The sequence below is a fragment of the Lynx canadensis genome, chromosome C1 (genome assembly GCF_007474595.2).
Source record: "Lynx canadensis isolate LIC74 chromosome C1, mLynCan4.pri.v2, whole genome shotgun sequence".
Taxonomy (NCBI): domain Eukaryota; kingdom Metazoa; phylum Chordata; class Mammalia; order Carnivora; family Felidae; genus Lynx; species Lynx canadensis.
In genome coordinates, this window is record NC_044310.1 from 74,615,776 (window position 1) to 74,864,344 (window position 248,569).

A 248,569-nucleotide genomic window follows, 5' to 3' on the forward strand; every position below is an offset into this window, starting at 1 on the left:
GTGGCAAAGAAAATGACAACAGTTTAAGGTCAACATTTTCTGCACACTTGGGGGAGTTTTTCTAGATGATGTTCATTATTCTCTTTCAGTGAAAGCCAGAGCAATCATCCATTCATTTAATAAATATTTAGTAAGAGACTCCAAAAGGGTACCTGGCTGGCTCAGTTGGTAGAGCTGAGGTGACTCTTGATCTGGGGGTTGTGAGTTCAAGCCCCACATTGGGTGTAGAGATTACTTAAAAATAAAATCTTTTGCGGGGGCAGGGGGAGCAGTGAGAGAGAGACTACTGTCTGCTGAGCATCATGGTCTGTGCTCACTTTCATCTCCGGGACAAAGCCTTGTCTCAGAATCAGGCCGAAGCTGACTGTGCACTGGAAATGTCAACGTTACATGGGCCTGTCCCGGAAAAGGCAAAAAAGAAGGAAAGCTAGAATGAGTGAAACAGTTTCTGAAACTCATGATAACCAGGGTGATGAAAGAAGGGGATCGAAACTGAATGGCGACAGACGCTTTTCCTTTATCCACTGCTGACTATAGGTGCCGACAATCCCAGAGATAGAATACTAGAGATCCACGTCAGAACGCGGAACATTAAAGTTTGTTCTGAGCATCATTATGTTTAATATAGCAACTTGTAAGTTATATGCTTATGTTTCAGGCCGAACCATTTTCACGTAATTTTTTTTTTTTTTGTCATTCTAAAAGATTTGGAATAAAGAATGCTTTTACCACTGTGGAAAACAAGTATGGAGGTTCCTGAAAAGTTAAAACTAGAACTACCCGATGATCCAGCAATTGCACTACTAGGTATTTACCCAAAGGAGACAAAAATATGAATTCAAAGGAACACATGCACCCCAATGTTTATAGCAGCAATATCTGAAGTAGCCAAATTATGGAAACAGACCATGTGTCCATCAACTGATGAATGGATAAAGAAGATGTGGTGTATACATACAATGGAATGTTACTCAAACACAAAAAGGGAATGATACCTTGCTATTTGCAATGACATGGATGGAAGTAGAGAGTATAATGCTAAGTGAAATAAGTCAGTCAGAGAAAGACAAATACCCTACGACTTCACTCATATGTGGAATTTAAGAAACAAATGAGCAAAGGATAAAAAGACAGACAAACCAAGAAGCAGACTCTTAACTATAGAGAACAAACTGATGGTTACCAGAGGAGAGATGAGTAAGGGTATGGGTTAAATAGGTGATGGGGATTAAGGAGTGCCCTTGTCGTCATGAGCACCGGATGATTTATGGAAGTGTTGAATCACTATATTGCACACCTGAAATTAATGTAACACTGTATATTAACTAACTGGAATTAAAATAAAAGCTCATTTAATTAAAAAAAATTTTTAAGTGAAGAATACTTTTGCATAACATTAAAATACTCTGTCTAAACCAATAATAGGAGTCACGATTCTGTTGATCAGAAGAAACAAGTCAGGTAAGCAGCCGTCTTGACAGCATGATACCTCATTAAAGCTTTTTCTGCCTGAATGGGACAGCTGCACTAATGTTCACTTTCCTCATGGGCTAGTTGGGTAGGCATTCATTCAAAGACTATTTAATTTTATCTTGTTTAGAGTTTTAATAACCCTGATTATCTTGTGTGTTAGTCCTTAGCAGATTTGAGATAACAAATGAGAAAGAGAATTACAATAACAAATATTTATTGAGCACCCATTATTTTCCAGGCATTATTCTGAGTAGTTTTATTTCACTTAAACCTCATGACAACCCCATGAGCTAGGTGCTGTTATTATCCACCATTTCACACATGAAAAACTGGAGAGCAGAAAGGCTAAGTAACATGCCCAGGGTTACATGTGACAGATCTGAGGTGTCCACCCAAGCAGCTGGGCTCCAGACTTACTTTTAAGACCACTAGCTACTGTGAAGAAGTGCTGATAACTTGCCGGCCTATAGACAGCAGCAAGAAATAACCATAAGTAATCTGACAGCAAGAGAAGAAAGAATGTGTGAAGGGCAGCTGAGCAAATTTAAAATGCACAATAATCTGGGGTCATTTAAAACACTGGCAAACTTCTCTTTAATTATATACTTCTGGACACTCCAGATTTTAAGCATTTATTTTCATAACCTCATAGAGTTGCTCAATATTTTCACAATGTTTTCCCTAATTTTCAACCCAGAAAATAGTTACCCAGATACACCTAAAACTTACTCAGCATCGACTACAGTCTAGCAATGATTATGATGTAGCTCAGAGGTCACGAGAGTCAATGGCTGAGTGTGCCTGTGTCCTGGGAGGAAATGCCAAGTTCTGTGAGAGTCATGTGTGCTCTAGAGACCAGGGGCCATGATGTAGGGGCCAGGATTTCTTCTGGAGTCTGAAGAGCATATGCAGATGGCCTCTGCTAAGGGGAAAGCTAAGAGAGAAGCCACTAGAAATCTCATTAGGATGGCAGGGCATGTGCCCCACCCCCAGGAGAGCTAGAGTCACTGGTTGTATGGGGTTGCTTACTAAGGAACCAGCTCTCACAGTAAGTCTTGTGGCTCAGCCCAGATCAAACATATATTGCAGATGAGGAAAGAGGAAAGCTGCAATAATATACACCCTCACCCCCGCTTGTAATCCAAATGAACACAGGAGAACACGGGCGTACCGCTGTCAGGCTCCACCGGGATCAACATCCTGAGCCAACTTTTCAGGTTAAGTCTCCCTTTCTACCAAGAAAGGAAGAACTAGAAAGTTTGTGGGGAGCTCTGTCAACTTCCTACAGGAAGACAAAATCAGTATTTAAAAAATTTCAGTGTACAAATGATTCTGAGAGAATGGGATGGGTACCAGAGTAGGTCCAGGTTTTTTTTTTTAATTTTTATTTATTTCTGAGACAGAGACAGAGCATGAGTTGGGGAGGGGCAGAGAGAGAGGGAAACACAGAATTCCAAGCAGGCTCCAGGCTCTAAGCTGTCAGCACAGAACCCGACATGGGGCTTGAACTCACAAACCGTGAGATCATGACCTGAGCCGAAGTCATAATATGTCATAATATGTCGCTCAACTGACTGAGTCACCCAGGCACTCAGGTCCAGGTTTTATGTTACCCAATGCTAATATGATTTGGGAGTGCCTTTTAAGAAAAAGAATCCAAAATTATGAATATAAAACACTTAAGTTCAAAAATGAGTATTCATGTAGGATAAGAAAAAGAACAATAAGAGATTACAAATTTTGCAAAGCTGACAAACACCACAAACACTGCCAAATCCAGAAAAATAACATATTTCACTAGTTACTTTTACGACATAATCTATCATCTTCTTCCTGTATTTTTTGGCTGCATATTCTCTGATAACATCTTTAAACCATAGTGATTTTATAATATTATCTATAGAGGAAATTGAAAGATAATTCATCTTTCCTCCAGAACAGCTGATCAAGGTTTTTCTCATTACTGATAGATTAGAAAAGTTTCTTCCAAGTTCACTGCTCGCCATTCCCAATATCATTGTTAGGACTGTGGCCCAAACTTGGAAAATATCAAGTTTTTATCATAAACCAACTGTAAGATTGCGGGGCAATTCAAGTTTTCTTGGCAGGGACACACTAAGGTGCTCTTTGGATTCATGACACTCATCTACTGCTGGGGCCTTGGAAGCAGCCCAGATAGTAACTCCACTTCTGTGTGAGCAGATAATTTCCAATTCGGATTTGAGAAGCCGTAGAATGCCCAGTAGAAAGTATGTGTGTGGCGGCAACAGCAGCTAGCCACCCATAGAGAGAACCCTCCCACAAGTAGCATGTGAAGAATTTGGGAAGCACTTGCAGCCTCTGTAACTAAACCACACAGCATCAACAATAACTCGGAAGCTTCATCTGGGGAATAAATCTCTGCACACGAAGAGTGCATCCTAATATGTGGTTTTCAAAAATCACTGCTTCACTTCATTTAGAGGAGACCCAAGAAATATGGTGTTGTAATAGAGGGTGTTTGGAAGTCCCGCCTGATAAAACAGTGGATGCACTTTGGAACCAAGGGGACTTAGAATCCGATCTCATCACCCAGTTTCATAATTTATTAACTCATGCTGGCCTTGTTTCGTGTATACCCCCAACCCACACTCAATCCCCTTCACCTCCAAGAAATTTTTAAAATGAATTCCAGAAATCATAACTGTTCATTGGTCAATTTTCTAGAAGGAACCTCTGAAAGAAAGAACTTGCCTTAATCAGCTTGGCTGTTGTAACAAAATACCATAAGCTGAGTAGCTTACAAGCAACAGAAATTTATTTCTCACAGTTCTGGATGCCAGAAGTCTGCAGTTAGGGTGCTGGTGCAGTGAGGAGCCCTCCTCCAGGTTGTACTGCTGACTGCCAGTGAAGTCCTCACATGGCAGAAAGCAGAGAAAGGCAGGGCGCTCTCTCCTGCTGTTATGAGGGCATCAGCCCCATCCAGGAGGGCTCTACCCTCGTGTCCTCATCTGACCTTGATTATCTCCTAAAATCCCCATATTCTTAATACCATCCCCTGGGTAGGGGAGGTTTCAACGTATGAATCTTGGGGGATACAAACATTCAGCGCATAACATGACTTGTTAAAAAAATAACAACCATAATATCACTATAATACTTTTGAAATTAACAGTAATTCTGTAACATCAAGAAACACGTAGGGGTGCCTGACTGGCTCGGTAGGTAGAGCACACAACTCTTGATCTCCAGGTTGTGAGTTTGAGCCCTACACTGGATGTAGAGATTACTTTAAAATATTTTTTTAAAAAAAGAAAGAAAGAAATATCTAGTCAGCCATTGCCTCTATAGATTCCAAAAAAAAAAAAAAATGGAAAAGTAAAGAAATCAAAAACAAAAAAGCAAAACAAAAACCCCAATGAACGAACAGTAAAAAGATTATGTTTAAATCTTAGTTTTGCCCAGGTGATGACCATGATAAATTCTGGCCTTTTATTTACCTCTCCTGAAATGAAGAAAATGTCCTGCCAACTTAATTCTCATTCTCTCATCTTTGTTACAAAGAGCAAGTTACTTAACTTTTCTGAGCTTTAACATCTCATGTATAAAATGGGAATAATAATAACCACATTGTAATACTGTTATGAATATCGGGGGCGCCTGGGTGGCTCAGTTGGTTGAGCATCTGACTCTTGCTTTTGGCTCAGGTCATGATCTCATGATTCGTGGGTTCAAGCCCCACATCAGGCTCTGCACTGACAGCATGGGGCCTGTTTGGGATTCTCTCTCTCCCGCCCTCTCTGCCCCTCCCCAACTTGTGCACTCTCTCTCTCTCTCAAAATAAATGAACTTAAAAAAATTATTGTTATGAATATCGAAGAAGACAAAACAGGTGAAGTACTTGACACATGACCATCACTCCAAAAAAATTATATTACTTCTCATTACTTCTCTTTCTCTTTTGAATCCCAAATTCAACTTAAAACAACACTGCTACGTTTAATAGCATACAATGCAAACTTTGGTTTCCTCTCTCATGTATTCACAACAACCTGGAAAAGTAAATAGCTGAGGTTATGTCTGATCTAAGGCATGGAGAGATAGATGGACTTACCCAAGTGCACAGGTGTTACATGGCAGAACCAGGATTTGATTAGAAAAAGGTCCTTCCTCCCCTTTGTTCTTTTTAACCTGTGACATCAAGTAAAAGTTAAGTTTTATTCTGAATTTTCTGCTCACAAACGTAGGAGAACATACAACAGTCCAAGGAAAATGTCCATCTAAAAACGTTACATATTTCAAGTTGTTAGAACTATTAGGGAAAATTAAGCTATCTCAAAAACTCATTGCTTTAGGTGTTCCAGACACCAAACCAAAGGTTTCAATGAAAAAGAGTGACATGAACACTTTAAAAAATTAACTACATTAAGGCTCAAATGTCCAATTTATTACATATTTAAAGTAATTTTCTAAGCCTGTTTACTGCCCTTAAATAATTAATCACATTTAAAATCTATCAATGAAAGTTCATAATGTTTCTTTTTAATTTCTAGAGAAAAATGCCTAATTTTCTCTTAAAGTAAAACAGAAATCATTGCCTACAAGAAATATTGCAACCTGACCAAATGCTCATTGTAATTAGTGTTCCTATCGTAATTTGGGTTGCAGGTGACACAGTACCCTCCAAGTGTCCTTGACTTTGTCTATTCATAAGTAAAAAGTCACAGTGTTAGGGCTTCACCACCTGTCCCCTAGGAATGCAAGCATTCAGTCACTTCACTAGCTCACCATAATGCCTTTGGGAGAATGCTAAGTCCTTCTCAGCTACAACACACCTGTGCAAAAAATGATTTTATAGCTCAATAGTTTTGCATGTTTGTTTATATGAGTCTTCCGTGTTTCTTCTTAAATTGGCTTCTAGGTATTTCATGTAGTTAGTTGCTGTTTTGGGTGAAACTCCCCCCTTTAGGTTGTCTCACTGATACCTGCTGATATATTAAGTAAATTGTTGTGAGCCTAGGGTAGACTTGGATGAGAGGATAAAAGCTATGCTCTCAGCTATCTCAGGCAATGGATAACCATTACCCACAAGGCTGCACCAGAATTCAAAATGACCTTGGATAATTGGAGAAGAGTTAGAAACAAGGAATGAAGTACTGAGTAGGGGCAGGTACAACAAACAACAAGGACAAACTAAACTATCAAAAAGGAAAGTCAGAAAGGGACTGTGGTTGTACAGATGCATGTTAGTGAAACATGTAGGGTCAAAGTGAATAACTAGCTGACCATGAAAGAGCAATGAAGCACTGCATTTTTTTCTGATCTGTACACTGGAATCTGGTATGCAAGGACCATCAGGTCGGCTTCCTTGTGTGTTCAGTGCTAGTGAATCCTCTACCATGACATCTGCTAATTCTGACAGCCACCACTTTTTTTCTCAGAGAGCTTTAAGTCCATTGTATTTCCAAATAAACAGTGATTGATGCCACAGCATAGTAATTTAGCAACCTTCCTAATATTTTAACTATGAAGGACAAGGCACATTGTATCCAAGTCCCACTTCCTACTCAGTACATTGAGGAGCTACACCTAAATCTCTAAGTTTGTTTACTATACTAGATACTCAGGGGAAATAACAAACAAACTAACAAACAAACAAACAACAGCAACAACAAATATCCCGGGAAAGAACATTTGTGCCTTCTTTTTGCGCCTGGACCTTGTTGGTGAATGACCTTCCTCTCTAACCATGACCTCCGTTGTTGAAAAACCTCCCCGTCCACACTTAGTATCCTGTATTAGCTGCTGCAGTTCCGTTCCTGGCTCCAATTAACCGGTTAATTCCCTTGAAGGTATTCTCCTTACCATGAAAAGCTTCTTATACAAATATTTTCTGAAGTTTATGAGGCATTTGTCTGCACACTGGCAGGCACCATATTTATTGGTTGACACATTAGCTATGTATCACTTTTTTCACCCAGCACAAGATATATAATATATAATATATATATACACACACACACACATATATTCTAATTCCATATAATTAACAGAGTGTTATATTAATTTCGGTGTACAATATGGTGATTCAACAATTCTACACATTACTCGATACTCACCACGATAAGTGTACTCTTAATCCTCTTCACCTATTTCACACATCCCTCCACCCAACCTTCCCTCTGCAACCACCAGTTTGTTCTCTATAGTCAAGTCTTTGTGGTGTGTGTGCGTGTGTGTGGTGGTTTTTTGGACAGCCACCACTTTAAAATTTTTTTTTTCTTTCAACTTTTTTTTTTTATTTATTTTTGGGACAGAGAGAGACAGAGCATGAACGGGGGAGGGGCAGAGAGAGAGGGAGACACAGAATCGGAAACAGGCTCCAGGCTCTGAGCCATCAGCCCAGAGCCTGATGCGGGGCTCGAACTCACGGACCGCGAGATCGTGACCTGGCTGAAGTCGGACGCTTAACCGACTGCGCCACCCAGGCGTCCCTGGACAGCCACCACTTTAAGAACAAGGTAAAGATCTTAGAACCTAAGGTGACATGAGAACTATAAAGAAACATATACAGTTAAAAAAAAGATTAGAAAATGGAATTACAGACAAGATAAAGGAAAGGCTCTATAATAACAGGACAGTGGCCAAGAGTGGCCATGTACACTGATGACAAAACAAGATAAAACAGGCTTAACCTGTAACTTGAAGTCATGCCATAAATGGCAATGTTTTAGACAGCAGATTTATTAATCATTAAAATGGATTAACACAGGAGGTTGTCAAATTTCCTGTTCTGAAAATATAATTTATTAAATTTTTCTACTGTGCTGCTTGATTCTAAGAATACTGCTGACTTCAGTGATCTTGGACTGTTTTTGAAGATACTAGTGGCTAAGCTTTCCACAGTTGAGAAGCAAATAATTCACCTTACTCCTGAATACAAACAAAAGAACATTATAGTCCAGATAGTGAGCGGCTGGAAACCGTGTTTATCTTACAGTGTTTAGTGAAAGAGGGGCACAGGGTGTTTATTATACCCAGTAACCATCCAGGTCCAGTCAGTGGTGTCTGCTGTGTTTCATAAGGGAAGACAAAGAGAAGCAACTTGGAAATAAGGTAGGATCTTGTTGGGTCAAATTCAAACCTACCTCTTAACCGGCTCTGAAAACAGTTACCGAAGAGATTCCCAGCATCTAAAACACAAGTCTTTATGATTTTCAAACCGATGCCAATAGAGAGGGACAAACTCACTTGAGATTTGAGATTAGGTACATGAGTTTAAGATTAGTATAGCCTCTTAGAGAAAACATTAAGAAAGGGTGGGGAAAGACAATAGTAGTGCTAAAGATGACAGTAGAGCCTGAAGAGTTATTCCATGCTCCATTTAAAGATAAAAAAGAGTATAGCTATTCTTTAATGGTGTATTCAGGATTAGTTGAGCTGTGGCCTCATGAACTGTCCTTGGTCAGTATGACATTTTTATTCTCCCCCTTCTAGACTCCATTGATGACAATTACCCCGTTTTTTTGTACTTACCAGTATATTTTTCCTTTCCTATAATCCTATTTGTTCTTTCATTTGTAATATGCTTTTTCTTACTTAAGACTTTTTTCAATTTATTACACTTATGTTAATGACTGCTTCCTATTGTCTTAAAGTGAACTAATCTTATGAAAGTGTGCATACAGATTTGTAATGCAAACTGTGTTTTCCTAATTGGCTGTCTTATTCTTTTCCCACTTTACTTATATCATTTCTTGACCTGTAAGATCACTACACTAGCAGTACAGAGCACTGACACTAAGAAAGGCTGCATGCAAAATTGGAAACAGATATGAAAGGGTTAGTTGAATAATTACAGTAGAAATACCTGGAATGCCTACAATACAGGGGCTCGAGTTGGTATGGGTTTGAACAAAACTCGTGCTCCCCTTGAACACAGGGGAGTAATATTCTCTTCCTTCAGTTTTCTTTTTTTAACTTTTCAGGAGCTGTGCTTAGAGTATCAGGTTCATCCTGACCTGACCCAGTAGAGAAAGTCTTCCAGTTTTCACATAATGATGAGAACGTATCTTTACATATAGATAAATTATAGGATAAAGCAACATATCTTATCTGCATAGAAACAGGGGCACAATTTTGCTCATGTTCACGGGGAGTCCTTGGTTTGGTTATGCATTAATAGTTTTCAAAATGTTTTATGAAAGCCCCAAATTTTACAGTTAATAAACACTAACAGGATATTATTTTTAGGGCCATCTTCAAATGATGAAAATAACGCAATATTTGATAGTTCAATGAAATCTAACACTATTAGATTTGAATCAGAAGCTCTGGCAGGAAGAGCAAAGGACTATTACTCTGGAAAGTTAAACATGATCGCAAAGGGCCTTATATGTCATACAAATGGATTGGACTTTATCTGGGAAGTAATAGGGAGCGGATTTAGGAATGCCAAAATCTGATTTGCATTTTGGAAATGTATCTCCAATGGCAGTGTGAAAGATGGATTATGGGGAAAAATGAGAGTAGAGACCTTTTAGGAAGTCTTTTCTAAAGCCCAGAAGAGAGGACAAGCATCTAAGGGAGGACCTTAAAGCAATGGCAATGAGAATTATGAAAAGAAAACTGATCTGAGAGATGTTCGAAAAGTAGGTTCAACACAGACTAGGTGACGAGTTAGATGACAGTTAAAACACAGACGTGAGGACAAATCTAAGTGTTCTGGCTTCATCAGTTACGTGGATTGTGGTGTCACTAACTGAAGTGGATAATATAAAAAGAAAGCCAGATTTGGGAAAAATGATAAAAATGAGCTTTAAGATATGTAGGGTTTGAGGTAGAAATGCTTGGTTGGTTGTTAGAAATCTTGTGTTGATTGGGACAAAGATTTGAGCAGGACATATGCATAGGTAATAACCTGAAAAATGAGCATTGATGAATTGCACCACATGTGGAACACTGGTTCCTGACCATTTCCAGCCCAACACACCTGCACAATACATCGCAGCCCCAATGGTAACTGTGACAATATGTTGATTTTTTTAGGGATGTGCTCTCAGCACTCTCCCCTTTGAGTGTTGAGAAACAGACTCAGGGACAGAATCCCTGAGGATGGCAATATTTAAGTCACTACTGCCTAAACTTCAGTGTGTATAAGAACACCCAGCAAGGTTGCTAGAATGAAGATGCCTGGGACCCACCCCCAGCAGGTGGGTGGATCCAGTGTGTGGTGTGGGGATTCAGCAATCTGCATGTTGAAAAACTAACCCCTGATGTTTCTTGTACACACTGAAGTTTGAGAAGTTCTTTTGGAAGATCCAATAAAAAGGAAGAAGAGAAAAGCAGTCAGAACTTTACATGTGTGAAGTTTGCCTTAAAAACAACCATGTGTTTCTACCAAAACTGAAACAGGAAGAAATAGAAAATTTGAACAGACCCATAACCAGTAAGGAAAAATAGAATTAGTAATCAAAAATCTCCCAAAACACAAGATTCCAGGGCCAGATGGATTTCCAGGGGAATTCTACCAAATATTTATTTATTTATTTTTCCTACCAAATATTTAAAAAAGAGTTAACACCTATTCTCTTGAAACTGTTCCAAAAAATAGAAATGGAAGGAAAACTTCCAAACTCTTTCTATGAAGCCAGCACTACCTTGATTCCAAAACCAGACAGAGACCACACTAAAAAGGAGAACTATAGACCAACCCCCTGATGAACATGGATGCAAAAATCCTCAACAAGATATTAGCCAACCAGACCCAACAATACATTAAAAAAAACTATTCACAACAACCAAGTGGGGTTTATACCTGGGATGCAAGGCTGGTTCAATATCACAAAACAATTAACATGACTCATCACATCAATAAAAGAAAGGACAAGAACCATATAATTCTCTCAATAGATGCAGAGAAAGCATTTGACAAAATACAGCATCCTTTCTTGATAAAAACCCTCAAGAAAGTAGGGATAGAAGGAGTATACCTCGAGATCATAAAAGCCATATATAAACGACCCAACACTAATATCATCCTCAATGGGGAAAAACTGAGAGCTTTCCCCCTAAGGTCAGGAACAAGACAGGGATGTCCACTCTTGCCACTGTTATTCAACATAGTATTGGAAGTCTTAGCCTCTGCAATCAGACAACACAAAGAAATAAAAGGCATCCAAATCAGCCAGGAGGAGGTCAAACTTTCACTCTTCGCAGATGACATGATAATCTATATGGAAAACCCTAAAGATTCCACCAAAAAAACTGCTAGAATTGATTCATGAATTCAGCAAATTTGCAGGATATAAAATCAACACACAGAAATCAGTTGCATTCCTATACACCAACAATGAAGCAACAGAAAGAGAAATCAAGGAATCAATCCCATTTACAGTTGCACAAAAAACCCTAAAATACCTAGGAATAAATCTAACCAAAGAGGTGAAAAATCTATACACTGAAACCTATAGAAAGCTTTTGAAAGAAATTGAAGAAGACACAAAAAAAAAATGAAAAAAGATTCCATGCTCTTGGATAGGAAGAACAAATATTGTTAAAATGTCGATACTACCCAAGGCAATCTACGTATTCAATGCAATCCTTATCAAAGTAACACCAGCATTCCTCACAGAGCTAGAACAAATAATTCTAAAGTTTGTATAGAACCAGAAAAGACCCCAAATAGCCAAAGCAATCTTGAAAAAGAAAACCAAAGCAGGAGGCATCACAATCCTGGACTTCAAGATGTATTACAAAGCTGTAATCATCAAGACAGTATGGTACTGGCACAAGAACAGACACTCAGATCAATGGAACAGAATAGAGAACCCAGAAATGGACCCACAAACGTATGGCCAACTAATCTTTGACAAAGCAGGAAAGAATATCCAATGGAATAAAGGCAGTCTTTTCATCAAGTGGTGCTGGGAAAACTGGACAGCAACATGCAGAAGAATGAACCTGGACCACTTTCTTACACCATACATAAAAATAAACTCAAAGTGGATGAAAGACCTCAATGTAAGACAGGAAGCCATCAAAATCCTCAAGGAGAAAGCAGGCAAAAACCTCTTTGATCTTGGCCACAGCAACTTCTTACTCCACACGTCTCTGGAGACCAGGGAAACAAAAGCAAAAATGAACTACTGGGACCTCATCAAAATAAAAAGCTTCTGCGCAGCGAAGGAAACAATCAGCAAAACTAAAAGGCAACTGACAGAATGGGAGAAGATATTTGCAAATGAAATATCAGATAAAGGGTTAGTATCCAAAATCTATAAAGAACTTACCAAACTCAACACCCAAAAAAACAAATAATCCAGTGAAGAAATGGGAAAAACACATGAATAGACACTTCTCCAAGGAAGACATCCAGATGGCCAACCAACACATGAAAAAATGCTCAACATCACTCATCATCAGGGAAATACAAATCAAAACCACAATGAGATACCATCTTACACCTGTCAAAATGGCTAACATTAACAACTCAGGCAACAACAGATGTTGGCGAGGATGCAGAGAAAGAGGATCTCTTTTGCATTGTTGGTGGCAATGCAAGCTGGTGCAGCCACTCTGGAAAACAGTATGGAGGTTCCTCAAAAAACTAAAAATAGACCTACCCTACAACCCAGGAATTGTACTACTAGGCATTTATCCAAGGGATACAGGTGTGCTGTTTCGAAGGGACACATGCATCCCATGTTTATAGCAGCACTATCAACAATAGCCAAAGTATGGAAAGAGCCCAAATGTCCATCGATGGATGAATGGATAAAGAATATGTGACACACACACACACACACACACACACACACACAATGGAGTATTACTCGGCAATCAAAAAGAATGAAGTCTTGCCATTTGCAACTATGTGGATGGAACTGGAGGGTATTATGCTAACTGAAATTAGTCAGTCAGAGAAAGACAAAAATCATATGACTTCACTCATATGAGGACTTTAAGAGACAAAACAGATGAATATAAGGGAAGGGAAACAAAAATAATATAAAAACAGGGAGGGGGACAAACCACAAGAGACTCATAAATATGAAGAACAAACAGAGAGTTGCTGGAGGGGCTATGGGGGGGGGGATGGGCTAAATGGGTAAGGGGCATTAAGGAATCTACTCCTGAAATCATTGTTCCACTATATGCTAACTAATTTGGATGTAAATTTTTAAAAAAATTAAATTAAATTCAAATAAATAAATAAATAAATAAATAAATAAAAATAATAAAAAAAAACAACCATGTGTTTAACTTGAATCAAATTATTTCTTCTGGTTTTAAAGTTCATGATTTTAGTCAAAGCCTAGAGATGAGTTTTCCTGGAAAAGTTTATAGCACATAAATTTGCCTGCTTTGAGTCACAACAGCATATTTCCCTAGGCTTAAGAGGGGAGAAATACAAAATTAAAAACAAACCAAAAAAAAGTGAGAAACAACTGGTTTACACAATTGGGAAATGACTAATTTAAAATTGTGAATCATTATGCTTAATGGAGTGGGCCCTGGACTGAAATGCAGAATATTTGCATTACTTGGCATTACTACTAACCTTAAGAACAAGTCCTTTGAAACTTCTAGGCCCTCATGCTCCCATTTATCACAAGAAAAGAGTTGAGCTGGAAACGTAAGATTCCGGATAAGATTGATGTGTGGTCTTTTAACTTGCAAATTAGGTTGAGCCAAACGACAATGATATTAAACCAAAGATGGCAATTTCATATGCTTTAGCATATCTAGGGTGGAGCTGACCCATTAGGCATGACCAGTCCAGGGGCTTTATCCCACTCCATCTCACAGTCAGCTTGCTTCATTTTTTCCAACTACAACTAGCCTTTCTTTCTCCAGGGCCAAAGCAGACCCACCTTCACATTGTTCAGGCTCTGTGATTTCAAATGGCAATAATTCATTTCACCTCTAAATTTAAAAAAAGCCTGGAGAAGAACTCAGGTTGACATAGCTTGGATAATACCCTCACTTCAGCCAAACAATTCCATCAGAGTACTATTACTGGCTGGAAATGGATCATTTTGCTACCCCACTGACCAGAGGGATACAATAATGTAAATGACAACCGTTAGTTCCCTAAAGTGTGGTACTGAACACACAAAAACTAGATACACATACATGTCTGTTTATCTCTGCGTGTGTTGTGATTTAAAATATATTTCATTTATAGGGCGCCTGGGTGGCTCAGTCAGTTAAGCGTTTGACTTTGGCTCAGATCATCTGGCGGCTCATGAATTCAAGCCCCGCATCAGGCTCTCACTCTCAGTGCAGAGCCAGCTTCAGATCATTTGTCTCCCTCTCTTTCTGTTCCTCCCCTGCACGTGCACTCTCTCTCTCTCTCAAAAATAAATAAACATAAAAAAAATAATAATAAAAAAAATATATAATTCGTTGATGGGGTGCCTGGGTGGCTCAGCTGGTTATGTGTCTGACTCTTGGTTTCAGCTCAGGTCATGATTTCATGATTCATGGGTTTGAGCCCTGCTCCCCGCGTTGACAGCATGGAGCCTGCTTGGGATTCTGTCTCTCCCTCTCTTTCTGCCTCTCTGTCTCAAAACTATATATATATATATATATATATATATATATATATATTTCATTCATTGAAAGAAGACATCATGATTAACTAAACCAGAAGAGGGGCGCCTGGGTGGCTTGGTCAGTTAATCGTCCGACTTTGGCTCAGGTCATGATCTCATGGTCCGTGAGTTCGAGCCTGTGTCAGGCTCTGTGCTGACAGCTCAGAGCCTGGAGCCTGTTTCAGATTCTGTGTCTCCCTCTCTCTCTGCTCCTCCCCTGTTCATGCTCTATCTCTGTCTGTCTCAAAAATAAATAAACGTTAAAAAAAATTTTTTTTAATAAATATAAACTAAACCAGAAGAAAGATAGATTTGGATTCAAAACCTTTGTGACTCAGGAAGTTATTTTCTTAATTTGAATCTATTTTCTCACCCAAAAAAATCTATAAATACCTCAAATGGTTATTATGGGATTTTATGAAATCATGCGTGTGAAACTTCTTTGAAAATGTAAAGCAGTGCAGAAGTTAAGAAATCTTTCATTCAATAAAAATGTATTAAAGGTCTACTGTGGGTTGTGAACTTTATCAGGTGCTAAGAATACTAAGACAAATACAATTTGATACTGTTACCCTTAATAACATCACATAAGATCAGGATAACATCTGGTGTGTAAATAAGCTCAGCACATCTTTACTTTTTAAATATGTAACGTAAACCAAACATCTGACAACTGAGTCAGAGTGTAGTAGTTTAACAAATGCAGGGATCGTTTATACACTATAGAAGAGAAATATTACTCAAAATTTGAGTGTAAAATAAATTTCTTTAAACTTTATTTTTTTAGTAATTGCTACCCCCCAATGTGGGGCTTGAACTCATGACTCTGAGATCAAGAGTCACATGCTCTTCTGACTGAGCCAGCCAGGCACTCCTAAAGTGAATTTCTTTAAAGCATACCTGTCACTTGTTTTACTTCTACCCTTTCCACAGCACTATGTCAGGTTCTGCTCACCTTTCCTTTCCTTTTTTTTTTTTAAGTTTATTTATTTTGAGAGAGACAGAGACTTTGCTAGTGGGGGAGGGACAGAGAGAGTAGGAAGGAGAGAGAATCCCAAGCAGGCTCCATTTTGCCAGCACAGAGCCTGACACGGGGCTTGATCCCACGAACCTTAAGATCATGACCTGAGCTGAAACTAAGAGTCGGATGCTTAACCGACTGAGTCACCGACATGCCCCGGGTCCTGCTTACCTTTTCAACAAATGATTTATTCCCCAAGTTTAACACTGATTGCCTCAAAACTAGCCTTTTTCAAAACTGATCCTGTGGCTAGTACTCTAATGCATGTGTCTTGTCTCTATATACACTTAAACCTGAATACAGCATTTCTTACCCCACAGCCTCCCTCACACACTATCCTCAAACTCTTTCCAAACAAGTCAATTTTGAACTTGATTCATGTTATTTTATTTTTATCTTTTCTTGGCACAATTCTCCTGTTAAATTATGCTGTCCCACCCAGGCTCGTGCTTGGAAAAGGGTTGATAAAACTGAGACTTGTCTGTGAAATGATCTCACAGTTCTCCAGCCATTCTGAATTTAAATTACCTGTTATCATTTGGGGCAGTCTAACTGATTTCTCATAGTGATTTACCTTCCCTTCATCCTGAAATACGTTCTGAAGTAGGGCTTTTTGGAAATTTTAACAAGATTAGTTGTTGTTACAAATTATGAGATACTTTTCAGGAACTTCCTGCTAAAAAATATTTGCTTGGTGTGTACACAAGTTTGCATGCTAATCACATGTTTATTCAACATGAACTGGCCACATTGCAGTAAGTTCCCGCCTCCACCACAACTGTATAAAATTCCCAAACCTAACCCTGGCTTAGTGTTGTAATGCCACTGCTCATGCTGGTAGGTTATACCTATTGCTCAGAGTTTTGTCGTACGTTCTCAAAATTCTTTGACTGGCTTTGGTTATTCATTTCTTTTGTCAGCAAATATTTACTGAAGGTTTACTATATGCCATGTGCTGTTTTTGGCTAGGTGGATACAAAATTAATAAGGTACAGTTGTTGCCTTCGAGGCCCTTACAAAGTAAAGGAGACAGAACTAAAAAGACAGTGACAATAGAGGAGATGCAATGGACGATGGGAACTACCATCTGTCCAGCCTCCTCCTAGTTCCTTCAGGCAATTCCTCCCCCACCTCCTTGTTCTGAAAGGACCAATCACAGTGGTTCAGGGATGGACGTGTAACTGTCCTAGACCAATCAAAGGCCTCCTCAGAACTTTTCTGCTGGAGTTAGGAGGGGAGGAATGTCCCAATGTTACTTCTGGATCATAAAATCCAAGCATGGAGACTGAAGCCTGCTAATGATTTTGCTTCCCATGTAAGTGCCAAACAAGAAGCTGCTGATGCCATTTCCCCACCATGTGGAAAGAACCAATCTAGAAGATGCCAAACCTGACACAGAGAAAGAGAGGAAAGCAAGACTTGAGAGATGAGGAAAGTCTTGCTGATCCCTGGGTCTGGTATTCCCAAGGCTGTCACTTCCCTGGACTTAGCAGCTAGGTGTGGCGGTAGGAAGTCCTGGATTGGTATGGTGGCTCCATGATCATCAGGGATCCAGGTTCCTTCCATCTTTTTTGCTCTGCAGTCCTTAACAATGACTTCCATCCTTGTGTAGCAACTACATTTTTTTTTAATTTTTATTTTTATTTTTTACATTTTTTATTTTTGAGAAACAGAGTAAGACAAAGCATGAGCGGGGGAGGGGCAGAGAGAGAAGAAGACACAGAATCTGAAGCAGGCTCCAGGCTCTGAGCAAGCAGTCAGCACAGAGCCGGATGCGGGGCTCAAACCCACAAACTGTGAGATCATGACCTGAGCCGAAGTCAGATGCTCAACCAACTGAGCCACCCAGGCGCCCCAACAACATTTTTTAGATGGGCAGAAGACTCTACCATTTTTTATAGTCCCCATCACTCCTTAATATCTCCCAGGCTGTGTGTGTGTGTCATTTATCCTCAAGCTCACAGCATTGTTTTCCTACTTCACTCATATACATAACCCCCCTATCCCCCATAGGTTTTGAGACTATGGTCCCTGATCAAAAGATAAAGGGATCTCTTCACTTAAATACATGCCTACTGAGCTTAAGCACGAGGTCTAACCAATTCTTTCTTGTAAAGCTTGTGGGAAAAAGAAAAATAGCTGACCCACTAATGGCAATGTTGTCTACATCAAGGTCATGGGACAATGGTGTATCTATCTATTGTAAAGGATATGTGGTATATCCCAAGTAATTTCTATTTTTTTAATATATTTTGCTGTTTATTTGTTTTTGAGAGAGAGAGAACATGAATGGTAAGGGGCAGAGAGAGACACATACACACACAGAATCTGAAGTAGGCTCCAGGCTCCATGCTGTCAAAATAGAGCTGGATGTGGGGCTCAAACTCATGAACTACAAGATCATGACGTGAGCCAAAGTCAGATGCTTAACCAATTGAGTCACCAGGTGCCCCCCCCCAAGTAATTTCTTCCTAGATATAGATGTGCTTCTAAAGTGTGTTATGTGCTCTTTTTTTTTTAGAGAAGATTTAGGATCATTCCTATGATAACATTCTCTTGAATACTTGCATGCTTTATAAAATTAGAAGAAAAAGGGCCAGAATTACTGGTTAATTCACATAATTTGAAGCCTATTTCTGAATATATATTCTTACATTTATGAATGTGCCACATATTTGAACTTCATCTTTTATGTGTAGCAGCAGCAGAATGTTGATAGTGTAACCCCAAAGCAGATAGACATTATAGTAAAGCTCTGAATGGGATAGGGAATAGAAACCAATTGTCATCACTAAACATGCAAGCGATCTCACTATTTATGTTAAGTGCCAACTGAGGTTAGTGTGATGGCCAACTGGGCCCCCGTGAACTTTAGTATATGTCAGTAGTCTTTTGGGAAAGTAAGTCCCACTTTTTGATTAGGAAGAGAAGATTGAACTTGGGTTTGGAGACAAGGGGCTTACAGATGAAGAGAGAGAGAGTAATCTACCTTTGACACCATGGCTCACTCCTCCAGTAATTTGAAAGGAGAAAACTGTAAACACAAGGGATCTAAGGCTAGATGAGAATCCCAAATGAGAGATGGTATTGCCAGAGATGTGGGCTCTGTTACAAGATTTAATGAATAGAAAAACAGAAAGAATCTGGGCATTCAGGTATAGCAGCTAGCCCTAACAATGGAAAAAAAGAAAACCAACCAAGAAAAAAAGTGCTGGGGAAATGACAGAGAATTTAATGCTCATGTTGTCAATAGTAAGCAGACCCCAGAAGAAGAAAATTGCAGCCGATTTTGTAGAAATAGCTGATCTAAATATCCTGTGATTTAGAAGGATAGTTAATATGAGATATTATGAGTCTATGAGATATATTGGGGATCTTGAAAAGAAAGCAGCAATAGAAAAATAAGCGATGGATGTAAGAAACACTAATGAAGTAAGTAACAGACAAAACTTGGTAATGGACAATGAGTGAAGTGGGAAGGGAGTGGAGAGATAGGAGTCAAACGTCACTTAAGTATTTTAGGCTTGGATAACCAGAAGAATGAAGACAATCTTCATAGAAGAAAAGAAAACCTGAAAGGGAGACTAATTTAAGGGGAAAGGTGATGTTCTCAGCTCTAGATAATTTGAGTTTGAGGTGAACGTGAAATATTCAAGAGATATACTCAGAATATTCCTAAGATATAGGAAGTTTGAAGCTGAAGTTAATGAGAGAGGTCAGTCTAGAATTCTATATTGGGAGTTATCTCTCCATGATGTTACTAGAAGCTGGAAAAGTAGATAAAATCACTGAGGTAGCTGCTAAGGGTCAAAGATACTGTGCTAACCATAAATAGGTAGAATGAAGATAAATTATTGCCTTGAACTGGTGATCATTTATTGCCTATAGTATGAGACACAAAACACCAGGGAGCCTTGGTTTGAATTTGAATTTCAAAATTAGATTAATTCAGTAAAGAAATTTAAATATACAGAGTAAGAATATTTGAATACTAGAAAGATGATCCTAACTAGTCTTATAAACTAAATCTAATGTCAGCTACATTAAAATTCAAGATCTCCAGCCAATACTGAATGAATAGGTGGTCTTCACATAACATTTTTCCCTAAATCTATTTTCAATATATTTTAAAGAAGACCTTTCAAGATTATTGCTGAATTTTCTTAATTTTATAGTTTTAAGTGAGACAAGTAAAATATGCCCTTTCAAGTATAAAGTTTAAAGAGTTTCCTGCAGTGTATAATCCAAAATACCTGTGCTAATGTTTAATTGTATAAAAAACATTATGCAAATGCTTAACTGAATAAGGAAGTAAGATGTCATTATTAATAATGACTTGTGAATATAATTAGAAATGAGTAATTAGGAAAAATATCACAGTAATAGAGAGTATATTTCAAAAGTAGTACATTGGGGATATGAAAATAAGCCCTTCATATGTCCTTCACGTGCTAGTAGAATGTACAGATGGTGTTCCTGCCTCTGAAAGTGGTTTGAAATGCAAAGGTAGGGATAAAAGGGTCACAATGATCCCCTAACTCCTTTGAGTAATTTTACTGTAAAATACTACATTCTATCTAGTACACAGATTTGAATAGACTAGGAGTAGAATAAAATATATCTCCAGAGGAAGCTTTATCCCATGTAAAACAGGTTGTAATCTTATCCCCCAAAATCGTCTATAAAAAGGAGTTTTGCTGCATGTTATCAAAGAGGAAGATTTTATTACTATAAAGGAATATGTAGTCAATAAATATTAGGTGAGTCTTCAAAGTATGGCCTCGTTTGCCTGAAACCTAGCTCTGAGACCGGACCACTGGGTCCGAGGTCAAAAAGTAAGGTTTTTGACTTACTCCTTATTTGTTGTCTTCTAGCTCTGAAAGGTGCCAGGCCTTCCTAGACGATGAATCAGCATAAATATTTGAATGACTACTATGAGTGGGTGTAACAGAGAAAAAGAATAACCTGAGGAAGTATTCAATGTGGTGTCCACTTCAGTTGAGGACATGACAGAAAACCTAGAATTAATATAATGATGTCCCAAATCCTAGTTTCCTAGGAATTGCCTCACTCTTCTTGTTTGGTTTCTGTACATGTCTTCTGCCTCAACCCATTAGTAAATGGATTTTTGTGTTCATAGCTGCATCAGTCCATGCTAGGGTTGAGAGAGCATAGACTCTGGAGCCAGGCAGCTGTGAATCCTAGTTCTGTGTCTTACAACATTGAAGCCTTGGGTATTTCATTTAATTCCTCTGAGTTTGTTTCCTCGCCTATAAATGTAAGCACTAGTAGTACTTTATAGGGTTGTTGGGGGGATAAAATATAAAGCATTTAGAATAGTACTTGGCATAAATGTTTACTGTTGTAACAATAGTATTATCATTACTATTGACATAAAAATGTATTTGACCCATGCAAATACACACACATACAAATTATGTTTTTGTCAAATGAGATGGTTGGGTCCAGTAAGTATTCTGGTCAAGGCAAACAGGTAGGCAGAAAGAGAATCTTCAATTCAGTCTTAGGGAGTAAAAGTTAGAGCTACTATAGGTTCCCTAGAGGGAGGTAAAACTGAGTATATGTTCTATTTAACTCCTATGTTCTACTGTTGTTTCATCCTTTTTGCTTCTTTGGTCTTTACTATTTTACTATTTGTGGCTCAGTTAAACAGATGCCAATATGGTCAGACTGAGAAGTACAAAATAGTGCAACACAGTCAGGTAAATGCAACAACAGTAAAATTGTAGGGCAATTTGAACTAAAACTAGAGCTCAAGTCTTCAACTCTGCCTGTTGGAAGTGGAAATGAACTTTTTTTCTGTACCTTGGCTCATCATATTGATCAGATCCATAAGATAACTCAGATGAAGAGGCAAATGGGGTCCTAAAGCATTCCCTTGATATTTAAGAAAATTAAATTTGGATCACAATGTAAACATTGACAATTGCCAGACAGAGCTGAATAAATCATCCAATTAATCTAATTCTAATATATATATATGAAAATTATTTCTCTTAATTTCAATTGTTAAATGTAAAAATCAGATGGCTATTCTATTTTTGTTTATTTTTTAAAGTTTATTTATTTGTTTTGAGAGAGAGAGAAGGGGAGGATCAGAGAGAGAGGAGAGAAAGAGAATTCCAAGCAGGCTCTGCACTGTCAGTGCAGAGCCCAATGTGAGCTGAAGCTTATGAACTGTGAGATCATGACCTGAGCTGAAACCAAGAGCCGGATGCCCAACCAACTGAGCCACCCAGGCGCCCGTATTCTATTTTTAAAGTTGAGTTGGAAAACTGACAAATTTGACTGAAAAAAATGTATAGATTTGAGACAAGGAAGATTTTTAAGAGGGAAAATCTAAAAATCTAAAAAGATTTTGGAGGGAAAATATGGATATTTTTTCTTTTGAAAATTTTAAGGTGAGGATTGTTTTCTTGGGATGGGTTAGGTACAAATCACCTCAGTTATAGGCTTTTTTTTAAACAAGTATATATATATGTAATTATCATTATATATGTAATATGTATGTATATGTATGTATATATGTATATAATGTATCATTAATATACATATATAAATATATGTGTATATACACACTCGAGAAAATAAATCCAAACCCTCAAATGAATAGAAGCTGTAGCTGTGGGATATTACCCATATTCTACATGTCTTACTTAACCAATCCATTTCAAGTTATTTCTAACCATATGGGGTAAATAAAGAAGGAGGTGAGTAGGGGAGGGCAGGGGGCCTAAGTCAGGGGAAAAAATGATGGTATATTGAAAAACATGTTCTGCCACTTCAAGATTTAACTTCTATTTGTCTACACGCTATGTTCATCAAAGAGACCACATCAATATCACAGCAAGTGTAGAGGGAATGAATATGTAGACAATCCTGACTATCACATATCATATCTTTCCCAGGAATGTCCTACCTTCAATCCATTAACACTGCCTTAGGCAAAGGCTGTCCTGCATACAGATTACAAACCAAAACTTTAACACCCTGAGTCAGCTTTGCTTTTCATATAAGTCATTATAGCTTCTGGACTCATTTACTTTTCAAGGAAAAACAAGTTAGTTGAGTGTATTATTATAGCTAAGGAATTTAAATTCTCAGAACATTTAAGTGATAGAAGGTCCAAACTGAAATCACCTTTCACTTGGTATCTGGGGCAAGTAAACAGGTGCTAATGAAAAATGACTCATTCAGAGTTGCCATTAACTAGAATAACTAGTCTATATTAGGAACTGTTGAGAGGAGAAAACTATGTTAGGGTAATGGTTTTAGAAAGACAGTTCAAAAGTAAAAATTTGAGATAATGTGAAAGCTGTTAAGTGATCAACAGACTGTAAGAAATTATTTGCTTTATTATTCTGTTAACTCTATTCACATAATGCAAACCAAGAAGTTGAAAATGAGAAAATTTAGCTTATCTACTTGTTATTGTAAGCACATATAACTGAATTTTAACATTATATACTTATACCTGAATAACATCTACACAGTGAGCTTTGACATAATCACAGTATAAATGATCTTTAAAAATCTTTTAAAATAACTGACCTAAAGGGGCACCTGGGAGGCTCAGTTGGTTAAGCATCCAACTTCGGCTCAGGTCATGACCTCCCAGTTTGTGAGTTTGAACCCTGCATCGGGCTCTGTGCCGACACCTTAAAGCCTGGAGCCTGCTTCAGATTCTGTGTATCCCTCTCTCTGCCCATCCCCCACTCATGCTCTGTCTCTCTTTCTCTCTCAAAAATAAATATTTTTAAAAAATTTTTTAAAACTGACCAAAAACATCTTAAATGAGCATTTAATTTTCCTTTATTTGATAACTGTCTGTGTCTGTACTGCTTTGTCTTTATTTACATATTGATGAATATATTATACACAGTGAATTTCAAATTTTAATATGGTTTGCTCAATATCAAAGTTTATAGTATAGTTCATTAATGTAACATATTTTATTAACTATCTCAGTCAAAGAATTACTTTTAAGATGTTTTTCAAATCAGGAAGGCATGCATTTCTTAGGTGAATAATTATTTACTCCAAATACAGACTTTATCAACAAAACGAAACAGTGAAAAAAAAAAAGGATGCTGATAATATAGGAAGCCACTGACCAAATCCATGAAGAATTTATACTAAGATAAATATAACCCAGAACAAATTTAAAGCACATCATATTCTTTTGAGCAAAAGCCCTTAAAATCTCTTGATACTTACAATAGGTGGAATAATATCATTATACCTACAATCTTATATGGCCTTTAATAAAAAGTTAATTTGTAAGGTCAATCATTTTCATTCTTTGTTTTATTATAGTTTTGAGCTTTCCATTCTTAGCATGTAAAAAATAGGAAGCATTTTTCCATGCAGAAAATGAACTCATGAGAAACTCTTGAATATCTTCTCGCGAGCCCCGATTTCAAGTCAATAGATTAAGTGTCCACATTGTTTGCAACTAAGTCACAGCTGTCTAAATTGCTTCAGAAATGTTTAGCAGATTGCTTTTATAGCAGGATAACACAGTGTGAACCATAGTTCTTGAATACATCTTGCTGAGAGTTTATCTCATTCAAATGATGAAGGCAGCTGAAGCATGGTATTTGAATCATCACATTTTGCTCTAATAAAGAAGAACTTTTGGAAGCTCTCGTCGTGATAGGCAGCACACTAAAGCAATTGAAATGTGGATCTTATATTTTACACCATTCAAACTGCTTGCGTATATGTGTGTGGTGATAAGATACTTTAAAAATAAATTTCATTTGGTGAGAGGCCTTACAGTTAAACTGTAAAAGTAATACACAGATCATGTGAACTACCAGCATATAAAAATAAATATGCAAATGACTGTAATACTCTTTTCCAAAATAGCATCTTTAATAGGCAACCCTTCATAAGAATCATTATAAAGTGACATATTTTAAAGCCATCTTTATATTTTATAAGTACTTATAACTAGCAGTTCTTATTTTTAATTAGAAAATACACGTGTTTTCAGGCAAGCCTAAATAAACTGATACCTGAATAAAATGTGACCACGAAGCAATGGGAACATATTTATACACTTACTATAAATTAAAAAAAATTACAATTCAAACAAATTCTCACCAAGTACTTTCTACCTATAATGAGTTTTACATTTACTAAATGCTGTGGAAATTATAGAAGTCTGACATATTATTTTTATCACTCAAGAAGCTTAAATCTACTTGGGAAACATAAGATGTGATTATAACTGGGTCCTAAGGCTTATAGATATAACCCCCAGTAAACTACAGGTACTCCATAAATATTGTCAAATGAGTGAATAAATTAGAAAAGCTAAACTTTCTTTTAATTGATTTGTTTGGAGAATTCAATTAATATTTTCAAAAAAATCTATTAGTGACAAGTTTTGGAAAGGGGCTTATCTAAATATCTAGCTTGGAATGTGTGTTCCAATTTATGTTGCCGTGTATATCTATTGTTCCCCCTGCCTCTAAAACAAACAAACCATTTTATTGTGCCCACAATTTGGTTTGAGAATTTAGACAGGGCTAGCAGGAATTGTTTGTTTCCCTCCATGATGTCTGTGGCCTCAAATAGGATGATTCAAACATCTGGTGACGTTGAACAAATGGGGGCTAGAATGTCTGAGAAGGGAAGGTCTGTTACCAAGATAACTTCTTCCACTCACCTGTCTGGTCCCTGGGCTGGGATGATTGAAACCTAGGCTCAGCTGGGACTCTTGAGCAGAACACCGACATATGCCCTCACTATGATGCTTTGGCTTCTCAGAGAGTGGCGGTTGTGTTCTAAGAAACTTTACAGGGAATAGTCTAAGACAGCAATCAATTAAACATAGGAACGCTTGCTATGAGTGTTAAAAAAAAAACACAACAACAACCCATGGTCCTTTTTTTTTTTTTTTTAACAGATACAATGAATATTATTTACTCTAAGACCCAGAGAATCTGATATAGATTTGGAGCTTTCATTCAAATTTGAGGAAGTAGAACACTTTGCTGATTGCAAAACTCATTGGCTAAAAAGTCTATGTGATGGATACTGTGAATTGTCCATCAATGTCCACCTTGCCTCTCTTGTTCAGTAAATGAGTTGTTTTGGGGTCCATGACTAGTTAGAAAGCACATTTCTCAACCTCGCTTAAAGCTAGATGTGGTCAAATGAGGACATTTTACAACAGAATGTGAGCAGAAATGATGTGTACTAATTTTTGAGCCTGGGCTTGAAGACATAGGACATTAGATTCCCTGTGCTCTCTTTCTTTCATACAGGTAGACCATGGAGTTCCTTTACCCATCTTCAACCAGGCAGTTGAGAATAATGCCAAAGCAGATAGTACAACAGTAAGATAGAAGGAACCTGGATCCTTGGATGGCCTCACGGAGCAGAGCCAGTCTGATGACTTGGATTGCTTACCTTGTGTAATCCTCATGTGTGATAGAATAATAATCTCAGTGTTCTCCGTACCATGTGTTTGGAGGCTCTTCGCTACAAAAGTTGAGCTTTACCCTAATTCAGATATTAGATACACATTATTAACAGCTGGGTGCTAAGAAATGACTGTAGGAAAAGATACCTCCCTGTCATCCACCAGGGACAAACCCTTTAAGATGTATGGTATGACTGGTGTACAACTTCTTTGCACCTATTAATTTTTATCACTATTCACAGTTGTAAAAGAGTTTTCCTTTAAAGGAAGCACTACTAGTAAACAGTCAGGTTTTACATAATTTTTTCACGCCTATGTTTTTTTTTTTCCATTTTCATAAGGACACTGAAATGTCTCGTGCCACACCAATGTTTCAAATGAAAGTCCAAAAGCTTGTGATTATTTTGGCATGATAGCAGATCTTAAACTCTGGAAGCACAGGCATCACATTCCTATATTCACATGTAGCGAAGCTTTACTAATCCAGAATCATCACAGGCAGCCTTCGAAATTAGAACAGCAGATCTCCAAGCGTGGTTCAGGGGATCTGCAAAGTCAAATTTATTTTCACCATACTAAGATGTTACTTGCCTTTTCACTCTTATTATCCCAAGGTACAAGGAAGAGTTTTCAGAAGTTGTATGATGTGAGGATGAGGTCCTCACAATGAAATATGAGCTTGCATATTCTGTGTTTTAAAATTTTTTCACTTTTGGGGTGCCTGGGTGGCTCAGTCAGTTAAGCTCTGACTTCAGCTCAGGTCATGATCTCACATTTTGTGAGCTTGAGCCCTGTGCTGGGCTCTCTGCTAACAGGTTGGAGCTTGGAACCTGCTTCAGCTCTCTCTCTCTCTCTCTCCCTCTCTCTCTTTCTCTCTCCCTCCCCTTCTTGCACTCTCTCAAATATAAACATTAAAAAGAAATGCTTCATTCTTCTAGTACAGTAAACATCAGAAGACATAACCCATAAAACAAAACCTCTTTGGAGTCTGATAATTTTTTACCATTATTTTTGAGAGAGAGCACGAGCAGGGTAGGGGCAGAGAGAGAAGGAGACACAGAATCAAGCAGGCTCCAGGCTCTGAGCTGTCAGCACAGAACCTGACATGGGACTCAAACCCACAAACTGTGAGATCATGACCCTGAGCTAAGTCAGACACTTAACTGATTGAGCCACCCAGGTGCCCCTGGAGTCTCTGATTTTTAAGAGTATAAATGGATCCTGATGGTTAACATAAAAAGTTTAACTTCTCAATGACTGTAAAAGCTTACTTTCTTTTTTCGTTCTTCAAGTACCGTAAAACCCTAAAATGTTACCATTCATTTGGTGATTAGGTACCACGCTAAGAAATGGTATTTTCTGATATCTCTTTGAGGAGAACATGCATATTTTGGGGAGAACTTTCCAATATTTTTTCCTAATGTTGTATTTATTTACTTATTTATTGAGAGGAGAAAGCACACACATGTGCACACATAAGCAGGGGAAGGGCAAAGAGAGAAGGAGACAGAGGATCCAAAGCAGGCTGTGTGCTGACAAAAGAGAGCCCAACACGGGGCTCGAAACCACCAACCTTGAGGTCTTGACCTGAGCCGACATCAGACACTTAACCAACTGAGCCATCCAGGTACCCCAAACAATCTTATTTGTAATAACAGTTAAGAATCAGAAGAACCTGAGTACAGTCAAACCATAACAGCCTAGAAAAGGAACAGAATTTTCTTGTTAAACCTGTTGAGGGTGGAAAAAGAGAGGTAGGCTCAGATTCAAAGTGAATCATCACATCCCACAGTGTGACTGCTCTTAAATTTTTGGTGCAAGTTAATGAATTCACAGATGCTTGATGACAGTTGGTATTAGGTAACTGGTAATGGGTTGAGCATCAGGTCCATGTCAATATAGGCATAACCAAGGGACATAAGCAGTGGGGGAGTGCTGTGGGAGTATGTTATAGGGAGAGAGAAGCAGGCAAGCATGTGTAAATAACCAGTCACAGTTCCAAAAATTGAATTGGGGAAACGAGGCTCAACTTTAGAGGCTATAAAACAAGGTTACCTAATTTTCTGAGGGACAGGGGAGTCCCTAGCTGATGGTTATACTAAATATTTCTGGAAAACATACAGAAACACACACACTATCCACTCACAAGAGATACTATTATAGGCCATATAAGAAATATGGATGTTTTCTAGTAGCTTTAAGTCTAGCAGGAGAACCAAGGTTGTATACAAGACTTCACAACGAAATATAGGTGCCCAAATAGATGTATCAGGAAAGTGTTGTGGGAAGATTCGTATCAGGTTTAATATATACTTGATGTTTATAATTTGTACATTTGCTGGTGTCAGGGTCTTTGGGGGAATGATAAGTACACCGGGTAGAGAAGGAATTGTTGGAAGAGGAGACAACACAAGTTAAACTGTTCCTACTTCCTTCTACAGTATAGCCAGGGTATATCACTTTACCACTTTTCACTGATGGTTCCTCACCTTGGCTCAATGGCCTATTTAGGGCTCTGTTGGCTTGAACACATTCACACACACACACACACCACACACACACACACACACACACTAGTTTAAACAAAGAGGGAGACTCATTAGGAGAGTCCAGAAAACACGAGAACAAACAGAGATGAGTAGCTGGACTTCCCAGAAGACAGGAGCCAGAAAATGGTAAGACCTCAGAAACCAATTCAGCTACATTTCTTCCACCATCCTAGGATTACATAGTCTCTCACTGCTGCTTCTCTTTGCACACCATTAGATCCTCCTATCTTATACATTTATTGGGTTCTCCCCATTTTCAGTGCCATGATCCTATTATAAAGTCCTATCCTTTTTTTGCCTGGAAAACTGAAATGACCTCCCAATTTTCTCTCCAAAACCACTCTCGCCCCATTTCTAACCTGTTGTTCTTATTACAGCCAGAGAGATTTTTTTTAATGGAAATGTATTCATGGTTTTCTATTGCTCCTAGGACAAACATCAAAATCTTCAGCATGGTATGGAATTGGATTACTCTTCGCCCACATTCGGTGCCTCTGGTTATTATGTCCCTCACTGTCAGAGGATTATATAACCCTGCCCCTTTTACTCTCAGGAATGGCACAGGTTTTGCTGATGAACAGGGAAAGTGAAATGTGAGCACACACTTTAAGAACTCGTGGGGGATTTATCACTTTTCTTTTCCTTCTGCCAAGGCCATGACAATGTTCCACATAGAGACCACTCTCAGCCTGAGTTCAGAGAGAAGATGACATGGAGGACAGCCATGGTGGCATGTAGCATGAGAGATAAATAACCATATTGTGATTTTGAGACTGAGATTTTCGGAATCATTCATTACTCAGCATAACCTACATGGTAGGTTAGCCTTTCAGTGCGTACACAAGTTGCTCTCTCCTGCCTTAGAACTTTATCTATGTTCTTCTGTCTCCTTGGAAAGTTCTTTATACCCTTTTTTGCCCAGTTAACATTTACTCACCAGTGAGATCTCAGCTTAAACGTGAAATACTCAGGAAAGGACTGCCTGATCTATGTTCAAAGTACCCTGAATTCACCTTCTTTCTCATTATGTTTCTTTTTTTTTTTTTCAATGTTTATTTATTTTTGGGACAGAGAGAGACAGAGCATGAACGGGGGAGGGGCAGAGAGAGAGGGAGACACAGAATTGGAAACAGGCTCCAGGCTCTGAGCCATCAGCCCAGAGCCTGACGCGGGGCTTGAACTCACGGACCGCGAGATCGTGACCTGGCTGAAGTCGGACGCTTAACCGACTGCGCCACCCAGGCGCCCCTCATTATGCTTCTTTAAATTATAAGTTTAACTTATATAATAATATATATTACGTTTATATATCATGTATATTATATATAAATAATATAACTTGTATAATAAGTTTAACTTATAATAAGTTAATTATAAGTTTAGCTAAATTTTCTATAACTAAATTGTAAGACAAAGACCAGATATGCCTTAGTAACCATTATATTTCCAGTGACAGGAAGAAAGAACTTCTTTTCTCTTTCCAAAGAGCAGATTTTTCTGCATCTTTGAACTATGACAGAAAATGGCCCTTCTAGGGTGCCTGGATGGCTTAGTCTGTTGAGGGCCTGACTCTTGATTGGGCTCAGGTCATGATCCAAGGGTTGTGGGATCAAGCTCTGTGTCAGGCTTTGCACTGAGCATGGAGCCTGCTTAAGATTCTGTTCCTCTGCCCTCTCCCCTGCTCATGCACTCTCTCACTAAGAAAAGAAAAAAAAAAAAAAAAAAAAAGGTCACTCTAGTCCTTGAACCACCACACCTCCCACTCCAGGGCCACCAGTTGATCAGTATTCCAATATTTTTTATTTCCAAATTCGTGGAGAATCTTGCTGGCTAAAGTTAGACACGTTCTATTGAGGTCCATCCATAGTTTACCAAAAGATCCAGGTCAAGCCCAATACATGGCTACAGAGACTTCTTCTCAGGGGATAGGGAAATTTCCAGGAAAGAAGCTAAACAGATACTCCAAAAGTATCTGCTACAGTCACTACAGCTGACTCTGTTGTGGCCTTGACTTTAACCATCTTGTTCTCAAAATTATCCTCAGCCATACAAGGAACATCCCTATAGAGGGCTCCTTAAGAAAAGCTTGGTGACCAAGTAGTTCTGACTCTGTCTCCCTGACTTTTGTCTCTCCTTTGGGAGTCTGGTACTTTGATTACCGCTGCTACTTCACTTTGATCCCTTGGAGGTAGGGGGTTACTCTCTTTTCTATCAACACTAACATTGAAAAACGATAACAAAACAAAAACAAAAACAAAAAACCCTTTCCTTGATTCTCCATAATGTTCTCAGGATAAGCTAGAATTTTCAAAAACATTTTAATAAAAGTTAAGGAAGAGCCAAAGGGAAATGAAAAACACAAGACAATAAAACACTGTGGCTCACAAAGTAAAGGTTTCTAACTCTTTCCCTGGATATACAGTTCTTATCTCATTTCATTTGGGATCTAAGGGAAAAGAGGAGCCTTATCATCTGAATATCTGAATGTCTGTTTTTCACCAAGAGAACAAAAATAACAACAAAATAAAGTTCAGCTCTACTAGGATGTTTTCTGAACATTTTTTCTCACTTAAAAAGTAAAATATAAAATAACATTTTCTAATTATTATTAATTGAAACTTTCTATATGTTCAGTCATTTCCACTTTTTTTTTTAAATAAGATTTTTTAAGTAATTTCTACCCCCAACATGGGGCTTGGATCCACAACCCTGAGATCAAGAGGCATGTGGTCTACCAGCCGAGCCACCCAGGCACCTTGGACACTTTAACCTCTTAAAGACCTTTCGATATCTATGAAAAACTTTTAAAAGCACCCACATAGCCAGTGATACAATCCAGATATTTTTTGGTCTTTAACTTCTCACATGGACATTTGTTAAAAACGACAACAAAGCTTTCCTCTTTATTGTTAATATAAGTTAGAACATAACTGGAGCTAACATATGTAGGATTCCTGAAAACCATTTGCAAATAGAGACTAAATACAACATATCTAAATCAACATGATATGAGTTTCCATTAAAACTTTTTCAAGTGTGCTTCATTCTGATAAGTATGTCCCATGCCCTATTACATTTTTTTTTTCCTAAACAGAGACCGTGAGCTGGGTAGTAGTTTTTAGCTTAAACTAATTTATTGTTTAAACCATCAGATTTTCCAGATTTTCAAGCAGTTTTGATATTGTATTGGCCTCCCTTTTGTATGCACTATTTTCCTCAGCATACCTAATCAGAATTCCTATAAGTTTAAAAGCTTTTTGTATTTGTTACTTATATTTACATGTGATATATAAAATTAAAATTATTATCAATACTCTACCCCTAGAAATATGTACAGTTTGAAGTCTTTTTCTGTGGCAAAAAAAATGAGGGACTATAATGCTTTGTGTTCAGTATAACTGAGGATTCTATTTTAAAGTACTTATAGTAGTATGGTGTAGGTTAAAAGAAGTCTAGGACTGGCAATTATATTTAGGTTCTGGTCTTCATCTCTGCCACTAAGTAAAATAATGTTGCCATGCTCCCTATTAGTTAAGTCAATTATGGCTTATTTTCATTCACATATATTAAGAGTCAGGCTAGACATTTTAATTTTTTTTATTTAAAATTTTTTTTATGTTTATTTATTTTTGAGAGACAGAGAGACAGACTGCGAGCGGAAGAGGGGCAGAGAGAAAGGGAGACACAGAATCCAAAGCAGCCTCTAGGCTCTGAGCTGTCAGCACAGAGCCTGATGTGGGGCTTGAACTAACAACTGTGAGATCATGACCTGAGCCAAAGTCGGGTGCTTAACCGAATGATCACCCAGGCGCCCCAAGAGTTAGGCTAGACATTTTAAGTCTCTTCTAATTCTAAAATTCCAGAGTGCTAAAATTGAACATTCTCTCTCATATTTAAATTTATTTTAAAAGAATGTTCATTGACTGTGTTTCTAAGTCCTTACACAGGTTTATTTATTTATTTATTTATTCATTCATTCATTCATTCATTTAGTAGGTTTCATGCCCAGGGCAGAGCCCAATGCCAGACTTGAACTCACAACCCTGAGATCACCTGCTTAACCAAATGAGCAACCCAGGTGCCCAATAGGTAACTTTTTTTTTTAAGATTTTATTTTTAAGTAATCTCTACACCCAACCTGGGGTTCAAACTTACAATCCTGAGAGTTGCATGCTCTACCACTAAGCCAGCCAGGCACTCTCTTGCATAGGTAATGTTTAATTCCACCATTAAGCACCAACTATGTGCATGTCGGCCATGTCAAATCCATTCAAGAGTAAGACAACGCAAAAATAAGCAAAATATATCTACATGCATTTAATGCCACTGAGTCGTACATTTAACACTGTTCAAATGGTAAATTTTATGTTATGTATATTTTAACACGCTAACATTAGATATGTGTATACATATCTGAATACAGTGCTCCCCTAACATGTTGTGCCTACCATTTAAAACTGCCTCATATTATTTGGATACAAGTCTTTCTCCAAAGAATTTAATCACTCCAGGAACAAGGACTGTCTTAATCTTAGCTGTAACTCCAGGGCCTGTAACACTGGCTCTTAGTTACAAGGAAGGGCAATTATCTCTTGGCTTTTCCAAGTGTTGCTATTGCATATATTTTAATTATCATTTCAATCAAAGAAATGCATTAAACACATAAGATGTTGTAAAATTTTAAAATACACACTAGAAAAAAATTTCTTATCACATACTATGAGTTGGAGTTCAGAAACTCATAGTGGTCATTAAACTCTATCTTCAACAAATGTTTGTCAATTAATGCAGGAGACTTGAGAAGACAAAAAGATAACACAAGTCCTAGCATTAGCCCAGCAGATCTCACATGGAGTGTAAGATAAATACATAATTTCTACTTCCTAAGAAGTATGCCTATTATGCGTTTCAAGTAGCTATCTCACTAACCCCTAACATTCTCCAAGTAGCTTTTAACAAAGCCACTGTATTCCAGTCTCAATCTAAAGTTAGGCAGCTGCCTAGAATATCCAGGCTGAATATTTGCTGAGACAAAACAAAAGCTACCTGTTGGAGACTTTATTGACATTCCCAAATACTACACTGTCATTTTCTTAAACGAAAACGTATACTACTTAGCTATGTTACTCATAGGTTAGCTTGGATGTTTACTGCATCCAAAGTTGGCCTTTTTTCCAATTCGCGGGGATGATCTGCCCCACTTTCTTCAGTTATATTCAAGAATTAATCAGATTCTGCACTTAGTGGAGTTCCACGGCCCAAACCATAGTTCAGCCCTTGGGAAAAGGGCACCTTAAAGGCTGTAGGTTAAGGACTGCCAGAGATACTGAGCGCTTACATTTCTTGAAAAGTACAAACCACACCCCAGTTTAGCTAGCTGTGCACCTTACTGGTCAGATTGGCGCGCTGGGGGTGGGAGAGAGAAAAAGGCAAGATTAGCAGCTTGGGTCGATAAGGGGCAGGAGAATAATAGATAAAATTTGAGCCCGAAACTCTTTAAGTATAGAGGGTTAGAAAGGGCGCTCGTTTAACGTTAGGCCTAAACTTCAAGAAAAAAGAAGTGGCGCTGGGGGGGGGGGAAAGCTCCCGAGTTATACTGTTCACCGTGGGGCCGTTAAACGCAGCAGAAAAGCGGGCGTGTTTTTTCTTCCTCTTCCCGCCTCCCAAGAGACGCGAGCCCAGTCCTTTCCCCTCGTTTTCACCCCGGCGGGGTCCAATGGCTGCCGCCCGCCGCGGAGCCGGGTCGGAAAGCGCCCCGCCCCCCGCGATGCTCCCGCCCTCGGGGTCCTCTCCGCCCACCTCCCCCTCGCCACTGGAGGTAGCGGCCGCGGCCGTCACGTGTTCTGGCAGCCGCCAAGTGAGGCCGCTTTGCGACGCAGTGACAGCCAAATGTGCGACAGGAGGAGCTGCAGCTGCGGCCGCAGCGCCCCGCAAGGAGAAGCTTGAGGCGGCTCCTGGCGTCACCCAGAGGGAGCGACTGAACGAACAGAATCCGGCGCGGGCGGGCGGCGGCGGCGGCGGCGGCGGGCGGGCGGCGAGGGGGAGCCCGCTCCGAGTGCCTTCGCTCCCCGCCGCGCTCCATGAACCGGGCGAAATAAGCCGCGCCTCCAGAAGGGCTGCGCCTCCATGAATCCCTAGCTTTTTTTCTTTCGCTCCCCGCTCCTCACCCCCCACCCCGCGTCCCGTCCGCCTTCTCCCTTCGCCAGCGGCGGCCGCGGCCAGGTGCGGAGTCCAGAGCGGAGCGCAATGGCGTCCACCCCGAACGGGGGGAGATTCTGCTCACAGAGTTGCAGGTAAGGGCCGCGGCCCGGGCGGGAGGCGCTGGCGGAGAGAGGGAGAAAGTCTGGCGAGGGGTCGGGGGCCCAGGGACGCCGTGCGGCCGCCGCGCCCCTAGCCCGCTAAGTGCGGAAACTCGGGGATGTCACTCGGGAACCGCTTCCTTCGGGAGCCGGACTCTCTTCCCCCGCCAGAGCTCTGGCCTGCCACCCCTTTAATTTGACTCTGCCTGCCAGTGAGACCCCATCTGTGTCGGCTGTCTGCAGCCGGAGTCTGCTCCCACCCGGTCCCCGGAGCGGCCAGCTCACCGCCCCCTCCCTGGTGTCAGAGCCGCCCGCGACGCCCCTGCAGCCCCCTCCCTCCGCCCGGCCAGGCCCCGCCCCGCCTTTCCCTCGTACACCGCTCCTTAAACTCCTTGAATGACTCCAAGCTGTTTTCCTCGTCCCTCCCTTCCCCTCAGACTCCGCACAAAGAGCGCCCCCATAACTTCCAGCCCCCGGACAAGTTTTAAAAAAACAAAACAAACAAAAAACCGTGTCTCACTAAATGCTTGCCTAACTTCGCTAGCCCTCTTCAGGTGACCGCCGAATTCTTTAATATGAAGGCTGCCCTTCCCTCCCCCCCCGTTTTCTTTCTTTTCCCTTTTCTTTCTTTCTTTTTTTATTAACCAGATGATAGCTGTATGGTCCTCTTGTCTACTGCTCCCTACTCAGATCTGGAAACTTAGATGCTGATGCTTTTCAGACTTTCATTTTCCCTCCCGTTTGAACACCAGAGAAAGAGCTACAGAAGTTGTTTACAAATGAGCAAGCAGTGGGCTAAGGGAAAGTGTTGGGCACCACATGTCCTGCAGGAGACGAGGACAAAATAGATCCCTTCGTTACTTAAGTCTATGTCGAGTAGCAGTATCATTGTTTTGCATTTACGGCTAGATATTTAATGATGTAGGCACGATTTTTGTCCTTAAGTCTGTGATGTACAGGGGTACCTACACTACTGTGTTTAGTTTATTTTTATTACTTTGGAGTTTTCCAGAGACGTTCACATTTGGCTTAAAATTTTGTGCTTGTTTTGACCTAAGATTTATTTTGATATGTTTTGCTATAGACCTCTTCTAGCTATTAGCTGTTCGATTATTGGAGATAGGACTTAGAAGAAAATATACTTACATTTCTTTTTGTGCGTTGAGCATTTAATTCTTTTAAAAAGATTGAATCTAGATCCTGAAGGGTTGATTCTTGATGATGCCAAAATTGAGTATTGCAACTGCTTCTAAATTTTTTGCTGTTTAAATATATTTTTCAATAGATTCCCTTTATAAGCTTGGTTGTGTTAAGCTAAATGTAAGTTTGAAGGCATTGTTGTAATATTCGATATTTCCTGAACGAAAGTAGAGATTTCAACAAGGTGTACCAGTGCAGGGTTGCAAATTTGGAATCCTTTGAATCAGCTTTGAATTTCCTGTCTTTGGACATGTTGCTATGTAGTATTCCAGTTACTCTTAGCCTTTTATAAGGTGTTACAGCATACCATATTTGCTAAATGAATGGAATTTATTGTTTTATTACTTCACATAAGGTTTCTAAATGAAGTTTGTTTGAGGCATGTTGGAAATGCTTTCCACTGTCTAGTCTTGAAATATGAAAAGCATACTTTGGTCCTGACTGGGAAAAATCCATGAAAATGGACAGGAGCATTTTTCTTTGAATGGAGTTTCTTCAGAATTATAAAGTATTTGGCATCCTTATTTGTATTTTATAGAAAGTTGTCATAGAATACACTCATTTTGGCACTTGACCTGAAAATATATTTTCATGTGTATTAAAATATAACAGGGATTTTTAATAAGATTTTGACAAGGAAGCAAGTCAAAAAGATGAGAAATTTTAAATACGACTATTTAAAAAATGGGATCAAAGTAGGGGAACAGCTAAAGTTAGACTTTAAAAAAAAAAAGTCTCTTCCAGAAAAAGAATGGGTTTTATATTGTTACCTTATGAGTTGACAAGTATATCTAAAGCATTTTTATTGATGTATTTGACTCCCAGTTTGTTTTTGTTTTTAATTTTTTAAACTTTTTTATTTTGAGAGAGAGAGAGAGAGAGCGCAAGCATGAGCACAAGCAGGGGAGGAACAGAGATAGACAGGGAGAGAGAGAGTCCCAAGCAGGCCCCGCACAGTCAGTGCAGAGCCCCATGTGGGGCTCAAACCCATGAACTGTGAAATCATGACCTGAGCTGAAATCAAGACTCAGATACTTCAGCAACAGGTGCTCCTTGACTCCCAGTTTTAATAAAAGTTACTGCATATGAACTTTATTATGTGTGTTAAATTGAGAACATTATTTATATCAGCATGTAAGATAAATGCTGGCAAAATTTGCTTCACCAAGTACTGTATATCCATCTGTTCAGATGTTTTACTATTTCATTGGGTCATGGAATTAGTAGATAGTAGCCAAATATTTATCAAGTGTGTTTGGAGAACTAGTTTTTAAAAAGCATCTAAGTTGTTTGAATTTATTTAAATTGAGAAATTAATATGGAGTTCTTAATGCTTCTCTGACATACTGATTTTAAGTATTTAAATAATTATGTAGCAAATTTTAAACTGCTGTTTAGTAGTTAAAAACTGTTACTTTGCTATATCTTGTCTAGGGGAATACTTGTCTCTGAAAGTTACATGTTACAGTCTACTTTTAATGAAATTGATACTTATTTTTAGAAACATTGTATATCCAACATTTTAAAGTTATTTTTCAAATTATATTGCAGAATTTGAAATACTTTACTACTTGAGTTGGAATTGGCTTATTAATAACCCTTAGTTGTGGAAAAACAAAACCTGAAACCATAGTGTTTTTCCTTATTAATTATTGTAATATTTCTATGGAGTAATGTTTCTAACTCTTGCTAGTAATTAGGAGGCTTATTTAACAAGGAATCATTAATGAAGTACACATAAACTTTGATGGCTAGAGGCTTCACTGTATAAAGAAGAATATTTACTATCATAAAAATAAAAAGGCTATTAAAAATATAAACTTAATTGGCAGTTTCTAATTTTTATCTTGTATAACTAACTTGTTTTATCCTGTTCTCTTTATTTTTTATTGAGGTAGTAACTTAGATATTTTTGGTGGGGCCAAAGAAATTAAAGTTTATTTTAAGGAAACTGGATTAATGAAAACTATATAAAGAACTCAAAATGAAAATATTGGCTACAAGGAAAAATGATTTCTGTGTTCTATTGGTAGTCTGTAATTCAGCAGTGCTTTGTTGTTGGGAATAAGGTGTAATAGTCTACAAAAACTAACAGTACAAAATAACCTTTTTGCAGGTTTTCATCATTTAATGATTACTGTTTCTGGTGCAAGTTGTTGAATGTTTGCAGAAATCCTTCCCAAAGATTTTGCATTTCTCTGTAGTGTATCCATAAAATGAACTTTGCTTTAAAATTTTAAGCTCATGTGTAACCAAGCTATGTATTTGGCACTTAGTAGGCACACAATACATTAATAAGAAGACACCCTTCATTTGTCACCTACAATCAAATGTCTTTTGACTTTTCTAAGAGAAATTGACTATTGCCCTAAGAAATTACTTAATTTTTTTAAATTTTCATTTCTAATCCCTTATCCCAACAATATTCCCTTGAAAAGTTCAGAAGAGATTTTTGCACTAGTTATACCTTTGTACAAATTTTACCCATTTGGTGGGAAATTGGGTGACATCTAAGTTTGCAGTTATGTTGGAAAGTAGAAAGCCTCTCTGTTGGGAGAATAAAGATTTTAGGGTGGGTTGGAGGAATGCAGTATGAGAAAGTAAGCAGGATAGGTAAGATGAGTTTTATAATTCTTTTAAGTTATAAACATAATACATGTTCATTGTAGAAAATCTGGAAGTACAGAAAAGCACAAAGACAATAAAAGGTGCTCATGGTTCTGTTACTCAGAGATGACTGACAAATTGTTCCAGTTTATAAATCCCATGGCATTTTGATCAATTTCATGTTTCCACCCCTCCTTTTAAACTCCTTTAAATTTGATATACAATATTTTGTAACTTTAAGGCATACAGTGTATTGATTTAATATTTTTCCTCCCTTTATCCCACTTATTAGAATCTTATTTTTTTAAGTTTATTTATTTATTTTGGGAGAGAGTAAGTGAGCACATACATGCATGTGTGCACAAGCAGGGAAGGTGCAAAGAAGGAGAGAGAGAATCCTAAGCAGGCTCTGCACTGTCCATGCAGGTCATGATGTTGTGGTTCCTGAGTTTGAGCCCCGCATTGGGCTCCATGCTGACAGCACAGAGCTTGCTTGGAATTCTCTCTCTCTTCGTCTCTCGTTGCCCTTCCCTGTTCTCTCTCTCTCTCTCTCTCTCTCTCTCTCTCTCTCTCTCTCTCAAAATAAATAAACATTAAATAAAGAGAAGAGGTTCAAAGGATTTTAAGATAGAAGTAGCCATATGTTAAAATTTCCTGCCACTAGTTCTAGATACGTGGATCTTACTAGCTTTATTGACTATTTTACGTCAAAGTATTTTGATTTTGAGTCAGTACTGTGAGATACAGTTGAGGTAAAAGGTAAGTGAAGAAATACAGTATGGACATAGTAATAGGCAATAGTGATACATAGCATCAAGTCTTTGAATAATAAATTGATACAATGTGGTTTTCCAGCTTAGATTTTATTATTGCCTCTTTGAATAAAATGCAGCATACCTTATTGAATAAGGCATGTCTTTAAATAACTTACCAAATATTTACTACTTAGGTAAAAGTCTGTGTGCTGAAACTAGTGTTACAAAATGATGGGTTCCAAATGGATTATGTTTTTCTGTCATCTCTAGTATAATGCAGACTATTTCTAGTCTTGTACAACTTATCTTCACATATGATCCCTGTTAAAATGGAGAGGTAGAGGGGCACCTTCTGGACGTTGTCTGTTTACCTCAGGGCTTTGCATCTTATACCTTGGGCTCTTCTCTTTTTGCTTTTCACATTTGGCAACAGTAGATTTTTATGCCTTTTATCAGGTTATTCCTGTGTGCTCCCTTTTAAACAAAAAAAAGAGTGGAGTAGTAGTTTGTAAAGATAAGTATCACTTAAAACAATGTTACTTCCAGATGTATGCCTGATGTTTAAATAGAATGGTTAATTCTGCATCATTTCCTTATAAGATGTACTGTGTCGAACAATTATCAAATGTCTGCTATATTTCAAAAACCTATTTTACTCTATAAAAAAGTCATATAACACTTAATGATTAACTTTGATATACATCAGATATAATATGATTAACTTTGATATACATCAGAGTTCAAAGTTGGCAGCAAAGTTGGAAAGTAGTTAAGAGCGTTAAAAAGATATTTAAAATTTCGAATGGGAAAAACATACTAATGAAAAAGTAGCTTCTAATATCTTAGAGAAGCAGAAATAGAAAACATTTATCTTGATATATGTCTAGTTTCTCTTAATTTTATCTAATAAAACCTTATTTGAAATTAGCTGTATGTCATATATGGTTTTTGCAATCTCACAAAGTAAACTGTGTAATATTACATATATATTATATGTTTAAAATGAAGAACAGAGGGGCACCTGGGTGGCTCAGTAGGTTAAGCCGCCTACTTCAGCTCAGGTCATGATCTCACAGTCTGTGGGTTCGAGCCCTGCATCGGGTTCTGTGCTGACAGCTCAGAGCCTGGAGCCTGCTTCAGATTCTGTGTCTCCCTCTCTTTCTGCTCCTCCCCCACTTATGCTCGCTCGCTCTCTCGCTCTCTCTCTCTCTCTCAAAAATGAATAAACATTTAAAAAAATTGAAATGAAGAATAGAAAAGCATGGGAGGAGTATATTTGATGATAAATACCTTAGATTTGAAGGTAAGTGTTAGTGTCACATTATAAAGGTGAACTGATACATAAGAATTACATAACATGGGGTGCCTAGGTGGCTCAGTTAATTGAGGGCCTGACTCAATTTCTGCTCAGGTCATAGTCCCAGGGTCATGGGACCAAGCCCTGCATCAGGCTCCATGCTGAGCATGGAACTTCCTTGAGATTCTCTCTCCCCCTCTGCCCCTCTTCCCCACTTGTGCATTCTCTCTCTCTCTAAACTTAAAAAAAAAATTACATAACGTATGTTATTAGGATCTATTTTAGAAACTTGGAGGTGGTTTGCTTTTTCTAATTAAAGCTTTGCTTCCCTGATTCACAAACACCTAAACTTGTTGGAAAATTGTGATAGAATTTGGAATTTATTTTAGATTATCCAAGACATACTTACATGTCTAAATATCATACATATATTTGTTAAATATTATGTTTTACACACTAATCATACTATTTTCCCTTTCTTGTAGTTGCTACCTTAGTGACTCTCTAAGGAGGTGCTTGTTTTGCCTGTTTAAGAATTTTCATTGAACAAATTTCATTAAATTTGGGGTTTTTTTTCCTTTTATTAAACCTTAGGTACACTGCATTGGATTAATTATCCATCTGTTTATCATTATTAATATGCACCCAGGGACCACCACTCACTCCCCACCTCCCCTAGAAGCTAGGAACTTAACCTACATGTGGTTTTTCTCCATTCCACCCCCTATCTTCACCTTCTTGTTAACTGAGGTAAAGATCATCTTGAGTCCTATGTTCATTCTCTTCCTTTATATTTAGTTTTGCTAGATATAATTTGAAAAGATGTCTTTAGTTTTAATTGTGTTTGTATAATTGTGTTGAATGTAATCTTTCTTAACTTGATTTTTCACCTGTGACTGCTGATTTATTCATATTGCATGTTGCTGTAGTCAGTCGTTTTAATTGCTGTGTAATATTTCACTGAGTAAAATACTCATCAACTTTTCCCTTGTTGAATATTTGAATACTTACTCTCCCTTGTTGAGCAGTTAGTTACTTTCAGTTTTTGTAGCGGTGACCAGTGTTACTTTGGATATTCTGTGCATTTTTCCTATTGTATACATATAAGAGTTTCTATTCATTATATACATGAAGGTAGAATTGCCATCTCACAGGGTAAGTGAATGCCCAACTTCCAGTATGATTGTACCAATTTATGTTCATATCAGCAATATATTGAGATGAAAGGACCTTTGATTATCCATCTTCTCTGACATTTGATATTGTCTTTTAATTTTTACAAGTCAGAAGAGTGTAAAATGCTGTTTCATTGTCATCTTGATTGTATTTTCCAGATCATCACTAATGTAGAACATTTCTTTTTATGTTTACTGGCCCTTTATGTTTCCTTTTCAGTGAAATTCCTATTCATGTCTCTTGCCTATTTTTCTGTTTTTCTTGCTGATTTATAGAAACTCTTTATTTTCTTCACATTAATCCTTTGTTTATATTGTGAATGTCTTCTCTCAGTTTGTAACTTGTCTTTTCACTCTCTTTCAGGGAGTTTGTGGGAGGGACAATTTTAAATGTTTTACCTTTTTGGAAAATATTTAGAATAATTTATATCATTGTGATCAGCAAGGCTGTACTTAATATCTTATTCTGGATTTGGTATAGAAAGGGTAAAGTTATACAGTTTTGACCTGTGGTTCACAAACTGTCCAAATGAACAACCATAGAAAGTTGTATAAAATGTTGTATCACATACTAAGGACTCAAAAGTTGGTTGAGTCAATTAAAGAATAAATTCATGACCAAAAAAAGTAGGGAAAATTATATATGTAAATAGTTTATCAGCTGCTGGTTTTTCCCATTCCATACATATCTCTTCCGTACAAACTATTATTAATATTTTTTCTTTAAAGAATAAGCTGGACAGTTATGTGCATAGCTTGTTAATAAACTGCTGGAGTTGATCTAATGCCGGAGTTGATTTAATGCTGGATATAAAAAAAATTATTGCAGAATTTACTGGTATTTACAAACCTGGAATCTTTTTTTTTTTTTTTTTTTTTTTTTTTGAGAGAGAGAGAGAGAGCATGCAGGAGCAAGTAGGGGAGGGGCAGAGGGAGAAGGAGAGAGAGAATCTCAAGCAGGCTCCACGCTCAGTGCAGAGCTAGACACTGGGCTTGATCTCCTGACTGTGAGATCATGACCTGAACCAAAATCAAGAGTCAGACACTCAATTGACTGAGCCACTCAGGGACCTCTACAAACCTGGATTTTTTTTTTTTTTTAAGTTTATTTATTTATTTTGAGGCAGGGAGGGGCAGAGGGAGAGAGAGCGAGTCCCAAGCAGGTACTCCACACTGTCAGGGAGGAGCCCAGTATGAGGCTCAAACTCATGAACCATGAGATCATGACCTGAGCCAGAGTCTGAACCTCAACTGACTGAGCCACCCAGGAGCCCCCAGACCTAGAATCTTAAATGCACTTCTTGTCACTGCTGTGGTATCTTTTGATGGAAAACAAAAAAAAAGGCTTAGTTTTAATTTTAGTCAAATTTGTCAATCTTTTATTATAATTGCTTTTTGTGTAAGAAACTATTCCTTACTTTGGATGTAACAGTCACCTATTTTTCTACTAAGAGTTGTGAAGTTTTGTTTTTTATATTCAAGTCCATACATCTGGAGTTGATTTTTGAATACAGAGTAAAATAAAGGTCTGAGTTATTTTTTAATTTTTAAAATATGAAATATATATTAATATTTCTTGTAATGTAAATTTACAATAGAACATTTTTCAGTTTTTACAGCAGAAACCTTTCTGAATAGCCTTATTTAATTTTTGCAAGCTGTAAGTTAAGGGTACATCCATACTAGGTCATGTGATGAATTATACTTGAAGTTATCCTTATCTAAATCATTAGATAAGTACCAGTTTATGGTTTTTCTGTTTCTTGTTATATCCTCTGAAGCCTTTGGTCAGTAAGATCCTTGATTTACCTCTTAATTCTGCATCACATTCCCCAGTTGTGGCTTAAACCTTCTATATTTTCTTAAGTCTGATCTATTCCTGCTGCTTTGTTCTCAGCAAATGACTCACCTAGTCACTGCCTGTACTAAGTGATACATAATATTTAATAATCTGAGTTTCCCCAACTTTTCTTCTCGTCTAAGATTTCTTACTCAGTTCTAAGGAAAAATTGACCTCTCTAAGGCTATAATTTCCTAGACTTCTGCTTCTTTTGGAATATCATTCCATTCTTTGCAGGATGGGGCTTTCATTCTCCCCTCTTTTCCTAGAAATAAGTTCACATCTCTCCTTTGTTTAAGAAAATGCTTTTTTAAAATACTGTTGTCCCCTCAAGCTTCTTTTAATTTTCACATTCCTTAAAGGAAATTTCTTAGCTGTGTTTATTTTATGCCACTTATTTCTTAACTTTTAAAAATATTACATCTGTCCCAATTTTTCTGTTGAAATTCTTCTCTTAAAAGCATCAGTGACCTTCTACTTCCTCTAGTCTTTTGGGGCAATTGATACTGCTTTAGCATCCTGAAACTCTCTTGTTTAAACTAAACTTTGTGGACCCTGTACAATATTGGCTACTTTCTTTCATCATAATCTGCCTATATTTGTTACTATTGCTTTTCTTTTAATAACTCCCTCCCTAGTTTAAATGTTCTGCTTGTTTCTAGCCTGTTTTTCCTCTAATGTACTCTTTAGATTAACCACCAGAATTAATCACCTTGTTTTCTCAAGGTTGCAGGGAATAGAAAGCCATTTAAATTAGCTTAAACAATAATTGGATTCATTGGAAGGCTACAGGGACATCGCACTTAACCCAAAGGTGGGATATATAGCCATGTCCCATGAGTACTGAACAGGAAACTAAAGGCTTTCTTTTCTAGGGCTGCATGTTCTCATATCTCTTTTTAAGTATGTGCATTGCTTTATATTTCCTGTATACTGGTTTTCTTTCATGTGGTCCCCAAAAGGCACTCCCAACTTCTGAATTTCCATGAACTCTGTAAGTCTAATATCTACAGTTACTTGACTCATTTATTCTGTGCCATAATTCTAAATTCTTAATGAGGAAATTTGATTGACCCCATATAGAACATGTACACCTGATCTGGTCAACTATGGCAATGGAGGGATGGAGTTCTCAGCACTGATAAGTGCAATATGACTGCAGGGACTCTTCTGTGAGTTAGAAATAGGGGCTGTTCTCTAAGAAGGGACTGTAGGTTAGAAAGCACTTCTCTGTTTAAGCCCTTTTAGTTACTTCCCATTAATTATATAATAAAATATAACAGACCTTCCATCATCCAGCTATTCTCAGTCTTTTCAGAGTTTTCTCCCCATATGTTATTCTGTCATATTAAACTATTTGCAGTTCTTGGAATGACACTGCTTTATACCTCTGACTCTTTGTATTTACTGTTTCTGACTTTAAGAATAGTAGTATTGAGGCACCTGGATGGCTCAGTCAGTTGAGCATCCAACTCTTGAGTTTGGCTCAGGTCATGATCCCTGGATAATGGTATCAAGCCCTGCATCGTGCTCTGCCCTGTGCATGGAGCCTGAGATTCTCTCTTTCCCACTGCCCTCTCCCCAGCTCTATCTCTAAAAAAAAAAAAAAAAAAAAAAAAAAAGGCAGTATTGATCATCTGCCTGAAAACTTTTGACAAATTGGACACTGCTTAAAATTCTACCAAGAAAATTCTACATTCACTGAATGTATGAATATATTCATATCATATAATTAAGAGAAATTTTTTTTAAGATACATTTTTGATAAGTAAATTTAGTGATTGGTCATGTAGCATTTTGATCCATTGGTAAATTTGCCTCCTTCCCATTTTGCAGCTCCTGTTACTGAGTATATCACCCAATATAGGAGTTAATTCTTAAATTCTATATGTGTCCCTCACTTTTTTTAAAATTTTATTTTGAGGGGGGGAAGAGTAGAGAGAGAGAGGGGAAAAGAGAAAAATCTCAAACAGGCTCCATACCATAAACACAGAGCCCAAGGTAGGGCTTGATTTCATGAACTGTGAGATCATGACCTGAGCCAAAATCAAGAGTCGGACACTTAACCTACTGAGCCACCCAGCACCCTTGTCTCTCCCTTTCAGTGTAAGAATTAGGTCTTACTCATCTTTATGTACTTAGCACCTGGCCTATAGCTTATGCTTGAATAAAATAAGTGACTGATTTCTGTGACTGATTCATAACTGATTCATTACATCTGACTTCTCTATATTTTTACATATTTTTTTTTCTTTTAAGTAGGTTCCATGCCCAGCACAGAGCCCAATGTGGGGCTTGAACTCATGACCCTGAAATCATGACCTGAGCTCAAGAGTCGGACCCTCAACCGACTGAGCCACCCAGGTGCCCCTCTATATTTTTTAAAGTTTATCATTATTCTGGTTGCCTATGCTAGAAATCTGCTGGTCGCTTTTATTTGACTACTGTCTCAGCCTCTTCAGTTGATTTTTCTAATTATGCAACTTGAATTCATTTATTACTTTGCTACTGTCCAAGTTTGGGCCCACGTTATCATTTGGACAATACAGTATCTTCATATTCCACCTCTACCTCTTCAGTCTCATTCTGTTTTATTTAGATTATGTACCACTGCCAGATTCAATAGTTGTCTCCAGCACTCAGTGACTCCTTACTGCCTGAGAGATATAGCCCTAATTCCTTAGCTTAGCACTGAAGGCTGTCATTATTGTAGTTACAAATTACCTTTTAATCCTTGACTCTTTTCATTCAAGTAGCTTATTTTTCAGGCACTCCATGAGTAGTAATGTTTTTTACCTATATATATTCTTGCTATATTCTATCTACTGGAAGGCTTTTTTTTAAAGACCCAATTCAGATTCTCCTTTTTTCCCCTTACCCCTTGTCACGTGTAACCTGTCCTCAAAACTTAAGCAGGAAATTTTCTATCTCATATTTATTATATATTGCATTGCACTATAGTTGTTTGTATCCTACCTGATTTCTCTCTCCTTAGCTGAGTGCTTAAAATTATTGAGGATATCTTATAAAATATTATTTATAAACTTATTATTATAAATTATTGAGGATATCTTATCTCTTTAGTCCTACGCAGGGCAACTTGTTCATAGCAGCTACTTATTGTTGTTGAATAAATAAGTCACATGTCTGAAAATCCTCAGGTTTTACATTTATTACTTTAAACTTTTCTCTGCTTTTGTTTTAGTCTTTATGAAGAAGCATAACTGCATTGCATCATTTTTCTTTAGATAAAGCTACTTGACAGGTACATAAGTTTATTTTCTTCAGTCATAATAATTGAGTTCTCCATCTCAGACTGAGAATTTTCTATTGGCAGAGTGACAGTGTCTTGATATAACTGAAGCAAAAGTATTAAAACTAATAAGCTTCATTATTAAAAACAAATTACAACTTCATATTGGTGTTTTATCACTTAAGACAATTCTACTGAAGTAGAGCTATTATCTCCACTTTATAGGTAAGAGAGCTAAAGTTTAGAGAAGTTAAATAACTTCTCCATAGTCACATAATTAGCCTAAACCAAGATGAAATCCAGGTCTCACTGCCTTGAGAGCACAAATTCCTCTCAACCCACATACTGTAGTTCCTCTTTCTTTTGGCATTTTTCTGTGCTTCTTTTTATCCCAAATGCATCTCTACTCCAGTAATCACAGCATGTTAATAACCACTGGGTCAGGGACCAGTGCTGTTCATGATATTTTCACACTAAGGACAATGTATGAGTATGTATTCTGCTGTATATGTTGATATAAAATTGTGAATTTTTAACTAAAGGGGTGGACTGTCCTCCATTCTGAGATTTTACCATTCTACTTCTCTTTACTTCCTTTCTTGATGTCAAAAAGTACTATTTCTTAAGAGGTGATGAAGATGGGATGCCTGGGTGGCTCAGTTGGTTAAGCCTCCCAACTCTTGATTTTGGTTCAGGTCATGATCTCACTGTTGGTAGATCTAGCCCCATGCTGGGCTCTGGGCTCATAGCGCAAAGCCTACTTGCGATTCTCTCTCTCCCTCTCTTTCTGCCTTTCCCTTTCTCCTTCCCCACCCTCTCAAAATAAATAAATAAACTTTAAAATATGATGATAATTGTAATGTCTTAACTGGCAATATAATAAATCAGTAACTATATATATATATAGATATAGATATAGATATATATATCTGCCAAATTTCTTCTTGGAATTTACTAATCAGTAATTTCAAAGCCTAGTTAAAATCACTGGTCTAATAGGTAATTCAAGTTTTAGAATCCTATAAACCTAGGTTTAATTTTTCTTTTCTAATGTTTATTTTTGAGAGAGACAGAGTGTGAGTGTTGGAGGGGCAGAGAGAGAGGGAGACATAGAATCTGAAGTAGGCACCAGGCTCCGAGCCGTCAGCCCAGAACCCAAAGCAAGGCTTGAAGCCACAAACCATGAGATCGTGACCTGAGCTGAAGTCAGATGCTTAACCGACTGAGCCACCCAGGTGCCCCATAAACCTAGGTTTAAATCTCATATTTAACACATGTTAGCTGTCTGGCTTGGTAAGTGTTATTTAGCAACATGAGACAAGTTTTCTTATAAAAATGGGGATAATTTCTGGCTCAGAAGGTTATTGTATTTGTTTTTAATTTTTGTTAATGTTTATTTTTGAGAGAGAGAGAGCATACACGTGAGTGAGGGAGGGGCAGATAGGAAGGGAGACAGAATCTGAAGCAGGCTCCAGGCTCCAAGCTGTCAGCACAGAGCCTGATGCAGGGCTCGAACCCACAAACCATGAAATCATGACCTGAGCTGAAGTTGGACACTTAACTGACTGAGCCACCCAGGCACCCCAGTATTTTTTTTTTTTAATAATGATGTACATTATACATAGAGTGCCTGGGATATAGTAAATAGTAACTCTAGTTTAATACTAGCCTAGTATTTAATACTAGGCTACTACTAATATTACTATTTAATACTAGGCTAGTATTTAATACTAGGCTAATACTAGTTTAAAACTGGTAACCCTAGTTTAATACTAGGCTGACAGCCTAGTTGAAGTTGGGTGTTAGGGACCTAGAGAGCTGGTCATGCTTCATAGGCTAATTGTTTTCCCTTCTTTCTTCTTTTGCATCATAGAGGGTATAATGAGGATAGCTATCTGAAAGTGTGTGTATTTCCGTGGTTGTCTTCGTTTAAAATAACAGTATGCTGAAATTAGGTGGGTAAGAATAATTAAAGAAATCATAGGTTGATATATGATGAACTTCTACGATTGCGTTTTCATTTAAGAATCTGTGGTTTGGGGCTGCCTGGCTGGCTCAGTCAGTAATGTAAATCTTAATCTCAGGATCATAAGTTCAAGCCCCACATTGGGCATGGAGCCTACTTAAAAGTAAAAAGAAAATCTGTGGTGTGTTATTTGTCTTGCAAAAAATATGTGTTGCAAATATGGAGCTATAGACCAGTTATTTCATGAAACTGTTTAAGTTCAGATCCTTATTTTGTTCTTTCTCAGAAGCTTTTGGACTTTTTATAAATTTGATCTAAGGTTATGCATCTGCAAAGTCCAGAATGGTCCTGCACATTTCAGCACTAGAGAAACAGATTTATGGTAATATACTTCTGAATATTAATAAATAATACCAACTCTGTAGTTGAAAATGCTTGAAGTTTGTGTATATTATAGTAAATGTCCAGTTGTTTATTGCTTATTGGTTAGCATAACTGACTTTCTATTTTGTTGCTATAGAAATCTTATCTTTGAACTCCGGTATCAGGAGGGTGTTCATTTTACTATAAATTGTTGTTCTGGTACATGTTTTCATTGTATTAAAACCTCCTGGGGCGCCTGGGTGGCTCAGTGGGTTAAGTGGCCGACTTCGGCTCAGGTCATGATCTCGCGGTCCGTGAGTTCGAGCCCCGCGTCGGGCTCTGTGCTGACAGCTCAGAGCCTGGAGCCTGTTTCAGATTCTGTGTCTCCCTCTCTCTGACCCTCCCCTGTTCATGCTCTGTCTCTCCCTGTCTCAAAAATAAATAAAACGTTAAAAAAAAAACAAAAACAAAACACCTCGTAAAACTCTATACAAAATCCTACAGTTTTGGTGTGTCTTTTCAAGGATGGTTGAGTAGCCAACAGGAACTTTAAATATCAGATCTAAAGCAAAATTCTTGCTTTATCAAATCCCTAAAAACACTGTACTGAGTCTATAAAAAGGGAGTGGGGGAAGAGGGAGTGGGGTAACTTTCCTTTTGCTCTCTTTGAGCAACCTCTTTGAGGTTGATAAAATGGTGGATAATTCTTTTAGTATAATATAATGGTAATTATAGAGAAGGAACCAGTTATAAAGGTACCTCATATAAAATAGTCATGTTGGGGCGCCTGGGTGGCTCAGTCGGTTGAGCGTCCGACTTCAGCTCAGGTCACGATCTCACGGTTCGTGAGTTTGAGCCCACGTCAGGCTCTGGGCTGATGGCTCAGAGCCTGGAGCCTGCTTCCGATTCTGTGTCTCCCTCTCTCTCTGCCCCTCCCCCATTCATGCTCTGTCTCTCTCTGTCTCAAAAACAAATAAACATTAAAAAAAAAAATTAAAAAAAAAAAGAATAGAGTCATGTTGAAAAACTATGAGTAGTGTTAGTAATATCACTCTATATGAAGCATTTTTGAATTATAAACCACCTTGACATGTATTATTTCTTTGATTCTTAAAATGACCCTTTGAGTTAGGAATGGGGAGGGATTGTTATACCCAGTTTTCAGGTGTTCATATTTACTCAGCCAATGTCTGCTTTAACTGGAGCCCTTCTGACTCCTATTCCTTATTTTAGTACTCCACACAATTCTAGTTTTATTAACTTCAAGGTGGTGGTTTTTTCTTTCTTTAGTATACCTAAAAAATAGTTAAACATTTTCAAAACTGTTAAAACTGAATGTGACAAATATCTTTTTTTCAAGGGAACTGAGAATGAGTATAAAAGGGAATATATAATTTGCCATCTAGTTGTAAGTATTCATGGTACAAATTTCTTTGTAGTATTTTTTTTTTTACTTATTTTTTTTTTTTAAGAGAGTGAGTGGGAGCAGGGGAGTGGGGGAGAGGGAGAGAAAGAGAGAGATTTTCAACACAGAGCCTGAGGCTTGAGCCCATGACCCTGGAATCATGACCTGAGCCAAAATCGAGAGTCATGTGCTCAACTGACTGAGCCAACCAGGCACCTCTGTAGTATTTTTATAATATAAAAATGCTGTATAGGTGTGGTGATTCCAGCAGAAGTAGTGTGTAACTTCTGGAGAGTTTATCGTGGTTTAAAGTGTATGTAAAATTTAAAAATCGCTTAAAGAAGCAATTCTATAAAAGAGGTCAGTCATGTTACTCACAATATACACTTGCAAAGTGAGTATTTTATATGCATGAGATATTTCAGTGAACTGGAAAAATACTCATGTTTTATATTTTTTAAAGGAATAATATATTTCTCTCTGATGTTAAAGTTTAGTCTGCATTTATTTCTCATTTATGTCTGTTTATGGGGGTAAGGTGTTACAAATTAAAAAGGTGTTTAAAAAGCCTAAAAATAAACTTTGTTTTATAAGCCTTTTCCACTTGAGCATCTAGCAGCTTTCCTAAAATACTTTGCTGTAATATGTTAACACTCTTACTGATCATGGCATTTGGGCCTAAATACATTCAGATAGATTTTTGAGGAAAAGGATGATCGCTTTTGTTTTTGTGTTCCACATTAATTTTATCCTTCTTTCTTGTGTGTGTTATTTTTTTATTTATGGTGGTATTCTTATCCCTACCCTAGTTTTTCCTTGCTACGTTCTTGACAACCTGAGAGTTGTACTTTTATTATGCCCTTTCACTAAAATAGTCTTCTAAGGAAGTTAAAAATAACTGGACACAGTTAACAAATAACTGAATATATTTCTAGGTTTTGTTTTTCTTCTTGCTCAGTGTGTGACTTGTTCGAGGCCAGCTCTGTTGACAGTGCCTAAAACCAAATCAAACCAGACAACAAAACACCAAACACTCTGCAATTCAGCTTTTTGACTTTACTTTGTCTAGCCTTGTGACTTTTTAAAAGAGCTCCAATATACTCTGTCCAGCTTGATCCTGTAGAAGTAAAATCCTCAGATCTTGGTTATGGTGTGGTAATGAAGTACAGCTTGATTCATGGCAGGGTTCCTGTAACTTTTTCTCAGCAAATATAATGTTTCCTTCTCTGAGAAGCACTTTATTTCCTTTATTGTTGACTTTGTATTTCCAGTTAGCTGTTCAACAGAGGTATTTATTTGGTCACATTGTGATGCTTAAGAATTGTTTTTGAATTATGGTAAAAATATGCACATTTGTCATCTTAACCATTTTTAAGTGTGCAGTTCTGTAGCATTATGTACATTCATCATGTTGTGCAACTATCATCACTATCTCCAGAATTCTTTTTATCTCAGCTGAAAATCTGGTCCCACTAAACACTAATGTTCCATTACCCCACTCCCCAGGTCCTGGCACACAGTATTCTGCTTTTTGTTTCCATGAATTTGACATGTAAGTGGAATTAAACAGTGTATGTCCTTTTGTGACTGGCCCATTTCACTTAACATAATGTCTTCAAGATTGTTAGCTATGATTCCTTCCTTTTAAAGCCTGAATAATATTCCATATATGTATATACCACATTTTGTTTATCCACCAGTCCATCAGTGGATACTTGAGTTGCTTCCTTGTGGTGCTTTTCTTTTAATAAGTATAGCACTGTTGGAGGTTATTGTACCTAGTCATGATCATTTGATAGTCTGTGTTGTTCGGTTCTGTAGCCACTAGCCACAGTAGCTATTAAAATTTAAATTAATTAAATATAAATAGAATTTAAAATTTAATTGTTCAGTCACACTAACCATATTTTAAGTGCTCAGCCACACGTGGCTAGTGGCTGCCATATTGGGCAGCATTGATACATAGATCGTTTTGATCATCACGACAGTTTATTAAACAGCACTGGATAATGAATGCACAGGTCTATTTTAATACCTTGATTTTAGAGAAGATGGAAAGTCTCTTGTGGATTATAGAAATATATTTATATTTGAATAAGGAAATTTATTCTGTTTAGAAAATTATTAATGTCTGTTTAAAGACATTTTTATGGTGATTTCACAGGATTTTGTTCACACTAACTGGAACATGTTAAAAATATTTTGCCCTGGATGAATTTTAAATAAGCCAGTTTTTCAAGTGAAGTTAAGTGATGTCTTAGAAGTTTAATATATTAAAAATATATAAACTGTCATGTGTCTGTATATATCAAAGATTTACAGAAAAGTAGTTTAAGTTTTAAGTCATATTTCGTGTCCATTATTCTCTTAGGAACATTTGTGCTATAGAACTTGAAGTTTAATTGATCTCAGGTGTAGAAGATAACAAATGATTTGTAATAATTTGTCTGGTTTCTTCCTGTTGAGATCTTAAAACAACTTACCCTATTCTTTTGAACCCAAAAGAATATAAGATCTTTTATTTCTAAGAATAATGGTTTATGCACTTCTTATCAAAAGTAAATAGGAAATTGATCTAATCTCATTTTTGAAAATCTAATGAATTTTTCTATACTAAAACTTTTGACACTTGCATTAATTTAAAAACAATTTTCAGCTAGAACTGATATTAAAGAATAAAAAATTAGACTGTTGTTTGTTCTGATTTTATGGAAAAAGAAAGGAGTGATATTGTTAAGAACTCTGAAAGAGATATCTTTTGGGGCTTAATTACTGGAGTTGAGTTAAGAAAGAATACCAGTTCATATTCCAGCTCTTTGGAAAATAGAAACTTTCGTTTTTCTGTTAGTAACTTGGCTTACTACAATTACAATTAATGAGCTGGTATAATAGTAAGTGACTGAAGCTGAGGAAAGTGAATAAGTTTTTAAAAATAGTTTAGTAGATACCATAGAAAACCTTCAATAACCAAGAGAGTAATGCAGATTTAAATGAAAGGAAAATTGTCCTCTCACTGTAGATTTTCTTCTATACAAATATCAGAAACAAATAGCAAAGAGTTCAGGAAAAGTTACCAAACCAGAATTTCACAGTTCACTATTTGAATACTAACATTTTGTTTTTACCTGATGATACTTGCAGCAAGTTTTTTAAATATCTAGGCAAGGATATAATTTATTAATTCAGTCAATTGGAATGCCTGTTGTGTTCCTGCTATTGTAATCAAATAAGAGTAAATGAATTGTGATAGTATTGTGAAGTTAAAACACATTTTTTTTTCATTTCAGTAGTTCCCAGAGAAACTTTTTTATTCTGTTTCAAAAATTGCACTATTAAGACTTGTCTTTGAGAAAGTCATTCTAAATGGTGATTAGTTCTTGTAATCTGGGCAATCTTAGGATTGCCAACTAGACACTACATGAAAATTTATTTACAACCTTTCATTTGCATAAAAAGAGTAGTTAAGGGCTTGCATTGTTGAAAGGATTATATATCAAAAGGGAGCCATATAATTTTAAGTAACACTACCTACAGCTTTAGAAAACTGATCAAAATTAATTTTTATGTTACTTAGAAAAAATAATTTTTAAATGTCCATAAACTGTAGAGCAGAGGTCACAACTAACATGACTTCAGGGTCTAGACAAGTAACATAAATTAGTGGAACAGGTGAGTGTAAGGGACATACACATAGTGGGATTGGCAGTGACTCTGCATACAGGTAAGCAGGTATGTGTGTATAGTATATACACAGCAACATTGGACCTGGCCTCTACCCTTTAGAACACACTGTTCAATAATACTTCCTAGGATGATAGAAATTATATATGTGTATGTGTGTATGTATATACATATGTCCTTCTAGACTTACGGTGATGATCATTTCTTAATGTCTATAGATTTTGAAACACTGTGTTATACACCTACTAATATAATATTGTATATCAACCACACTTCAGTTTTTAAAAAAGAAAGGTTATATATCCTTTTGGTAACTGTTTAATATGGTAGGTACTAGCCATATGTACATTGTGGCTAGTACAGCTGAGGAATTGACATTTGAATTTAATTTAATTTAAATTTAAATATACATAGCCACATGTGGTTAGTGATTATTGAACTGACAGTGGAGCTCTAGAAACTAAATTCAGTTGCTAAGATAATCCTTATTGTCCATTCTGAATTTTTTTGTATTAATAACCTGGGCCTGTTCTTTTAACCAAAATATTGAGGGAAAGCAACTCTAATATTTCACATTTCTTTATCCCAGAATGCTCAAGACAATGGCAGAAGTAATCCATGTATAATTCATATTTGAAATAATAGGGTACATGGGTCTATAATTTTTCCTGTATTTTACTTTTGATGCATTTTTACTTATTTTGTGTATTTGAAGGAAGGCCAGTTTATTAGACAGTATTAAGTAGTATCTAGGAACAAAACTGATTGCCATTTGGTTTCATGCAGTCCGTGACTAGCACTAACGCTGATTACCATCCTGGGGGGCGGGAGGACCCCAATTATTCATTATTAAGTGTTTCTTTGATACATAATGCCTTAGTGACATCCTATCGATCTGCAATGGCAGCCTGCTTGTTATCCTCTAACTATGGTTTTTGTGGTTCAACCTGTCTAACCTGTAGTAGTTCTTTTGTTAATGTGAATAGAAATAAAGAAACTAGTTATGGGTATTAACTGATTTTTGTTACCTAACCTCACCCCTAATGGAATAAGTCATTTTATAAACTTTGTTCCACTTGGTAATAAAGAGTAAGATGGCTCAAATTCTTATGTGGCTATTTATCTTCCTTTGCTGCTTATACCAGTGGAAAAGTTGGTACTTCATTTTGGATTATGTGACTTGATGTATTGTGATACAGTAATAAGTCATACTTCAAAATTACCAGTTCTGAATTGTGATTAACATGTAGTTTTATTAAATATTGAATCATATTATAATGCTTCATCAATGGGGGATGAAATATATTTTCCAAATTAATTAATCTTAATCCTTTAAATCTAGGACATTGATTTTTTTTAACATTGTTTTTGGAAATTACATTTATGTGGTATATTGTCACATTTTGCTCCCTGATTTACATAGAAAATTGGACTTTTTTTTGAGGTATATAGTACTTATTCCTGTACCAAATGGCCTTAGTGGTTAGAATGTTTATTTTTCTTCTTTTTTGATCCAGTATTCTTGTTTAGTATGTCAACTTGGAGCAGCCATTTTTCCATTCATTCAACAAGTATTTACTATCTTATATATTCAAAGCATTATTCTGAGGCTTGGTAATATAATAATGATCAAAATATTTAATAGTGATCAAATGTACTTCCCTCTCTTATGGAACTTAAAATATGGAGAGGAAGATAGACATTAATTATACAAAGATATTGGGGCGCCTGGGTGGCTCAGTCAGTTAAACGTCCGACTTCTGCTCATGATCTCGCAGTTTGTGAGTTCGAGCCCACATCGGGCTCTCTGCTGACAGCTCAGAGCCTGGAGCCTGCTTCGGATTCTGTGTCTCCTCTCTCTCTGCCCCTCCCCTGCTCATACTCTGTGTGTGTGTCTCTCTCTCAAAAATAAATAAACATTAAAAAAAAAAATTATACCAAGATATTGGGACACCTCAAGGTTCCTGGATACTGAGAACTGCTGAACCAGGATAATAAAGGAAAAAAAGGAAGCCTACAATCCCAAATCATGATTAAAGCAAAAGTTGTTTATAGGATTCAAAAATGAATATAATGTAAACTTTGAGTTAAAATTAGAACCAATTACTATTTTGGAAACGAAACAGTGGAAGCACAGCTTAAGAATTTGCTATGGGTCTTAGCAAAACAGTGACAGACCATGAATTTAAGATTTCCTATTCATAATCTTTTTTTAAAATTTTTTTAATGTTTGTTTATTTTTGAGAGAGAGAGAGAGAGAGAGCGAGCGAGCACAAGCAGGGTAGGGGCAGAGAAAGATCGAGATACAGAAACCGAAGTAGGCTCCAGACTCTGAGCTGTCAGAGGGGCTCGAACTCATGAACCATGAGATCATAACCTGAGCCAAAGTCAGACGCTTAACCAACTGAGCCACCCAGGCACCCCATCCTATCCATAATCTTTATTTCTCTCTTTTCTCTGTTGCCTTTAACATCCCACCTTTGCTTGATCATTCTAGGTATTTTTGGTTATGAAACACGTTTCTGTGTTGGAGGCATGTGAGAGCCTGAGATTTGCACACGCTATTAAAATAGAGATGATTTTCAATTCTAGTTTTGTTTTTTTTTTTTTTAATGTTTGTTTTTAGAGACAGCACAGCAAGCACAGCAGGGGAGGGGCAGAGAGAGGGAGAGAGAGAATCCCAAGCAGGCTTCTCACTATCACCGTAGAACCTGACATGGGGCTTGATCTCACAAACCATGAGATCATGAGTTGAGCTGACATCAATAGTCGGATGCTTAACTGACTGAGCCACCAGGGTGCCCCTCAATTTTGATTGAGATATCATTTTTACCAATAGTAATACTAAATATGAGCTATGATTAGGGTGAAAAAATGATACCCATATTAATGAAGTAATTAAACCATAGGTATTTAAGTTATTGCTCTGGATATACAATGCATTTTAATAAAAAATATATGTATTTGGAATGCTTTTATATATTTTTTTTAAAGTTTATTTTCAGAGAGAGGGAGGGAGAATGAATGAGCCGGGGAGGGGCAGAGAGAGAGAGAGAGGAACAAAGGATCCAAAAGCAGGCTCTGTACTGACAGCAGAGAACCCGATGCGGGGCTCAAACTCATGAGCTGTGAGATGACGACCTGAGCTGAAGCTGGATGTTTAACTGACTGAGCCACCTAGGCACCCTTGGAATACTTTTCAAATACTTTCAGAACAGTTTATAACTGCAGATAGAAATGTGATAATTTATAATTGTTCAGTAAGTAGATGAAATTTCCACAAGTTTCAAATCTATAGGAGTAAAATAAGATTTGAGGTTTGAATTTTGTTAATCAAAATTAGAGGAGGAAGAACTGTGTTTTATGTAATTTTCTGTCATTGCCCTCTACAGTTCTAATACAAACATGTATGAGTTCATTGACTTATGAAATTATTGTACTTGGTATACTTATATATGTGTAGGCTTGGTAAGAGAAATGGAAATAATGTGGTGAAATCATTTTTAACCTATTTTGTAAGGCCTTCTTAGTTTTATTGAGACAAGTAGCTTTTGGGGCACCTGGGTGGCTCAGTTGGTCAAATGTCTGACTCTTGATCCTCAGGGTTATGAGTTCAAGCCCTGTGTTGGGCTCCACGCTGGGCATGAAGCCTATTTAAAACAAACAAAAAAAAAAAATGAGTAAATTTTTGTGACACATTACTGGTTTAAAAATTATTTCTGTTTTAGGGGCACCTGGGTGGCTCAGTTGGTTAAGCATCCAACTGCAGGTGTGATCTGGCATACAGAGCCTGTTTGGGACTCTTCTCTCTGTCTCTCCCTCATGTGCATGTGTGCTCTCTCTCAAAAATAAATAAACTTTGGGGTGCCTGGGTGGCTCAAGTCGATTAAGCATCTGTCAGGTCATGATCTCATGGCTGGTGAGTTCAAGCTTTGGTGAGCTGACAGCTCTTAGCCTGGAGCCTACTTTTGATTCTGTGTCTCCCTCTCTCTCTGCCCCTCCCCTGCTCACGTTCTGTCTTTCTCCTTCAAAAATAAACACTAAAATAAATTTTTAAAAATAATAAATTAATAAACTTAGAGGCGCATGGGTGGCTCAGTTGGTTAAGCATCTGACTTCAGGTTGTGATCTCACGGTTCATGAGTTTGAGCTCAGAGAGAGTTCCACTTCTCTCTCTTTTTTTCTTTTTCTGGCCCTCATGGGATTCTCTCTTCTTCTTTCTCTGTACTTCGCTCACTTGTGGCCCCCCCCCCAATAAATGAATAAACTTAAAAAATAAAAACTATTTCTGTTTTACACATATATTTTAGTGATATTTTGTGAGCTTAAAAATCACATTTTTCGGGGCGCCTGGGTGGCGCAGTCGGTTAAGCGTCCGACTTCAGCCAGGTCACAATCTCGCGGTCTGTGAGTTCGAGCCCCGCGTCAGGCTCTGGGCTGATGGCTCAGAGCCTGGAGCCTGTTTCCGATTCTGTGTCTCCCTCTCTCTCTGCCCCTCCCCCGTTCATGCTCTGTCTCTCTCTGTCCCAAAAATAAATAAACGTTGAAAAAAAAAAATTAAAAAAAAAATCACATTTTTCAAGGTAATAGGACTATAGTTTTTAAATAAGTTACTAAAGTAGATACACTGTGAACTTCGATCTCAGCCACCAATTTATCAGAAGTGTGGCTTAATCTTTGTATCATCAATGTCTAGAATAGGACTTCACACATAGTAATATTTAATAAATTGTTGCTGAATGAAATAATTTTTAAAAGCAAACCCGTATGCTAAGGTATAGGACAGAAGATAGATCAGAGTATCTATATGTCAAAAGCTGGATTATCATTGGTATCTGATCAGGCTACTGTAGGTTACTCCCACCCATTCCCATATATGGTTTTGTAGTACCTCATAGAATATGACCTTTGTAGGAGGAATGTGCTTGCAATTATGATTATTATATTGGTGATATAATTATTTTATGGTTATATAATTATACTACTATAAAATTTGTGAAGAGAATTAAATACACCATATTCTGAATTGTTAAGAATGTAATGTGTAGGATTCCTTCAGATGGGTAATAATCAGAGTTTGTTATAAATTTTTAAAAACACCATATTAATATAATATAGCATGAAATGTATTTTATTTTTTTAATTAAAAATTTTTTTTTTATTTTGAGAGAGAGAGAGAGAGAAACAGAATGCAAGCAGGGAAGGGGCAGAGAGAGAGGGAGACATAGAATCCAAAGCAGGCTCCAAGCTCTGAGCTGTCAGCACAGAGCCCAATGCGGGGCTCGAACCCATGAACCGTGAGACCATGACCTGAGCTGAAGTCAGAGACTTAACCGACTGAGCCACCCAGGTGCCCCCTAATGTAAAGTATTTTAAATTAAGGCTAAGTCAGGATCCACTTAAGACACCAACATGGGCAGATTTCACTTGACCCTTAATATATTTGTGCCATCTTAATTGTTTTATTGTGATATATTAATATTTGTGGACACCAACTTTCCAATAAGAGGAAAAAATTAATGTGATGTTACTAAGAATTTAAATAATAGGAGACTTTATTTTTAGGAATTCTAGAAGAAGCTTGTATATAATTTGGGGCATAAATTTAAATATACTTAATACTTCTTACAAGTTGAAATATACCCAGTAACATGGCATTTCAACTTGAAAATTCTTTTTTAAAAAAATTATTATTGAAATATAACTGACATGCAGTGTTATGTTTCAGGTGTATGACATTGGTTCAGTTCTGTACATTACTCAGTGTTCACCGCAATTAAGTGTAGTTACCATCTGTCACAATTTCATTACAGTAGTACTATTTCCTATGCTGTAGTTTTCATCTCTATGATTTATTTATTTTGTAAGTGGAATTTTTTATCTCTTAACTCCCTTTATCTATTTCACCCATCCCCCCCCCACTTCCTCTGTGGCAACCAGAGAGCAACCATTTTGCTCTCTGTTTTTAAGAGTCTGTTTGTTTTTTATTTGTTCAGTTGCTTTTTAGATTTCACATATCAGTGAAATCATATGGCATTTGCCTTTCTCTGCGTGACATTTCATTTAGCATAATACTATCTAGGTCCATCTATGTTGTCACAGATGGCAAGATCTCATTCTTTTTTTATGGATGAGTAGTATTCGTGTGTGTGTGTGTGTGTGTATGTGTGTGTGTAAAACACATCTTTATCCATTTATCTATTGATGAACACTTGGTTTGTTTCCATATCTTGGCTATTTGTAAATAACGCTGTAATAAACATAGGGATGTATGTATGTTTTTGATGAGTGTTTTGTTTCTTGAGGTAAACGCCCAGTAGTGGAATTACTGGGTCTTATGGTATTTGTATTTTAATTTTTTGAGGAGCCTCCATATTATTTTCCACAGTGGTTGCACCAATTTACTGAACATTCTTAACATGTTTTCAAGAAAATGCGCTCTCAGAGTAGAACAGTTTTAAGAGGTTCAGAGGCCATTTATTTGTACCTGTAGTGTTGAAATTCCAGACAGAGGACTACTCTATGTTAGATGGCTTTCTGGGACTTCTACAGATTTCTGTAACTACTTCCGCAATAATGAATCCAGTGTCTTTACTATTAGTTTTCTTTCTTTCTTTCTTTCTTTCTTTCTTTCTTTCTTTCTTTCTTTCTTTCTTTCTTCTTCATTTGTGTGTGTGTGTTATTCCTTTCTTGTTTTGTTAAAAAATAATAATATAAGCATAACAAAAGATGTATAGAGGTTAATAAAACACTGTTATATTCACTCAGCTAAAGAAATAAAGATTACCAATGCAGTTGAAAGAGGATACGTCATTAGCATTTCTTCCCCTCCCCACCCCTCCACCCCCAACTACTATATCTAGTATTTATCACTTCTACACCAGAAATTATTTCTTGATGAAATCTCTAGCTCTGAGATTCACTCTCATGGTAATTATAAATATTTTTCCTTGTGTCATCAGTGGACATGAAGGACAGTGGCAAGGTTGCACTCAGTTTCACATACCATATTTCTATCAAATTGCCCATGTAACACTTTATCACGCACTAAGTTTTAACTTGTTTCAGCCAAGTCACTTGGCTCTTTTGTTTCTATTTGTAAATAGCTGTTAACTTTTCTTGCACTTAATTGGTTTTACTTCCACTGGGATGTTCTGTTGTATGGCCTATAGTTGATTGTTGCCTTCCCTACCTCCCAACTCTGAGTAACTGACAACTTGCTTCCTATTTCTTCAACCTAATCAGTAAATAAAACATTAAATGAGAGTCCCAAGTTTGATTTCCTCCTTCCTTCCTCTTCTCTCCTTCCTTTCTCCCTGTCTGTCCCTCTATTCATTTGTCTGTTTGTAATCTTAGTTTGGTTGCCTTCTTTGTATATTTTCAAACAACAAAAGCATCTCTGGACTTTTCCTTAGTAATTGTTTCTCTTAGTATCTCTTTATTTAAACCCCCAATTCTTACTATGCTTGGAATAGATATGCTACTATGTTATCTATTTTGTTTATGTTTTATTATTTTAAAAATATTTAACACTCTAGTACATTGTAGGTTTGTGATATATCAGATGTTCTCAATAAAGCATGACACATAAAAAATTAACTTTGGTTCTGTCTTTTCTCCATTTTGATATTGTACTATCCCTTCCCAATTTTTTGGCTCTATTTAGTGATAATGGTAATAATGTTGGCCCTCCTGGTAATTGAATAGGTAATTGAATGCCAGAAACGGTGAAGATTTTGATGTTTTACTGATTTAATCACTTAAGTCCTTTGAGACAAAAACCTTTGTTCTTAGTTGTTCTGATATTCTTATCGTTTTCTTTCTTTGCTTTCTGTCATTAGAGTCTTTGCTTTCTGTCACAGTTCTCTGCCTCTGCCTGAGTCACTTCCCCACCTGTCTGCCTCGGTCTTATTGTCATCTTCACAACCAGAATTTCCACATTTTTCAGAAATGCCCTGTGTGGTGATAAAGCCCCTATTGAGAAGTACTGGCTAGGGGAAATGACTTAGTTCATGTTTAGAGATGAAAGAAAAATATAATGTATAAGTAACCCTTATTTTTTTTTTTTACTCTGTTTTTAAGAGTGTCAGTTAAAGTATAATGGTCACTAATAGGTATATGAGATTATTCTTCTTATTTCTTATATTGTTAGGGCCATGAACACAAAACAGAACTTGTATGTATTATCTCCTGGGAAGTTTAGGAATGGAAGAGAATCAGAATGAAGAAGATCCCCTGCTTTATCTTCAGAGGTGTGCAAACAAACAGAATCTAGGCAGTGAGGAAGATCTGTTTCTCTGGTCTTCCAGAGCCCTGCCTGTTATAATTTCTGAAGTTACTTATATTTTTAACATGGTTAATTTTTATTCCAGGAAGTTAATCAGGGTCTTATTGTGTGCCTTTTTGTGAATATGGTATATTTCCTAAAAAGTCTATGTTAGGCTCTTTAGAAATAGCTAACAGCTATTGGTTGATAAAAGGCATGACATTTGTGGGTTCTGAACTTTGGGATGAACTTGGATGAACTTAGGGATCAGTGAACCCCCTGAAACTTCCTCCCACTCTGTTTGTGTATGTGTTGTGTTGCACATATGAAGTATTCTGAGAGTCTGTTGCTTTCATCAGGATCCCAGAGATTTGTAATCTGTGCCCCCCACCCCTTACCCCAACTCCACATACACAAAAAGTTTAAGAATCACTACTAGGGGAAAATTGATAACATTGAACACTAAAATAGTGATTATATGTTGCTAGAAATACCGGTAGCTCTAGTATCTGTCACTTGATACAAGCCCTCTGCTCTGGTTTAGAATGCAGACAAGATAAAGTTATTTCTATTTTAAGCATATAAGGGTCTAAGAATTTGGAATGTGAAGATAAAATAACAGGAAAATCAAGTAGTCATTAAGACAGTTACTAATAAAATTCATATTTTGCTCACTGTATAATTTTCTTCTATGTTTGAATATGCTTGTGACTTAATAGAAAAGAACAATTGTGACTGAAAGCTCTTTCCATATTATAAAATGTGAGGATTACTTTGATTTCTGACTGGAACTGTTTGTATTTCCAGTACTTTTTTTTCTTTTTGCCTGAAACTTTTTATATAACTAGCATTTTTTTTATTAGGAAAGGGGTCGAATTTTGGGTTTGGATATGGGGGATTGTTAATCTAGCTATGGAAATTGAAGCACATTTTTTTTTTTAATCCTTAAAAATATTTATTGATTAGCTAGGATGTGGCAGACATGGTGCTAGGGACACAGCTGTGAACAGATACTTCATCTGCTTTTAGAGAGTTTAACTTATTGTGAAGCAGGGAAGACAAAGTAAGGTACGATAAGTAAGGATGTGATAGAAACAGGTATGGGTACTGTGGATCACCTCACAGGAGCACTCGGGCAATGATTGTAAATGGTGTTGTGTTTTTAACTTTGGTGTCTACCTGGTCATTGTGAATCCACAGAACTATGATTGATTTTTTTTGAAATATGACTGATTTTTTTAAATATGAAGTTTATTGTCAAATTGGTTTCCATACAACACCCAGTGCTCATCCCAATAGGTGCCCTCCTCAATGCCCATCACCCACTTTCCCCTCCCTCCCACTCCTCCATCAACCCTCAGTTTATTCTCAGTTTTTAAGAGTCTCTCATGGTTTGGCTCCCTCCCTCTCGCTCTCTTTTTTTTTTTTCTTTCCCCTCCCCCATGGTCTTCTGTTAAGTTTCTCAGGATCCACATAAGAGTGAAAACATATGGTGTCTGTCTTTCTCTGTATGACTTATTTCACTTAGCATAACACTCTCCAGTTCCATCCATGTTGCTACAAAAGGCCATGAAATATGACTGATTTTTGAGTGTTCTTGTAACCTGTAATATTGCTGAACTATTTTATTGTGGAAGTTTCTGGTAAATTTCATGGGATTTTTTTTTTTTTTAATGTAGATGACCATTTTATCTGTTAATAGGAACATTTTGGTTCATCCTTTCCAATCTGCATGCCCTTTTATTGTCTTATTGAAGTGGTTAGAATGCCCAATACTGTGTTAAATAACATTGCTGAAAGCATATGTCCTTATCCTGATCCTGATCTTAGGTGAAAGCATTTAGTCATTCAGTTACATATGCTAGTTGTAAGTATTTGTAGAATCTCTCTATCAAGTTCAGGAAGTTCTCTATTCCATATTTTTAATTATAAATGCCTGTTGAATTTTGTCAAATGCCTTTTCTGCATCAGCTGGTAGGATTATGTGATTTTTCATCTTTATTCTTTTGACATGGGGATTATATTGATGGATTTTTGAATATTGAACCAGTCTTCCATACAAGAATAAACCCTACTGGGTTATAATGTATAATTTTCTTCATTGCTGGATTCAGTTTGGCTTTTTTTTTTATGATTCTTTACATCTAAATTTATGGGAGAATTTTCTGTAAAGGATTGTCTAATAGTTACATTAGTTATATTACGTGAGTTTGGGTGGTTTATCCTTTTCAAGGAGTTGGTTGATTTCATCTAAGTTGTTGATTCAGATTGTAGATTTGATTTTAGTGTTTTCTTATTGTTTTTTTAATGGCTTAATATTTATAGTCACACTTGCTATTTTATTCCAGATATCGTACATTGTGTCTTTTTGACCTTTGTTAGTCTTGCTGGAGGTTTATCGATTTCATTGATCTTTTCAATTAACTTTTGTTTCATTGATTTTTTTTTCCCTCTGTCATTTTTAATATCATTGGTTTCTGCTCTTATTTTTTACTGTTTCCTTCTTTAACCTGCTTTTGGTATATTTTGTTCTTTTTTATTCTTTGAGGTGCAAGTTTGGCTACATCCCACACATTTTGTTACTTTATATTTTCATTTTTATTCAGCTTTGTGTATTTTAAAAATTTCTTTGAAGACTTCTCTTTTGAACTATAGATTACTTAGAAGTGTGTTTTTAGTTTCTGAGTGCTTAAAATTTTTCTTTCTGTTGACTAGCTTGATTCTTTTATGTGAACGTGCTTTTTATGTTTAAATTCTTTTAAATTTATTTAAGGTTTTTTTTTTAACTTTTTTTAAATGTTTATTTATTTTAGAGAGAGAGAGAGTGAACAGGGGAGGGGAAGAGAGAGAGAAAAGAGAGAATCCCAAGCAGACTCTGTGCTGTCAGTACAGAGCCCGATGGAACACTCAAACTCATGAACCATGAGATTATGACCTGATCCAAAATCAAGAGCTGGATGCTCAACTGACTGAGCCACACAGGCACCCCTGTTTAGGTTTGTGTTATGACCCAGGTTCTGTTCTATTCTGGTGACTATTCTATGAGCACTTGAAAAGAATGTATTTTGTTCTTGTTAGATGGAGTAGTCTGTAAATGTTAATTAAATCTTGTTGATGGTGGTGTTTGGTTCTTCTGTCTTCTTGCTGGTTTTCAATCTTGTAGTTCTGTTTTGCTGAGAGGGGAGAGTTGAAATCCTCAGTTATAATTGTATATTTTTTCTGTTTTTCCTCTGGATTCTATCAGCTTTTGTTTCTTTTATTTTAAAGCTCTGTTGTTTCCACATTTAACATTACTATGCCTTATTGGTGGATAGATCGTTTTATTGTTTTGTAAGGACTCTCTTCTAAAATTCCCTGATAATTTTCTTCACTTTGAAGTCTGCTTCTCCTGGTATTAATATAGCCACTGTTGCTCTTATTTTTGATAAGAGCATGGCATCCTTTTCATTCAGTCTACTTATGCCTTGATATTCAAAGTTAGGGTCTTATAAATAGCCTCTAGCCAGGTCATACTTGTTAATCCATTATGCCAATCTCTCTTTTTGGAATTTTGTATGTAGGCCCTTTACACTTAAAATTAATTACTGACATATGTAAGAGCATAAGTCTGCTACATCACTATTAGTTTTCTGTTTGTTCCTTCTGTTTCTTCCTCCTCTGTTTCCCTTTTGTTGCCTACATGTGGGCTACCTGAACATTTTTTAGAATCCATTTTTATTTATAAGGTTTTGGAGCATATCACCAGTTATTCGTTAAAGTAGTTCCTTTGGGTATTACGACGTGCATGTGTAACTTTTTTTGGATACTGTTGGTATTGGCATTTTACAACTTTGAGTGAAATGTGGAAATTATACTTCTACTTAGGTCCCTTTCCCCATTTTAAAGTTAAAATTATCTTGTTTACTATACATTGAGCACATCAGATGATCATAAAAATTCATAAGGAAAATGATATTCTATTACATTTAGCCCTATTTTTATTCATTTTGTCTTTCTTTTTAAAGTTATAAACCTCTTGCAGTTACCATTTTCTTCTAGTTTGAGAACTTCTTTTAGCCATTCTTTATGATTAAGACTGCTGCTGACAATTTTTCTTAGTTGTCTTTGTCTGAGAATGTCTTTGTTTCCCTTTAATTCCTGATGGATATTTTCACTGGGTATAGAATTTGAGGTTGACAGTTCTTTCAGCATTTGAAATATTATACTGCTTTCTTCTGGCATCTATGGTTTCTGTTAAGAAATGCATCATTTCTCTCTAGCTGCTTTCAGAACTCAAGCTGCTTGGTTTTTTGTAGTTTTCATAAGTCTGATTTGATATATCTTGGCTTTTTTTAGATGACCATAGGGTTATCCTTTCTGGGACTTGCTCAGTTTCTTGAATCTGTGGATTTATGCCTTTTGGCAAATTTTGGAAGTTAGCCATTTTGCCTCCAATTTAAATTTAAAAACTTTTTAAATGTTTTATTCTTGAGAGAGAGAGAGACAGAGCATGAGCGAGGGGAGGGGCAGAGAGAGAGAGGGACACAGAATCCGAAGTAGACTCCAGGCTCTGAGCTGTCAACAGAGAGCCCGACGTGGGGCTCAAACTCACGAGCCATGAGCTCATGACCTGAGCCAAAGTCAGACGCTCAACCCACTGAACCACCCAGGCGCCCCTCCTCCAATTTTTTTCGGACACATACTCTTTCTCTTCTCCTTTTGGGACTCCTGTAACACAAACGTTAGATTTTTGTGGTTTATTTATTTTTTCAATCTATTTCCTTTCTGTTGTTCTGTTGTTCATATTGGTTAAGTTCTACTCATCTGTCTTCAAGTTTAATGAGTCTTTACTCTGTTATCTTCAATCCAGAATTGAGCCCATCCAGTGAGCTTTTTATTTTATTTTATTTTGATTTTTTTTAACATTCATTTTTGAGAGAGCAACAGAGTGTGAGTGGGGGAGAGGCAGAGAGACAGAGAGACAGAGAGAGAGAGACACCTCATCTGAAGCAGGCTCCAGGCCCTGAGCTGTCAGCACAGAGCCCAGCACCAGGCTCAAACTCAGGAACTGTGATATCGTGACCTGAGCTGAAGTTGGACGCTTAACTGACTGAGCCACCCAGATGCCCCAAGTGAGCTCTTTATTTTAATTGTTTTTTAATTTTATAATTTTCTGTATTCTTTTTCCTATCTTTTATTATTTGCTGAGGTTTTCTATTCATTGTTTTCAGTTTTTCAAAAAAAATTTTTGGTTAAAGCATTCTTAATGATGATTTCTTTAAAATCCTGTAATTTCATTTCAACATGTGATTTATCTTAGTTTGGGGTGTATATTGACTATCTTTTGCCATTCAGTTTATCACTTTCCTGGTTCTTTGGTGAGTGATTTTTTTTTTTTTTTTATTGTTATCCTGGACATTTTGACTATTATATTGAGTCCCTGTATCTAAATCTTCTATTTTAGCAAGCACTTACTGTTTAGGTTTAGCACACAGATTCTGGCCTACTTTTGTGGGCTTTGGTTCCAATGATAATTTACTTTCCAAAGCCCTCACAGTATTATTCTTGTGTGCTTTGTGTACCACTTGAAAGCTATTCCAAAAAGTTGGGTTTTATGGTATACTTTGGTTCTCAAACCTTTTTGCATATGAATTCTGGTCAGCTTGATGTGTGAATTGGTTCTGCCAAGTTCTGGTTCTGTGCAGGACTTCTTAGGCAGGTTTAGTGAGTTCTTTTATCCAGCTCTCTCCTCCAGGGTCATCTGTCTTTTACTCCATTCTCTTCTTGGGGTAGTGAGGAGGACTGTCTGTTCCTGCTAGATACGAGTGGAATTGGCATGGTCCCCACTTGGTCTTCATTGACGGCACACCATTGGAGGAGACAGTTGCTGTCTCAGACTACCTGCTACTGCTCAATGAGGGGTAAAGCCCAGAATCTCTTTCCTTGTATGATGACACCATACAAGTGGGAGATGGGAGTTTCACCTTGTTTTATCTTCTACCACTGGACGTGGGAGCAGGTCTCTGCTGAGGGAAGGGAGCATCATCCTGATTTGCCTACTCTTGTTGAGTTAAAGTATGTATTCTGTGCTTAGTCTCTACTTGGGCTGCCTTGTCAGGGAAGGAAAGCTACATACCAGGCTACCTCAGGCTCTGGAGAAGGAGACGACACTCCCTACTTGGTCTCTGTTGATGCCTCCCCCTTGATGGGTAAGAGGAGCCCCATTCTGGGCCCTGGTGCTGTCAAAGAGCAGAAGTTCAGTATACTCACTTCAGCTTTACTGGCTGAGAAGGAGAGCACTGCCTCAGAGAGCTTGGTGTCTGCCATTCTACTCTGGACTGTCTGCTGCTACCAGTTAAGTCCAGGCTCCTCCAGACGGTGCTTGGTCGAATAGGGTGGGTGTTGTCAAAAAGGTTTCTGTCCTGGGTTGCCTGGGTGGCTCAGTCGGTTGAGGGTCTAACTTCATCTTAGGTCATGATCTCATGGTTTGTGAGTTCGACCCCACATCAGGCTCTGTGCTGAAAGCTCAGAGCCTGGAGTTTCCTTTGGATTCTCTGTGTCCCTCTCTCTCTGCTCCTCCCCCCCACTCGCACACTGTCTGTCTGTCTGTCTCTCTCAAAAATAAATGTTTTAAATTTTTTTTTAAAAAAAGATTTCTGTCCTGCTGAGCTGTTCCCTTTCACCATTCTTCTAGAGAGAGAGCAGACTCTTCTTGAGAGTCTTCTTTTCTTTTTTTTTTTTTTTTAAATTTTTTTTTTCAACGTTTATTTATTTTTGGGACAGAGAGAGACAGAGCATGAACGGGGGAGGAGCAGAGAGAGAGGGAGACACAGAATCGGAAACAGGCTCCAGGCTCCGAGCCATCAGCCCAGAGCCTGACGCGGGGCTCGAACTCCCGGACTGCGAGATCGTGACCTGGCTGAAGTCGGACGCTTAACCGACTGCGCCACCCAGGCGCCCCTCTTTTTTTTTTTAATTAATTAATTTATTTTGAGAGAGACAGCATGAGCAGGGGAGGGGCAGAGAGGGAGAGGGAGAGAGAATCCCAAGCAGGCTTTGCACTGGTCAGCATAGTGCCCAATGCGGGGCTTGATCCCATGAACCATGAGGTCATGACCCGAGCTGAAATCAAGAGTTGAATGGTTAACCAACTGAGCCATTCAGATGTCCCCACCACCCCCCACCTTTTTTTTTTTTAACTTTGGCTTTGGAGGTTCTTGTCTGATACCCAGGTGGATAATTCTGTAATAAAAATAAAACCCAGAGAATTTACCACCTTGTGTTCCTCAAGACCTGAAGTTTCTAACTGGTTTTCCTTTTTTTCACCTCTCAGAGTCTTAGAATTGTCTGCTGTTTTATTACCAGAGTGTTTAGTTGTAGTTAGTTATCAGGCAGGAGTAGAAAGAAATGAGCCTGTTCAATCTTGTCCAGAACCAGAAATTTGACAAGTCTGATTTTTGTTTTAGTTTCTCAAGCAGGGGTGCTTCTTTCTTTCACCTTATTTGGGTAACTCTTAATCATCTCTTGGGTCTCAGAATAAAATATACTTCCTCAGAGAGTCTTAGAGAGGCTTTCCTCAATGTTTTAATCAAATTATAGGTGGGTTTTTCATTGTTCTATCTTGTTTTTTCATTGCAGTTATCACAGTTTTTAATTGTGGTTTACTTGTTGAATGTGTGTCTTTTCTCTAGATGTAAGCTTTTTGATTGTAAGGATCCTGTCTTTTCTTTGAGAAAAAATGCTTATTGGGGCACCTGGGTGGCTCAGTCGGTTAAGCGTCTGACTTCAGCTCAGGTCATGATCTTGCAGTCCATAGGTTTGAGCCCTACGTCAGGCTCTGTGCTGACAGCTCAGAGCCTGGAGCCTGTTTGGATTCTGCGTGTGTGTGTCTCTCTCTCCCCCTCCCCTGCTCACGTTCTGTCTCCCTCTCTCTCTCAAAATGTTAAATAACGTTAAAATAAAATAAACGTTAAAAAATGAAAAGGAAAAATACTTACCATTTTTTAGAACAGTTTTAAATTTATAGAAAAACTGAGAAGACAATAGGAAGTTCTACATACCCCAGACTCACTTCCCCGTTTTTAACATTGTATGTAAATATGGTACATTTGTTACAGTTAATGAATCTTGTTAGGAATTAAAGTCCATACTTTACTCAGATTTCTTTAGTTCTCATTTTTTTCTGTTCCAGCATCCCATCTGGATGCCACATTACATTTGGTTGCCACTTCTCCTTAGGCTCTCCTTGGCTGTTTTAGTTTCTTAGACTTTGCTTTTTTTTCTTTTTCTTCCTTTTAAAATGATCTCAACAGTTTTGAGGAGTGCCAGTCAGGTATTTTATAGATGCTCCTCTATTAGAATTTGGTGTTTTTCATTATTAGACTAGAGTTGTGGGTTTTTGAAAGGTAAATTACAGTGTTAAAGTACCATTTTACATAATACCAGCATGACTTATCACTGTTGATGTTGACCTTGATCACCCAGCTGAGGTAGTGTTTGTCAGGTTTCTCCTGACTATAAAGTTATTTTTTTTCCCTCCTCCTTTTCATACTGTACTCTTTGGAAGGAAGTCACTATGCACAGCTGACATAAGGAGTAAGGGGGTTAGGCTCCTCTTCTTTGATGGCAGTGTGTGTGTGTGTGTGTGTGTGTGTTGTGTGTGTGTGTAAATTATGTTGAATTCTTATATACAGGAGGTTTCTCTCCTTTACCATTAATTTATTTGGTTATTTATTTATACCAGTATGGACTCATAGATATTTATTTTATACTTTGGATTATAATCCAGTACTACCTTATTTTGTTGCTAAAATTGTTCTAGTTTTGCCAGTGGGGGTTCTTCAAGCTGGCTTTTGTGTCCCTTTGACATAGCTTCATCAATGGCTATGATTTTTGTTTTGAGTATTTCTGTACTTTCTTGCACTACAAGATGCTCCAGGCTCATTTTGAATCTTTTCTACTCCTAGAATCAGCCGTTTCTCCAAGAAGTCCTGTTTCTTTTTTTGGAAACTAGTATTAGAAACCAGGATCTGGGCACTAGGTGTATCATTAAGGAGTAAGGTCATGATTATAAAGTATCATTTAGGAGATCGGAGATCTGAGAAAGGAACACAGGCTGTTACAAGAGAATCAAAGTATATTACACATACATATGAAACAACCTCACTGAAAGGAGTGGTGGGGAAAGGTGTTAACCTAGGTAACCTTGAAAATGGAAAGAATCTGCAATACTAAAAGCCAAAGGAAGTACATGTAAGCACTGTACTGTAGTTGATAAAGTTGTTTCCATAGGGATATGGGTGGACAGTTCTGATCCTGCTGTAAATGTATGCTGGAATTGAATAATTAAAGTGGATGGCCAGTAGTAGGAGCCAGATTTCTTAGTGGAAGAGAATTTACAGATGAACAAGGGAGGGAGACTAGAATGAGGCATATAGCTTATGGATTAGAGTTGGAGGGGTCATTATATAGTTCTAATACAATACAGATACCCTTTTTTTGTCCCACCACTGTGTATTCAGTATGTAGCACAGCATCTAGCATACATAATAGGTATTCAGTAAATATTTGTGAGATGAATGAATTAGTCATGTTTGGCCAGGATATGGAACACTATGGTTTAGCTTAGTCAGATGTCCATCCTTAGATCATTCAGCCATGGCCAGGGATTATGGAATCACATTAAAAACATTGACACCTTCTCTAGAGTCACATGGTTTGAGTGAGATAAGAAACATTTCCCAAAAGCTCAAGGAAGAAGAGTATGCAAAATGAGACCAAAAATAAAAATGACTAACAGCATCCTTTGGAACAGAGGCAGAAATCTGACCCATTAGGTTCAGTTTCATGGTATAAAATGAGGTTAAAGTAGTAGTGTACACAAATATTTAATAAGGAATATTGATCTTGATATTGAAAACATATATACATCTGGATTTGCAGTTGTCATTACTAAATTAGATTAAACTTCATGTTTCAAAGCAGGAAGCCAGATGTATTATTTATGACTCTGATTTGTGATAAGAGAAATCGTAAGTCAAACCAAATTCAAGCAAAAGAGGAATTGGTTAGCACTATGACTAAAAAGTTTAGGGGTATGGGAGTATGTTTAAACATGATTGGATTTAGATGCTCAGCCTGTGTTCTCCATGGTTTTTTTCTCTTTAATTTTCATCTTTACTTTTTTCTGGGTTAGCTTTGTTTTCTGCTGGCTATGATAAGAAAAACTTTTTTGGGGGATGGCTGATGAGATCTCCAAGGCTCAGGCCGTCTGGCCTGGTAGCAAGATGCTCTTTGAGATCATTCACAAGGAAATCCCAGCCAATATGACACTGGTCATATTTGAGGATGACCAGTGTCTTGCTTTCCGTGACATTTCCCGTGAAGCATCAACGCATTTTCTGGTGATACCCAAGAAACTTATATCCCAGATTTCTGTAGCAGATGATGATGAAAGTCTTCTCAGACATTTAATGATTGTTGGGAAGAAATGTGCTGCTGATCTGGGCCTGAAGAAAGATTACTGAATGGTGGCAAATGAAGGTTTAGATGGGGGACAGACAGCCTGTCTATCATGATGAATTGGCCTCCTGGTTAAGCATGTTTTAGGGATAATTTTCCCTTCTCTAGGCAATGATCAATGTTTGCAAGTTCCGATATGTTAAATGGTATACTTATTTTTGCCTGTGTATGGAGAGATTGAGGAAATAATTTTTAAAACCCATGCATTATAATAAAAAACAATGTTGCATGATTTACAGTAAAAAAAAAAAAAAAAAAGAATGCACTTCTCTTTGTCAATAGCTTTAATAGCTTTTTTTTATTGTCTTTGCAACTGGTGTTCTCTGGAGAAGGACTTTCTTATCAATCCCTGAAAAGGACCTCTGAATAGGACTACTTCAATCCATGACTAATCCTAAATCAATCACTGAATCGAAGGATTGGGTACTCTGACCTACATGCAGTTTATGGTTAGTTTTATGACAGGAATGGTGAGGAAGTAAGGTGGATTTTTTTAAGCAAATCTGTTTTGAAAGGTGATGATTTTGTTTTTTTTGAAAGAAGAGGATTGTTGTCTCTATCTACATCCTTCTCAAAGTGTGGAGGTGGGGAGCAGGGGGCATAAGGTGGGAAAGAAAAGGAAAAACAATTTTTAACATATTGACAATGTTATTGACATCCCCATCACCCACATTAGATTGTTATACTTTTTATCTCTTGGAAGTCACAAGTAATTAATAATTATTGTTATTGAAGAGACTTCTTAAAGCGATCATTATTTCTTGCCTTCATTACTACAGTAGCTTCAATTACATATTTATTATAGTGTCACAAACTTTCAAGATTCTCTGCGTATACTAGGTGTTTTTTTTCTGGTCTTGCATGTGCTCAGTTATGCAGCTGTATTCAGCTGGTGGCTAACCTGGACTGGAATGCCTCAGTCACATGTCTGGTGTCTCAGCTGGAATGGTTGGAACAGCTGGAGTGCTTTGGTTCTCTTCCACATGGCGTCTGTCCACATGGTCACTTTCATCTTCCAGGGCCTCTCTCTCTCTCTCTAGCAGAGTAGTCTGGACTTCTGTAAATAGTATTTGAGGTTTCTTTTTTTTTTAATTTTTTTTTTCAACGTTTTTTATTTATTTTTGGGACAGAGAGAGACAGAGCATGAACGGGGGAGGGGCAGAGAGAGAGGGAGACACAGAATCGGAAACAGGCTCCAGGCTCCGAGCCATCAGCCCAGAGCCCGACGCGGGGCTCGAACTCACGGACCGCGAGATCGTGACCTGGCTGAAGTCGGACGCTTAACCGACTGCGCCACCCAGGCGCCCCAGTATTTGAGGTTTCAAGAGTGAAAACACAAGTTATGAGACCTCTTGTGTCCCCTTCCTCATCATCACAATGTCACTTCCATCACATTGTCAGAATAAGTCAAAAGACTGGTGTTGAATCACTGTGAAAGGGGGACTGACTACAAGACAGTGTAAATGCAGGAAGGCAGGATTCATTTGAGACCATTTTGCAGTGGTCTACCAGAGCTTCATAGAGCGTATAGCTTCCCTGCTTTTCCCTGCTTCCCCCAATCCTCAAATCTACTCTTAACGCAGGAGGTCATAGCATATCACTTATTTGCCTAAGCCAAAAGCCAAAGTCTTTGTATTGCTTACAGGACCCTAATGATCCTTGGTCAGATAGGGATTTATATTATATCTAAAACAAATCCAAAGTAGGCAGGGTAGGACTTGTGTAGCAGTTTTAGTAAAGCCGGCAGGATCCCAGGACCTCTCTCTGCTTTGCCATCTTTAGTTTGTTGGGTTTTGTCCTATTTGTCCCGTATTGTCACATGAAGATGGCTCCTGCACCTTCAGGCTTTGGGTCTGCAGTCTAAGCAAAATGAGAGAGAGGTTCACCCAAATCCTGGGCTGGCTTCTCATTGACAAAAATTGTCATATGGCTACTTCTAGCAGCTAGAAAGTCTAATGAAGTGACAATTTTATCTGTGTACTTTGTTGCATTTAGCAGAGTGGGAATTTTCTCAGTAAGGATAAAGGGAGGATGGATATTATGTAGGCATCCAGTACTATCTGCTTCAGTGCTGTGTGCCAGGAACTGCATTGTTACTATGAAAGCATACTTCTTAGTCTTAGGCATATCTATTATGAGACTTAGAAATGATACAGTCAAGGTAGTTGCAATAATTGCATTTTCATGTGAGGAAATTGAAGCTTTAACATGGTTGCAGTATCAGAATTTGTACATCACCAGATTGACTCCAAATACTTAGTTCTTGCCATCATACTATATTCCAGCTGAGCTTTCTGTTAAACACATGCACGCGCGCGCGCGCACACACACACACACACACACACACACACACACACACACAACCCCTATGGCCTATTACATTTGTGTAAAGCTATGTTGCTTCTTCAGAGTATGTTTTTCATGTCTGTTTACCTTAATAAATTGAATATCTGAAAGAAAAGTAGACTGTGCTATTTTCCATTGCCTAGCATTCAGTGAACATTTTGAATAAATGTAGTTTTTTTAAAAACTGGAAGATAGGAAAGTCAAACATCATTTTGCAGATGAGCAAACAGGAACAGCGAGATGGGATAACCTGCTTGGGGTTGCATATAGCTAGTGACAGAGAGCTGGTGTTAGAACTGGTTTCTTGCTTCTGGTTGAGAGTATTCTCCCCTGAGACACAGATTGGATTAGGATGAAATTAGAGATGAGAAGTATGGCCTGCCACTATTCCTGATTTAAGGCACCTAATATCCATTAATTAATGCAAATTAGATCAAGGTGTAGTTCAAATATAAGGAAATAGATACTCCTAAGATCTCTAAGAAGGCAGTATGGAGTAAAAGAGCACCAAATTAGGAATCACAAGACTGGCATTGTGAACCCAGCCAGGTCACTGACTTTTCTTTGTGACCTTAGGCAAATTACTTAGCTGCTTTGAACCTGCTTTCCTCAAAACTAAAAGGAAATTAGGCTACTTGATCTTTGAAGTTCCTTCTAGCTAAAACATTGTATGAGCCGTTGTACCCAGTGACTTTTTATGGGTGCTCTAGCATTTCTTGGCATCTATCAGGTCAGACTGTTTTATATTTCTATAGTGTAGGGAAAGTAACAGCTTTTTCACTTCTTCTCTGGGAACTTGGCCAGTGAGGAGTAAACATCCTTTCCTGTCTCTCCCTAAATGAAGTATTTGATCATAAGTGACAGACTTTTTCATTTTGTTCTTTGAATCTGATCTGGTTCTATTTTAAGTTTTCTTAACTTTACTGGAAGTTTGTTAAAACGTAGTAAATTGAAAATATCAGGGTGCCCGGGCAGCTCAGTAGGTTGAGTGCAGGTCATGATCTCTGTTTTGAGTTCGAGCCCCACATTGGTCTGTGCACTGTCAGCGCAGAAACTGTCTCTTTGTACCTCTCCCGCATGCACATGCACACTCTCTTTCTCAAAAATAAATAAACATTAGAAAAGAAAGGAAAATACCAATTTATGTTTTAGTCTACAGATCAAAATTTTATTTTATGAAGTAAAAATAGTTGTATTTATTAAATACATATTAACACATCTGTGTATTTGAAATACTTTATTTACACATGGTATGGTCTAGAGTGGAATGTGTAGTCTTACCCTTTACAGTAGAATTTTACTGACTCAAAATAACCTAGTTAAATAGCAAATATACTGTAGACTATACAATACTGGTGGTATTTGTCTCTCTCTGTCTCTCAATAATAAATAAACGTTAAAAAAAGATAAAAGCTCAAAATCTTATAGAAGTTTGATGGGTTGGGGGGGACCTTTGTTGTCACTAAGGAAAAGACGTCTGTTGCTCTAATTGTCATTCATTTGTTGATAAAACGCCTTTTCTCTGTTTACTTTTCATTCAGTTATCTTCATGCAGTACTTCTTCCTCATTTTCCATATTCTCATTTTGGAGCTCTTACTAGATGGATCTTGGATCTTCTCATTTTTATCTTCCATGCTTTTTTAATTTCTCATATCTGTGTGTGATGAATCAGAAATTTCCTAAGTTTTCTGTCTGCCAGTATACTAACTCATTATCTTGGTTCAATCCGCTATTTATGTATCTACTGAGATTTTAATTTATTTTGATTCCTTTGAAATCCATGTAATTTTTACTTTTCATTTCCTACTCAATGAGGTCTCTATTATTTCCTTTATGTAGCCACTTGAAACCTGCTTACCTAAAAATAATTTCGATTGTTCTATAAATCCTGAGGGTATTAATTTCACTGATAGTTTCCTTGTGTTTGGATTTGATTCATCTGTTTGAATGACTGCATTAAGGATATGGATGATATAAAATATAAAGTAGGTAGAATTAACCATGAAACACATGAAATATTTTTTTAACAAGTATTTTGTGATGGTGAATTTAGATTGATAGTAACATAAATAGGGCATGAAAAAGAAAGACAATGGCAAAATAATATAAACAGCAAAGTGTTAGATTAATTTGACTAGCATGGAGTGGCTAGCTTATGATTTCAGTGATAAAAGATATGAGAATTATGAGGTTTCTTTCATGTATAGATTGGTGGAGCATCAAGAGTACTTTTACGAGTTTAATTTTATGCTTAAGATTAGTTCATTTTTTTCCTTTTAAAAATCTTTTATCTGCATACTTTCTGAGTATATTAATGAATTTTTAAGAGAGTTTGTGATTAGAGGTTGCATCTAACTGTGTTTTGAAAAGATGAAAAAAAGATATCTTGTTTAATTTTGGGGTAAGCATGAAATTTTACAGAGTAGAAAACAGTTATGAATGGAGGATGAAAGTGGTAAGCTTGTAAACGTAAATTAATATAATGTAGATAGTGGAGACAGTTATCACTGCCTATAGAAGAACCTACTGAGACAAAGATTATCACTGAAGATTTTCACTGGTTAAATATTTATTTTCTGAGGCTAATTTATTTTACTTGTGTCAGGAATATTATTTCATCGCCTAGTACTGATTCTGACATTTATGATATAATTATTTTATTATTTTTTTTAGGATAGGGACATAATTTAATAGATAAAATATCTCACATGTTCCAAATGCAAGAAAATTCTATTTTTCAGGAAATTTCACAGTGTATTGCAACTAAAATTTTTAGGAAAGTAGTAATAGAAAGTACTATAACCTTTCTTATCTACTGTCAGAAGACTTTTGGTTATCTTAAATTATTGATTATATTGTAGACATCTCTTACACTCCTTTTCAAAAAATATTTAAGCCATGTCACAACAAAAGATGGGAGTGAAATATGGTTACTAAAAATTTAGTCCTATGCAAAAAGGAAGAGGAAACAAACATGCTAACCACATATGGTCTGTATCGAATTTTAGCTAATGTAGTTGCTGTGGTTGAATATCAATTTTGCCTTTGAGTTTCCTGGAGTATAAGTAGTTCTCCTTATCAGAAGGAGGAAAGCCTGAGTTCCTCAGCAGTGACAGATTTTCCTGACTTCTATAAGAAAAATATTAAATAATGGACAAATCATTAAGAAAACAAAACAGAACTACTCTGCCAGGTTTAAGCCTGCCTTCAAATTGATCATAGCCTTTGGAGTGGTGAGGAGAGGCATTTAATCTAAATTCTAAGAGGGTATAGGCAGGAAATTCTTTTCCATGAAGAATTGTGATCTACTTTGATAGAAAGTAAAAGTTAGCAGAGAAAGGACTAGGAAGAAATGGTTGATTTCTGCAGGAAAGGTGATACTTTCCAAAGGTGCAGCATGCATTAGTAGCTGAGCCAAGATAGTTTGTGTCCAGCAGTAAATTCTGTAGTTTGATAGAATTGGAATTTAGGGAGAAAATTGAAAAGAAATGAGTTGAAGTAGGCAAAAGGCCTTCAAGGATTCACATCAAATATTAATGCCATTTTCGTGTAACAGTATTTTTTAACAGCCTTTATATTTTACTACCACAGTTCCCAAACTGTGCAACAAGGCTCTCTGGGGTGCCTCAGCAGACTCTCAGTGTATTTTAAAATTTCCGGGAAAACACAGTGACACCATTTGTTGAGTATCATGTGAACTAACTGGACTCAGGTTTCAATATTAGATTTATCTACATTCCCTTTATGGAAGAACAGGAAATGAGGCTGGGAGTGTCCAATCTGAATTCAAGGGTTAAGAAATTGTGAAGGTACCCAATCGTCAGACACAGTCCATTAATAAGTGTGGTTATTAAAGAAAGAAAAAAAAAGAGTAACGTTTTCTTTCAACCTGTGTTATTTCAATCAGCTACTAAGTTATCATAATTTAACTATTAAGTAATTAGGATCTTAGTATTTAGTAAACAGAATTGTTACATATTTCTCTTGGCCTGTGGGGCATATGGTAAAAATTACTGATGCACTAAGGTCACCATGAGCCAAGAAACTTAGGGAGTCTCTAGCTTAGTACATAATATTAAAGCACAAATTTGTGAAAGCAGTTCATATTTTCTAAGTCTGTGAGGATAGAAATAAAAATATCTACAGAAATGAAGTTAGCTTAAACTTTTTCATCTGAGCATTGTTTGCCTCAATCCACTTTACCTGAATCTAGACAGCAGAAATTTGGCATTTTATTTTTTAACAGTAGTAATATGCTATTGTTTTTGATAACCAGCCAAAGGTAGATTCACAGCTTTGGAAACTGAATAAATGGATAATAGGACTTACATTCCATTATAAGTAGTGAAAAATGTAGACATTTTTTTTGACCCAGATACAAGATCATTCTGTATCCACCTAGTTGAGGATCAGAAATTTAAGGCCAATCAGGTATAGATCACTTATCCTAGGAATTCTTTTTTTTTTTTTAAGTTCATTTATTTATTTTGAGAGAAAGATAAAGAGCTAGCAGGGGAGGGGCAGAGAGAGAGGGAGACAGAATCCCAAGCAGGCTCCACGCCATCAATGCAGAGACAGATGCAGGGCTCAAACTCAACAACTGTGAGTAAGATCATGACCTGAGCCAAAACCAAGAAAGAGTCGGACATTTAACCAACTGATCCACCCAGGTGCCCCTTATCCTAGGAATTCTTAATCTCAGATCCATGGAACCTGGAAATTATATATACAAACATGAAATTTTCTTTGTCCTACTGTTTTTTGTCAGAGTTCCAAAGCGGTTCTTGGACCTAAAAAGCTTAAAAACAGATTTATCAACTACATTCTTTGCATAGTATGCCCTTTGGCACAGGGTAATTTGGTCCAAAGCCAAGATCCCGTATCTTCTCATATATTAACTCATTATTCTGCAAGATAACCTGGTTTTTAGAGGTTAAGAATTAGATGTAAAAAGTATTTGTACCTAGTAACTTAAATAGAACTTATTTATATGGTTATGATGAGTTCTCAAAGAAATTAAGGAAAATTTTTTAAAATTGCATCTGTTCAAAAGCTACGTAAGGGTGCATAGTGAAATGTTTCTCATTTTTATAACCTTTTATAACCACAAACTCAATACCTCTTCCCCAAAGTAAACATTATCCCTAAGTTTTATGTTTCAGAAGTTAAAAATTTAAAAACCAGTTGTATTAGAGTAATGGAATTTAAAATAGCAAATGATATACAAATAGCTAGGGCATAACTTTGGTTTGTAGATTAGATGTACTTACCCAATCTGATTTTTACGTTAAGATGAATAACTGGTACTGTGTATTGTCTTAGCTTCTATCAGTAAGACATAATTGAGACATATTTTCTGGTAATGAGGTTTTTGTAGTCAATCACATTATCAATTGGGATAATTAGCCATGAAATATATAGAGTTCTGTATATAGTCTATCTGAATCCTGATGCATTTAATTCATTATCCAAAAAGTGATCATAAGGATATGACTTTATTTTTGCCAATATTTGTTTGGTGTGTGTGTGTGTGTGTGTTAGAGCACATGTGCGTGCACGTACCAGCAGGGGAGAAGCAGAGAGAAAAGGAGAGAGAGAATCTCAAGCAGACTCCCCCCTCCCACCCCCCCACCACCAACCCCTCTGTGAGAGCCCTATGTGGGGCTTAACCTCACAACTGAAATCATCACGTGAGCTGAAATCAAGAGTTGGAGGCTTAACCGACTAAGCTACTCTGGTGCCCCCACTATTAGTTTTTTTAAGTTTTTTTTTTTTAAATAGAAGATCAAATAAAATTATATCTTACCTTTGGAATTTAATAATAATTTTTACTTATTGAGTGACTGTACAATAGGCCAAGAATTGTGCTTGAAGCTACACATAAAATATTTTGTATTATCACAATAACTCTGAAAGGTGGCAATATTATGTAGATTTTACAGATTATTAAACTGAATATTTATATGAAAGGTTAAATAACCTGCTCAAGGGGTGCCTGGGTGGCTCAGTCGATTAACGGTCCAACTCTTGATTTCTGCTCAGGTCATGATCTTGCAGTTCATGAGATCAGGCTTCGCCCTGACAGCGTGCAACCTGCTTGGGATTCTCTGTCTCCCTCTCTCTCTCTCTGCCTCTTCCCTGCTTGCTCAGTCATTCTCTCTCTCTCTCTCTCTCTCTCTCTCTCTCTCTCTCTCTCTCTCAAACTGAACATTAGAAAAAATAAAAAATAAATAAATAAAGGTTTAAAAAACGTAGCTTGCTCAAGGTTCATAGTGTAGGTGTTAGGGTCTAATTTGGGTTCATAGGATATCAGAAATCCACTGTCTTTATACAACCCTAAGATGCCTTTGTGTGTAGATGTGTTTATTTTAATATAAATTTGTCAGGTAATGCTATTTAGTGAGTGGGCAGAGTTTTTTAACTTAGGCTCTTATATGGCAATAATAAAGGTAACTAGTCTCTTGCTTACTAAGAAAAGAATTAAATGTAATTAGGTATAATGTATTTAATAAAGAATCACTGAATACACAGTTTTGTTCTTATGCTGCACATTTTACTGAGCAGCTAACTTTCCTAAACTATCACATTTGTATGTTTTTTGTTGTTTTTTTTTTTTTTTTTTTTTTCCTGTAGGGAGATTCCCGGAGTCTTCCATTTTCTGAGAATGTGAGTGCTGTTCAAAAATTAGACTTTTCAGATACAATGGTGCAACAGAAATTGGATGACATCAAGGATCGAATCAAGAGAGAAATAAGGAAAGAACTGAAAATCAAAGAAGGAGCTGAAAATCTGAGGAAAGTCACAACAGATAAAAAAAGTTTGGCTTATGTGGACAACATTTTGAAAAAATCAAATAAAAAATTAGAAGAACTGCATCACAAGCTACAGGAACTAAATGCACATATTGTTGTATCAGATCCAGAAGATGTTACAGGTATATATGTATTTTATTTGATGTTTTTATAGTACATTAATAAGTATATCATCTTTGAAATTAGTAAGCTTTGTGAAAATAGTTTTTAGTTTTTCTGGAAGTACAGGGACTGTATTTTCTCTGATAGTTAAAGTCTTGTTTATATTCTGTTCAGAAGTACAGTGGCTTGATGGATATGAAAATTGAAACGTTTACTTAGAGATGAGTAACTTTGCTGTCTACTCTCTTACCCTCTGTCAGTAAGACATCACTTAGAGTTATTTTTCCAAGATTAATGTTTTGTACTGAGTCAACCACATGCTCTTACCTGATTCATCCTTGTGATCAGCAACACGAGTTTGCCAGATGACTTTTAAAGTTAAAAATGTATTCTGTGACCGAGGGATATTTTTATTCTTTGCAAACGTAATTAATCAAACCTATGACCTTTGTTCTTTGTGCTCGAAGCAACTGAATTAACAACTAAGCCAACAGGCATATCATTTGAAAAGGAAGAGGAAAATTTTAAAAACCAAACATTACTTTTTTTTCCTTAAATATAGAAAATAAAAGGAAAATCTAACCCATAAGTTCAACCTAAGATTTTTAAACAGTGGAGTTAACAAATGTTCATGTTGGAAATTTTTCAATGGTACAGAAAGTAAAAACAGAAAACTAGCTCTCTCTACCCTAAACTCTTTCCCTAAAAGTAGCATTACTTTTTGTTGTATATCCTTCCTGAAAAAAATTTCTATATTTGTATCAATATTTATCAATATATACATTCTTCCTAAAGCTTTATACATTAAAAAAATCATATAAGACACATTTGTCTAATAGTTTGTCTTTGCAGAGATGGTATTTTGAGCAAGGTTTGTAATCTCTGTAACCTTCAATGTATTCATTGGCAGAGAAAAGGAGTGGTATATCTACAGTAATGTATACAACTGCATAGAAATTTTAGAATTTATAATTCTCTGAGAATTTAGAATTTATTATCTAAATTCATAGAATTTAGAATCTCTGAGATTAGTTAATAAGAAATAACAGATATAAACAAAATTGAATTTGAATAGTACATGAATTTGACTAAGAACCTCAAATTACCAATCTAAAAAGTTGCATAAAATACTTCAGATATTCAGCGTACTTGATAAAACTTATTTTAATGTATGAGTTTCAATATCTAGGACTTTAGGAATTTCATTGGAGACTCTCTATGTAGAGATTTCAACCTTGTAAGAATAGTTGAATCTTAAAAATAACAGAAATCATAGAGAAACCAGTCTTCTTATTTTAGAATTGAAGTCATACCAATGATGTGAATTAATTTCCCCAGAATAACAAAGTTAGCTAAGAACTCTTCAACTCCTCATCTAGTATTATTCTCTTACCCACACATTCAATAATTGTATATAAATGGAAATTTATATTATGAAAATACTTTTCTTAGCAATATCATATGAACTTAGAAATAGCTTGTTCTGTTGGAACTCTGCCGAGCTCTGTATTTTTTGCCCATTAGACTGCTTTAGGAGAGGTCTAAAATAAGAAACAGCCCTGGCGCTTTAAACTCTGTTTATTTAGAGAAAACATTTTTTTCCTCACAGAGTACTGATAACTACCTTGTAATTGGAATATTGAAGAGTTTTTGCCACATGAAGAATAGCCTATTTCGTTTTCCCAGTCCCTCTTAAAAAACTAACTCTACTGAAATATAAACTACATATGATAAAATGCATAGTTTAAGTATATGATTTGATGAGTTTTAACAGATGTATGTACCTAGGTAACTGTCACTGCAACCAGTGGATCCTGAAGATTTCCATCACTTCATTGGTTGTCTTGTATACATTAATTCTCAATCTCTAGTCTGCATCCCTGGCTTTAAGCAGCCACTATTCTATCGTCTGTAACTTTAGGTTTGTCTTTCTTAGAGTTTCATATAAAGAAATGAGCTTTAGGTCCTACTGTCAAATTCTTTTCCTTTCTCAGAAGCCAATTTGGTTATCGCTGTGAAACCTTCCCTGACTTTGAGTTTATTAAAAAAATTGTTCTTTGCAAATGGCATATTCATACAATTTGGTAATAAGTTGTTTTTTTTTTTCTTTTTCCATCATCACTGATACAATAGCAGTAAAAAACAATAAAAAAGACAGGATTAAAAGTAGTTCAAAATTAAATTTAGGTCGGATTGCCATAAAATTTTCTGTGTTTTAAATTGCATATTGGGGCACCTGGGTGGCTCAGTTGGTTAAGCGTCTGACTTCGGCTCAGGTCACAATCTCGCAATCTCAGGGTCCGTGAGTTCGAGCCCTGCATCGGGCTCCGGGCTGATGGCTCAGAGCCTGGAGTCTGCTTCCGATTCTGTGTCTCCCTCTCTCTCTGCTCCTCCCCCGTTCATGCTCTGTCTCTCTCTCTCTGTCTCAAAAATAAATAAACATCAAAAAAAAAAAAATTAAAAAAAAAAAGGCATATTAAGGTAAACAAAATCATTTACTTTAATTAGGTCTGACAGGAAGATTCAAGAATGTAGTTATTTGCTTTCAGTCCTGTAAAGTATGTGGATTAATAACAAGTGTTTATTAATATTAATAACTCTCATCTTAGAGGTATGTAAGCCTAATGCTCAAAGAAAAGGGACATAATTTAAGTCTGCATTATATCAATTATTACTATGTACCTAATTAGGCCCGCTCTCACTTTACTTCTGAAATAATTAACTCTTAATCTTTAGCTTTTTATTTGTAAAATAAGGAGTTTTATCAGATGAACTTCAAGACTTAACTATAAAACTCTCTGAAATATTGCATATTATAATATCAAGATCTGATCATTTGGGACTGTTATTGGTAAAATATATTGAGTGTTCATTTATTCTTAGGAATAGCAAGAAATTAATTTTTTTGATGTTTTCTTCAAGCCCATAACTGTTTACCTTTTGTATACTTTAAGATAGTCTCATTGGAACTAGCCCACATAGAAGTTATAAAGATACTATTAGATGAGGTTGAATGTACCTTAAGAAAAAGATTATTGGATCTCTGTCAAGTGGAGTGGTAATCTAAGTCTTAGTTGGCACCTGAGACTCCAAAAGGAAATATTTGGGAAAGAACCAGTATCTTGAATATTTCACTTTTGTGTATTATCCCTAAAGAAGATGATAAGAATGTATTTCATATTTTGTGAAGTATAGCTGGTAATTTGTATAGTATAAGCCCGTTTTCATCTTATTTCCTTTTCTTATAGCTCTTCCCATTTCCATCTTCTCATACTTCACCAAACTTAGACTGATTTTTACCTATTAAAGTAATGGATATTATGGGGCGCCTGGGTGGCACAGTCGGTTAGGCGTCCGACTTCAGCCAGGTCACGATCTCGCGGTCGAGCCCTGCGGCAGGCTCTGGGCTGATGGCTCGGAGCCTGGAGCCTGTTTCCGATTCTGTGTCTCCCTCTCTCTCTGCCCCTCCCCCGTTCATGCTCTGTCTCTCTCTGTCCCAAAAATAAAATAAAAACGCTGAAAAAAAAAATTAAAAAAAAAAAAAGTAATGGATATTTTCTTTAATATCTAGAAGATCCAGAAGGGAAATACTGATTTGTATAGAAACAATAATGTTGGAGTTTTTTTAGAGTTAACTTCAGAAATTCCTCTAAATTCTGGAGATAATAACTATATTAAAGGAGTTTTCTTTCCAAATGAAGTTTATGAAGTGTTTCTTGAATAGAAGTAAAAATTTAATTTTTTTTTAATTCTTGACCTGTCTACCTAAGTATGGCATAGAAATTGTAATTGACTTTTATATGTATTAAATATAAGTGTGAAATATGTAGCCTGATTTGTTATGTGATTCTACATATTTTTTATTTCTCACTGAATTTCTCATTTTGAGATAAACATACTTTGTATTAAATTTTGGATTCTTAAGGAAAGGGTTGCCATTGAGTAGTTAGCAAGTCAGTTATAACACCCCTGGATTTCTTTCCTCATCTTTAAAATCATGAGATTACATGACTCATAGATTCCTAACCTTTGAATTCTTTAATGATACACTTAAAAAAAAAAAAAAAAACTAATACACAGTAACATTGATTCTTTTTTGGTATACCATTTCATAAATTTTAATATACGCTAGGTTTATCTAACCACCATAATCAGAAAAAGGAACAGTGTTGTTTCTTTGGAGTCACACCCTCTCCTCATTCCATATTCCTTGGCAACCACTGGTCTGTTCTCTATCACTATAGTTTTCTTATTTATTTATTTATTTATTGATTGATTGAAATTTATTGTCAAATTGGTTTCCATACAACACCCAGTGCTCATCCCAAAAGGTGCCCTCCTCAATACCCATCACCCACCCTCTCCTCCCTCCCACCCCCCATCAGCCCTCAGTTTGTTCTCAGTTTTTAAGGGTCTCTTATGCTTTGGCTCTCTCCCACTGTGACCTCTTTTTTTTTTGTTTTTTTCCTTCCCCTCCTCCATATAGTTTGCTTTTCAAGAATGTCCTACCAATGGAGTCGTAAAGTGTATAATCTTTTGCGACTGACTTCTTTCACTCAGCATATTGCATTTTGAGATTCATCCAGGTTCTTGCATTTATCAAGAATTCATTCTTTTTTATTGCTGAGTAGTAAGTCCATTGTATAGATATACCACAATTTGTTTATCCATTAACCAAGAACATCGGGGTAGTTTTCCAGTTTTTGTTAATTATCAGTAAGGCTGCTGTATCTACCTGTTAATAGATTTTTGTGTGAACGTGTTATTCACTTTAGTAAATACTGAAGAGTGTGATTGCTACATCATGTGTTAGAGTATGTTTAACATTATAAGAAACTGCCAAAATCTTTTCCAGAGTGGCTATACCATTTTTCATTCTCATCAGGAATATATGAGAGCTCTGGTTGTTCCACATCCTCTCTGGCTCTTGGTATTGTTAATATATTTTTTAACCAGTCCAACAGATGTATAGTGGTTGATGGCACACATTATTGTTGTCAGAGGTAGGAAAGAAGAAAAATAAGGTAGCACTATCTTAAGGAGAATTTATGAAAGAACTGTGCATGCCCTAGGTACAGAGTTATGTACAGAATGAAGAAGTCTTCTCTACCAGGCAATACAAGGACAGTTTTCAGACATTAAGATGTAATATAACAGGTACAAGCAGTTCTGAAATTTTTCATGCCTACGTTGTTTATTTCAGCTTAAACAAAAAAAATGTTACAGCCCACAATCTTATCCATGCTATTTTTATAAAATATTAAGAAAGCTAAACCAGAGATTGTACTAGTTACAGAATTTCTCAGCAGGGTGCCTGAGTGGCTCAGTTGGTTAAAAGCATCTGACTCTTGATGTCGGCTTAGGTCGTGATCTCACATTTGTGAGTTCAAGCCCCATGTCAGGCTCTGGGCTGACAGCATGGAACCTGCTTGGGATTCTCACTCCTTCTCTCTCTGCCCCTCCACTCCCTCTCTCAAAATAAAATAAACTTAAAAAAAAAAAAAAAGAAAGGAAACTTCAAAAAAGAAAAAAGTTCTTAGCGACATTACTTTAGTTGATGACATATGACAGAGGCCATCCTGAGTACACAAAATAACTGATTAAGCATCCATTAATAATACATGAGCATTCCTATAGTCTGAGCATGTTGAGATGGCTATATAAGGTGAGCCATTTTGTTTAAATAAAAAAGCTGGCTTTGGGGGGAAATACAAACAGTTAATATAACTGTAACACATGGCAAGATTCTGGAGCAGTTTATTCTTAAAATATCAGTTTATAAATACCAGGTAAATACCAGAATGATGGTGAGTGAACAGTAGCTAAGACTTGAGATGGAAGTTTGTGAGGGAGATAGAGTGCTTCAGCATACTACTACTTTTATTAATTTAGATTTGGCTAGGTTTGTTTCAACAGTATTCCCTCGTGCTATCTTTTTTAATGCAATAAGTAAATAGACTTATTCCATAATCAGCCATCCTGGCCATCTAAGTACCAGTTAGTGAATATTGATCACTGGGCATCAGCTGTGTATAAAATAAAGATCAAAGGTTATATGATCTGAGATCTCATCCAAGTTGGACCATTATATAGTTGTATGGTTGTACACCACTTGCATCCCCTCTAAGTCTTGTTTTTCTCATTTGTAAAACCTGGAGGATAGACTATATATGCCCTTTCTAGGGTGTTTTGTGAATAAGGCATTTTAATAGCTTGACGAAAGGTCAGTTATGAGCACCTAAGCTCTTCTAATTCTGAACATGAAACCTCTTGTTGGATGTAGATAAAGTCTGAGGAAGCTTTCTTGGGGTTGGGAAGACTCAGGGTCAGCTGTGTTACTATATACCTCCAAATGAAGGAGCCAGTTTAAGGCTGGACCTTAAGTAATCAGGAGCCTTCTAAGGATATGGATTGTTCCTATGTTCTAGAACTCTAATTCATCTTGGAAGCCAACTGCTCAGTTGTGGTTTTGGAGAAAATACTAAAAGCTCCAAAAACAGCGTATCTTTTGCTCTAAACGTTGTTGGTGAAATTACTAACAAATTGTTTTTACTCCTCATTCTGGCTCTGGAAAATCTCCTCCCTAGGGACATTTTAACTACATCATATTTTCTGGTGACTTCCAAAGCAGTACACCTGACTAAACTCTTTAATTTTATCACTGTTTTGTCCCTCCTCCTTTGCATAATATCTAGATATTTATGATGTAACCAGTTCCCTGTATTAAATTCCCTTTGTTCAAAATATCTAGTGTGGTTTCTGTTTGTCAGCTAGACTGTGAATGGGATACCCTCTTTTCACACCACACAACAAACTTAGAATACTTTAAATCCAGTCTGCTTAACTACACTTAACTTATATGCCATTGTTGTCCATATTCTAGTTCTATTATTTTATCTTCAGTTCCACAAATTAGATGAAATTATTGTTTCATATAGACATTGTTGGTTTATAATTACCCATATGTTTATCATTTTCTTTGTCCACCATTTCCTCATGCTTTTTAGACCTTCCTTCTAGAATTATTTTGTTTCTTTTTCGTCCTGAAGGTACACACTTTAAAAAGATACTTCCCTAGCTTTTCTTAAGATAATATTTGTCTGCAGTGTTCTGCTTTTTTAATAAAATGGTGTAGATTTCCTTTTATTTGATTTGCTTAGGATTTGTTAGGTTTCCTGAATCTAAGATTATATATTTCATCAATTATGGGAAATTCTTAGCCCTTGTTTTTTATTTGAATATTGCATCTCCTATATACTCTCAACTCTTTCATTTTAGAACTCCAATTAGATGCATTGACAATTTCTTCAAATCCTCTCCATTTCTCCAGTATTCTTTTTACCTGTGACCAGCTTGCTCTTTTTCACATATATTGTATTTCTAATTTCTGTTATATAATTTTTAATACTAGAAGTTCTGTTTTGTTAATATTTTACAGTCTCTTGTCCTGGTCATTCTTTTGATATCCTTTGTATTTAGTTTTACCTATTAGATACACTTTTTCACATGTGGTAGAAAATAATGATAATAAGTGAAATTTTTGCCACATTACAGTGTAGTGTTCTCACTAGTGGTGAATTTTTTTCTACCTGAGCTTTGTGATTTCTTTTTTTTAAAAAAATTTTTTTTTTTCAACGTTTATTTATTTTTGGGACAGAGAGAGACAGAGCATGAACGGGGGAGGGGCAGAGAGAGAGGGAGACACAGAATCGGAAACAGGCTCCAGGCTCCGAGCCATCAGCCCAGAGCCTGACGCGGGGCTCGAACTCACAGACCGCGAGATCGTGACCTGGCTGAAGTCGGACGCTTAACCGACTGCGCCACCCAGGCGCCCCTGAGCTTTGTGATTTCTAATTGTGTGCACATTTTCACTGGAACTTTATCTGTGGGAATTCTTTTAAGTCTGGATTTAAAATGCATTTTTTTAAAAGAAGATTTGCATATTTTTGGTAAGATGCCTAGAAGCATTATCAACCTGAGGCCAATTAAAATAAATTTAAACTAACTTTTTGGTGGCCACATACATGATATGATTTCCTGCATCAGGCCTATGTGAGAGCAGTAGGAATATTTTTAATTTTTTTTTTAGTGTTTATTCTTGAGCGAGACAGAGCATGAGCAGGGAAAGGGCAGAGCGAGAGAGGGACACAGTCTAAAGCAGGCTCCAGGCTCCAAGCTGTCAGCACAGACACAAGGCTCGAACTCATGAGCTGTGAGATCATGACCTGAGCCGAAGTCAGATGCTTAACTGGCTGAGCCACACAAGCGCCCCGAGAGCAGTAGGAATTTTTAAAGAATATCCATTCTCCTTCCCCACAGTCATCCCAAGCCAAAGACAAGTCAACAAATAATTCAGCCATTATGGATGGCACTTTTTGAGCTTTCTGTTTTTAGGTTTCTTCTGATCTGATTGCCCGCTTTGTAGGATTACCTCACAGCCTTTTCTTGAGCTCTTATTAAAATCCAAGTTTTATTCCACCAGGATGATGAAAGCTTAGCAAGTCTCTTTTTATCAGAAAAGCAAAACCATTCTCAGAAAAATAAACCTACAGATGTCATACTTGTATCTGCAGTAGGATTGGGTCACATGCAACATGCACTGCCTTCTTCCTAACCCCCAACTGCAAGTGAGACTGAGAAATTTTGTTTTATTTTCCCCCTTGCCTCTTATTTTAAGCAAGAGAGAAGGAGATTGAAGATGGAGTATGAAGTTAGTCTATAGTGTCAGGTACTTACAGATTGCAAATATTTTCTAACGTTTTAGTTTAAGGTGTTTCATAGCACTTTGAATTTTATAGGTAATTGTTATCCTTTTTTAACTTAATTTTGGTGATATTAGTTTCTTAAGATGTCCATTTAATTTTCAAATTTATTGACAAAATTTATAAAATCTGTTACTCATTTAAAGTCCACATTTATCTATAGTAACATTCCCTCATTCATTGATAATATTGGTATGTTCTCCATTTTTCTTCTTTGATCACTTTTCTGAGATTTCCCATATTATCATTATGCCCCCTTCACACCTCCCCCCCCCTCTCACGCACGCGCATTAACGCACACACACACACACACACACACACTTTACTGATCCTTTCTTTTGTGTATTTTATTTTGTTAATCTCTGCTCTGACCTTAATACTTCCTTTCTCCTGTTCTCTTTGGAATTACATGGATTTTTTTTTTTTTTTTTTTTTTAACTAACTTGAGGAGTGCCTGGGTGGCTCAGTTGGTTAAGCCTCCGACTCTTGATTTTGGCTCAGGTCATGATCTCATGGTTCGTGATGAGTTCGAGCCCCACATCGGGCTCTCTGACGATACACAGGGATCTCTCTCCCCCTCTCTCTCTGCCCCTACCCTGTTTGCTCTCTCTCTCTCAAAATAAATAAATAAACTGAAAAAAAAAACTAACTTGACAGATGCTTAGCATCTTAAATTTATTCTCTTTTTTTTTTTTTTTCAACGTTTATTTATTTTTGGGACTGAGAGAGACAGAGCATGAACGGGGGAGGGGCAGAGAGAGAGGGAGACACAGAATTGGAAACAGGCTCCAGGCTCTGAGCCATCAGCCCAGAGCCCGACGCGGGGCTCGAACTCACGGACCGTGAGATCGTGACCTGGCTGAAGTCGGAAGCTTAACCAACTGTGCCACCCAGGCGCCCCAATTCTCTTTTCTAATATATGTGTTCAGGGCTTATGAATAATCCTCTCAGTATTGCTTAGTTGCATCATAGAAGTTTCCATATGTAAATTTTTAAATTTATTTTCATTGATATATAATTTACATGTAACATTTTGTAAGTTTAAGGGATACAGCATGTTGGTTTGATACATTATATATTGTAATATTATTATCACCCTAGCATTAGCTGACACCTTTATCAAGTCACATCATTATCATCTTTTATGTGGTGGGAACAATTAAAATCTAGTCTCTGCTGTGCATTGGATCTCCAGGACCTATTTACCAGTTCCACGTTTGTACCCTTAAAGACATGTCCTCAATTTTCACACCCTCCAGCATCTTGTAACCACCATTCTACTTTCTGTTTTGTCACATCTTGGCTTCTTTAGATTCCATATAGAAGGGATAATATACATATTATCTGTCTTACCCCATTCAGCATTATGTCCTCAAGGTCCATCCATGTTGTCATAAATAGCTGAATAATACATATTCCATTGTGTGTGTGTATAAATACAAACATACACACCCTGGGTCTTCTTTATCCATACTACTATTGATGGATCCTTAGGGGATTTTTTTCCCATATCTTGGCTATTATGAGTATAATTTCCTTTAAATATATACCCAGGAGTGGGATTACTGAATCATATGGTAGTTCTATTTTTAATTTTTTGTGGAACCTTCATACTTTTTCATAATGGCTGTACCAATTTACATTCTCACCACCAGTGTACAAGGGTTCCTGTATCTCCATAGCCTTGAGGACACTCATTACCTCTTGTCTTCTTGATGATTGAATGCTTTCTTCCGGGGGAAAAAAAAAAAAATTTAGTTCCTCTACCCACTTTTTAATCAGACTTTTCTCCTTTTTACTATTGCATTGTGTGGGTTCTTTATGTATTTTGGATATTAACCCTTTATTAGATAATTTGCAAACATTTTCTCCCATTCTGTATGTTGCTTTTCATTTTGTTAATTGTTTTTTGCTGTGCAGAAACTTTTTAGTTTGATGTGGATTGAAGTTATTTTTGCTTTTGTTGCTTGTGCTTTTGGTGTTATATCCAAAAAACTATTGTCATGGCTATTGTTGAGGGCTCTTTCCTACATTTTCTTCTAAGAGTTTTATGGTATCAGGTCTTATGTTTAAGTCTTTGATTCTCTTTGGGTTACCAAGATTTGTCTGCCTATTACTGGATGCTAATGTGGATAAGATGGCCCCCAGGTCCTTTGGCCTATGATGCTAGATACCACAAATTCCACATAGATGGATGTGTAATTTATTGTTACAAAAGAAAGACAAAAAGGAGGAACATCTGTGACACCATGATGCCGATATCACCTAAAGTTTTTAATGAGTTTGAAATATTTTTTTTTCTTTTTCTTTCTTTTTTTTTCTTGAGAAAGAGACTGCACCTACAAGTAGGGGAGGGGCAGAGGCAGAGGGAAAGGGAGAGAGAGAATCTCCAGCAGGCTTCATGCTCAGTGTGGAGCCCCACATGGGACTTGATCCCACGACCATGAGGTAATGAACTGAGCCGAAATCAAGAGTTGGATACTTAACCAACTGCACCATCCAGACACCCCTGAAATATTTTCTCATTTTCATTATGTCTTTGTGGTCTCATGAACTGGTTAAAAGTGCATTTCTTGGGGTACCTGGCTGCACACACACTCTCTTAAAAAAAGTGTGAGGGGTGCCTGGGTGGCTCGGGTGGTTAAGCATCCGACTCTTGACTTTAGCTCAGGTCATGATTTCCGGGTTTGGGAGATCTAGCACCACGCCAGGCTCTACGTGGAGCCTCCTTGGGATTCTCTTTCCCCTTTTCTCTCTGCCCCTCTCCTGCTTGCATGTGCTCTCAAAAGTAAATAAATAATTTTTTAAAGTGTTGTTTCTTATTAAACATGAGGACTTCCCAGTTATCCTTTATTTATTGATTTTTTTTTAAATTTTACTGTAGTGCCTTGTGCTGATACTTGTTTTATGTTCTGTGTGTGCCAAAAAAATAATGCACATTCTCCAGTTGTTGCGTGTTATCCTTAGTATGTTTATAGGTTAAGCATTTAGTTGTAGTGTTAAAATCTGCATCCTTACTGGATTTGTGTCTGCTTATTCTATTAATTACTAAAAACACTGTTAATATTTAATGGAATGTGAAATTGCTGTTTTCTTTTGAATTCTGTCAGTTTTACTTTCTTTTGTGTCCATGTTATTGAGCACCCACTAATTAGGATTGATTGGTCTTTATGATGAATTGAACCTTTTATCATTGTGAAATGACTTTCTTATCTTCAATTATTTTTGTGCCTGAAAAGTATCTTTTGTCTGTTGTAAATATAGTTTGGGGGTTGGGATTATTGATTGAATATTTTTTTCTAGTCTTTTACTTTCAACTTTTCTGTATTACTATGTTTTAATTTTTTTTTCTCCGTTTTTATTTATTTTTGGGACAGAGAGAGACAGAGCATGAACGGGGGAGGGGCAGAGAGAGAGAGAGACACAGAATCCGAAGCAGGCTCCAGGCTCTGAGCCATCAGCCCAGAGCCTGATGCGGGGCTCGAACTCCCAGACCGCGAGATTGTGACCTGGCTGAAGTCGGACGCTTAACCGACTGCGCCACCCAGGCGCCCCAAGTTTTAGATATGTCTCTTGTAAATAATACATATAGTTGAGTTTAATTTTACTCATTTTTACCTAGACAAATCTTTTAATCAGTCTAAAGTCTTTGTCTTTTACCTAGATCATTTGGTCCATTATATTTAAATAAGTACTGATATATTTGGGTTTAGATTTTGTGCTTTCAGTGTTTCTTCTTTCTTGCCATTTTTATAGTATTTTGAAACATGAGTCAATTATTTTGGAAATTTTAGTTAATTTAGACAGTACAAAATGCATTCTTATCAGAGACTGTAGTGTTAATCACTGTTCTTTCCCATCTCCATACAATTCAAAGGCCTTAAATGCCTAGTTTTTTATTCTAGCTTCTTGAAACCTTTACATGACTTTATTATTGATTGATATATAGTGGTCATTTAAGGTTTCTCGCAGTAAACCATTTTCTGTGCTCTTCATTCCTTATTTTTCTTTTGATATACCTATTTCTAATCACTTTTAGAGTTTTCTTTTTAAGAGTTTATAGTTGTGACATTTTTCCATCTTGGTAGTCTTTAATTTTTTCTTTATTCTTGAAAAGTATTTTCACTGAGTTTGCAATATAAGCTTGATAATTGTATCTTGTAAGGAAACTGTCATTCTGTCTTCTTCTAGCTTTCATTACTATTTTTGAAAAGTCTGTTGTTAATCTACAGTATCTCCTTAAAAGTACCCTTTCCTTGGCTGCTCTTAAGATTTTCTCTTTGTCTTTGATTTTTTGAAGTTTTACCATGATGTGTCCATGTGTGGACTCTTTTCCTCTGTATATTTCTGTCTGAAGTTGATTGAATAGCTTGAATTTATGGATTGATATTTTTAAAAGTTCTGAAAATTTTGTCATTATCTGTTCACATAATGTCTTTGAATCATTTTTCTTTTTTGCTCCTGAAACACAGATTTAGATTTTTTTTTGCTCTCTGTGTCTTTTAATCTTTCATTTTGTATTCCCCCCACCTCATTTTTAAACTTCCTTATTTTTCATGAGTAATCTGCTATTTTTCTATATCTAATTTGGTGTTAAACTCATCCATTAAAATAGCTAAGTATAAGTCCCAGCACTGAAGATGCTTGTAGTCTCAGAGGGAAAACAGACATGAAAATAGATTATTGTAACACTGTATTATATACACACACACACACATATGGGAAGAAGGTATGCTTTGAAAACATATTAAAAAGGGGATCAGATTGGGGTATGGTTAGCAAAGAAAAAAGTAATGCCTAAGCTGAGTTAACAGTAGTATGGAGGAAGTCAAGTGCATTGCATTCTGGGATGATAGAGATTTTTTTTTTTTAAGTGAACATAGAGTTTGATGAAAAACAGTAATGGAAAGTTAACTTAGGCCTAGTCAGCATACAGCCTTTAATGCCTAGCTCTGAAGGTGGGACTTTATTTGGGACCTCTCTGATTCTACTATGTAAACATTATATTAAAGCCTTCTTAGTGAGTTTGTATAACATATAGTTGGTTTTTTTTTTTTTTAATTTTTTAATGCTTTTATTTATTTTTGAGAGAGAGCCCAACAGAGCGCAAGCAGGGGAGGGGCAGAGGGAGAGGGAGACACAGAATCCAAAGCAGGCTCCAGGCTCTGAGCTATCTACTTAAGAATAGATTCAAGGGTGCCTGGGTGGCTCAGTTGGTGAAGCATCAGACTTCGGCTTAGGTCATCATGATCTCACAGCTTGTGAGTTTGAGCCCCGCATCGGGCTCTGTGCTGACAGCTCAGAGCCTGGAACCTGCTTTGGATTCTATGTATCTGTCTCTCTCTGCCCCTCCCCAGCCCTCTCTCTCAAAAATAAACATTTTATTTAAAAAAAAAAATTCAACATTTGCTGTTCTTAGAGTGGAAAAATAATTTCATCTTACAAAATTTTTAAAAATTGCCTTTTTTGAAAGAAGAGAACATTAATGGGGAATTCTAGTAAGCGCTGTTTTGAAATGTGTTTTTTTTTAATTTTTTTTTTTTTACATTTATTTATTTTTGATAGGCAGAGACAGAGCACAAGTGGGGGAAGGGCAGAGAGAGAAGGAGACACAGAATCCGAAGCAGGCTCCCAGCTCTGAGCTGTCAGCCACAGAGCCTTACGCGGGGCCTGAACTCACAACTCATAAACCACAAGATCGTGACCTGAGCCGAAGTCGGACGCTCAACCAACTGAACCACCCAGGCGCCCCTGTTTTGAAATGTGTTTTATGTGAAGAAAAGTGTTTAGCAAATATACTCACAACCATATGTTTTATAATGCTATAATTTACCATAACCTGTAAAAAAGGAAACTGGAGAGAAGAAAAGTAGCTCATTAAAAGGAAAAATAGATTGGGGCGCCTGGGTGGTTCAGTTGGTTGAGCATCCAGCTCTTGGATTCTTGGTTTCAGCACAGGTCTTGATCTCGGGGTTTGTGCTGACAGTCTGGAGCCTACTTAGAATTCTCTCTGTCCCCTTCACTCTCCCCCACTCATGCTCACTCACTCTCCCTCAAAATAAATAAAAACTTAAAAAAAAAAACAACAACAAACAAACAAAAGGAAAAACCAGGCTCTGTGCTGACAGCTCAGAGCGTGGAGCTTGCTTTGGATTCTGTTTCCCTCTCTCTCCTCCCCTCCCCTGCTCATGTTGTGTCTCTCTCTGTCTCTCAAAAATAAATAAATGTTAAAAAAATTTTTTTTTAAAAAGGGGCGCCCGGGTGGCTCATTCAGTTAAGCATCCAACTTCGGCTCAGGTCATGAACTCGCAGTTTGTGAGTTCTAGCCCCACATCAGGCTCTGTGCTAACAGCTCAGAGCCTGGAGCCTGCTTCAGATTCTGTGTCTCCCTCTCTCTCTGCTCCTCCCCTGCTCATACTATATCACTCTGTCTCTCAAAAATAAATAAATGTTAAAAAAAATTTTTTTTTAAGAAAAAAGGAAAAATAGGTGAAATCTGAGGAGGACAGAAAAGTGTTTCTCTAACTTCTAAAGTAGTAAAAAATGGGCTTTATAAAACAAGACCTATCTAAGGTTAAATTTCTGCCTTGGCATACACATTTTGACTTTTGCAAATTACTTGAATTAAGTTTTGGTTGTTTTTATTTGTAAAGTGAGGTTATATTACAAAACTTTGTGAATTCCTTCAAAGATTAAATAAGCAGAAATACCAGCTACTTAACTGTGCCCTGACATGTAATTTTATTGAGCCTTAAACATTGGCCTAAGCACTGTACAGGCTTTATCTTCACAATAACCCCCAATTTGTGGCTGAGGAAACTGCAACACAGAGATGTAAATGTATGACCCAGACCACACCAGTAAGCAGTAGCCACAGGATTTTAACCCAGGCCTTCGGACCTCCAGAGCCCAGACTCCTAATCATTATATTATTTCTTATGTTCTTCTAATCCTTATTAAAACTGACAATACTTTTCTATCAAAATAGTGTTAGATATTATAATACTGTTACAAATTCATAGACTGTTAGAATCAATGGATCATTCACTGCCTTAGTACAACCTATTTTAATGTGCAATAATTTCTCATACAGCATCCTTTACAGATTATAATCTAGCTTCTGTATAAATGCCTCCAGAGACAAGGATTTTATTGCATTTTAATGGAACTATTTCATTGTTAAATAATTCAAAATGTAAAGAATTTCTTTATATTCTGTGATAAAATTTTTGCCCTCACTACCTTTACCCATTTGTTCTAATTCTCTTGCCCTAATTCTCTATAAGTGGACAGTTTCTTTCATAGACAGATATTTAACAAGAATCCTTTCTCTTTCTCATCCTAAACTAAATACCATCAACTATTTTACAGATAACACATTTCCACACTTTTCTCAACTGAGAGCCTTCTGTGAATGCATCCCAGTTCTTTTTTAAAATGTGCTTACTATAAATCAACTTTGTATGCCATATTTTATGTGGTTATGATTTCTTTCAAGAGTCGTTTATCATTTATGTTAAGAAAAGTTTAAAAAAACAAAGAAAACTTAATTATTCACAATCTGAATACACTTAACTGTTCAGTCATTACTAATGTGAATTTCATTTGTGGCCTCAACAGGAGATATGCTTATACTTCATACAATGAGTATGACTAGCTAATGTTTATTGAATATCATGCACCATGCCCTTTTCTAAGCTCTGTACATGTAACTTATTCAATCATAATAATCCTGTGAGCTTGATGCTATTTTTACTTTTTTAACAGTAAGGATAGTGAGGCACAGAGCTGTTAAGTAACTTACCTTCTATGACCTGGTTTGTACTGAATCTCAGTTCCAAAACTAAGATTCAAACCTGGGTACTCTTAACTACTATTATATATATGTGTGTGTATGTCTTAGTTTAGGCTGCTTCAACAAAATGCCATAGATGGGGTGACTTAAATAACAAACATTTGTTTTTCACGGTTCTCGAGGCTGGGAACACTGAGATCAAAGTGCCAGCAGGGGCAAAGTTCTAGTAATGGCCCTCTGCCTGGTTTGTAGGCAACATGTTTTCTCTGCATCCTTACATGACAGAGAAAGAGCATCCTAATGATCTAATTACCTCCCAGAGGGCTCACCCCCAATACCATCACACTAGGGCTTCAACACTTGCGTTTTTGGGGACACATAAATATTCTGTCCATAGCAATATGTTAAGTAGTTCTTTTGTGAGCCTAATCTGAAAAGTTGTCTACACTTAATATTAGTTTTTTATAAGAATATGTCCTCTACAAAATCACCTTTTGGAGCAGCTCATTTATAATGCAAGAAATTCAGTTACAGTAGAAACCTTTCTTGAATTTAGGGGCGCCTGGGTGGCGCAGTCGGTTAAGCGTCCGACTTCAGCCAGGTCACGATCTCGCGGTCCGTGAGTTCGAGCCCCGCGTCAGGCTCTGGGCTGATGGCTCAGAGCCTGGAGACTGTTTCCGATTCTGTGTCTCCCTCTCTCTCTGCCCCTCCCCCGTTCATGCTCTGTCTCTCTCTGTCCCAAAAATAAATAAAAAAACCTTGAAAAAAAAAATTTAAAAAAAAAGAAACCTTTCTTGAATTTGAATCTCAGTTCAGTAATTGTGCAACTTTGCCTATTTCCTGATGTGTAAAATGTGGATAATATCTGTCTCAAGTTATTTTAAATTTAAGATTAATATGCATACATATATGTATTTGTGTGTCTGATTATACTGTCATATATGTAAGTATGCACACACGCAGAACCTAGCATAGTTGTTTACAATGTTTTTAAATGGCAAAAAAAGCAGCTTAGCACAGGAATTATTAAGGTAGACTTTGGTATGGAAGTAACTTACTAGATGTATGACCTTGGGCCAGTTTCTTAACTACTCTGTACCCTAGTTTTTTTTGTTGTTTTTTTTGTTTGTTTCTGAAATATGGGTGCAATGCTCATTACAGGGCTATTTATGAGGATGGATGAGTTTATAGAGCACTTACATCAGGACGTACACTTTGTAACATAGTATATAAATGATAAAATTGTATTTTATGTCGTTATTTAGCATAGCACCTGTATTTTTGCAAGTCAGTTAACAAATTATGTTGAAATGTTCTTAAACTAATGAATTTTTTGAAGGAATGGAAAGCCAAATATAAAACATACTCATTAAAATCAGTTGGTCACATCATCTTTTATTGCAGAGGAGAGAAGGGAACCCTGAAGCACAAAGGTTAAGTAATTTGCAGTTTAGACAGTTTTCCAGTGGTTGCCAATACTTATAACTAAATCAGGTCTAGTACTCTCGTCTTCTAGCTTATTTTTTTTATGACAAGAGACCTAGGGCAGATAAAACACAAAATAATGAACTTCAACATGATGAATTTTAGTATTCATGATGTATTATTAGTATTTCAATGATAATGGATTATTCAAAATAATGAGAAGGTTCTAGCTGAAGTTTTTGTTTTTGTTTTAAAATAGAAGCACCACGTATGCTTTATGAGAAGCCACGGACTTGAATTTTTGTATATCCCCCTACCAGCAGTGTGGTATCAGTCAGTATCTTTGAAACATTTTCCATTGTGACTGAACATCCTCCTAATAGAAAACAAAATGTGAAGTCCTTTATATATGTGCTTAGATTATTACTATAAAGAATGCTGGCATTATATTTGAAGTATCCTTAGTTCTACTTAAAAAGAATTACTTTAGAGGAATTTGTATAATGTTTAAATGTGCTTTGCTCTCTAGTCAGGTAATGAGTAGAGATTTAGTTTAATTGTTGGATATTTTGAATAGATTAGTCAAATTAATTTAATTTAAACATAATAGTGTTGAGAAAACTTGGGGCGATGTTCTAATTCAGTTTCAGACTCAGTATATCCCTGGCAGATGATCCTGCAACTCTACTTGAACATTTTCTTGGCTTGTAGTCTTACATTATCTGTAAGTATAAAGAGATTCCATTTAGGTGACATTAAGCTCATCTCAAACCCTGTAATTCTTTATTCTTTGAGGATATTAACATTCATTTTTAAACAGCAATTTGTCCTAGTGATTTTGACATAACTATTTAATTTACAGATTGCCCAAGGACTCCAGATACCCCTAGCAGTGACCCTCGTTGTTCCACTAGCAATAATAGATTGATGGCTTTACAAAAACAATTGGATATAGAACTTAAAGTAAAACAAGGTGCAGAGAACATGATACAGATGTATTCAAATGGCTCTTCAAAGGTAAGTACTATAAATTATAAATGTAAACCTATACAGTCAATCCTCATGATTTGTAGGTTCCATATGTGTGAATTCACCCACCTGATAAAATTTATTTGTGACCCCAGCATCAGTACTTGCGGCACCCTCACAGTCATTCGTGAACATGCACAGAGGGATGAAAAATGTGATCGTCTGATGTGCATGCTCACAGCTGAGGTCAAACAAGGTGCTCGGCCTTCTTCTGTAAGCTCTTACACTGTAAACAAGTATCCTTTTCACGGTCTGTGTAGTGCCACAGTTTTTGCATTTTTGTGCTTACTGTGCTTTTGCTGTTTAAACACTGTTTTTTGATTTCTAAGACCAATTTAGCCTCCAAATTTGAAAGTATTGACAATAAAATAAGTTGGAAACAAATAGTTTTTAAAGTAATATTTTTAAAATTGCTTACTCTTACAAAAATCAATCAAGAAAAAATTTACTTATGTGAGTAAAGGACCATCCCTATTTGCAACTTTTCTGTGAATCTGAAATTGTTCTAAGACAAAAAGTTTACTTTTAAAAATTTAGGCTCTAATGAGTTTTCTATCACTCTATCATGGGTTTTTAGGAAAGGACAAATGAAAAGACAGGACATTCTAGCAGTACTGATTGGACTAGACCTGTGAGTTCTTGGGGAATCTGGTATGGGCATGTAACTCCTCACTGAGAATCATTTTTATGGGGAACAGTTGTTACTAATGAGAATGTGTCCTTGTTCTGAGGTATAAGGTAGAAGAGAAAATGTTGGGAACCACTGAACCAGATTATTGTAAAGGTTCTTTCCAATCTAAGGTTCTATAATTTTATAATTTCCAAAAAGTCTTAGAAAGGTGGACTTATTATAAAATCTACATTGGTATTCTTAACTAAATTATTTTAAAGATCTTGCCTCTGAAAATTAATGTTTCTTTAATATTTATAGGTATTTCTTAAGTAATTTCAGAATTAAAGTTATTTGTGTTTGGGGAGGTTTTTGTGTGTGTGTTTTCGTTTAAGAATTTAAAATTGGGGAGGAGCAGGGGTGGAATTTTTTACTTGGAGTTATGCACCCTACCTACCCACCCAAAGAAATCTGGGAAGATGCTGAAAAGAGAGAAATGTGCATATGTTAATAAGTAAGATTTTTTAAGCCTAGTAATTAAAATTAGATTATATGCCATATTTCAAATAAATTTTTATCTTTAGAGAAATACAATTTTTTTCTATTTGATATATAATACATGATAGCATGTTGTTTTTTCTGTGTTTTTTTTGGGACAGAGAGAGACAGAGCATGAATGGGGGAGGGGCAGAGAGAGAGGGAGACACAGAATCGGAAACAGGCTCCAGGCTCTGAGCCATCAGCCCAGAGCCTGACGCGGGGCTCGAACTCACGGACCGCGAGATCGTGACCTGGCTGAAGTCGGACGCTTAACCGACTGCGCCACCCAGGCACCCCTGGACTTTTTTGTTTTAAGGCAGTAGTGTTCTTGGAGTTGTGAGTGCATGGGTATATTTAAATTTATCCAGCTACCACCCTCTAGAATAAGATTTTTAAATATACAGTTGATGGATTAGATTGAGATGTTTATGAACCCTTTGAAGTTAAAGGAAAATGGAGTGTGTTTGAATGAATGGCTGAATGAGAAGGCCACAGGTTTCACTATTCTTAAAGTGGTCTGTAATTGCCCATTCCACCCCCAAATTGAACAGGTTTATGGACATATTAAAAGTAAAACAAATAGATAACTTATGATAAATACAGGTCCAAAACGAACAGAACTATGAGCATCCTGCTAAAACAAAAGATTATTTTCCAATAGCCTTTTATTTTTAATTAGGAGATTTGTTAATTAGGGAAGGGGTCAGGTGGAGGTCCAGAGCATATAACAGCTTCTGTAGTCTCTGACGTAGACCTCCCAGTTATTTCTGTCTAGATTTGGTCTTAGCTGTTTTCCTTTCTCATCTTTAAACCTCTCAAAAGGTCAAAGTATATCTCTACGAGATTAGGGAAAATTGTAAATTGAAGTTATGTGGAATATTTAATTAATTTATTAAGGTCTTAACAGCTGGGCTCTGGAGTATGAATGTAATAAAATTATGCCTTATAATAGGTACTTAACAGGTAATATTCCACTTTCAAAAGTCCTACTGTCCAAAAAGGAGATATCACCTGTAAATAATTATATAATAGTGATTTGTCCAAGTTACTTTAGAAACAGTGGGTAAGGATCACTTAACTACCAGAAGAAATCATTAAAGTCTTAGCATGAGATTTTAAGGATGATTTGGAGTTTAAAAGGGAATTACTTTCTAGGGAAGATGATGGGTAAACCCAGCAGATAGAGTAAGGAACTGTTGAATAGAATGGCTTATTCTAAGAAATAGAAGTGCTTTTGTATGGCTGTAGCAGAAACTCTTAACCTATTTCTTTCCCAACATATCTGAGGTAGGTAGAATATTAGCTCTAGCAGTCATTTTCAGTGGAAGGCCATGCCCTCTTGGAAAAACAAATCTCAATCTCCAGAAAAGCACATTTATTTTGGGGAAAAGTCTTTCAAGTGATTCCAACAAGACTTTTTTTCCTTTCACTGGTAGAGCTTTAAGTGAGTGAGGCGTAGTGAGAGGTGTAGCATAATTGAAAGACAAACTAGATTATAAAGTACTTTGGACAAAATTAAGCAGTTGAGATTCTATCTTATAAGATATATGGAGCTGCTGAAAGACTTCTAGACAGTAAATACATGATCAGATTTAAAGTTAAGAAAGTTCACATTCATCTTTCTCAGACTTGAAGAATTAATTAGAGAAGGGTCCAGTATATAGACAGCAAGTTTAAGTAGGCTTCTGTAGGGGTCCAGGTTAAACATGCTCCATTCCTCTTGTAACAGCAGTAAAAGCAAAGAAGACAGAATGAAGCTGTTTGGGTAGAATAAATATGTGGTGTCTGGCTATAAGGAAGAAAGCAGAGTCAAAGATGATTTTTAGATTGGTTATGTGGGCACATTGGTGGATGGTGGTGCCCTTCATAAGTATAGGTAATTCACAATGGGGAGCAAATTTAGGGACAGGGATAATGAATTTATTTTGGTGGTAAAAATCATCTTGAAGACTCTGGTTATTGAATTCTGTATGACAAAATTGCCACCCTAGTACACATTATAGCCAGAGTTGTCCTTTAAAAGCCAAGCCATGTATTTTCACACTCTTGGTTCAAAACCTTTCATTGGCTTTCTAGCATGCTTAGAACAAAATCCAGAGTCCTTATTGTGGCTCTGCGAGTTCATACATGATTTACCCTAGATACCTTCTGATCTTCTCTAAAACACTTTCATTCTCTCTCATTACAAGCTATATTGGCTTCTTTGTTATCTCTTGAACATACCAAGCACACTCTTACCTCAGAGGCCTTGCATTTACTGTGTCTCTACCTAGATTTCTCTTCTCCCAAATGCTTTCATCTCTCACTCCATTACAGTTTCTGGTAGATGCTAACACTTCAGTGAGCTCTTTACTACTATCCTATGTAAAATAGCAGTCCTTTGGGGGCACCTGGGTGGCTCAGTTGGTTAAGGTCAGACTTGATTTCGGCTCAGGTCATGATCTCACAGTTGTGAGATCAAGCCAAACATCAGACTCTGCACTGTGCGTGGAGCCTAAGATTCTCTTCCTTCTGCCTCTCTCTCTCTCTGTCTCTGTCTCTAAAAAAAAAAAAAGATTACGTATACATATATATACATATATATGTGTATATGGCAGCCTCCATCTCTCCTATCTCTTTCCCTGCTTTACTACTACCATAGTTTACATCTTTATAATCTTTATCAACATTAAAATGTAAATTTCATGATTCTAAGTAACTCCATTGGTTTTCAGAATAATATGAGGGCTTTGATAAGACATGTTGAAGAGATGTTTTCCACTGATGTTTTCAGATGGCAAATGAACTATTTATTAAAATATGGGGTTCTTTTTAACCTTTTAAAATGTATCCAGGTATTTTCAGACCTTTTTCTCATTTGAAAATACCTGACCATATATCCAGGCCTCACTCCCCTAAGTGTCCAGTCTTGATATAGTCCAGACTCATCTGTATTAACAGCCCATAAAACCTTTCTGGATTCCCTCAGTGAAAATTGATCCCATCTTCCTTTGAATTTACTTTGACTACTTTAAACATTCTGATACATACAATAATTATCTGTATCTGTTCAATTAAACTATAGGTTTTATAGGGCACCATCCTGATTAATCTTTGTATTTTCACTGGATGTAACATTTAGTACATGCAAAATAAGCCATCAATATGTGATGGAAAAATAAGGATAATTATTGGTTTACTTATTTCTGAAATCTGTGTGATGGAGTGTATTTGTTATAATGTCCCACTGTGACATGCAAAACAATATTTGTTTTATAAAATAAATTATATAATTTGAAAATATTACAAATTTTTTAACTTATGATTAAAATATATTATACATTTGAAATATAACTATCAGACATTATAGAGTGCTAATTACTAATATAAACCATGTAACATTGTTCTTTGTAGTTCAAAATTAGTCAGATATTGGCATTTTCATATGATTCAACCTAACAAACATAAAAATCTTTCCAAAGCCTTAATTAACATAAAAGCCAGTATTTCTCTAATGCCTAAACCAATTCTTATACTTTGGACCTACCTTGTCTCTTGCCTTGAATATATATTAGGTGCTCAGTAAAAATCCATTGAATGCCTAGAAGCATAAAACTGACATTAAAAATTTATTGAATGCTGGAAAGCATAAGACTGACGTGTAGTAACTATAAATCGCCTGTGACAGGTAATATCCAGTGTCAGTTTTAAAAGCCTTCATCATACTTTGACATCTGTGCAGATCTTCCAAAAGTCTGGGAAAATTCAATTACTTTTAAAATGAACTAAAAATGCTCTTCTTTACATGTTGAATTGAAATAGTTAAAGTATTTCCAAAGAAGTAAATGACTTCTGTCTTCTCATATACTGATTAAATAATAAAAGGAGTAGCTCGATTGAAAAGCATAGCATTAAATAGTTTGTTAATAGTTATTCATTTATATTAGGATTTCATTGAAATAAGATAATCATTTTTATTGCTCTAAAAGGGGACATTTTTAATGCCAATCATGTGCTAGGCAATATGATTTTAGTTTTATCTAGTGCTTACAAAAGCTTCATATTTTAAAGAATGGTATCCCCATTTGTGTAATTTATGCAAGAAACCTAAATCTTGCAGAAGATAGGTTAACAAGCCCAGGTTTAAAAGTACAGTAAGATTTGGGGCCCAGTCTATCTGATTGCAAAACATATTTACCCCACTAAATTAGGAGCTTTGGAATACTAAGTTTTTTTCTTACTCCAATAAGTTCTCAAAGGAATAGAAAAGCTGTTTCAAATCTTCAGTTTTTCTGATGTACTTAATAGTGGAAAGGAGGAGGAATTAAAATAAAAGTATTTTCATTTTAAATTTGAAGGGTGAATAGGTATATTCATAAAAGCATGTAATTAGTCATAGCCAAGCAGCAAACTCAAGCAATTATCTTTAATGGTAAAGCATAATTAACAAATGCAGTGTGTGTGTGTGTGTGCGTGTGTGTATGTGTGTACACTTCATGGTGTAAAATGATATTTAAGAGACTTAGTAGATTATTTGGTTCAACTCCTTGGTGTGAAATCTAAATATTTAATAAAGAATGAAATCTGACTAGAGGTCTTTCTTGAATTGACTGGCCTTAGGAGCAGGAAAGAAATGGAAGAAGAATTCATAAATTTGCAAATTCTTTTTCTCCCACTGTATATTAACCTTGTTTGGTGCTTAACATAAAATATGTTCACTTTCTTTTTTTTCCCTTATATAATAGCAATATTATCTTTCCCACCCCACATCTCCTTCCTCCTCTTTTATTCAGTGTCATAATAGATTCTGTGTGTGTGTTTCTATTGAAATGATGCTGCACATCTGATGCTTGTCTCTTAGCTTCTAGTCTTGAACTCTTCTAGAGAATATAGGTTGATTGTATCCTATTTTATTTGCAAATCAGTACTGACTGCCATAGTGATAAAACTAGAGATGCTTAAATAGTAAGCAACAATCGGCTTTTCTTTTGAATAAGTACTTTCTAACTTGATGCATAGTTTTATCATTTTTTTGTGAATTGAAGCCTCCTAGACTTTGACAATTAATATAACAATCTAAGCAGCAGATGGTTTTAATTTCTGTTACTTGTTGCATATGAAACTTTTGGGAAAAAATGCTGTATTAGTTTTCTATGGTTGCTGCAACAAATTATCATAAATTTAGTAGCTTAATACAAATTTATTATTTTACAATTTTGTAATTGAAAAGTCTCAAACGGATGTCACTGAGCTAAAATCAAGGCATGGGCAGAGCTGCATTCCCTTCTGAAGGATGGAGAAGAGAATTTGTTTCTTTGTTCTTTCTAGCATCTAGAGGCTGCCCACATTCCTTGGCTTATGGCCTTCTTCTCTGTCTTTGAAGCCAAAAACAGTGGGTCCATTTCTTCTCATATTACTCTGCCCTCCTTTTCTGCCTTTCTCTTCCACATTTAAGGAGACTTATAATTACTTTGGGCCCAACTAGAAATAATCTCTACATTTTAAGGTTGAATGATTAACAACCTTAATTCCATCTGCTATTTTAGTTTCCCTTTGCTATGTAACATTCGTAAGGTTCTGGGATTAGGACATGGACATCTTTGGGTGGATCATTATTTAGCAGACCACAATTCCTAAAATGGTAAGTTTTTTGTTACTCTCTGTCAGTAACAGTCATTGTTGTTAGAATTAAACTGGTATGACAGTAACATTATTTCACTTAATTCTGGACCTTTCTTGAAGTTTTAAGAGATAACAGAAGTTTATTCACTATAATTTCCTCCTTTGCTTTATTGAGAATGTCTTGGTTTTTTTTTTGACATTCAAGAGTGTCAAGGGACCTTTCTTATTATCTCACCAGTGTTGACAAATGCTATTTCCTGTTTCCTTTATCAGATTTAAGGGAACACAAATACCATCTATGATTAGTTACTTTAAAAATTTCCCTACATATATGAAGCTTCATAAGAATTTAACTGTAATGTTATGAGAGAGGAAGAGATTTTCTAAAATATTTAGGTTTAGTCACTGAGGTGTCTGTCACATGCAATGCTTCTGAGAATTATTGAACATAGTGTGAAAAAATCCTTTATATTTTGTGTAAAGCAGAGAAAATTACAAATGTGAATTTGGAATTCTTTAAAACAGTAATAAGATTTACTTGCTTTCTCACAAATTGTCTTAACTAAATGAAGTTGTTTTTCTCATTTATAGCTGTTTCGTTCGATGGCTTTTAAAATAAATGTACCTACAAGTGTATCTATTATAGCGCTTACAGTGTGCTCTTTTAACTCTGTTTTTTCACTTGCTGATAATCGTTTTATCTTACTTAGAAGCTGTGAAAATGTTCTGTTTGTCTTTTCATATGCTTACCTTTTCAAACTTATTTTAATAGGATCGGAAACTCCATGGCACAGCTCAGCAGCTGCTCCAGGACAGCAAGACAAAAATAGAAGTGATACGAATGCAGATTCTTCAGGCAGTCCAGACCAATGAATTGGCTTTTGATAATGGTGATGGAATAGAGATAATTGTCATGCTTATTATTATGGGCTTATAGTGCTTAATAAATATCATGTAGTAAAGAGGCAGTGGTTCAGAAGTAAGGAGGAGGGGGCCTTGTGTCCTTGAGTTTTGATGGCTAAAATGGAAGGCTCTTTATTTCAACATTGTATCTATTAAGTATTACTTCAGTGTTTACTTACTTAACTAATTTTTCTCTTACATTGTAAGAATTCATTTCTTTTTCATGAGTTTTAATCACTGTATATGAAAATACCAAATAAATGGTTCAATTGCATTTTTTTTCTCCCCCCTCTAGCAAAACCTGTCATAAGTCCTCTTGAACTTCGGATGGAAGAATTAAGGCATCATTTTAGGATAGAATTTGCAGTAGCAGAAGGTGCAAAGAATGTAATGAAATTACTTGGCTCAGGAAAAGTAACAGACAGAAAAGCACTTTCAGAAGTAATTTTAAATAAATATTTTAACTTAATAAATACATTTTTCAAAGAATGTAATTATTTAAATGACAACAATTGTCTTTTCCCTGTTCAAGGCCCAAGCAAGATTTAATGAATCAAGTCAGAAGTTGGACCTTTTAAAGTATTCATTAGAGCAAAGATTAAATGAACTCCCCAAGAATCACCCCAAAAGCAGTATTATCATTGAGGAGCTTTCACTTGTTGCATCACCAACACTAAGTCCACGTCAAAGTATGATATCTACACAGAACCAATATAGTACACTGTCCAAACCAGCAGCACTAACAGGTAGGTTGCATACATCTCCTAATTGTTTTGGGTGCACTTTTTTTGTGTGTACGTCGGGTCCTGGTTTAATAAATGAATAAAAAGTATGAATACTTTTAAGAAGTATGCACAGATGTTTAAAATACTGTGATAAAATACACATAACGTAAACTTTATTATTTTAGCCATTTAAAAATATACAATTTAGAAGTATTTACTATATTTATGGTGTTGCAAAACTATCACCATCATGTAGTTCCAGAACATTTTCATCATCCCAAAAGGAAACCCCATACCCATTAAGTAGTTACTCCCCATTCCCACAGCTTCTGACAGCCACTGTTGGTTTTCTGTCTCCGTAGATTTGTCTATTCTAGATATTTCCTATAAATGGAAGTATATAATTTTTGGCCTCTGTGTCTGGTTTCTTTCACTTAGTGTACTGTTCTCAAGGTTTGTCCTTGTAGAATGTATCAGTACTTCATTCCTTTTTATGGTAAATAGTTCTCAATTATATGTGGGTATATACTAAGTTTTGTTTATCCATTTATTAATTGATGGACATTTGGGTTGTTTCCACCTTATGACTATTGTGAATAGTGTTGTTATGAACATTTTTGTTCAGGTTTTTGTCTGAACACCTGTTTTCGTTTATTTTGGGTGGATACCTAGGAATGTAAGTACCAGGTCATGTGTAATTTTATGTTTATATTTTTGAGGCATGGTCACCTATTTGCCACAGTGGCTGCAGCATCATTTTATGTTCTTAAGAGCACACATCCTTACCCAACACTTGATATTTTCCTTTTCTTTTTTTTTTTTTTTATTATTGCTATTCTAGTAGGTCCATTACTGAAAGTCAGTTAGTGAAGTCTCAGTTATTTTTTGTGCCTATTTCTCCTTTTAATTATGTAAATGTTTGCTTCATGTATTTTTGGGCTCTGCTGTGAAGTGCACTTATGTTTATAATTTTTATATCTTCTTGATGGATTGACTCTTCTATCAAAATATGATGTCCTGTTTTATCTCCTGTAAGAATCTTGAATTGAAGGTCTATTTTGTCTGATATTAGCGTAGCTCCCTCAACTGTCTTTTCCTTATTACTATTTGCACTGAATATCTTTTTCTGCCCTTTCACTTTTTTTCCCTTTTCAGCTCTTTAAAAATGTGATTTCATCTTCTTGTTTCTATTTTCCTATTATAAAAGCTGTAATTTTTTTATCAGTATATCTCTTCATGCAATGTTCTTTATTACCCATTGGCTTCAAATAACATGGAATTATATTCACTTTTCTTTTTTTTTTTTCTCTCTGCTCCTATGACTGGGTGCTTTTAATTTACCTGTCTTTAAGTTTGCCAGTTCTTCTGCCTGCTCAAATCTATTGCAATTTTCTAGTAAATTTTAAAAATTTTAGTATTGTGCTTTCATTTGGCTCTTATTGATAAATTCTATGTCTTCATTAATATTCTCTATTTGTTAAAACACCATTCTCCTTTCTTTTGTTTGGTTTTGGTTTTGGTTTTGGTTTTGTTCTTGTTTTGTTTTGTAGGTCCTTGACAATATGTAAAACAGTTGATATGAAGTCCTTGTCTAATAGATCCAGTGTCTTGGCTTCATCAGTTTCTATTAATTTCTGCCTTTCTTGTCAATTAGCTGTACTCTTTTTTTTTTTTTTTAATTTATTTTTGAGAGAGACAGAGACAGAATGCAAGCAGGGGAGGGTAGAGAGAGTGAAGGGGAGACACAGAATCCAAAACAGGCTCCAGGCTCTGAGCTGTCAGCACAGAGCCCGACGCGGGGCTCGAACTCACGGACCGCGAGATCATGACCTGAGCCAAAGTCGGACGCTTAACCGACTGAGCTACCCAGGCACCCCAGCCATACTCCTTATTTTCCAGGTTGCATCTTAATTTTTGATTGAAAACTGGATGTTGTGAATATTATAATGTGTAACTCTGGAAGACACTCCCTTTCTCTAGAATTTCTTGTTGTTTGTGTGGGATATAGTTTTTTAGGGGCTTTTATAAATGATTTTGTAAACACTGTAGTTGTTGTCATCTATGGTCACTGAAGTCTTTATTAAGACTAGTGGTCAGCTAGTGTTTTAACAGACATTTCTTTTCATGCATGCAGGCAGAAAGAAAAAAAATTGCCTGTCTTTGTAGCTGGGCTCTGTGTTTGTGTGTTGGGGGCATACCCCCAACAGTCACCCAGGCATCTTACAACTCTGCCTTTGCTGGCACAAAACTTGAAGATCAGCCAGATGTGAGAACTTAGGACTTTCTCAGGCCTTTTCTGAGGATGCCTCCTTTTCTCTCTAGCCTTCTAGTTTCTCAGTGGAAATACTGCAAAGCCCTTACTTCCCAAAACATCCCACTCCCTATGTTCTCCTCCAAGACTCTTTGGGATATCTTGTTTGTCCCAATTGATATCTTTTGCCTCAGGTTGCAATGACTGGTTTATTTGCCTTTAAATGCCTTCCACTTAGCTATTTCTCTGCCCTGAGAGATTTCCTAGTAAGGCAAAAAACAATTTTTTTTTAAGGCACACTTTTGTGTTAGTTCATCAGAGAGCCCTCAGTTCATTCAAAGCAGGCAACCACACTTCCTTGAGAATGAGGTCTTCTTTTCCAACTGCTGTCTTGAAAATTATCAACAAACCATGTGGGTAGAAGGAAGATGAGGCAAGGGTAAGTTAAAGTGCTACAGAGTCTCCTATTGAGTACTTACTGTGTTTTTCTTAAGTAAGCATTTGCTTGGTTGCAGTAAACCTTTGACTATCTTCCACATTTCTCATACACTTGATTCTAACAGTTTTTGCTAATTTTTGGTTGTTTTGTTTGTTTCCTGTGTTTCTGTGGAGAAATTGCTTTAGGACCTTGTTGCCCCACCGTTTTCTCTATCAGCTACAAAGGTTTTTATGGTCCATGTGATTATGACATTTTTGTTACATTGACTTCTCACCCCTGGAAATTCTTAAATTACCATATGAATGTGAATGTCAACAAGGGCTTTACTTTAATAATGTAATTGAGTATTTTGAAGATGTGAAAGCGTTCTTCAGAATTGCATAGCATGCTGTCACATTCTGGTAGCTTTGGGTATCATTAATCAGTTTTATGTCAGACTTCTATATTAAAACTTGAAGGACAAATTTATAGTTAAACTGTGCTGTTGCCACTAATAGGATCAGTCTAAACCTGCAGTTACCAAATTGAGTTTCTAAATCTGAGGTATCCTGGGATGCCAGAATGAATAAACAGAGTACAACAGGATATTTTAACTTTTTTGAGGGAAGCCCTCAAAGTAAAGTGTTACTTCACGTCCTACAGTCACCATTTAAATTACTAGCTCAAAGTAGTTCTAGTTTTAGCAGGAGATGGTGCTTCGAGTGAAGTCATAAATGTTGATGAAACAGGGTTTTCCTGCATTGCTGTGATACAATAAATACCATGTGAAAATCAACATGGAGTAGAAAAGAAGGTGGCGGTTTCCAGTGTAATTCCAGAGTTTGAGAAGTTGTACAGTGCTCAGTGTAAACATCCCATTAGGAAATAACTATGGTTATTTACGAATGAAATAAGATTACCTTTTCTTTCAAGTTATGTGTATTGTTTTTATAGTTATTAATTGATTACAATATTCTATGAAACAGAACTGTTAGGTATATCTTTCAGACTAGGAGCACAGTGAAAAAATTGGTACACTAGGGTACCATGAAACAAGAAAGCTTGGGAATCTTTGGTCAGAATGCTCCATTTTATTTTAAAAGTTTTAAATATTTATTAAAGTGTTTATCATTCTAGTCACATCTTCTGTAACTCCTATTATGAATCTTCTATCACAGTTAAACTGGTTTGTGCACAGTCCCTGTTTAATATCTGCCTTGTTATCCATCTTCTTACTGTATTTTTTAAAATCAAAACTGGAATATAGACCTGTGAAGAACAAAGACTTTGTTGTCTGCCTACATGTAATTCTAGCCCCTAGCACAGGATATTTATAGTTTCAGGAGAAACTTGGTAAAGATTATTTGACAATAAGGAAGGAACTGCACTTAAGTTTTGCCATTGTATGACTCAGTGCTGAATGCATTAATAATATTTTAGAATTTTTGAATGATTCATTGATTAAAATATGGTTGTCAAATATTTGGAAATCAACAATATTTCTAGAAAAGTAATAAAGCCATGTTTTAAAAAACATCTGATACAGCTGGAATTTTTTTTCCCTTTCTATTCTTGTTGACTTCTCTCCCCAACTCTAACCTCTTCCATTCTCTTTTCCTGTTCTTCATTGCCTTACTGAACTTTATTCAAAGGAATGTAAATTGTCAGCATAAAGGGAAGTATCTTATAGTTCTTAAGACATTTTGGGGTTTTTTTTAATTTTTTTTATGTTTATTTTTGAGAGAGAGAGAGTGCAAGCAGGCGAGGGGCAGAGAGAGAGGGAGACACAGAATCCGAATCAGGCTCCCCAGGCTCTGAGATGTCAGCACAGAGCCTGACGCGGGACTCAAACTCACGAACCGCGAGATCTTGACCTGAGCCGAAGTCAGACACTTAACCGACTGAGCCACCCAGACACCCCAAGACATTTTGGTTTTTAAAAATACTGTTTTAAATTCCTACTGAACCTTTTAATGAATTCATGTTGAACCTTAAGCTAAAGACAGAATAACTAGAAAGAGAAATACTGTTGGTCTTAATAAAGGATTATACACAATGAAGAATTATATTGGATAAGTAGTAGGAACATTTACCCTCCTGAGTTTTTCACTACATGCTATTTGTGGTTTGTCTCATTTATATTCTGATTTCTTTTGTGGTTGTATGAATAAAAATTGAAATTTGCAAATTTGGTGCTACTTTGAAATAAGGTATAATCGAATTTTTGGTCCACATTTTGAGACTTTTACTTGTTTTTATGAAAGAAGATACCTTCATTACTCAGTTGTACCAAGATGAAATGCTGAATTAGTAAAATGGATATAAAATAGTTTTTTCAGAACATTAAAAAAAAAAACATTTACTTGTTCTAATGGAATTCATAGCTACTGCTTATGAATACAGACATTTACTTCTTGGATTGCTTGTTTTAAAAATTTCATATTGTGGGTTATAAAAGTAAAATATTTTAAAGTATTTCTAATATGGTTACACACAATTGCAACTGTGTCACCTCATAAAGGAAAGAAACTTCTAGATGCTTACTAAAGTTCTTAAATCCCTCCAGGTTTCTTTTTCCTAAATGAAAGCAGGTGCTGAGCATTGTCATCTCCTAATATATTGAAATTACTAAAATATTTAATAAGCTACCAGGGTTTGAAGTAGTGACCAGATGTTTCCAGTTTCCCCAGGATGACTTTTACAGCTAAACATTTACAATGGAAATGAGCTAAGTTTGCCAGTTTAACAACAAAAAAGGAAATAAAACACACAAACACAACAAGTTGTTTCTTTTGAATTAAAATTAAAATAATATCTATTTAATCTGTTTTAACACTTTATAGTTACAGAATATTTCCATAGCCTAACAAACATAAAAACTGAAGTTTCCCCTCCAACTTTAGTAACTTTATTGAGACATAATTTGTATACCATAGAATTCACACACTTGAAGAATACAGTTTTAGGGCACCTGGGTGGCTCAGTCGGTTAAGCATCCGACTTCAGCCCAGGTCATGATCTCACAGTTCGTGGGTTCGAGCCCCTCGTCGGGCTCTGTGCTGACAGCTCAGAGCCTGGAGCCTGCTTCTGATTCTGTGTCTCCTTCTCTCTCTGCTCCTCCCCCATTCATGCTCTTTGTCTCTCAAAAATAAATAAAAGTTTAAAAAAATTTTTTTTTGTTAAGAATATAGTTTTAGAACTTTAAAAGAATGTTTTAATGTTTATTTTTGAGAGGGGCATAGAAACAGAGTACGAGTGGGGGAGGGGCAGAGACAACTGAATGACCCAGGCGCTCCTAGTTTTAGGATTTTTAGGAAATGTATATAGTTGTGCCACCATCATCAACATCCAGTTTTATTTGAAGTGTATAACTTGAAGATTTTTGTCATAAATTTTGTTGTGAAACCATCACAACAATCAAGATAATTAATATATCCATCATCCCAAAAGTGTCCTTGTGTGCCTCTGTGTAATCCCTCTTTCCTGCTCTTCTCATGCTCTCCTTACCCACATCTGACTCCAGGCAATCACTGACCTATTTCTGGCACTTGCTGTTAGTTTACATTTTGTAGAATTTTCTATAGGTGGAATCATTCAGTATATACTGTTTTCTTTGGGAAGAGGATTTCTGACCTTTTTCACTCTGAGTAGCTATTTTAATACTCATCTATGTTGTGTCTATCAGTAGTTCCTTTCTGTTATTAATAGTATTCAGTTGTATGGATAGTCCATAATTTGTTTATCCATTCACCTGCAACTGATATTTGAGTTGTTTCCACTTTGTATTTTTTCCAAATATAGCTACTAATAACATCCTTATGCAGTTTTTGTGTAAATGTAGATTTCATTTGGGTAAATACTTAGGAATGATATGGCTGGATCATGGTAGTCTACTGAAAATGGATTCTTTACCCATTTTTTTTTTTTCTTTACCCATTTTTAAATCTGAAAAGTCTTCATTTTTGAAAGATATTTTCAGTGGGTCTAGAATTCTAAGTTCACAGTTTATTTGCTTGTTCATTTTCTCAGTACATTAAAATTGTTGCTTATGTGTCTTGCTTTCATTGTTTCTTATGAGAAATCCACTGTGATCCTAATCTTTGTATGTAACATATCTTTTTTCCTCTGGCTGTTTTTAATATTTTCTCTTGTGTTACTTGTTTTGAGAAATTTTATTATCGTGTGCTTTCATGTGATTTACTTATTGCTCTTTTGCTGGGTGTTTTTGAAATTCTTGGATACTTACTGGGTTTATAGTTTTCATCAAATTTGGAAATTTTTCAGCCATTATTTTTTCAAATATATTTCTGTCCCAATTGTCTCTGCTCTTCATCAGGGACTTAGTTGTACACATATTGGGCCACTTGAAGTTAAACTTAGTTTATATATGCACTGTTTTTTTTGTGTTGTTGTTGTTGTGTTTTATACCCCTCAAGTCTTTCCTTTCTCTTATTTTTTTTTTTTTTTTTTTACCATTTCTATTGCTTTAGCTTCAAGTTTACTAGCCTTTTCTTTTGCAATGTATAATCTGCCACTAATCTCATCCCAGTATATTTTTCCTAAAGTCTCTAACATGGTAGTTTTATATCTGGGATTTTGTTTGGGGTCTTTTTAATTTCTTGCATGTTTCTATTCAAGTTTTTGAACAGATGGACTATAATTATGATCACTGTGTGAATGTGTTCATGTCAGTTTTGGATTGATTTTCATTTGATTTCTTTTTTTCTTACTATGTTTCTTACTTTTCTGTTTATCTGTTTTCCTGGTATAATAGTCAGAATTTCAAGAATGACCCTTGGAACCCCTGTCCTGTGAATACGATGAGACATCATTCCTGTGATAATACTATGTTATATGGAAGAGGGATTTTGCCTGTGTGACTAAGGTTATTAATCAGTTGGCTTTGAGTTAATATAAAGGGCAGTTATCTGGGCTGGTGTAATATGATCACATGAACCCCCTAAAAGCAGAGAATTTTCTCTGGCCAGTGGCAGAAGGGGAAGAATAATCTGAATCATGAAAAAGATTGTATGTGCCATTGCTGGCTTGAAGATAGAGGGGGCCAGCATGTGGTGAGGAATTCACGTGGCCTTTAGAACTTGAAAACAACCCTTGGCCATCAGCTAGCAAGGAAATAGGGACCCCAATCCTATGTCTGCTAGAAACTGGAGGCTGCCAACAACCTGAATGATCTTGGAAGCAGATTCTTCAAATCTTCCATATAAGAGCCCAGCCTAGCAGATATGAGGATTTCAGCCTTGTGAGATTTCTAACAGAGAGTACAGACAACTCACCCAGACTCTGACCTACAGAACTGTGAGATAATAAATGGGTGTTGTTCTAGGCCACTAAATTTGTGGTAATTGGTAATCCAGCAACAGAAAACAAATATGCCTGGTAGTCTGATTAGATTGCTAGACATTGTGAGTTTTAGCTTTTGGGTGCTGGATATTTTTGTATTCCTATAAATATTCTTGAGCTTTGTTCTAGGTCACAGTTAAGTTACCTGTATTGCTTTTAAGCAATACCTGTATTGCTTTTAAACAATACCGGGTATTGCTTTTAAGATTTGTTATACAGACCAGAACATCATTTAACGTAGGAGTAATTATTCTCTATTACTGGGGCAAGACTGAATACTTGATTAGGGGAACCCTCTGCACATCTTAGTTCTGTCTCTGGACAGCTGTTGTCTCTCTTTTACTCTGCCTGTGAATTCTAGCCACCTTGATCAGTTCTGTGTCATACTCTCCGGTCCGTTTCCTTCACACAGGTAGTCCACTTGGTTGCACCTGAGTTTCCCCTCCCTGCACTATGTCCTAGGTATATTCCAGGCAGTAAACTCAAGCAGTCTTAGGGTTCATCTCATTTGTTTGCCATCTCTTGGGGATCAGTGTTCTTCATTTCCTGACCTCCAATGTCTTTAACACTTTTTTAACGTATTTTGTTTGTTTGTTTGTTTGTTTGTTTTTTTAAGAGTTGGGTATAAATCCAGGTCTTTTTACTTTCGAGTTCAGCTTTAATTATTTAAGTTCATTGGGACCAGGAAATATCCCTAAATGTTATATATTGGAGTACTTAAATAACTCCTAAAATGTTATTCTCTGTGCATTATCTAAAATTTTAATACTATAGCACCATTTCTAACTTCTAGTATACTAAATCTAGCCCAAATGATGACAAACCGTATCTTTAGATAGCCTTAAAGTTACTCTTTTTCATTTGAACACCTTCAGTATTTATTTGCCTAAGGAAATCAGAATTATGCTTAGATAATTATAGTCAATTATTTGACTCATTACACTATTAGAAAGTTAATATTATTTTACATCTCAAATAGAACAGGAAACCCATTTATTTATACAAAAAAACCCTGTAAAGTCTTTTTCTGTATTAACTACGTAACTACTAAACATGGCTAGCTGCTTTTCATGTAGTCAGATTTCCTTGTTTCTAATTTCTGTATGTTTATGTTGATATTTGGCTTTGTTTTCCTTCCCACATGGTCTATCCACATAATTTTGTAATTCTTCCATGTAATTATATAAATGAGTATTCAGACATAGAAGAAGTTTATGTAACCTCTTTTAGAACAAGTTTTTGGACAGCTATTGGAAGGTGCTGTTCTTTCCATAAAATTTCTTACAGTTTTATTAAGAATTTTCAATAGGTTTCTCTAATTAAAACAGGAAGGATGATTAGTTACCTCACAGATCCTCTGGGAGAAGAGATTTTGTTATTTTAGCAGATCTCTCCCCATCCTTTCTGAATAGTAACAAAGACATAGTTCTATATATTAAAAATTGATGTTCTTATTTGATATTTGTTCATGCTGATAGGTACTTTGGAAGTTCGTCTTATGGGCTGTCAAGATATTCTAGAGAATGTCCCTGGACGGTCAAAAGCAACATCGGTTGCACTACCTGGTTGGAGTCCAAGTGAAACCAGATCATCTTTCATGAGCAGAACAAGTAAAAGTAAAAGTGGAAGTAGTCGAAATCTCCTAAAAACCGACGACTTGTCCAGTTCAGTAACCAAATTTTTAAAAAACTCCTATAACAAATTAAAGGGCCTATACAAAGAACTTAATAATGCAGCTAGCAATGGGAAAGAGCCAAAGTTGAACAAAAAGCTTTATGTTCTGACTTCTATAATTTAACTTTAAAATATCGAAAGCTATACTGACAGGAAACAAAGGCAACCAAATTTATTGAAATTATGTTAGACAACTGAATGACAGGTAACATTAATTCTTTTGGAAGAATGAAATACTCAGGATCAATCTATGCCAAACTGAAAGTGTTCGGAGGCTCTGAGTCTTGTCACATCTTTATCTTTTAATGACATTGTGACACTTCTCAATCTTGATAACTAACCACAGGACCAAACGTGTTTACTAGTAGTGGCTCAGTTAGCAAACAAATGGGGGAATAGGTGGAAGTGGTAAGAGCAATATGCAATAGGTTTATGAAGCACTTTGCAGATGTTCTAAAATGTGATTATAAACTATGATATAAAGGTAGCACTGAGGGGGGAAGGCCCGTGACAGTTAAACCTACTACAGAGTACAGAGGTGCATATGTCAGTGTTTTCCTTCATCTAGAAAGGGATTTTAGGGAAAGTGTGGAAACAAAAATTGTCTAAGGTGACAAACTCTACAAATAGAAGTGTAGAGGGAGAAAACTGAATGATTACTATTGATATACAAACATACAAAATAGATAGCATTTGATCTCTGTGTTTTTGTCAAACACAGAGGATAATTTGGGAGCATCTGGTGGAAGTATGTGTACATGTAAAAGTAGCCATTTAAGATTCAAAAGCTTCAGTATTAAGAAAAATCTTACTTTTAAAGGCTCATAAGACTTTTGTTCCTATTAAACAGTAATGCTTCTATTTTAAAGTTTTAAAATATTTAAGCAAGTTTATAAATTGTAATTACAGATGATGTCTGTGCGGTTTTGAAGCTAGATAATACTGTGGTTGGTCAGACGAGCTGGAAACCCATTTCCAATCAGTCATGGGACCAGAAGTTTACACTGGAACTGGACAGGGTAAGAGGAAAAACATTTTACTTAAATTTTCATTATATTTATAATTCATTTTGAATGTAAATTTTATGTCTTTGAAGACTTTGAAAAGTTTTATTTTTTTAATGCTTATTCATTTATTTTAGAGAGAGGGTGTGAGCGAGTGGGGAGGGGCAGAGAGACAGGGAGACGGAGAATCCCAGGCAAGCTCCGCAGCTGTCAGTGCAGAGCCCAGTGTGGGGGCTCAGACTTACGAACTGTGAGATCATGACCTGAGCCAACAATTAAGAGTCGGACGCTTAACTGACTAGCTACCCAGGCACCCCTGGGAAGTTTTATTTTGAACGCAATAAAAGAAGAACCTAGGGGTTTTTTTTTTTTTTTGATGTTTCTCATCTGGTGAGTTGTATAAAAGCCTGCATTAAGACAGAGGTGAACATCAGAGTGCTGCAGTAGCTTTCGCTTCTGCAGTGATTTGAATGTACATTTTGTATTAACATAAAAGACAACCAAGTGAGAGCTAGTATTGAAATATATTTATTTTAGTGATGTACTCTAAAAATGAAGGTGATTCTTCTGATTCACCATTTGTAGGTTATACTACTAAAGCTGGATTTGAAATGAGCTAATGTGCTCAGTTACCCAGGCTTCCATGTGTCTCAGTGGCTTTCATGAATGACATGAATGGCCGGAATATGATACGTAGCTGTAGAATCCAGAGGTAAAGCTGGTCCACACTGGATTCAAATCCATGGTGGTGACTTTATTACTCAGATTCTAATCCATCCACTGGGGTGTGGGAAGAAAATAATACAACTTAATCCTAATCTTGTCTAAAAAATAAGAAAGATAGCAAACTTTTTATCATTTAGTATTTAGGCTGATGATACATATGTCATTTTTAAAATTACATTTATTAGTGAAAGCAGATTTACAGTGCTCGATGATGTGAGGTGGTGGTTTTACTACTCTAGCCTCTACTTAAAAAATTTTTTTTCCAATTTATTTTTTTCTTTCCTCATGGCCAGCATCCTAATCACATCCTCATCACTGCTTTTCGTGCTTCAAAAAATGTTTTATGTGCTTAAACTTTATGTATACCAGATTTCTTAGCTTTAATACTACCTACCTCACTGAGATGTGTGAAGATTAAATCCATGTAAAAATCATTGAAAGTGGTAAGAACTTGATTAATGTTCTTACAAAACATTAAATAAAAAGAAAAAGTAATTTACTAAGCTCCATGTGTCTAAATAGCAAACTGATTTTCAAAGAATACTACCTTCATCTTGGCATTCATTGTCTCATTTATGATCCTTCATTTATTCATTAAAATTATTATGAAAGTATTTACTTAATCAACAAATATAATTCATTGATATCTACTGTATTCCTGGCACTTCGGGTAGATTAGCAATGAATGATATAAACAAGGTCTTGCAGGTTTCCTCAAGGAACTTCTACTTCATTGGCTTTCAGTACATACCTGACTTTTTACCATCACATCTGAAAGTGTGTAAGAGTCTACCACCTCATTTCCCAAATGTACCTTTATTTTGATGATTTCGGTTAAAATGATATTAAGGTCCTAGAATGCTGGGCTTGAGGTGTTTATACTTGTTGGTGTCGGAGACGGGATGGGAGACACGTAATGGAAAAGTTGATCTTGGAATTTGTATGAAGAATGAATTTGACGGAGGAGGAACTAAAGGCAAGCAATTTGGCAGGAGGCTACTCCAGTGCTACAACTGTAAGATCAGGAGAACTTGAAGTAAAACTTGGCAGTAGGAATAGAAAAAAATACATGCAGGAAAAAATAATATGAGTCAGTAACTAATTGGATTGGAGTACGAAGGAAGGAATTTGTCTATAGTTTGCAAAGCAAATGATGCCACAATCATTAGAAGAAATCTATATTGGAGGGGGATGGGTTCTATACCTAGTCTCTTAGCAATTAAATAAAGATGTGGAAGGTAGAGGTCAGGGCTGGATAGGTGGATTTGGAGATCATCTAATTAGACGTCATAGTGAATGTCATCCAAGTGGGTAAGATCAGTCTATTCATTTCACAAATATTTATTTAACATTTCATATGTACCAGGCTTTTTACTAGATTCTAGATTTATGGAGATGTACGTATTGCTGTAACAGAACTCTTAAGCTTAATAATTACCTATTCTCTATTCTGTGCCAAGCACCATTCTAGATGCTGGTAATGATTGATCAAAAGTCCAAAGTCCGTATACTTAAGGACCTTATATTCTAATGAGGGAAGATAAATAGGAAACAACTTTTAAAAACTACAAGGATAGGGAAAGAAGGAAGTAGGGTGGTATAATGAGGGGGTAGCAGCCACTGTAGATAGAGTAGTTAGGGGATCTCTTTGAGGATGCTACATTTGACCTGAGAGACCTGATGTGTGAAAAATTTCCAGACTTTTAAAGATCCAGGTAGAGTGTTTCCAGCAGAGGAGACAAAGTATACAACCCCTTGAGGTAGGAGAGAACCTGATATGTTGTAAGAATAAAAATTGTGAGACAGAAGATCAGTGTAAAGTAGATGATGTAGGTAGATGCCAGATCTCTAGGGTCTTCGTAGACTAAGAATTGGGAGACTGTTGAAGGGCTTTTTTTTTTTTTAATTTTTTTTTCAACGTTTATTTATTTTTGGGACAGAGAGAGACAGAGCATGAACGGGGGAGGGGCAGAGAGAGAGGGAGACACAGAATCGGAAACAGGCTCCAGGCTCTGAGCAGTCAGCACAGAGCCCGACGCGGGGCTCGAACTCACGGACCGCGAGATCGTGACCTGGCTGAAGTCGGACGCTTAACCGACTGCGCCACCCAGGCGCCCCTTGAAGGGCTTTTAATAGGGGAGTTGGCAACATTTGATTTACCTATGGTAAATGATCTGATAGAAGTAAGTACCATGCACTATAGAAGCTAATAGAAGAGTTACTAACACAAAGTGGGAAAAACTTTATAAACACAGAAAACAAAAATCTCATAATCAAATCTTCAGCCGTATCCCAAAGGTAGGAGGAGAAAGAAGGTTTGCCCAAAAAGAAATAAAAAACTTTGAGTTGGGGGGGGAGGGGAACAAAAACAATAAAGTTTGAGTTGAGCCAGATCATACCTTAGAGAAGCATTATTAAAACTTATCCAGTGAATAATTGCAGGAATGGTGAGATGATGAAAATCCTGTTACATGTGGAACAATTGAAGAAAAATGGGATTTTTAAAAGTCTATTGAAGAAGAAATTTAACAAAGATTTGATAACTATCTTTGAAGTTAAAGGGAGGAACATGTGGGAAAAAATTAGGGTAAGGATAGCAATGAGATTTCAGTTTGTATATGTTTATTCTAATCAATAGTGACTTTCCTAGAGCTCACTGTTAAGGTCTACTAGATGGGTCTTTCAACTCTGATATTTTCTCTTCCAGGGTAGAAGAACCAGCATTGTTACATGCTATAAATTAGCTGTTTAAATAGACCAATATAATTCAGTCAAGCCCACTACGAGGGAATAAAAGTTGAGGTTGTTAGTATAAATAGATGCTGTTTCTATGTCTTATTATATTTGTATCTTTTTTTAAACCGTGTGAATACATATAAATCTTTATGGCCATAAAATGTTTCTTTCACTTTCATTTTTAATGTGGATAGATTTGCTATAATGAAGCCAGGCAAAATAGGTTCATTGTCCATCTGCTACTTACTAGCTTTTGATAGTAGACAAAGTACATAACCTTACTACTGGGCATTTGTTTCACCATCCCTAAAATGGGGATAAAATATACAGTTGACCTTTGAACAACACAGGTTTGAACTGTGCAGGTCCACTTAATACATAGATATTTTATAGTAAATTACTATGAATGTATTTTCTCCTCCTTGTATGTTCTTAATAACATTGTTTTCTCTAGCCTACTTTACTGTAAGAATACAGTATATTATACATATGACGTATAAAATACATATTAGTTGACTGTTTATGTTATCAGTAAGGTTTTCAGTCAGCAGTAGCATATTAGTAAAGTTTGGGGGAACCAAAAGTTGTACTAAAATTTTTCACTGTGCAGGGGTTGGTGCCTTTACCGTTGTGTTGTTCAAGGGTCAACTGTAATCTTTACAGGACAGTTAGGAAGAAAAACTGAGATAGTGTATATAAAATCCCTTGTGTTGCTTGTCTCATTTTAGCCACTCGATGGCATTAGTTTTTTCCTTAGCCATAGGCTTTGATGTGTGGGTGGCTATGAATTTAAGTATAATAGAAGAGCATGGTAGGTAATGGGGAATTAATTGGTGCAGTGTCTCTTTCATTTCAGAGCCTATTTAAAGTAATTATAGGATTTTTTATGAGTGATATCAAAATGAAACTCAAAGAGAATCATTGTTAGAAAACAGCTGGTTAGAAGATTTCTCTTGTCACCATGTTTTTGCATTACAGAGTTTAATATTTAAAATAGAACTTAAAAGTAATAAATATATACATACTTACACAAATATAAAATAAAATAGAACTCAAAAGTTATCATCATGTTATAGTTAAGGAAACGGAGCACTAGAGTAGTTAAATATTAATAAATTTCAGAGCTGCTACTAGACCTTAGTGCCCTTCAAAATGGATGCTCTTTCCTCTATGGCAATTTGAATGAGATAGGTAACAGTCACACAGAGGAGAGGAGGAAATGACAGAAGATGATGAAAACCTGAAAGAAAGAAAATAATTAAAAATTACCCAGACTACAAGCTTAGGAAACTACAAAGACTGATAACTTTTGATTGGTTGTTTTTTATGTGAAGTTGTGATCTTCACCTAAAGTTGTTTTTGTTGTTGTTGTTGTTTTTGGTTTGTTTGGTTTTTTTTGTTTGTTTGTTTTTTTCATTACTTCAAACATTCTTCCCACTTGGGAGCAGCAGTACTCCCTTTGAAAGTGAAGACAATGCATGACTAAGAAAAGCTATTCATCCCTGAGGCTAACTAGAGCTTCTAGGCTCCTGATAGGCATGTTACTTTTCCCTAATTTGATTATAAACTTCTCTTTGGCAGAGACTACATTCGTTATCATGATAACTACTTGTGTTTTACTTTTTCATGTGCTTTTTACCCTTTTACTTTATCCCTTATATTTATAGAATATTTATTTGTGGAAAATGTTTATTGAAATATTTATAGAAAATGTTATTTTAAACTGTCTGACGTGTCCATGCCTAGCATTTTGCCTCAAATGTCAAGTTTCTTTTCTATGGGATTCTGGAACTAAGTTATACTATTTCTGTCCTTTTCAAGACACAAAGATTTGTAGATCTTTTTGGAGTTGTAAGATACTCTGGAAATGAACTAGACCTACAATAATCTAAAAAAGCCCAAATTATGTTCCTGGGAGGTCAGGGCTCTGTAGAATTGTCTTAGGAGGCAACACGGAGACTTTTTTGTTTTGTTCTGGGTAAGATATCATTTGGAATTTGCCACTTAAGAAAAATAAGCTTTGAAAATTGCTGATATAATTCAGCCCCTTCAGCCCCCTCATTTTACAAATTACTAAGGAAATTATGGCCTAAGGATAAAACAACTAGCCTGAGGTATAATCCAGGATTCTTTTTTTTTTTCTTTTTTTAATTTTTACTGAAGTATGGTTGACACAGTGTTACATTATTTTCAGGTGTACAACATAGTGACTCAACAAATCTGCAAGTAATTGTTCTGCTTACCACAGGTCCAGCTACTTTGTCACCATACAACACTATTATAATACCACTGATTATATTCCCTATGCTTTTTTATCCTTTATCCCTGTGACTTATTCATTCCATAACTGGAAGCCTGTATCTCCCACTCCCCGCCCCTGTGGCAACCACCAGTTTTTTTCTCTGTTTTTATGGGTCAGTTTTTGCTTTCATAATAATCCAGGATTATTATTTTTTTTATTACATAATCCATTTCACGACACTGAGATCAAGATTCACATGCTCCACTGACTGAGCCAACCAGGTGCCCCAATAATCTAGGATTTATAATGAAGTCTCCTGACTGATAGTTCTATGTTCTTTCCATTCTTATCAGATTACCCTTTTTATATTTTCTTATAAAATTTGATCCTTATTAATGTTTATTATAAATGCAATAACCATGTAATTTCTCATTTTCTCTGAATTCCTTCAGTCCTCCTGGGGGAACAAGCCATACAATAGGAATACAAAGACATGTTAATTTCTTCTGTGTAAGAGCTGGCTGTTTTGAGCATATTGTTTAAGCTGAGATGCTGTTTTTTAACTTAAAATGGACAAGGACCCTGACTGGTTCAGTTGACTTGATCTCAGTGTTGTGAGTTCAAAACCCATTTGGGGCATAGAACCTAACTTAATTAAAAAAAAGTTGAAACTACAAAAATACTGACCCTTTTTACCTCTTCCAAATTCTATTAAATGACACATCATACTCTCCTGAGGCTTTGAATCCTCTGAGACAGTGAATTATGTATACAGTCTACATTCTTTTCTTTTTTTTTTCTTTTTTTCCATCTCTGACATCTCTTAATCACCAGATAGGCTCCAGTATTCCTTAAGAGCTTTGGTTCTTCAGTTCAGCGTCATTATGGGGCATTAAAAACAAAAACAAAAAAAACTACATATGTATACAACCCATTTAACATAGTATTATTTCAAACTTCTTTGAATACCTCAGCCACAGTGTACCTTTACTGCTTGTCATTTTAGCAATGAATTGAGCAATGACATCTTAAATTTGATATGTCACACTTTCACCAAATCTTTTATTTCCCTAAATGAGATAAAGAACCTAGATTAATGACTATGCAGATAATGATTATGCAGTAAATGATAGCTTAAATTATTATTGTTACTCCTCTGGTCTCTTCTTTATTACCACAGAACTAGATATTTGATCAAATCTTTTCATATCCTTAATTCTTCAGGAAGAGGCTGAAGAAGGGGCCATCAGCCCCTTACAAATTTCATGTTCTTTTCTCTGTACCCTAAAACCAGTGTTACCCTGAACCATTCCCTTACTGATGCTCCCACATCAAGCAGCCTTTAATCTTATCTTTATATCAGACCTGTCTTGGAAACCCCCAACAGCAAATCAGTCCTACCATCTGTCTTTTCTGCTTTAATCTACTGAATGCTGCTGAAATATTAATCATACCTATTACTATAAATTTTAGTTTCTGACTTCAGCTGGGCTTGTAAATGTTGTCCTGCATTTCAGATCTTTATCCCCTTATCAGGAGCTTTTCTTTCACCTATCTCTTCCAGTCTTCTATCCCACCTCAGACCCCTTTGTTTCCATTTTATACATAAGATTAAGATCATTAGGGTGCAGCTTCCTCAGATTCCTCCTATCACCTGCAAATATTTCCGTATCTTCCTCATTGGTTTTAGAGAAAGAGGTCGCTTTCCACCCTGTAAGAGCCTATAAGGATCCAATTTGTCCTCCAATTTCCATTCTTTCTCATCTCGTAAACCTGTTCCATCAGTTACTCTGTCACCAGTATTTTTTTTTACCTCCTTGCTTCTCACCTCTGATCCTTACTGCATATGTTCACATTTCCTTCCATTAAAAAAAAAAAAAAAAAAAAAAAAATTGTTTTGCTTCTTCATAGCTCTATTGACAGGACTCTCTCTCATAGACGAGATTCTTGAAGTAGTAGTTTGTGCTCACAGTCTGTTCTTCCTCATCCTATCGTTCATTACACATTACACTAAAACTTCTGTACGAGGTTCTGAACCACGCACATTACATGTAGTATCATTTAATCCTCACGGTAATCTTACATGTATAATTATTATCACTGTTTTGGGGATTACTGAGGTTCCAAAAGGTAAATAACTTTGCCACATGGCTGGAAAGCAGTGGTTCTGGGAATCATCACAAGAATCTTATATCAAAGCCAGGTCTTACCTGAAACCAATATGTTCTTTTAAATAGTGGACTAACTTGTCTCTTTGTTTCCAATATAGATTTTCTTAATCACATACCACAATATTAATAATAAAAGCTGACATTTACTGAACACTGACTATGTGCTGAGCTTGTATTAACTCTTTTAATTTTCACACAACCCTAGGAGGTTGATAATATTATTATACATATTTTGCAGATGAACAAAATGAGGCTCAAAAAGGCTAAGTAAATAACTTGCCCAAGGTCACAAAACTAGTAAGTGGTATAGAGCTAAGATTTTAACCTATTTTTTCTACAGAAATTTATTAAGAATGCAGCACTAGGCCATCTTGATTTTAGGGGGCCTTGTTTTTAATTACTGTATTGCCTGATCTGACCTCTACTCCTCTATATTTTAAGTCCTTTACTAGGAGCTTATAATTTACAAGTTAAAGACCAAATGCTTTTGGAAGTCATACAGAGCCCTTCATGACTTGTATCTGCTCATCTTCTAATCTTTATTTCCCAAAGCATTCCTGCTTCTGTTCTAGGTGTTAACTAGATGAAACTATTTCCTATCCCTACAGTGTACTTTGTGCATGCTTAACTTTGTACATTCTTTCCCCTTTGACTCCTGTGTTCTCTCCCTTATTCTTATAATTTGTATCTAAGAACACAATTTGAGCAGTTTTCTTTTCTGATCTTCCTACTACCTTCCCCTTAGGAAAAATTGGTCAGTTCTCCCTTTTGTGTCATTATACCAATTGTATATGCCTCTCTTTTGCCAGTATTTATTTACATTTCCATCTCCCCAACAAAACTATGAACCACATGAGAACAGGACCATACATTATGTCTCTTTGTATTTCCATCACAGTATTTAGTATAGGTATTCATTAAATATACAACAGAATGACTGAAAATAACTTAATGCAAAAATATTTTTAAAACTAAAAGTTTTTTTATATAATTTCCTTTTTTTTTTTTTTTTCCTACTTATGCAGGTAACACACTCTGCTTGGTACAGTGATTCCCAAATAGATTCCCAAAATGACACATATTAGAATCTGAGGGGAGGGGGATCATATATATAATTTAAAAATGTCTTCTTTCTTACCTGCTCCCACCCTTCCACACACAACTGAGTCTGACTTATTTCCTTATGGCTTACCTGTTACTGTTCTGTAGCACAGCATAGGCATTTTAGCTTTCTTCTACCTTTCCAACCTTTAATGTGCAAAGGCCTACATTTAGCACAGTGAGAAATAACAAAACAGCGAGAAGCATTCTTTCCATAAAGGACTCTATAGTCTGGTAGGCTTAAAAAAAAAACAGTTGGAGACAAAATAAAAAACTGTTGAATTGTGTTTCAGAAGCTTAGGGAAGAATTCTTCTAACATGAGCATGCATCAAGAATTTAAAAATACATGAAGATACAAACACCATGAGTAAGCAGCAATGGATAATGGGATTATTTGTTATAGAATATAAAATATTTCAAATATTTAAATAATAGAGGAATTTGAAAACATGAGCAAAGAATGAGTGATACAAAGACTAAGCAGAGTTTTTTAAAAAACAAATAGTAGACATCTGAGATTATCTTCAAAATAATTGGGGGACCATTAGTCCCCAATTGTTGAAGCTGGGTTGGAAGGAGAGTAAAATAAAACTTAACAAAAATCAGAAATAGAACATTTTTAGTTGAAAACTAAGTGGATGAGTTAAATAACAAAAGAGTTAGTGGGTGGAAGATAGAGCTAAAGAAGTTGCCCTAATGCAACACAAGGAGACAGATGAAAAATGTGAAAGAGAGGCTACGAGACAGGAAGAATGGGATGAAAATGACTAACACACTAAGAGGAATTCCAGAATGAGCGAATGGAGACAATGAGCAGTGATCAGATCTGAAGCAATAATGACCTAGAATTTTCCAGAACTAATGACAAACATTGAATCCTCAGATTTGAGAACACAAGTCCCTAGAAGGATAAATATAAAAAGTTATACACATCTGAACTCAAGGGAAAGACCTCTGGGCTGGGTTTAGTCAAGAATGCCTTTGTGAGGAACACATGTTTAATTCAGTCTTGATGAAAAGAGAAAATTGAACCTGGTACAGGGGAAAAAACGTGAAATCTCATATGAAAATATATGTTTCAGCAGGGGAATAAGATATAAGATTAGACATAGGAATTGTGTATGTAAAGACAGAAAAGTTTATAATAGGTTTGGAATAATAGGGAGTCTTTGGAACTTTTTATACAATATGAATTGATAAAGGAAGCAGTTTTATTTATTTTTTTTAGGAAGCAGTTTTATATATAACTATTAAAGCACTAGTTTGTATCATAATTGTTGACTTCTCTCAACGAAAAGAGCAGAATCACCCACATATATAGGAGGCAGACTTTTCAAGCAAAGATCATAACATTATGTTTTCTATTGTCTCAGTCTCAAACTCTCCTCTCTGTATTTCCCATCCTCCCCAAAGATCCTAGGGTTTTCTTCTTTTTGTCATATTTGGTCCAGCTGGAAAATCACCCTTATTGGACTCCTCAACTGAAAAGAGATACTGCTGTTTCCTGATATGGTTGTTTTCTGTTTGTGCCTAGTAGATTCCAGTGGTCTCCCTTCCCTGGCCAGTGCTTTGACTCTGGAAGCTGATAGCTGTGGACTTGAACAACTAGGCTCTGACTTACAGTGGGAGACATTGTTAGGAGGTGTAAGAATAGGAGGAGAGAGAAGTCAAGGTGTTTGTTTCCCTCTTCCCTTCCCTATTTTCACAGCATTGGTTCAACTATGGCTACAGCTCCTGTTGGACAGTCCCTTTTTCCAAGGTCCAGTTCTCATTGGATTCTGACAACTATTACCTCGTGCACATTGAGGCAAGGGGTGGTAATGGATTTCTACTGTTGCTAGATGTCAGTTGCTTCATCCTTGTTGGCTCTTTAACCTTAATCACACCTCCATAAATAGCCAGTTATTAAAATTCAGACTCTTTGAGTATGCAGCTTCTTTGCTTCTATGACCTTAACTGGTATTTCTCAAGGTTGTGTTGTCTTCAGAAGCCCATAGAAGGCCAATTAAAGAAGAAATAGAAGACCAATTGATATGATATCTACCATGTTGTACCTTTACAAAGTCTTACCTTTTCTTGGCTCTTGAATATTCCATGCTCTGCTTCGTCTTGCCTCCTTTTTTTTTTTTTTTTTTTTTCTTTTCAGCAGTGGAGCCTGGCTTTCATGTTCTTCTATTAGAGGTTCCCAAACTTTCTTGGTTCACAGCATCCTCAGTGTCCTGGTTTTTTGTTTTGTTTTGTTTTGTTTGTTGTTGTTGTTGTTGTTGTTGTTGTTGCTGTTATACAGTGTGTGTCTAGGCCAAAGGAAATATCCAACAATTCCATTTATTAAGAACTACTTACTGAGGCACCTGGTGGCTCATTCCATTAAGTGTCTGACTCTTGATTTCAGCTCAGGTGATAATCTCATGGTTGTTAGATTGAGCCTAGTGTCAGACTCCGTACTGGGCATGGAGCCTGCTTGAGATTCTCTCTCTCCCTCTTCCTCTCCTTCTCCCCTACTTGAGCATGTGTGTATACTCTTTCTGTCTCTCACTCTCTCTCTCTCTCTCTCAAAAAAAGAAAAAAAGTACTAACTAAAAATTTTCTGTGCAGCAAAGGAAACATCAGCAAAATGAAAAGGCATCCTACAGAATGGAAGAAAGTATTTGCAAATCATGTATCTGATAAGGGGTTAATATTCAAAATATATTAAAAAGTCCTTGGGGCGCCTGGGTGGCGCAGTCGGTTAAGCGTCCGACTTCAGCCAGGTCACGATGTCGCGGTCCGCGAGTTCGAGCCCCGCGTCAGGCTCTGGGCTGACGGCTCGGAGCCTGGAGCCTGTTTCCGATTCTGTGTCTCCCTCTCTCTCTGCCCCTCCCCCGTTCATGCTCTGTCTCTCTCTGTCCCAAAAATAAATAAACGTTGAAAAAAAAAAAAATTTTAAAAAGTCCTGTAACTCAGTAGCAAAAAAATCTGATTAAAAATGTATAGAAAATGAATAGACATGTTTCTAAAGAAGACATTCTTTAGAAATAGTCAAAAGGTACATGAAAAGGTACTCAACATCACTAATTATCAAGGAAATGCAAGTCAAAACCACAGTGAGTTATCACTTCACACCTGTTAGAGTGGCTGTTGCCAAGAAGATAAGAGATAACAAATGCAGACAAGGATGTGGAGGAAAGGGAGCCTTGTGTACTATTGTTGGGAATGTAAATTGGTGCAGCCACTATGAAAAATAGTATGGAGGTTTCTCAAAAAATTAAAAATAGAACCACCCTATGATTCATCAATCCCACTCCTGGTTATATATTCAAAAGAAATGAAAACAATATCGAAGAGGTATCTGCACTTCCATGTTCATTGCAGCATTATTCACAATGGCCAAGTTATGGAAATAACCTGTCAAGGGGTGAATGGATAAAGAAGATGTGAGATATATATGGAACATTAGTCAACCATGAGAAAGAGGAAGAAATCCTGCTGTTTGCAACAACATGGAATGACCTTGGCGGACATTATGCTGTGTGAAATAAGCCAGATAAAGACAGATACTACATGGTATCATTTATATGTGAAATCTTAAAAAAAAAAACAAAAGCAAAAAAACAAAGTCAAACACCTAGAAATGAGAGTAGGAAAGTGGTTGCCAAGGGGCGCCTGGGTGGCTCAGTCGGTTGAGCGTCCAACTTCAGCTCAGGTCATGATCTCACGGTTTGTGGGTTCGAGCCCCGTATCAGGCTGTGTGCTGACCGCTTGCTCAGAGCCTGGAGGCTGCTTCAGATTCTGTCTCCTTCTCTCTCTGCCCCTCCCCCACTCACGCTTTGTCTCACTGTTTCTCAAAAATAAATAAATGTAAAAAAAAAGTGGTTGCCAAGAGATAGGGGGTGGGGAAAGCATGGAGAGTTTGGTAAAAAAAAAAAAAAAGTAAAAACTTTAGATATAAAATGAATAAAGTCTGAGCATCCAGTGTATAACATGGTGACTGTAGTTAATAACACTATATAAATGCAATTTACTGAGGTGATGAATGTGTTAATTAAATGGGAGGAATCTGCATAGTATGTACATATGTCAAAATATCATATATACTTTATGTCACAATTTTATTTGTCATTATACCTAACTTGTTTATTTAATATAATTTGTCAAATTGGTTCCCATAATTTATACCTAACTTAAAAAGTAGTTAAAAAAAATTTAGTACTTATATTCTAACTAATTAGTACTTTTTGAGTGAAAAAAAATTGAAAGAAAATACAGTATTTTTACTTCATTTTTGCGTAACCAGTTACTTACTAATGGAGTATGTCTGCTTGTTGTATACTACATAACTTCTCAAAGCGTGAACACAGCATGCTTACACACTGATTTTTCATGTGGAAAAAATCAGTTGTTGAAAACCCAATTTAGCAAAGATAGGAAGATGTCATCCAAAGGAATGTGGTACATTCGGTTGTTGAAACTGAGCTTACCATGAGCTAGTATTTAACAGTGTCCCACAGATGTCACTGTGTTTCCTTTGTAAAGTTAAAATAGCCTCCATTGTCCCAGAGTTCCTCACGAACAGTTTGGAAACTTCAGCCTTCCTTGTGCTTCAGGTCTTTTTATGCTAGATTTGTGCCAAGGTTTTTAAATTGAAGCACATTTTTTTTTTAAGTTGTTCTCCTTCCTCTCCTACATGTAGGGCTGATTCAATGTCTTTTTTACCTTTTTCTGTTTACTTTCAAGGCCTTAAGGAGACTTGAGACAAATCTTACAGGTGCCTTAGATCTTCCGTGTTTTTTTCTCTGACCCTAGGTTCAAATTCGTAAGACCAAATAAAGAACAAATTGGGACAATTTACTAGTGCTGCCCATCAGTAGCTCAGATTATACTGCTTAGCTATTGTAGTGGTGGTTTTACACTATCTAGAATTTTGTTGCTCTTACAGTTTGACATCACTTAAAGCATGTTCTAGCTCTATAGAACTGGCCTGCTTCATCTGGAAAATTGCCAGCAGATGAGCAGTCACACTTACAGTTTAAATTCTATAAATATTAGAGACATGTCTTTATATAATAAGTGTTTTCCTTTTTAGGTGCTGTATCCCTACTTTACCTACCCAAATCACACCAGATGTTAGAGACTGAAGTAGGTTTGGGGTTCCATGAAACAGTGTTTGGAGTATTGACATAAAATAACATAATCTGCTCTAGATCACAGTCACCCTCCCCCTTAAATTGTACAGTTCTATTTCCCAAGGAACAATGCAAAGTAACAAAAAGTGAATAAATTTATACCTAAAATCTCAAAGTAGAACTCTAGGAAAGCTAGCTTAAGGCCTTGAGATGCCCTTCCATCTCAACTCTGAGATCTTTCTAACACACTTCAGTTTAAGGCATGGAATGAAGAGAAAGCAGAACGAAATGAGCCAGTATGTTTTACCAGAGTGGCTAGAATAAATATAAATAAGGTGATTGGACCTCTTCTTCTCATCCAGAGAAAGATATAAACTTAACCATGTGTCAGATGTTAGCAATGTGAAAGTATAAGTAAGATCTTCTTACAAGAACTTCTTACAACTTCTTATAAGTAAGAACTTCCCAGCACCTATGCCCCTTGCATCTGTCTGTCTGATCCATCACAGGTCTTCCTCCTTGATGTGGCAAAATAATATAGGAGGAAGTAGACCTCTTCTCTAGTCTGAAACAGTGTAGTGTAAATTACCAATCCCTGGTTCAGTTATCCATTCAATGTATTTACCAAAATACTTAAACTTTTAACTTAAATAAATGCCATTTGCTGATCTTAAAAAATAATTCTACTCTACTCATACTTCCCCTTTAATGATGAGTATTCTCTCTCACAGTAACTATGTATCAGAAGAAATGAAGTAAGAGGCCCTTGGTTCACATACTGCCATAGATACCTTTTTCTGATGAGACCTGGCACGTTGTGTCTTGACTCATTTTTTTTTCATGTTCTGTTTTTTGTTAAGTGTTTTTTATATTCATTTGCATCAACTCATTATTTAAAGTCACAGGATCTGTTAAGTACTAGGAGCTTATGTAATAGGCATAAGTTCCTGAGTTGAAAGTTAGTATATGAAAGAAGTAATTTATTACTTTGTTGAGCCTAAGGTGGGAAAGATGTTTATCTCTTCTTGCAGATGGTTTGCAAAATCATAGAAAAGTCTGGTGCTTTCTAATTAGAATGTATGTCGATTATAACATATATGTAGAGTTTGGCTTGGCCCCCAACTTACAAGCTGTGTTCTACACTGTTGTAATTATGTTTTAATTGATTGTTAAAGCCTTAAATATGGGGGTGCCTGGGTGGCTCAGTTGGTTGAGTGTCCGACTCTTTATTTCGGCTTAGGTCATAATTCCAAGGTTGTGGGATAGAGCCCCACATCAGGCTCTGCACTGAGCATGGAGCTTGCTTAAGATTCTCTCCCTCTCTCTCTCCTCTCCCTCCCTCTCTCCCACTTGTGCACACTAAAATAAAAAAAGGGGTGCGCCTGGCCGTCTCAGTCGGTTGAACATCTGACTCCCAATTTCGACTGAGGTCATAATCCCCCAGCCATGGGATCGAACCCTGCATTAGCCTCCACACTGAACCCGGAACCTGCTTGAGATTTCTCTCCCTTTGCTTCTGCCCCCTCTCCTGCTCACATGCGCGCACGCTCTCTCTCTCAAATTAAAAATAATAAAAATAATCGTTAAAGTCTTAAGTATGTTTTTCCACATAAGCATTATTTTTAATGATTATAGAGAATTCCCTCATATGGATATGGTATAATATACTTGTCCCTTAGTTTTTGGACATTCGGTTTGTTGCTAATTTGCTGCCTTTTGCAGGGAGAACCAGGGGGTGGGGGGAGCTGTTGTAATAAATGAATATCTTTTTGTATAAACTTATTCTGAATTTCCCTTTTGCCCCCTACCTGCACAGGCCCCTGCTGTCACTAGTCCTATTACCCGGTGGTATTCTTCTGAAGATTAAATGACATAATACTTTTAAAGTGCTTAGCACAGTGTGTGGGGCGCACTGTAAGTGCAGGATAAATGCTATTCGTAGACCTTTCCCTAATTCAACATGGGGACAAGGAAATAAGACAGTTTGAAATGGGTTCTTTGAGGAGAGCACTGAGGTCTTCCAGCAACAGCTCAGCAAGTGATATCAAGTGGAGAAGGAAAATCTGAAAGACTGAAGCTATTACATAGCAAAGAGTCTCTGTGGTCATTCATCTGTATTGGTCCCAGATGTGTATTCTTTACAATAGGAATATCTTAGCTAGAGATTGTGGAAATATAAATTTGTTCCTTGGAGTTAAAATATATAAGTTTGTTAAAATAATATATAATAGAGAAACATTACAAAGCACTCTTTAAAATAGTGTACCTTTGTGTGTGTTATCTTTGTTTATGTATTTGTATTTTATATTTTTTGTGATATTTTATTCAAGTGTGTGTCCAATCATGTCTTCTCTGTTATCTTTATTTTTTTTTAATTATCCTAGTCACGTGAACTGGAAATTTCAGTTTATTGGCGTGATTGGCGATCTCTGTGTGCTGTAAAATTTCTGAGGTTAGAAGATTTTTTAGACAACCAACGGCATGGCATGTGTCTCTATTTGGAACCACAGGGTACTTTATTTGCAGAGGTAATAAATATATTTTATTAAACGTACATCACTATAATTGGAATTATATATGTAGGCAGCATGACATAGAAGTAGAAAGAGAATTAGGCTGAACATTAGACAACTTGAATCCTTGGCTCAGCTCTACTGCTGCACAAGTGTATTACCTTAAGACAAATCATCATCCTCTCTAGGTCTGTTTTTTCACCTAGAAAATGAGAAGTTGGGCTTAAATTATATCTAAGATTCTCAAGTTTTCAATACTTAGGAGTTTAGTGAATTTCATGAAGCATAAATCCAAAGCTATATTCATGTCAACTTGAATTTTCTTCACTGCAGGTTACCTTTTTTAATCCAGTTATTGAAAGAAGACCCAAACTCCAAAGACAAAAGAAAATTTTTTCAAAACAACAAGGTAGTTACTAAGGAATCAAATACAGTTTATTTTGGTGTATTCTTAAATATAGAAAACCAACATTAAAAGTAATACCCAACTTTGTTTTTTGTTTTCCTTTTATTCATTTCTAACTTTTTATTAAGGAATATTTCAAACATATCCTAACAGACTAGTACAATGTACCATCACTCATCCTCAACAGCATTCAACTCATGGCCAGTTTTGTTTCACTATAGCCCGTCCACATACTACTTTCTCAGATTATAAGAAGCAAACCTAGACCTCCTATTGATTCATCCACAAATACAGTTAGTATCTCTGAAAGATAATTCTTTTATTTTTAGAGAATTGTTTTTTAAACCTTAGCCACATATCATTCCTAGACTTAAAAAAACAAAAAACAAAAAACAGTTCCTTCCTATTTATTTTTAAAACTATTTTCACTACTTTTCACCAGCCTTTAATAACAAATAGTTAAGAACTATTTTTAAGTGACAAATTTTGTTTGTTCTTCATAAATTATAAACCAATGAATATGAATTTTTAAATTATGGCTTTTGGTAATATATAAAAAAATTACTTATTCTATTTTCTTTATTCACAATATCCATAGGCAAAACATTTCTCAGAGCTCCTCAAATGAATATTAATATTGCCACTTGGGGAAGACTAGTGAGAAGAGCTATTCCAACAGTAAATCATTCTGGCACCTTTAGCCCTCAAGCCTCTGTGCCTGCTACAGTGCCAGTGGTTGATGTACGCATCCCTGAACTAGCACCTCCAGCTGGGTATGTGTCTTAAGATTTTTAAGCATCGCTTTTATAAAATAGTTACTGTAACATTCATGCATACTGCTTACAGTGGGTCTATTAAAAATCTGATTTTTTCTAAAGAGTATTTTGAAATTAGTGTTCTGCTTACTTTCAAAAAGTAAAAAAAGAAAAAAAAAGTTTGCTATAATTTTAAAGCTACTTAAAATATATACTTTTGATTACCGTTTTTGGTGAATTGCTTTATCTTCTATAAGTGATTCTACAGTAACCAAATTGGACTTTGATCTTGAACCTGAACCTCCTCCGGCCCCACCACGTGACTCTTCCCTTGGAGAAATAGATGAATCTGCTGAATTAAGAGATTCGGATACACCGAGACAGGCAAGGCGTTTAAACCTCGTATAATTCCTTTTTGCCAAATGAATTTCCAATAAAAGCATCATGGTGAATGAGGTGTACATTTCAGTTAAAAGTTGCATGTGTGAACTATGTTTTTATGTTTCTTGTGAGTGAAACATAAAACCTCTGGATGCTCATGGGCCAGTAGGGATTGAATAGATTGCTGAAGCTAAAAGCATAGGAACATGGTTGATATAAGATGGTATATTGCCTCACTCTTCATCTTCTTTTTTTTTTTTTTTTTTTAATTTTTTTTTTCAACGTTTATTCATTTTTGGGATAGAAAGAGACAGAGCATGAACGGGGGAGGGGCAGAGAGAGAGGGAGACACAGAATCGGAAACAGGCTCCAGGCTCCGAGCCATCAGCCCAGAGCCTGACGCGGGGCTCGAACTCACAGACCACGAGATCGTGACCTGGCTGAAGTCGGACGCTTAACCGACTGCGCCACCCAGGCGCCCCTGCCTCACTCTTCATCTTCTAACTTGGTTAACATAATTTCAGAATATTCATTGAAGGTGACGATAATGTGTTCATTTTTCAAATTTTTTAGGCAAGTGTAATGTAGAATTAACAACTCTTAAGAATGAATGTCCGTTATCTGGATTTTACTTTTCTCACTAATATTTTTATTGACTTTTGACATTTTTAAACTTTACCAAATAAGTTATTTTCTTAATGTTTCTATGATTTAATGAGTATTTAATATTTTATAGGATTCAGAAGCTGTTTTTGCTATTGAGAATGACAGAAATAGTATACTTCCAAAATCTCAATCTGAATATGAGCCTGATATTCCTCAACCAGGCCTAGGATACAGTGGTGTTCGAGAACTTGAGGATAGAAGGTAAAGAATATGTATACAGCTTTGCTACTACATGTTTGGTCCCATACTTTTTCCTTATTTTTAATTGACATACTGTTTTCAGATCTCAACAGATGTTTCAGTTTAATCTACAAGACTTCAGATGTTGTGCTGTCTTGGGTAGAGGACATTTTGGAAAGGTAATCTTTTTAAGTTTTCTTGGAATGACTTTAAAAGTAATAACTCAAATAGAAAGTACCTATTTTAATCTCATTTCAGGTGCTTTTGGCTGAATATAAACACACAAACGAGATGTTTGCTATAAAAGCCTTAAAGAAAGGAGATATTGTGGCTCGAGATGAAGTAGACAGGTTAGTTTTTTTTTTCCACAAAATTGTTTATTTTTCTAAAGTTTTAACATAAGATCATGAAAATTGATGTATATTTTATAACAGCAAAACTTTCCATTTCTATAATACATGAAGAATCTAACTTAATGTATTTGTACTTGATATAAGGTAGGCATTAATTACATTTTTCTCTTTAGTCAACTTCTCCTTATGACAGTTTACAGGTTAGTGTGTACCAAAGAAAGATGATGAAATGTTTAAACCACTTCTGTTAAGTTTTTCATACTTGGAGACGGTAAAGTGTTTATATGCAATAGGAATTGTTACTCATCTGTGGTCGGGTGACACTATTTCCCATTTCATATTACCGAAGTAATACAATGTCATTTACAAGAACCTGCACTTCATTGAATGGTTAAATGTATTCTGCTTTATAAAATGCACATATATCTACTTTTTCTTTCATTTTTCTTAAAACGGTATTTTTTGACCAGAGCATCTTACCTTTCTGGGTTTAATAAATGTAAGTTGATATTGATACATTTTTATGTACAATTTTTAAAATGCAAGGACTTTGGAGACAATATTGTAATTAGGTTAGAGAATATGCTTTAGAAAGACTTTCTTAACAAAGTGACTAAGTACAAAATTGTATATAACAAGTGGCATATTTACATGCTCTTTTTAAAAATTTTTTTAACTTTTTATTTTTATTTTTTGAGAGAGCATGAGCAGGGGAGGGGCAGAGAGAGAGGGAGACACAGAATTCCAAGCAGGCTCCAGGCTCTGAGCTGTCAGCACAGAGCCCGACGTGGGGCTCAAACCCAAGAACACGAGATCATGACCTGAGTTGAAGTCAGATGCTCAACGAACTGAGCCACCCAGACACCCCACAAATGGCATATTTATTACAGAAATAGACTTCCATTTGATATTTACAAGCAGGATTTTTTTTAAGCCACTTGGGAGCATCAGTTGATGTTAATAGAAGACAGCCCTGGACATGAAATCAGCCTGGTACGAAGAATGAGAAGACTGACTTATCTACTTCTGGTTGTTCCTTCTTAATTAAGGATTTGACCCCAGAGCAATTCACTGAACATCTTTAAACTTCAATTAACCTGCGTATTTTTAAAACATATTTTTTTGGTAATGCTTCCCTTAATTATATTACATGCCATTGTGTGTGTGTGTGTGTGTGTGTGTGTGTGTGTGTGTGTGTGTGTGTATACATACACACACACACACACACACACACACACATACTAAATTGCTATTTCTAATATTTTTTCCATCATATGGGAAGTTCTTGGAATTAGGATAGATCTTGAAAATGAAGTTTTCCTTTATGTAAAAAAGAAATTTTTCCCTTTGGATTTGCCTATTTATTTTTTACCTGTTTTTCATATCCCTCAATTACATCAAAATAAACTCTTGATATGTAAAACTATTCAGAGACAATTTTGCTGAATATTTATGCAATATTCTGTGTACCATGTGGTATGTTTAGAACTATATTTTTATTTTACAGAAATAATTGGTTAAAGCAAACCTTTAATCACACTGTCAGTCTGTTGATAACTACAATAATAGATGAGCCAAATATTTTTCTTTTATGGAAGAATGTTTCCTTTATTCCAGATCTATGAATGGTAAATTCATTGTTTTCCAAAAATAATAATGTACTGGTACTACCTCTGTTAATCCTGATGATTTGTATAGCTTTCCGCTACATTGTTACTACTTTGAGCCAAGTCTTTACAGAAGAACACTTTCTAATTAAATCTAACAGAATAACATTAATATTACTATTAATGAAGAATGTCCAGATCTGAGGATGGAGCTTTAGCCAGAATCTAGGCTGTTACCCCTACTGAAAATTAATCCAGCCTTGTTGAAAAGTTGAGGAGTGATCCTTACCCAACTTCAGTTATAAATCCATATATTCTACAACATGGAAGTAAAATAACCTCCAGTAGGTATACAAACAGAGAAATGGAAAATCTCGATAGAAATTTGAGGAAGGCAGCAAAAAGGAGCAATTAGGGCACCTAGCTGGCTCAGTCAGCTAAGCATTTGACTCTTGATTTCGGCTCACATCAGATCTCACCGAGCCCTGCTTCGGCCTCCACGCTGGCGTGATACCTGCTTAAGATTTTGTCTCTCCCTCTCACTCTGTCCCTCTCCCCTGCTCTCACGCTCTTGCTCTCTCTGTCTCTCTCCCAAAAAAAAAAAAAAAAAAAACAGATAAAGGCAAGAAGAAATAACTTAGAAAATTAAAAAATCAACATATTTTGAAAAGTAATACATATTTATAACTTGTAATTCTGAATAGTAAACAACTCAAATTTAACTAATAAACAGAATCCTTCATATTCACTTCCCAATTCATCCTTTTAATAGATCCATAGAATTCAATCTTATTACATCTTACTGACTTTTTTTTTTTAAATTGATGTTTCCAAAATATTTGATGCTACTTAATGACAGTTTTTCTTTTGATGTTTTCTTTCTCTAGTCTGGATTTCATTATTTTACTTCAAAAACTGCCTTCTTTTTTTAAAAATAGATCATAGAAAATTCCAAATCAACCTCTTTTTAAAATGAAAATTATAGGCTAACTCCAAAGTAATGTAATTCATGTACAAAGATTATATTCTCCACCTACCATTCACAGAACATTCTCTGTGAGTCTCATTTATGCCCAGTCCTGAGTAAGAATGATAAATTTGTGTCCCTGTAGTACCTCCTCACTCAGCTTCCTTTTCTTACCAGTTCATATTTCAAGACAACAGAATAGAGCTGGAAATACCATTTTGCAGTCATAGAACAAAAGCACAGCTAAACATATATATGTACCTTTATATTTAAAAATTTATATATAAATATGATTCAATCCTAAGATCTTAGCTTTATTAACAATGCTGTTTTCCAGTGACCAAAATAACTATTTATACAAGTTTTTAAGTTTCTAGAACATTTCATAAAGTAGTGTACTTTGTGTACATAAGGAAGTACACAAAAAATGTTAGGATGAAACTAATCACTTAGGAAAATAAGACATAAGTGCATTAGTTATGTAAATAAAAGAGGCTAGATATGCTTAGTTTAAAATAAACAGTACAGACAGTAACAGCTCAAAGGGGAACATCATGGGGTGCTGATGGATTTAGGTCAGACCTTATAAAAGAGTTGGATTTGTGTTCTTCCTTGGCTGATGGAAGATACTTGGGAATATGGAGAAAAGTTAAATGACAATTTAGAGGGAAATGTTCTGGATAGAAGGAATAAAGTTTGAAGTTTTGAATAAGGTTGAGTTGTTTCATGAACTTTTAAAGGAAGTATACAATTCAGATAAGGCTAGGAAAAGTTAACTCTTAACAGCGTAACTTTTTGGTGTGCTGTAAAATGCTTTAAATTATTGTGACAATTTTGGTCTATAAAAAGCCTGCCTCCTTTAAGAGTCTGAGACATGTATCCAGTCTTCATCAGTATTGCTGGTCCTCATCAAAGCATTCCTGTGAATAGCATTAAAGCCATTTAGGAGGCATTCTGATCAACAGTTCTCAATCTTTTATATCATTTACATGTTCAGCACAGGTCTAACCTAATACCTAATACACATAAGAATTAGTGATTCACCCATAAATATTAACCATATAGACAATGAAGAGACAGTGTTTGCCATCTACTTGAGCCCAAACATCTTGTCATTTTGTTTTTATTTTGTCTGAATATTTTATCTACAGTGCCCAAAATTTAGGTTGATTTTGTGAATCTGTTAGTTTAGAAGCCATCTTATCAGTCTTAGATCCCAGTTGGACATTATTTTCCGATAAATTTTGGTGGTGATGAAAATCAAAGCTATTAACTTTTTAAAAGCCTTTTATGAGTTTATTTCTAATAATGACTTAATTTGTAATAACATTTAGAAACCTTGCCAAATATATGTAGACATAAGCCTAAAGCTTTAAAACAATTGTAGTGGTGTTTCCTGTTTCTGAGTATGTATAAAATTATAAACAGATTGTGTGAAATCAGAAGGTAAGAGTTTGTCTAGAATGTGACCTTATTAAATGGAGTTTAAACACTATTTCATAATAGCTGGATTTACTGCCAGTATTTAAAACTGAACAGATGTTTCAATTCATAATCCAGAAGACAACTATATTAACATAGCACTAAAAATTCCATGCTCCTTCGGGGCACCCAGGTGGCTCAGTCAGTTGAGTGTCCCACTTCGGCTCAGGTCATGATCTCATAGCTTGTGAGTTCGAGCCCCATGTTGGGCTCTGTGCTGACAGCTCAGAGCCTGGAGCCTGCTTCAGATTCTCTGTCTCCCTCTCTCTCTACCCCTCCCCTGCTCATACTATGTCTCTCTCTCTGTCTCAAATCAAACAAACACAGGGGTGCCTGGGTGGCTCAGTCGGTTAAGCGGCCGACTTTGGCTCAGGTCATGATCTTGCGGTCCGTGAGTTCGAGCCCCGCGTCGGGCTCTGTGCTGACAGCTCAGAGCCTGGAGCCTGTTTCAGATTCTGTGTCTCCCTCTCTCTGACCCTCCCCTGTTCATGCTCTGTCTCTCCCTGTCTCAAAAAAAAAAAAAAAAAAAAAAAAAAGTTAAAAAAATTTTTTTTTTAAATTCCATGCTCCTTCTACACAACAGGTATACTCTTAAATGTTTTCAAAATTCTATTTAATTTTTTTTTCCTAGCAATGTAGTCTGGATACACAAATAAATACTTATCTTTAAAATTACCTTTTTAAAATAACTCCTTCTTGGGGCGCCTGGGTGGCTCAGTCGCTTAAGCGTCCGACTTCGGCTCAGGTCATGATCTCGCGGTCATGAGTTCGAGCCCCGCGTCGGGCTCTGTGCTGACAGCTCAGAGCCTGGAGCCTGTTTCAGATTCTGTGTCTCCCTCTCTCTGACCCTCCCCCGTTCATGCTTTGTCTCTCTGTCTCAAAAATAAACGTTAAAGAAAAAAATTTTAAATAACTCCTTCTTAAAAGACCCAAAAGAAAGAAGAATGGATCTACCTCCCTCTTAACATTAGCTAAAGTTTGGTGTTTTGAAATTAGCAACAGTAACAAAAATCTAAGAAATGTTTTAATTTAAAAATAAAAGCATTATTAATACTTTTTAAAAACACTAAGGTCAGAAAAGTGCCTATTTTAATTGGAAACATAAATATAGGGTCTCCTGGGTGGCTCAGCCAGCTAAGCATCCGACTTCGGCTCAGATCATGATCTCGCAGTTCCTGAGTTTGAGTCCCACGTTGGGCTCTCTGCTGTCAGCACAGAGCCTGCTTCGGATCCTCTACCATTCTCTTCCTCTCTCTGCACCTCCCTCTCTACATGCTATCTCTCTCTCAAAAATAAACAAACATTAAAAAAAAAAAACACATAATCTAATTGTTAATAAAATGTATATTAATAAGTTAATTCCAACTTGTATTTGAATAATATTTGACCTGGTTTTCTTCTATTTTGAGTTCTAAAGTCAGGTTGATTTACTAAATATTTTCAAGGAAAGGGAGAAAGGTATTTTTTGCTATGTAGGCAAAATTGATGTTCCAGGGTCTGTAAGTTTGATCATTGTTCTTTGTAGAAGCTTGTAAGAGTCACAAGCTGCTACAAAGGCAAAACCTGTGATTGCTATAGATTTTACAAATTAGATCATTCTCAAGGAGCTTCCTTGAAGCATGTTAATTAATAGAATTCTCAATGTACCTCTTTATTTTCTAGTCAGCCTTGTAAATTAAAATTCTATGCATCATATCTTTACCTTTTAACTTCATATATTATTTGAAAAAATATTTGAATACTATAGCTTATGAATTATAAATACTGTCCTGGAAATTACCTTCACCACAAATTTTATATTTTTTAAATTAATTCTTTAGGTCAGTATATTCTCTCACCAATTCCCAATAAAATCACCCCTAAATAAGCCTTTTTTTAATTAACTATAACCAATAGCCCTGTATGTGCTACTCTGATGCTATCGTTGTCAACTCTAATCTTTATGTCATTCTAATCATATATTTTAGTTTCCATTAATATATTTCTTTTTTCCTTTTTTTATTTTGAGAGGAAGAGCGTGAGCATGGGAGGGCAGAGGGAGAGAGAATCCCAAGAAGGCTCTGCACTGTCAGTGCAGAAGCCTATTTGGGGCTTGAACTCACAAACCATGAGATCATCACCTGAGCCGAAAATCAAGAGTCTGACGCTTAACCAACTGAGCCACCAAGGCACCCTGAGTTTTCATTAATATATTTCAGTTGAAGTTTTATATATCAAATAGACCAAATTTTTCAAAGCATTTATAGCAAAACTAAGGCATATTTTATGGTTTTAAAGTTCTAATAGGTAAGAACTTTGCTTATTTTAGAGTTCAGTAATTTTTTTAAAGAATGTTACCTCCAACCAGAACTTTTTTTGAAAAACCTATTGATTTTTAAATGTTTTCTCTTACAGCCTGATGTGTGAAAAAAGAATTTTTGAAACTGTGAATAGTGTAAGACATCCCTTTTTGGTGAACCTTTTTGCATGTTTCCAAACCAAAGAGCATGTTTGCTTTGTAATGGAATATGCTGCCGGTGGGGACCTAATGATGCACATTCATACTGATGTCTTTTCTGAACCAAGAGCTGTGTGAGTATGCTTTGGACATTTCTCTGAGTTTTTCATGACAGATTTTTTGCTAGGAAGGAGAAAAGGTCTCTCAGTTTCTTTTTTCTTTCCAAATGGAAAATAGATTTCTGCAAAGAATATTAGAACTCTACTTATTTACCTCTCTGCTACATATAAATGTATCTCTTTTACTTTGTTCATGTTGAAAATTTTATGGATTACCCTAAATCACACTTGATAATTTAGACGAACAGTTTAGGTTCATTTTAGTAAAATACCTTCTTTATCTCTATTATATTTTCTTCTGGGAAATGCCATCTAGAACCATGGCTTTATTTATTTATTTATTTATTTTACTTTTTTTTAGAACTATGGCTTTAAATACTTAACTATACTCAAAGTACATTGTTAAGTGAAAAAACATAATATAAAAGAGTCTTTATCAAGTATTTGTATGAAATATTTGTTTTTGCATTTTAAAGGGTAATAATGTGTATTAAGTCTTTGCTTGCACGTGCTTAAGATATCTCTGAAAGAATATAAAAGAAATTCATATGCATATAGCTTCCAATGAAAGGTATAGAAATATGCAGACTTTTCACTGTATTTTTGTAGTTTTTTAATTTGCTATTATATGAAGGTTGTGCTTCTTCAAATGCATAAAAATAAGTAATTGGAAATGTTTGAGATTAAATATAGATGTGTATATATTTTCCCCTTACTGTTATCCCAGTTTTATCGCTCTTAAATGGTGAAGCTGAGATTTGATCTTAGGAAAGTGCTCTGAATAGCCACACTCTGTATGCTGATGTTTACCAACTTTGTATCTCCAGCCCTGACCTCTTCCCTAAACTTCCAACTCTAATAACATTCAGCACCAACTTGACTTTTCCCTTCATATGACTAATAAGTATTTCTCTTTGCAGACTGAATTTCTGATTTTTCCTATTTCCCCCAACCTTACCCACTTGTCCCAAACCTGCTACTCTTCTAATCTTCTCCTTAATAAAAGGCAGTACCAGTTGTTCAAGCCAAAAGACAGGAAGTCATTTTCTTTAAAAGGTTTTATTTTATTGAATTCCAGTTAGTTAACATACAGTGTTATATTAGTTTCAGGTGCACAATATAGTGATTTCACCAATTTCATGCCTGGTACTCATCATAAGTGCACTCTTTAATCCCCATCACTTATTTAGTCCATCCTCCCATTCACCTCCCCCTCTGGTAACCATCAGTTCCCTATAGTTAAGAAATCTATTTCTTGGGGTGCCTGGGTGGCTCAGTTAAGCGTCCAACTTCGGCTCAGGTCATGATCTCCTGGCTTGTGGGTTCAAGCCCTGCATCAAGCTTCTTGCTGACAGCTCAGAGCCTGGAGCCTGCTTCAGATTCTGTGTCTCCCTTTCTCTCTGCCCCTCCCCTGCTTTTGCATGCTCGTTCTGTCTCTCAAAAATAAGTAATAAACATTAAAAAAAAAAAAAAAAAGGAAGAAATAGATTATTTCTGATGGTTAGTGAAACTTTCAAAATGGAGACAGAAGCCAGAAAGTAAAAGGCATTTCCTGAATATTTAAAAATTAAAACCAGAGCATCTGGACTATGCCTAGCCTGTCCCGCCTGCACATGGGAATTTGTTTTTGTTTTGATATGTACCCCCCCTTTTTAAAGAAATTTAAAATACAGTTCTCCTTTAAGGAACTTTTGGTTTTGCTGAGAATACAAATCATGTACAGATGAAACAGTTAAGCCCAATGAAATACAAGAATAAAATTCCAGAGCACCTGGGTGTCTCAGTCGGTTGAGTGTTTGACTCTTGGTTTCAGCTCAGTTCATGATCTCATGGTTTCTGAGATTGAGCCTTGTGTCTGGCTGCACACTGATAGTGCATGCTCGCTCGCTCGCTCTTTCCCTCTCTCTCTCTCCCTCTCCCTCTCTCTCTGTCTCTCTCCCTCTCTCTCTCTCTCCCTCTCAAAGTAAATAAACTTAAAAAAAAAAAATAGAGGCACCTCCGTGGCTTGGTTGGGCATTCAACTTCAGCTAAGGTCATGATCTCACAGTTTGTGAATTCGAGCCCCACGTAGGGCTCTGTGCTAACAGCTTAGAGCCTGGAGTCTGCTTCAGATTCTCTGTCTCCCTCTCTCTCTGCCCCTCCCCACTCATTTTGTGTGTGTGTCTCTCTCTCAAATAAACATTAAAATATAAAGAATAAAATGCTACATTGCTGTACTTCAAATTTGAAGTACCTCCCTCTGATTAGATCCCATTGGATTAGATCAGATGTCACCTCAAATGTTATTTTTTTGAAATCCTTTCCTGAGTACCCTATCTAAAATACCACTACATCACTAATGTCCAAATCAGATAAGTCTTAACGCTGTTTTCTGTTATCTCCATAGCACTTTATTTCTACCTGATATCATCTATTTATTTTTTATCTTTTTATTGTCTATCTCCCCTCATTAAAAGGGAGGAGGATGTCTGTTCTGTATATTAGTGCAACACCTGGAAGTGTGGTTGCACATACTAGGTGATCAGTGAATTTTTATTGACTGAGACTGTGGTATCAAAAATAGTTTGTTTCCTAGCTTTGTACCTTTAGACAGAGTAGTTACTCTCTCTGAAAGCTTCATTATGTTTCTGTAAAAGATTTAAAGCTTTGATTTGAAGATTAAATAAGCTAATAAGTGAAAATATGTAACATATACCTGACACATAGCATAGTAAGCATTTAGTGAAATATATATTTGAAACAATATACTCATTATTTGTTGGGTGTCATTAGGGTGATTTGTTTACAAAAAATGAAATAAAAGAGAAATCAAGGTATTTTTATAATTGTTATAATATTTTGTTACCAAAATTAGGTAACCAAATCTTATGTATAAAAATAAGCAATTTTAGAATAATATCTGTTTGAATGGGACTTGAGCTAAATTCTTTAAACTTTCAACAAATAATTATGTAAGATCTAATATATAATTAAATATTTCTAAATACTTGCACTTTAAAATTTTTTCAAATTATGGTCCCATTTTTTGTTAAATAAGGGAACACATGACATAGCTAAATTATCTACGTGTGCATTCTAAGAGTTCGAAGAACATTCACCAAACCAATAAGAGTAGTTAGTTATCTCTATAGATGGTAGTGGCACTGGGGTGAGATGGATAGATGGATGAATGAAGTATTGTGCTTTGGGGCCAGAGGTATTATGTGTACTTGATAGAGAAAATACCTATGTATTACTTGCAAAATTAAAACCTGATTCTCCTAAGTGTTTCCTTATAGACTATTCTGCACTGAAAACACATCTGCATTTTTAAATTCATGTATTTATTACCTCCCTTCTCATTTAGTAAGCCTGCCATGTTTCAGGCATTATTCTAAACATTTAGGATAAATACTGCAAAAGACCCTGATGGCCCTATTCCTCAAGAGTTAATATTCTAGCTGGACTCAAGTTTGCCTAAGATCCAAACCCATTTACCCAATTTCTTCACCTGCCCCAAGACCATTCAAAGTCAACCTAAGTCAACCTCATTTTCCCCACAAAACTTTGGCTATTTCTCTGTCTCTTTACCTATTACTCTTTACACTAAGGAAATATTAAGAGTCATCTTAAGTTTTTCCCTCTCCCTCATCCTCTGCTGCTAGGGAGACACCAGTCTTGTGCTACTTTTAAAGTTTCTTTTGAACCCATCTCTTTACTCTCTTTGTTGCCACTACCTTGGAGGTTCTCATGGTCTCCCATCTGTGCTACCACAGTAGCCTCATCTGTTTGTTTTTCCTCTGGGTATCTACCTACTTCTACTCCAGCCTTCATACTACCCTCAGAAAAATCTAACATAAATGTGATCGTTCTGCTCTGACCTAAATGGTGTGATTCTCTACCGCTAAAAATAGAAATTTCAGTATCCGTAATATGGCACTTAGGGTCCTTCACAACTTGACTCCAGGCTGTCCTTTCAGCCTTGTCTCCCACTTCTTCCCCATTCTTTACTTGAGCCACAAAAAACTTGTTATTGGTTACCACAGGTGCCTTTTACAACTCTGTTGCTTTCCATCCTAGGGAATGCCCTGTATTTCCCCCCTGAGAGTTCTGCCTTTTACACTGTCCTTCTGCCCTTATGGTAAATTGTATTTTTCCAGATCCAATGTCTACTCTGAGGACTTTAGCGACAGGCAAAGTTAATGGCTCCCATTGTAGACATTGTATTTTTCTTAGTTTTTAATTTCATCCCTGATTGTTAGGACATGTCTTACTGTGTCTGGCATATAGTAGGGACTAAATAAATACTTGTGAAGTTAGTTTACTACAGAATTCTGCTTTGGAGCATAAAGTTATAAACTGGGATTCAACAGCAGCGGAATTTATTGAACATCTTTTTATTTCTTCAAACAGATTTTATGCTGCATGTGTAGTTCTTGGGTTGCAGTATTTACATGAACACAAAATTGTTTATAGGTGAGTAAAGTTTTGATGCTTTCTAATGGCTTATTTTGGTGTGAATTTGAATTAAAAATAATTAAGGATATTTTGTGTTTAACCAGCTTTTTAATTTTCTCTTTCAAATGATAAGTGACCTCTAAAATTTTAAACTCCAATTTTGAAAGAAATAGTTACACAATAATTATGTGATGAACCTCTTTGTTCCTATTCTTCTGCCCATTACCTAATTAAAATAGTCAAATTATAAGTTGAGCTCTGATAACAAAATTCACTAACAATATTCATTCTGGTGAATATTTTACATCCAACTGAGCCACTGCAGAAAACTTTGATATACCAATACTACTCAGAATTTGTCCATGATAAAATAAGTAGCGTGTACCAGAGTATAAAACATCACCCTGCTTCCTTAAGTCTTGCTGTCAACTAAACACTGTACTTGGTGACACAGTTGCCTTATGTACTAATATAAGCTCCTTATCAAGTTGCAGACTAGCAACAAATTATAGCCCAGCAGCCAAGCAATGGACCACACTTTGAATAGCATTGCTCTAGACTAGACAAATTCAGGAAGGCTAGTAAGGAGACCATAAACATCAGTGTATTCAAACTTCTAACAATATATCCAAGGTGAGGGTTTCCTCATGGCCCTGTTTTACTCTCAAAGGATAAAATATTTTTAACTTAATTTTTAATCAATTTTTGATTTAATCAGTTTTGGTCAGTGATAGCTTTCTCTTTATTTCGCATTATTCTCTTAGAATAAGGCTGGTTAAAACTGCCCTCTTGATACCTTGACAGTCTTTTCTTACAGATGGTGTGTAGAAGAACTTCAAACTTAGTCCAAGTCAGACTATCACAAATAACAAATTAATAAAACCAAAGTTAAAAATACTTGAACTCCTTCCACGCTTTAAAATACATATTTAAATAGATAAAACATTCCTTTTAAAAAACATTCTTTTCTGTATAGTGGAGAAAATTATTCAGAAATTATATTACGTAGAGTAATAAAAAGGAAGAAAAGTGAACATTTGTAATATATTTAAATCTCAAATCATAACATGAAAAACTCATTTTTAGTAAAAAAAAAAAAAAAAAAAAGTACAGCTCCTGTTGAAATTATTTTTATCCTACGTTATCTACTGATTTTATTGATTTTTTTTCATTTTGCATTTTTTTTTTTATCCTGAACAGAGATTTGAAATTGGATAACTTATTGCTAGATACAGAGGGCTTTGTGAAAATTGCTGATTTTGGTCTTTGCAAAGAAGGTAATTGGATATTTTAAAGTTCCTTTTCTAATGGATTACTATTCCTTTGTACTTTGGTATTTTTCAACTTTGTCTATGGAAAGCAAAATGTATTTTTAACTTTATTCTTTGTTAAGACATTATGTAATCTGATTATCACATTATTAAGAATTCTGTGGTTATGAATAGGGTAGGTTTTCAGAAATCATAATGTAAAACCTAAGATCCTCTTTGTATGGGGGCGCCTGAGTGGCTCAGTCGGTTAAGTGTCCGACTCTTAATTTCGGCTCAAGTCATGATCTCCCATGCTCCACGCTATGCATGGTGCCTGCTTGAGATTCTCTCTCCCTATCCCTCTTGACTCTCCCCCACACACGTGCGCATGCCCTCTCTGTCTCTCTCTCTCTCCCTCTTTCTCTTTCTAAAAAAATAAATAAATAAAATTCTGTCACTACTCTGAGAAAGCATTGGTTAGGCCACCAATTTTTTTTTACTTTGCTGGGACTGTACAAAGTAAATTACATAGGCCTGATGACTTCTGTCCAGCTTCTTAAAACTTCTAACATTTTTAAATAGGAAGAAAATATGCATATATCTCAGAATCTTGTCTATATATTCAAAAGTAAATAAGTAAACTGGGGAAATATGAATCAGAGGTGGCTTAAGTATAAAGACTGTAGGTTTAGGCTCCATACAGTCCTAGGTTTGAACCCTGGCTTTGCCACTTACTTGCTGTGTCTTTGGATGAGTTACTTTGAATCTCATTGAGTCTGTTTCCTCAAATATAAAATCAATATCGTGCTTCTTGTTTAAGAGTATTTCAAGAATTGGATATATGTGACACAGTGTGTAACATATAGTAGTTACTGTTATCTTGACATTTAATTCATTACATTGCATTGTAATGAACATTGTGTTCCCCCTTTTGCACAAGCTTCTTGTTTCTCGGCTTTGTTTTCGTAGCACAGTAGAGTATAGTGCTTGGCACATCTTAAGTATTCAGTGAATATTCAATTAATAAGCAGCTGGATGAATAAATGAGTGAACTTTGTAAATATATCACCATCAGTTATCCACCAGCCTCTTAATTTGAATTCAGTAATACTTTTTTTCCTCTTTTTGGACTTTCCTGTATTAAACACCGTTGATTTAAATGCCTTTGTTCCTCAGTTTGTCCTTAGCCTGTTGTTCATCATTGCTAGTTTTTAACTATAAATAATAGGTTAATGATTCCAAAATCTATTATTCCTTTCCTAACATAAATATTCAACTGTCTACTAGACAGCTTTGGTTGAAAAATGCATAGGTACCTCCAACATTATACAACCAAAAATAGGTTCTTTTCTTCAGGTAGTCCAGTTCATAGTTGATGGTGCCACAATCTTCTCACAGTCTCCCTATTTGAAAATGTAGTATCATCTTGGACTCTGTTCTCTTTCCACATCAAGTTAATGACCAAAATGTGCTGACATTTACCTCCTTAATATTTCTTAAATTTTTCATTTCCCCTCTACTACTGCCAGCTGTCATCTTGTTTTGAAAAACTAATGGCGTCTTCAACTTTCCTGTCTCTAGATTCTCTGTCCAGCAAATCAACCTGCCATGTAGGTGCTAATAACATTTTTTGAGCACTTAATAATTGCCAAGAAATTTACCAAATTCTTCATATGCATGATCTCCTTTAATTTCTAATAGTCTTGTGACGGTAGGTAGTAGCGTTAACCCCCAGCATATAGATGAGGAAACTAGCCTTTGAGGTTAGACAGCTTTTCTAAGCTTTCTAACTAGTGGCAAAGCAGGAATTTAAACCCAGACTTTTCTGACTCTTAAGAGCCTGTTGTTAACTCCTTCCTTGGAGTTTAACCAATTTGAAGTCCTAGCCAACTGGGCCTACTTTCACCTTTTTTTAAAAATACCAGGACAGGGGCGCCTGGGTGGCTCAGTTGGTTGGGCATCTGCCTTTGGCTCGGGTCATTATCTCGCAGTCCATGAGTTCAAGCCCCGAGTTGGGCCCTGTGCTGACAGCTCAGAGCCTGGAGCCTCCTTCGGATTCTGTGTCTCCCTCTCTCTCTGCCCTTTCCCCGCTCACGCTCTCTCTCACTCTCAAAAATGAATAAATGTTTAAAAAAAAAAAAAAATACCAGGACAAGGGTGCTGCATGACTCATTCGCTTTGAGCAACCAACTCACTTTCAGCTCAAGTCATGATCTCACGGTCATGAGATTAAGGCCCACATAAGACTCTGTGCTTGTGGAGCCTGCTTAAGATTCTTTCTCCTCCTGCTTCTCATGTGTTCTCTCTTTCTCTCTCTCTCTCTCTCTCTCTCTCTCTCTCTCTCAAAAAAAAAAAAAAAGAAAGAAAGAAATGACAATAAAAATATCAGGATAAGAAAATTTACCAGAATGAATGAAATATGATAACTACTGCAGTTGACATATATACTACACTAAAATGTGACAGATTTCATACTACTACTACTACTATAAACGAAACAAAAAATTAAGGGTAGTTTTATCCTGAAAATAGGGAGTTTGTAATCTCCTCTAGTTTTTATCAAAGCATAAAATAAAAATCAAGAAATACTAGTTCTTGGCACAAAAACAGACACACAGACCAATGGAATAGAATAGAAACCCCAGAACTAGACCCACAAACGTATGGCCAACTCATCTTTGACAAAGCAGGAAAGAACATCCAATGGAAAAAAGACAGCCTCTTTAACAAATGGTGCTGGGAGAACTGGACAGCAACATGCAGAAGGTTGAAACTAGACCACTTTCTCACACCATTTACAAAAATAAACTCAAAATGGATAAAGGACCTAAATGTGAGACAGGAAACCATCAAAACCTTAGAGGAGAAAGCAGGAAAAGACCTCTCTGACCTCAGCCGTAGCAATCTCTTACTCGACACATCCCCAAAGGCAAGGGAATTAAAAGCAAAAGTGAATTACTGGGACCTTATGAAGATAAAAAGCTTCTGCACAGCAAAGGAAACAACCAACAAAATGAAAAGGCAACCAACGGAATGGGAAAAGATATTTGCAAATGACATATCGGACAAAGGGCTAGTATCTAAAATCTATAAAGAGCTCACCAAACTCCACACCCGAAAAACAAATAACCCAGTGAAGAAATGGGCAGAAAACATGAATAGACACTTCTCTAAAGAAGACATCCAGATGGCCAACAGGCACATGAAAAGATGTTCAGCGTCGCTCCTTATCAGGGAAATACAAATCAAAACCACACTCAGGTATCACCTCACGCCAGTCAGAGTGGCCAAAATGAACAAATCAGGAGACTATAGATGCTGGAGAGGATGTGGAGAAACGGGAACCCTCTTGCACTGTTGGTGGGAATGCAAATTGGTGCAGCCGCTCTGGAAAGCAGTGTGGAGGTTCCTCAGAAAATTAAAAATAGACCTACCCTATGACCCAGCAATAGCACTGCTAGGAATTTACCCAAGGGATACAGGAGTACTGATGCATAGGGGCACTTGTACCCCAATGTTTATAGCAGCACTCTCAACAATAGCCAAATTATGGAAAGAGCCTAAATGTCCATCAACTGATGAATGGATAAAGAAATTGTGGTTTATATACACAATGGAATACTACGTGGCAATGAGAAAAAATGAAATATGGCCTTTTGTAGCAACGTGGATGGAACTGGAGAGTGTAATGCTAAGTGAAATAAGCCATACAGAGAAAGACAGATACCATATGGTTTCACTCTTATGTGGATCCTGAGAAACTTAACAGGAACCCATGGGGGAGGGGAAGGGAAAAAAAAAAAAAAAGAGGTTAGAGTGGGAGAGAGCCAAAGCATAAGAGACTCTTAAAAACTGAGAACAAACTGAGGGTTGATGGGGGGTGGGAGGGAGGGGCGGGTGGGTGATGGGTATTGAGGAGGGCACCTTTTGGGATGAGCACTGGGTGTTGTATGGAAACCAATTTGTCAATAAATTTCATATATATTAAAAAAAAAAAAGAAATACTAGTTCTATTTTGGTCTTAATTAACATTTTTTTAATCTTGGCCAAGTCACGTAAAAGGTTCCTGTAGAACCTATGTAGATACTGTATCAGCTCTTTTTAAAAATAATATTTTATTGAAGAAAAAAAAAGTGTGACAATGTTAAAGAAATTTTGCAAAAACAAATTTTCCACCCTTCTGTGCTAAGGTATTTAATTATGCTCTTCAAATCTTGGTCCATAGACTCCCAAGTTCATTTGAGATTTTCAGTCATTGTAAATGTATACTTTAGAATTGAGAGCTTTTCTTTCAAATTCTTTCCTAAGATGATGTTTATAAGGAGCTTTTAACACTTTAGAATATATTGAGACATATTCAATATGTAGAATGTGTATTTGATTAATATATTACTAAGTTATGATAAACAAAATTAAAATTATGAACTAAACAAAATTTACTAAACTAAATTATAAGAAATATAAATTTGTGAACTAGTTAAAAGATTAATACTGTATGTGTATATGGCACCATTGTTAACTCCTTTTTTATTTTATTAAGTTTTTAATTTTAATTCTGGCATAGTTAACATATAGTGTCATGTTAGTTTCAGGTGTACAATATAGTGATTCAGCAATTCTTTACATTATCCAGTGCTCATTACAATAAGTGTACTCTTTAATCCCATCACCTATTTCACCCATCCCCTCCACCCTCTCCACACAACTCTGGTAACCATCAATTTGTTCTCTATAGTTAAGAGTCTCTTTCTTGGTTTATCTCTCTTTCTTTCCCCCTTTGTTCATTTGTTTCTTAAATTCTACTTGTGCATGAAATCATACGGTATTTGTCTTTCTCTAACTCATTTCACTTAGCATTATACTCTCTAGTTCCCTTCATGTTGTTGCAAATGGAAACATTTCTCATTCTTTTTAATGGTTGAGTAATATTGCATTGTATGTGTGTGTGTATATGTGTGTATGTATATGTATATGTATATATATATATATATGCATATGCATGCCACATAGTCTTCATTCATCTACTGACGGGTGCTTGGGCTGCTTCCATATTATGGCTATTGTAAATAATGCTCCTGTAAACAGAGGGGTGCATATATGGTTTCAAATTCGTGTTTTTGTATTCTTTGGGTAAATACTCAGTAGTGTGATTACTGGATCATAAGGTAGTTCTATTTTTCATTTTTTGAGGAACCTCCATACTGTTTTCCATAGTGACTGCACCAGTTTGCATTCCCACCAATAGTGCACAAGAGGGTTCCTTTTTCTCCACATCCTCATTAATAATTGTTTCTTGTGGCTTTGATTTTAGCCATTCTGACAGGTGTGAGGTGATATGTTATTATAGTTTTGGTTTGCATTTCCCTGATGATGAATGATATTGAGTGTGTCTTTTGGCCATCTGGATGTCTTCTTTGGAGAAATGTCTGTTCATATCTTCTGCCTATTTTTTAACTGGATTATTTGTGGGGTTTTTTGGTATTGAGTTGTATCAGTTCTTTATATATTTTGGATGCTAACCCTTTATCGGATATGTCATTTGCAAATATCTTCTCCCATTCAGTAGGCTTTTAGTTGGGTTTATTGTTTACTTTGCACAAGTTTTTATTTCAACGTAGTCCCAATAGTTTACTTTTGCTTTATTTCCCTTGTCTCAGGAGAAATATCTAGAAAGATGTTGCCACTACCAATTCCAGAGAAATTGGTCTCTTCTAGGATCTTTATGATTTTAGGTCTCACATGTAGGTCCTTAATCCATTTTGAGTTTATTTTCATGTACGGTATAAGAAAGTGGTCTAGTTGCATTCTTTTGCATGTAGCTGTCTGATTTTCTCAACACCATTTGTTGAAGAGACTTTTTCCCATTGCATATTCTTGCCTCTTTTGTCAAAGAATAATTGACCGTATAATTGTGGGTTTGTTTCTGGGCTTTCTATCCTGTTCATTGATATATGTGTCTGTTTTTGTGCCAGTACCATACTGCTTTGATTACTATAGCTTTGTAGTATAACTTAAAATCTGGGATTGTGATACCTCCAGTTTTGTTTTTTCTTCTTCAAGGTTGTTTTGGTGGTTAACTCTTGCTTATCCAAGGGTTTGCATTTTGGTATTCTCCAAACTAAATGTTATTTTTTATAATGAACCAGATAAAATATTTTAAAGATTGAATTGAAAAGATGATAAAAATTGAAGCTCAGAATCAATTTTTTTCTTGTAACTTCTTAGCATCATTTGTGATGACAGAGAAAATAAATAAAATGAAGTGTGAAAATTGCACTTCTTTATTTTTACCCATTAATTAAATAATAGAGTTACTGTTGCACAGTTTTCTCTGTACCAGTCCTTAACATTTTCTGTAGAAGTCTGGTATATCTTAAGTTTGGTCACCATGCACAAATGAAACTTTAATTTTGCTTCCTAAGGATATCGTCTAATTTTTTATCTGTTGGTCTAGACTTTTTTCTTTGCTAACAAATGCTTAAATTTTACCTTTTCAGGAATGGGATATGGAGATAGAACAAGCACATTTTGTGGCACTCCTGAATTTCTTGCCCCAGAAGTGTTAACAGAAACATCCTATACAAGGGCTGTAGACTGGTGGGGCCTTGGTGTTCTTATATATGAGATGCTCGTTGGTGAGGTAAGCAGTACAAAATAGATGAGAGAGAAATTAGGAAAGAACAAAATATGTCATTTAGAAATGACTTAATATGTTTCCTGCATAAGTGGAGCTTAAGTTACACATACTTATACACATTTATAATATACTAGTAATTGCCTGAAATTCTATATTACCTTCACTGTGTTTTTTAGGTTTTTATATTATCTATAGAACTTTGAAAATCATACCTTATATTTCAGTATGCTGTAGTTATTTGTGTTTTATGAATTTAAGACATGGTCATATATAATTGATCATTTCATAGGGAATAACAGAAAGACTAATGAAAAGAATGTACTCTATACCTGTAACAAAAAGTCAGTTATACATTGGTCAAAATAAATGCATTGGTCAAAATGAATTGGACTTGGGAAAGGGTAAATATTTAGACAAGTAACTGAAAACTGCTTACAGTTTGATCTTGGGATGATCTTGGGATGAAAAAAAAATGAGTTTGGTTCACTGTTTTGCAGTTTTCCCAGTACCAAAAACCTTCCTTGTACATTCTAGGCATGAATAAATTAGTAGCTGAATAAATGATTGACCAAATTATTGAATGTCAGAAATGTCTAAAGTTTTACCCTGTATTGTCATATAATGGCACTTATTTCATATAAATAAAGTATTTTAGTCCATCCAAATGACAGCCACTTTGGTATGTTATATTGGAGTGGATATTTAGGAAAGGAGGAAAAGAAGTAGCTAATTAAAATGTTTACCATGTGCCAGGCACTATCCTATTTGCTTTATAAATATTAGCTCATTTAATTTTCAGCAGCCTTTAATGAGCTCAGTACTAGTCTTAGGCCCATTTTCAGGTGTGTAAGTGGAAACACAAAGAAGTTAATAACTTGCTTAAAGTCACAGAGTTCTCATATGGTGGAGCTGCGATTTTTAACTCTGGCTCTCTGGTTTCCTATCCCTAAACCATTATGCTTTGTTACCTCGGGGTATGGAATCCACCTAACCTTATTTCTATTCTTAAGACCAGTGATTTAGTAAAATTTCTACCTCTATCTAGAAAAGCTGCTATACAGTGTTTTAAGATGGAAAGATGTATTTTATCCCTAATCCACAGTGGTCTTTGCTTTCTAAGAATGCCAGAAGTACTCATAATAAAAAAAAAAAAAGAAGAAGAAGTACTCATAATAGTTGTTTCTGTAAGCTCTGACCTACTTGAACTTCCCCCCACCCCACACCTTTTTTCAAAGTAATAGTTTTGTTGCTTTGGGTTTTTTTAATGTATTCATTTATGTATGAGATTTAATTAGGTTACCAAAAATTACATGCTTGCTTAAAATTGACTCTCCATATTAGCTCTGACAGGCAAAAAATGTGAATTTATTGCAGAATACTACAGAATTAAGATCCAGTTGATTCTGCTTCCTCTTCTACAGTGACGGGAAAACTTGGCAATGAGCAAATGAAGAAGCTCCTGTTCTGTATTTTTAAAAAGAGCTTCTAATTGATTAACCTGTTAATTACTAGGATATAAAAGACAGTGGATCCAGCTATTCCTTCACAATTGTTTATTGCAGTTTCCTTGCTCTTTAGCACCTTTGTAAGAGGGTAGTTGGGAAAAGAACTAAACTTAAAACTCATCAGTACTTGATAGTTTTAAATTTACCAGTTTAACATTGGTAAAATTTTAGCAATAACTTTTAACTGTGATAAAAGTCAGGTTTGGCTGAAGTTTATGTCTAATTACTGTATTATTACAAAGATTTGAAAATTCACTGGATATATCATGCATTTTCAAATGTGTATTTGTGTTTGTATGGGTTTTGAGGACTGGAAGGACCAGATCCCCCTTCCTGGTGCCAAATGAGAATTGAAGCATCAGAGAAATTTTAAGTAAACTTAGATATTGGAGTTGCACTCTTGACATCTGAACAGACTATTGAATTCTTTTTATATCTGTTTAAAACATACTTGTTAGCATTCCATTGTTCATCCTGTTAATTTATAATCTATTTGCAGAAACAAGGAACTTTAACATCTTAATGAATATGTGGGTATATCGTCACTCTTCAGGGATTTATAAAGTGACATTTTTTAAATACAAAATTGATCAAATAGACAAAAGTGTTTTGTATTACCACTTGAAATTCTCATTGAGAATTCTTGTGAAAAGGAATTTTTCTCTAATTTGTTGCTATCTCAATCCCAGAAAGAAATGATATTATCTCACATAGTTACTTCATTTATCTATTTGATTTATTCATTTTGAGTGTGTAAATGAACAAACTAAGGTTTCAGTAAGTGAAAAGTGTGAAATTTCCTTACATATGAGCAATAAGATTGGCAGCTCAGCTTTAGGAGGTTGGATTCTAAATTCATTTTCATAGATTCCTCAAGTCAAAGATTCTTCCCTTTCCATTGATACTGCTTTCTGCTTGGCTCTTATTCATTAATACTTTACAGGAAACAAGCAACCAAATCTAAGTCATCTCAAATTCTGAAATAGTAAGTCATATTTCATAATAACATTTCAATATATTTGAGAGTTATCATTTTGTGCATCAAATTGTTATACTGAATGTAATTTAAATATGTTTTTATGACTTAGGGTCATTCCTGTCAATATGAGCAACATTTTAATAATACTCTGCTAACTGAAATGCCCCTAAGACTTGAATTTTGTTGGCAGCTGCTACTTAGTGCCGTCATTATGCCTGCAGATCTCTAATTGTGTTTTGCTAATTAATTTGCTATTGACTATGAAATTCAAAGTACATCCATATCAGATGTACAACTCAGATGTACAAACTCTGAGCTTCTCTCTATGGTGACACTTATTACCATATTTACTTTACCCATTTTTTTCTGTCTTTCCACAAGATTGAGCTTCTTGAGAAATGTTGATTATCTAAATAATTTTTACTATCTAGTATGCACTCAAAATATTGACTGTCTGGCCAGATAAATGAAAAACTGAATTAAATAAAATAGAATGGAATTAAATTAAATTAAGTGAAAAAATGATATTGTGTAATATAACCAAGTTTGTTATTAAAGTCTGTGAAATAAAGATGAAGATTTCAATAAGAGTATATGGTATATCCTCTGGATAATAGATCTGTTGTGTATCTTTTGTGGCTTCTCACAGTCTTTTCTTGTTTGGTGTTTTGGTAAGTTTTTTGTTTGTTTTCCTCACTACTTGGTTCTTGTCTGTACTTTGGATAGGTGATAAGATTTTACAGTATTGAAATTCATTTTGACTTACTCAGAGATTTTTTTTCTAGTCTCCCTTTCCTGGTGATGATGAAGAGGAAGTTTTTGACAGTATTGTAAATGATGAAGTAAGGTATCCAAGATTCTTATCTACAGAAGCCATATCAATAATGAGAAGGGTAAGAGCTAATGGTTTATAAACTGCTTAAATTTCTTTTATTGAAGGACATTTCCCAGTTGGAACTTTATCTTTTTTTTATTTTTATTTTTTTTCTTTTTACGTCAGAAAAGGTCTTTATTGTTTGCAACAGGAAATTAAAGAGGAGGGGGACACGACATCTCTGGCTCCAGGGGTGGCTCCCCAGACTTAACTCTTCACCCTCCCGGGAGAACCCAATTAGAACTTTAGAAGTTGTTTTTTAGTTCATAGATGTTTCATGGTTTAGACCAACACATAACAAAAAAGACATCTAAATCTTTGCAAGTTATGAGAATCTTTATCAACGAAGTCACTGGTTTTATTTTAACTTTTGTATTTTATATTGTGTTAGCTATTACGAAGAAATCCTGAGCGGCGACTTGGAGCTGGTGAGAAAGATGCAGAGGATGTAAAAAAGCACCCATTTTTCCGGGTAAGCGTGACAGTTTAAAATTTTTTGTGAAAATAGAAATTAAGTGTAGGAAACTAAACTGGTCATTTTATATTTTGTAATCCAGCTAATTGATTGGAGTGCTCTGATGGACAAAAAAGTAAAGCCGCCATTTGTACCTACCATTAGAGGACGAGAAGATGTTAGTAATTTTGATGATGAATTTACCTCAGAAGCACCTATTTTGACTCCGCCTCGAGAACCAAGGATACTTTCAGAAGAGGAGCAAGAAATGTTCAGAGATTTTGACTACATTGCTGATTGGTGTTAAGTTCCTAGACACTGTGAAACCGAGCAAACTAACTCACAAGAAGACCTCTTAACAATAGCAACCCTTCATTTGCTCTCTGTGCCACCAGTAGCTTCTGAGTTTTTTGTTTAAACACATGAAGATTTCTTTAAAAGTACTATTGTAAAATCTTCTTGAAAGTGGCTTCTTTTAATGTATTTTCAACGTAAATCTGAGCACTGGAAACAGTTTCATGGAGTTTAAGCAGAATGAACATCGGCCATGAAAACCTATCACAAATGAATACTTTTGGATCAATAGTCTATTTAAAAAAAAAAAAAAAAGAAAAAAAAACCACTCTTCCACGGTCCCTCGCTATGCCTTATGCCTGCCTTAAGTGGAAGGAAGATTAATCATTTCACTTCAATTAGCTATATTTTACAAAAAGGGTTTGGGATGCTATTACTGTTCACACATAGTAAATCTGTTCGAATAAGGCAAATGCTCTTATTTTTTTAATGAAATTACTATAATATCAAAAAAAATGTAGTGGTAGTTTGTGCACATTTTTTGGCTTGTTTTTTTAAAAAAAATGAATTGATGTCTTGTTTTATAAATTTTCTATATTTATTAGGAGAAAATTTTTATCGCCTTATCTTTACCAACCATGTAACAGAGCCTCATAGCTTTCCAACAGAGCTACTTGCCAAACAATTTTTTGTTTATTAAACCATGCTGAAGCAAACAGGAACAACTAAACATCAGCATTTACTTAAAATTTTAAGAATGAGGACTTCTGATTAGCCTGAACCAAGATACTGTATTACCTGTATGCATTCCCAAAGTCTAGACACTCGATATATTCAATCATACCTTCTTCCAAAATCAGTGGACTAATTACTCCTTTTTTGATATTCGTTGTACATTTTTCAGCCCAGTTTATCTTATTCTTGTATCTACTGTAGAAGGGAACTATATCTGTTAAAACATAGGGATTATCGTTGTATACATGCTGTGAACATGTATATGTGCAAGTTGTAATGTATTCTATGTTGTAGGTTTATTATTTAATTTCACCACTTCATCACTTTTGTACAGTGGCCAAGCAGACACCTCAAACTCCAGCATTTACGTTAAGTGCATTTGTACGTTTTAGGCCACTGGATCCAGATTTTATATTGGCAGTTACTGAGGGCAAAAGCAATATATTGTAACAGAATGTATAAATATTTTTGATAAAACAGTCTATATTTTATAAAATTATTATAACACTAAAGCTGTACCTCAAAAGTCTCAAAAATAATTTGATCCAATACTTTTTACAACTCTTCAGAGGATCCATTTGTGGCTTTTTTTAATGCTCTTAGAGGAAAGAGTTTTGGCAAGCCATGACTTTTCCACTTGCCTGGAGTTTTTTGGTTTTTTTGTTGTTGTTAGTTTTTGCATCCTTTTCCTCTCGTGTATGACTGCATTATTTTTCTTTAGTTCAATAATAACATCTTTAATTCTGTGCTTAGCATGTTAGGGTCATCATATCTCAGGAATAACAAGTTGTGAACTAACCATACTGAATTAGCCATTTAATCACAGTGATCTCATGTCTTAAAAATTGTTCAAATTTAAATTCTATGAGAAACATAAAAGCACATCGATTTGTAGAAAGTTTATCAATACTTCAGCCTTGCTAGGGTGTGCTGGCATGTTTTTGTATACTCTGAGAACAGTTACAATTTTTCCAAGAATTCTTATTTCCTTCCAATTCTATTATTACCCAAGATTCTTTGGGAGAAAATCTTATAGAAAGAGGGAGCAATAAGTTGTTTAAAGTGATTTTAAAATGCCAGTTAATTTCCTTGTTAAAGGACAGGAGAGGATCTTAGCTTAATTGTCTGGCTTTAATTTACACAGTGTTAACACATTAAAAAAAAAACACTAAATACTTTTGAGGTACAGTCTGCTCACCTTTCCTGGTTCTCAAATATGCATAGAAAGCAATGTCTAAAATAGGCTTTTAGCATTAAAACCTGACATAGCATTATGTAACTACACAGTGTACAGAAGTTTGTTTTTTTTTTTAATTGAAGTCAATCACTAAGAAAAAATTAGAGGGCAGGGTATATTCACACAATTAAGCTGAAGAAAGCACTAATATTTTCTGTAGTTTTTAAAAAATATATATATTTTAGTCAGATTTTAAATTTTTAAACTCTATAGAGTGTAAATATATTTTGCTATTACTGTATGTGTAAGTGACTGCTCAAGCACTTTGTAAGGAAATTATTAGTATATTTTAGAATGGTACACTATGCATTGAAATGAAATGTGCCTTTATGTCATTCTAAGGAAAAAGTGTTTTGCAGTCATAAATTACCACAAATGCACAAATTAAAGTATAAATAGATTATAATTTGTAACTTTGGTTTTAAGTATTTTTTCCTTTTGGAAACTTTCTGTTCGTCAAAATGTGTATTAGCTCTACTATATTCAAGATCTCAAAGACTAACTTTGCTTATTAGCCTTCTTGCAAGTGTTTTTGGTCCTGGGGAAGGGCAAAATCTGAGAGCGAACTGTCCACCTCACTGGTAGTAATGGGGAAAGTTTGCATTCTACCTCTGTAAGATCAATAGCATCTTTCATTCAGTGGAGATATATATATATATATATATATATATATATATATATATAGCCTTCTGTGTGCTAGACAATGTGGATAGAAAGTTGAAGAAAAATCAAAATCTTAATAAATGAGGAATAGTATACATTAAAATTCAAGCACCAGTAATTCAGGATACCAGTAGTATCCTTTTGTTTGAGGTAACTTACTTTATTTTTAGGACCTGACCTTTCAGAAAATAGGTAAATGAAAACAATGCTAGTCATTATATAGTCCTCTTATTCAACTATTACAAATGGAATATTTAAGGAATATTAGGAATTATTAGGAATATTTTAAGATAGGTCTGTGCTATCCCTGTAGCACAAACTGAGGTCACAGTAGAAATTGCCATTATATGTTAACTAGGTGAAAGCTGCATTAGAGATTCAAATCTAACAAAAATTTTACAGGTGTTACTGATCTTTCCAAAGCAACTAAGGGTGAGTATGAGAGACTCAGAGGATCAAATGCCAAAGCATGGATCATAATCTTAATTAAAATTCTTACTTTCTAGCTATCTTTTGAGATCTGCTGTATCTCCAAGTATTGGCCTTATATGTATATAAATATATGTATTTATAAACATATGTATATAAATATATACATATATAAATAGAGATAAGTTCTTAAATAACTTCAAAGTGTCAAAAATCTTGCATGATTTCCACTTCTAGTATCGTGACTAAATAGAAGCTCCCAAGACTGCCAGTAAGACACATAATTTGAGGCACTGCTGGTCTCATGAAAGGTAAGAGTGGTGTCTGGCAACCTCCCACCCCAAAACAAACAGACACACTTGAGCATGGATCTGGACAAGCTATAGCTTTAGTACCTAAGAATTAAGGAGGAGTGCCCAAGCACAAGAGTGAGAGTACTCAGAGTTTGGGATTGGAACTTGAGTCCACAAAGTAGGCCAGAGAAGTAGGAAGGTGGAAAGGGTAAAAGCCAGAATGGCAAGGATCTAGCTTTGGAAATGCAAACACTCAGAAGAGGCGAGGTTGCCAAGGATGGATTCCTATAGCAATGCCGTTATGAAGATAACAAACCCTGCAATAGCAGTAAGACTTTTGTTCTATGTTTAAATCACCTAGAGGAGCTCAAGTTCTGATTTGCAGGTCGTTGTTTTTCTACCAGTAGAATCAAATACTTTGTGAATGAAAGTTTCTCCAGAATGGGAACATAGGACTTCCACAAATTAAGATCAAGTAATACACTGTTAAAGGTCACGCAACACATGAGAAATGGGAAACTACCTTGAATGACAGCCAACAAAAATAGTAAATTTCTATATCCCCTCCAAAATATTGCAAATATTCAAATTCTCAGATACAAAATATAAAATAGTTATGTACAAAATATTTATATACCTAAAATTACCAGGATAAGCAAGTACAATGAAATTTTAAAAAAATTAACAAACATTTTTAAAATCCAAAAATGAAATACGTGACTGACCAAATTTGAAACTCAGTGAAGTGTTAACACATTAGACAGCTGAAGAGGCAACTGGAGAACTGAATGATATATCTGAAAAATCAATCTCAAATAGATAAAAAGATAAGGAGATGGAAAATATGAAAAGAAGGTTAAGAGATATGGAAGATGGAGTGGAGACCCAAGAGTAAAGAATGGAAGGGAGGCAGTACTTGCAGAGATAATGGCTGCAAATTCCCCCAGAGATTAAAAATCATCCAGGAGGTAGGATATTCTCCATAAAGGATAAATATAAATAAAAGTATACATAGAACCATTGTAGTGAAACTATAGACCACCAAAGACAACATCTTGAAACTACCCAAAGAGAAAGGACTAATTGTCTATAAAAGAAAGACTAACAGCTGACTTTTCAATATTAACAGTGAAAATAGTGGAATATTCTCTTCAGAGCATTGAAAAACCAAATGTCAGCCTGGAATTGTGTAGAAAGTGAAATTGGTTTAAGAATGAAAGCAAGTGAAAGTGTTTTAGTTTTTCTTTTTTTAACGTTTATTTATTTCTGAGAAATAGAGTGCAAGCGGGGGAGGGGAGGAGAGAGAGGGACACAGAATCTGAAGCAGACTCCAGGCTCTGAGCTGTCAGCACAGAGCCTGATGCGGGGCTCGAAACCATGAACCGCAAGATCATGACCTGAGCCGAAGTCAGATACTTAACCAACTGAGCAACCCAGGTACCCCCAAATGAAAGTATTTTTTAAAGGGTTTACTCTTAAAGGAGTCCTACCCTAAAGGAAGTGCTTCAAGAAGAAATGAAAGTGATCCCAGAATGGTGATCTAAAACACAAAAATGCTTAGGAAAAAATAAAATTGTAAACACTTAGGTAAATCACAATAAATGCAACTCAGTAGAACAGATGATTTGTTTCTTTGTTTTAAGTCAACAGAAATTCTAGACAGTAGTAGTAAAACAGCTGAGATAGGGAAGATCAGAGCTGAAATACTCTGTTGTATCATTGGGGTGTCAAGGTATTAATTAACTTTAGTTAAATATACATTATAAAATGCCAGGGATATTCATGAAAAGAATATAGTGCATATAACATTCAAACCAAGAGAGAGGATTGTAAAAATAATTTCAAATATACCAATAATCACAATAAATGGAACAAACTTACTATTTAAAAACAAATTTCATTTTAAGTTTTATTTATTTTGAGTGTGTGTGTGTGTGTGTGTGTGTGTGTGTGTGTGTGTGTGTACATGCGGGGGAGGGGCAGAGAGATAGGGGGAGAAAGAGGATCCCAAGCAGGCCCCTTGCTGTCAGCGCACAGCCTGACACAGAACTCAAAAGCTCGCCAACTGTGAGATCATGACCTGAGCTAAAACCAAGAATTAGACACTTAACCAACTAAGCTACCCAGGTCCCCCCCAAAGTAATCGATTCTTAAAATGAAACCTTGGCTTTATAATATTAGCAAAAAGATACGTCTAAAATATAAGGGAAGTTGAAAGTAAGAGTATGAGTAAAAATATTCAATGCAAAAACAAAGTGAAGCTATGGTAGCTCTACTTAATATCAAAACAGATTTTAGACCCATCATGAAAAAATAAGTATCACCAAGAATAGAGTGTTTCTACATAATGATAAAAGATTCAATTCATCAAAAAGATATACTAATCATGTGTGTGTATTTAATAAAGTAATCTCTACATAAAGCAAAAATTGTTAGAGCTACTACAAAATATTTATCCCCATCAGGTTGGAAGATTACAACTTTCATTATTGGAAAATAGACTTTTTACAATCAAGAGAGAATGAATAGAACAATAAGCTTGATCCCCACTGAATGTATATAGAATTCTGCATCCAGCAATTAAGAGATTCCACATTATTTTCCAGATTACATGGAACATTTATAAAAATTGAGCCATAAAAAAAAATTGTAGAAAATAACAAAATATAGTTACACCAATTATATTTTCTAATTGGTACAAAGTATAGTTACACCAATTATATTTTCTAATTGGTTGGAACACGTAGATTTTTAATAGATAAATAGATTTGAAAACCAATATTAAATACCCTTTATTGGCTCACAGAAAGAATCGTAATTAAATGCAGCAAAAGTGATTCTTCCAGGGAAATTTGCAAACTAAGTGCCTATTTAAGAAAGGAGGGTTAGGGGCGCCTGGGTGGCTAAGTTGGTTAAGCATCTGACTTTGGCTCAGGTCATCATCATGTGGTTCTTGTGTTCGAGCCCCGCAACAGACTGTGCTGACGGCTCAGAGCCTGGATGGGTCCTGCTTCAAATTCTGTCGGCCTCTCTGCACCTCCCCCACTCACTCTCTCTTTCTCAAAAAATAAACATTAAAAAAAAAATTTTTTTAAAGGAACGTTTTAAAAAACTGATCAAATTGCTTAGCTTCAGAAATCAGAAAAAGGACAACAGAATAACTGAAAGTAAACAATAGAAAAAACAGTAAAATAGAAATAAGCCAAAAGCTTATTCCTTGAAAATGCTAATAGATATAGCTATGAAAAATGAAAGTAGATATAAATGCTATTTATAAATGGAAAATACAAATACAAGCAAAGATTTTTTTAAAAGATGTTATTAACATATGCAAATAAACATGAAAAAATAGTGAAAATCTGAAAACTCTAAAAATATTAGCTTAAGCTAGTGTGAATAATGTCGCTCTAACATTAATCACTTAAAAGCAGAAATTAAAAGTCCACACACACAAAAAAAATAGGTCCAAAGTGTTTTACAAGTGAACTCTCCCAAACTTTCAAGGAGATTATTTTGACCACATAGAAAGTTTTTTTAAATAATGTGAAAAAGTTATAGTTCCTAACTCATTCTGTGAGGTCAATATAATCTAGAAAACAAAATATACAAAGAGAGTATGTTACTGGCAAATTTCACTCATGAATACTGATAAAGGATACTAAACAAAATATTACCAAATGTATAAAAAGGGCACAATAAATTGGGCTTATGCTAGTAATGAAAGGATGGCTTAATATTAGAAAATCTCTGATTATCATTTACCATATTAAAGGGGAAAAAGTAATATATTTAGAAAAAGCTGGTCACTTTTCTGATTTGAAAGGGGTCAGGGGATCCTTAAATTGACAAAGATATCTGTATTAAAACAACAACTGGGGCACCTGGGTGGCTCAGTCAGTTAAGCATCCAACTCTTGATTTTGGCTTAGGTCATGATCTCACAGTTCATGAGATCAAGCCCCACATCAGGCTCTGTACTGACAGTGCAGAGCCTGCTTGGCATTCTCTCTGTCTCCCTCTCTCTCTGCCCCTCTTGCACTCGCTGACTCTCAAAATAAATAAAATAAACTTTAAAAAGACAACAAAAATAGACTCAATGCCATCATCTCATATGAGGAAACATTGAAAGTATCCCCTTAAGAATTGAGGACTAGGACTAAGATGCCTGTCATCGCTACTTTTCTACATGGATAGGGATTAAAGAAGGAAACAAAATGCTTACTTGCAGATGATGATTGTCTATCTGAAGAACTCAAAAGACTACAATTTAGTAGCAATCATAGTTTACCCAAGATGCTTGTTGTAAGTCAAGTGACATATGCACCATCATCAAACAACTGGAATACATAATATTTTTAAAGCACAACTTTTATGATAGCAACAAAACCAAGTTATCTTGCACAAAAGATGTGCAAGACCTGTAAAAAAATAGTTTTTCAAAGAAAGATGGTAAATTTAAACCCAAGTAAATCTGTAATTATGTTAAATGTAGTGTACTTAAGATCTGTTTCATTTGCTGTATGTAAAGTATACCTCAATAAAAAAAAAAAACATAGACTAAAAAAACAAAACTCAGAGACATTAAAGAAGACCTAAGTAAATATAGACATATCTTTTGAAGTGATGTCAGTTCTCAAAAATCCTCTGCAGATTTAATGCAACTCTGGTTAGAATCCCAACAATTTTTTTGTGGAACTTCATAAGCTCATTCTAAAATTTATGTAGAAGAGCAAAAAGTAAAGGATAGAGAAATTCCTGAAGAACAAAGAGGAGAGGGAATTTGCCCTACAAGATAACAAGAATTATAAAGGTGTAGCATTTACTGAGGTACTGGTACATATTACAAATGGAACAATAAAAGAGCCAAGAAACAGACTTAAATATACTGAAATTTTAATTTACAGAAAGAACAACATAATAATTCAGTGGAGAAAGAAAACATGTTTTCTCAGTAGAAGTAGGAAAATTGTGTGCCCATGTGGAAATGAAAAAAGAAACTCAATTTCTTTCTCATAGTGGACACAAATATTTCAAATGAAGTAAAACATAAATGTCAGAAGTAAAACTTTAAAACACTGAAAATATGTGTATAGGAAAACACAAAAATGTAAGAAAAATTGACAAGTTTAACAATCAGAAAGTTAGGAACTTTTTATCAAAAGACATCAAAGTGAAAAGACCGGGCACAAAGTGGAAGCCTATTTACATCACATGGAACAGAGAAAGAATAATAGCCACCACATTAAAAATTCCTAGAGCTCAGGAAGGAAACAGTCAAAAAGTTCAAAATATATGAACAGACATTTCACATGGACAATGAACATGCCCACTCTAAACAGTAATCAGAAACTGCAAATCAAGACTTTGAGATATAATTTGAACACATTCAATTGATAAAAATTTTAAATTTTGACCTTATTGAGTGGTGGAGATGGAGTGGGACAATGAGATGCCAATAAATTACTGTGAGGAGTATAGAGAAATACAACCACTTGTGAAAAATAATTTGGTGTTATCTTGTAAAGTTGGGCATCTGCCTACGTTGGTACCTAGCAATTCCACCTAAGTAGTGTATCCTGAAGAAATTCTTTATTCATATGTACCAAGGGTCCATGAACAAGAATGTTCATAGCACTGTTTGTAATACCAAAAACTGGAAACAACCCAAATGTTCATCAATGGAAGAGAATGGTTTAATAAAATATTTTATATTTTATAATAAGCAATGTATACTTATACCACGAAATATTATACAGCCATGAAAATCAACTGCAGCTGTGGAGAACAGTACAAAAGAACAAAATATATGAAAGAAGCTAATCAAAGAAGACTATATGCAGCATGATCTCATTTTTAAAAGTTTAAGCCAAACCAAACACAAAGGTGATAATTTTTTTTTTCATTTTTAAGCAAGGGAATGTTAAACAAAAATTAAGATAGTGATTCTCTGATGCGGAGGCAAAAGAATATGGTATTAGTGGAATATGTTGATAGGTAGAAATTGTTGGTATTTTAGGTCTTCAGCTTGGTCAGTCTTCAATATGTTAATAACTACCTCTTTCCCCTATAAGTCCTCCCTTTTCTTCTTTTCCAGCTTAAATTCCCATATCCATCATAATCACATATATCCTCAGCATCCTGTTTCTCTCTTGCTTCTTTGTACAAACCTGTTAAAACCCCCACCGAACCTCTGTGCAATCCATCTCTGGAGTGCAAACAACCATGCTAACTCCTCTCGCTACCATGAAGTGAACCAGTACTGAATTTCCTTAGTCTGGTGGTTCTCAAACTTCACAATGTATCAGGATCACTTGAAGGACTTGTACATGGGTCTCACTGCCTATTTTCTGCTTCGGTAGGTATGGAGTAGGGGGCGTGGTGCTGAGAATTTACATTTCTAGTAAGTTTCCAGGTACTACTGATGCTTCTGGTCTAGCTATAAAACAAGTGTCATGAATTTTAAAAGATAAAGAAATTTTTAAATCACTTTGATGTATCTACAATCCAAACAATTTCATAATTATAACATTTATGTTATCAATTACATATTGTTTCCTTGTAGCAGCTCTGTTGCAAAAGTAATAAAAATGACAAGAATGTGGATTTCAGATTGGGTAATGGATAATAGGAGGCAAAGCTATTTACATACTAAGGGAAAGTCTAGGAAATAAACAAAACTTTCCTTATTCCCTATCCATTATATGTGATCTGCTTGGAAAACAGTCACATGTTATTCCTACTAAAGTCAGTAAGAGAGTTAAAATCTTAAAGGGAATATAATCAGACTAATGTACCCATGTTTTTATGTAATTATAAACTCTAGAGGTTTTTTTTTTGTTGGTTTTTTTTTTTAATGTTTACTTATTCTTGAGAGAAACAGAGTGTAAGCAGGAAGGGGCAGAGAGAGCGAGACACCAAATCTGAAGCAGGCTCCAGGCCCTGAGCTTTCAGTACAGAGTCCGACGCGGGGCTTGAACCCTAGATCTGTGAGATCATGACTTGAGCCAAAGCTGGATGCCTAACCGACTGAGCCACCCAGGCACCCCTGTAATTGTAAACTCTAAAAACACACTACTACTTTTGTGAAGCAGTCGGTGTCAAAAGAAGCCAAAGGAAATACACAGTAACACTTCCTTAATTCAGCATTTGAAGTAGTTCACAAATAGTGTAATCTTATGCAAGAAACACTTAAAAATTAAGTAAAGAATTACATGTAATCAATTTTCCTTGAAAATTATTTAACTTATAATAGTACAGCCAATTGTGACTGGATGTAGGAAGTTTGAAAAGTTCATTTTCTCACAATGTGTAACCAACTGTAGGCACACATTTGCCATTTGTGTCTTCTAACCACAAGTTTAATATATTTTTTACCTTCATTAAAGTCTTATAACAGCTCATCACATTATGAGATACTGGATTGTTTGTTAGCATGGCTTGACATTTTCCCTTTTTTTTTAATTTATTTTTATTGAGACATAATTGACATGTAACATTATGTAAATTTAAAGTGTACAATATGTTGATTTGATACATTTACGTATTGTAATATAATTACCACTGTACCACTAGCATATACCTCTCACTTAACAAATACCTTTAAGGGCCATCCATGTTGTTCCAAATGGCAGGATTTCCTTCTTATGGCTGAATAATATGTCCATATATATGTGTATGTGTATGTATCCACATCCACATACACACATACCACATCTTTATTCATCCATTGATGGACACTTAAGATTGTTTTCATATTGGGGTGTCTGGGTGGCTCAAGTCGGTTGAGCGCCCGACTTCGGCTCAGGTCACAATCTCACAGTTCATGAGTTCGAGCCCCATGTTGGGGCAGAGCCTGGAGCCTGCTTCAGATTCTGTGTCTCCCTCTCTCTCTGCCCCTCCCCTGCTCATTCATTCTCTCTCTCTCTCTCTCTCTCAAAAATAAGTAAACATTAAAAAATTTTTTTTTAATTGTTTTCATATCTTGACCATTGTGAGTAATGCTGCAATAAACAAGGGAGTGCATATATATATCTCTTTGATATCCTATTTTCATTTCCATTGGATATAAACTTAAGTGATGAAAATCCAAAGAAATTTTAAAGAGCTAACTGGCTTTATTCATGAATCAAGCAGCATTCTCTCTACGAAGTACAGGTGAGCAATGAAGGGCTGCAGAAAAGGAGAGGCTTTTAAAGGCAGGATAAAGTCGTAAAGAGAAAAGATGGGTGTGGTCATCTCCCTTTGAGGATAGTTGGGTCTTTATTAGGTGGATTACCTCATCTTCCTTCGAGAGAGGGAGAGGGCCCCAATGACATATCAACTTATTGGTGCTGACCAGAAAATTCCTGACTGATTGATTAAGACTACATTTCTGAGAAAGGTTGAAACTGCAATTAGTATAGGTACTAAGCTCCAGTTTGGTGATACAGCATAGCATAAGAATCTCCATTTGACGCCTGTGTTTTTCTTTTTAACAGTACCCAGGAATGGAATTGTTGGATTTTATGGTAGTTCTAGTTTTAATTTTTTGAGGAACTTCCACACTGTCCCATAATGGCTGAACAAATTTACATCTCCACCAACAGTGCATAAGGGCTCCCTTTTCTCCACATCCTTGCCAACACTTGTTATCTCTTGTCTTGGTAAGAGCTATTCATTATAATAAGTGTGAGGTGGTATTTCATTGGTTTTTTTGTTTTTGTTTTTGTTTCATAAGTTATTTATTTTTTAATTCACATCCAAGTAAGTTAGCATACAGTGCAACAATGATTTCAGGAGTAGATTCCCCTTACCCATTTAGACCACACACAACCCCTCCAGCAACCCTATGTTTGTTCTCTGTATTTGTCTCTTATGTTTTGTTCTCCCTGTTTTTATATTATTTTTGCTTCCCTTCCCTTATGTTCATGTGTTTTATCTCTCAAAGTCCTCATATGAGTGAAGTTATATGATGTTTGTCTTTCTCTGACTAATTTTGCTTAGCATAATACCCTCTAGTTCCATCCATGTAGTTGCAAATGGCAAGATTTCGTTCTTTTTGATTGCCAACTAATACTCCACTGGATATGGATATATATATATATATATATGCATGCCACATCTTCTTTATCCACTCATCCATCGATGGACATTTGGGCTCTTTCCATACTTTGGCTATTGTTGATAGCACTGCTATAAACATTGGGGTGCATGTGTCCCTTCATGCAGCACACCTGTATCCCTTGGGGAAATACCTAGTAGTGCAATTGCTGGGTTGTAGGGTAGGTCTATTTTTAATTTTTTGAGGAACCTCCATGCTGTTTTCCAGAGTGGCTACACCAGTTTGCATTCCCACCAGCAGTGCAAAAGAGATCCTCTTTCTCCACATCCTCACCAGCATCTGTTGTTGCCTGAATTGTCAATCAATGTTAGCCATTCTGACAGGTGTGAGGTGGTATCTCATTGTGGTTTTCATTTGTATTTCCCTGATGATGAGTGATGTTGAGCATTTTTTCATGTGTTGGTTGGCCATCTGGATGTCTTCTTTGGAGAAGTGTCTTTTCATGTCTTTTGCCCATTCCTTCACTGGATTATGTGTTTTTTGGGTGTTGAGTTTGATAAGTTCTTCATAGATTTTGGATACTAATCCTTTATCTGATATGTCATTTGCAAATTTCTTCTTCCATTCCGTCAGTTTCCTTGTAGTTTTGCTGATTGTTTCCTTTGCTGGGCAGAAGCTTTTTATTTTGATGAGGTCCCAGTAGTTCATTTTTGCTTTTGTTTCCCTTGCCTCCAGAGACGTGTTGAGTAAGAAGTTGCTGCAGCCAAGATCAAAGAGGTTTTTACCTGCTTTCTCCTCGAGGATTTTGATGGCTTCATGTCCTACATTTAGGTCTTTCATCCATTTTGAGTTTATTTTTGTGCATGGTGTAAGAAAGTGGTCCAGGTTCAGTTTTCTGCATGTTGCTGTCCAGTTTTCCCAGCACCATTGGCTGAAGAGACTGTCTTTATTCCATTGGATATTCTTTCCTGCTTTGTCAAAGAATAGTTGGCCATACGTTTGTGGGTCCAATTCTGGGTTCTCTATTCTGTTCCATTGATTTGAGCATCTGGTTTTGGGCCAGTACCATACTGTCTTGATGATTACAGCTTTGTAATACATCTTGAAGTCCAGGATTGTGATGCCTCCAGCTTTGGTTTTCTTTTTCAAGATTGCATGGCTCTTTGGGGTCTTTTGTGGTTCCATAGAAATTTTAGGATTGTTTGTTCTAGCTCTGTGAAGAATGCTGGTGTTTTTTTGATAGGGATTGTGATATCTCATTGTTTTGATATACATGTCTATTTGGTTACTCTGCCAATTTTTTTAAGTTTATGTATTTTGAGAGAAAGAGCACAAGCAGGGGAAGGGCAGAAAAAGAGAATCCCCAGCAGGCTCCAAATTGGCTGTGCAGAGCCTGATGCAGAGCTCAATCTCACCAACCATGAGACCGTGACCTGAGCCGAAACCAAGAGTTGGACGCTTAGCCAACTGAGCCACCCAGACGCCCTACTCTGCCCATTTTTTAATCGAATATATGGTTTATATACAAATATAACTAATAATATGGTTTGCAAATATTTTCTCCCGTTCTGTAAGCTACCTATTTATTTTGCTGTGCTGGAATTTTTAGTTTGATTGTTGATTTTGGCTTTTATTGCTTGTGCTTTGGTGTCACATCTAAAAAAATAATTCCCAGAGACCAATGTCAAGGAGCTTTTCCTTACATTTTCTTCTAGAAGTTTTACAGTATCAGATATTAAGTCTTTAATCCATTTCAGGTTAATGTTTGCGAGAGATACAGGATAAGGGTCTAGGTTCACTTTTCTGCATGTGATTGTCCAGTTTTCCTAGTGCCATTTATTGAAGAGCCTGTCCCTGTTGACTGTTCTTGGCTTTTTTGTCAAATATTGGTTGACTGCAAGCGCAGAGATTTACTTCTGGGCTCTCCATTCTGTTCCATTGGTCTTTGTGTTGTTTTTTTGCTTGTTTGTTTGTTTGTTTAATGGTAGTACCATACTATTTTATTCACTAAAGCTTTGAAGGTGTATACAGTTGACCCTTGAACAATGCCTATTTGAACTATGTGGGTCCACTTAATATGCGGAGGTTTTTTTTAATAAACACAGAATAGTACTATACATGTATTTTCTCTTATTATTTTCTTAACATTTTGTTTAGCTTATTTTATTGTAAGAATTCAGTACATAACACACCATTCAAAATAGGTGTTAATCAACTGTTTATGCTATCAGTAAGGCTTCCAGTCAACAGGTTATTAGCAATTAATAACTTTTGGGGAAGCCAAAAGTTATGTGTGGAGCGCAGGGGTCAGCACCCTTAACCCTGCTTGAGTTCAAGGGTCAACTATAGTTTGAGATGAGGAAGTGTGACACCTCTGGTTTTGTTCTTTCTCAAGAAGACTTTGGCTTTTTGGAGTCTTGTGGTTCCATATAGATTTTAGGATTGGTATTTCTATTTCTGTGAAATATTCCATTGGAAATTGATAGGGATTGCATTGAATCTATAGATGGCTTTAGGTAATGTGGACATTTTAACAAGAGTAATTCTTTCAATCCATGAACATAGGATATCTTTCCTTTTGTATGTGTCTTCCTCAATTTCTTTCATGAAAATCTTGTAGTTTTCGTTGCAAATATCTTTTACCTCCTTTGTTAAATTTATGCCTAAATATTTTATTGTTTTTTGATGCTATTGTGAATGGGATGTTTTTTTATTTCAGATCTCTCATTGTTAGTGAATAGAAATACAGCTGATTTCTGTATGTTGATTTTATATCTTGCAACCTTACTGAGTTCATTGATTAGTTCTGACAGTTTTTTGGTTGACTCTTTGGCATTTTCTTTATATAAGATCACATTATCTGCAAATAACAATTTTACTTGTATCTTTCCAACTTGGATGCCTTTTTTATTTCTTGTCTGATGTTTTCTTGTTCTAATTTTGATGCTTGTTGATGTTGTTGTAGCCCTATTTCTTTATACACTAGAGACACATACTGTCTATGTCAAAGGAGTCAAGTGTCCTCCATCTTTGGAGCACATTGCTGTGTTTCATGTGTAGGTTTAAGTGATGGGGTTACATTTAGGAACTTTCTTGTACACTGGCCCACCAAAAAAATGTGTGTGTGCATGTATTTATTGATATATAGATATAGATACATATAGATATATCTCAAATCTTTAAGTACTAGAATCACGTAGCACAGTGAGATGTACTTATTATGAAAAGCATGCAAAATTGAGACCAGCCAAAGGACCGTAAAAATGGCTTCTTATGCTCTCTCTGAAAGATAGAATCATGAAGAGGTGAAATAAGGGAGGAAGAGAGGGAGGGAGGGAGGACATACTTAGAGGCAAAATTAGTTTTAAAATTTAAGTTATCTTTCTTGTGTGTGTATGCATGCCAAGTAGGTATAGTTACATTTGTATAAATTAAATACCTGCGTGGTATTTTATAGTAATATTAATAATGTAGAGTAATTTATAAAAATAGCCCTTCTCCCTTCAAATAGTCAGCATTGTGTATTTCCTGATCATGAACACGCATAAGCAGAAAACCAGAAGTCCAAAATATCAAGATCACCACCTTGGTTCCAGGCCTAATAGGGCAGTTTTTAAACTGTCAACAAAGGGATCACTATATTTTATTTGAAAAATATATGAAAATTTAAATGTCTCATGCCAATGAGAACAAGGTGGATAGATCAATGATCTTAAAAAAAATCCAGTCTTCAGGTGATTGTCAACATAGTTGCTAATTTCTGTTTTTTTTTTTAGTTGTTTATGCAAAATCATCACACATGCAAATTTACTTGTCCTAATGTACAGATTCACATTTTAGATTCTCAGTGGAATCCAGTTCAATGTTTTGACATTTACAGCATTATGTTGACTTGTAGTATTTGCCTCCTTGTACTTTTACATTTCGATGAGCACTTTTGAGTCTTTGGTTTATTTCTTGTGAAATGTGGACATAATGCAACACAATAAAAATAATGAAAAAATGCAAACGAACCAAAACTAATATGCAAATGACATGAAAATACCTTATTGCCTTATCTAAGGCAATCTGTGCTAGGGTGCATATTTAAGAATTAACAAAAGAATTGGATTTCTATGGAAATAACCACTTTTACCTTTTATAAATTTGAAATTATATTTAAAAAAATAATCACATTAATTATTCTCTGACCACCAAACTGCTTGTAAACGACTTATAGACTTCTAGAGATTTCTAGCAATCTAAATAGTGTAAGAGAGAGTTGTGGCTTTATTGCTCATCTGGAATCCTGAACTCATCAAGTCCAGGGCTCTTTAGGATAAAGTAAATAAATTGCAATCCAATTTCTAAGGGACCCTTGATGTCTCCTTGGTACCCGCTCTTTCTTTACCTAACTACTCCCTTGAGTTTGTCATAGTCTAATTAGGATAGGTAGCAAATTAAGCCATTCAGTATTGTGAGTATTGGCATATTATGAAGTTAACAGAGATTCATAGTGTGGTCCTCAGCTTTGCTGGTTCAGAGATATTTATCAGCTCACAGAATGATTGGACTCTGAGTTAGAATAGAGTTAGTTAGAATACTCTGTTGCTGCGTGTAACAGAGATGCAAAAGAGCAATGACTTGAATAAAGGAGAGGCTGGTGTGGCTGCATTTATCACAAGGTTATCCTTGTGACTCGGACTCCTTTTAGCTTACTGCTCTGCCATTTCTAGGTTCCCTAGTCTTCGTGGTCCAAGATGGTTCACAGCACATTTGCATTATAGTCACTAGAAGGAGGGGAAAAGGAAGGGGAGCACACCCTTTTCCTTACTGGGATGACTCAAGTTGTTTACATCACTTGCACTCTTGTTCCATTTACCTAAAATTAGCTGCAAGAATGACTGACACATACATTTTAACTGGTGCACATATGTATGTGTTCTGTTTCTAAGGAGGGGAAGATATACTAGGTGCAGTATCTGTGTCTTCTGTGCATAACTACTGTACATTCTTCTGGTTTCTAGATGCTCATGTAACCCCCCAGGCTCTGTTCTAAGATCCTCCCCTTTTTTGTTGATACAATTCTCTACCCCAGGATTCGAAGTACAATTCATATGTCACTAACTCTGAAATCATATTTCCAGTCCCAACTCTTCCAGGAAACTTAAGGACATAGCCAATTGCCTGTGTGACCTTTCCACATTTACACATGGATGGCCTAGCGACAGATCAAATTTAAGATGGTTAACACAGTGTTGACTCCCCCTTCCCACCTTTGCTCTATTATCACTCCAGTTCAAGCTGTTACCATCCTGCCCATTGGCTTCTTTTTAACATCTTGTCTCCCAGCTTTCACCTTTGTCTACCTAAAGTCTGTTGCCCCTTATAGCAGACAGAGCTCTCTTTTAAACATGCAAACCCTCCAGATCCTCCAAATTGGTGTCTCAATTCTTTCATTATAAAATGTCCACCCTTTACCCTGGCTCACAAGGCACAATGTGGTCCAAACTAACTCTCAATCTTACCTCATTTAATTTTGGCCATATCACTCCCCTCATGCCAAAACGAATTCCTTTCTAGCCTGTAAACATACTAAGATCTTTTCTACCTTAAGGCCTTTTCACTAACTGTTCTCTGTTCCTGAAATGCTATTTCTCCTAATTCTTGCATAGCTATATTTTCACATTCAGGCTTCAGCTTAAATGTCACCTCTTCAGATTGATAATCACTCTAATTTATTACTCTGAAAATGCATAAATAAAAGAATCAAGCATCCATTCTGTCTTTTCTATACCACTCTATATTTCAGGGTAAACAAATAGTTGATAGGGGGAGAGTTCTTTTTTTTTTTTTTTGTATAGAAGAGTCATAGCTAATAAATGAAACAAATTTGGAATTAGAATATTGGCTTTTTTCAGCTCCTATTGAAATAGTGGATCTTAGCAACAATGTATGAACTTTGATCCTAATTTGGGAAGGAAAATGATAATTTTGAGACCAAATGAGGAGCCATAAGTATGGACTGCATATCATGATAATTGGGTATGATAATTTTGTGGTTATGTATGGGTTTTGGGGTGCATTTGTTTAAGTAAAGTCTACCCCAATGTGGGGCTTGAACTCATGACTCCAAGATCAAGAATTTCATGCTCCACCAACTGAGCCAGCCAGGCACCACAAGGTTATGTGCTTTTCTGAAATTCCCTATCAATAGATACTGAACTCTTTATGGATGGAATGATAAGATATCTGTCATTTGCTTTAAAAACACTTTAGCAAAAAAAAGAAAAAAAGAGGCAGAGTAGATAAAACAAGCAAAAAAAGAAAAAAAGAGGCAGAGTAGATAAAACATTGAGTAATGTTACTAATTGGCAAAGCTAGGTAATGGATACATGGGAAGCAGAAGAAAGAATTTACAAATTCTGTTTTGAATATGTTTGAAAGTTTTCATAATAAAAGGTTTTTAAAAACATCTCAAAGGGTCCTTTTCCTATCAACTATTTAAAAGTAACTATAGGGGCGCCTGGGTGGCTCAGTTGGTTAAGCGTCTGACTTCGGCTCAGGTCATGATCTCATGGTCCGTGAGTTCCAGCCCCGCGTCGGGCTCTGTGCTGACAGCTCAGAGCCTGGAGCCTGTTTCAGATTCTGTGTCTCCCTCTCTCTCTGACCCTCCCCCTTTCATGCTCTGTCTCTCTCTGTCTCAAAAATAAATAAACGTTAAAAAAATTTTTTTTTAAGTAACTATATATTCGGTCACTATCATATTTTAGTTCTTTGCTTTGTCCTTAGAGTGATCCAATTTTTTTCTTATTTATTTATTTATTTATTTATTTATCTATCTATTTATTTATTTCTCCATCTAGAATGAGAGCACAGGCCTTGCCTTGTTCAACACTATATGCCCAGCATGCAAAAATACTTCCAGATACTACTGGTTGGTGTATACTGTTTGTGGAATGAATGAGTTAAATGTGGAACTGAAAAAGGTAATTTTAGATCAACTAAAATAGAATCCTTTTACACAGCATTTAGTTGTCATATACTGCTTGCTATTAAATCATGATAATGAAAACAAAATAGGTTTGGTTTAGTGGCCTTAACTGATAGGCCATCAGTTAAGTGTCTGACTTCAGCTCAGGTAATGATCTCATGGGTCTTGGGTTCGAGCCCCGGATCTTGGGTTTGAGCCCCACATCGGGCTCTGTGCTGCAGTTCAGAGCCTGGAGCCTGCTTCAGATTCTGTGTCTCCCTCTCTCTCTGCCCCTCCCCCACTCATGTTCTGTCTCTCTCAAAAATGAATAAACATTAAAAAAATTAAAAAGAAAGGCTGTTGAATATCTGCAATATCATATTACAAAAAGAAAAGAAAAGAAAAAAATAGATTTAAGTCTGACCTGGGAAAAATCCAAGTAAGTTAAAGGGGGGGATTGAGGGATAGTTGTCAAGCATTTCTTAGTTTGGTGAAGGTATTTGAGTTTGGTGCTATCATAAAGTGTATATTTTGGAATTATTTAATGTTGCTTTGGTTATTTAAGGTGAAAAAATGCTATTATGTTATTATCCCTAAAATAAGAATATCCAATCATAGCCTTTTAAAAGTTGCCATTTGTTGCAACTGAGGCACCCGGGTGGCTCAGTCAGTTGAGTGTCCAACTCTTGATTTTGGCTCAGGTCATGATCTCATCTTTGTGGGATCGAGCCCTGTATCCAGCTCTGCACTGACACCGCAGAACCGGCTTAAAATTCTCTCCCTCTCCCCCTCTGCCTCTCTTCCACCCCTGTGCTACTTCTTGCTCTCTCTGCTCTCTCAAATAAATAAAAGTTGTCCTCTGAGGATGACACTCCATCTTGAAGACCTTTGAGGTGAGGCCTGTAAAAGAAAGAGCAGTCTGAATCAGAGTGGGCATGACTGTTTTAAACTGGAAATTATGTCTAGTTTAGTTACCTAATAATGCCTCAGATAAAAATAAAACAATTCATATGTATTCTGTAATCAGTTTCATAATGACCTATGCTGAGATGTCCAAGTCCAGAGTACAGAAAGAGAACAGGGTTGGAGATGTGAGGGTCACTGGATGGTAGCTGAAGTCACAGGAGTAGATGGTATCATCCAAGGTTGAGTAGGACAAAAGTCATGAGTAGAATGGGAACACTCCACACAGACTTGAAAGTGGTTAGTTGCCGGAGGTAGGAAGACAATGAAAAGATTAAAGTGCTCTCGTGGAAGCCTAGGGAAAGAGTGTTTGAAAGAGGAGAAAGTGGACAATAATATCAAATATTAATCAGTTAAGGTGAGGTCTAAGATGTTTCTACCTGCTTTAGCAATACAGATATTATTGGGACCATGATGAGAATTGTTCTACTGGTTTGCCCAGGGTTGAAATTAGCTTGCAGTGTTTTACGAGGAGGATGGGAGGGAATCTTTTAAGAAGTTTGACTATAAAGGGCAAGAAATGCCATGGATTGAGGAGATTAGGACACAGAAGTAATTGGAATGTGTTCACATGTGGCTAGCAAGGAGCCAGTGATGAGGATTGCCAAAATGCTTATAATTCACACAGGAACCGTGCAGTTTGGGGCCTCCAGCGTTCATGATGCTCATCTTCTCTCTTACAGATGGGACTATACCTAATGACCTAAAATGCTAATCATCTTCCAGATCCTACTAAAGGAAAACATTAATCTTTTTCTAATCATCTCCCCCCAAATCGAACTAATCAGATCGTCATTTGTGCCCCCACCATAATCTGCAAAGATTCTTCATACTTTATTGCATTTACCTTGGTATATATCTCTTTTCTCCATATGCAACTTTTATTCAGAGTAGATGCCAAGTGCACAGCACTGTGGCTGACACAGTAGGTGTTCAATAAATACTAATATATCCTTCATTAAGTAATAACCTTCATTTTTATTTTTTTAATAATTTTTTATTTTTTTTTTAATTTATATCCAAGTAAGTTAGCATACAGTGCAACAATGTTTTCAGGAGTAAATTCCAGTGATTCATCCCCTATGTACAACACTCAGTGCTCATCCCATCAACTGTCTTCCTTAATGCCCCTTACCCATTTAGCCCATCCTCCCACCTACAATGCCCCAGCAACCCTCAGCTTTTTCTCTATATTTAAATATCTTATGTTTTGTCCCCGTCCCTGTTTTTTTATATTATTTTTGCTTCCCTTCCCTTATGTTCATCTGTTTTGTATCTTAAATTCCTCATATGAGTAAAGTCACATGATATTTGTCTTTCTCTGACTAATTTTGCATAGCATAATACCTTCTAGTTCCATCCACATAGTTGCAAATGGCAAGATTTTGTTCTTTTTGATTGCCAACTAATACTCCACTTTACACACACACACACACACACACACACACACACACACACATATACACATACACCACATCTTCTTTATCCATTCAACCATTGATGGACATTTGGGCTCTTTCCATACTTTGGCTATTGTTGATAGCACTGCTATAAACATTGGGGTGCATGTGTCCCTTCATGCAGCACACCTGTATCCCTTGGGGAAATACCTAGTAGTGCAATTGCTGGGTTGTAGGGTAGGTCTATTTTTAATTTTTTGAGGAACCTCCATGCTGTTTTCCAGAGTGGCTACACCAGTTTGCATTCCCACCAGCAGTGCAAAAGAGATCCTCTTTCTCCACATCCTCACCAGCATCTGTTGTTGCCTGAGTTGTTCATGTTAGCCATTCTGACAGGTGTGAGGTGCTATCTCATTGTGGTTTTAATTTGTATTTCCCTGATGATGAGTGATGTTGAGCATTTTTTTCATGTGTCGGTTGGCCATCTGGATGTCTTCTTTGAAGAAGTGTCTATTCATGCATTTCTTCACTGGATTATGTGTTTTTTGAGTGTTGAGTTTGATAAGTTCTTTATAGATTTTTGGATACTAACCCTTTATCTGATATGTCATTTGCAAATTTCTTCTTCCATTCCGTCGGTTGCCTTTTAGTTTTGCTGATTGTTTCCTTTGCTCTTCAGGAGCTTTTTATTTTGATGAGGCCCCAATAGTTCATATTTGCTTTTGTTTCCCTTGCCTTCGGAAACGTGCTAAGAAGTTGCCACGACTGAGGTCAAAGAGGTTTTTTGCCTGCTTTCTCCTTGAGGATTTTGATGGCTTCCTCTCTTACATTTAGGTCTTTCATCCGTTTTGAGTTTATTTTTGTGCATGGTGTAAGAAAGTGGTCCAGGTTCAATTTTCTGCATGTTGCTGTCCAGTTTTCCCAGCACCATTGGCTGAAGAGACTTTTTTCCATTGGATATTCTTTCCTGCCTTGTCAAAGATTAGTTGGCCATACGTTTGTGGGTCCAATTCTGGGTTCTCTATTCTGTTCCATTGATTTGAGTGTCTGGTTTTGTGCCAGTACCATACTGTCTTGATGACTGCAGCTTTGCAATACATCTTGAAGTCTGAATAACCTTCATTTTTTTTTAATTTTTTTTTAACGTTTATTTATTTTTGAGACAGAGAGAGACAGAGCATGAATGGGGGAGAGTCACAGAGAGAGGGACACACAGAATCTGAAACAGGCTCCAGGCTCTGAGCTGTCAGCACAGAGCCCGACGCGGGGCTCGAACCCACGGACCGTGAGATCATGACCTGAGCCGAAGTCGGACGCTTAACCGACCGAGCCACCCAGGCGCCCCATAACCTTCATTTTTAAAATGAAGCATCTGTGTGATCATACTGGATCTTCATAGCAACCCTGTGAAAAAGCACTATCAGTATTCTCATATTCGAAATAAGGAACCAGAGGCTTAAGAGAGTTAAATAACGTGTACAAAGCACGCAGTAGGTTGGGAAAGCAAGGACTCAGACCTCATCTGCTAGCAAGATTCATGCTCTTATTCCCACCATACTCAATGAGTAAGTGAACAAATGCATGAATGGACGGGGAGAAAGAAATTCAAAAGGAAAAAATTCCCACAAATGAACCTCTACACCCATTGCAAACATAACACATACTTAGAGAAACTGATTGTTCAATAAATACTTTTTGGGGAAAAAAAAGGGAACGATTATAAAGCTGAAAGTAAGCGTAAACTTCCAGTCTGTCAAACACTGGAGCTCACTTATTATCCCTTTGTACAAAACAAAAAGGATTAACATTTATCTTCTCTTTGTTCATCTGTGAACACACTGGTCCAAGAACTTATTGGTACTTTAAAAAGACCAATTCTTCATGGAAAAAGAAAATGGCTTTTGCTTTAAAATGATTGCCTGCAGTGACCGCACAAACCCATTTGTCCACTCCTACTCTAGACATAAAGAGACACCGAGAGCCTGCTCTATGTGCTGGGCCTAACTGCCACACAACCTATGAAAAGAAAAGCTTACGTCCCCAAGACCACCATATGCTGGTATCACGTTGAAGCCATCTCATGTCTGACATAATCTGAAATTGTTTCTGGGAATGTTAGGACCTCAAATTTCCTCCGGTCATTGATTTATGATTTTATATCACTGTTCAATCCCAAGATCCAGAAAATTTAGAGTTAGAACTTTGGATTTGAAATAACTCATTGGAATCATCTAGTTGGGGAACCATATAGAGTAATGAATCACAGTGTATGTCCTGGGCAGGTTATTCTCTGTACCTCAGTGTTTCTCATCTGTAAAATGGAATTAGTGATAGTCCCTGTTCAGTAAGCTTCTCTGGAACTTCCATGACCATAACATTCTTGAACAGCCTTGCCCCCACGACTTCTACTACTCACAGAAAACAGAGCTCCCTTCCAGAAAGGATTTAGCTCCAGCTATTAAATGGCTAAGAGAATCATTGGGAGGACCAAGGCAGCCGATGCCAGACTGAACTAGGACTAACAGCCACAGCCCCGGTGCAAGGCCAAGAACGAGTTGCTGCTCATGCCACAATCTAGCAGTTGTTGGAGAATCTGGCAGCTGCATTTGCTAACAAAATGGATGCCGCATGTCTTCCCCCACTTGACTCCTTTTGGAATTCAAGTATCATGTGGGTGCATCTGATTGGTCAGAACTTAATTCATATCTAAAATCTTAGCTTCAAATAAATCTGGGATTTGGGGATTTTTTAATTTTTTTACTTCTAGCCTTCTGTTCAAGAAAGCATTCTAGAAGGAGGTTGAATGTTGGACAAGCCCACCAACACTAGTTGCCATAAAGTACTAGTGATTACTACTATCTTGTTCAGCTCCATCTTACAAATGAGAAATTTGGCTCCAAGAGATTTAGTGAGGTTCTTCCCCTGGTTTGATGTCTATTCCTCTAACATGCTGCTTCTCCATTGACCTACAAACCCTTCATCTGGTCCAAAAATTTTCATTCTATTTCTCTTCAGGATGTTACCTGAAATATTTTCTCAGTGATTAAATTTACATGTTTTTTTAATGTTTATTTTATTTGTTTTTGAGAGATAGAAGAAGATAGAATCCTAAGCAGGCTCCACACCGTCAGCACAGAGCCCAACGCGGGGCTGAACCCACAAACCATGAGATCATGACCTCAGCTGAAACCAAGAATCAGACACTCGACCGACTGAGTCAATCAGGTGCCTCTAAATTTATATATTTTAATAATTATACTATACTCCACAGATTGGTTTAGACTTGCTTAAATCATTCTAAAAGTTGCCTTTATTTCCCCCTGGTCACCTGCCACAAGTTTTGTTGTTTTGTTTTGTTTTCAGAATTCTAAACTGTTTCTTCAGTCTTAAGCTAAAGGCAATCAAAAGAAAAGAATCGAATCCACCTTTATTTCAGATCACTCAGACAAAATACAAGGTGGGCTTTTACCAAACCAGCTCATTTTTCCATCTGAAATATTTTCAGAGCCATATTTATAGTAAGAGTTTGAACTTTCTCTCTCTCTTTTTGTTTGTTTGTTTGTTTATATAATCTCTACACCCAACATGGGGCTCTAACTCACGACACTCAGATCAAGAGTCACATGCTCTTCTGACTGAGTCAGCCAGGCTTCCCTGAAGTTTCTCTTTTTAACTAAAGTCTACTTCCTCTATTCGAGAAACTTACATTGAATGGGAGAAGAAATCTAAACAGTTTGGTGTTTTACCATTTGATCTAAAAATAAATAAAATTTTAGTCATAATTTATAATCCCCCCAAAACAAATCAGCTCTTTTTGTTACATTCAGCCAATTTTTTTCTTTTTTTATTGAGGTATAATTGACATATAATACTATATTGGTTTCAGGTGTACAATATAATGATTCAACATTGTATATATTGCAAAATGATTGCCACAGTAAGTCTGATTAACATCTGTCACCATACTTAGTTACAAAAAGTTTTTTTCTTGTGATAAGAACTTTGAAGACATACCTGTCTTAGCAACTTTCAAATATGCAATTCAGGGGGTGCCTGGGTAGCTCAGTTGGTTGAGTGTCCAACTTCGGGTCAGGTCATGATCTCATGGTTCGTGAGTTCAAGCCCCGCATCTCGCTCTGTGCTGACAGCTCAGAGCCTGGAGCCTGCTTAGATTTTTTGTCTCCCTCTCTGTCTGCCCCTCCCCTGCTCATGCTGTCTCTCTCTCTCTCAAAAAAAATGAATAAATATTTTAAAAAATTTAAAAAATATATGCAATTCAGTAGGATTGACTATAGTCACCATTCTGTACATTATATCCCCATGACTTACTTATTTTATAACTGCAAGTCTGTACCTTTTGACCACCTTCACCTATTTCACCCACCCCTCACCCACACCACTGCAACCCCCAGCTGTCCTATCTATGAGCTTGGTGTTTTGTTTTTTTTTCCCAAATTTCTCATAAAATTGAGATTTGTCTGACTTATTTCACTTAGCATAATGCTCTCAAGGTCCATCCATGTTATCACAAATGGCAAGATTTCCTTCTTTTTATGGCTGAATAATATTCCTCTGTGTGTGTGTGTGTGTGTGTGTGTGATTGTATGTATTTTTTTCTTTATCCATTCATCCATCGATGGACACTTCAGTTGTTTCCATAGATTGGCTATCGTAAATAGTGCTGAAAGGAACATGGGGTGCAGGTATCTTTTCAAGTTAGTGTTTTTGTTTTCTTTAGATAAATATTCAGAAATGGAATTGCTGGATTATACAGTAGTCCTATTTTTAATTTTTTGAGGAACCCCTGTACTGTTTTCAATAGTGGTTGCACCGACTCTGCATGAAGGTTCTCTTTTCTCCACATCCTCGCCAATGCTGGTTATTTCTTGTCCTTTTCCACAGTCACCATTCTGACAGGTATGAGGTCGCTCATTGTGGTTTCAATTTGCATTTCCCTGCTGAGTGATACTGAGCATCTTTTCATGTGTCTGGTGGCCATCTGTTTATCTTCTTTAGAAAAATGTCTATTCAGTTCCTCTGTCCATTTATTTATTTATTTATTATCTTTTTAAAATGTTTTTATTTTTATTTTTGAGAGAGAGCACGAACAGGGGAGGGGCAGAGAGAGAGGGAGACACAGAATCTGAAGCAGGCTCCAGGCTCTGAGCTGTCAGCACGGAGCCTGATGTCGGGCTCATACCCACAAACCGTGAGATCATGACCTGAGCCGAAGTCGGATGCTTAACCGACTGAGCCACATAGGCACCCCTGTTCTTCTGTCTTAAGATTGCTTAAGTTATTCAGAGTCTTTTGTGGTTCCATACAAATTTTAGGAGTGTTTGTTCTATTTCTGTGAACAGCTGATTTCAAAGGGAGACTTGAGATTCAAAGAACTCTCCTCAAAGTCAAGTTTTATGCTATCAAAAGAATAAAAAAAGTAACTGCTACTTTGTCCAAAGGAACTTGGGCTCCAACATAACACAGGTGTCCCTCTGGCACCCCACAAGCATCATCTCTTCTCTAAGTTTATTCCCTCCTAATCTAGAGAACTTCCACACTCATGCTGTCCTTTGAGACTAGGGAGTATTTTCAAAATCAGCCCATGGTGGAGGCAAGAGCACCGGGACGAGCCATCATTTTGCCGCCTGCTGGTAGCGTGGCCTTGGACATGTTGTTTCACCTCGCTAGTGACATGTGAACATTTCATCCCAGTGTCCTCATCTGTTAAATGAGGGACTTATAGTTATTCATTTGTAACCTTCCATTTCAAACATAGTCTTCAGTATGACTTTAACACATAAGATGACCAGAGCAGAAGTGGAGTGGGGGCCTAGTTCATGCACAATAGGGGCCTGGACCCTGGCCCAGACACCACAGTTTAGCTGTGACCTTAAGTTTGTCATTACTGTCTTCTATCTGCATGTTGGACATGGTGGGTATTCAGTAACTTATTTTATTGTATTTTATTTTGTTTTTATTTTTATTATTTAGTAACTTTATTATTTGAGAGAGAGCGAACAGGTGAGGGGCAGAAAGATAGAGAATCTTAAATAGGTTCTGCGCTGTCAGTGCAGGGACATCAAACCATGCAGGCCTGGGGCTTCTCTGGAAGACCTCAGAAGCAGCTCCAGGGTGTAAAGATCACCCTCATGTTAACAAATTAGGACAGTGAGAGAAGCTGATGGCATAGCAGGTGAGATTTCTTTGCCACCGCAGTGTGGGAGGGGTTGAAGTTCTGGGCCCATCATTTGGTTTTCTGGTGTCTCATAGCCATAGAGCTAGAAGGAACCAACAGAGGGAGTAAGAACATGCCAGAGAAATCTCTGACAGAGCAACCAGATCTCTGCTTAAAAACCTGCAGTGAAGTATTCAACATGACTGACATGTCTTCATCTGAGAGCTTCAGGTGAGTTCTCCCTCCTAGACCTGCCTTTTGGAACAATGTAGAACAAGCTAGGCTTTCCAATATCTCTAAAGGCACTGGGCCCAGTTCTTTTGTGGTTTCGTCACCTGTGTCCGTTTGAAACAAATTACCTCTTGGCAGAATCTTAAATTCAACAAAATGCCACTTCTGTTTTCTTCCTCTTAAGTACCTTGCCTTCCAGTCATCTTCCTTCTTTCTCAGATGTCTGAAAACATTGATCATTTCCAATAGTGGCTGTGCCAGCCACACGCTGTTGCAGATCACAGACAGTGCTTGAGAATTGTTCTGATAATGTGCAGAGGAAAAGAAAAGCTCTGTGGTCACTTTTTCCCTCTTCCTCTCTCTCTCTTTTTAATGTTTATTTTTGAGAGAAACAGAGCACAAATGGGGGAGGGGCAGAGAGCGAGCAGGACACAGAATCCGAAGCAGGCTCCAGGCTCTGAGCGCTCAGCACCGAGCCCGACGTGGGGCTCAAACCCACAAACTGAGATCGTGACCTGAGCCGAAGTCAGATGCTCAACCTACTGAGTCACCCAGGTGAGCCCACCTCCTTTCCTCTTTCCTTAAGCAAGAGTTGCAGTCTCCCAGGATGACGGTTAAAAGTCCCCTTGACTAGAGAAATGCCAGTGAAGGTTATGAATGGAGGTTTATGCTTGTGCCAGACACTGGGCCTCTGTGGCCTAGAGATCAGCTGAATGGTACTTTTGTAGTGACACCTTGAAGTCTTGAGATCCTGATGAAACGAGTGTGTATGTGGAAATATCCAGGAGGGGGAGAGTGAGGGAGGTGTTTAGGGGACTGGGGAATCTGTCAGTAGTTCCACAATTGGCAGATGAGATTAAAACTCCAGCAACAGGAAAAGTCAGGGCCACTGACAATTGGAAATATTGGCATGGGGCATAGAGAGGCCTCCTGGCTGGATTACGACCAGATGGGTAATAGGCTGACCCCCTCAGCTGTTCATCTTGATAATTAAAGTAAATCTTGCACCTGTGATATTAAATTAGCTCAGAAACCAAAGACAACCATGGGTAAAGTACGTTTGTTGGTTTGAACACAAAGGCTTACTATCAAGAGGCATCTAGTTTAAGAAGCATTTAGTTTGGAGAAAGAGCTAGAGTGATCTCTAGCTATTAACTCCTTGCCACCTGAGCTGATTCGAAAATAATTCAGAAACTCACTCTGAAGAGCTTTCCCAAAAAGCCAGATACGAGTATTGCATTGAATAATTTTAATTTCATAACTGAACCGAATTGTATTTGAAAGTTACAACTAAAGTCAGTCCTGAGGCATCCTCCTGTGAAATAAAACCCAATAGTATAGTTTAATAGAAACCAGCACTAGATTGAGTGATCAAGGGACCTGAGTCTGTCCTCTTTCCTAATAGTAAACTTGGACACATCTTTTGATTTCTCCAGTCTTCTCTAATCTACAAAATGAGATTGGACCAGAGTGCTCAAACTCAGATTCCATGAAACGTTTTTTTTTTTTTTTTTAATGTTCATTTGAGAGAGAAAAAGCATGGGGAGGGGCAGAGAGAGAGAATCCCAAGCAAGGCTCTGCACTGTCAGTGCAGAGCCAGAAACAAGGCCCGATCCCATGAAGCATGAAATCATGACCTGAGCCAAAATCAACAGTCTGACGCTTAACCGACTGAGCCACCCAGGCGCCCCAGATTCCATGAAATTTATCAAACCCTCGAACTTGTAGTCATAGTAGAGACTGTCAAAGTGGACTGTAGTGAGTCCTTGCTTTAAATACTGGGAATGGAATGGACTACCTTAACCAAGGTTTCAACTGTTTAAAGATGACAGCATTAAGATGGACCCACTTTATCTTCACAGAAATTGCCTTGCATGGGGAATATCCGTAACTGGCCAAAATGTAGCCCACACAGAAGCTGGCTTCAACTTCTTGGTGTGATCAGCTCTCAACAAGGTGGGTTTTGTGCTGTGTATGGGGAGTTTTTCACACCTCATGAGGGAAGTCAAAACCATGCACAATCCCTGGTTTAGAATATGGGTCAGACTCCTTTTGCTGGTTACAAAGACCTGGCCATGATTTTTTTGAATTTCTAAGTATTACTAATTTTGCCGTACTAAGCAATCAAGTAAGTTACAACTGAACACCCCACATCTCGAGTGGATTTTAAACCTCTATTTATAACAGCCTTGAAGCAGAAGGACAAATAAGGAGTAAGTCCCAGTGAGCTAGAGAGAACGCTAGAGGGGCCAGAGGCCAAAACGTGGCATTGCTGTGGATTGCCCCCCTTCCCTAAGTGAAAATGTTCTAGTGGTCAGATGAAATGACTCCTAAACAGGGTCATTAACAATGCATCACTTCCAAACACAGCTGTCCCTATCAAGGACACACATGCTCTGAGGCCTGGGGTAAGAGGAAAGAACAAGTGACCCTGCTACTTTAGCTCTTGATGAGGTACTTCTTTCAGTATCTGCAATTGAGTTAAATTGATCAAACCATCTGGGTGGCATAGTTTTTTAAAACCAGAATTTTATTTTCAGAGGTTATCTACCAGAATATAAATTACATCCCCCAAATAAACCTTCTGCCCCCAGATTAATCTTTAAAATCAGTTCTATCTGGGCTGATGGCTCAGAGCCTGGAGACTGTTTTCGATTCTGTGTCTCCCTCTCTCTCTACCCCTCCCCCGTTCATGCTCTGTCTCTCTCTGTCCCAAAAATAAATAAACGTTGAAAAAAAAAATTAAAAAATAAAAAAAATAAAAAATAAAAAAAAAAATAAAATAAAATAAAATAAAATCAGTTCTACTGATCTAAGCTCTTTCAATGTATAGAACACAAAAAATAGACCAAAATGTTGACACGGCGGACTGGTAGGGGCTAGGTTTTTTAATCCCCTTTATGCTTATCTCCATTTTTCTAGTTATCAAATACATTTTTGTAGCCAGTAAAATGAAAATACTAATATTAGTATACCTGAACTGCCCAACTATGTTTTAAAAATAAAACACAGCACAACAGCAGGAAAGAAAAAAATACCAAAATACCGGTGCTCACTCCTAAGTGGCTTCTGGGTGCTATCGTTACGCATTTTCCAAATGTTCCAACTTATGATCATAGCAAAAATGACTATTTTAAGATCTAGTTAACTGGTTGCAGCTTGCAGTGAAAAGTCTTCAGTGGATGGGAAGTTTTGTGGTCAGTCGCTAGAAACTGGGGAGAACAGAGGGGAGGACCCCTGCTCTCAGTCTGTACTTGGAAAAATGGAGAGGTGCGGTGCTGGGGACCAAAGATGGGGGTGCCGAGGGAGACACTGACCTAAGATTTCTTGTCCTGAGTTTCGTGCTGGGTGGGATGAGTTCTGCCTGGAGTCCTCACGAGCCTTGCGATCCTATATTTGGTGAGTGTTCTTGCGTTTACTTCTCTGGTGTTCTCCCCCGGCTTTGAGTAGTGCCGTTTGCGTGTCACAGATTTTGTGCAAGGGAGAAACAGCATTTGTCTTCCTGGCCCAGCAGTCATCCCCATTCCGTGGCCAACAGAAACGAGAGAAGGTCTGATCCTCTAGAGGCGCAAGCCCCTTTTTGGACTAGAGTCTGAACCCCCCTACTAGGCTGCAACAGGAGACGTACTTCTAACCCAGTGCTAAGCTCGTTACGTGTCAGAACCTTACACCTGCTCTGAGGCAGTGCGGTCTACAGTGGTGTGTGTCTAGCATGGATTCAAGTCCCCTTGTAAACTAGTTGGTAAAAGGGCAACATTTTATTGGTCTTTGCTTACAATGAACACCTTCACATCCCAATCACCTACAGGGGGCGTGCTTACTAGAAAAATTACCAGACATTCCGAGGCCCAATAACCTCCATTTTAAATATTCTTTATATCAGTAAGAATAGTTACGAAATGGTAACATCCAAAAATTGATGTTGGTAGGCCAACAGATTTCATCTTCTCTGCTCCATAAGCTCACTGAGGAAAAACACAGGAATGTTTTTATATCTCTCAAGCCAGTGCCTTTCAAGGTCCAGTTCACTTCTTACTGTTCTATATGTACAGTTAATAATTCACACAGGCCCCCGATGTTCTTGATGTCAAAAGTGGTTCCCCAAACCTCTTTGTTATACAAAAAAACACCTAAATCTATAAATGGAAAAAAACAAAACAAGAGCCTCTATCAGCTTTATTAGCTGCAATGATATGCATTATTTGTAATTATAAATTACATGTAACATGTAATTATAACAAAAACTTTAGTTTTGAAAAACGTTTTATTCAAGAATTACATAATTTCAAATACCTTCCAAAATACAGTTTCCTAGGTTGCTACAAAAGAAAGCAAATTCAATAAGAAATTTAAATCATTAAATATGTTTCACTAGTATATACATACAGAATGCCAAGCAATTAATATTTAGCCCTGGAATGCGTACCGTGTCTTTTGTTTTTCCTTATTAAAGAAAGGCTCAATCCAGCACTTGGTATAGGCTATGTACAACAGGCCGAGTTCAGTGTTCACAGGAGTTTGACATCAGCTGCCTCGATTTACAGCTGTGGTAGTTTGTCCACAGGGGTGTCAAATTTGAAGTCTGTAGGAAACAGATCTGGAGCTCGAGGATAGATCAGCCTGTAGGACTGTCTGATTGTAACATCAGCGACACCAGCAATATCTCCAATTTCTAAAAGACGGAAATCAACATATTAAGGATAACTTCCATCCTATCTCCCTTCCACTACGTGCACTCCAGTTTGTGAGATACGGTAATATAAAAGCCACAGTGAGAAAACGAGAAATGTTGATTTTTAAAACCTGACGATGGAAGTCCATACGAAGAGGCAGAATGGAGGGCTACAGTTAGTAACAATAATGAGGTAGGAGCCCTTATTACCTCAAAGGGCTGTCATAGTAGTAGGAAAAGATTCACTAGATGTAAAACATTGGAACAATGCCCAGGGCACAGCACCATGAGTGGTAACTATTATACTAGCCATAGGATCTAGTATCTAGAAAGACAGGAAGTCTTTCTGAGGATCCCGGGAGTAACCCATGAATACACTCTTATGAGGAAACTCACTTCATCATTGCTATTTTTAAAAGTTCCTCTTCTAATTAACTTCTAGTTAATTCTGTTAAGAGGTTCTCTGGTTAAAAGGTTCAAGCTAAAAGGGAATCGTACTAGAAATGGTTCCACAACCTCTTCTGTCTACTTCGTACCTCAGATAGTACACAGCTACTTGATACAGCTGTACATTCCAGCACAATGGGAAGCTTCCACTCTTGCAAACACAGAACACTGAGCACAGGGAGCTCACGAGTATTTCTAGTGTACAGTAGATCCATGTTTACCCTTCAAAGTCATTGTCATCTTTCTTCCTTTTTATTAAAAAGTCCCAGAGGACTGCCACTTGACAAGTATTGGGTTATAAATACTTAAACAAAATGGAGTTTTAAAAGACAGGCTTTAAAACAAACTCATTTTACCGTAACCTTTCCACAGTTCAAATCATAAGGTTTTACGAGTTTTCAGTGTGGATGCCTGCCATCACTGTGCAACGAGCTAATTTTAAGTTTCTTATCCTCTAGACACAGATACCAGTGAACGCCAACCGGCCACTGGGAAGGGAAGAAAGGGGCCTTAAAAACAAAGAACTTCATGTAAAACACAAGCAGCACAAAGTGCCAAGATCAATATTTCTGTGTTGATTAGAACAAACTTTACAAGTAGGAATAAAGGTAAGGACAATCTGCTTCGCTTCAAATTCTCAATTTTACCAGAAGACTCAAAATTTCCTTAAAAAATATGACTGGAGGCCAAAAGGAACAGATAACCAATGGTTGGCTTCCTTCTAATCATTCTTCTATGTGATGTATTACTTTTATTAATATAGAAACATACGGCCTAAGCTGAGGTGAAAGGCTGTTCTGAGTAGGGTAGTACAGTCATCGCAGCAAGGAATTTCGCTACCTTTTCAATTTTGAACTGACTGCTCCTTTTCTGTTTATGCAACTTTTTGAGGATCAGAGAAGTAATTGATGAATACATGCTTGTAAAGAAATTCATTTAGGACTTCTGTTTGAAAGTTCCCCTATGACAGTAAACTCAAAACTGGCTTTAGAAGGCTGAACTACTTCTATCAGGATCTTCATTAAGAAAGTGAGTAACATATGAAAGGAGAAAGAGAAGAGGCTTCGAGGAATGTTACAGCTGCCGATCAGCACAAATTTCCCATGTGCCGAGCTGTGCGGGCCACGCCGGACAGCAGGAAACAGGCATGGCCCCCACCTCTCAAGATATAAAAAATTTTGGTTAAGTTTTGAGGGGAAAAAAGAACTATTCAAAATAATGTTTAGGCGGGACAAAAACAACTTCTAGAAATGAAAAATGGACAAACTCAATACTTAAAGTGAATAGGAACAAAGCATGTCATACACAGAGTATGTATGTGTATCCACAAATATTTTTGTTTATGAGCCACTTAAGAAAATCTAGTATTTTGCTTGTCAGTTTTGACTCTAAGAAACTACCTCTTAAATGTGGGTTTGGGATATTTACCTGCTTTGTACCTAAAATGGAAATACAATGACACACTAAAACTTCAGTTTCATCACTGCCTTCCTGAGAAAGAATCCTACCTTTTTGGGTCCTCTTCTCAGCGGAGGCCTGTGAGGCCATGTAAATGGCTGCCGCCGCCACAGATATCGGGCTCCTTCCAGGAACCAAGTCCAATTCCACAGCTTTACGGGCTATGTGTGTAGCTGCCATCTGTACTTGTTTAGGAAGACAAAGGTTGGAACAAAACCTGGACATGAAGTCCCCGGTTGTAATCAAATCCACACTGGTTTCTAGAGCTTTCAAAATAAGTTTAAAGCATCGACCGATTTCTTTCTTAGAAATTCGTGACACGGCACATATTTCTGAAAAAAAAAAAAAAAATTTAAATCCACATTAGTCATATGGTTCACTAAAAAATCATTTCTGATTATAAAATATATTCTATTTGCAAAAATGCAATTATGCTTTAAATGGCCTGATTAAAAAATGGGCAGGGGATCTGAATAGATACTTTTCCAAAGACAACATGCGGATGGCCAACAGGCATGTGAAAAGATGCTCGACATCACTAATCATAGGAAAATGCAAATCAAAACCACGATGAGATATCAGCACTTGCTGGTCAGAATGGCTATTTTCAAAAAGACAAGAAATAGCAAGTCTTAGGGGAGAAGATGTGGGGGAAAGGAAACCCTCATGCACTGTTGGTGGGAATGTAAATTGGTGCCACTATGGAGCCCCTCAAAACACTAAGAACAGAAAAACCGTATGATCCAGCTATTCCATTTCTGGGTATTCATACAAAGAATACTAAGACACTGATTCAAAAAGATATATGCACCCCTATGTTCAATGCAACATTATTTACAAAAGGCAAGAAATGGAAACTATCCAAATGTCCATCAGTGGAGAGATGGATGAAGAGGTGCTATATAAACACGATGGATACTACTCAGCCATAAAAAAAGAATGAAATCTTGTCATTTGCAACAACATGGATGGATCTAGGGGGTATTATGCTAAGTGAAATGAGCCCGAGAAAGACAAATGATTTCCCTTCTAAGTGGAATCCAAAAAAACCAAAACAAACAGACAAATGAAACAAAAACTCATGGATACAGACAGCACACTGGCGATTACCAGAGGAGAAAGGACTTGGGCAGTAGACAAAACAAGTGAAAGGAGGCAACTGTCTGATGATGGATGGTAACTAGACTTTTAGTGATTACTTCATAGTGATTACAGACGTCAAATTACAGCTGACCCCTGAACAACTCGGGTTAGGGGGTGCCAACCCCCAGCACAGTCACAGCTCCAGAGAGAACTCTTTATTCCCCCAAAACTTAACTACCAATAGTGTATTATCGACAGGAAGCCTTATCGATAACAGTCAACATTGATTTCGTGTATTATAGACTGTTTTTATAATAAAGTAAGCTAAAGAAAATATTAAGGATATTATAAGAGCAACTACAGTACTATATAAAAAAAAAATCAGTGTATAAGTGGATGTACACAGTTCAAATTCGTGTTGTTCAAGGGTCAAATGTATAATACTGTCCACCCAAAACTCATATATAGTATAGATGGTGTATATATATACACATGCATGGTATATAACATACCATTTTTACTTTAGCTGTAAAGAAGTCTTTCAAACAAGTTAAATGTAGGTTCTTAATATCTCAAAATATTAACTTCTCTGAAATTTCAATTCAAACAAGTTAAGTTTCTTCTACTAATCCAAACTTTGTTGATATTTATGTATTAATCTGTTATAAGAAGTATGTCTATCACGGAAATAAAAAAAAAAACCTCAAAGCTAAAGAGTACTTCTCAAGCTACCCAATGTCACATGTACATGCAACCCCTGGGATTATAGGCATAATAACATGAGATCAAATATTCGACCCTGTTATTCTAAATACTAAACTACCAAACACTTTCAGACCAAAAGCCTTCGTTTTAGTTGTAATAACAAAAACGATGATGATGATAAAAGCCACTGCCGCATCGTAAAGTACTCACTGATGAATGAAAGGTAATGAAAATCTTAAGCTAAAACGAACTCTGGAGGGCAAGTCAGTGTGAGCGTCACAGCCAACAGGCTGTCATGTATTCGTGACTGCAAACTGGACAAAAATACGAGTTCTCCCAAAGCCTCCAGCTTAAGTGTAAAAGTGCAAATTGTAAAACTCGAGAATGTTTTCTAAGGCCTGATTCCCTCACCTGTAGAGACCTGTGCTAGGAGTGGAAATGGTTTTCCATGCATCAAGGGTACACGCTTGGTAACAAAGGCTTACTCTGGCCTACGAAGCCAGGCCTCAAAGCCCACAAGATGAAGTCAGTCAGAAGATCTCACGAGCAAAGAACACGGAGCTTACGTGGACTAGAATGACTAAAACAGCTGGAAAAGAACATGGCTAAGATCTTCTGTCAAGGAACAAAATAAGGAGGCGTCTGGAAATGATACAAAGATGGATTACTGGAGGTAACCAGGAAGACATGACTCAGGTACGTAGTGTCAAAGCTCCTTGACTTCGGTCTGTTACTTTAACATAGAAAACATTTTTATCTCCGCAACTAAAAACTTACCTTTAAATGTCCTAGGAACCCCTTCTTGTCTACAGGCAATATAGAGACAAGCGGAAGCTATGGCATCATTAGCTCTTCCCTTCAGGCTCTTCTGTTCATACACTTGCTTGAATAAATTATTTGTTCGATCCTTTAAAGCAAAGAAACGAAGTTTAATTAACTCTAGGCCATTTAATTAGTTGCAATATCAAAATTTCATATGTTCATTAAATTATGCTAAGTCAATGCCAGAATGGCTTAAAGGAGACAGACAGGAACTTACAACTATATTTCGAGGGAGGTTGATTCTGTCTGCCATAGTAGTGATTTCTTTGAAAGCATTCATCATTGCCCGATCAGAACTACTCATTGTTCTCCGATTTTGGTACTTAGAATTGCCAAATTCATCAAAACTTGCAGCTCCTGTACCCTGTAAAACAAAGTTTTATAACTTTATGCAAAAAAGTTTTCAAAGAATGAACAGACATTTCTAAGAAAACATAACTTACATGATCTGACTCCATATGCCCAAGAAATCTACCCTGTGCCTCCTCCCTATTCCTTAGTAGAACAAATACCAGGTCAAGATGGTTTAAATGAGTATCTGTGAGAGAAGCCAATAACACAAACTGTCACATTAACAGACCTAAGGAGAAAAATTGAAGGATCTTCTCCAAAGGTGCTATAAAGGCAGGCAAACAAAATTCAAAAGCCATTTTTCGAAAAGAACTCGCAAAATACTACAAATGAGTGAGTGGTGCTTATTAGAAAATCACTCTTCCAGGCTTAGGCCAGAACAATGATTAATGGAGAAAAAAGGCATGCTCTGTTTTACTGTGCTTCACTTTACCGCATTTAGCAGAGACCGTATTTTGTTGTTGGGGTGGTGGTGGTGGTTGTTGTTAACAAATTGAAGGTTTGTAGCAACCCTACATTGATCAAGTCTCTTGGCACCATTTTTCCAACAGCATTTGCTGATTCCAGATCTCTATGTCACATTCTTGCAATATTTCAAACTTATTCATTATGGTGATCTGTGCAGTGATCTTTGATGTTACTCTCGTAATTGTTTTGGGACTCCACAAACTGCACACTTCTAAGACGGGAAACTTAATAAATCTGCATGTTCTCACTGCGCCACTGAGCAGCTGGTCCCCCCACCTTTCTCCCTCTCCTCAGGCCTCCCTATTCCCTGAGACACAATACTGAAATCAGGCTAATTAATAACCCCATAATGGCCTCTCCGTGTTCAAGTCAAAGGAATAGTCCTATGTTTCTCGTTTTAAATCAAAAGCTAGAAATGTTAAGCGTAGTGAGGAAGGCATGTCAAAAGCTGAGACAGGCCAAACGACAGGCCTCTTGTGCCAAACAGCCAAGTTGTGAATGCAAAGGGAAAGTTCTTGAAGAAAATTAAAAGTGCTACTCCAGTGAACACACCAATGATAAGAAAACGCAACAGCCGTATTGCTAATGTGGAGAAAGTTTTAGAGGTCTGCACAGAAAGTCAAACCAGCCACAACAATCCCTTAAGCCAAAGCCTAATCCAGAGCAAGGCCCTAACTCTATTCCTTTCTATAAAGGCGGAGAGAGGTGAGGATGCTGCAGGAGAAATTTGGAAGCTAGCAGAGGTTGGTTCATGAGGTTTAAGGAGAAGAAGCTGTCTATAGTACAGAAAGTGCAAGGTGAAGCAGCAGGTGATGCAGAAGCTGCAGCAAGTTATCCAGAAGATCCAGCTAAGAGAATTCATGAAGACGGCTACACCAAACAGATTTACAGCCTTCTATTGGAAGAAGATGCCATCTAGGACTTCCATAAACTTAGTTGATAAAGCAGCTGCAGGGTTTGAGAGGACTGACTCCCAATTTTCAGAGAAGTTCTACTGTGGGTAAAACACTATCAAACAGCATCACAAGCTACAGAGAAATCACTTGTGAAAAGGAATAGTCAATTGACAGAGCAAACTTCATTACTGTCTCATTTTAAGAAATTGCCAGGACATCTGGGTGGCTCCGTTAAATGTCTGACTCTTTTATTTCTGCTCAGGTCATGATCGCACTCACGGTCATGGGATCAAGCCTCACATTGGGTTCTGTACTGACAGCACAGAGCCTACTTGAGATTCTCACTCTCTCCCTCTCTACCCCTCCCCTGCTCACACATGCACATGCGTGTTCTCTCAAAATCAATAAATAAACTTTTAAAAAAATTTCAGTCACCTACCCTTCAGAAACCATCAACATCGAGGCAAGACCCTGTACCAGCAATAAGGTGGTAACTTGCTGAAAGCTCATATTATGGTTATTAGCAATACAGTATTTTTAAATTAAGGTATATGCATTTTTTTTTTTACATAATGCTACTGCATACTTAATAGACTACAGTACAGCATAAGTATGACTTTTATATGTACTGGGAAGCTACAAAAAGGCATTTGACTCTCTTTATTGGAATATTTGTGTTACTGTGGTGGTCTGGAACCAAACCCGCAGCATCTCTAAGGTATCCCTGTACTAGGAAAACTAGCCAATATAATGTAATTATAATTACATAATGTAATTAGACAAAAATTATACTAACTATACTGGTGTAATTATTTTAAAATTAGGCAAGAGAAAAATTAGAAGTACTAATTTGAGAAGGAAGTGGTAAACGATTTGCAGATAGTCTTTTTGTATACTTAGAACACTCAAAAATCACTGTAAAACTGCTAAAAATAATAGAATTCATTAGGGGCAAGGTCAAAATGAATAGAAATCAATAGCCTTCATGTGTATAACCAAACAGAACACAATGAAAAACAAAAGCGCCAATACAAAACAACAAAAAAGATAAATATCTAGGAATCAACTTAAACATTTAAGACCCTTATGAAGAAAACATCCTCTGAAGGACACACATGACTTAAGGAAGTGGAAAAGCATACTATGTTTCTGGACAGGAAGAAGTCTACTTTCCCTAAGTCAACTTGCAAATAAGTCTAACCAAAACCTCACTGAAAATACCAACTTTTTTTTTTAACAAAGTGATCCTAACCTTTAAATGGAAAAGACTAGTGAAGAAAACGCTAAGAAAGAAGAGCAACGAGGGAAAACTAATACTACTAGATATTAACACAGTGTGGTGTGACATGTGACTGACTAGGCCAGGACAGAGAAAAGGACAGAATGTCCAGAAATATTCCCAAATACATACAGAAAATCAGTATATGACAAATGTAGCATCTTAAGAATTTCTGCAGTGTAGGCACAAACAACGGTCAAAGGATACAGGAGAAAACTAGTGATAGTGGTTATCCTGTTTTTGACAGGGAAAGAGGGTTGTGGTGGGAACTGAGTTTGGGGGTCAAGAGAAAATTTATTGTGTTCTTTTTACATTTGTGTATGAGTCATGTATTTCCTATTAAAAAACAAACACTAAAAGAAGTTACAGTGTCCATTAGTTGCGATCTTAGATTTTAAAATGTCCTCAGGATGCTTTTTACTCAGCCTGTAAGGCTAAAGCAAATGCAGAAATCACCTACTTAAGATACTAACAGCTTTTTTCAAAGCCTACACCACTTTTCAAATTTTATATGTACTTTATAGAGCATGAAAAAATAATTAATAACTTGCCTTTTCAGAACACTTTCTTAAAAATAGACTATGCAGTGGTGTAGATGAAGTTCTGAAACAGCATCACTTGATTAGTTTCCTTGAATATTGCCCCCGCTACTTCCAATTCAGGTAAAAGAGCAAAAAAGAGCCAGGTTGCCAGACAGATTACACTACTGCCTTATCTAATAGCAGCAGCTACCATTTACTGAATACACACTACATGTTGTTATAAACACTTTACAATACGTTCCCATGTAACCCTCAATGTTTCTATGAAGTACTCTTATTCTCACTTCACTGATGAGGAATGTGAAGCTTTATACATCATTTAGGTAGGTCATAAATTCACCAATATTAGAAAACAGGCTATGCTGACCTACAATTATCTTAGGTAATGTGGGGGGGAAAGAAAAGACATTTATAATATTCAAGGAACATATCAATAAGATCTCATAAAGATCATTCTACACTCAATTTTTGGGCAAAATGTGCTTCATGAAAACAAGAGCCTAAGATATAAAGACTGTAATTTTGATCTGTGTGGAAGATATGTGTAAGGGAACAATCATTCCACAACAGTGTGACTGGTAAATCTCATTCTCAGGTCAAGATTCCTCACGGGGCAGTGACTGATACTTTTGCAAAGTTTCCAAACCCCCAGGTCTTTGGTCAGTCCATACTTGCTACTTCCTGTTGAGCGGATTTATTACCTTGCCAATCATGGTTGACAAATCCCCATCACTCAGTAGAGGATTCTGAGAGTCTCCAACTCGAGATGGATCTTTTGTTGCTTTATCATTGCTGAAAGTTCTCCATTCAGACCCCACGTCAATAACTCGGTCACCTAAAAATACAAGCACAAGTCTAAATAGGATCTACTGAACACTCTTTAATGCCCAACTCAGGCGCTTTTATTCCTAGGAAATCTCAACATGGACATCCAGGCTCCAGCTTAAGTATCAGGTCTCAGACATCTGTCCTAAAGCGTTCCTTTAACTATGATGCCAGGCCAATAATAACCCTTTTTAGACATTATGCTTTGATTAGTCATATTCTAACTTTTGGAAGAAAAAAGTATTAGTCAAAATAAACACACACAACAAAATAAAGCTATTCATATGTGATACAAAGATAAATGTGATTCAAAACCAAAATTTGCAAGGGACATAGAAAAAACCAGAAAGCACTTTTCACAATTGTATTATTGCACACAGTTTCATATAAAAAGTTACTAAGCTTTCATGTTTTGCAAAGAACTAAGCTGAAACTTATGTTGTAGTAACTACTAGATGAAAAAAATATTTCTGGCCAAATAATTTATACAGAGTAAAATGTTAAGCCTAGAATTAGTGAGAAGAAAGCCAGGTAGGTATTTTCTTTTTAAGCAAAGGGCCAGTGGTAAAATAGGTCACGCTAGGAAACTAAACATGAACAGATCTGGTTGATCACTGCTTTGGGGGGAATGCTCAGTAGCTCGTAACATCTCCACAGCGACAAGAGTTATTACCACTGAACAGCTGCCCACGCTAGTCACTGTGTAAATGTTCTCTTTTAATCCTCCCAGCCTGATAAAGGTAGGTACCACTTTTACTGCCACTTTAGAAATAAAATTTGTGTAAGATGACACAACTAGAACGGAAATGTGCAACTGATCCCAAAGACTGTTCTATACTGGATTTGTAAAACATGAGCTTTTCCACCAAAGTGTGACAAAACTGAGAGCAGGAACCAGACCATTTTCATTGTTGCCTAAAGAGAAAGGAGAAAGAAATGGCAGAAATTAGTTAACTCAGCAATTAAAAGAGCTTCTGGTGACAGTCAATTAATATAATGGTTACGAGCACGGACTGTACCATTTGCCACTTAGCCTTGGACAAATCATGGCATTTCTCATGGCATTTCTAAGTTCCCTAATAACCTCACAGTCTAAAGATCATAAAGATTAAATAAGCCAAAACAGGTACAGCACATGCATGTAAAGTGATTAAAAAGTTCAAGGTGAGTGCCTGATATTAGCTATCTACTACTAGGAAAATGAAAATAGTTTGACATATCTTCTGACATCTCCCTCCTTTTGAGACTTTAAAAGTAGCAGAGTGCTCCGCTACAGGTATATGACCAGAAGGACAGCAAAGAGAAAAGAAGGAAGGAACTCAACGTAAACTCTGCTAAATCCTCTGAACTACTGTCTATGTAGTACATTAATTAAAATGCTTATGAACCAAGTATAGTAATCTTAATCTAATCTTACTGCTTTATTTAAGGAAGGAGGTAAATGTGCAACAGAATCATTCCTGATGGTTCTGGAATAATTTATATTTCTTTGAACACTCAAAACACTTGGGAGTAACCAGATATCACTTGGACTATTTCCTGTTACAAGGGAACTGAGATGAGAGGCAGGGTCCCCATCTGCCCTACCCGTATGTAGTAAGAATGGCCAAGGAAAGCAGAAGCAGGCAGATCAGTTTATAAGGCAACTTCAGGAGATGAGAGATTGAGCAGGTGGCCCAAAATAAGAGAAAAAGAAGGTTAAATGGATGGGACTGTCATGATGGATTTTTCTGCTTCCCTCTCAAAAAAATAAACATCACTAAACTTGGGAAGCAATTCTAATTATATAAATTAAGATTTTAAAAACTTACCTGAAAGTAACAAAACCTGTAATAATGGACTGAAGTCTCACTGCAATACTAACTAAACAAGGCCTGTATCTCAGAGACCAATTTAAAAAGACTGATTTTCGGGGCGCCTGGGTGGCACAGTCGGTTAAGCGTCCGACTTCAGCCAGGTCACGATCTCGCGGTCCGTGAGTTCGAGCCCCGCGTCAGGCTCTGGGCTGATGGCTCAGAGCCTGGAGCCTGTTTCCGATTCTGTGTCTCCCTCTCTCTCTGCCCCTCCCCCGTTCATGCTCTGTCTCTCTCTGTCCCAAAAATAAATAAACGTTGAAAAAAAAAATTTAAAAAAAAAAAATAATAAATAAATAAAAAGACTGATTTTTCTTCCTTTTCATAACAGAATTATAATAATGCCTGCTTACAAATGTGTGTGTGTGTGTGTGTGTGTGTGTGTGTGTGTGTGTTTGTGTGTATGCAAAACAAAACTACCTGTATTCTCAACACTAGGGAAAGCCACTGTAAATATTTTGGTATATATACTTTCTGCCTTTTTAATTCATGTGTATGTTTTTTCCTTAAATTAACATTAGATCATATTGTGCCTGTTCCATGAAAAGCTCTGTTCACCAAATCCACATCATGAACACCAAAACAAGATTGTTTAAACAGGTCAGCCCCTTTAATAGCATCTGACAATTAAAGGGATACTATGATGTCTCCACACACTATGTTTTCAAGAAAAAAAAAGTGTATCTAACTTCCTAGTCAAAAAACAAAAATACACAAACATGCACATAACAAAAAACTATGGCCTTCATATCTGGAGTTACTTGCAAAAATCTAAGTTCAAATAAAAACTCAAATGTCATCATTAATTTGTTTAATGAATGAATGAAGAGAACATGGTATATGAAAAGGCAGGTAGGTATGCTCACATCTTTTTAAGTCTCTCTAGAAATCTAAAGATGAAACATCTTGGCTAATACTTTATTTCATACCATTTTCCTTTTGGCCCCCCAAAAACCTACCAAGAGTCTCTTTTATTGGTTGCTTTGCACTGCCTTTAGAAAGACAAGTTGGATTAGGGAAAAAAGGGGGGTGGCGGGAGTTGGCCTAGGACATTATAAATAGAAAAGCCAGAACCGGGTAGTGATGTAATTTTTCCACATACGTGGGAACAATCTACATGACTCATTCAACAATCTGTGATTTGTGCTAAGAGACATTCCCTCTTTTTATATTTTACTGCTCAAAACATAGCATTTATAAGAAATAAAATTTCCAAAATAACTCAAATAGCACATCATGAAACTATAACTAGAGCACCAGATTAAGTGCACGAGTAACAAAATAGGGCAGACCATTCAGAAAAATCAGAGTGCATAAAGGATTTTCATTTGAAGAAACCTAAATGAGGCAGCATTTTAAAAGATGCTCTGGAAGGAAACTGCAATACAGTCTTTTCAAGGGTAAGTGTATAATCAACCTTCAGCAAAGAAGCCTGCCAATACACACACACACACACACACACACACACACACACCCTCCCATATCCTTTAATGTTCCACAAACAGGAAAAACATAGAAATTTTTACCAGTTACGTTCTCAACCAAACACTAATTTTTGTAAAATGAGCACGAGACAGAAAGTCTCATACAAGAATCTTCACAGCAGCATTACTCATATTAGCTAAAAACTGGAAACAACCCAAATGTGTGTTAACAGGAAAATGTATACAATGGGATATCCCTCCACAAATAAACTACTGATACATGCAGTGATGTAAATGCATTCAAAAACTATATGCTGAGCCCGAAAAAAGTCAATTACTAAAAAAAATAATAAAAAATAAAAAATAAAAAAACTACTATATAATTCTAGTTATAGGAAGTTCAGAGGCGCCAGGGTGGCTAAGCTGGTTAAGCGTCTGACTCTTAGTTTCTGCTCGAGTTATGATCTTGTAGTTTCATGAGTTTGAGCCCCATGTAGGGGGAGCCTGCTTGGGATTTTTTTCTGTCTTTTTGCCCCTCCCCTGCTCACATGCTGTCTCTGTCTCTTTCAAAACAAATAAATAAATAAAAATTTTTATAGGAAGTCCAAAAACAGGCAAAATAATCTCTGAAAATAGAAATCAGTACAGTGGTTGCTACTGGGCTGGGGGTGGGGGGCAGAGGTAACAGATTAGAAAGAAACATATGGGAACTTCTGAGAATGGAAGGAAATGGTCTAAACACCTTGATTAGTGTGATTATACCAGTATATGCAGTGTCAAGATATCAAAATGCAAACTGTGTATCTGGGATCTGTGCATTTTACTGCATGCAATTAGACCTCAATAAATTAAAAATAAAAATTCGCTCCCACCATAATACTGTTGATTTTGAATTAAGTCACATGTATCTTAGGATAACCTATCCATGATTTTGTGAATAACAATCTTCTTGGACAAGGGAATATATATACTCTTTCTCAAACTCATCTTTTAGATTATATGTATGTCACATTTATGACTAGATCTAATTTTTTTCTGTTAAAAATCTCATTTTCTAACTAGTAATTGCTGTAATATTTTATATGCTTATATTCAGCCACTTTTAATAGACTATTAATTTTTAAAATTTGATCTGAATATTCTAGATATAGAATCTCATCAGTGGCAAAGAACTTGTTCCCCTTCCAATGTTTAACTCCCATTTCTATATTATATCTAAAGCACTTGTCAGAACTCTCAAAACAATGCCTTTGATTTAAAACAGAAATGTCTCCAATATTTCAACATTATGCAGAAAAGTAACAGGTGAACTGAAATATTCATCTATTAAAACACCATTCTACTCCAATGCAGAGTGTCTTATATTATTAAGAATGTGCTGAGTTCATTAAATGTCTGTCATCTTAGCAAACCATAGCATTTCTTACGTACTATCTTTTTACATTATAAAAGCGAGCCATAGTTGTTTGTGGGTTATTATTCTTCTAGTACTTATGTGTTAAGATAAATTAAGTTACTCTGGAGTAATAAGTAATTTCAGAAGGTTAGCGGCTTAAAATGAAGATTTTTTTCTTATTCATACCACATGTCTATATAGGGGTAGGACAGCTTTCTATGCCATCCTTATTCAAGATGATAGAATTCCTGCCACTTGAGACATGCTAGGGGGAAGGATATGTATTAAGTTATGCACTGACTTATATATACTTTCCAATAGTAACATTTCCACTCACATGTCCTTGGCCAAAGCCAGTCAAGGAGTGATGCTTAACTCTGGAGGGGATGGAAACATAAATGTACCATGTAGCTCAGAAGAGAAGAACCAGAATTATTAGCAAATAATCATCAATGTTCTTCCACATGACAATTAGCAAATAGAATCAAGCACTGTATTTTGTGGGATTTATGTATAAATTCACAAAAAAAAAAAAAAAAAAGATTGCTCTAGGACTTCCTTTTTCTGCCACACAACAAACCAAGGAATCAGAGTTAATTTTACTGGCTGGTTATTTGCAAGTCTTGACTAATAACATTTTTTAAATGTTTAAAAGATACATTCCCCACTGGTGTGTGGATTCTTGACTTGCAACCCTAAGGGTCTTCCGGTACAATGTAACGTTTTCTTCTATTGTACCTTTAATACTTTACAATATTCACCTGGATCTTCAAGTAGAACCATAATGGCTATCTTGTGTTTACCACTTTCTCATTCACTCTTTATAGTCTCAGGTTTCTTCTCTGCTTTACTGATCCAATTTCCTAGAATGTTGTCAGCTAATCACTATCTCAAACAGTTTTATTGTGTTTGTTTCCTTGTGCTATCTTATTTCTTTCTGACATTTTAAAAAACTTATTTATGAGAGAGAGAGAGCGAGCAAGCACGCACGTGCAAGGGAGGGGCAGAGAGAGAGGGAGAGAGAATCCCAAGCAGGCTCCGCCCTGTCAGTGCGGAGCCCAACACGGGGGCTCAATCCCACAAACCATGAGATCATGACCTGAGCTGAAATTCAGAGTCAGGTGCTCAACCGACTGAGCCATCCAGGCACCCCTCTGACAATATTTAATAGAAATATTATGGAAACTTTATTTCACCGATCACAAAAAATCATTTATTTTCCATAACTTCCTTCTAGCGAGCTACATCAGGAGAATTTTGTTCAGTCCGCTGGATCACTGCTCCTCTTCATTGTAATAATCTGTCTTTAGAAGCTCCATGTGGACTTTTGTGCCTATTCATCCTGTACTCCTGTACTAAAGAACTATCAATCCATGTCCAGTGGTGGTGGTCATGTTGGAAAACCTTCCAATCCACCACTACCAGTAATTCTCAGTCTCTCTGCGTACCCACAGTCCCTAGCAGTTAAGATATGACCCAAATAAAATAAATTCCCAGTATGACTCTACAAATAAATTTATTAGGAAGGATACAGGCAGGTTTGTATTTAAAGCAAAAATAATAGTGACTTAAAACAGGCTATAACTTTCTCACATTAACAGTCCATAGTTAATAGTCATAGACTAGTGTGACCCAGGCTTCTCCTATCTTTTTAATAAGCCAGCTTCATCATGATGAGCATTTTCCAGCCTCATATGGCTGTTGGTGGTTCCCTTTATCATGTCTGCATTCTAGCCAGTGGAAAGGAGAAAGAGGAGGCACTTCCTTATGGCAGGATCTAGAGCTGTACATACCCGTTTTATGTACAATCCACTGGTTAGATCACATGGTCATACCTGGCTACAAGGGAAGCTGGGAAATACAGTCCAGTTGGGCAGCAACATGCCCAGTTAAAACATAGGGATTCTATTACTAAAGAAAGAGTGGGACGATCAGTGGCCTCTACTACTACAAGGAATAATGGGTTAGCTATGAGAGAAAGGAGAGGAGAAAGAATGTCCAGTAGAACCAGTATACTTTGCCTTATACTCTAAAGGAAACAGTACACAAAGACAGACATATAAGCTCCTAACCAAGCAAGTTATAAACTACAAATCCAACCAGAGGTATTTTGTAGTACAACATTAAAACCAGAATGGCTTGGGGCACCTAGGTGGCTCAGTTGGTTGATTTCAGCTCAGGCCATGATCCCAGGGTTGTGGGATCGAGCCCCTAATCAGGCTCTGCACTGACCATGGAGTCTGCTTAGGGCTCCTTTTCCCTCTATCCCCCACTCACGCACTCTAAAATTTAAAACAAAACAAAACAAAACAAAAAGCAAAACAAGAGAAAAACCTAGAATGGCTCATAGTAGCAGTCTAAACACTGCAGGGGAATACTGCAACATACTAAAAACAGCCAGGAAGCCAATATTGGAGAGTCTGATTTTCTAGGCCTGACCTAGATTCAAAACGTTTTTGTTTCTTATTGTAAACTTAAATTAATAAAGGTATTTTAAAAAAGAGTATTAGAATCACCCCAAATTTCAATTCTTTCTGCCATCTTTCTGGAAAATGATCTTACTTAAGCATTTTGGTATACAACCAGTAGAAAATTCAGAAGTAGGAGTCTTAGAACAATAGTCTGCAAGTTACTTGTGGACATAGGCTAGATTTATCTAAAACCATTTGGTCTGGAACTACAAAATTTTTCAAAACATGCCAACTCTAAAAGTTCAATAATCAAAATGCAGTACTCAAGGTGGACAAACCCTAAGCATGGAGTTTTTTTTTAATTATTTTTTTTCATATTTATTTATTTTGGAGAGAGAGAGAGACAGAGAGAGAGACAGAGTGTGAGGAGGGGAGGGGCAGAGAGAGAGGGAAACACAGAATCTGAAGCAGACTCCAGGCTCTGAGCTGTCAGCACTGAGCCCGACACGGGGCTCAAACCCCTCACAAACTGTGAGATCATGAGCTGAGCCAAAACCAGACACTTAACCAAGGGAGCCACCCATGCACCCCAAATTGGAGTTAAAAAATTTTTTTTTCAACCCTCAGAAAGTTTTACATTTATTTATTTTTGAGAGAGAGAGAGAGAGAGAGAGAGAGAGACAGAACACGAACAAGTGGGGGAGGGGCAGAGAGAGGAGACAGAATCTGAAGCAGGCTCCAGGCTCTGAGCTGTCAGCACAGAGCCCGACGAGAGGCTTGAACTCACAAACTGTGAGATCATGACCTGAGCTGAAGGCGGACACTTAACTGACTGAGCCACCCAGGCGCCCCCCCAAATTGGGAGTTTTTAAATTAAAAAAATACTAGGGGCGCCTGGGTGGCGCAGTCGGTTGGGCGTCCGACTTCAGCCAGGTCACGATCTCGCGGTCCGTGAGTTCGAGCCCCGCGTCGGGCTCTGGGCTGATGGCTCAGAGCCTGGAGCCTGTTTCCGATTCTGTGTCTCCCTCTCTCTCTCTGCCCCTACCCCGTTCATGCTCTGTCTCTCTCTGTCCCAAAATAAATAAATAAACGTTGAAAAAAAAAAATTTAAAAATAAAAAAAAAAAAAATACTAAGGTACTGTGGAAAATTGTTTAAGTCAACACATTACATTTGTTAAATCTAATGCTGAAACTGAAATGCATCTTTAGCTTTCACACCTTCTTCAGTCATTTACCCCTTTCTAACCATTCCTTCTTATGATATTTCAAAGAATCCTGATTTTTGGTTTAGTGTTACTAAACATTCTTATCAGAAAGCCTGGATTAAAGATAATTTTCAAGAGAAGTCTGATCAACAGATATTGATCAGGTATTTAAAAAGAAATACCATTAATACTATAGCCAGTCTCTAAATCACAGTTTATTTTCCCCAAATGTAAACTGAGTAAGAACTCAAAATGAATTATCCCTTAGAAACAACCCACATCATGGTTAATTTCCCAGACCAGCCCATAAAAGCGTACTTTACTCATGACGTTTAGGCCCTTAAAAAACAAACACAAAACTGTACAAGTCGAGAGTGTAATTACCATTTGGAAAATCATTTGTAAAGGAAAATGCAAAATGCATTGTAAATTCCATCCCTGAGTATGTCAATACATCTTGCTTTTCCTCAAATACAGGCAGGTTTGCAGCAGCATCTAAGCTAGAGACCCGCAGCTCTCATGGAAGATGCATCCTAACCTTAGTCACAATAATTTGAGTCATTCACATACCAGTACTTTCAGGCCTCTACCCTAAGACACATGTTTCTTTTTCCCTCCACTTGGAATGACCTTCCCTCCATAAACCTTTGCTCATGCTTAATGGTCATGTTTCAATGTAAATTCAACAGTAATTTCCCCAGGAAATCACTGCTTCCTTCCTTTGTGTTCTTACCAAACTTGGAAGATCTGTAATAGAGCTTTTACCATGCTATGTTGTATTAACGCACCCTTCTCCCTTTCATGCGCTAGCCAGAGTTGCTCCAGAGCTTGCTTACAGCATCTGATACTTCTTTAACTCTCCCTGCCCAGCACGCTGCTTTAACAGAAACAGGCCTGCTAAGTCCTACAGACCTGGATTTGAACCACTCTGTCACTTACTAGATGTGGAATCTTCAGCTAATTACCTAAGTACTCAAAGCATCAGTGTCACTCAAAGGGTAGCTGTGTAAACTGAGTAAAGTTAGTAATTCTCTGATGCTTAAAGTAACATCTACATTAAAAATTCTAGGGATGCCTGGGTAGCTCAGTCAGTTGAGCGTCTTGCCTCTTGATTTTAGCTCAGGTCAGGATCCCAGGGTTGTGGGATCAAGCCCCGTGCTGGGCTCCGTGCTGAGCATGGAGCCTACTTGAGATTCTCTCTCCCCCTCTGCCCTTCTCCCCTGCTCACACGGTCTCTAAAAATAATAGTAATAATAATAATAATAATAATAATAATAATAATAATAACTGAATTAATTAAAAATTCTAAATTAGGTAAGAAGGTGGTCTCTGATGGCTTATAAGAGATGCTAAAGCAAGAATTTGAAAGTGAATATTCCTTAATTTTAAAATATAGCTTAAACATATTAAATTAAACCTGAATATTTCCTTTAGGAAACACTAATGCAAATTTATTTTTTTTATTTAAAAAAAAATTCTTTTTAACGTTTATTTTTGAGAGAGAGAGCGAGCGAGCATGAGCAGGGAAGAGAGAGACACAGAATATGAAGCAGGCTCCAGGCTCCAACTCATGAGCTGAGTCATGAGATCATGACCTGAGCCAAAGCCGGACACTCAACCGAGTGAGCCACTCAGGCGCCCCATCACTAATGCAAATTTAAAGATGGTAATCCAGTAATCTTTAAAATGATATGGCTGAAGAGCATTCACTATGCTAGACCCACTCAAATACATTTTGCAAGTGACCTGTTATGAAGAATGGCATCTCAGACTTAGAATCACCTACTTTTCCACAAGAAAAAAGGAGTACTTGCACCCACAAAAAATGTATCACTGAAATCTCATACTGAAATCATACTATATATTTTATACATTATTTCATTTGATTCTTAACAATTCCTAACAATTCTAAGATGTATGGTACCTGCTCCCTGTTTTGGGGCAGGGAGATGACTTATTTTTACACGTGAAGAAAGTCAGGCTTAGAGAAATTATATAAGTTGGTTATAGTTACTTACATAGCTCATAGTTACATCCATAGCTCCTAGTGTAACTAGGGGCCCTCGATTCCAGGCTCCGCTCTACTGAGCTGAGCCTGGAGTCGAGGGCCCCTAGTTACACTAGGAGCTATGGACATACATAAGATATCTGCTCTACAGGCTATGCAGTCTAGGTCTGGAGACATGAAATATGAAAACTCTAAAAGTACAGAAGATGTATAAAAAAATATGGTAAACTGTAAAGTTAATAGTACAGATTTGTGTTTCTTAATATGCTAGAATTTCTAGAAATGGGGTCTGGAATCTTTAGAGTTGATTCTTTTTTTTTTTTTTTTAATATTTATTTGTTTTTGAGACAGAGAAGGAGAGAGAGCAGGGGAGGGGCAGAGAGAGGGGGACAGAGGATCTGAAACAGGCTCTGCGCTGACAGCAGAGAGCCTGATGTGGGGCTCAAACTCATGAACCGTGAGATCATGACCTGAGCCACCCAGGTGCCCCTGAACAGCTGATTCTTAATGCACATTTGTACATTCATCCTTCAGAGTCACTGTATAAACAATATCCAGAATAACTTTAGGAAAGACAGGTCAAATTGACTCATTTTTCTCATTCAAATCTACCTATACTATTTTCTGGTTGTTCCTTCTAAGAACAATGAAAGAATTCAGTTTTAAATGGTACATAAAAGTGGCTTTTACTAGAAATGATACCACTAGATCTAAACACTACCTATTTGAAATCCTAATTTATAAAAGTCATAACCAATTTCATGTTTTAGCAGCTATTACAGCAGCTTACTAACCTAATACTTTGCGGACTATAAGCAATGTACAAGGTCAAATTTATGAACAAATTGATAATCTAAATATTATACTGCCACCTAGTGCTCAATTTTAAAGTGACACAATCACACTGTTAGGATTTGGGGGGGGGGATCCCACAAAACAGTGCTATTAAAGCCTACAGTTTCATGGTAGAATTGACAAAGCTTTGCTTTAAAAATTGGCCTTATTTTAGAGATCAGTAACAATATCCTACAGAACACTGGTAAGATTAAACAGCCAATGACAAATCAAAACACTTCCTATGTTTAAAATAAAAATCCTATAATTCTGGGAATGCAAGCTGGTGCAGCCATTCTGGAACACAGTATGGAGGTTCCTCAAAAAACTAAAAATAGAACTACCCTATGACCCAGCAATTGCACTACTAGGCATTTATCCACGGGATACAGGTGTGCTGTTTCGAAGGGACACATGCACCCCCATGTTTATAGCAACAATATCAACAGTAGCCAAAGTATGGAAAGAGCCCAAATGTCCATCAATGGATGAATGGATAAAGAAGATGTGGTATATATATACAATGGAGTATTACTCGGCAATCAAAAAGAATGAAATCTTGCCATTTGCAACTGATCTCACATAATCTCAGTGGATGGAACTGGTGGGTATTATGCTAAGTGAAATTAGTCAGTCAGAGAAAGACAAACATCATATGACTTCACTCATATGAGGACTTTAAGAGACAAAACAGATGAAGATAAGGGAAGGGAAACAAAAATAATATAAAAACAGGGAGGGGAACAAAACATAAAAGACTCTTAAATATGGAGAACAAACAGAGGGTTACTGGGGGGGGTTGTGGGAGGGGGGATGGGCTAAATGGGTAAGGGGCACTAAAGAATCTACTCCTGAAATCATTGTTGCACTATATGCTAACTAATTTGGATGTAAATTTTAAAAAATGAAAAATAAAATTTAAAAAATCCTATAATTCAAGTGGCACCTGGGTGGCACAGTTGATAGAGTGTCCAACTTCAGCCCAAGTCATGACCTCACGGTTTGTGAGTTCAAGCCCCACACTGGGCTCATTGCTGTCAGCGCAGAACCTACTTCAGGTCCTCTGTCCCTCTCTCTCTCTGCCTCTCCCCCACTCGTGCTCTCCCTCTCTCAAAAAAAAAAAAAAAAAAAATTAAAAAAATCCTATAATTCAAATAAAAGAGGAAAGTCAATTAGACAATTATTACATGCTAAACAGTATTTAAAATAGCCACAAAAGATTGGGAACCAGCTACAGGTGAAACTAAATACGACTTAAGTACTGAGGAAAAAAATTAAAGACAATGAATGTCTGACCAACTGTATTTTTCCAAAGATGGCAGCAATAATATATGTCATCAACATGTTCTTCTGAAACATGACCCTGTCTATGACACTGACTGGTGGTTGGTGTCTCTCTATTCCTTCCAATCTAGGTGGGCCCTATGACTATTCTGACCAATACAGAAGTGATCCTATGCCAGGCATAGCCCTTAACTACCTGAGTCCAGCTCCCACACTCTTGAAACACATGCTCTTAGGATATTTCTCTTGGAAATCAACCACCATGTATGAGATATGACTACTCTGAGATAACTGTGGAGAAATCCTAGAGCATGGCCTGTGTGGGGAGGCCAAAGAACAGAGAGGAGCCAGAAATATAAGTGAAAAAGCCATCATGGAAGTGAATACTCTAGGTCCAATCGGTGCCATGTGGAAAGAAACAATGGCCCAGGTAAGTCCTTCCCAAACTACTGACCCATAAAACTATAAGCAAAAGAAAATGGTTACTATAAGCTACTAAGTTCTCCAATAGTTTGTTATGTAATCGAAACAGAAACTGGCTCCTGTAAGTACGATGTTTCTTTAAGAAAAACCTAAAGCACTTTGGCATTGGTTTTGAGACTCAGTGGTGGGCCTCAAGGAGACTGAATGAAGGTTTAAAGGACAGTAAAAAAAAAAAAAAAAGTGTTAGACACTGGAGAAAAAGCAGTTTTTATCCTATGAAATAAATATATTTTTTATTGCAAATTATTTCACTAAAAAAGGTGACAGTTGCAAGGGGTAATATATGCCTCCAAAGAGGACAGTTGAGCAGTATCTAGTCTTGAGTTGGAAATTAAGAGTAGCTGGGGGAACCTGGGTGGCTCAGTTGGTTGAGCATCTGACTCTTGGTTTTGGCTCAGGTCATGATCCCAGAGTCATGGAATCAAGCCCTGCATCGCGCTCCATGCTGAGCTTAGAGCCTGCCTGGGATATTCTCTCTCTCTCTCTCTCTGCCCCTCTAACCCACTTGCATGCTTTCAAATAAATAAATAGAGGAGTTAGTGACAATGGGCTGCCCTAAGTTTTGAGCCAAATTAAATATTAGTTAAGTACAGAGTTGTCCAAAAACAATTCTAAGAGTTCCAGTTTCTAAAGTTGTCTGGTGATATTTAAACCCAAGCCTACTGTAAACGTTTATTCAATAAATATGGTATAATCTAAAAAGTTTCAGACCAGGTAAAACGTTACAGTAAGCACATGCAAACCATGTAAACCAAGACAACTTATTAGGAGACACATGATGACAGCTGGATTTAAATCTCTATGAACACAAGTATGAAAAGAGCCACAAGTCTTATGCCCTGAGTGGATTGTGGAATATTTGCCTCACCTAATTTCTTCCCTATCTCCATAGCATAAGAGATAAAGGCAGAACTGAGCTGGCAACAAAGAGCATATGCCTTTAAGCCAGCAAGTTGGGGGTGCTTAGGTGGCTCAGTAGGTGGAGCATCCAACTCGTGATTTTGGCTCAGGTCATAATCCCAGGGTCCTGGGATCGAGCCTCACATCAGGTTCCATGCTGGGTGAGGGCCTGCTTGAGACTGTCTCTCTCTCCCTTTGCCCCTCTCCCCTGCTTATGCACTCTCTCTCAAAAAAAAAAAAAAAAAAAAAAAAAAAAGAAAAATCATAAAAATTTAAAATAAATGAACAAGCAAGCTGATGCAAGTCTAATTAAATATATATAGAATCTAAATTTATTATGGATCTATGATAGTAATATATGTGTTTGTGTGTATCTGTTCATATGCACATGTTTTTTAAAATTTGACTCATGGTCTGCCATGTTCAGTTAAGCTCTTTTCAACATAATTTGATCATCTCTTCAGCAAAACAGAACTTTGTTAGCAGAGTCTTGCCTGCCCACCCTCATGGAATAGTTTCTTCACTTGCAGGACACACTGCAGGTTATATTACACATGCTACAAATATGCGAATGAGGCTAGTACCATATATTTTAAAACAGGTGTTTGTTACGGTTTAGGTCAGAAAAACCAATTGTTACAAGAAGATATTTCTGTGTATATAAAGGAAGTTTAATCAGATTGTATTTTTTTTTTTTTAATTTTCAGGCTTTACAATTTAGCCTAGTTGCTTTAGTTAGGATAAAATATAGTAGTTCCAATGCTGGTGTTCAAGACTGATAATTAAACAAAACTAAAAGAAAATTAACTTCCTTTGGTTTAGATATAAGCAGAAAAATGCAAGTAAAAGTTAGTGATTTCAAGCATAAAAAAGCATGTAAGCCTTGTGAATCAGATCTTCCATCTCCAGTTGGTTAATCTCACCCAACTATATCTTGCTGGTCTGAAGCAGAAGTGAAGCAGATGGAAGGGCTGGAGATATAATGCGGTATTTCTGCACTACTTTTTAAATGGCTCCATTTACGAGACCCAAGAAGCTGAAATTACCTTCAATCTTCTGTCTCACTCTTACATACTATCAGTTTGATCTTAATACTTTGGAATTAGAATGCTCTCATTTAACTTACAGGTTGGCAAACCTTTTCTGTAAAGGGCCATATAGTAAATATTTTAGGGTTTGTGGGTCAAGAGGCTAAACCGAGGATACTACATAGGTACTTCCATAAAGAGGAAAGACTCCACTGGTTTTTTACCGATGAAATTAAAAATATAAAAATTGAGGATAATTTATTCTAATACAAATCTACTACTGAGAAAGAACAGCATTCTCTTTTGGGGTGAGAATATTTCACTTAACTGGAATCCAGTTCGTGTTCTCTATCATCAAAATCAATTACAAATGTTATCTGTCAATGCTGTTAATAGGATTTTATGTATTTCATTTTTTTAAGTCTTTTTCACACACAGATAAGTACTGCCAAATACTGATATTAATCTGCAAGCATATGATTTTAATTGAGCATATTCACTGCCTGAAAGGCATTTATAGAATTTTATTACATTCTTCTGATATTTTGCCTTTTAACATGTCATTACATTGTAGATTAATCACTCCCAATTGAAAGTTAGGTGGAAGCTCCTTAATTGCAGAGTTAAATGGATTTGGAAATATGAAAATTTCCTCTGCACTTACATTCAGGTCTGGAAAATACTGATTAAAATACAGTCTTGACTTTTGAATATATACCTGCTGCAGATTTGTGTGGGAATGAAGACCCTACTTCCTGTTTTAACTTTGGACAGCAATGAAAGTATATAAAATACATTAAAGCAATTTGACGCCATTTGGGATTCAAATAATGTTAGCTGTTGTCAAACTGACCTTACCTCAGTGTGATTTTAACGTATCCGCACTGTTCTGCCTTCCAATTCTAGGTTGAATTCATTATGAAATATTAGTAAGTCTGCAGCAAAAGCTAATTTCTAAAGCCATTCAGTGTTAAACAGCAGTGGCTGAAGGCAGTACTGGTTCAGAAAGATTTCAGCCTTGGCCCTGAGCTCAAAAACAATTACAAGAAAACTTTGCTGCAGCTAAGCTACCAAATTACTGTGTGGTGGGCAAGTCAAGATAGTCAGCTTCTATTTCTGACAAAGATTCAATGAAGTGATGACAGTTAAGTCCACGAGAGTGAATGAAGTTCACTACTGACCCTACTGATCAGTAACATGATAGATTCAAACCTTTTCTACCAAGTACCTGTTGATGAATACAATGAATAACTAGAAGCTTTAAAAACCTTACATTTTCACAATCTTTGTAAATCTGTCCACCTAAGACTTCTTCCACATGTATTTTTACCATCTATCAGTTATAATATATCTTAGCAGTTTCCACTTCAGGTTGTACTGAATTAGCATTCTTGTAATTTCTTTAAAACTAGTTTCTCCTGCAGTTTTTCCATGCAGATAATTCAAACCCTAGAAACTCTGCATTGACTCCTTGAATAAACAACTCAGCAGTATCAGTAACATCTACCTAGTCATCAGGAGTCTAGGAGAAACACTTGATATTTGCCTGGACTTTAATTGATTGACTATCGATGTTGTTCCCAACATCCTCAACTCTTCAAGCAACTGTTTTTCTGAGAAGCTGTTCATCTTAAATAAGTTTTCTCTGGACACATTTCTTCAACTACCACAATCAAACAAACATGAACTAATTAACTCATCATTAACTAATCGTTGACTTTCCCTGCATAAGCTACAAATAAGCCACTCAGAAACTTATTTTAGATGCAGCCTTATTTTTATTCTTTTATTTTTGTGAAGAAATTCTGCTGTGATGAGATAATCGACATTACATTTTCTAAATTTTCTGATCACTGTTTTACTGGATTGGCAGGATGAGTGCTTATGCCTAAGTCTCTTGTATCTATTAGCAGAGCTATCGTACCACTGAATAATAAACACAGAGCTTTGCCATCTTGATCAATAACAAAATAACCTACACTCCACTGTACCTTAAGGGCGTGGCTTTCAAAGTTCACTTTTTTTCTTTCTGTTTTGACACGATGGGTATGCAATGGTAACAAAATAAAATGCTGCAGCATGGAGATAAACTTTGTACTCAAGATGCTGAGGAGTTTTAAGTGCATTCCTGGGATTTATAGTGCACTGGGCGGCAGTATGAAGTGATGAGAGCACCACATATGGTTTCTTTTGTAACTACAGAGTCCTACTGTCATCATGTGAAAGCAGTCATAGATAATATGTAACAAGCAAGTGTGGCTGTGTTCCAATAAAACTTTATGTATGGATACTGAAATTTGAATTTGATACTATTTTCGTATGCCTCCAAATGTTAGTATTCTTTTGACTGTTTTCAACCACTTAAAAATGTAAAAGCCATTCTTACCAGGCAGGTCATATATAAAACAGGCAGTGGGTCACAGTTTGCCAATCAGACTGAACTCATTTTATTACAAAAGCCAATACAGGATAGAAATTTGGCTACGTGCGGACAGTAGAGCTACACTGCCACACTGAACTTGAGTTTCTCATCTCTACAATGAAGGTAATATTGGCGCTCACCTCAAAGGTTTCTCTGAGGATAAACTCAGTGAATATAGAAATCATTTTAAAAAAGTGCCCAGCATATAGAAGTTGTTAATATTGCTTATTGAGAAGAATTCAACAATAAGTGGATTTCAGTTCCTGTTAGCAACTCTGTATGATTTAAGCCTCCCACTGGAGGTCTGAGGCAAGCAGGCTACGTGGATGAATGTTACCGATATCCTCCAACACTATTCCACAGTATATCACCACCAATGTTTCTGTTATACATCCCATAATCCTACTAGCACTTTCATTTTTAAGCATTTCGAACTGCTAAGTATTACTCCTTTGTTTCAGTTGCTAAATACAACTCCACCATAAGAATATTCTAAAGTTCTGCTACATATCTGGGTAAGTAAGAAAGCAGGAACAAAATGAAAAATTGTAAGCAGTATTTTTTTTTAAATATATGAAATTTATGGTCAAATTGGTTTCCATACAACACCCAGTGCTCATCCCAAAAGATGCCCTCTTTAATACCCATCACCCACCCTCCCCTCCCTCCCACCCCCCCATCAGCCCTCAGTTTGTTCTCATTTTTTAAGAATCTCCTATAAGCAGTATTTTTGACAATAACAATTTTATACTAGAAATTCTTAAGTCATTCTATTTAATGGGATCTATTAACTAAAAGTCCTTGAATGAGACTCAGTACAGCTATACCTTTACTACCCTGAAACAAATCATGTTTAAATATCTAAAAGCCACAAAAGTTGGATTAAATTTATTCATTATTTCATACACACAAGCGTCACCACTACCATCCCCAAACCCCATCAAATAGTTAAGACTAAGGACTCAGGAGACTATGGACTGAGGGCTTTTTCTTCTGGACGGGCTGTCTCAATTTTAAATGTTCCTTCATACCCCACATTATGAAATATATGCATTCGTATAAACAATAAAATATGGTGTCTCTGATTTTACTCTTTTCTAATTCTTTTTGTTTGTTTTATAATAAATATGAATTACCTGTAGGGAAAAAAATCAAAATGTATTCATTAAAAGACACTTTGGGAAATACACAAAAGCAAAGTACCTAAAATAGTGATTTCAGTTAAAACCATAATAATTGGCACCTGTAGGGAAAAAAATCAAAATGTATTCATTAAAAGACACTTAGGGAAATACACAAAAGCAAAGCACCTAAAATAGTGATTTCAGTTAAAACCATAATAATTGCTCACCTACAACCAGGCCACATTCTGGACAGATCATATCACCAGCTCTGTAGTCCTCCACTAAAATCGCATCTGGATGGTTTGGACATGTGACTCTTGGAAGAGCATCCAAACTAAATAAAAAAAAAAAAAAATTGTTTTTATATCCTCTCAACCAACATGTAACAAAGTAGTGTTCTAGGGGAAAAAAATGAGGGTTCTGAATACTTTTCCAATACTATCCATGTATAATACACTCAAGCGAAATCTTCAAAATAAATATCCCAGTTAGGTAATTTTTAATTCCAGCTAGTCATTAACAGATAGATTCCATTGGAATTGTTTCTTCTAAGAACAGTAACTTATTTGCAGACATGGAAGGCTTTAAAAACCTAAATGGAAAGCAAGTGTTTTTTTCTCTTCGTACAGGCTACTGAGATTTTTAAAAATCCTGATTAGCATAGAAATGACTAGCTACCATTTATAACCTGTGACATTTACATATAATCATCTGGATTGTGTGACTTATCACTTACTTCTCTGGTCAGAGAATACATTTCAAGTCTTGTTTTTTCCTACTTGCTGGATATTTTAGTAATAGATTTAGAATAGTACACACTGAACCTAATGGGTATGATAAAGGAGGGTGGTAGATATACCTCTGCTGAACTTAAGATCAATGATTTCATTTAGTCCAGAAACTGAGTTTGCTATATCACTCAAGAAATGGTTTCAAAAACTACTTTTTATTCTATTTGTCATAGTACTAATGTGCTTGATCATTTTATTTTGAAAATAAAGCAGTTTGCAGAAGACACACTAATCATAAAAGACAAAATAAAATCAGTTTTAGAAAGCAACAAAGGGGGCACCAGGCTGGCTCAGTCAGTAGAGCACGTATTTCTGGATCTCAGGGTTGTGAGTTCAAGCTCCATGTTGGGTGTTAGAGCTCACTTAAAAAAGTAGTAATAAAATGGGGCACCTTGCTGGTTCAGCTGGTTAGGCATCTGACTCTTTTTTTTTTTTAATGTTTTATTTTATTTTTGAGAGAGAGAGAGACAGAGCACAAGTTGGGGAGACGCAGAGAGAGGGAGACACAGAATCCGAAACAGGCTCCAGGCTCCGAGCTGTCAGCACAGAGCCCAATGCAGGGCTTGAACCCATGAACTGCAAAATCATGACCTGACTTGAAATCAGACGCGTAACCGACTGAGCCACCCAGGCACCGTGAGGCATCCGATTCTTGATTTGGCTCAGGTTCATGGGATACAGCCCAGTGTAGGGCTCTGTGCTGACAGCATGGAGCCTACTTAGGAGTCTCTCTCTCCCTCTGCCCCTCCCCAGGTAGAGCATGCTTTCTCTCAGAAAAAATCAATAAACATTTTTTAACAAGATATAAAATAATATAAAAAGCAACAAAAATATTTAACATGGATTTATTAATTATACACAATTATAAATGTTTGGTATCGGGGCACCTGGGTGGCTCCATTGGTTGAATGACTGTCTTGATTTCGGCTCAGGTCATGATCTCAGAGTCATGGGATCAAACCCCGGGTCGAGCTCTGTGCTGAGTTTGGAGCCTGCTTAAGATTCTCCCTCTCCCCCTCAGCTCCTCTATCCGGCTCGTGTGTGCACGCTCGCGCACTCTCTCTCAAAAAGAAAAAAAAAAAAAAAAAAAGAACATGAACTCTGTAGGGGCACCTGTTTGGCTCAGTTGGAAGAATGTGCAACTCTTGATATCAGGTTTGTGAGTTCAAGCCCCATGTTGGGTATAGAGATTACTTAAATAAATAAATATTTGGTATTATGCAAAATAAGCCCTCTTTAAACGTTCACTTGAAATACTACAATACAAGCTTATGTTATAGCCATCACAAATATACATTCAGAAGACATCATCGACCATCCTTACAGTAGTAAGTAGGTATTTGTGGTTTTGGATAAATTTCTAATGTCAGCAAACACAAATCGGAAAGTTAACTCTCAACACAGGTGATTCCCACTGAAAAAGTGATAAAATAATCCACGTTCCCAAAATGTATATATTTAACCAGAACATGTCTTGGATCTTTTCAGTGGGAAAATGGGGAAATAGAGAACTGGAGATTTGCTTTATAGTCACACTCATTCCATAAATTCCTATTAGGAAAATATTCTAATACATTATAACAAATAAATTAAGAACTTAGTATAAATTATGAAAAACTATGTTGAAATAAAGGAAAATGTTAGAATAACAGTAATTACAAATGGGCAGCCATATGGCACATGTCATACAACTATAAGGACTAATATAGTTTTTGCTATTAAAAAGTAGAATTATCTTCTTGTCTGTAAGTATATAAATGATATGTAAACACCTCAAAAATATGCCAAAAAAAAAAAAAAACCAGATATGCTAAGTGAAAAGAGTAAGGTAGGGATTTTTTTTTTTTTTTTCAACGTTTATTTATTTTTGGGACAGAGAGAGACAGAGCATGAACGGGGGAGGGGCAGAGAGAGAGGGAGACACAGAATCGGAAACAGGCTCCAGGCTCCGAGCCATCAGCCCAGAGCCTGACGCGGGGCTCGAACTCCCGGACCGCGAGATCGTGACCTGGCTGAAGTCGGACGCTTAACCGACTGCGCCACCCAGGCGCCCCTAAGGTAGGGATTTTATACAAAACTGGACAAAGTATGAATTACAGTTTTTGCAATCACAAAGATGACTCTCAAAATGTTGTTCAAAAGAAACTAGACAGAGAAGAAAATATAAGCCATTTATATAAACCTTAAAGTGGGCAAAACAAATCTATGGAGTTAGAAGTTGGGATGTGGTTATCTTTGGGAAAGGGTAATGACTGAGGGCACAAGGAGGCTTCCAGGGTGCGAGTCGTATTTAATTTCTTGACCTGGGTGGTAGCTATGTGTGTGTGCTCATTTTCCAACTAAACTGTGCACTTAAAATGTGTGTACTAACTTCATGAAAAAAGGTAAAAAGCAAGGTAGTGAACAGTATTTACAACATCCTTTGGGGGAAGAAGAGAGGTTAGCACTACATGCATATGTTTGTTAAACCTCAGAATCATTAGGAAAACACCAAGAAACTGGTCACAGTGGCTGCTCTGAGGGAGAATGAGATGGCTAAGAGGGAAAAGAAACTGCTTTTCACTTTTCGTCTTGTTTTTGTACTATTTGTGTTACCGATCCAAAATAAAATGAATCATGACAAACTAGTCAACTTTCGATCAGAATACCCACAAGAGTGATGTAAAAGAGGAACCACAAGAGTGGGGTGGTGGGGGAAGTAAGAGAGAGAAACGAAAGGAAAGGAATGGTGTAAACAACCAAACACCAATGACATTAAAATCATTTAAAGGACCTAAGAAACCACATAAATCCAAATCTCACTTTATAGCTGTCACTTATTGGGAGTCCACTGTGTGTCTAATGCCATAAATGTATCAGTACTCTTCACAGCAACCCTGCAAAATAAGCATATTTCCCTTCCAAAGATTACGATCAGAGAATGATTAGCCTGAAATCACAGACTAAGTAGTGCAGTTTAGACCTGAACTCACATTCGTGCTCTTGTCTGTGAAAACATCAGGCAGTTTCATAACCTAGTAACTGTACATCTTCCTCGGGGGGGGGACAAAGCTAAAGGCAGAAATACTAACACTTAACCTTTGTTCTCACTGGTAGAAAAACTTCAGAGACAGACAACTGCAATGACACACATATTTAAAACCTAGACATCTCCAGGAAAAAATTCATTTCAAAGATTATTTTTTAACAAAGGAAGAAGAAAAAACTCACACAAAGCAAAATTCTTTTGGTAAAGAATCTATCACGTGAATTTACTATATTTAATGTTGCAACATTTCTTACAATTTCCTGTCCTATCGTATGGAAAAGCTGTGCCCAAATATCACATTTACCTTTCAGATCTATCGCCACGAGAGAATATAAATCGTATTTAGATGTCTTTGGGAAACTGAAGTTTTCCACTTACCTACAAGGAAGCGTTTCCCAACAGAGCCACACCCAGACAGAATGATTGAGCATTCAATCATAAAATTACAATCAGTAAACAAGAGTGTCAGTGGCTTTAAGAGTTGTTTCCAGGTTGTTTTAGCTAACACTGCCTCCCCAACACCTTTTCTAAAACTACAGTAACATAAAGTAGTAAGTCTTAGCAGTTACACAAAACGGCCTGGACTTCAGCTTACTATTTTGTGATAATGGCTTTCATCAGGAACTCAATTCCACAGAAGATAACAAGTTCAGAAAATTATGCCACAGTTGCCTCTCAGAAGCTACAGAATTTGATACTGTACTTAATTCGAATTTGTACTTAATTTGATACTTTTAATACATTATGAGTTAACTAAGGACCAACTGTGTGATAACAGAAAACAGATAAGAGATTCTACACTTTGTTCGAACACTAACCTTGGAAAAGTCAACCTTGGCATGACTCAGTTTACATTTATGCAAAAATACTAATATCTACCTCATAGTGATCATGAGAGATATAATTAGGGTCTACAAGCATTTTTCTGATCACAGGATTAAAGGCTGTCTCTAAGGGCAGTGCAAGCATTTCCTGTAGATAGGAATACATCACATTTTAAAAATATATTAGACAGTGACTTCCCAACATATGCAAGTAATTTTCTGCAAGCAAGATTTTCTTCAGGAGTAAGCAGAAGACATTTGTAGAAAAATAAACCTCTTAGAAGGAAACCTATCAACTCTTGGTAAATGCCCTAGCTTCCATTTCAGAAGGCCTCTGGGATGGTAACCAGTTTCCACCAGGCTTACCAATGCTGACGTCCCTAACTTTCTAGCTGTCAGATCGATAGGGGCCTGGGACTAACCCCTTCTCGCCCTTTGGAAAGGATCGCGGGCTGGTTGAGCCACAGCTGGAAAAGCAAGCGTAGGAAAAATTAACAAGAAAAAAGACGGGTTAAAATACCCCCCCAAAAGATGCGAAGCTAGGGCTGGGAACACAGGGGCCCCCACAGGGTTGGTGTCTGGGTGAGAAAACAAGTCAGGACTGTGGAGTGGTAACGCAGACGGCTCGGTACCCCCTGAGACACCCCTGACAGCACTGCCGTCTGGAAGTGCCTTTGTCCGGGTCGGCCAGCCAGTCCGCCGCCTCTCCCCGCACCTCCGGGGCGCTCTGCCCGACGCGGCAGCCCCGGCAGCAGCCTAGCAACCCTGGCACTCCCCGCCCGCCCCTCATTTCGCCCGGCTCGGCCGGACATACTAACCGGCTGGTAGACGCCATCTTCACGGCCACTGCGGTCCCAGCTAGAAGCCACAACAAACGCACCAAGAACAGGAAGAGATTGTGGCGACAAGACGCTCGGAGACGGCCTTTTATAGGCGAGTCACCCACGCAGTCGTAACAGGGCGCGGCTACGGGTCGGGAGAAAGGCCAAGAAAAGTGAGATCCTGTACGCCACGTGCTTTGCGTTTTTTTAGTTTCGTATTCCGTTTCTGTGATATGCTATGGTGCTGAGCCAATCGACGAAACTACCCAGGAAAATTCTCAAGGGAACTCAGCAAACGGGGTACACCAGAGATACCCTCAGCCTGCTGATGTAAAACACAAAGACAACCCGGCCTGCGTGGTGGGGGCAAAGCCCACATTCCCGAGGGCTAACCATCCCCCTCCCAGTGGGGAATCAGTTACTCCAGTTTGAGCGCATTTCTTACTGGCCCAGACGGGTGATTCCACTAAGGAATTTGAAATAAAGAGAGAAATTCACTTAGGTCAGCCAGAACAGGTGTCAATTCAGGCAAGCTGTGACTTCTTAGGCACGTTCCTTCTCCTTTCGGTACAAGGGGTAATAGTATCTGCTTTACATACCCCTTTAGAATTGGCAGGAGATGAAACAAAACCTTGTAAGAACACTCCGCACCCCTGAGACAGGGAGATGTGAGCCCTATCCTAATTTATTTTCACGGCCTTTGCAAATTTGGCTGTTAGCTGAAGTACAGAGAACTTAGTAGAACGTTTGATACCTCAAAAGTTCCTTAGATTTATTAATTAGCCAAACTAACCTCAGAATAGTAATAATAATAACAACAACACTACCACCAATCTGCTGAAAATAAACCACCCTTGTCCCTGTGGGAATCAGAAGAAAAGGGTGCTCCAGGTTTCTATGGGGATGAGGACTTGGAATATAGTGGCTGCTTTGTTCATTTGGACATGGGACTTAAAATGCCACTGAGCCCTCGTTGTTTCTTGAAAGATGGGCAAGACTCGCTTTCTTAGAAAGAACAAGGGGTGTAAGAAGCAGAAGTTTAGGAAATGAAATCTGGCTGGAGACAGGATAGTTTTGTTTTGTCTCATTTCCTTCAGTCTTCCTATGTGTAATTCTGTTTTTAAAAACATGACTGTACTTTGGCTGGTGGCGGGGCGGGGGGGGGGGGGGGGGGGGGGGGTTCCCCCTTAATATCTGGAAAAGTTTCAAAAATGTCCGTTCATTTCAGCTGTGCCAAGTGCAACCAGAAAAGGGCTTGGGGGTGCTCCACCCCAAAGGGGCAGGAAGTTTTCATAGGTAGAGAACCTTGACTTGGGAGAGGAAGAGGGAGAGGAGGAAGAAGAGGACAACTAGGCACCTCTGGAAGATCAAGAGTAAGGACCTACGCAGGCACCTGGGTGGCTCAGTGGTTGAGCGTCGGACTTCGGCTCAGGTCATGATCTCACCGTTCATGAGTTTGAACCCTGCATCGGACTCTGTGCTGACAGATCAGAGCCCAGAGCCTGCTTCGGATTCTGTGTCTCCCTCTGTCTCTGCCCCTCCCCGGCTCACACTCTGTCTCTCTCTGTCTCTCAAAAATAAATAAATGTTAATAAAAAAATTTAGAAAAAAAAGGAAGAAGGACCTACCACCTAATGGTTTATGGTAGGAATTCAGTAATGTTTCCAAAAGGAAGAAATCCGAGGGGTTGAAACCCTGGAGCAAGAAAGCTGGGCAACCTGTTAAATTACTCCTGCCTCACCTGGAGAGTCTCTTATCTGTCATAACCTAGTTAGGATCTCTTTTATATTAAAATAGAAACCATTTAGGTAAGCCATTCCTTTTTTGTTGTTAGTACAGCATTGGCAATTTATACAGCATTTGCATCAACAGTTATCCCATTTTATCTTTACATCTGATCCTCAGATTAAAAAACACAACACACACACACACACACACACACACTCTCACAGTTAGGGTTTCATCACATAGGAATTAACGACCCAGACTAGAATTTAACAAAACTTCTGGTTTGTTAATATCATCATTTTTATTTAACTTAAATATGTGAATGAATTAAGTAAGATAATTCACTCAAATCAATTATTTAAATCAACGCATCTTTTTTTTAAACTTTATTTATTTATTATTGAGAGAGAGAGAGAGAGAGAGAGAGAGCACAAGCTGGGAAGAGGCAGAGAAAGAGGGAGACACAGAATCCGAAGCAGGCCCCAGGCTCCGAGCTGTCAGCATAGAGCCTGACATGGGGCTCAAATCCATAGACCGTGAGATCATGACCTGAGCTGAAGTTAGACACTTAACTGACTGAGCCATCCAGACACCCCAAACTCATCTTTTTTAACTTAAGCATTTATTTTAAACGTTCACATCACTTGATGTGCTATGGTTCTTCTAAAGTGTAAAATGCTTTTACATGCCTAATAAATCATTTTTTAAAAGTGCGTGACCCACCTAGAAATATTTTTAAAAACTTTATTGATGTATAATCACATACTACAGAATTCACCTCTTTAGAAATTAGTGATTTTTAGTAATTTAAAATTTTTATTTTAAGATTTTATTTCTAAGTAATCTTTACACCCAATGTGGGGCTCAAACCCACAGCCCTGAGATCAAGAGTCACATGCTGTACTGACTGAGCCAGCTAAGCACCCCTTTAGTAACTTTACCAAGTTGTGCATACATCCCTACAATCCGGTTTTAGCACATTCCCATCATCCAAATAAAAGCACTCATGACCATGTACAGTCAATGCAAATTCCACTTCCAGCCCCAGGAATCACTAATCTACTCCCTGTCATATAGATTTGCCTTTTCTGGACTTTTCATGTCAATGGAATCATATAATATGTTGTCTGGCTTCTTTTACTTGGCATAATGTTGTAGAGGTTCATTGAATTTATCTTGTGACCTCACTTTTGGAAACGTTGATATTTAAGTGTCTGTTATGGTGACATTAGAGAAAATAACATTTTCCTAATGTAAGCAAGGCTTGAAAAACATTCACTTGGAAATTAAATGACATATTCTGCTGGACTAGGAAGAACAGAGGATTCAGTGAAATATATGACCAGACCTGACTTGGACTCTTAGAAATGGGATGAAGCCTCATGCGCCTGATAACTAATGTGATATTATTACTTCCAGAAATGTGCGGGGTTTTTTTAATTGTTCAAAATTTTTATCATGTATGAAGACATTCAAACACACTAAAAATTAGAGCATAATATGATGAATGCTCAGGTGTCTCTCTTCTTGATTAAATGAGTATCAAGATTTTGCTGCATTTGTTTCATGTATCTGTTTCTTCCTTTCTGTCTCCCCTTGCTAAAGCATTTTAGGAACAAATCCCACATATCACCTTGACTCACACATATTTTAGTGTACGTGTCTTAAAAATAGCACTATAATACTTACTATATTACCAATGATATCCTTACACACGAAGTTTTCAGTTGGTGATTGTCCTGGGCCGGCTTTGTGGTGGTTTGATTTCACCAGGCAGAAAAGTAAAACCCTGCTGAAGGTGGCAGGGAGCCAGAGAGGGAAAAGGAGGGCCCCACATGGGAAGTGCCAGAACTAAGGTCCTTATGCATCAGGCCATCTGTCAGGTACCTCACATTCGTTAGGTTATCTAATTCTGGGTTGTCATATCAGGCAAGATGTTATTCTCCTTCTAAAGGCTTAGAGAGGTTGAGTGGGTAAAGTGCCCAGGGCCACACAAGAAGTTAGTGGTGGAGGTAGAATTCAAACCAGGAAAACCTGACTCTAAAATTTGTCCCCTTCTATGCATGTCCACTATGTAACTGATACTGCAGGACTATATTTTGGGGCCCAAATTACTGTCCCCTGGGAAATACAGATGCTATTTGTAGAAGCATTCACTATCCTTTTGATTTTTTTTAAGTTTATTTATTTTGAGAGAGAGAGAGAGCAAGCACATGCTCCAGTTGGGGAGGGGCAGAGAGGGAGAGAGAATCCTGAGCAGGCTCCGTACTGTTAGCACCGAGCCCAATGCGGGGCTCAAACCTGCAGACCGAACCGTGAGATCATGACCTGAGCTAAAATCAAGAGTCGGTCGCTCAACCAGCTGAGCCACCCAGTCATCCCTATCCTTCTGATTCTTTAATAAAGACATAAAATTTGTCTTTAAATTCAGGTAGAAGTAGTAATAAAAGTTAATAATCATGATATTAATGATAGTCACATACAGGAGCACCTGGGTAGCTCAGTCTAATGAGCGTCTGACTCTTGATTTCGGTTCAGGTCTCACAGTTTGGGAGCCCCGTGTCAGGCTCCGTGATGATAGCGTGGAGGCTGCTTGGGATTCTCTCTCCCTCTCTCTCTTTCTCTCTCAAAAATAAATAAATAAACATTAAAAAAAAATAAAGTTAAGGGTGCCTGAGTGGCTCAGCTGATTGAGCGTCCGACTTTGGCTCAGGTCATGATCTCACAGTTTGTGAATTCGAGCCCCGTGTCAGACTCTATGCTGACAGCTCAGAGCCTAGAGCTTGTTTCAGATTCTGTCTCTCTCTCTCTCTGCCCCTCCTCCACTCACGCTCTGTCTCTCTCTTTCTCTCAAAAAAAGAATAAACATTTTAAAAAATGTATTAAAAAGGATAAAGGTAGGGGAGCCTGGGTGGCTCAGTCGGTTAAGCCTCTGACTTCAGCTCAGGTCATATCGCAGTTCATGAGTTCCAGCCCCGCATCAAGCTCTGTGCTGACAGCTGGGAACCTGGAGCCTGCTTCGGATTCTGTGTCTCCCTCCCTCTCCCTGCCCCTTCCCTGCTCATGCTCTTTCTGTCTCTCAAAAATGAATAAACGTTAAAAAAAATTTCTTTTGAAAAAAAAAATAAAGGTAGAACCAAGGCTTACTTGGTTTATTATTTAAAAAAAGTAACCTACACTCACAGAGTGCTTATTATGTGCCAGGTACTATTTTAAGGATTTGTGTATATTAATTCACTTAATCTTTCCAACAAAGCTATAAGTTGGATACTGTTTCTGTCCCCATTTTATAGATAGGGAAATTTGAGGCACAGGATGGTTAAGAATGGCCTGAAAACACAAGGCTAGTAAATGGCAGAGCTGGGATTGGAACCCTGGCAATTTACATCAGAGTCCACACAGTATGCCTCCTAATAGAAACCCAATGTACAGAAATTCAATTTACAGACTTGGAGATCAGGGAATAGATTCAACAAGCAGTGTACCTGCAGCAACCGTGTGGGCTTGATTGTATGGGGCAGCTGTGCTCTAAAATATTCTGATCAGCTGTCTGCATAAGATTACTTGTGTTTGTCAGACCATGTGCTGCCTGCACTGAAATGTGCCTGGCTCATGTCCCATTGCTAAATGTACTTGTGTACGTGATCCTGAATTTAACTTTTCCATTTGTTTGTTGATTTATGTGACATCTTTTAGGCCCCAGTATTGGCAGCTTGTCCTCCATTTGAGAATAAATCTCGCTTTTCACTGAGAAAAGCCAGCAGCTACTCCACATGCTAGGAAGTAGAATTTAGGCTTAAAACATTAATAATCTGTAAGCGGATGATATTAACTGTCAGTTATCTCCTTACACAATCAGGAACAAAGATTGTTAGAAATTAGTTCACTTTTTAATTCAATATTCAGTGGGTACTTTTCTCTTAAACTTCTAAAATACTCTGATAAAAGGAAAACAAAACAAAACAACTCTGAAAGGTTCAATTAGGGGTGCCTGGGTGGCTCAGTCGGTTGAGCATCCAACTTCAGCTCAGGTCATGATCTCACGGTCCGTGAGTTCGAGCCCCGTGTCGGGCTCTGTGCTGACAGCTCAGAGCCTGGAGCCTGCTTCCGATTCTGTGTCTCCCTCCCTCTCTGCTCCTCCCCCACTCATGCTCTGTCTTCTCTCTCAAAAATAAACATTAAAAAAAATTTGAAAAAGGGGTGCCTGGGTGGTTCACTTGTTTGAGTGTCCAACTTCAGCTCAGGTCATGATCTCACGGTCTGTGAATTCAAGCCCCGCGTCGGGCTCTGTGCTAACAGCTCGGAGCCCAGAGCCTGCTTCTGATTCTGTCTCCCTTTCTCTCTGCCCCTCCCCCGCTCATGCTCTGTCTCTCTCTCTCTGTCAAAAATAAATAAACATTTAAAAAAATAAAAAGTTCGATTAATAGCTTGTCACTATTAAAATTAATATTTTTCCAAAAAGATATAATTTGGCATTAAGTATGTGACAGCAAAAGTTATGCTGCACTGTTTAGTGCTGTTTTATTCTGTCTTAAAACTAATATTTTTCCCAAAATACCAACTTCTTCATTTTCTAATAAAAAATATGAGGACATTAAACGATCTACATGATTATAATTTCCTAAAAATGTTTTTAAGCATATTTATTTTAGTGTACATAAGATTTACCTTTAGGGACACCTGGATGGCTCAGTTGGTTAAGCGTCTGACTTTGGCTCAAGTCATGATCCCATGGTTCACGAGTTCAAGCCCCACAAACAGGCTCTGTGCTGACAGCTCAGAGCCTGGAGCCCGCCTCAGATTCTGTGTCTCCCTCTCTCTGCCCCTCCTCCACTCGTGCTCTGTCTCTCTCTCTCTCTTAAAAATAAATAAACGTTAAAAAAAATTTTTTTTAGATCATTTAGCTTTAAAATTCTGTTAATGGTTTTCAAGTGACTTGATGAACTATTGGGGGAAAATGAGAACGTGGACATGTTCATATTCATGTGACCTGTTACTTGACACTTTCTTAAAGACTAAGTTTTTTTTTTTTTTTTTTTATGTTTATTTTTGAGAGAGAGAATGCAAGCGGGTTAGCGGCAGAGAGAGGGAGGCACAGAATCCAAAGCGGGCTCCAGGCTCCGAGCTGTCAGCACAGAGCCTGACGCGGGGCTTGAACTTACAAGCTGTGAGATCATGACCTGAGCCGAAGTCGGACGTTCAACAGACTGAGCCACCCAGGCGCCCCAAGACTAAGTTTTAGTATTAGATATTGTTTCCATGAAAATCATGTGCTAAAAACCTTACTGTATAAAATAAGTACCTATTTCCAAATAATCTCATATGATTTGAATATTAAATGAAAACTCTGAAAGTGTTAATTATAAAGGATGACCATGTAATGAGAATATAAAATTGCTTCTCTCATTACTAGCCATGTGTTGCTCACTAGTATAAATCAATACAACCTTTTAGAAAGCAATTTGGCAATACTCCAAGAATGTTAAAACCTCTTGTGCCAGCAATCCCTCTTCTGAGAACCAAAGTAAGGAAATAATCTAAAATATGGGATACTATGTTTGTAAAGATGTCCATTGCAGCATTATTTATAATAATATAACACTGGAAGCAAGATAAATGCTAAAAATAGGAAAATTGGAGCTTTGATAATAATGCTCTAAAACAGGAAGCAACCTCTGCCTTTGAAATAGGGGAATGATGTACAGAAGGTCCTTAAGTCTTAGTGCAATGTAAGTAGTAAAACCAATGCATGTACCAGGGATCTGTTCTAAGCAATGCTTTACCACAGCTGATTCTGCTATTTCAGGTGCTTGAAAGGAAATTGCAGTGAGCTCACTGAGGGCTGAAGCAAAATTTTCCTTGGACCTTTGTGACTAATCCTTTGCACACAGAAGACACCCAATAAATGTTGGTTTGTATGGGTTGTTGGTTGAATAAAAGAAATAATATATTTAAAATATCATTATTCTGACTGTTCTTCACAATAATTAGACCAAATTACTGAGGCTCACCAAAAGAGCTTTCTGAATTATAGCTTTCCCTTTTTCTGCATCCTTCATGCTTTCTCTCTTCTACAAAATTGTCCATTATACCTGTTCACTCTCACTATTTTCTGACCTTTCCTACCTAGTATTCTTACTCTTTCACATTAATGAGATGAACGGACCCTGCCCCACACTTGTGAAGTAAGGCATTTGCCACACACTGTTCTACCACTGATCTTAGTCAAAACGGGTAGTCTGCTCACGGACTCATGTTCTGACATCAAGAGTCTCTGCTCTCATTGCTGGTATTACTATTATCTGAGTATTAGCAGTGCACCCACTGCTAAACCAAGTCATGTAATGAGTGTGACAGTAAGATAAGTAATTCTCAAATAGAGCTTAATAGAGCTGGTATTCGGTACACCATCACTTATATAGAATACTTTTACTGCAAGTGGATTTTTTCAAGTTAAAGAAAAACCAAAGTAAATTTGGATGCAGCTTTTTAATTAAAACGACAAAGCCCTAATTGGTTAGCCATCTTCCACTGTTCTAACGACCTTATTCTATGGCTTTTGCATCAAGATGCAGTATAAAACCTGCCATCACAAACCCGTGCCACTTTTTGCATTCCTCTATTCTGACCACTCAGGCTAACTTTGTAGCCTCTCATCAAATGCTCGTTTCTAGCAGGTCTGTGGATTATCATCTTTACCCTTTCGGTTAAGTTACACTCTTGCTGTAGTCTTCCATTATTGTTTATTTTGCAAATGAGGTATTGGTTATACCTTTCTGCTTTCTTTTCTGTTATGTATGAAAGCTAGTGTTTAAAAAAAAAAAAGATTCCTCAGAAACCCAAGGTCATTAGTTTGATTTTACAATAGAAACCCTGAGGGGCGCCTGGGTGGCTCAGTCGGTTGGGCGGCCGACTTCGGCTCAGGTCATGATCTCGCGGTCCGTGGGTTCGGGCCCCGTGTCGGGCTCTGTGCTGACCCGCTCAGAGCCTGGAGCCTGTTTCGGATTCTGTGTCTCCCTCTCTCTCTGACCCTTCCCCGTTCATGCTCTGTCTCTCCCTGTCTCAAAAATAAATAAACGTTAAAAAAAAAAAAAAAAAAGAAATCCTGAGAATTTCCCACCAAACTAAATGGTCACAAATCTCTACATATAAAATAACTAGATTTGTTTGATTCTTTCCGATTCTCATGAAATTGTTCCAGAGTAACATATTAGCTACACTTTAATGAGAATTAAAGTTAAGTTAGTAAGAATTTAGTTATGGCTTGCCTTCAAACTACTAAACTACACTATGATGGCTCATACCTTCAAGGACTTTTATTTGGAACTCAAAAGTATTTGGATCTATTTAATGGAAATTAAAGATTATGTGACTTCTTAAGATCAGTTATCAGCACTGCAGACAGCTACTCCCATTTCCTGAATAAAAGTCTCTGCCTGAAAACAGCACCAGGGGGCGCCATACCACACTGACGGTCGTTCAGTCCTTCAGACAGCCCAAACTCCCTCCTGCCTTAGCACTTTGGCCAAAAGATGACAATGTTTACAGCTCAGGTGACACAACTATGTTGCAACTGTGTAAGCACTGGGCCTGCCAGGTTTGAAATCATGTAATATTTTAAATGAATTTATAATTTGGGAAGTTAAAATTATTTAAAATTCTGAGCACAAGAAAAACTGTTAAAAATTTTATATGTTCCAATATCTAATTTGCACAATTCAAACTCATGCAAATGAACCCATACTGTACCCTGGCATATTAATTCATTGATGTACTTTTGTTTTATTTGCACAAACATATAATATTCACTAGTCTATTCATTTTTTTTTTCAAGTAACAGAAATGAACTTCATTTTTTGACTATATATATAATTTATTTAACTACACCATCAGTAATGGAGGAATTGGTTATTTCCAGTTTTTTGGTATTATAAACAATGCTGTCATGAACTCTCTTGTTCATATGTATAGACAAATGTTTACATGTTAAAAGAGCATAGATACCAGGGCACCTGGGTCGCTCAGTGGGTTAAGCATCTGACTTCAGCTCAGGTCATGATCTCCCGGTTCATGGGTTTGAGCCCCACGCTGAGCTTTGTGCTGACAGCTCAGAGCCTGGAGCCTGCTTCGGATTCTGTCTCCCTCTCTCTCTGTCCCTCCCTGGCTCACACTCTGTCTCTCTCAAAAAATAAATATTTAAAAAAAATTTTTTAAAAAGAACATAAATACCTAGCGATAGAATCAGGGCATCAAGAGTCATGCTCAAAACATTTTGATAGATATTGTGAAATTGCCTTCCAGAAATGTTGCACTGATTTAAGTGCTTATTTCCCCATGTTTGGAGAGCAGGGGCTGAGATATCCTTTCAATATGATTTTAGAAAAGCAGAGCCTGATTAGAAATATTTATTGCCAGGCAAAAGGGAGATGGATGTAATTTTAAGCTTTTATGTATGCATTTGTGCATGTGTGTGCGTTTGCATGTGTATATATGCACTACTGGCTTAAAAATGCTTGCAGACCACTAATTGAATCTAATTATCTTGGAGCTAGGAGCCAAGCACAACTTTGAGTCCTGCATCTTGGGATTGGGCTTCCAGAGACCAGACAGAATCCCATTAGTGATAAGCTGGATCCCTCAGCACCACAGATGACTCGGGAGTCAGGAAGAAGACTCTGAGACATGCTAATCATATCAGCAGTTTTAGGAACAATCTTTGGCACTTCAAAAATCATTCATAAGAGAAGAACAAGGGCTAAAGAGAGAGCCAGTGGTTAAAGACAAAACAACAAAGAACCAATGTTGTTCTGAGTGCCAAATTCCATCTGCAGAAATTCAAATTTTTGTTGAGTGCCTACAACATGCCAGACTCTGCTTTAGGTGCTGGAGATACAGCAGTGAACAGACCATTCAAATCCCTGGTCTCATGGAATAGGTATTAGGAGAGGACATGGATGGTAAATTAAATAAGAGAGACATATTGTAAGTTCCATGGTGCTAAGTGCCAAGGAGAAAAATAAGTCAGGAAAAGGGGATGGAGGGAGGCAGGGTTTACAATTTTGAAGGTGGGTCAGATAAATTCCCCTGAAGTGACATTTAAATAAAGATCTGAGGTAGCCAGGTGAACGCTGGGGGTAAGTATTCCAGGAAGAGGGAACCTCAGGTGCAAAGGACCTGATCTGGGGGCACCTGGTTGGCCCAGAGCATGCGACTCTTGATCTCAAGATTATGAGTTCGAGCCCATGTTGGGTGGAGAGATTACTTAAATGCCAAATTAAAAAAAAAAAAAAAAAGATCTAATCTGGAGCCACACCTGTGATCAGGGATTCTCAAGGAGTGCCTCGAGGGAAGGGGAGAGTTGTAGGAGATGAGATTACAGAAGAGCAGGATCAGGTCATGCAGGAGCTGGAAGGTCAGAATCATGATTTTGGTTTTTACTCTGAGGTGAGATGAAATGGCCTTGAGGGGTTTGCACCAGAGAAATTTCATGAGCTGACTTTCTTTTAAAATGGTCTGCTACTTCCTGGGCGCCTGGGTGGCTCAGTCAAACATCTGACTCTCGATTTTGGCTCAGGTCATGATCTCACTGTTCGTGGGTTTGAGCCCCGCGTCGGGCTTGGCTCTGACTGCATGGAGCCTGCTTGGGATTTTCTCTCTTGCTCTCTCTCTGTCTCTCTCAAAATAAATAAACAAAATTTAAAAATTAAAAAAATTTTAAATGGTTACTTCCCAGGCTAGGGTCTTACCAGGAGAAGGGCATTCCAGAGAGAAGACATTTTAGAAAACTGGTGAACTATTTTCATGAGTTTTGTACTTTCATGCATGTATTGGCCAGCAGGATGCTTCAAGAATAATCACAAAAGTGATGTCATAATAAGTCACCTCAGAAATTTACACAGTTGTAGAATAATGGAGTTGTGTTAGAAGATACAGTTGTAAGGTTTCAGCTAAAACAGGATGTTTATACTTTTAAAGGCTAACTAATGAGAGGGATAAAAGAGTTTGTGAAAATAATGCTTCAGACAGGGCAACCACACTCAGTGACAAAAGGACAAAATTATTATTCATCTTTTTTAACCATGAGATTTTGCTACAAATGAAAAGTTTTACATATTGTAAGAAAAAAATGCTGTACCTAAATGTAAAAGAAAGTAGCAGCTGTGTAATATGATGAAGTTAATATTGATTAGGAAATCCAATTATTTCTAGAATTTATTCTGCTATATCCCAAGATAGCTGTTTGTCAGCAGGTGAACTTCCTATTTAATTGGCATGATTGAGTAATTAGATGTATTCTCAGAGCAGCAATAAAATGAAATTCTCATGGCTCAAGAACATGGTTGAGGTTTTTGTTTTGTTTTGTTTCACCCGTGGGTTTATCCAACTGAGACTGAGGAGACTCCTTGCTTTATTTGGGAATAATTTTTGGTTTAAATATTTGGTAATTATGTAGTTGTATAATTGTTTTCATCATAAGAATGAGGGGAAAAATTCACAAATTTGACAAAGATTTGTGATTATTTGCCTTTCTCTCATACTTAATCCTTCAGGCCTTCATCATCTTTTCCTGCAGGAGCAGGAGCCTTCTGATCACATAGACCTTCACTCTCATGCCAGTTGCTGCATGAATGCAATATGGCGGTGTTGCCTCCAGACCTTACTTCTACATTCAAGGCAGGAAGAAGGTGGAAGGGTGAAGAGCACAGAAAAGACAAAAAGTCTAAGGATGACTTTGCCTTTATCTTTTTCCACAAAGGGAAGCTCTTCTCAGGTAGTTTTGATTAGTTGTAAGAGAAGCTGAGAAATGGGAAATTTTGGCTTTTTAGCCTCTATATAGAAGTGGTCAAAGGATAAGAATATAATTGGCTTTTGGTTAGCCAAATCATAATGTTTTCCATATTCCCTCCCTCTCTTCCATAAAAATCTGCTGAAATTCATCATTGTTCACTGTGCAAAGTCCACATCTCTTACTATCATATGGTATGATATCACCGAATGACATCTCACCTAACTTTGGGAATTCATAGACAACTTTTCTTATTTTTGCTAATCCACCTGGGTTAGTCAGAATTCTCCAGAGAAACAGAACCAACGGACATGTGTATATACACAGAGATTTATTATTATTTTTTAATTGGCACACATGATTATGGATGCTGGCAAATCCAAAATCTGCAGGGTGGGTCTGCAGGCTGGAGACCCACACAGACGATGTTGCAGTTCAGGTCTGAAGTCTGTCTGCTGGCAGAATTCCCTCTTGCTCAGGGGAGGTCAGTCTTTTGTTCTCAGGCCTACAACTGATTGGATGAAGCCCACCCATATCATGGAGGGCAATTTGCTTTACTCAAGGCCCACTGATTTAAATGTTAATCTCATCTAAAACCACCCTTATAGAAACATCCAGAATAATGTTTGATCACCTATCTGGGAACCATGGCCCAGCCAAGTTGGCACATAAAATTAAGCAATTATACCACCTAAATTAAGCATGAACATCAGGAAATGACATATGCTTAAAAAACTCATTAAAAAAAAAAACAAAACCTCTCATGATCAGAGAGAAAAAAAAACTCATTTAGAAATCAAAATGAGGGGCACCTGGGTGGCTCAGTTGATTGAACACCTGACTCTTGATTTCAGCTCAGGTCATGATCCCTGGACCATGGGATCAAGCCCTGCTTCAGGCTCTGCACTGAGTCTGGAGGCTGCTTAAGTTTCTCCCTCTCCCCCTCTGCCCCTCTCCCCCACTCACTCGCTCTCTAAGGTAAAAGAAGCAGAAGCAGAAGCAACAGCAGGAGGAGGAGGTGGAGAAGGAGGAGAAGGAGAAGAAAAAGGAGGAGGAAGACATGGAGAAGGATAAGAAGGAGAAAAGAGAAGAAGGAGAAATTGAAAAGAGTTTACCATTACCAGACCTGTGAGTTGGAAAAAATGACCAGGAAAGATGAGGCTAGGGAGGTGAGAGAGACCATATCATGCAGGGCATTGCAGGGCCCTGATGAGGACAGTAGCCCTTATGTTAAGAGTGATGGGGGCGCCTGGGTGGAGCAGTCGGTTAAGCGTCCGACTTCAGCCAGGTCACGATCTCGCAGTCCGGGAGTTCGAGCCCCGCGTCAGGCTCTGGACTGATGGCTCAGAGCCTGGAGCCCGTTTCCGATTCTGTGTCTCCCTCTCTCTCTGCTCCTCCCCCGTTCATGCTCTGTCTCTCTCTGTCCCAAAAATAAATAAACGTTGAAAAAAAAAATTTAAAAAAAAGAGTGATGAAGGGTGGGGGCACCTGGGTGGCTCATTCGGTTGTGTCCGACTTTGGCTCAGGTCATGATCTCGTGGTCTGTGAGTTTGAGCCCTGCATCAGGCTCTGTGCTGACAGCTCAGAGCCTGGAGCCTGCTTCAGATTCTGTGTCTCCCTCTCCCTCTCTTTCTCTCTTTCAAAAAATAAACATTTAAAATTTTTTTTAAAAAATGAAGAGTGATTAAAGAGTTCTTAGTCACTTAAGATGGTTGCTCATTCATTTCCCCTTTTCTTCATTCTGTCCCTTGTGTCAACCAATGTAGTTTGTGTTGAATTGACCTTGGATTGGCCTGAGTATTTAGGACGTCCAATCCTCTTGGCATAGCATGTAGCTCAGCGGTGGACAAATATGACACAGTATGACCAATTCTGGAGTTTCAGAGAAAGTACCCCCCCCCCTTTTTTTTTTGCTGGATTGGCTAGTGTGACCATATGATACTTAGAAACTGCTACAGCCAACTTGCTATCACAGGACGTGGCAACCTGAATATAAAGCTGACTCAGAGAGGACAGAATTGCAAGATAGAGCTTGGTAACAGATTATAATCTGTGTCCTGGATCAAGCTGTAACTGAAACTAGACTACTCCTAAGATGTTCAGCTAAGACAGAAAATTCCTTTTTATTTAAACCCATACGGGCTAGAATTTCTGTAACTTGTAACATGCATATGCTTACCTAATATATGTGACATGATCACATTTGCATTTTAGAGAGCTCATTTGGTCTACAAGGATAATGGATTGCCAAGGGCAAGTCAGGGAGAACTGTTAGGAAATTGACTGGTAATCTACTTGAGATAACATTGGCCTGTACTAGAGGGGTGGCAGTTGGGGGCAGAGAGGTGATGGATTTAAGAGATATTTAGGATAATACATAGAGGAAGTGGGATGTGAAGAGAAAAGTTAAGAATGATTTCTTTTTTTGCTGACTTGAGCAACTGGATTGGTGAGGAGACCAGACTGGGTATAGGGTTTGCCTGTGAAAAATCCATACAAGATGACAAATGGGGTGTTGGGTATATGGGTCTGAAATTCAACAGAAAGGACTAGGTTGGAGATACCAATTTGGGCATCACCAGCACATAAAGAGTAAATGAAGTTAGTGAGAAAGTCAAATATCAATATTTAAGGAACAGGTAAAGAAGACTGAGAAGGAGCAGCTAGGGAGGTGGGAGGCTATTCATGGATGTGCAATGTTGCAGGAGCAAGAAAGGATAGGAGTTAAGAAGGCCAGAGTGGTCTGCAGTGGTAAATACTAAGAGCTAAAGCCAGATGGGACTAAGATGTTTCCTTCAAATCTAGAACATGAATGGAGATCTTTAGAGAACTCACCAGAGTACTGGGTATGGAATCCAGACTGCAGAGGGCTGAAGGTAGGTGGTGTGGGTGTGTCACAGTGGAGTCATCAAATGAAAAAACTTTCAGAAGTTATTCCACTTTGCAGTAAAATTTTGTAAAACTCGTGAGCTAAGTTATCGGTCTTCTTCTTGTTGCTAATACTGACATACTTGGTGCTCCTCTCCACTCTCAAGTCTAAATGCCATCAATATGCGACAGCCTCTCAGATGTGTGTTATGTCCAGCCTCTTCCCTAAACTCCAAGCAGACTCTCCAGCTGCTTACCCAACATCTCCATCTGAAAGTGGAATAAGCATCTCAAAGTCAATGTGTTCACAACTGACCTCCTGACCTTCCCCCAAATCTGTTCCTCTGGAACCTTCTTGACCTCAATCCTTCCAGTTGCTCAGGGAAGAAAGAGGACTCTTTTTTTTTTTTTTTTTTTTTTTAACATTCCAAGTAAATATGTAAGCAATTCTTACTTAGAAGTTAAACATATAGGAGTTACTTCCCAAAATCACAGCTGGATTGAAAGAGTATCTGGAAAATGTGGCCATGTCTTTTTATAGAAGTCTACCACATTATAAGTCTACTGGAAATCCAAAGGGATCTGCCTTTGTGGAATTTGAAACAAAAGAACAAGCAGCAAAATATTGAGGTAGATCCAGAACTTATAAAGAAAAGCAAGGAAAATTTGAAGTGTTTCATATAGTAACCAACTTTTTTTTTTTTTTTTTTACTGATTTTATTTCAGTTTCTGAACAACCTACCAGAGGAAGCACCAAGAAAACCTGGTTTATTTCCTGAGACTATAAAAAAATAAGCTCATTCATGCCCTTATAGTGGTTGGCACATTATTTAACATTAAAATGCACGTAGATGTCGTTGAAGTGAAATAAAAACTAATCATAGCATTGTTACAGAAGAATAGAAAAAGAAGTTACAGAAAAAAGAAAAAGCAGAAAGGCAGAATGAAGAAAGAAGACAATATCCAGATCAAAAAGAGCCAATGGGCACAAGCAAGGGGAGCATCTGTAAAATGAGAAGATCCAGGACCACATCTGAGGGCTCTGAAGTACAGATTGCTAAACCCTAAAAGCCACTCTCAAAGGAAAAGAAAAAAAAATGGGAAAAAGCTGAAATATCCAGTTTACCTTCAGTCAGAAAAGGGAAGAGGAAGGGAAGTAGCTCTGAAGATGCAGAACACCTAAATCCCAGATGGAAAGTAAAGTAAAAGTGGCTCAGAAAGACAACATTGAAAAAGATGCTTCAGAAGTTTCCAAAGAAAGCATAGGTATTTACACAGGTTAGGATTAGACAAATAAGGTTTTCTAATTTCACTTATGTCTCACAGTGCTGCAGTACACATTATTTTATCATGTTAAAAATTAAATATAGATAGAACCCTGATTCTCTGGATTAAACCATTATCCTTACACTATGTTACTTCTCTGACCTCACACTTGCTACTTTGTCCCTTGCTTATTACATCCAGCCATACCAGACTCTTGGTACTCATCAGACATGCTGAGTACACCTTCCTGTCAAAGTGCCTTTGTACTGGCTATTCCTTCTGGCTAGAGTATTCTTTCCCAAGATCTCCACAAGGTTCCCTCCCTCCCCTCCTCTAAGTCTGTCTCCATATCCCCTCTATGAGACCTACCTGGCTAAGTGTTTAACACCTCAATTTGCTTCATAACACTCTCATTCTCCTCTATCTTGCTCTGCTTCTCTTTTCTTCAAACAATTTCCATGTATAAATTTAACATTCGGTAAGATCGCAGGATACAAAATCAATGTACAGAAATCCACTGCATTTCTATACTAATAATAAAACAACAGAAAGAGAAATTAAGAAAGCAACCCCATTTGCAATTGCACCAAAAAGGATAAAAAAATCTAGCAATAAACTTAAACAAGGAGGAAAAAGACCTCTACTCTGAAAACTATAAAACACTGATGAAAAAAACTGAAGATGACACAAACAAACGGAAAGGTATACCATGCTCATGGATTGGAAGAACAAATATCATTAAAATGTCCATACTACCTAAGGCAATCTACAGATTTAATGCAATCCCTATCAAAATACCAACAGCATTTTTCACAGTACTGGAACAAATAATCCTAAAATTTATATGGAACCACAAGAGACCCCCAAAAGCCAAAACAATCTTGAAATAGGAAAACAAAGCTGGAGGTATTGCAATTTCAGATTTCAAGTTATACTACAGAACTATAGTAATCAAAACAGTATGGTACTGGCACAAAAATAGACACACGCATCAGTGGAACAGGATAGAAAGCCAAGAAACCTATGATTATATGGCCAATTAATCTTCAACAAAAAAGGCAAGAATATGCCATGGGAAAAAGACAGTTTCTTCAACAAATGGTGCTGGGGAAACTGGACAGCTATATGCAAAAGAATGAAACTGGACCACTTTCTTATACCATACACAAAAATAAACTCACGATGGATTAAATAATCTAAATGTGAGACTTGAAACCATAAAAAATCCTAGAAGAGAGCACAGAGAGTAATTTCTCTGACAGCGACCATAGCAACATTTTTCTAGATAGGTCTCCTGAGACAAGGGAGATAAAAGCAAAAATAAACTACTGAGATTACATCAAAATACGTTCTGCACAGCAAAGGAAACGATCAACCAAACTAAAAGAACCTCCTGAATGGGAGATGTTTGCAAATGACATATCTAGTAAGAGTTAGAATCTAAAATATATCAAGAACTTATAAAACTGAACCCCCAGAGGTGCCTGGGTCACTCGGTTGGTTGAGCGTCCAACTCTTGGTTTCGGCTCAGGTCATGATCACAGGGTTGTGTGATTAAGCCCGGCATTGGGCTCCACGCTGTGTGTGGAGCCTGCTTAAGATTCTCTCTTTCTTCCTCTGCCTCTGCCCTTCCCCTGCTCATGCACTCTAAAATAAAACTCAATATCCAAAAATCAGATAATCCAGTTAAAAAATGGGCAGAAAACATAAAGCCATTTTTCTAAAGAAGACATACAGATAGCCAACAGACATGAAAAGATGCTCAACATCACTTATTATCAGGGAAATGCAAATCAAAACCACATTTGAGATATCACCTCACATCTGTTAGAATGGCTAAAGTAAAACACAAGAAACAAGTGTTGGTGAGGATGTGGAACAAAAGAAAATTTTGTGCATTGTTGGTGGGAATGCAAACTGGTGCAGCCACTGTGGAAAACAGTATGGAGATTCCTCAAAAAAATTAAAAACAGAACTACCCCACAATCCAGAAATCACACTACTGGGTGTTTACCCAAAGAATACAAAAACACTAATTCAAACAGATATATAATTATTGCAGCATTATTTACAATAGCCAAATTATGAAAGCAGCCCAAGTATCCATCAATTGATGAGTGGATAAAGATGTGGTATATACATACAATGGAATGTTATTCAGCCATAAAAAAGAATGAAATCTTGCCATGTGCAACATGGATGGAGCTAGAGAATATAATGCTAAGCAAAATAAGTCAAAAACAAATACCATATGATTTCATCATATATGAAATTTAAGAAACAGAACAAATGAACAAATGGAAAGAAAAAGGGAGACAAACCAATTAAGAGACTCTTAACTATCGAGAACAAACTGATGGTTACCAGAGGGGAGGTCAGTGGGGGGATGGGTGAAATAGGGATTAAAGAGTACACTTATCATCATGAGCACTGAGTAATGTATAAAATTGTTGAATCACTATTTTGTATACCTGAAACTAATATAGCTTGTATGTTAACTATACTGAAATTAAAACAAAAAACTTAATAACATAAAAAAGTTTAACATTCAATATATTTCATTATGTTTATGAATTATTCTCACACCCCTGGCCAGGAGGAAAGCCCTGGAAGTCAGGGATTTTTGTTTATGTGTTCAGTGTAAGTGCCTATAATAGTGTCTAGTACATAGCATGAGTTCAATGAACTCCTATATTTAATCTGGTGGGTTTTTTTCAATGAGTATTTGTTAAAGGAACAAAAAAGGAAGGAAGGGAAGAGGGAGGAAGGAAAGATGGAAGGAAGAAATTTTGCCCTGAAGAGGAAGAGGTAATTGGGTAGTAGATAGCATCAGGGAGTTTTCTTTTTTAAAAAAAAAATTTTTAATGTTTGTTTATTTTTGAGACAGAGACAGAGCATGAACGGGGGAGGAGCAGAGAGAGAGGGAGACACAGAATCTGAAGCAGGCTCCAGGTTCTGAGCTGTCAGCACAGAGCCTGATGCGGGGCTCGAACCCACACACC

At 36.8% G+C, this 248,569-nt stretch overlaps 2 protein-coding genes and 4 long non-coding RNA genes across 12 annotated transcripts; 3 read left to right on the top strand and 3 right to left on the bottom strand.

Annotated features, from left to right (window-relative positions):
- Nucleotides 1–15,894: 15,894 nt before the first annotated feature.
- LOC115521396 lies at nucleotides 15,895–34,684 on the bottom strand. The gene is made up of 3 exons (XR_003971057.1): nucleotides 34,570–34,684; nucleotides 32,391–32,397; nucleotides 15,895–15,905 (listed from the first exon to the last, which is right to left on the bottom strand). It is a non-coding gene; the product is annotated as an uncharacterized LOC115521396 (long non-coding RNA).
- Nucleotides 34,685–35,086: 402 nt separating this feature from the next.
- Nucleotides 35,087–165,795, top strand: PKN2 (protein kinase N2). Of its 5 annotated transcripts, none has more exons than XM_030324231.2 (22): nucleotides 35,087–35,369; nucleotides 82,664–82,964; nucleotides 101,789–101,943; nucleotides 109,479–109,596; nucleotides 109,905–110,050; nucleotides 110,142–110,355; nucleotides 119,843–120,028; nucleotides 120,948–121,057; nucleotides 137,506–137,649; nucleotides 137,968–138,043; nucleotides 138,639–138,813; nucleotides 139,053–139,179; nucleotides 139,913–140,043; nucleotides 140,126–140,201; nucleotides 140,281–140,372; nucleotides 146,826–147,002; nucleotides 151,380–151,442; nucleotides 152,625–152,701; nucleotides 159,172–159,314; nucleotides 162,581–162,688; nucleotides 163,061–163,141; nucleotides 163,227–165,795. In XM_030324231.2, the coding sequence occupies exons 2-22, from the start codon at nucleotides 82,733–82,735 to the stop codon at nucleotides 163,428–163,430; spliced, it is 2,835 nt and encodes a 944-aa protein (XP_030180091.1). In that variant the 5' UTR covers nucleotides 35,087–35,369; nucleotides 82,664–82,732; the 3' UTR covers nucleotides 163,431–165,795. The 5 variants fall into 5 exon arrangements, with proteins under 5 accessions (XP_030180091.1, XP_030180093.1, XP_030180092.1 ...); XM_030324230.1 differs by lacking the exon at nucleotides 35,087–35,369 and adding an exon at nucleotides 78,407–78,431; XM_030324233.1 differs by lacking the exon at nucleotides 137,506–137,649 and having other exon boundaries at nucleotides 35,177–35,369.
- A 4,999-nt stretch (nucleotides 165,796–170,794) lies between these two features.
- On the top strand, nucleotides 170,795–191,962 carry LOC115520150. Of its 2 annotated transcripts, XR_003970709.1 has the most exons (5): nucleotides 170,795–172,656; nucleotides 181,714–181,837; nucleotides 182,659–182,781; nucleotides 191,399–191,534; nucleotides 191,930–191,962. It is a non-coding gene; the product is annotated as an uncharacterized LOC115520150 (long non-coding RNA). The 2 variants fall into 2 exon arrangements; XR_003970707.1 differs by lacking the exon at nucleotides 191,930–191,962 and having other exon boundaries at nucleotides 191,399–191,890.
- An 84-nt stretch (nucleotides 191,963–192,046) lies between these two features.
- Nucleotides 192,047–198,136, top strand: LOC115520149. 2 transcript variants are annotated; one of them, XR_003970706.1, is made up of 3 exons: nucleotides 192,047–192,089; nucleotides 193,397–193,490; nucleotides 197,112–198,136. It is a non-coding gene; the product is annotated as an uncharacterized LOC115520149 (long non-coding RNA). The 2 variants fall into 2 exon arrangements; XR_003970705.1 differs by lacking the exon at nucleotides 192,047–192,089 and having other exon boundaries at nucleotides 193,369–193,490.
- Nucleotides 195,694–229,011, bottom strand: GTF2B (general transcription factor IIB). Its single transcript, XM_030324234.1, has 7 exons — nucleotides 228,917–229,011; nucleotides 223,683–223,789; nucleotides 204,959–205,092; nucleotides 200,939–201,085; nucleotides 200,677–200,806; nucleotides 198,162–198,443; nucleotides 195,694–196,206 (listed from the first exon to the last, which is right to left on the bottom strand). The coding sequence occupies exons 1-7, from the start codon at nucleotides 228,931–228,933 to the stop codon at nucleotides 196,073–196,075; spliced, it is 951 nt and encodes a 316-aa protein (XP_030180094.1). The 5' UTR covers nucleotides 228,934–229,011; the 3' UTR covers nucleotides 195,694–196,072.
- Nucleotides 229,012–241,747: 12,736 nt separating this feature from the next.
- On the bottom strand, nucleotides 241,748–246,103 carry LOC115521473. The gene is made up of 2 exons (XR_003971075.1): nucleotides 244,269–246,103; nucleotides 241,748–241,944 (listed from the first exon to the last, which is right to left on the bottom strand). It is a non-coding gene; the product is annotated as an uncharacterized LOC115521473 (long non-coding RNA).
- Between the last annotated feature and the right edge of the window lie 2,466 nt (nucleotides 246,104–248,569).

Coding starts and splice junctions, on each gene's coding strand:
- PKN2 (XM_030324231.2), top strand. CDS start 82,733: ATGGTGCAACAGAAATTGGATGACATCAAGGATCGAATCAAGAGAGAA. Junction 140,202..140,280: donor GTAGAGGACATTTTGGAAAG/GTAATCTTTTTA, acceptor ATCTCATTTCAG/GTGCTTTTGGCTGAATATAA. Junction 151,443..152,624: donor GAACACAAAATTGTTTATAG/GTGAGTAAAGTT, acceptor TATCCTGAACAG/AGATTTGAAATTGGATAACT.
- GTF2B (XM_030324234.1), bottom strand. Junction 201,086..204,958: donor TGTCAACCATGATTGGCAAG/GTAATAAATCCG, acceptor TTTGTTTTACAG/GGTACAGGAGCTGCAAGTTT. Junction 198,444..200,676: donor GGTTCCTAGGACATTTAAAG/GTAAGTTTTTAG, acceptor TTTTTTTTTCAG/AAATATGTGCCGTGTCACGA.